General features: G+C 44.8%; 1 protein-coding gene across 3 annotated transcripts; it reads right to left on the bottom strand.

The window, feature by feature from the left end:
- Window positions 1-19,163: 19,163 nt before the first annotated feature.
- Window positions 19,164-194,086, bottom strand: RUNX1 (RUNX family transcription factor 1). Of its 3 annotated transcripts, XM_082304092.1 has the most exons (8): window positions 193,990-194,086; window positions 193,688-193,801; window positions 95,738-95,991; window positions 90,332-90,488; window positions 72,965-73,069; window positions 54,893-55,084; window positions 27,925-28,086; window positions 19,164-24,352 (listed from the first exon to the last, which is right to left on the bottom strand). In XM_082304092.1, the coding sequence occupies exons 2-8, from the start codon at window positions 193,740-193,742 to the stop codon at window positions 23,859-23,861; spliced, it is 1,419 nt and encodes a 472-aa protein (XP_082160218.1). In that variant the 5' UTR covers window positions 193,743-193,801; window positions 193,990-194,086; the 3' UTR covers window positions 19,164-23,858. The 3 variants fall into 3 exon arrangements, with proteins under 3 accessions (XP_082160218.1, XP_082160220.1, XP_082160219.1); XM_082304094.1 differs by lacking the exon at window positions 54,893-55,084; XM_082304093.1 differs by lacking the exons at window positions 193,688-193,801; window positions 193,990-194,086 and adding an exon at window positions 112,874-112,908.
- Window positions 194,087-259,195: the final 65,109 nt, after the last annotated feature.

Genomic DNA, 259,195 nt, shown 5'->3' with positions numbered 1-259,195 from the left:
GTGTGCAGAAAGAGGCACCAAGATGTAACAAGCTCCAAAATATTACTCTGACCACTTTAACTCATACAATTGTTTTTTGCTTCCTTCTTGGCTTTTTAAATCTTCCAGTACATCAAACGTGTGTTATACAATGTTGAAGTGCTGTTGAAGTGCAGTACATCTACCACTATCAATCTTCTCAGCTGCAAAAATCATGAATTAGACCTTGGGAAGAATGAACTGACTTAAAAAGTGTGACAGACTGAAGAGGTAAGTGTTCCCTCTTCTGTTTTGCCTGCTTTTGTGTACTAGCAGAAGGCTAATACTAATTACAAATCACAAAAAAGAAAAAAGTGACTTGGGATTCTTACTCCCACTCAGAGCTATGAACTGCTAGTTAGGTACTACATTACTGATTTATATACCTACCATGAATATATATCCAAAGCACAGGAACTAGAAGGGACAAGAAGAAAAGAGAGAAGTAGAAAAGAAGAAGATGAAAGAACAAAAAATTTAAGAAGAGGTAAATTGAGACAAAGGAAGGGAGATGTTCTTTCTGAGTAATAGGTAGTGTTTGTACTGCATGTACCTGGTATAAACAATGTTCTATATACACACACACAGAGCGCCTTTAAGGTTTTGTGCTCCTTCGCTCAGTCAGAATACAAACTTCATCTATCCATCTGTGTCTCTGAAGAATATGCCTATAAGTCTTCAGGAACAATACTTTACTTTGTAAGAAATTACATGACCAAAACAGGAGTGAGAAAAGTTGTAAATGGAACACCCTTCTTCTCCCCTGAATTTAAGAACTTGCCATTAATGCCATTAAATTATATTATGAAATCTAATGGGGGATCAGTCAAAATCATTCATCTGGATTAAAAACAACATCTCATTTGTAAAGCTGACATTTTAAAAGGTTTGAAAGCCAGTTAAAAATGAGATGTCTTTTAAAAAATAACCCCAAAAGATTTCATGCCAAAAAAATGTTGAAACAATTCCTAGCCAGCTTCCTATCTCACGCCTATTGCTGTAGCATTTGAATGCCTCAGAGGGGTACCCACACCCACAACACCCTTGTCACAAAAGGAAAGCTGTTATTCTCATTTCATACCCACAGAACTGAAGAAGGCACAAAGAAAATGTTTCTTGTCCAGAGACATGAGGTGAACTCTGGTGAAGTGAGGTCTTTCACACTCCAACTCCAACCACCTGAGAGTTTTCCTGAGAGCAAATATGTTTGAGATTTCAAATTTCAAAGGCACTGAGAGAGAAGAATATTCAGCCTCAGTGCCACACAGCACCTGCGGAGCTACTTTCGCGCAATGTTTTCAGGCGGTGCTCCCTGTTTCGGCATGCTCCAGGCTTTACAGAAACAGCACAATTTCAAACAAGATACTTGGTTTCTGCCCCGAAGTTAGTTTAATGAGAACATTTTAGCCAAATCCTCAAGGAATCCTTGAGGAGATGAAAATTCCAGTTCAGAAAACAGTTACAACTTTCCCTTTCCCTGAGGATAACTCAAAGGGGACCAAAGCTGGGAAGAGGAAGCAAATAATACAATAGTTTATAACCAACTTTTCAAATTCACTAGACAGTGGAGTGTATTCACTATTTACTTACCAGGACATCACGTGGGTGTAAACAGTCTGTGCAGTGAGCACATGATGGTCCGATTCCACAAACCATATTGCTTAAAATGCAGCTTTTGAAACAACGTAGATGCACCTGACAGAAAACTGCCCACAGTATACTCCAAAGCAAATACTAAATGAGAGGGCAATTAACTGAAAGTAGAGTTGGGGGGCACGGGGGCAACTGTATTCTTCTGCGCTGCATCAGTTGTTTTGCTACCATAAAACCTCCCCCATTTTTTCCACTCATGCAAAAGCTGCCTTTCAAGATACACATGGTAGTCTTGAGTCTCCAGGAAAGCAGTTCTGTGCTCTGATGGGATCTTTGAAATTGTCCTGGTACAGAAATACCTAGGTCAGATGATGTGGGTCACACAAGCATAAACCCAGATCGATCCAGACTGAACTGCCCACGCATGATAAATACCTCTGAAAACCCTGCTGGGCACTGTGGCAGCTCTGGCAGTGACAAGGATCACCACAGTCTAATTCAGCTGACGGCAGAGCGGACAGGCTTTTTAGATGCCTACAGACAAGGCATAAAATTCAGACAAAATTCTCTTGTGCTGAGACATCTACCAAATTTGACCTGAGAAAGCTGCAAATCTCTCTCTTTTTGGTTTGGGTCTAGCTGGGTGGTTTTGTTGTGCAGAATTTGTATTGTTTATGGACTACTAAAACTTAATGCTGGTTCTCATAGCAGGATGTTCATGCCATGACTTGGAGCAGCGTTCAGTGCTCACAGGCTTATGTTCTTCATTTAAACATGTCCAGTTAATAACAAGTTTAACATCAACTGTGCATATAAATCCTGTTCTTTGTTTCCATTTGCACACTTTCAGCTCTCATTAAGTTAAAATGGACTCCCTGTTACTTTGTGGAAAAGTTTTATGAGAAGACTATGGACAAATATTGAACCTACACTAAATTTATGACTGAAGTGAGATCCTTGTTAACCAGGCAGATGGTAGATCTGACACACTAGAATATAGTGAAGAAACTCTCGTTTATAGCATGATACTATGGTGTACGTGCATCAGGTTATATAGCATTCACTTTCTGAAGCTGGAATGTGACCTACAAATGTTAGTAAAAGAAATTATTTAGCCTCTTCTAAGATTTAAAAGCAAGAGATCACTGGTCCAAATATAAGTCAATGGAAATTCTGTGGCTTGTGTGTTTGTTTCTTTTTTAAATCCCTCCACCTGCCTGGGTGTGTTTTTGCTTCCAGTTATACTGAAACATGACCTCTGCCCTGAAGATAGGATCATTATCTCTTCAATATTTGACTCATGCTGTGTCACTAGTGCTGAATGACATGGCAAGTTGTACTACTAGTAAAACATACAGAACCAACATTAATAAATGAGCTGCCCTTAAAATACTCAAAAAACATCTGCAATGACATATTGCTTGCAGTAAGGTTTTTCACAGCTTGCTCTCCTCTCCATTTTTGGATTTCGTCATAGAGAAGTATCTCCAACACTCTGAAAACTTGCATGCCTTTAAGACCTTTCAATGGAGACAAATTTCTTGTTTCACCTCTCCTTCCCAAAAAATCTTCTCATAACACACAGACAAACATACGGGTATGTCTTCCTTAGAAAAACACATTTAAAACCAACAGTCAAGGAATAAGGAAGAACCTTACCCCATTCAAAAAGGTACCTGGCACTTTTTGTTACCCAACAACTCTTACATTACAGAAAAAGGCATACACAGAATCAGCTATATACAGCACCTTGTCTCTGCAAAACCAGTAGCGGATTTGCAAATTTCCAGACCAATTACTTTTTGGCAGTTACCTTTGATTCCACTGATTTTAGGGTCTGCCGTGGGAATGGCACATTTTTGTGCTTCATCAAACAAAGACAAAAATTTCAGGATCCTTTCTTGTTGATCTGCTGCAGAGATCTCCAATGACATCTGCCTCTGACCTTGGTCCGGGAAATAAAAAAAGAAGTGTTACTATCTTCTTTAATGTCATGTGTAAAACTGTATCTACAGTTTGGCTGGATTCATACCTAATTTTTCTTCTTAGATATGTTTACCTCAAAAAGGTAGCCCTGCACTTACTAAAAATGCAGATCTCTAGTAGAGTTCAGCTCAGTGACAGAGTTTACTGTGAAGTACACAGCTTTAATTCACAAAATAATAATGAATTATTAAATAATAATTAAAAATAAATATAAGTATATAATTATATTATAAAAGTATAATAAATAATTACATCATTTAAAAGAAAAATATTAAATAATAAAAAGGATTTATTAAAAGGAACGCAACATCTTCAGCAAGCCAGTTTCCTCGGTGGGGCTATGAGAGTTACTCCACCTGAGAATATCTTGCTTTGTATCTTAGTAATCCCTACTATAATACAAAAATCTCTTCATTCTTTTTACTTATATCTGTCAACTCGTGTTCCAGTCAGCCCACTTAACAATTACACCCACGACAGGAGACTGGTATCCTACTGAGACGTACCACAGGACAGCACGGTGATCCTGCATTGGATGCTGTGGTTTTGCAGGTGCAACTGGAGAAGCAGCTGCTAGAAAACCATTAGAAATAACTGCAGTGATAAGAATATTGGCCAACACGTTGGTTGCCATTGTGGTCAAAAAGGATCTTCTGGGTGCCGAAGCCTCTATCTACGAAGCTTGTCAAAACTCCTTCGCGCGCAGTTCCTCTCTGGTTGAACGAACCATCCCATCTCCTGCCTTATAAATCCTTGGCCTTTCTTCATTACCCGCAGAACAAATTCCACATCCAATTTCACTTTAGCGATCTGCATTTTGACATTTGGCGATGCGTCTTTTTCTGTTTTCTGTGGTTTGCTTTCTGCCACTCCAGTAATAGGGTCACCAACGTCAGAAGCCTTTTCTCTGCCCGAGCAAACACATTAACTGAGCGTTATCACTGCTTGAACAGAAGAATCTCAAATGTGTATGCAAACTTTGGGATTGAGCGCAGTCACTGCTAACAGCAGCACAGAGGCGATCTCCTGGATTCACATCGTCAAGGCGCAGAGAAGAAACGGGGCTACTACTTCAGGAGCCAAGATTTCAAACACGGCAGTGACGCCAGCTGTCAGCACAGCAAACAGTGAGGAGCTGAATAAATAGCAAAGCCTCCAAACTCCGTCATGTGCTCCTGGAGACTAAATAAAAATGTGAGATAGGGGTGAAACCAGCCTGGATGAATCTGTCAGATGCAGGGCTAAATCACTCAACTGCTGGCAGGCAAAGGTGGAGTGGGAGTGATATACCACTGGTTCAAGAGATTGCCTCAGCGTGCAGGGAGTGATAGCCAAGAGCTTTCCTCCTGTGTGTCAGAGGCATTCGGCTCCGCAGGAAAGGCTGCAAGGGGCATTCTCAGCAGCAGAATGGTAGCTGAACTTCACCGTACACCCTGGGCTGTACTTCCCCCACATCCAGGCAGTGTAACATGGGGGAAAAGAGTCCCGGAACCGCACCGGGGAGACAAAAGCAGCTTGGAGTGAGCACTGCCATTTGACTGAGCAAAAGGCTGCCCTTCGGTCCTGGCACCGGGCTGCACTGCCCACCACAATGCGGTATGTAGCTGACTCCACGTGCACATTTACTGGGTTCCCCCACTGACTAATGGGGCCTCTCTGCTTCACAAACAGCAGCTTTCCTGCAGGGAAAGCATTGCTGAGGCTCAGGAAAAGAAGCCTGGAACCCAAACAAGGTTCCTCAAGCACAGTGAGAGGGCTGAGCAGTGCTGGGAACAAAGAGCAGCTCTCTCCTCCTGTACCTCCACCACAAAATTGTTTTTTTTTTGTTTTCCAGCACGTGTAAAATGTGTTGCAAGTGCACTGCTGGGGGAGATGATTGGTCTTTTTACTGAAAGAGAAAATATTAAGCCATCCTGAAAGGATGCGCTTGACCTAATGCTCCCTGAGGAGGACACCTGGTAGCTTCATTCCGAAGAATTCCCCCAGCCCAACACCTCCTCACCCAAAATTCAGTCATACTGAGTAAACAGTACCCTCTCTGGCCCCGTGTTTCTCCAAATGGTTTCTATGGCTATTTTGTCAGCCTTTTGTTGGTCACTCGTGGCTGGTCTCAGGTGAGCCGATGTTTCAGCGTGACACTGCCTCCAGTTTGTTGGCAATTTCTTGAAACCAAAGCTTGGGCGAGTGGTCAGAGCTGAGTATGGACAGATTTTTGCTGTGCTTTTGGCTAAGGAAACCACAAGAAAGAGACTAGTGAATCGTTTTGACAGGATCTCACATAGCCTGGATGTAAAAAAGAAGCTGAAGCTGCTGTTTGAGGCCGTGGGCAGGGAAGGGCCGGATAAACTTCCTTTACTTGCATAACCCTTCTTTCGGGACTTGACTGGCAACAAGGGCTGAGTTCAAATCCTAGGGGTCACTTCTAAACCCAGATGCCCATCCAGAAACTTGAGAAAATTAAAACTAAACTTTCTGGTTCTCAGCAAGCTAATTTTCTTCATTTGCAAGCATGACTCAGTTGACTTAATAAACAATGTTTTATTAATGGAAGAAAAAGAAAGGTAGATAAACAGCATAGCAGACAATATTTAACTCCTGGTATGTTACTATTTGACAGTTGTCTCTTTTGGGGAAGCTGGTTAGCTCAGCTCTCAGTTGCTTCCCTGCCTCCTGCAGCAACATCCCACTTCCAGCTTGGGTTGGTCAAATCTTGCTGAGCAGCAAGGTCTGACTCAGGCTGCGGGCTCCCTTACCATTCCCTCTTGCCAGTCCTCGCTCCCCGAGCTAGCTTTGGAGACAATTTCTGTTCTTCCAGCTCTTCAGCAACATGCAACATCTCAGATTACCCCCATCCCTGTGCATTCAGGAAACCCTTCACCCCATTCTTGTCTCTCGCTCTGGAGAAGAATTCTAAACAGATTCTGCCCCATTTTACCCTTTAAAGAAAACTTTTAATCAAAGCCTGTTTCTTTTGCTTCTCTGCCATTTTGGTTTTGGTTTGTTGTTTTATTTTTTTGAGGCTATAACTTTTGCATTCCAGTTCTGGATGCTATTGCCCTGGTGAGGGTGACCAACTCACCCCAGGGACACTGAAGTGTAGCTCCTTGGCCCCGACTTCTATCCCTGGTTACAATTACAAACATTCCTCTGCTTAATTATGCTCCTCTTTTTACCAGAAATGCCTCCCAAACATAATAAAGTAATATGTGCAAAGTAAACATGTCTCAGGCCTGCCCATTGGTTCTTTTCATTTATCTCCCTTCTTCTCTACAAAAAGTCAATGGAGTACTCTTTATTTTTTTGCATTTCCTTGGGGTGGTGAAACGACTGCTCTCTCTTTTAGGCCGCTTGTTAAAGCAAGGCTGACAATTGTCAAAGGAAAAAAAAAAAAAAAATCTCCTGAAAACACATTTGCAAACAGGACTGCGCTGCCAGGGGCCATTTTCATGGCTGGGCGGATAGCTCAGGTCAGCAGCATTTCCGTGTAAAAACCTCAGCACTTTTGGAACCTCCTGAAGAAGCAGCTGCCCAGGCCTGCATCTCATATGGCTCTGGACAGTAGTAAGAGGTGCTCCTAGTTATTACGCGGCTGTCTGAACTCACAGCGCTTAGAATGATGGTTCATGCATATCTTACTCCCAGGACAGCAATGAAAAGAAATGTTTAGTTTACTATATGTTGAAGACAGGCATATCTAAGTGAAAGAGAGAAGGAATTTCAGTATGCAGTAGTTATGCAAATCTTTGCCTGTTAACTCTGTTGCCTACTATAAAAGAACATATTCTCCTGTGAAAACATGTGGAAATGAGAAAATGCGCTTGTTTTATACTTTACTGTGCAGCTTCTTTTTCAAGGCCTGGACCAAGCCAAAGAACACACACCTACATTCATGCACCCACAATTAGTCAGACTACATCTACGTTTGGAACTGGTTAGTGTTAAAAGTTAAGCATAGCAATGAAACAGAGCATCCCAGCTCAATGCTACCAAAAGAAATGCAGTCTACCTTACGGTACTGGCTGGCAGGGTACCGGCACGCTGCTTTGGAGGATCAGGTCTGTACCAGGGTTTCAGGCAAGGGGCATAAGGGGTTCAGTAAGAAACCCCACAGGTTTTTTAAATTTCTTCTGTAGATACTGTGCCAGGTCATCCAGGAAAGAGAAGTAGTAGATCCTGCCTTTCCTTAGTGCAATGTTTATCAGAAACACCACCTACGGCTAGCTCTGGGCATATGCCTTCAAACCAAAGGGCAAAGGCAAGGCTCTTAGGAAACTGGGTGGGAAGATCTCAGAGGGCTTGTTTTACCTAGGTTCCTCTGCATACTACAGGTTAACCTCATGGGTCCTTCCACCGTGCTCCATAAATATTAACACACAGAATCATAGAATCATTAATGTTGGAAAAGACCCTCAAGATCATTGAGTCCAACTGTTAACCTATCACTGCCAAGTCCACCACTAAACATATAATTCAGGATACTTGAGTATACCTACATTTCCTACTCTAACCTGCCAAAACCATGTTGTATTAAGATCACAACTTTCTTTCATTACAATGTTATGATTCTCACCATGTAGCTCTATTAACTTTTTCAGGATTTCAAAACTCTTATTTTAAATTGAATTTTAACCCTTGGGAGAGGAAATGCTTGATGGCTCCGGAGACAAGTAAGAACCTGAGAAGAACCTGATCAACAACAGTAGCAACTTCCCTCACTCAGTACTGTTACTCTGCCTCAGAAGGGCTGGCCCAAGTTACGAACAGTTTAACTGCCAGATCTGGTGAGCCCCTAACCTCTCTGTAGAAGCTATCAACAGCAGAGCTCATTAGTGTGAATTGTGGTGCATTTTCAATGAAAAAACACATATCCCTATGAGGAAAGATAACTGGTCTTGGATGCAAATGCCTCTTGTTGACGTAAGATGTTGTTTGCTGCACTTTTTTTTAAAATTACTAGCTGTGATTTTTGTTATTCAGGGTACCTGTCAGGGAGCAGCAAGGGCCAGATGAATCAGAATTTCTGATTTTGATCAGCAAAATAATCTGCTCTTCTTTTGGGAACACTTATCAGAAATAAACATTGTCACCGAGTCCCTCCCTTTCATTAGCCTCTTTCTTAAAGATACAATCCAGCCTCTGTGTCTGAACTTACAGAATGGGATCTGGGATATGTTCAGATCTAGGTCAAAGTTTTATCAAAAAGACTGCTTGCCAGATTGTTTGTAAAAACCACCTGACATTTACAGGTCCTGGTTTTGCCAAGAGGAATACTCCAGCGAACCCCTTTGATGCCTGCTATAGTCACAGTGAAGTGGTAACTCCTTTACTCTTGAAGTGAAACCAAACATGTAGATGATACAATATCAATAAAGCAGAGAAACACGTCTGAACAATCTGGTTTGTTATCTGGTACAAATCTCCTGATAAAAATCTTCTCATGATTTTTGGATCAGTTTGGATTCTACTGAAAAAAGCCATAAATCTCAGGGACAGCTCATCAGATGTGACTGGAAACAAGCCGTCTCGCAGATCCAGGATGACAAAGTATTTGGCACTCCAAAAGTTTGGATGTGAAAGAATGGAAGGCAAGCAATGAGTACTAATATTCTGAATATTGTTGAAGGCGTAGGAATCGGCCTGCCTTGGGAGTCGAAGTCTTCCTATCAGCCAGCCAGGGCGCCTGATGCATTGCTGAGATTACAGCCATAACATAATACTGCAGACAACCCAGCCTATTAGCTTTGAACCTCGTATTACAGTCAACTTTCAACATTTTCCAAGCTTCCAGGTCTCTGATGTGGCAATGGGAAGTTCTTCTGAGCTATTTCCCATCTGGATGCATTTATGGCTCCTGACAGTTTTGATCAAGATTTCTTGAAATTTATTCTCCATAAGCATTTATGGATCTGTCTGGCTGTCTGATCGGCGCATTCGCAGCTAGCCCATCCGTCTGGAAAGGTCATGATTTCTCTCTGAATGGGCCATAATTACAAGGCTCAAGCCTAGAGCTACAATACTGTTTACCTTCCTGCCAGGTTTGGATTCAATTAATTAGAAAAGCCTCTTAGAGGAAAACTAAGTTAAGAAACTTTTTTTCCTTCGGATTTAGAGATCTGCAATTGTCAGAAGCTTTAAAATAATCCATCTCATCTCAGCTGTATGCCTGAGCCTTTTCTTCCTCAGATTTCACTTCCCCTACTCCTTGCAATGCCGCGTTTTGGGCTGCTCCAGGCCATCCTTCCCTTGAGTCGTACTGCTCAAGTCCCCCACGTGGTGGCAGAGTGGGCGACAAAACTTCTTCCCTGACGAAGAAGTGAAGAAAGGATCGGTGGCTGAAACTTGGAAAGAAACGCCGGATGGATGTATTCCATTCATTTTCACAGGAGATATATAGCGACATACACCCTTGGCATGGCTTTGAAAATCTCATCCAGCAGCAATGAACACAGTAGGCGAAAATGTCTTGCAGACGAGGTCAATGGCTTTTTAAAACTTCCCTCCTGTCAGGAGGAAGAGCTGCTTGTTATCCTTCCTACAGCTACCGCTAACGTATATCCATTCCTCCTGCTAGCGCCTGGTTGCAGCCTTGTTGAGCTGAAGGGCGGCGCTCTCCTGTGAGACCCCGTGAGCGGCTGAGGCCTCTTGCCTCCCTGCCTACGGCGTTCCCCTCAAGCCCGGCACCTAGTTACTACTTCATACAATGACCTTTCCAATTTAAACCCAGCAAGCCAGCACCATGTGAACCGAGAAACTATCTGCTAAGCTCACAGACACCAAACAAATTTTGCCAACACTCCCTTCTCCCTTTATTGATTTAACAGCATATCAAACAGATCCCTGGCAAATAGCAGAGCCCTGTTGGGGGGGGGGGGCTCAGCCTTCAGGTACTGTTAGTTTTAATGCCTGCCAATTACTTATATTCAATTCCAGTTTCTTGTTGCTCTGAGGGGCCGTCACGCTGCAGCTCCCTGTGGAGGGTGATAACCCTTTGAAAGGGCAGCCTAAGAATAAATCGCACACCCCGATACCCGGTGCCTCCCACCCCGCTGATCACACAGCGCTTCCCGGCTGTGCGGGGGGGAGCGAAACGCCGGGGAGGTTAGCGGCTACCAGGTTTGGGGAAAATCTCACCAATGGATGCGGGGCCCTGCTAACACCCAGGCCAGACAAGGCCCCGGTTTATATACAGCTCGGTTTCCCCACGCAGCTCATTACAAGGCACGCAAACCGCCGGGCTCAGTGAGGAAGGGCTGAGGCAGCAGCGCCTGGAGCCGAGCCCCGTCTGCCGGGTACCTTGCCCGGCCACAGCAGACACGCTGCCCCGAGGCGCTCCTTATCTACCACCCCTCCTTATCTCGCCCTCCGCCTCAGGGCACCGCGGCACTTGTTCCTCCGCGGAGCGCTCCCCGCTCCTGCCAGGCCGAGAGGCGCTGCTGTCAGCCGCCTGCGCCCCGCCGCTCGGTGCCTCCCTGGGCCTGCCCTCCGCTCGCCCAGCCGCAGCGCTGGCCCGCCCCGGCGAGCCCGCCGCGCACCGGGGCTCCCCCGGCCCCTCAGCAGCGCTGTGGGACCCGCCCGCTCCCCGGGGCGGCCCGTCGCCAGCAGCTCCAGCGGCGCCGCCGCGGCCTCGGCTGCCAGCGCCGTGGCCCTCTAGCGGCCTCCGCCCCGGCCGTGAGGGGAGCGCGCCCTCAGCCCCGGGCCGCGGCCGGGCGGGGACCGTGGGGACGGCGGCAGGGCCCCCTCGGCGCCGGGCCCGGCCTTGCAGCGCCTGCCGGGCGGCCAGCCCACAGGGGTGCGCGGCGGAGCGAAGCCTCCCCCTTGCAGCAAGGGCTCTGCCTGGCCTGAAACCCCGCGGTCCCAGCTCGGGCCTGCGTCCTGGATGAGCCTCTCGGGGGCAGAGGCCTTGCTCTGTCAGGACAACCCGGCCCGGGCCCTGACCGACCCCTTCGCTTGTCAGAGCCTCTCAAAACCAAACCCAACAAGGGGCAGCTCTGCCGTTCCTGGTGGGGGCCGAGTTCTGGGGGCCGCACCACGATAAACGCGTGCGTGTAGCTAACAGGAGGCAGTAACAGCCACGAGTAACCTGCTGCTTTCAAAGCAGCTTCTCTTCCCCTCCCTGCCCCGAAAGGCAGGCATCGCAGCCTCGTAGCTTGTAAAGCTTAGAAGGACCCATCACAATTCTCTGGCCTGAAAATTTTTAGCGCAGACCATCTGTACAGTTTGTGTTTAACATTTCATCAAGAGGCCAAATGGGTGTGGTAACAGCCTAGATTTTTGTGTTCCCAGGGCCCGTGTCCATGACAGTCATGGCCTCCGCCTCCTTCCCCCGTTAAGTCCCTCTGCTCACCAACAGGGAAAAATAATTTCTTCTTCCATCCACCCCAGCTCAGCCATTCTCCAGGAAGACCTGAGTCAGATGTTTGGTACCTAAACCAAATACCTGAGGAAGGTGGGGAAGAAGGAGACAATTGCTGGAGGGAGACACACAGTTACTAAACCAGCCTAATGTAAACAAGATCTAAAGCAAGAGTTCAAAGTTATTAAAACTAGGGGAAAATGCCAAAGAAGGAAATTCTTCTCTGTTCAGTCACCTAGCTCCAGAGCCAATGAAACCTGCTTCACCATCCCTGAAAGATGATTTATGAGCATGTTTTTAAACTGCAGACAACAATAACAACAACCTCCTCTCCATGGACCTTTTCATCAATGGAGCTCAAAGTGCTTCTCAAAGAAGGTCAGTGTCGCTACCCATTTGCAGATGAGGAAACCGAGGCACAGGAAGAAGGGGATTTTGCTACAGCCATCAGCAAGTGAAGAAGCCAGGGGCAGATCCTTAGTCGAGTACATTCTGTGCTAAGATATGTCACTCAGCAAACATAAGTCTAAATTTACAAACGGCACCTGAGACAGGGCACATCTTAATGCAGCAGCAGGGGCTTACCCCCTCATCATGCTCTCAGGTATCTGTACGGCCCATGGACTCATCTGAAAGGGAGATGACACCTGATGAGACCGCACTGGGGTGGATGCGAGCCAGAGGTGATGGAAGATCACAGTTGAGCTGCACAAGTGGAGAGAGAGCCGTTCCGAGAGACAGGAAAGAGGGGAAAGTACAGGAATAGCTGCATTTAATCTAGCATCGTAACAACTGGCAAGGAAATAAGCAACTTGTGGGAGCTGTGTTAGTTTCTAACGGTGGGTTATTACTGAGAGCTTTGGATCATAAAGCTCCACAGTGTGTGTGAGCAGTGGTAGAAACGAGAAAAGCAACACCTAAGGAATTTAATTCTGAGAGGTGCTCAGCAGTCACTGTGAGAAGATGAAATTATTCTCCTCCTTGCAGCATCCATCTCCATTAGCATCACAGAGGAGAACCTAATTCTTGCGATGGTTTAACTCTAACATATGTTTGTTTTAATCAAGAATAGGAAAAAAAAATCTTCAGAAGTTTTCCTTTTTTTCAGCTATTTACAGCTTCCTGCACTGGAAGGAGAAACCACTCTTTGGGGACTGTTCTTGCACCTCTTTGACGATGAAAAACCTTATTCTCTTTAACAGAACTTGTTTTTTCTGCTAGAACTTTTTTCTCTTTCCTAGTTACAAAATCCAGGTGGGAGGAATAACAGACAGGAAACATAATTTTGCTTATTTAAAGATTTGGAATAAATTTGACCTCCCACTCGCCCCTCTTCTCCCCTGCAAGACAGACCAAACACAACTCACTCTTCCCTGATGTGTAGCTGTGTTACTGAAACCACGAAGCTTCTTATGGGAGGCAAACCTCAGTATGCCTGTAGATGTTGTTGCAAACAGGGCACAGAAATATCCCTCGCAGAAGTGACTGAAGGGCTGTCTCTCTTCCACCCACTCTTGTCTCAGTACACTGTTGTATCAAAAGCCTTGAGAAGTGGCAAAATTCACCACCCCCAAGGAGGGGACTCAGCAATGAGTGACTCCTTTTTCATCTTTCACCACGCTGGCTGGATGGACACTTGGAAACTTCTTGACCATACCACGTAATTGTATACACCTACGGCAAGGTGTGGATGAATGATGCATCTTAAGACTGTAAAACCTGATAAGCAGACATCAGAGAGTCAAAGGATAGTCACCTCCTGTGAGACAGGCAGGAATGGAGACATGGCAACAAAGATTGCCCCAAAGACCATTGCTTGAGGCATATATGGAGAACAAACACACTTTGCAAAGTGACTACATACTTGTAGCTTTATCTTGCAAATCATGCTTCATGATTTTCATAATTTTTCTTCCTTTCATTCCTTCCGCATCTCCTGTCCTCTCTGGTTGCTGGCTGTGGACTGAAATAACCTTATCTGAGGAAAGAGTGCAAGCAAACATAAGTGAGAAGAAGCTACCTCTTTAAGGGTGAGGAAGAACACCGGCAGGTATTCGTTCTGGAGACAGCAGCTGAAGCCAAATACCAATTCAGCTATAGGCTACTCATTGAAACAGAGTAGCCTGCTAGCCTTTAAAGTCTCTTACATTCTGTTTGTGGGTAAAAGGCACCTCTGCTTTGCTGGATTCATTCCTCGTTTATTAACTTTACCCTTGGGAGAACGAAGAGAAGTGCAACCCAAAAAATTTTGTGTGTTAAGGAGAATTAAGATGCATGTAAGACTTTAGAAAGCAGAAAATGTCAAGCTTGGCTACAGGACATGGAGAAAGGACACAAATATTTTCCAGCAAGTGATATGCTTAAAGGCCCAGAAAGGTTAGGAGGTACACAGGGCATTACAAAGTGATCTGACTAACCAAGTCATACTAAAGGGATCATGTTTGGAAAGGCAGAACTACAAGGCAAAATATCTGCCCCTTTAACACCTTAGGTCTGCAAGGTCACCCAAGTGAGCCCATGGGACCACAGCCACAGGCCTGACAGCACTGAGAAGTAGCCAAAATGCCTGCGTAGGAAGAGCTTGCTTTTGGCCACTCATACCTGGGCCTGGTTGGAAATAAATTTTTCTGATAAACTGTGGTGCAGCATGCTGACTCACCCCAACCATGTCACTGTTGCTGCTGATCGGCAGCGTTGCCTGCTTCCCACAGAGTGAGGAGCCTGGAAGGCCCAGGATTTCCAGCTAAGCTGGCAGGCTCCAGCCTTTGGCAACCAAGATCATTTTGGTTTCAGCGTTTTCAAAAGGATACTACTGAACATTATTTCAGGACCACATGGACAGATGTTTGCTGTGTGCAGAAAGTTTTGGAAACGTGAGTTTCTTTTCCAAAATAGAACAACTGTTCTTCCTCTCATCCATCCCCAGAATCATAATGCCCATGGGATGGACATGCTGGCATTTGACTGGCTGTGATCATACATCCTCCTAAGTTGCATGTGTTGGTCTGACATCACTGGGCTCCCGGTTCTGCAAGGAGACTGGAGAAATATCAGAGACACATATGTTAGAGGAGGGAGCAGAAGAGAAAAAGAAAGGAAGGAGGACAGTTGCTTTCCCCCTCCGCAAATTTAGCTACTGTTTTACATGGCAAAAGTGAAACATTCCCTGTGTAAAGTAACCCATATTGCCTTATTTCAGAGCAACTCTTTTTCACAGACATTTAAGAGAGGAAGGGTGACGTTTGCCATGGGGGCTTCACACAGGTATTTTACTATTTCAGTGAAAATTAGTTGATTTTCAACCAATTTCAAAGGACTTCCATGCCTGTGATGCTCACCCAATGCATAGACATAGTGCAGTTTGACCACTGGGCTCCTTTGAAGAAGACCATATAAAAAAGTTGAGTGGTTGTTGATATTAGAGGACACTGGAATACCTGGGCTGAGCTTTGTGGTGTGCGGTTCAGTGCCCCTCAGGCACACACCTGCTGAGCTACTAGGGCCGGGAAACCTGCACCCTTGTACCTGTGGTATCCCTGCAGATGGCAATAGAGCTGCTTTCTGAACTGGGAGGTCTTGGTCCTGAGGGATTCTGGTGCGAGAAAACAGGAGAAATGGGACTAAGCAGCCAGCAGGCATAAACCTGGTGGCCACATGAAGCACACCCAGATGTCAGAGACCTCCTGAGGAACTGTAACTGCAGGCTGCCCTGAATACAGGCTCTCTTCTCTGCTTACAGGACGTGTCAAGTGCAGCAGCAGATAATAGGAAGACCGCCATCTAAGCTTCCCCAGAAAAGCTACAGATGTTCCTGTGTTTGGGGCATTTGAAAGTAAAACAGCCAGAGGCACTTTTTACATGCTACAGGAAACAATTCTGCATCAGCAGGGAACAGGTTCTCTCTCTTTTGACAGCCTTCCTACCCTTAGGAACCAGCATTTTATAAAGCCCACAGATCAGACCTAACCCCCTCCCTGCTCTGAAAGCAGGCTATGTTTTAAATCTGTGTATTAGATTTTCTTTCTAAATTGTTTTATCCTCCTCTCGCAAACCCAAACAATTCCCAGACAGTGACTCGTGCTGACTAATCCAGTCTGGGAGACTTCTAGGTGTCCCTGTAACTTAAAACCAGAAAACAAGCTTCCTAATTCAGTAGCTAGACATTCCAATGAAGACCTGTAGCTTCTGAGCTTTTATTTTCCTTCTCCTCAGGGTTAAACATGCTTTTATCTACAATGTGCCTCCCTCCCCCAGCAGGCAAGGGTTGAGATGAGCTGTAATTCGGACATTCCTTCCCTGAGATCCTGCCTACATTAGAAGTTCTGCTCCACAGGGCATCCCAGTGGCAAAGTTAATGTGAGCCCTCAACGTAGTTAAACAGTGAAAAAAAGATGCTGTCTTTCAGGGAGAAGAAGGAGGTGCCTAAAGTAATGTTGAGATATGTTCCCAAATCATGTTACAGAACTGTAAAAAGCCCAGAGCTGTAAAAAGATATGGGGCCACGGATAAATTGTATTTTTGGCCCATTTACAGTGCTGGACTGAGTCATATTTTAGTCATGTCTGAAAACCACAGTGCCATTACAAGGTCTTCCAGTATCGTAGCAGTTGCAGTGGTGATAGGCTTCTAAGCTATGAATGCTGTGAACAGGGTCTGTCTCAGAGCAGCTAATACAGAGTTTATTGTCTGTTCCGTGACCATACGCTGCACCAGTCACCAGCATTTCCATGCCTGCTCAGAAAAAGGAATATCACTTCTGGGCACAGTACACTGCACCACTAATCCAAGCCTGTTGTTTTGTGAGACAAGCCACTGAAAAGAGGGAAAATGCCATGTACACCGAAGGTAACACACCTGCGTTGTCTTTCCAGGACATCTGTGTTGAGCTGTACGGTGCCTTGCAGGCTCAGAGTATTTAATAAGCTGCTTTTGCTCTGGAGCCTGGCTTACGGCTGTTTCCTCATTGCGCAAGTCAAACGAAATAGTGTGGGAGAACACCCATGACAATGGCCTTTATAATTAAAGGTCATTAAAAACTGTCAGTCAGGGTGTGAGGTGCAACAAGAAGTCAACAACCTTTTGCGTTCACCCTTGCCAGCCCCTCCTCTCACAAACGGCAGCCTCCAGCCTTAGTCTTCATCGCCTTCTTTGCCCTTTCCTCTTCCCCTCCCTCAAGCAGCCAGAGCAGGCGATTGAGCTGGCCTTTCTCAGCTGCCAAAACAGGCATGGCAGGGCCACCTCGAGCGCCCAGGGATCCCAGAGGGCTGCCCTGACTGCATGCTGCCTGCTCCTGAGCTCTGGGCTCCCCCCTTTGCCAGCTTCCCTGGGCAGGGAGGAAGGCAGAGGGGCAGGAGAGGGCAGCTGCCCGTGCTTCCTCCCTTCACCCTGCAGAGAGCGGGTGCTGCCAATCTGGAATGGCACAACCGCTGTGAAAACTGGCAGGCTTGGGGCTAGGAAGGACTCGCCTCAGTCCAGCTGGCCTGCCTAAATGCCTGAGCTGCTGCTGCTGTTAAGTAAGAAAGACACAGCCTTTCTCAAAAGGACAGGCAATCTCAGCAGCAGCGGGACATGTGCATCCAGTTAAAATGGCCATGGCAGTCTGATGCCGTACCCTCCTATACCAAACGAGAACTCTGCTGGTATGTCCTCTACGTAGTCTTCAAAATCTAGCTACAAATATTTCTGCTGAGATGCCCTTGGGTGTAATATTTTTGTTTTCGTTCTGACTGTCGCTATTTGGGGCTTCTTTTCCTGTTGTGTTAAAGTAAGAAACAAAATAAATATGTGCTCTACTTCATCATCCACCTCTAAAGAAGTGCTCTTGGGTTTCATAGGGTAAGGAGAAGAATCTGTAGGGTAGACCCTTGCAAAAATATAAGTGCAATATTGTTAGGATAACATGGGATTGTGCCAGAAAGAAATGTCAGATGGTCATACTGAGCAGGGTAACCACAATAGAGGTATGTGTTAGCATTTCTAACTCCTAGAGAGGTTAGAAATTTAAGTACCTGGAATTCAGTAACTGTTTTCCTTAGTGTCTTGGCCCTAATTTTTAAAATATAATATGAATTATCATTTGAGAGATGACATGCTACCTGACAAGTTGTCAGAAAAAAATACACCTTTAATAGCTTGCTTTGTAGCTTGTTTTTCACTTCACTGAGAGGAGTAGATTAAAGTTAATCTTTGTATATACACATTATTGTGTAGAAAGATACTACTGAAAGCTTCTTTAATATAATGCAATGTATTTTGCAGAGCCAATATTAGAAGATTTTGTGTATATCTATATATGCATAGATACAAAGGTTTTCAGATTGAACTTTCAATATTGACTCTGGTTTTTTTCCTCTTTTTGAAAGCTTGTTTCCCCCATATTAATGTTTCATTAACACTGCTGTTTCATTATTTATTTAAAGAAAAAAACAACCAATGATGTATCTCATAAGTAGTGTGACCTCAAACTATCTGTTTTGGTGCTCCTGAAGTAAGGTTCAACTCATCAATATCAAAAAAGATCCAACCCAAGAGGCAAAAGATTAAGGGAGAAAAATAAGAGCTGTAGACGACCTTGAAATATCGAAATTTAATCAAGAAGCCAGAGACATAATGCAATTACTAGGCTTCTGTATCTGCAAAGTCTCCTTTCAGTCCTATTCTGATAGTCCTGTTGGATAGCAGGCCTTCTGCCAGGCCACTCCATAGCAGGGAAATGCCATTTGATGTTAAAAAAGAAAGAAATCAGTAAAAGAAAAAGGTATGGAAACATATTTTTGATGATGTGAGTGATACACGCTCAATATCCTTTTTCAGATGGTTACTTTTTCTCTGAGAGAGTTGTTTTCTCCCTGATGCAAGAACCCACCAGACCAATGTGCATACTTGTCAAACATTTTATTTGTCATTCACACTAGTTATGATATTGACTTTACAGAGGAAACTGTGGTACAAAGAAAGAAAGAAAGAAAGAAAGAAAGTCTTCATTAGAACTAACGCAGCAGTCCAGCTGCTCTGCGTGCTAGTTGTAATGAATTCGCCCGTGGCGCTGGACACAGCCATCCCTATGTACAGCAAAAGTCTACTCTGACGTGGTATCTAGAGACTTCCTGTAGTGGGGGAAAAATCTACTCTATTCTCTTTTCCTATCTGGTTCCAAAAAACAGCAGCCCTCCCCTCCCCTTCCTCCCCCCCCTCAAAGAAAAATCCCCTGCAATCAAAAACAAAAAAGCAAACTTCCAGAACCTGGTAGTTTCCCCTTCTGGAAATGTTCAGCATGACGGTGGCGAGGGAAAATGTGACTGTTGCAGGATGCTACAGCATCTGTTTTGTAAACGTGGCCAGTAAATGCTGAACGAATACACTTTGATGCCATTCTGATAGGAGCGCGTCTCCCGCTGTGTCCTCCCCTCAGACTTACCATACGGCCACCTCAGACTGAAAGTTTAGTTTTTGTTTTCAAGAAAGATGTAACTGTCAAACCCAGAATACCACAAATAACCCACAGATTTTTGCACATTCATTTCTCCCCTACCACAAAAAAGTGAAGAGTGTTGAATAGAGACCATGCTATAACTGTTTACAAAAGTGAATAAAATGTAGTTAATCTTGAAGCCTAAAATAACTAATTTGGAAAGAAATAAGTCTCACTACAGTATTTAAGCAAACACAAAGGTAAGTTCATTAAAAACAGAAAAATGAAAAAAATGCGGAGTAATTACAAGCACTAAATATTTTGCTATGAAGCTTTTGGAAGCTATTTACATACATAAATACAAGTAACTCTGTTGATGCAACCCTTTTAAGACAAGGAGAAAAATGCCAAGTGATCGGTACTGACCAAGCAAGGTTAACAAAAATAAAATACGAAAATGTTACGATGCAGGAAAACAAGCAAGTCTTTTGCTCAAACAGAAAAATGATCCACTTCTCCTGAATCTTCAAATACACCAATGGAAAAGGTCACCCAGAAAGCAGTAATGAATGTTTCAAGAGTGCAGGCAATTCGGAACACTCTGACAAAGACTGTGGGCCATTTGGAGGAAAGGGTTTTTCTCCTTTCCAGCAGATAATTTGGCATAATTCTACAAATCGAATCCTTCGCAGCAGGGATGCACTCTGCATCCGCCTCCCCCTTGCACTAAAGCTCCTGTACATCGCCCTGGAAGTGTAGCAGGAGCTCTTGAAGTGAGCATCAGCGTTGTTTGAGGCCTTAGAGCAAATGAGAACCGGGCCCTATATTTACTTCCAAATTGTTTGATATGGCTGCCTCTGGACAACGAGTTGTGTCTTGTGAAAGGAACACACAAGCTGATAGTAAGGGCTGCCATTAACCGTATTTCGGCAGGGAAAGGTATCTAAGGCACTCTGCTGACTTGTGAAGAGAAGCACAGTAGTTCTTTTTTGATTCCGTTCAGCTACCGGGATGATAAAACTATATAAATATATATATTATATATATAAAAAAATATATACTTATATACTATAATTTGGAGATGTGTGAATGGGGGAAATGTTTTATCCAAATGTCCTCTTTCTGCCTGCTAAGTGCTCTTAAGATATGACGTGAGAGCATTTTTACAGCCTTGAAAATCTTTGCTGTCCTTAGTGGGGCAGGGGATGGCTACAAAAATATAGATTTGAGTAAACTGTGGTTTCTCATAAGCACTTGTGTGAATACACTGAAACCCACAGTGATTAAACAGACTAATTGCAAAGGATAATGAGTTTAGCTTTTCCTCTGTAAAGAGGGTGCTGCTTTGTGCTGTGCTTGACATACACAGAGAGGTTAGACTCAAAAGTTTAGTTGCTGGCAATTATCACATGTAAGATGCGGGGAAATCCCAGGGTTTTGTTACGCGTCAGTAAAGACGCAGGTAAGTGTGGTGACCAGTTCTGCAGTTTCTTATCCTGTTCACACCAGGGAGTGTAAAATTAAACTTCACCCTTAGGACAAGTGTAAAGAAAGTAGATTTGTAGACATAAGAAGTGTTCAATGTTAGGTCTAATCCAGGCTGAGAGATGCCAACTCCCCGTTCTTGTAAATCCCTGATTTTGTAGTTTCAAAAGTGCGTAGTACAAACTACGGGCTAAAAGGGGGAAAGGGCTTTAGCAGAAAGCAGTCTGGGGCGACAGACAGGCCTGGGACTGTACTAGCCATATCGACCTCACTTCTGCCGCTGGGCTGAAGTCACCCGGCCACGGCAGCCCTGCCCTCCGCGGTGAGGCACCTGGCTCCTCTGAGGTCCTCTCCTCTCCCTCACTTCTGGCTGCACGCTCACAGCACTATGCACTTGGGTGGTCCAGTCACAAGGCAGATGTGAGAGCTGCAGTAAATGATGATTTTAATTGCACAGCGACAGAGAATGTGTAAGGTGGATTCTGCAACAGAGCTACTGTTTAGTGACGAAGGACTTTTTTTAGGCTACTGAAGAGGTGAGATTCTGACTGTGTAAATGTCAGAACAGGTAGGGTCTCTGTATTTCTGTATTCAGCAAGGTCTCCATACTTCCAAAATATATTTTTAACTGTTCCGATATAATTTTGATGTTTTCTACCTTTTTTGTTCAGAGCAAACTCTAGAAAATGATAAAGAATATTATGCTAAAGGAAAAGCACAAGGCCGTGCATGTGTTTTAACAGAACCATTTTGCACTTTTGCTGAGATCTCTTGAAACACTCCCTATTTTCTGCACAAAAATGACCTTATTGACAATGTAAATTCTTCAATTTGTAACTTTTCAATACCAAAGTGCTACTGCATCTGACTTAAACAAAGAAGCAAAATCATATTAAAAAAAAAAAAGAAAACTTGAAAAACAAATGGTTTTAAATAAGTCCAGCTGTTTTGCTGCCTGCAGCCAAGGATCTTTTTAATTTGAATCCTTTTAATTTTTTTTAAACATCAAACACTGATCTGAAGTCCTGCTTTCAAATACTCTCTGAGTTGACCTGCAATTGTTTCACTCATTTAAGAGGTACATTAAATAATAATCAGCTAATTTGGAACGCACACGTGTCAACATCAGCAGTTTGTAATTAATGAGTAGTACAACAACTGCATTCAGACCAAACCCTCAAATAAAATAGTGCCATAAACTTTACAGTGACATCTGATATGTTTGTGCTGTAACGATGGGCAACAATGACGACTCTGTATTAACATGCTCTTAGTATAAGCCTTGCATATTTGCTGCGGGACAGAATATTGTGTGCACCAGTTTTAAATACCCTTCCTCTTCCCTTAGAAGATGGTGACGGAGGAACCGTTAAGGCCCCTTCTTTGCTAGCCTGCTTTCCAGATGAGCTTCACAACCCTGTTCAGTTCAAGTTATTTTGTGATGCATGAACTGATCTATTTTCCAGCGCACTGGAACGTGGCTTTTGTACGGCGCAGAAATCTTGGCTCCACTGAGCCGGGAGCAAATCTCACACCAGTTCCATCGGAGCCAGGACTTCACCGTTGCCATGCTAGCTGCCTGCTGGCTTTCACTTTTGAAAGACTAGGAGGCCTCCACCGGTGCTGTTAGGAAGCCCAGGCAAGCTCAGGAGCAGAATGGGGCCATACGGGGATGTATTTAGTTAGGGAATATTGAGTCTGCCTTATGAAACATGTACATCCTGATTACTGATCCTGAGGGTCATCACTGGTGACGAAGGAAAAGCGAGGAAGGGTAGGGAGATATGACTCCACTGGGTGGGAAGGCACAGAAATTCACAGGGATTTTGGTGCCTAAGTCATTTCAGTGGGAGCTGGGCACCTAAATGCCTTTGAGGATCTGAGCCCAGTTAGCTGAGTAAAAGGCGAGCGAGATAATTGTAAACAATATTTCTAGGTAATTAGGAGGTCACTTTACCCATCGTTATTCCAGCCTTTTTCAATGGGATAAATTTGACTTTGGCTGCTACCAAAAAAGGCAATTGTTGATCTTTTCTAATATAGGCATATTTAAATAATAATAGTATCAACAAATAAGAAAAGTCTAAATATCAAGCATAAATATAAATGAACTCATCAAAGTAGTACAGTAGTTGAAAATGACCCAAGGCTGTAGCCGTTGTATTAAAAAAAAAAAGTCCAAGAGAAAAAAGTTAAATTAACTAATTGAAAAAGGGGCTGATTCTTTCAGTTGACAAAGCAAGAAAGAAGCAAGCATGATTAAAACAAAAAAAAGAGTAAAATCTTTTTTTTTGCCATTTATAAGGTGCCAAGAGAAATAAAACAAATTAGATGCAAAGCAGGATGAGCTGCATCCTAAAAAAAAAAAAAAATCCCAAAAACAACAAACCCAAAACAAAACAAAACAAACCCCAGCAATAAAAAATTTCAATATTCTTTGGAACATACAACATGGTTAAAAAAAAAAAAAAAAAAGAAAGACTGAAGTTCAACATATAAAACCTCTCATTCACAGCATTGCTAAAACAGAAGCGTTCACAGTTTCCCTCTGGGAATCTTCCTATACTTCTTTACAGTTAATATGTCCATAAGATGCAGTAAACTCACTAAGATTTTTTTAGGTTTTAAGTCTTAAAAATAGAAGTGAACCGAAACTCTCTTTAGGAGTGTGGAGACCTTCAAGCCCAGGCACGTTAGAAAGCCACAGGCCTGGAAACAGACTGGGTACTTTTCTACCCACCCTCGCTACCTCCGGACCACCAACTCAGGCGTCCTCCTTTCCAGAAGCTCAGCCCCCCGCGAGGGATGCTTTGCTGGAGCGACGACGCTTCACCAGGGGCTGGCTAATACACGCCACCGCTCCTGGGAGCGCTGGCTTCTGGAGGGTTTCCTTCTCAAAGTGATGTATGAACATGGCAGGGCCCATAAGCAAGACAGGTGTTTATGGGATACCTACGGGCACCGGGAAACGGAAAGCACGTTAGTCCTGGCCCATAACTACTTAAAATTTCTTCAGTATGGTCGCCACACCGCTTCCTCTAGCCTCGCTGTGGTCGCCATGTTAGTGGGGGAGTTGCTGTGGCTCCCTTCTGCCTCGACCACATCGCTTTGGTTGGGGAGGTTGGGGTTCAGGAGTGTCGATCCCGTGGAGGCATTGGTGCAGGGAGGGTGGATGCGTGGGGGAGACCGGTCCCCCCCTGAGATCATGGAGAACTGATAGGAGCCGGCGGAGGTTCCGTAGTAGAGATGGTAGGAGGGCGAGCTGGTCTGGAACGGGCTGCCTTGGGCCTGCGACGAGCCGGGGTAGGGAGGCGGGAGGTAAGTGTGGTATCTCGTGGCCGTGGACATGGCAGACATACCGATTCCTATCCCTGAACTGACGGGCGTCGGCGTGTAGGTGAATGCTCCCGGGTAGTGCATCCGAGGGTCGGAGATGGAGGGGAGCGCGGAGAAGGAGCGGTCGATTCCCACCCGGGGGTCACTGAACGCAGTCAAGTCCGAGGCACCTGGGTGGTGGGGAAGGGAGACAGAGAACTGTTGAGTTGGCAGAACGGAGGTTCACCTTTTCTAGGTGATAACCAACATCCAAACTCTGGTCTATGGTTAACCGAAGCGGTGCTGATACTGCCAGAACAGAACTATCCCTCACCTGATCTCCAATGCAGTCATTGTAGTGCTCACAGATATGGATGTTTTGGATTAATTTCAGTAAAGCGGCAATTAAAGAGGAGTGCCAAGCTCTTGCCCTGTTTTGTATGTGTATGTGTTTGCTCTTGGACACCTTACAGCACATGCAATTATTTACACTTCCAGAGTGCCCTTGTCCTCAGCGGGTGGGTGGGTGGGTGGGGAACAGGGACACAGATCTGAAGCTCCTTGCCCAGCATCACTTGACTCACCAGGGGCACTGATGGGGCCTAAATATAAATTGTCCAGCTTCTACATAGTCTCTCCTTGCACCCAGTTTTATTTGCTGACTCAGATGAGAAGCTCCATGGTGCAGAGATTGTCCTTCGGGTACACGAACCTGCACAGGTGGGGTTTACACACCCAAGCTCAGCCCAGCTGTCAGCAGTTAGGAGCACAGTTCCCCATTGACTCTCAACACTACCAAAGTCAATATAAATCAGGTTTACTTAAGGTCTTCGTATCTGAGTCCTCATATAATATCCACATAAGTGTTACTAACTTCTGAAAATCTTGGCTCTAATGAGTATGTAAAAAAGAACAACAACAGTACTGCCTTTTTGAAGCAGAATAATATATTTGGGGTTGGCCTTTTTTCTTCCCTTCATGTGTGCTAGAAGCCTTTCTCATCCTGCTAAGTGAAATGTTTTATAGGACAGACAAATTCTGCTCTGCTTTGTCTGATATCAGTGGAAGTATGCCCGGTCCCATCGTCTCCTTCCCTGGTGTGCAAGGATTAAACAAGCGGAGCAGATAATGGCCTCTTTAGGAAGGATCTTCATCATGACTCAGATTAATGGAAGGTGTCAGTCCCTAGAGTTGGCAGCTATGCATGATTAAAATAACAATAATAATAATTAAGAAAAAATCTTTCCAGAAGACAACTTCTTCTGTCAGACAAGACATGGAGTCTGCAGAAGAGGAGCCATGCGCTGAAGGAAATACTCATGAGAAGCAGCAGAGAGAAAACAAAGCTCTTGGCTCTGACTGGATTTAAAGCTAGAGCAGACACACTCCAGTGCCAAGTTCTGAAAGCTCGTCAACGACACAGCCAGCACACTTTGATGAATTTCTATAAATTTCTTAGAAAAGCTCTGACGCATGCTGTATGCTTCCTCTTTTTGAGTTTGCCTTCCTTTTTTTTCTGGAAGATTAATGGGACCCCTGAACACATTTCCTTCCCCTAGACCCCAGCACCTTTAGATTTAACGTTGCAAGATACACTATGGTGTGGAATGGCAAAAGCTTCAGAGTAGCTAAGGTTGAAGGTGGCATCTGACAACCCGCCAGATTTTAAATGGTACTTCCACACCTCATTCCTGAGAAAGAAATCAAACTTCTTGAAACTGCCTGGACACATCACTTATCAGATGAGGGTTTCTTCTGCCCAGTTTGGCAAAAAGCAGAATAACGAGACTTAATGTCAAGGTATTTCAAGTATGCCCTATACCTTTGCTTTTTCTTTTGAGGCACCATGTCTTTAGATGGTAGGGCGTAAAAAAAAACCTCAAATTTGCTCTTTGTTCTGACAAGGAGAAATTTCTTGGATAGACAGCAAGTGTGTGTGACAGTAATGGGATTGGGGAGAAAATATTGTGAAAGATTTTTCTGGGAATACTGAATGACATTTAATATAGAAGTAACATTTCGGAAAGATTATAAAAACCACTTAAGATGTGTAGAGATGAGCCCCCATGTACAGAATTAAGATAGGAAAGAAAGAATGCTGACATGTGCACGAAGCTCTTCTAGGTTCCTTCACAAGTCATGGAGAAACTATGCCTGCCCCAAGGTAAATCACTTTGACCATGGGCACAAAAAGCACCAACAAGCCCTAGCACTGGTGCTCTACCTCCATGCTCGCCATGTGCCACAAAAGAAACACAGTGTGCAGTTACTCCACGGATACGTGGCTGTCTTCTGTTAGACTGTGCACTCCTGGGGGCAGCCACCATGAAAGCCTTTGGTGCTCATACCATGCACAGCACAGTAAGGGCCCTGGTACACAGTGACGACATTTGGGCACTACAGCAATGCAAAAAATATCACATTTCAATACTGAGTGCATTCACTCATTTGAGTGCAACCTTAGTCACCACACTGGTAAAGGTAAAATATGATTAACATCCCCATTCAGTCTGATTCATGTATCCACACCTGCAAGTACCCATGCATCAGGTGACCCTGTATAGGGTTTGAAAATCAAAATAGCTGGTAAACATTGATTTCAAACAATTCTGTCAAGAAAAATTGCTTTTCTAAGTTAAAAACTTGATGAAATAATTTGTTTTACTTGTGGTTGCTATGAAGAAGACCTTTTTTCATCATTCTCCGTTTTCTTTGTTTCCGCATTTTGCCAGTGGAAAGGAGTGTAAAGGGAAGGCAACAGGAGAATGAGAAAAGGAGTCTTTTCATTTTAAAAGAAGAGTGTGTCAATGAAGAATAAGAATTTTTATAGACCTTTTTTAAAACAAGAAATTTCCTTTTTTTCTTCTGAAAGGTTTCCTGTATTTTCAACTATTGCTAAGATGTAATTAGCACCCAGACCTAACAGATAATTTACTTTTGGTGGGCATCATCCCTGTGACTCTTTCAAAGCAGGCTCTATATGACAACAATAGGACACGCTGGAGCATGTTCAAGTGATTCTCTCTGATCTTAGAAGAAGCCCTGAGTATTCAAATGAGAGCAATATGTGCGACCAAAGAAGATATATTTGAAAAAGCCATGTGCAAATTTGAATTATATGGCTCTCATTCATTTTAAGAAAATTCCTGCTATTGAACACACACATATTGGTTCAATATGTGTGGGTCAGAGTCAGCAGATGGTCAGTTGAGTATGGTGGAAACCAGGGGGGTAGCTTTCACTTCCATGCTATATTTTTATGTTGGCTTGTAAAACTCTGCAGTACAATTTGATGAAGATGTAACAAGACAATCCAGTGCAACACTTAAAATGTCAAACCCCACCATCCTGCAGTCAGTGTGTCCACCCATAACCTGCTGTGCTCTGGTCTGAATTTAGAGTGAGGGAAGGAAACAGAACTGAACTATCTGTGGCATTCGTTTCTTGGCAGATACGATAGCTCGTCAGCGCTCCAAAGTATTTTTATAGTTCCATACATCTTCAAAGTGCTGCTTTCTCCTCTTTTTTTTTTTTTTCTTTTTTGACAATGATATGTTGGGCCCCAAACCATAGTTCTTTACTCTTTGCACTAATCCCAGCAAAGCATTGGAGAAGGCCTGCTGCAGAGGGCCTACAATAGCCTGCACTGCAACTGGAGAAAAGCTGCGGCAGCACCCTAGGCCATTGCAACTGGTTTGCATTGGAGTCAGCCTCGAGGCTTTGGCGAGGCCCGGTGTGGGGGGACTAACTTTTAGGTACTTACTTGACAGCCTGCTTGAAAGCTCTGCGGTGAGGGATGTCATGCCGCTAGCCCTGCCGGGTGATATTGGCGTGGCGGGGTGCACGGAGGGGGTGGCAATGGAGCCCAGGTACTGGTAGGACTGGTCGTAGGACCATGGTGGAGATGGCTGTACTTGCCTTGTGTCTGCAATGAAAAAGAGACCTATAGGCTGTTTTGAATGATAAAACTTTGCAATCAAATATGTGAACCAAACCACATGGTGGAAATAGAAACTTAAATGCCAAGATAATTACATTTCAGTTCCATAATCCCCTTTGTCAAGAGACCTTCAGATGAATTGCTTTCTAAAATATTATTTGCGCATCTGTGAGTTTTGATCGGTTGATTTTTTTCTTGTGAAGCTTTTTGATATTTCACATTGATGGTGGGCAGGGAAAAGCGGTCAGGGAAAAGCAGATTAAGCTTTCCAAGGTGAAAGACTATTCGTTGCTGAGATGCATTAGTATTTCAGGCTGTGCGTTTGCAGCCCTTTTAGCCAAAAAGGCATGTCTTGCATGGCACCAAGGAGACAAAAATACTGAACTATGAGTGTTTCTGTGCAAACATGTACGTAGAGAGAGAAAAACAAGATGAAAATGTGTGTGTGTGTGTGTGTGAGAGACAGGGATGGAGAGTGAAACTAGTGTCCTCCAGAAGGCAGACTCCTAAGTGGATGAATAGGACTGGGGCATTTGACTTCCTCAACCTTTTGAAAATCCCAGGTTTAATGAAATGAACAGGTATTTTGTACATCTCATTTGTATATGCTAAAATACAGAAATACGATTCAGAGTGATGGGTACATCTACTAGCAGCAGCTGAACTTCAGAAATAGAAAGCCTTACACAAACTCTATGGCACTGCTAAGCTGAAAATGCAGACACCCTACGAGTACAGTAGAAACTGCTGCTTCTTGGAAGCAAAATCTCAAAATGCACAGATGTGTAAAACATTTATGGAAAAACACTAACCTATTATTTTCTAGCCACACGACTAGTTTGGCTGACGTTTGAAATCAGAGATGCACAGCAGGGAGTTTGTCCAAACCAGTTGCATCAATGCAGAAACAACTCTTTTCTGCTTATTTCATCTTTGCATAGGAAGCTGGCATTTTTCAGTGTCTAGAAATGTCTAAGTTTTGTAGAAATCAAAGTGAGAAAGATTCCTCCCCCCATTACCTACCCAGAAATTTTCTTACTATTTTTAGTAAAATCATTTCTATTTTCTTCAGCTCTAAGAGCATTCTCCTTCAGCTTCATCTAGCTAACTGTTTTTTTGAAAAAAGCAAATGTTGGATGAACTGCATTCAGATAAAACTGATATCAGAATGGAAGGGAAATTTCCCAAGTCTGAGATGAAGGACTTTGATCTTCCATCAGAAAGCCCATCTGGAAATTGTTATTTTGTTGTGCTTTATGGAGATGAGTTTTACATTTTGTTTGTTTCATCTGTTTAGAAGGGAAGATTTATACAAAACTCCAAGCTTTTGAAAAATAACTAGTGAAGTCACTTGCAGAATAAACTGAAGTTTTGTAAAGATTTTTCTGCCGAGTAACATATTCAAATTCAGATATTATCAATATTTAATTTTTTTTCAGGCAGACTTCCTTAAAAATAAATTCAGTTGACTCATGCTGTTTTAAAAACAACATCCAATTGGATTAAATGGACTTCAGTAGAAACAAACAAAAAGACATGGGCACAAAGCCTGTCTTATTCTGAATTACAACATCATCTCATTGTTAATGTATGGTCAGTGTTTATTAAAGACGACAGGGAGACAGATGAGGGAATGCAGTCTCCAGGGGTAGCATTAGGATAAATACCACAAAGCATCGGCAGAGCAAGCGTTGTAATGGTACGACACTGTGTGTTTCAGTTCTACAATGGCGTTAATTAAATCATTACTCCCTTATTTCAGCACGCAGTCCCATTGATTTCAGTCCAGCAATGCGGCCGAGTACTAGAATCGTGATACATGCGCTGGAGGGATCCCAGCCCAGGGATGGAAACTCCCTCGGCTAGTCCTCCTGCCTGGGGAGCCCTGGATGTGCTCTGCCAAGGCTGAGGCCACAGGGGACAGAGCCTCCCCTCTGTCACCTCTCTCTCAAGGGCTCTGTTCGACACCGTCACCGCGGAAGCCACTGAACCCCTCTGGCGGGAAATGTTTTGTCACCTGCTTTCAGGTGCTCTGTCCTTAGGTCGTAGCACTGCAGAGAACAGGGGAAAGGTCTGCCTTCAGAGCCATCTGGATACGTGTGAAGGGGGTGCTGCAACCCATCCTGGTTTTTCAGGCTGAAAGGAGAGAACGTACTCTCTGTCTTCTCCTGTTACAAACTGTCCTTATGTGGTGGGGCAGCTCGCTCTGCCACTTTTCTCCTGTTTCTTATGCTGCTGGCTCTTCAGGACAAGAGACATGGTTTTGTCCTGTACCTTGCCCATCACACATGGGATCCTGGTCCATAGAACAGCCCCAAGTGCAATAAACACATGAACAACAGTAAGAAGATGCAGAAGAAGCCGCAGCAGCCGCCGCAGCGGCAGAAGAGGAGGCAGGACCTTGTCACAGATTTACTGAACACTGACAAGACTAAATTGAAATGCAGCTTCTTTCTTTTAGTGCTACTAGAATTAGCTTTGTGCTGTGTCCCGACTAGATAGCGGATAATGGACCGAGTATGTGTCTAGTAGCATCCAGAAAGAGACTACCAAGGTATCTGACCTGCCTCATCCATTTGCTGCTATTACAGACCTCTGGGGTACTTGAAACAGTGACAGGCAGCCCGGGAGACCCCCGTTATTAATCTCCTCTTCCCATTAAGCCTTTCTTAAGTGAAAGTTCAAACTACCAATCAATTTTCTGTCTTGGTACCTGTATTCCCAGTCCCTGTATTTGCTCTTAAAGACTGGCTTTTTGACATCAGACTGGTTAACAAGTTGCAATCTATTCAAGTGATGTTAATATAGCGCATTATATTATATACACATATTAAAGCAGGTTGTGCTGACTAACCCCAGGCATCACCTTCACAGTTTTTTTAATAACAAGTGGAGAAAAGTAGCACTGTAATAGCATTTTTATGGCACCATTTCAGTATCAAGAGGCAGACTCAGCTCCCAGTAAAGGCAAGGTTTGCATTTCCAGCAGCTTCAGTAGGATCTGGATCAGGGCCCTCAAGTAGCATTTTATTTTTGTGATATCTGCTTTTCTTCAGCTTTTGGGTTACCCGAAATTAAACTGGAATGGGTTCAAATTTGCCACAGGATTAGGCTACAGAAAAAGGTAACAAACTCTTTCTGAATCCATCTCTTTTCCGCTTTCCAAATAAAGAGGTGCACACCTCAGAAGTTAGTAGCTTGGCGTGGGGAACTGAACGTGTGGCTTTGTGTGGCTGAAGTCAACGTGGTGAAAATACGCTGCAAATAAATGGGAGTTGCTTCCCAACTCAGAATATCTGTGAAGAGATTTGCAGGGAGAGCTACTTCAGCAAAGGGAAATAACAGGGCTTTGGGCCCACACAGTTTTAAAGCCAAACAGGATTCCAAAATCATTTAAAAGCAGATCAAAATAGCACAAAACCCAAGGAAGTTGCTCCAGTTGGTGATATGTGCTCAATCCTCCCGGTATTTCTCCCATTAGCAAGTACTTTCCATTTCTGCTTTTTATGGTGTGAGAAAATGTATTTAAAACACGAAAACAGTTATTAATTGCAATAAAACACTCCAGGGCGAGAATTATGGTGCAATAATTCACACCTTGCTGTGCAGTCACGAGCTCTCGGCCTCTAGCCTCATGCCTAACAAGCTATTAAGCAGAAAGTATTGAACCGTCTTTCATGCCTCGTCATGTTTTATTGCCACGAAAAGGGTTGCGTTCGGCGTGTTTTAAAAAGTTGTAATTAAGCTGTACAAATGTTGCATAATGTTTAATAGTTTAATGAAACAAGCTTTGGTTAGAGACTCGGCGGAAAAAAAAAAAAATAAAAAAGAAAAAAAAAAAGCAGCCGGCCTCCCCCTTTGATGATGGTCCCTCTGCTCCTAGCATTTAGCATTTTTCCAGCCGCTCTCGCCCGGGGAAAATCAGGCAGCAGGCGGTGGGGTCGCTGCGGGAGGGCGGCGGGCAGCGCTGTGTCGGTAGGTGGCGGTGGAGCCCTTGCGGCGGCGGCCCCGCGGCGCCCGGGTTGCGGCGGGCGGCGGCGGGGCTGCGGAGCGGGGCTGCGGAGCGGGGCTGCGGAGCGGGGCGGCCGGCCGGCCTGCCTTCCGGAGCCGCCGTCAAATAAGCAGCTTGAGCATGGATTTCTCCCGCAGCCGCCACAGCCCTTCGTACGACCTTTGCTACACCTATTAGTCATCCCCACCCCGGGACGCCGCCAGTGCTGCCTGGCTGCAGCCCTGCTCCCCGCGGTCTCTCCGAGCATCTCTCCGGGCCCAGTGGGTGTCCAAGAGCACGGGTGCACGGGAGAGGTGTATACGACCTGACCCAAAGGTATCCTTGCTCAGCAACACCGTCATGGCTAAGGAGGGCAAACAAACGCCTGCCAGGCAATGGAGTTGTCCTAGTGTGACACAGGGTGTATTTTGGCTTCCGAAGTTGTTATTGGCAGTCAAGTACAAAAAAGAAGAACTCCCTTCGTGCTCAGAGCACAGGACGAACGGGTCAAGACCTCAGTCAAAACCACAGTGTATCACCTCCTGAGCTCGCACAGAACATCCTTTTGTCTGTAAAACTGATCCTGAGCATCCAGGACACAGAAATCACTGGGACATAATAAACGTGAAGTCCTGGGATGCTATTTCTACATGATTCTTTTTCAGAGGGGGCACACGCTTTAAAATGTAAAACACCACCCCTCTCTCCCTCCAAAAGAAAACACTGTCATGCTGTCAGGCACTCAAAAGGTATAAATCAGCAAGTTTCAGTAGGGCTGCGGTGATTCGTAGTACCAGCTCAGGATGTTGCTCAAGACGATAGCAAAAATGTCTATCACCTCATCATTTCTATACAACAAATATAACAATCCATACGAGGCTGCCTAAATGAAAGCCACCACAAGATTTTATATTCTGATCAGAAAATAATTCTTTTTAGCCATATTAAAAGCTTTAAGCTTCGAATTCACATCAGATAGCAGGTCCCACTGTACCTATGAGCCAGACGGAAAAACGCTTACGTGGATGCGCGTGGCTTGCGCTGGGCTGGATCCCGCGCACCTCTGAGTCTGCTTTATGCCCTTGGAGCAGAGCGAGAGAGACGGTTCTCCGTGTGTCATTGCAGGTCAGACATCGCTGCCTGCTCCTAGCCAAGAGGCGCTGCGCCGCCAAATCTCGCTATGATACAGCACGTTCCTGGAAGCTTCAGAAAGGAGCAGCAGGATGTGAGTCAGTAGGCCGCGGCGCGAGGCGGGATGGCGCTGGAGCCGGCCGCGGCCCGGGAGGGAGCAGGTATGCCTTTGACTCAGCCCAGCTGCCCGCCTTTCCACCTTCCCCTTCCTGCCAGGCTGCACTTGCACAGGGACTGCCTGCATGTCCTCTCTCCTCACTTGCCCCTCTGCCTCAGAAATGACACCTGCCTGCTTGGAAATATAATTACCTGGACAAACGAGTGATTTTGCCAAGCCAGGGTCAGGCGAGATACAAGAGTCAGCCCCAAGTACCGAGCAGCTAATTAGCCACTACCTATGTCGGTGAAAATCCCCCCATCCTCGGCATAGTGAGATGAGGATGAATTGCGAAATAGCCCCTGCTTGTTGCCAGACTTTTTTTCTCAAGTTGCAAAAATTTCTGTCGGCCACACGCAACAAACCCTGAAAGTCACATAGCATCAAGCTTTGCAATTCCTCCACCATCCTGGCAAGCACTTTAAAGGCAGCAACTGGCAGAAGACGTGGGGTGAATGAAAGCTGGGATTAGTTTACTGGTGTCAAACTCTGAGGCAGACAAGGAGAGAGTCAGATCCTTAACTACTTTGAAAGGTTTTTCTGAGTCTGGGATTTGTCCACCCCTCCACCCCCCACCCCACCCTCCGTCTGATTTGCTAATCTTTCCAAAGGGAAACAGTTTTTATAGTGTGACTTTCCCTTCCTTTGAGTGTAAGGCAGGAATGGTCTTGATGAGACTTGTTCATTCAGAGAGGTGTCTTGCTTAATAGAGGAAACGGACTATGAGCGCAGAAGTACTCCCCGTAGTTTTGTGCTCAGGAGAAAGATGCCGCCTGCCTAAAAACTTCAATTCAGTCTTTTCTCCTTCCCCCCTTTGCCAACATCTCTTACATGCCTGCCTCTGCCTCTTCTCCCCGCTTGCTTTCTGTCATTCCCCCCTAGCTCCAGAAGCTTCAGTCGAAGGTGTGAGAAGCACAAGGGACGGTGGTACGGTCCTGTGTGAGTCTGACCTAGTCTCTCTGAAGCAAGGCATCCGAAATGACTCAATCTCCCTCCCTCACTCGGGACCCAGCAAATCCTCAGCCTAATGCAGCACCGTGAAAAGGTGTGTCATCTCCCGGCAGCTGAAAGAATTAGTCAGTAGCTTAAATAAGGGGGACTTTCCAAAGGACAAGTTCATCACTGGCAGCGGCAGCAGCAGTGGCAGCAGCCGCACAAGGCTGGTATTCTCATACCTCTCGGCACTGGAACATGAGGAGCTGGAAAATTACAGAGCAAACTGTAAAATTCCACCAGCAGCTACTTCACCCTGCAGGGTGGTTTCCCTGCGTGTGCCAGGCTGTGAAAACCACTGTCACACCACAGGGCCACCTCCCAGCGCAACAGCTGGGAGACCTGCAGGTTTCACAGAGGTGGGTGCGAGCTCTGATTTGCCCCCAGGGCAAGTTTTTCAAAGCCTTCTGATTTCCACTGGAAATTTATAGGAGATGAGCATTCACTCCTCTCTGTGGCCTTGAAAAGCCCCTTTTAGATTGCTAACAGGTGACAGGACTTATTCTGGTTGAGAACGACAGTGACAGATATGTCGCCTGTCTGGAAATTTTTAAGTTGGGGGGGTGGGGTGGAAGAGCCACCCAAATCCCCAGCTATTCTCTGGAAGAGAGATCTTTGGCAGCAACCTCCTGCCTCAATGTTTGCTTTCATTTTATTTCAATATTACTGTGGTTTTGTGGAGTATTGCAAAGGCTAGAGAAGTTCTAGAGGCATTTGAGCCTCTAAAAACCCTCCTGTGGGATAGGAGAATGAGGGAGTTTCTCCACACTGAGGCATCACACCTTGGAGAATAAAGAAGAGAAATATCAGCCTCTAGCAGAAACCTTTCAAACAACAGTTGCTGAGGCTGCTTGTTCTAGCTGTGGTGCCTGGCGTTGATGCAGAATTTCCCAAAGCATGCTAGGTGCTGCATGGACATACAGGAGGGTACCAGCCACTGAGAAGGATCGAGTGTATAGTAAAGACGACCATGGAAAACCACAGACAAAGAGTGGTGGGATTAGGTGCTGGGGTGCAGAGCACCACTTCTGTTTGTTCAGTACTTTGCATTCTGTTTCTGTGCATCATCTACTCCCAACTCATCCTCTGTGTTAGCTCATTTCTTTTCAATGCTGCAGTAGAAAGGGTCTTGAGGAAAAAAATGATGCAAATCTGTCAGCGCCTTTGAGGATATCGGTCCTCCAGTGCTGAATGTAGTGAGAGACTGGAAGTCTTATATGAAGATTATTTGCTAGCTTTTCTTTAGAAATAGATAGCAGGGAAGGGAGAAAAACAAACGAGTGCATCCTAATGGTTTGTTTGAATCTCCTTTACTCTCTTCATGTCCATGTCAAGAAAGTCAGCGCTTCAATAATAGTAAGATACCTGGAGATGATACCAAAGGCAGCAGGCGAAAGCACCTGTTCTAGCCATGTGTATTCTGGGGGTAGAAGGGGGAGAAGTGTGTATTCCTTCCTTCAAGTTTAAAGCTGCCTGAATGAGCTGCCTAGACTAGCAGAACCGTATATGCACAATGCGCCTAAAGAAAAAAGTAGCATTTTAGTAATGGCAGCTGGCTGTGGGGTGGGGGTCGCCTCAAAAACCTCTCGGGTCTCATTGCTAACTTGGTGCCAGAATCAGGAAGTGCAGACAACTCCAAATAGCAAACTGTGAAAACTCTGATTTCACAATCACCGTATGTGCTGCCCTAGCAGGTTAGTACATAAGCTGCTCAAACGAAATATAAACCATCTCTCCTCCTGAGTAAGCATACTCCTTCTGGGCTGGCGTCACTGCTGCTTTGAAGAACATGATGGCATTATGGGCAAACTGCAAAGTCTCTGGGTGCCAGTGACATACAGAAGTTGGAAAGCTGAGTTTTGCAAATTAAGGATGTATTGTTCTTTGTCTTCGAAGGTATGAGTCACCCTGGAGAGCTGCAGTTATTTGTTCAAGAGGGAGACTCCATTCCCTGACCCGTCCTCCTCTTCCCTCCCTCCCCGCATCAACAAGGAATGAAGTAAAAGAATTCAACCTTGACCTTCCACTCTTTTGGCTCCCCTGGAGGAGACATGCCGCCAGACTCGATGCCGCTGCAGTGTTCTCCCCTATCTCTAAGTGTACTGCTAAAGCACAAACTGAAACAGTGGGGAAGTCGGGGACAGATACCGCGCGGACGTCGGCGGTGAGCAGACTTCACCCTTCGTCCCGTTGTGCCCAGCCTGGGAGGTGGCACGATGCAGAGAGCCGCATGGCACAGGCGGAAGGACGCCACTACAGGCATGTACACGTGTGTACATTCACATGCATACATATACATGCATATACGCTTGTCTACGTGCTGCGTGGCACTGTGGTTTCTTCTAGCTCCAGAGGCGCTAGGGAGAGAGCAGGTTGTGCTGCTGCTGCTGCTGGGAGGGTGTATGATCTGTGGTGACCTGCACAGGGACTAGGGGGTGGGACCTATTGAGGGAGTTACTGCTCCCTTATCCAGCTCAGTGAATCCACACCTAGAAATCACATCTCTCTGAGTCTGGAGGGGAATCGCATGGGGATTACGGCAGCAGGTCAGAGACAAACCCTGCCGGACAACAGAGCAGTTCCTGTCCCACCTGTCCCCCCTCCAGCTTCTCCCCTCAGCTGCTTTAGGTCTCAACTACTGCTCTCCTCTTCGCCTTTCCCTGAACCACACTAGTACGTGATCACCGCCCAGCTAATTAATTCCTTGATCCTCACACTGCCCCCTCAGGAAGGGCATTATCGCAATCCTCGTTTTAGCAGATGGAGAACTGATGCACGCAGAAAGCAAGGCTCCAGTTCAGCAGAGCACTCACGGCACAGAGCTCAATGCTTGGCTGAGTCAGAGCACATGCGAATTACCTGATGTCACCCCGGCAGGGAAAGTTCACCTGTAAAAACAGCTTGGGAGAGATGTATCCACTTTGTCCTAGTTAGCTCACATCTTGAAAGCAGTCTACCTGAACTGTAGGGCTGAGGTGGGGTGCAATGCTCACTGAGGAGCAGGTCAAATAGCCCATCTCACTACTTTGCTGCTGGTGAGAGCAGCTGCTTTCAGCCTGCCTTGAGCAGGTATATCATGCCCTGGAAAAGCAGATGCAGAACTAGGGTGCTAATTGTGTACAAAGTGTAATTCTGTCTCCTGGTGTCCTGGGATTCATCCCACCTGAGAGATCTACAATGTAGGTCTCTACCTCTGAGCTACTTGTCTAGACTCTAGACTTTATTGCCAACAGGGTAAAGCACACACTTGTGGGGTGCAAGTAATTTCATCCTAAGGGCGACATCTAAGCCAAGCCAGGCGGGTGAATCACACCCAACGAACAGCTGTTTCTCTCCCCGATCGCAAAGATACCAGATGACTGTGTCAGATGGAGACACACAAAACACGGATGTCTAAAGTTAGGTGAAATGAATCCCAGCCTGGTTACACCTCCACAGTTTCTCTTTCATGGGGTGGAGCAAGACCAAAGGAAGTGGAGAGATATCTTCTGGGCCAGGACCTGGAAGTCACATTGAGTCACTATTTGCAGACATAGGATTACCTGCACCTTCCTCTCTAGGGCAATACCCTCCATGCCTGTGGGCTGGACCTGACCCTGCTGGTCCTGGGAGGGGGTTGCTGATACCCTGGTGCCCAGCCCCAGAGCTGTTGCCTGAGTGGGACTCCGCTTTCGAGTGTTCAAAAAGGCAGTCATGAGCTCATGTCACGGTTAAACATTTCCTAGCTTTGCGTCTACATTTCAAGACAATTAAATATGAGGCTGAAAGTTCCTTGGATGGATTATTCCCACTGGAAAACCAATGCCATGAAAAAAAGGAGCAGAGTTGAATGAGGAAGTCTCTGCAGTCTACTGGGAGGCTCGCTGATAAAGGAATGACTACCGCATGGCCTCAGGTATCTTACAGGTTGCTCCTGATGATGTGAACTAATTACTCCATATTAAAGTTCTCTAGCCTACACATAAACAAAAAGTCCTCATCAATGTCTTCTTTTACACTTTCAGTGCTCCCTCTTCTTTTTTAACATGAAAGTAGTGGAAGAAAAAAACTTACTCTCTGGAGCTTACAGTCATTTTATCCACCACAAAACACTGACCTTGATGTGGACTAATTAGGATTGCAATAGATTATTAATAAAAGTCGGTAAGGTGGAGTTTTGTCAGTATAAAAGAGGCCTTTGAAGATAACAGCCATTTACACTTTCATGATCTCATCCCAAGTGCTCAGAAGAAAGCCTATAAACTAATAAAGTAGAATTCATCCAGGGGCACTCTGCACACACAGTGGAGTATCACCCTCCAAACTCTTATTCAGGATGGCAAATGAAATCTGCTTGGATTCTTTTAAATTCCAACACAAATCAGGATTAAAACAACTTTTGGTAATAAGCAGATCTCTGATGATCTAAAGACACACTGGTTCATTTTATTGACTTAGAGAAAGTAAGTGACATATCAAATGCAGCCTTCATACTTTTACAACTGAGGTCACCTTGAGAAAAATGATACTGAGCCCAGTGGTATGAAACCTCTCTCCAGAGTGCAGCTTTGATTTACAAGGTGAAGTAAGGTCTTCTTCATGTGAACGTATATTTGTAAAGTCAGTTTGACTTAGAACGATGCATGGATTTTTTTAAAAAGGAGGTAACTAAGAAGCTGTTGCTCATTATAGTACTAAACCAAAACGGACTTGTTGAAAACTCTATTAAATGATCTGCTCCTCTAAACTGTCAAGCTGGTTTTGAGGAGATCTGCAAAGCCAAAATGGAAAATGAGTCAAGCCCAGAAGTATGTGCTGAAAGCCCCAACTCACTGGGTTGTCAGGGGCATTCAGTCCAGAAATACATTTAAAATACCGTTTAAGAAATGCTTTGCTTCCTTTACAAAATCCCTTGGCACTTGCTGTGTAGCTGAGGAATGCAGCATCCTGCCGTGCTGCGGCCATCACTGATTCCGCCCAACCTATGGCACGGACGGGTGGCAGCAGGACATCTCCCCTGCCTCCACCCTGAATCAGAGAGGCCGGAGGAGTACAGCCAGAGAAAGAAGGATTAAAAGGAAGGTAAAGACTCATCTTGCTCAAGCCTTCTCCACAGTTGTGGGAGCAGGAGCGCTCAAGACATGCACTACGTCCAGCTCAGCTTGTGTGTTCGCTCTGCGGGCCATATTTAAGTGTTACACTGATTGATTTCAGAGCAGGCTAGATCTAAATCTGAAGGGCAAAAGATACAGGCAGCACAAGCTTTGAAGTTAAAAGTGCATCTCTCTTTAGTGCTACTGAAGATACCAAGCAGAAGCTCAGCAAATCAACACACACAGAAGCTGCTGCAGGGCTGAAGCCCCTCGGTAGTTCTTCCACAGCAAGGTGCCAAAAATCAGACCCCTGAATAAGTAGGCGTGGGCCTTTGAACACGCAGGGCTCAGCCAGCACCGCCCTGGACACACACTCTCCATCAGGGTGGTCAGGGAGGGGTCTGCCCTGAATGGGGAGGATACGCCTGTGCCACCCATCAGGGCGGCGATGCCTGGAAGAGACCTGGGGGGAGCCTGCCGATGCCCCGAATCCCATACACCTCCCTGCCCCTTCTCCTGGAGCTCTTCCTGCAGAGGACCTGGGACAACCAGGCTGCTCGGAAACATGCAGATTTTGTGTACCTACGGCCCAACCATAATTTCTGGTTTGTGTGCAGGTGGGTGCTACCAGAATGGGTGGAGTAAGGAATAACAGCGTTGAAGGAAAATTGTAATCCAGTATAGAAAAGAAGTGTCAACACATGTCCAATGTTGCAAAATGTCCCAGTGTGGAAGAAATAAAGTCATTCCCAGTATTAACCAACAAACAGCTGTTGTGTTGCCAGGCTGAGGAAGATTTCTTTTTGGAATAGGAAATGTGTGATGTTTTATACAAATAACAGTTTTGTTTCACTTTCTGTATTAAACATCTTAAAAATTAACCTTTAATATACTAAACACTTCTGAACAGCTTGAAAAGTCTAGCTTGCTATAACCTCTTTTCAAATTACGCCCTGTAACTAGCCTGTCTGCTCGGAAGGATCGTGTAAAATTATTGTTTTCTCTTAGCAGTTATGAACCAATGAAACACTGACACATGAAAAACTTTTTAGAAAGTTAGCTAAACACAGCTAAACTCTTGCTGAATGTGCTGAACTGAGCAGTTTTAGACAACTGTGGCATGGAGGGTAAGATCACAAGTCATCATCATAAGCCAAAAGAACTTTTTCCCATTTAAGAAATGATCTCAAAGCTAAACATAATTGTGATATGTAAGCAAATATTAAATAATTATTTAAGTAAGAGTAAGACCAAAGGCATTTACATTTAATGTAAAAATCCAGTGCAATGGCAAGAAACAAGGTTATTGTAGGTTATAGACTGTTGGCATGATCAGGGACAAAAAACTACAGAAATTGCCCTAATTGAAATATTTTTTATGTCTACATTTTCACTGTTTTAAAAATTGGCAACATTTTGAAACAATTCATTTAAATTCAACCAGAAATTATATATTTGCTGTTGTTGTTTTGCAGTTGTTGATATTTTGGGACTGCCAGAGAAACAAAACAAAAAAACCCCTTCATTTATTTGTGCAGCTCTTTAATCTGTTTAAATTAATATGCTGTATTACTCATTTTTTCCCCAACGTGATCCTAAAATGATCGCTCAGCTGCACTCGCATTAGTCTCTCCTGCCAGTGAATTAAATATGAAATGGTTTATTCCCTTGTCCTCCAGCAGCTCTTCCCCCATCCTCACATGCTCATTTAGCCAGTCTGAACTTACAGATAAGCTGATGATGAGACACTAGAAGGCAAAACCAGACAATTACCTACGCAAATGTTTGAAGGATTTGGGCCCTGCGGCAAAAATGCTGTTTACCGAAGACTGAAAGCACCATTTCTACTTAGTACAAGCCAGTGTGTCTGAACTCAGCAGTTCTGGATAGTGGCCACCAGTGGACTCAGAGCAAGGTTTATAGGTGCAAGATAACATCATGCTCCCGTCTGCATTTCATCACCGCAGGGCCTTTTTCTGTATTCTTAAACAAAGGCATGCAAGTACCAACAGAAGTATACTTTACCATCTGTCTTTATATTCACTCATTACATAGTTAATCATTTATTTTTATGCTGAAGACCACCCTGGCAAGGCGCAAGGGCAGATCCTCAGCTGGCCCAGTTAGTAGAGCAAGGCCAACTTACATTGGCTGAAGAGCTGTATTTTGGTCTAATTCTGCGCCTTTCAAAACTCACTGGGTACAAGCGGGATTTACAGTGCCTCACGCTCTCCTGTCTTCCTTCCTACTTTCCTCCTTGAAAGATGTTTTGGGGCAAAGAACAGAGACTGCAGTAAGAGTCAAGATGAGGAGGAACGAGAACACAAGGCTGTGTTGCATTTCATGCTGCTCCTCCCACCCAGGCCTCCATCTACCCACTCCCATCTGCACAGTCCCGGTAATGCAACCAGTGATGGTGTTGGCAAAAATGGAGGAGATCAGGCTAGAAAGCTTAGAAAAAGGACGTGGGAAAGCCGCTGAACTGCACAACCAGTCATTCAGCTGGACGGATGGACCCAGTCACTGACAGCACCTCAGCAGTTCTGCTGACTTGGGAGGCTCCGTTAACCTTTGCTGATACATGGCAAACAGGTACGTGGGGAGAGTCTGGAAGGCCACTCTGCATTTTCAGGCTGTTTCAGCAGTAGGGAGTGAACTCCCACTCCAAGGAAATGCTCAGCCAAATGCCTCCTGTCTGAGTTGGTGAAAAATTGCCATTAACATAGTAAATGGAAAAAGACCGGCATGGGTCAGGTCTGCAGCCCCTGCCTCCCTCTGCTGTCCACTCTCAGCGGGAAGAAGGGTGCAGCAGAAAGGGCAGGAAAAGGCTCTAATTTAGGACCAGAAGTACCATGTGACCAGAACGGAGCTAGAAAAAAAATCTGACTTCATTTTGACACAACACTGAAAGAAATAGCCAACATTACAGTTTCCAGAGGATGCACATCTAAGACATCTGTGCAACAGAACTGGAGGAGGAAGAGTGGATGAAGGGAGACCACAAGGGCAATGATGGATGTCCAAGACAAAGATCGGACTCCTGCCTTCAACTCAGGAGTGAATGGTGTCCGGCGCCAGGCTGCTCCTCCATCCAGGCTGAGCTGCTTCAGTGCCAGGGAGCAGAGGATCTCAGCCACGCTGGCATCCAAGCCCAGCACCTTTCACAACCTCTGAAATCTCAAGAAATGGCCCCAAAATGCTAGGTAAATGGCACAGGTGCTAGGCACACTGATAAGAAGCTATTAATAGTGCTAACCCAGCTGGAGGTAAACTTTCCAGTAAGGGTACGACAAACTAGGTGCCTATCTCCCATGCTTAATGCACCAGGCATGGTCCTACAAAATAAGTCCCTGGAGACTAAGCCTTAGTCACATTTAACTGCCAGGATTAAGCTATACTTTCCATAAGCACTCCACTGTCTTTGTTTTGTAAATATATTTTCCCATAAAGAAAAGAGGGGCATGCTGCATCAAGGCATGGGGAACGTGTCTTGTGAGGAGACAGCATTTCCTCAGTCCTCCCTTTATTTTTTTTTCCTTCTTCTTCAAATGTGAAAAATAAGTTGTATGACAGCCTTTGGTGGAGATGTGTGCAACAAGGCCTTCATTGTCTCAGACAGGTGTGAGATTGGAATTGATTCAGCGCCAACAACCCCAGTATCAGAGCCAGCTCTGTGAGCTGAAAACATACACCAACCATCCAGTAATACCACTGCAGCCAGCCAGAGACTCAACAATTTAAGGCTTAACACACACAACATAAATCAGATGAGGATGTACCAGCCAACCGTCAGCTTCTTGGGCAGATGCCTGCAGACCGTCTGTGCAGATCAGACCTTGCCTGTTTCAGTTATTGGAAACATTTTTTTTTTCATATAAAGATGAGAGGCTGGGTGGAGCAGCCAGCTCAGACACATTTACATTTGCCCTATCTTGCCCCAACAGCCCTCCTTTTCTTGCTGTTTGGAGGCAGTCCTTCTCGTAAAGTCATTTTATTCCAAGTGCAGGAGGGACGGAATTACATCTTGGGGAAATGTTTAATGTACAAATACAAAAATCACATGGACACACACTCAGTATGCACCACCCTCATGAAACAAAACCGTTCCCTTCCATGGGAGTTTAGGAGGCTCTGAACATGACCAAACAAGCACAAGAATTAGCACAGCTGTTTTTCTTTCTTTCTTTCTTTTTTTTTTTTTTTTTTTTTTCCCATGGATATATTTTCTTCACTTTTCCAGGAAAACCTGTTTTCACACTCTCTCCTTTGCCTTTATTTCTCTCACCGGCTTCATCCTAGTCCCTGCTCTACATCTGGCCATGTTAGTCACCCTGGTGAGGGCAAGAACGGGCAGTGCCGGTGGCCTCCCGCTCTTCCCCCAGGCTCCAGCACAAGCAGGGAGAGATCCTGCATGGCACCCCGCCACCCCAGGCTTGGTCACCCGTGGGTGACCCACAGACGCACTGGTGGCAACTGGCCCTCCGCTGTGCCCGAGGCATCTGGCAAGCCCTGCTCTGCCTGGTTTCTCCCTATGCCCCAGAAGGTCAGTTTTAGCTGCCCTTGATCCCAGCTGCAAGCCCATCTCCCTTCTCCAGCTCCTCTGTCCTCTAGGAGTGCACGGGGCTCTTGCATTTCATAACACAGATGGGCAGCGCTTGCAGTCCCTTGCCGAGCAAAAGGGGGACCGACAGGAGGCTTCCCTGGGCCAGGGCTGGCTCCTGCATGTCCCAGGCTGGTCCCCTGCCACATCTGCTGGCTGGGCAATGGGAGAGGGCTTGCAAGGGTGGAGGCTGGGGAGCGCCATCAGCACAAGAGCCTGGCACAAACACCAGGTATGTGCTTAAAAGCTGAAGGAAGCTGAAAGAGACCTTTCAAAAAAGTATTTGCAGTGGAAGGGTAAAAATGACAATACACTAGCGAGCTGTTTGTATCTGGGTGAGCACCAGTTGGCAAATCTTGGTTTACACTCACTTGAAATGTCTCCCTCCCTTTTGTGTGGTTCCTTTTCAAGTTAACACAAGTGTTCACTTTTATAACATACGGCAGAGCAGAACTGTTTTCTGGTGGATATTTTCCCCCATGAACTAATTAATACTGAATTTGAATTTGCAAATGGTTTTGCATGTAAAATTGCTCATGTATATATAGGTCTCAAGGATATCAAAGAGACTATTCTTTTGAGCAGTTATTCACGTGCTTTACTGCAGAATGAGGATCATCATTTGGACTTGGGATTTTTAAAATTAAATATACTTCAGTAACCTTATGCAATGAGAACTGAAATCATCATAAACACTACACTTGCTCAGCTAGCTGTAGATCATCATTAGATTAATAAAACAAAGCATCGCTTCTGACAAAATGTTATCTTTCCTACAGTCCAAAGGACGTAGCAGGTTACAGCAGCTTCTCTGAATACTGGAAAATTATTGATGAATAAAGCGGTGATATATAAATTGTTGCTATGCAAAGGATTTTTGGTTTCCTTAGTTTTTGCTGGCAATGACCCCCTGAATTTCATCTGCAAGAAGCTAAGGGAACCTAAACTGGCCAAGTCATATCCAAAAGCTCTGATAATTGCAATTATTTAAAATGCAGAGGATGCAAACTACAATGGGTTATATTCTAAAGCGTGCCCAGTGATCCAGTTCCATTTTTGGGTACCTAATCACAGACATTCAAAGCATGTCTTTTGCAGAAATCCAGGCTCCTTGAAAGTGCCTGGAGTTGAGCACCAAAACCTGGAAGCTCTCAGAACCGCCAATGTTGAACTGAGTATCTTGCCCAACACAGATAAACCAAGTAAACCTCTGAAACAGACCTAGGCATTTACTGTCAGAAATCAAGCTGACCCTGACAGCAAACGCACAATTTTTTAATGGATCTATTTCCTATGCTTTTGTTTTTCAATGCTTTTAAGAGACAGTTGTATAAATAGAATGAAAATGGTCAGACAGAGACTATTGTCTATTTGACTATATAATGTGCACTTCCCCCCATAATTGATTATTTTACTGAGCGCATCCAAGCCCATTGTTCTTTGCATGTGAACAATCTTCATTTATAGGGGTCATAATATACTGAATACACAGGGAAAACTTATTTATAAGTTTGCTAAGGGTGTACTGTGTACTCAGTCATGTAAAAAGAACCCTGTGAACCCTCTAACCACGTGAGTTCATTAGGGAAGATCTGCTTGATGCAACATCTTGTTAAAGGCATGGCAGCGGAAGAGGCGAGGGCATGTCTGCACTTGATGCTTCAAAAGGAGCCCCCTGCCCCATGGATAAATCCCACTGGTGATGAAAGCGGAGACCGTGCCAGCCCTCCTGAATGCAAAGCCCCTTGGCTGCTATGAGCACCGGTAGCCGCTGCAGCCTCCCGCGGAGCTAGAGGGGTTGATTTCACTCCATCCAGATCTAGCCATCTGCAGCAACCCAGCCCACGCGGGCTCTGTATACTGAGGTGGGGTTTTCACCTCAGAAACAAACATTTGAACACTACCTTGTGTGCTAGTCTCCTTGTTACCTCCTTCTTTGTTTTCTAGATGGCAAACAGTAAGGGTATCTATGGTCACTCTGCTCTAACCCCTCAGCATTTCAAGTTTGGAGAGGCTCAATTCAGTACTTGAGAGAAAAGAATATATTCAGTTACAAAATCAAAGTGGTATCTTCTGGCACATGGGCAGCATCAGCTTAATAATAAGCTGGTTTCAGTGGGTGTTTGTTTTTAGTGTAAGGAGCTCTTATTTATTTTTTGTTTGTTTTATTTACCGTGGAAGGTAATTTGAGCTCTGGTATCAAAACATGTCATGTTCTGCCAAGAGGGGATTAAAGAGGAGAATGCTATGGAAAGAAACTGGGTTTGTCAGTAAAGAACTGAGAGATTTTATTTACCAGAGTTTTGCAATCAGCACTTTTAATCTTCCTCACAATTGGGCCATTCAAAGGCCAAGAATATGCTTCAAGGGCCAGTGAGGAATAACCCAAAAACCAAGGAGCAGCTGCCTCGAAAGCTGAAATGCTGTCAAACACATGGCCAGATGTTGCCATCCAAAGTTCAGGACGGTGGAAGCACCTGCCTCTGGGGCAGGCAGAGATATTTGCTTTAGACATCTCCAGCATGCCAATGCCATAGGTGAGATTTAGCGCTGGGCAAGAGAAGAGGTGAGCCAGACTAAGGTGTTTCCATGGAAAAGTAAGAGAGCCCAGTGACCCAGCTAATCTCAACAGCAGATAGAAATGTCCCCCTTTTAAGCTGCCTTCCTGAAAGACGCTGAGCCTTCTCAGTTGCCCCAGAAATGAGGAGGAGAGAAGAGCAGGCAGAGGCTCCACCTCAGAGAGGTGACTCCAGCACTGCTGTACCAGGAGAGAGCTAAAGGAGCAAGAAGGGAGCCTGAGTAATTCACTCTTTTCTCTGGCAATCACAGTGACCACCGAGAGCACTAACACGGGGACGGTAACATCAGTGCAGGCACAAGATTCCTGCATTGGGTCAGAGAGCAGCTCCACTTTTGCAATGACATAACGGAGAAGGGACTTTGGCATACAGAGTCGAAGATGACAAAATAAAACAAACCAGAGCAGATCGCTGTGCAAGTTAAAAACTGAACCAGGGATACCTGTCCCTACCTGCAAGCTCTGCTTCTCTTAGCAGTATCCATCAGCTCGATGTTGTTCTCATGTGGTAAAAGACATGGACTGATTAATGAAAAATAAAACTGTGTCTGGGCACAAGCTGCCAAATTTTATAGGTGCCTAAAGATTCAGCTAGACAGCTAGAGAGATTTCCAAAGGCATCTCCGTAGCTGTCCCTGATTTCTCTGGGGCTTATATGCTGGGCACTATCAAAAATCTTGCTAAGGCACCTTTCTGGTGTGCTTAGTTTTCCTAAATACTCTGTATAAAATCAAGCTCTAGATAGCTTGCCAAAAGATATGCAAAATGACTTTGACAAGCCTTAGAAGAAAATACAGATCTCTAAACACCTTGATTTCTGCTTTAAAACCAAGATTTCCTTTTCTTTAATTAAAGTCATCCTTTAGGATGCTCCCTGCTGAGGACAAAAGGGAAAACAAAAAACACAGAAGGAAAATTTGTGTAAGTGGAGATGTTGCTCAGGGACTGAGAACATATTTGTTGCCTTATCTACTGCTTTTTTAATCCCAGGAAGTGCCAGGCAATTGGAATATGAAGATTGGTATCTTTTAAATATATCGACACTTGGAAATCTTCTGGATTAAACACCATTACATAACTCTTTCCATTAGTGCCTTAAGTTGATGAAAAATCTAAACAATTTCAAGCCTTTTTTTTTTCTAGAGCTGCATGTGAGGAGGCAGGGGAGGCTCTTGAGCAAGGCTTATGCCCCGGAGCTGGGCGTGCTGCCTGCAATGCGGGCAGGTGTTGAGGAACTGGCTTCCTCACCTCACTCTGCCCCGAGTGGGAACAGTCGGCAGAGGCACAAATCTGTGGCTGAAGGGGATGAACCCTCAAGGTGCACGGAAGGGGTGGCAGGAGGGATTCCTGCCACCCTCAAATGGGAAAAGCCTTCCTAAAGCGGGCAAAGCATGAGGTCTCCAGTGCCGGTGCTGGAGAGCTGGCTGAGCCTGCATCCCAGATGGGACTTGTTCAGAGAACTGCTAAAGACCTGGTGGTCCAAGTGGGAGTAAGGAGTGCACTGGGAGTTTGCAGGCAAAGGTTTTATCTTGTCACTGAGATCTGACAGAGCAAAGAGTTGAGAAGATCCCTGATCCTCCTCCGGCCTGTCCCGGAGAATGAAATGTCCCTTGTTTTGCCTCGGTGAAGCAACAGGTGTGGAGAATTGATTGAATGGAAGAAAATATGGGCCCGGAGAGCATCCCCTGGGCCCTGCAGCCCAGCCACATCTTGTGTTCTGCACTTACATAACAGAGCAAGATCTGTCTTAAGTTACATCTTTCTGTCTCTAATAGCCCCTGGAAGGCTGCCAGGGCTGCTCTGATACCTAGGAACCATCTTCTAATTTCCAGTCTAAATTCATTGACGGTCAGTTTACAGAATAACCACTTGTTCTCGAGCCAACGCTCTCCTTTGGCGCAAATGGTTCTTCTCCCTCCCTGACGTTGAACCTCTCCGCTGTGTTTATTGACTGTAATTATCTTCCTTCTCAGCCTCTGTTTCGGCATGCTGAATAAACCGGGCTATGCTAATCTCTTCTTTAAAGTAAGGTCTTTATTCCTCTTGTCATACTAACAGCCCCCCTTTGCACCCGCTGCCACTTAAGTTAATTTTTCTTGAACGCTGGATAATCATTACTTCATCTGGATCTCAGAGGAGATTTTTCTAAAACTTTCTATACTGCTGTTAATACAGTATCCCACCTATGGTATCTCAAAATGGCAAAACTGGTGGCCCACTCCTGGCAGGAAAGGAGGGAATAGAGGAGATTTCTAATGCCAGACAGAGGGAATTCCTCGGGATCGCTCTCATTCCTGGGCTACTGCTGGGTATCACCACCCCTCTCGCGTGTCACAGCACAACTAGCCCTGCAGATAAGCAAAGTCTTGGCAGAGATAATGTGTCACAGTAACAAAATTTTATCCTTGTCAAACTTAGTGTTTGGAGAGGACCCAAATGGTGTTACAAACTTTACAAATCAAATGGAAGACATGCCTCTTGCTGTAAGGACCCTATTTGCACATGGGATGAAATGACTGAGTAAAAAACCATGTTGAGAGCTGGAGCCGAGAAAAAATGGACACTCTGAAGCTGCGGGTTATTTAGTTATATTATGTACATCTTGTGTATATCTTTACCAGACTGATATTTTCTGGTCTATACAATATATTCTGCATATACTATAACCTCACAAACATTCTCCAAGATACAAATATGGAGGGTGTTAATTTCACAGCAAAGTGAGAAGTCTCACTTGGCCAGAAATGCTACACAACTTACTTCTGGGCTTCTGCAGGTGGCAAGAGTCACATTTCTGCTGCTCCCTTTTAGTTTATGCTGTAGAGCAAACTTCCTAAGACATGCTGCAGTTTGGTCAACGCAAGTTACTCTGGGCAAAAATGGGAGCACCTGTGCCTGCAGAGCTACAGAATGGATTCAGACACCCTTAAACAGGAGGTTTATATCTGTTAGTAGGAGGCATGAAGAAGGAGGGATTTTTCCTGAGAGTGGACTTCTATTAGACTGAATGAAAGAAGAATTGTTTTGCGTATGCTAATGCAGTTCACATGCTCATGTGCTCATCTCTTCAGAGGCAAGCTGGTTTATGACACGATAAATAGCAGCGTGAGTCTGCTGCTAATGACGCTGTACCCCATAAAAAGAAAAACTGCTGAGGTTACTCATGGCATTATATAAAAGTATTATGTGCTGAGCAATAACTGTGAATCAAAGAAACATATTGTACTTTCAGTAAAAAGATATTTTCTCTCTATAAAATTTCCTTTTTGATAGAGCCAGTTGGAAATCTTCCAGCTAAACAGATTTGGTTTGCAAAATATTTTGGGAAAACATCACTATTTCAACAAGCTTCCTGTGACCTCCCAGTGACTGTGGCACTCAGGCTCTGGGCCCACACCACTGGGGAGGCTTCACCTCCTGCCTTTTCCCCACGTGGGAGCTATTTGGTGGCTACTGGCATTGAAAGGAGGGGAAAGGAGAAAGAGCATCTCTCCCCCTCACTCGAAGTGGGCTCCCAGTACGCATTCAACACCTTGGCCACCTGCCTCAGGAGCCAGGCGATGGAGGGGAGCTCCATCAAAGGGGATCTCCCCTGACCGCTAGCAAAACGTATGCAATCTGGCTTGTGGTGGGGAAACTTTACTTTGGGGCTGGGGTGGAGGCCTCCTGCACATTCAGGAGAAGCACTGGAGCCGGGGAGCTTGGCGGCCCTGGCCGTGCTGATTGGAGATGACGTCCCTGCTGCCAGCTCCCGTGCTGCCCGTGCTGCCCGCGCTGCCCACACTGCCCACGCTGCCCACCGGTGCGCTCGTGCAACTCACCCCCCGCTACTCCGCCAGCCGGGGGGAGGCAGGAGCGGTGCCGATAGGAAGGGTGCCAAGCTCAGGCAGCACTCGCTTGACATGCCAGGGAGTGTATTTTGGGATGGAGAGGTCAGGTGGTTAATCAAGTGGAAACGAGATGATACGCTGTTAAAGCGCCATGTACTTGCTCTGCAAACGCGCTGGGTTAACGAAAGACGGGGAGACGTAGACGTGTCCAAAGAGAACATAAAAATATCAGCATTTAGTGTATTGCGCAACAGAAAGAGTTGGCAAGCCCCTAATCTTGAGAGCCTGTTTATCTGTTTTGGCAGGTTGCTACGAGCACATCAATCTGAATTCTCAAAAGTGCCTGAAAACTGCATTTTGCAGCAGCAAAACATAGACGCAGAATGACAGCCCTGTTGGAGCCCGCTCGGCAACGCTGCCCTATGAACGCTTCTAACTCTATTAACCTATGGCCTATTAAGCTGATTTAAAAGTGGAAATATTAAAAATCGGGGCAGGATACAGCCGTAGTAGGAACAAAGCCATTTTAAATCCCCAGGCTTAAACGCCGCCCTTGACTCCACTCCTATGTTTCACCGGTTCATGGGAACCCTGATAAACTTGGGCTGTTTTTGGTGGAACAAGATTACGATAGCAAGGACCTTGAAATGTCTCTTAAACAAAGCGTATTGCACCTGGAGGAAGACAAAAGGCTGGCTTGTAACAAAATAATCTTAGTCGTTATGTTTCATACCAATTCAAAGAGCTGATCTTTAAATGATCTCTCTTGCTTTGCTATCGGTGCTAATTCTGCTGCTTCACTTAAAGATCTGTCAGCAATTTTATTACAGCCTCTTGTTTCCAGGGATTTTTGACTTGGTCATAAAAGCGTGGTCCCAGCTGAAACTTAACGTATAAGGTTACAAAATTAAAAAAAAGGAAAGAAAAAAAGCAAGAGAGCAAACTCAGATATTTTTAAGGCTACAAAAGCATAAAAAGAACCAGAAGCAAGTAACTTAAAATGATTACAGTGATTATTTATTTTCCCTAGACAGAAGAAATAGCTTTATTTTATTTATTTAACCTATGGGTAATTAATAAATCACCAGTTGGAAACATTGTTTGGGCTAATTTGGAAAAAAATAAATTGAAGTTATTTAATTGCACGTGTTTTTGGATGATATTCCTAACCCCACTAGTTACAAATTTATTTATGCAATTTATTAACTCAACATCAGTGCCTCCAAAACAATACCTTCTTGGCCTGATGACTTACACATTTAAAATGCTTCTGTTGGACCTGTAAAAAATGGTACTGTAAAGGAACCATATAAATTTGTATTTATGTAAAACTCTTGAATTACAGATCTACCTACTCTGGTTAGCATTAACCACTGTAAAATCAGTAATTATGTATTTAGTATCTGGTTCAGGCTGTTTGTTAGAAGAAACCCAACCATAATATATAGATAGATCTATTTATAGTTATTATATATATAAATTTAAATGCTCGTCAAAGGTCTTTCTTACTTAAATTTTTTAAACAACACCCCAGCATAGTCATATGGCTCTGTCGATTTTCTTTTCCCCTTTGTACAAAGAAAGAGGTGAGTTAAGGTTGAAGTGTTGGCCGGGTTCGGAGCTTTAACTGAATTTCCTTACTCTGTGCGTGTAGGTCAAATCCCTTGACATTATACGCTCGGTACTGGCACAAAGTAATCTTTCAACTTAAACCATGTGTGATGTGGTGGAAGCTTTTTCTCCCCTTCTGTTCCCCTTTGGTCTGTGAATTGGCTATGGTTAGATCTTTTAAATGAACAGGTGTACTTTCTGCCTCCTTGTGATATGAAAGAAGCATAAAACTCGATTATAGCATTTATGGTCTCTTAACTTGCTTGGACTTGTATCCATGACACAAGCAGCTTTACACTCAAATTCAAGACTTAGTAAAATAGGATGTTAAAATTAACCTCAATCCTTTTATAGATGAAAACCTCAACAAATAAACAGTGGTTTAGTGGCATGGCAACCTGCCCCTTTAAATCCAAGAACTAGTCTGAGATGTCTATTTTGAGTTAGTTTTGTTTTTTTAAAAAAGATAATTGGACTTGGATGAATAGAAGAGTAGCCTGTGATTCATACTGGTGTGAGTTAAAGCAAAGTTTAATGCTACTACTTGGAAGTTAGCAATGTATGGGATTTTTATGCCTTATTTTATGCCTATATAAAAAGCACTCTGTGCTCTCTTCAGTAAGAGAGTTTCAATAGAAGTGTTTCAGGATAAAAAGATGTGCAGATAGGTATAGCAATGCTATGGAGGAGGTCAGAAGTGTTTCGTTTTTCAGGGCCTGTGTTCTGAAATGTAGTGCTGTTTATTAAAAAAAAAAAAAGAAGAAAATATCCCGACTCCCTAGAGGTCACACAGAAGATCAGCCTTAAAACCACTCATCCTTTGAACACAGGTAAAAATGATGGTGCTGGAGGTCCTTCTCACCCTAGCCCTTTTCCCCTGCTGTCATAACGTGACCCTGAAAAGACCAGCCCTAGAAATTAAAAGGCATCTGCAGCAGAGACAGTCCCAAATGAGGGAGGGTTCAATTTGGGGCTTATTTTACTGATAGCGACTGCAAGCCTCAACAAGTTGCTCAATGGATAACGCACACATTTTGGAGGCAGAGGAAAAGGGGAACTGGGAGAAAGCAGCCCAGGCGGTGAAGAGGAGGGTATCGATGAGGAAACATTAGCAGTTCGATTACTACCATTTTCTGAGCTACATCCACAGGTGAAACACATTAAAATCTTGTTTGCAAAGAGCAGAGCAGAGCAACGTACTAAAACTATTTCTGGAGAGAGTAGCTGAATCCCCGGCCGAGCGTGAAAAGCCTATCGCTCTGAAGTCGTACAAGCGAGGGACTTTCACAGGGAACCAGGGAAGAGGGATACTTGATGTTAAACCCGATACCCTGCTAAGCATATAGTGTTCCCAAGAAGCTGAAGAATGCAAGTCTGCAACCGATACCTCCACCCACGTAGCTGCTGGCTGCTGAGTAGCCATAATAATATGTGCGTTTTCTTTTATAGGAACGGAGCTGTGTGCAGGAGAAACCCAACGTGGTTTGCTCTGCCAATCAGAAAACTACTTGAGGGGACTGCCAGGGGCTGGGAGAGGTGCAGGACTGGATCCTTTGCCTGAGCTGACCTGGTGTGGCTCCAGGGAGGGAAGGAGCTGTGCGGTCCTTCCAGCTGTCTTTTTGCCTGCCTCTTTCTACAGTACGGCCCATGGCAATGTGTTATTTCCCGTGCTTTTCAAAAATGCCTGCTTCTGCTCACAGTGAAGTCAACGGCAGATTTGCAGTAGATTTCACTAAGTCAAAGACCTTCCTAGCCCTGGGAATAAAAGGGTGTAACAAACGTTTGCCTTAGGTAACCGATAACCTTTTCTGCATGCAACAAAGAGTCCCCTGGTTTTAAAAACAAATGCCAAAAAAAGAACTTATTCCAATTTGTGGTAACTATTTCTCTGCAAAACCCCAGCAGAGAACCTCGACTAAGGCCATTTCGTTCTGGCTGGAAGAACAGAGGAAAACTCCATTAGGAAGAGCGCTCGCTAAAACTAATACTGTCCCGCACCCTCCCTTTAGGTGCATCTCACTATGAATCTGCATTTTGCTATGCGTTTTGCAGAACACCTATCAGCTGATGGTTTAATGACCTGATTCACTGCTCACCGAGTTCCAGCCAATCCCAGGAATAGAGTTGGTTTTAGCAGGGACAGACTCAGCTCTAGCAGTGGCAGATAAGATGTCAAGCTAGATGACTTGGTTTCATTGGCATCATCCAAGCCTGAGCCTCAGAGGAAATCAGACTCCTGAGTCACCATTTTGCAGCTTCTCGTTCAAATAAAACCCACTGGATAACCACCAGCCACAGAAATATGCTCAAACCAGCCTGCCCATATTAATGTCTTAGCACTAAGACGTCGTCTTCAGGGGACAAAGCACTTTGCAAAGCGTTCTTTGCTGTTGCCTTCCTGGGAAATGTCAAAGCAAGGCATTGACGATATTTCTCTCACATTCAAGCACACATTGTAATCGATAAATATCCACTGGGAAATACACCTACACATAGAAAAAGGCCTGGCATAATGCGTCTTTGCAAGAAAACAACAACGTTCAAGACGTTACGGTCTAGCATAGGTGAGGTTAACAAGCACTGTGAGCTGTACTGACACCAGGAAGACGAGACAGTACAGGCGCCTTAAAATCTGTCAGGTCTTTAGAAATACAGACATATGTTAGGAAGCCCCTTCTTTCACTCATTAAAGGCTCTTGCTCATTAAAGGCAGCCAAGGAGAGTCCAGAAGAGATGGAGGGATGAGGGGGCAGCGCCTGCGAGCCCCCGCGCTCCACAGGCTGGTGGGGTGGAGGTGGGCGAGCGGGGGGAGGATTTCAGGTACTTACCCTGAATCTGACTCTGAGGCTGAGGGTTAAAAGCAGTGGTGTGGTTCAAGGAGGCTCGTGGGTTGGGTGTGGGGGCTGGGTGGTGTGGGCTGACCCTCATGGCCGTACGACGCAACTGCTCCAGTTCACTCAGGCGCTCTGAAAAGGACAAGCTCCCGGGCTTTGTCTGCTCATCTATTTTCTGACGATGTCCTATTGTGGGAGGGGGGGGAAAAAGATCAGAAAATCTCACTGATACATGAGGTCTGTTGATTTATTTTCTTTTTAATTTTTTTTTTCTTTCTTTTTTTAACCCCTCATCCACTGGCAAAGTACCTAACCACCTAGTGGCCATCTGAAATTAAACTGAAACCACCTCTCTGCAAGAACAGGAAACACAAGTAAGTCATGCATTGTAACCGTATCGCGGGGCAGCCCAAGACATGGCCTAGTCTGAAGAACCAGATCCACTGAAAATTGCAGTGCCTTCTTACACCTCGCACTGGGAGAGGAGGCATTTTTAAAAGGAGGATGGTCTGGAAGGGTGAATAAAAGGAGGAACTTCTAGTGGCTCTTGTGCTAAATCTGCGCTGGAGTAACTCATGAAAAATTCAATCCCAGATTGTCATAAGGTACCATAGCTAGACAAGTACTATGGAGCTATAAAATAACAAACCCAAACAAATCACATTTTTGGATCCTTTAGCAATGGATTTACCGACAGAGATAGGAAAGAAACACCAGAAGCTGGCAGGATGGCAACTGGAGTAATAAAGTCTCTCTTAGTGGCACCAGGAGCTTCAAAAACATGAGGTCCCACCAGACATCCAACTATAAGAGTAGATGCTGACATTACAGCTTTGGCCAGCATGCAGTGGACTTGGCCAGCAGTCCCCAGGGCAGCCCTTGGAGCACGGTCCCCATGAAGCTCTGGTGCTGCAGCCCCACGGGGCTGGGAGGGGACAGGGAAAGCGCTGGAGAGGCCCAGCTCCAGTGCAGCATGAAGGCACATCCAGATTCAGCTGGAAGGGCAGAGACATATCTCATCATGGGCAGGACTGGTTTCAAGATAAGCCTTAGCTAGCAGCAACGAGCGGTATGCAAGGACTAAGGTAATGCATTTCTAACTGTTGCCTGTGGCTGCTGTCTGCTCTGGGATCCTTTGTGTGTCAACCTGTAACCACAAAGACTGCACACAGAGCATACAAGAGGGACATCTCATCTGCTGGAGCACTTGCCCCTTTGGTGGGAAGGACAAAACCACAAATTTTAAATCCTCTTTCCACCCTCTTAAGAGTTAACCTATTGCCACAACTTTGCACACTACTTTTGTGTCCATTGGTTTCCAGCCCTATGAGATATCCTTCAAAAGTGGGGTATCTTATCCTGGAAGGCTGCTGACACTATGCTTTGGGGCTGAAGTGGAAACCTCCCTGGCAGACTTGTGTTCGGTGAAATGTCTGAAATGGGATGGTTTAGCAACGTTCCCAACCAGCTGGAACTAAAACTTTTCTTTGCAATTTTCCCCCATACCCCAGTAGGGCTTTTTCTTCTGAAAGATAACAGAAAACAGCCCTTCAGCAGAAAGCCCAAAAGCAGACTGTCTGGCACACAAGGTGTCCTTTCAAAGATGCTCTCTCCAAATAGAGGGCAAGATACTGACTGCAATGATTCCATGAGGAAATATCCTCAACACATCTGTATTTAGTCAATGGAGTAGGATCCCCAGCTTCAAAAATACAATTTTCATACCTTCTCGTGTAGGAGTGAATGTCATCATCCCTCCTTTTTCCCCAAACCCAATCCCATTTTTGCACTTTGCATTTGTCTCAAGAAAGCAGCTGCCTCGTGAATCTTTGCGGCTTATCCCTTCCCCTTTCTTCCTATAGGGCACTGTTACCCTGACAGGAATGCATGTCAAATCTCTAGCCCAGAGGTCAAACATCTTTTTTTCTACTTGTTCTCCTGAAGAAGGTGGCATTATCTTTGGTTTCTGCTGAACACCATAGTTTGCTGTCTATCTGCTCCCTATTTTCATTTTCTGGTTGTGAAGAATTGCCTTCTTTGCATCTCCATCCTCCCCGCAAGGAGGTGGCCAGTGCTGTTCCTATGGTGAGTCCTCTCTCAACTCACGGCTACAGCAGTGAAACAGATTGGCACAAAACTCCTGAAAGTAATCCACTGTGCCCTATTCCACACATCCCCGTAGTATTTCATATATAAACATTCATAAACATCCAGCTTCCAATTTTGAGTATCAGTGAATAAGCAGCAAAAGATCTCTGAAGAGCTCTGTATGCCCCTTACTCTACAGAGCACTCTTTCAAGCCACCCTAACAGCTCAATCAAGACACAGGACCGTTTTATGCACTAAAAGGAAAATGTGCATTTAAAAGCAGTTCCCAGTAGCTGCCTTTCTAAAATTAAATTTTATAACTTGTATTATGGTTCCAAATCGCAGTGGCTCGGCTTTTCTTCCTGTTGCCAGGCCCTTTGGCACAGCTTGAACTGTCTCAGATTCCACACTGTGCTGTAAATTATCCCAAGAGGGGGGAGAAAAAAATTAAAATATAAAAAGACATATTATATAGTAGCGGTTTCATCATTAAAGAATCCCATTAAGACTTCCAAAAAAAAAAAAAGGAGGGGAGAAGAGAAGATGAAAAAGACTTTTATCTGACATTCTGGTTGGTCCAGAGCAAATGCTTCATTTGTCAGCAGTGCAAAGCTGGACGCTGCCTCGAGCCTTAGGCTTCTGACACTGGACTTGAACGCAAACACACGGAGTCATACAAGATGTGTAAAATACCTCATACATTTGGATTATTTTAAGCTTCAGCAGGCTGAACCCAGGGCTTGTGGAGCCAAGAGCCAGGTCCTTCCAAATCCACCTCCCCGATGTAATTTATTCCTAATTTCAAATTCCGCTCAGACACCTTCTGCTTTTAAGTGAGTGTACCAATGCCAAGTTTGACCTCCTGCTACCCTACTTTCTCCTCCTACCTCCCCGGTGCTGCCCTCCCGGCATCCGGAGTTTTGCCTGCCTGGCATGAAACCAAGCGGCCCGGCAGCCGGTGTGCTAGCAGCCTCTCACGGAGGTGAGCAGTTCCTCTGAAGCCAACAGGACAAGGGCTGCATTAAGGCTGGTGAGGCAAGAATTAGCTTTCCCCTTTGAATCTAGCTCAGGCACTAAATTTGTGTCGAGCTGGCACAACGCCGAGCAGGGCAGACAAACCCGAGCTTGCTCTGAACAGCCCAGCTCGCAGGCAGCAAACAGGGCAAATTAATCTAGGCACAGCATCCTCCCGAGGTCACCGCGGGGCACCCCGTTCCCAGGCCAGCTCCTTCTGAGCTGATGGGAGTATCTCTGCACGTCTCCACCGCGCATCCACCGAGCAAAACTCCTGGACCCCACCACCCAGCCCTGTGCTGCCCCAGATCACCCTGCTGAACCCAAGATCTGCCTCATCGCTTGGGCTTGTGGAAATCCCACTCGTGTCAATGCATTTGGAGAGGAAAGACCAGCACCAGCAGGTTCCTTCTGAGGGTAACTCTGCTGTTGTTTTTGTCCATATGTGGTAATTTTTAGTGGGAACTACCGAGAAACAACATCAGGCAATTGTCACCTCAAGATGTAGCTCCAAAAGTGGCTCTTCCCCCACCAAGCAGAAGAACTATTTCACCTTTTCTCCCTTGCTGACTGCTGCAGGTAGCAGCACTGAACCTGTTTTGCATGAAGGTCTGCAGCAGGAATGTAAAGAACGGTGTCAGAAAAATGTAACAAATATAAATGGTTTTCCCAAGCCACTATAAATGCACAGGCAGAGCTTTGCTAGGGTGACTTGTATTTTTGTGTTTATTAGCTTTACTTTGAAGTTACCCTCTAAACACCTTGCTTAAAGAGCCAGCAAGTTATCCTCGGTTCACCCCTGTAGATTCCAGGACTATTATTATCCCCCTTTTATAGGTGGAAAACTGAATGACAGAGAAATGAGGTGACTTGCCCGTGGTCAGGCAGTGACCCTGCGGCAGATGCTTGCCTCCCAGCTCAGCGCGGTGACCACAAGCCCAGGCTTCCCCTTCTCAGGAGAGCAGCGTGGTGCAGGATGAAAAAGAGCAGTAGGAAGGCGCTTGGGAACTGGTGCGGCTCTGCTGAGCCAGCAGTTTGGCCACGAGGATCTGCCACGAAACTTTTGTAAGTCAGATGGGACTTCATAGAAGTCAGTCAAACATCCAGCTGTTGAATGAAGAAGACCTTGGCCCAGAGCTCCCAGAGAGAGATGGATTGCCATGAAACGGCACTGCTGTCCTCTTTCCCTCCCCACGTCCTCATACTTTTTGTCAAGCATCAATTTGCAGGTACTAGCAGAGGAAAGAAAAGGGCAGCATCTTTTTCCCTCGGATTGCAGGGCCAGTGTTTGAGACACTGGAATATCCAGCCTGCTTGGCTAAACCACAGGGTTTGGGGGCTTTTGGACATTTTTTTAACTTATGCCTTTCAAATACTGTCTCAGTGAGGCCAGGTGGATTTTTCTTACGCAGAATATTAAGCAAAGAGGGCAGAGAAAACATTAGCTTTTCCGATACTTTTACAGCAATGCAACATGAAAGTGCTTTCCCTCTTAATGGGAGGGAAATGCAGTTTTATAGACTTTAAGAGACCGTGGAGCACTCAGCTTGGCCCGCAGCCATCTGGTTGGGGCTCTGGATGTGGAAACAACAAGAAGAAGGTGCCTTGGCAGCCCCCATTTTTGTGCACATCGGGCACTCGTTGGGAATGGTTGCTCGGTCCGGGTTTCACACCGCAGCTGGCCCCACGGAGATGACAGCAGTGCTCCAGGCCGCCTTGACGTGCCAGGTGTCCCATTACTTTCCTTTTAACCTAGTTTTTAAAAGTGTCACTAGATGCCTTTCAGGTTCAGAGGGGGAGAGGCAGGTAAAACAGAGGCTGAGGAAATGCATGAGGCCAATGGTACTCTCATTCTGCCAGCTGAAGCTACCAAAATTCCTGTGGGTACCCAGGACCATTTTACAAGTAAACATTGCTGGAATGGATAAATGGGTATTTTTTTTTTTCTCTTTTAATCAAGCTACAGGATGAGTACACTCTTCTGTTTCTTGCTCTCATTCACTCACAAATCTGACTATTTGGAGCTGGTGCATCGGGAGGTACGAACACCCGCAAAAGATTTGGGCTTGGGGGGTCAGGTGTCTGACAGAGGCTCGCTGGCTCACGGGTGCTGAGCATCCCAGCCAGAGGCAGACCTGAGCAGAAATGCCACAGGTTTTTGTGTGCATTTTCCACAAGTTTTCTGCCCAAAATCAGCAGGTTGTACTTGCGTGGAAATAGTATAAGGGGAGTTTAATTAAGCAGAGCCCTTTCTCCCTGATGGGAGAAGAATATCTCCCCCTCTCTCCTCTGTTCCCTCTTTTCCCAGGTGGAAATGGAAACTTTTCACACCCAAAAAGTGGATCATGTACAGGAAAATACAGAATCTGGCCAGACTTCGACAAAGTAGGGAGTGACTGATGAGACCTGACACTTTGGTTTAACGAAAGCTGGCTGCTTTGGAGCCACGTTGGACCTTGATTCAAGCATCTCCTCTTTTCAGGGCTGTTTGTGTTCAGGGCTTTGGTTTGGCTCCAGCTCTAGTGGGGTAGAAAATAAGCCATGTTTCATTGTGTCCGGTTAATAAAGTGGTAGACATTGTTTTGCGCCATGGAGCTAAAATAAATACAATTATTTTGTACATAGTGAAGGATGAGAAGAAAATATACTCTTTCACATTATTCTAGGAAGTGAGCACACTATCTTTAGTGCAAAACATTATGTATTCTTGTAAACAAAACTGAATTAAAGTATAGTACTTCTATATGACTACCAAGCTGGGAAGTGCAAATGCTTGAAAATCAGCTGTTCTGCTCACAAAAAAGCATTTTTTAGCTAACAATAGAAATAGTGCCTTGAGTGCATAAACCAGTGATATGTTTCTATGTGCCAGATATCCCAGATATAAAATACTTTGCACACTCTTTTCCCCTGATTTCCTATCCGATCCTTCAGAGATGTACGCACATGCTTAGCATAAGACACTAACCATTGGTACACAGCAGCCCACAGGGCTCTAGGAAATCACTCTTGAAAAGAAAACCAGTCCGTAGAGTGGCTTCCTCTCTAGCCTCCATCACTAGGAAAAGACTTATACCGCACTAAGCATTAGAAGAATCAGTACAGAACAGCATCAGAGCTCATCAACCTCTTGTACAGTGTTAAAAATACAATGTAAAAAGTTCCTAAGAAAGGAATTAGACACACTGTAGGATATTTTCGCTTTCCTCAGTTAAAAATATTATTGCTGTGGTGAGGAAAATAATGGTGATGGTAGTCAGAGCTTCGAGTAGACTCATCAGCAATTATATTTTTTTGCTGTTTTTCTTAAACACTGTACAACGCAAACCTTCTTTCCAGGCAGAAGGAACATCATGGTAGACAGGATATTATGCTAAAAGTTTTTGTGCTGTGTCTGTAATTACCAGCAGAATCAGTGTTGGTCATCAGACCCGACCTGACCGTAGGCACGAGGTGCTGGGAAACGTGTGAATGAGGCTGGATATTGTGCGACTCAGTGACCAGGCTGACATCCAGCTGCCCTTCAGAAGCAGAATGCTGAGCAACACTGAGCACGGACAGACTGACACCGGGAAGCCCTTCCAGATGCGCTTCTCCTATCAGCTCCCTGGCAAACCTCACCCTTTCTGTGTCTCTATGGAAAAATCTGCTTGTTACTCTGAGTAACTGCAGACATACGAGACATTTCAGGTGCAATCCTTTGCTAAGCATTAAATTTTTCCACCAGGTGATCCAGTCTGGCTGTGTGTTGAACAAGTGACCAGTGATACCAACAAGGTGAACAAAGATTTACACAGCAGGTTCCCTGTTCTCTGCTACCTCCCCGCTTTGCCTGGGGGAAACCCCAGGTAGCTTCTTGCACCTCTGTTGGGGGCTTAGTTGCCCTACTGTAATGACATGCACCCTGAGCAGCTGGTGCATTTTTTTCCTATGTGTTTTAAACAGTAGTTAAACAATATTTGGGCAATATTTTTTTTCTTACCTCTTCTTTTTTAAATCAGTGATTTAAAAAAAAAAAAAACAAACACACAAACAGACACTATAGGTAGAACAAAATTTGTGATGAGAGGGAGTCCTGCCCTGGAACAAACAAGAGCAGGCGGCAGAGTGCAGATCAAGCCCCTCTTGCATGGTCTATACTAGAAAACAAACTTTGGTTTCCTGTTTTCCAGGTGACTGTCCTAATTGCAGGCTGAGAGCCCTTTTCGTCACTGATTCACTATCCAGCTGTATCAGGAGATCTCCAGTGGGGAATGTCCCCAGGAAAAGGGACAAGCATAGGCTGCCAGTCTCCCTCACTCCAGCCAGCATGCTGACTGCAAGACCACAGGCTCATCCAGGCTGGGTCCCTCCAGCTCTCTCCCTGCTTTCTGATGAACATATGAAAAGCCTCATGCCTACCCTGAGGTACCAAAGCTAGAAAAAGCAATCTTGACAATTTTTGCAAGGCAAGAAATATGCTTCCTCTCCCCCCAGCTCTGCTGGTGAGGCCTGTGGTGTACTAACAAATAGCAACGCACAAACGTATTTCCACTTAAAACACAATTATATTGCTTGGCATGGATCCACCAAAACTTCTGATGAATCTGACATATACACGTCTTCTACTTCTGTCATGGAAGTGCAATTATTCTGTGGGTTCACCCCAGGAATTAGGTCATCGCAGCGAAGTAAAAGTAAGGGAACTGAGCGTTAGGAGTTTGGAAGGAAGAAGCTGTTCATGGAAGTTAAATTAGTCTGCAAAATTATACCCTTTGCTTTCTTTTCCCTTTCCCCCATGTCAATCTATATACTTTAAAAATCCCGACTCCTTGACAAAGTTTGAATGACTCCCAACTTAAGCATCGCATTGCCAAAAAGCCTCTTTTGTTTCTTTATAGTTTGCATCTTCCCACACGTACAAACCGCCATAAGAATACCCTCCAGCCATGGGCTGAAACATCATAGTTGAAGATATGTATGAGAGAGTAGGTGCAGAATGAGGCACAACCAGCCAACCAACAGCTCACGAAGCAACCAAGAAAAATACAGGCACAAAAAGACACCTCTGTCCAAAGAAAAGCTGCAGAAACACAAGGCTGAGGCAGCAAGGACTGAGCCACCATTTGAGCAGCCCTTGGGAGAATGTTGTCTGTCTGCTGCATACGAGGGACCAGGCTCCCAATTCAGACACCTTAATCAAATGTGTAAGCTTAGGTGGCATGCATCTGGACCCCCTCCCTCAGCCTGAGTGGGAAAAGCAAGGGATGATAGCATTTGCCACCTTTACAGTGCCTCCGAGAGGACAAAGGAATGGGAAAGTGGGTTGCAGAAACATCATGGTATTGGAGGTCAGAGAAATAGCTTAGACAGAAACCCATTTCATCAGCCCACCAAAATATCTCTAGACAGTGAAAGGTCTTCATCATTCAGCCTCAGAGTTGAACAAGGGACCTGCAACTTAAAGGTCAAGTCCTATGGCTCACTGTTTATGTAAACCAGGGGAATGTGGCAACACAGAAGTAAATTTACCCCCCATTCATACTGACCATTTAGACTCTGGCAACTTGTAAAAAACTTTGCTCCTGTCCAAAAAAAAGTATCTATCTAGCCAGCCACGTGCTTCCCTTGAAGTAAAGACCTTTGCTTTTACCAAGTCCGCTGACTGGTGCTTCTGCACAATAGTTGAAAATACCTGTTTTTCCAAAGAAATGAGTTTGGATATTTTGATCTGTAGGTTACTAAGCAGTCCCTCTTCTGTACTAATGCTCCATTGTGCCTACACAGGACTGCAGTTCACTGAAAGCTCATAAATTTCATGTGGTTCTGCCTAGTCTTTATTTTAGGTTCTTGAACCATTTTTTGCCTTCCTCATTTTCTTTGCAGCTGCAGAGAGATATAGTAAGCTACTGTATAGCATTTTGAAAGCAGGGCCTCTGAGAAGTTTCCAAACTGCATACAAGCAGGTTATTCTTTGGCTTGTTTTCTTTGGCTTGGTGTTAGCAGTACAGAATGAGTCAAACAGTATTAACTTTCAAGAGGGAAGTGGTGTGGTCAACCAAAACTGTTTGCGGCTAGATTGCGAAGATAGGTAGAGCAGGTAATGAAGAACAGCCCATAATGCAGGGTGTAGGTAGGAGAGGCAGACAGACTCAGACAAACAGAATTCTTAATAATTAAATCAACACTGTCGCCTGAATTTTTCTGCAGCTTTATGTGCTAAGGTTATGACACAGCCTGGCTTTTCTGGACTGGTCAGCCTTGAGAAGATGGCCTGATGCATGTCGTGCTTAATGGACTCAAACTACAACACTCTGCAAGGGAAGAATAAAGGTTGGGTGCTACGAAGAAAAAAAAAGAAATATATCAACTTTTCATTTGTGGCTGGCATTCATTCTTTCTTGTGTCTCCTCCCTTTTTTACAGGCTGTTCCTTATCTGTTCCATGATTAAAGAAGGCAGGGAAGTTGTTTCCATCCTTCCCTCTCTTTAGGATGTGTTTCAGGTATTAACAAGCACATTGTGCTCTCATATCACAGACAACTCTTTCTCTTACAATTCAGAAGAAGCATCGAGATGGCCTCTCCCAAGCATTGCTCTCCCTCATGCTTTGCGTAGACCCATGAAGCACTGATGTAGGAGCAGCACTGACACAGGAACAGTCTGACCAAGATTTATCATTAACACTAATAGAAAATGCATTTACTCATTACAATTCCCAATTGCAGCGGACAAGCAAAGAGCAAGGGCACAAATGGAGATGCAGAGCAGAAGTCCTTTCTACATTCTTCACAATGGCTGACAGAGGATGACGCAAAAGCCTGCAGTGTTTTCATATGGGCCTGCAAGGAGGAAACTGCTGCACCTTCTGATAATCCAGGGCTGGCGAAGCTGGGAGGGACTGCAGCTCAGATGGATTTTCACCCCTTCCAGTTATATTCCACAAAGAAAATAGGGCTGTTCACTGAAAGTGCCGCACAGCTTCATCCAGCCTTTCTCTTAGACGTGTGTTGTTTTGGTAAACCCATAAGTAAGGCAATTCCTAAAAAACAGAGGCTTCAGAAAAGGTCCTGCACTGCCAAAAGCTCGTTTGGTGAACGGGAGTGTCTGACCACTCCAGACAGGGTGAAAGTTTCCCTCCCCCTTCTGCCAGCTCCCTTAGGAGCCTGAGGAAGAGAAGGCCCCCTGTCTCCCACCTCCTGTGGAGAGCAGGATGAAGGAAGCAGGTGGTAGAGGTTGTGTGCAATCGGGTCCTGCTGCCCTCCAGCCCATCCCTGCGGGAAACTTTCTCGTCTGCCAGCAGTGCGGTAGGTATTTGGTGGTGAACAAATACCTACAGCAGGATTGCTGACCGATGCTCCAACAGCCCAGCTTTGCTAGCTAACCTCCTTCTAGGAAGGGTAGGGGCTATATGGCACCCTTAAAACCACAGTAAGCAGGTGCAACGTGGGGTTTGAGCTACAAGTCCGTCCATCCCCATCTCATGGAAAGCCCCAGCAGCTGCTACAAACCTTTCATTCACTCATGTTTAATGACTGCCATTCAAAAGTCCATCCTTGCTGAAGAAACATGATGGATGAAGGACCAGACTCAGAAATCTTTGATTCAGAGCACCACCAGCTAACTTCACTGGAAAAAGATTTGGCACGTCAGTGAACTAGGGTCTTCAGTGGGGACTGCTGTATAGTCCTATCCCCTACGGCCAACCTACCTGCCAGGGTGCTGCATATTAATGCTTTTCTTTACATACACACACACAAAATACAAGTGGCATCTATGCAGTCTTTTTTCATATTTCTATGGAAAATGCTCCCCCCCCCCAAAAAGACTTGTTCACCGATCTTAACAGCTACAAATCCTTTGTAGGTAAATGCAGTTGACGTGAGAAAGTCAGACCTACTGACTGCTTAGGAAGAATTTTCAGAAGTAATATACATTCACCTAATTCTGCTTTTGTCACTGTTACAGATTACTTGCCCACTGATTTCAGCAGAGCTAGACTGAGGCTGTATAGCCCTTGAAAATCCCATGATGCAAATATAGGTAAACACTTAAAAATATTCACCACAGTCTTTGTAGCCATTCAACCACTAGGTGATATAATAAAGTGCAAAAAAACAAAAGGCTGACAAAGATGAAAAAAGTGAAAGAAATGAAAAATAACTACCTACCTGTTCTCAAATTAAAATCACACTAATTCAAGGGCAGGGGAAAGAGTTGAAATAGGAGTTGAAAAAGGAGCTGAAATAATTTCTGTAGGACTGGGCCATTCCTAGCCCGCACCACAGCAACTCTGGTTTCCTGTTTACCTGCTTTATGTGAGGAAGGAGCTTGTCTTGTCAACACTTCTGTGTATCTTTAAACAAACAGCTGAATAACTAGGCAAGCAAATATATATGAGCTGCCGCATTCCCAGAAAAGCAATCTTGACACAAGATTTTGTATTGCACATATTTGGCAATTTTATTGAACTAAGATGATGAATTCCCTGCCTCACATCACCCAACATCAACCTAACTAACTGCCCACACACCTACCTAACCGCCTCAGCAGTGGGACTGATAAATGCCAGGAAAAATAAGCCTTCTTTATAAATAAAATAAACCTCCTTTTCCAGATGGAAAAGAAACATCTGCACCATGACACCTCAAGGATGCTGGTATTAAAAACCTATTGAGGTCCTACCTATTGAGTAGGACAAAAAGGATCCCCCCTATCACTGTTACACCAGGGAGTGCCAAGCATTCATATAAATTTCCTAATGCTTTGTACATCTGATGGAGAACAACCAGCACTGTTTTTAGGAGCTGCGGGTAGCCGCTAGCCAGTTAAAGTCCATATGAGGCAGGCCTTGCCTGCACCTTGCCTGTACTGAGGGATCTTTGCACTGAGGTAGTTACAGCAGCTACTGGTCTTTGCTTTTACCGGTCTTTTCAGCTTGCGGGCAGCATGCCTGCTGGTATGTCCGTATGATTTCCAGTCTGAAACCCACTGCTTGAGAGCATGGTCTCTCCATCTTCACTCATGTATATAGGTTTTGCTTCAGGTTCCTGCTTCCAGTGAACCTCCCCGCCCTGGGGTGGCCAGGTGAGGGGACTCTGAGACCTCAGACAACAGGCTGGTGCTGTGCCAGCCCCGCCAGCCGCTGCGAGGGGGCCAACCCCAGCACGGAGCTGCCCCTGCCCCAAGGGGGCTGCTCCACCATCCCCTTGCAGAGGAGAAAGGTCTTGCCGAGCGGCTGGGATGAGGGACACAGAGATGTCTTTCTGGAACACGGGAGACCCGAGAGCTGCAGAGGTGCCCATGGATGCTCTGCAGGGCTGACTGCATCCAGACACACGACCTGTGGTCCTTTTCTGCAGCCAAACTTTTAACATCCAGTGTCAGGTGGTACTGTGCTATGTGATGCTCCTGTGCTATACGGTGCTAAGCCAGAAGCCCCAGTGCTATATCATTGGAGTAATTCAGAGTGGTTGTGTGAAAGTGCGTGCATAATGGAAAGAGGCTGATTTCCCCCTCACTCTTCACTTTTCTTCAGAAAACACAAGTCACAAAGCGACAAACTGCTCTCTGCTCTTTCGCTCTTTGTGTACTTTCATTATGAAAAATGGGCTGGTGGCACGCACAGCTTTCACAGCGGGGGGAGTCGTGCCCAACCGCAGGATGTACGTTTTAGGCTGTTGCCTTGTTGCTCTGGGGGACCGCGGAGCTGGCCTGGCTGCCGGGGCGGCTGCTAGGACTGTCCTGCCTGTTCAGAAACAGCTCCTTCGGTCTGCAAGCATGCCCTTGTAATAATATACTGCTTTGTTTTATTTAAATGGATTCAGTTGCTCTTTGTCCGTCCTTCGATGAGACACACACACAAACACAGAAAGGCAACCAACAGTGATCCCCTACCTAACCATTTAGAGACAGCAACACATCAAGTCACATTGTGTGAATTTGAGCTAGCGATGTTTTGTAACTTCCCCCAGCCACCACACGCTTGCATATAACCATTGCACAAGCCAACTACAAATGTCCCCAGAGTGCACCCATCATTTAAGCACTAGTCCGCCCACATCAGTGTCACCCAGACAATAGGACGTGGGGACACAAACATACAGGCACAGACCCAGCAGTGTACAACCGTCGGCTTTTCTTGCAGCCCATCCCTTTCTTTTGTCTGTACACGGTCTATTTAGATTGGAAGCTCTCAGGGCCAAGTCCCTTAGCCAAGATTTTTTAAAAAGCGATTAGCAAAGCTGGGTGGGTGATGTGCTTTGGAGCACGCAGCTAGCGCTAGCAAAGGAAGAAAGAGTCCCCGTTTCATTTCTGTTATACAGACAATCAACATGTAAACACCGCCTTTTCCTCTACCCATTTTCTGCTAAGTAATTTTCAGGCACTGTAAGTTGCCAGGTGAATGGAAGTATCTGAAAAGCCATCACTGTAATTTATATGGTGGGCTTATTCCAATGACACGATGATTCATTTTTTCATGGTTTCTAAGCTGTTCGTTGGTACATGTTAGTCTCAGTTTCCCACAGATGGAGGCACTTGCAGCAGAAAGCAAGCAAGAAATGAAGACATTTAGTATTATTACAGCTCACTGAGATGAAAAGGTTTTTTGGAGAACAATTCAGCTTTTCCTTGCATGAAAAGCTGAAGGTGGAAGTGATGTGAAACCCTCAGAGGAATCATCCCTCCCCAGCCTGACACGTTCAGAGTCTTCCTCACTTCTGCCAGGGGACGGGGGATGCCAGCCCCTGTGGGCTCTGCCGACTCTCCTCCCAGAAGCCGCTCTGGGAGTCTAAGGTCTGTGGGCAAAGGTTGGATGGAGCAGGGGAAAGGATAAGCAGATCAGGTGCACTTAACACCACCAGCCCTTTGGGATTCCCTAAAAAAGACCTCAGGCTGGGCAAGGGGGTGTTTGAAGATCTCCTTCAGAATAGATACAGACCATGGGCTTTCCTTGAACCTTACAAATGAGACGGGATCACTTCAGATCAGGGTCTGAGAGTGCCCTTAACTGCGGTTGATCAAAGAGGTACCCCCCGCCACAGCTGGCTTTGCCAGGAGGCAAAAGGAAATTTCTGTCCCTAAAAAGGCACTTCTTGGGCCAGCAGCTTTTTAAGCTCCTTCTCAAATCCTGCTCAGCAATATTATTCTCTCTCTCTCCGCTCCTTAACATCCTGCTCTTTGATACAAGGGTGCCAAAAAAGTATTTGGGAAAACCACATATCCAATATGGGATAATCACATTTAATGCCCAGCTTAACCTTGGATGTCTCAGGCCCACTGGGGCTAAACCCACGTAGCCTTTTCCTTTTGCGCCATTTTCAGGCACCTAGTCCATTAGTGAATTTTTCAGAGCTATGTAGGTTAAAACAATTCAATGAGAAAAACAGAAAGAAGCAGTCAAAAGAAGAAAAACCTAATTTTTCAGCAGACATACACAGTAGGTCAAATGGCCTAAGGGAAATATTTAATTTAAGAGTCATACTATTTCTACCAAGTTTCCTAACCAAAAGTATTTTCATCAGGAGCACTACTCTTGATCTGGTTACTGCTAATGATTTTCCCCATGGACTTAGCTCATAAAAACATAAATTGCTTTATGAATCATAGAATCATAGAAGTTGGAGAAGAAAATGATGGGTTAGGTCATCTTGCCCTTCTCCCTGACAGTGCAGTATTATTTCTTTTTATAAAAAATTTTGAAAATAAGCATTTATTTAAAGCTGGAGATGCAAATGCTAAGTTCAAAAGAGATTTTAAAAATACATAATGAAAGCAGTGGAGGAAGAGCCAGATTCTTAAGTACCTTGGCTCTCTACACAAACCATGACAATGTGATGAGAAGCATCGTCTGGATAGGCACTGCCAGAAATTCAACAACAAAAAAAGGACAACGGTGTAAGTCCTGCACACGAGTAATTATCATAGTTGTAAATGCAAATCTGGTAGTTACATAGGCAAATATGCTGCTAAGCAAAGACCTGGCTATCACGATAACCGTGACCAAATGTACAATGTGACGTGCAAGAACCCAAAATCTGCAGGCCTTTGTGCAGAGAGTGAAGGTGCGCACATGTGATAATACACACCATGTTATTGTCACCTATCGTGACATCACCACACATCCCAGTGAGCCAAAAAGTCCGTGCTTTGCATATGCGCTTTTGGAGCCTTTGGTTTGAGTATTTTTCTGTTTTCCAAAAGCGGCTTCAAATCCTGCTTTGTATTAGTTTTGGAAGGTTTTTCCCCAAGCATGTCTAGTTGAAGAGGCTGTCCTTTTGCATTAAAAACACCCACTTTGAGAACCCATCTAATTCTGGCTCAGAAACTGCTCTTGATCCGATATTCTCTGAAGACAAAAGAAAATGTTTCTGTTATTTCTTAAGTTAATCAATCTTAAAGGTTTTTTAAAAAAGGTATTTCTATGTCCCGTAAAGTTCACTAAAAATCGTCCTGGTGTGAAGGTCAGATTTTTGTCTCGGATGGCCTCTGTCCTCAGAAACGGCCCCTTACCTTCCAGCATTTTTCACAGAGAATGCAGGCAGTCACTAGAATTCAGACTGTCTGAGAACCGTTATAAATATAAAGTAAATGAATCAAAAACTGTTGCTGGAGTTGGTTTTGGACTTCAGAATGTTTTTTCTAGATATCTGTAAGACAGTAGCATCTAATTTTGTTCCCATTACTGTCTTCCATGGATTTCTTTTGAATTGAGATGTCTTAGAAAATACATTTCAGTATTTCTGTAATTCCTTTAGCTCAAGCGAGTGAGTGAGTCATGGATCTGTAAGCATGAATGTTCCCAAATATCGGTTACTGAAACTAGAAACACTCTAATCTAGCAGTATTTATTTTGATTCTAGTCTCAATACAAGAAGGCCTATATAATTTTAAATCCCTTCAGTACACAGCATGCATGTTTTCATAGGTCTAACCACAAATCTGGTATGTGAGTTTGCACAGGTAAGAGGCCAGCAATCTATTTTTGTACAGGCTACACATGTAACTGATCTAATTGAACCAATGCAAAATAGGATACACCCACTGAGTGAGAGTATAGAAAAATAAATGTATAGCCCAAACCCACCAGAACTGTCTCAGAATGGAGAATGCACTGGGTACCGCTTCTTTTCTCCTTCACAGCCCATGGTGTATCTCTTCAGGCCAATCCGTATCTCAGTCAAACGTATAAAGAGGAGAGGAGATACGGGACTGATCGCAACAGCCGCTGCGATTCAGAAACCCTTGGTGAGAAGTCAAACCGAAGGACTTTGCAGCCCACTTACAAATGAAAGGAGCATAATCCCTTCTGTGCTGCGTCACGAGTGACTTAGTGATAAAAGGAGCTGTGCATTCCTACTGAGGGGGGAGTCTGACCTCTTCTCCTGACACGCATAAAGCCTCCTCCACTATGCAGCTGATTTGCCTACGACAAAGTGAAATTATTTACAAGGAAGCTTTTACATACATTTGAGTTGGGAAGATACATATGTTGCTTCAGTATGTATTATATCTTTACTTCCTTTTTAAAATGTAGAATCTTATTAAATATTAACTATTATACCAACTGAAGAATTGATTTAAAACAGTAGGTATGCCTGCAGGATGATTTTGTTTCTTACCGTTCTAGCAGACTCATATTCAAAAAACGAAAGCTTATTTGTTGTCTGCAAACCAGGAACATGCCCAGGTAATTGCATATGCAAATCTGGAACTTGCATATACAAATATCTTTTTTATGTGCACAGCTGCCTGGTTCACTGGGGATATTTTTCAGGGACAATTCAACCACAATTTAAAAAAAAAAAAAATTACAAACTAAATAAGAAGCCTTACCCCAACAACAGCATTTGTTTTAAAGTCTGGCCTCAAATCAAAAAAATATAGGTCAGATTTTTCCACTAAATGCATGCAGCATCATGATGCAACTCAGACAAACGGAAGTTCAAGAAGAAAATGCACAGGCAAGACATGAGTTTTCTAAGCTATTTTAGTTGAAGTTTCAAACCTTTCTTTTCTTCCCACCCCCCTCAGTTAAGCAATCCTAAGCCGCGAGTCTCATTCTCTAGTGGGTATTTGAATCCTGCTGCTCTCTTCTCCCAGGACGATTCCACTTAAGCAACAGCCAGAACTTCTGCCAAGCGTGCGGGAAGAGTACAAGAAACTAACCACAAACCTCAATTTACATCAAGGCATTTCGATAAAAATATGAAAATGCCCCATTTGGGCTAGTGACTGAGGTTAACGATTGCCTCTGGTAACAGGCAGAACATGTGCTGCAGAAGCATCTATACCTGCAGATCTGCTCCACCCTCCACTTCACCCTGCAGACAAAACAGCCTGCCCTTGCCACCCGAACAAAACAACTGCCTGTGTGAAAGGTGCGGGTATTCCCCTGGAGATATCAAACCATTCATCTCCTCCTTGTACTTAATTCTTAAAAAAGAAAAGGAAAAAAAAAAGGAGGAAAGATTGGCTGTCTGAAAATGGGTGCTCCTAAGCTATATGACAGCCTGAGGTACAGTGAACTCCACAAGACAACAACCAGGTGTCCTCTCTCAGGCATTTATTTATTTTTGCAGGGTGACTGAGCTTGAAAAGTTAGATCAATGACATATTGGTTTCCAATGCTTTAAAATCCTCTTAACATCTGAAAGGCAAGACTAGCAAGAAATGATGCATAAGGTATACGCTGCCCACCTTTTACCAGCATCCCTTCTGTCAGCTTTTGGGTATGATCCAAGTCATCCCTGGGTAGATCCTTTAGTAATGCAATGCAAGTCATATTCTAGATCAACTGGACACCCATGAAAAATAAGGCTTTGGGAAGGCATAATTAAAACCATTCGTAGGACAGCCTGGGCTTAAAACATATCCACTGCTCCACATGCATTGGATATTGCTTTGTTTCATGAGGCTGGTGGTGAACCCCTATACTAAACCATCAGCTTGGCCTTCTGCAAATGCTGTTGTTAGCTCACTTACTTCTGGGTTCGCGAGGTCCGTCCACTGTTATCTTGATGGCTCTATGGTATGTGGCTACTTGTGGCGGATTTGTGAAGACCGTGATAGTCAGTGTGAAGCTTTTCCCTGCAACAGGAAAAAAATGTTACTGAGCATATGTGTTGAGAAAGGGTGTACTCCTCATTTCAGATAGCACTTGAACACACCAAATGGCACTAAAACACTTTAGCTGTCCGTATCTGAAGATCGATATGTGGCCAGAGAGCAGGGTGTATAACCCCACAACTGCCTGGTGCTGGATGCGTTCCCTCTGTGGCAACTGCTCAAAGCTTTTGGAAAAAAAAATTAATTTATATTTAAATGATCTACACTGTGTTTGTAAGAAAAGGAGGTTACCCCTAACAGTTAGAGTTTATCTGATCTACATGACTGCTGGTACGTTATCTGTACTTTCTAAAGGGTGTTAGTTCAGAGAGGCTTAGAAATTGTGGCTGACTCTTCCAAAACTGCCATGGGAATCTGATCAACAGTGCTTGTTAAAATTAAAGAGAACTGGGTGCTCAGATCCCTTAGGCAGATCGTAAAATCCCACGCTTTGTGGTTGAAGCTAGCATTAGATCAATTCCATATTGCGAACCAGAACCCTTTAAAAATAATCTGCTACTGCAATGCCAAGAAACAAGGGAATGGAAAAAATAAAAAAATCCCTACAGCTTGTCCACAGAGAATTAAAACATTTTATGAAGACACAGCAGACCATTATCCTTAGTTTCTGTATTATTCAATAAGAAAACTGTGAAGGCCTTTTCAAAATCGTTATGTGCATGCCACCGCTCTAAGTTGGGAAAAGTACTCGTTTCGATGGCTGTTGGGGAGGGTTTCGTATGCCCTTGTAACTGCAATGCCTTCAGATCGTGCTGCCCCTGGATTTGCTTTTGGCCAATACCAACATTTACTTCAGGCATTTTTTAAATGACAAAAGTAACATTCTGCATCTTTGATAAGACCTCATATATGCATTCATTATGGCTTTGGCCTGGACAACAATAAAAACATTGCCTGTCAGCAGGTTTAGCATAGTTATCTCAGCATCACAGAGGACTCAGATACTGACAGGAATCTTTGTTATCAGTAAGAGACATCAAGGGACATCACCCCAAGTTAGATAACCAGGAACTGTTGTAAGAAAATTGAGGTTTGCGTTCTTTGGGCACATGCTGTGCGAGCTTTCCCATACAGATCTGCCTGTTTCATTTTACCACTTGGCTCCAGCCCTCCCAAGTGCTGAGTTTCTTCCCTTCTAAGACTTCCCATTTTTCTTATTTGCTTCATCTGTCTATATAAGTAAATATAAATTTAAATATAAATGTAAATATAAATGCCTGCCTATGCCTGCCTCTAGCAGCAATATTCCCCCCTCCCTATGCACATTCGCTTGCAATTCAATACTTCTCTTAATGCAGTTCCTACTTTGGTGCTAATGGTCTGCATCAACATCACAGCGAGCACACACACATAGCTGTTACTGGAAACTGTCCTCATCACATCCCTGTGAATTAGGGAGGTATTCTCCCCACTCTACGGATGAGGAACTGTGGGGAGATAAAGTGTCTTGGCCACGATCTCACAGGAAGCCTGTGGCCAGCGATGCTAACCACTTTGGCTGCTGCAACTAAATCCGACTATAATCCTGAATCACAGCCCTGACAAAACAGAAGCTGAAACACAAGCCTTACAAATCCCAGGCCAGCATCTTCCCACCTCCACAACCTTGCTAGAAAGCAGTCCCTGAGATCGAAAGAATGGCAACAGAAGTAAAAGTCATTTCAGATCCCTGTCTCGGGGCCTTTGGCCCTCAACTCTTGGGTCCTGCATCTACCCAGGCCAAGGATGGCTGTGTTCTTGACATTCTTTAAATACCAAATTACATGATAAAGCTTTACAGCTTTGTTACTCTTTCTCCACCAGCGCAACAAATCTTTCTATGAGGCATCAGTAATAAAGTTCAATAAACTTCCTTCCAAAAAACTTTATCACCCGTAGCATTAGACTTAACAAATATCAGAGAGGCACCTGTAGATATTCCTTCCTTCCAAAAATCGTTTCCCTGTATCATTATATGCAACACCTAGATCACTAAGACTGAAAGAGACTTTGAAAATATACTTTATTCTCTTTACTAATCTGTAGTATTTCCATCTTGATTCCTGCATTTTTTTTTTCCTGCTGCTGATGCATTAGATAAGGTGCTCCTGCTGTTCTGCTAGAATACGTAGTCAATTTATTTCTTTAGAAGGCTCTTGTGGATTTTCCGGATAGAAAAGAAATGCAGAAAAAAAATTATAACAATAGTAAAATGTAGTAAGATGTGGCCACATTAGCAGTCTACAAGACCAGAACAAAGAAGAAGAGGGAGGTGAAGTTACTTTCAAGATTTCCTACAGAACAGACTAGACCTCAGAGCCTGTATAAGGTTGTGACACAAGTTGTCAAAAGCAGGAAGATACTTAGCTTACTTCTTGTTGACAGAAGACTATTCATTAACCACATACTGGTTAACCACAGGACTATATAACCATAAGCCTATGTGTCACTCATTGCTGCTTACCAATAATTCTGGCTGTGTTTTTTCTCTGGCTATTCTGTTTCATTTACATTTAGATTTATTAAGTGGTTTTATCACTTTTATTCATAGCTTCTACATTATTCATCATTTATGTGTCTGGTTGACAAAGGCAGATTTAGATTAAAGGTATTGTTAGTGAAATCTGCGTTTTATGGATATATATGCTTTGGGATGACAGCAGGAGTATAAACGTCTCCTCCTTGCTTTTATGTATTATGATACAGCCATGATAGAGATTTTTATTTTCAACATACACTTGCATAATACACTTACACAATACACTTACACACAAGCGTGTGCACATACACACACACATACATATGCGACATGCAGCAGACTGGTGAAAATAATACCAAATTAGTCAGTGGAGGCTGTATTCAGACTCCTTAGCACTGGAGCCTATATTAGATGCCATAATTTCTGATGCCTAAGTAATAGGCATAGCTGGACCTCCTAACTATTGGTAGAAGACCTACACTGAGCACTTAGTGTCTCTGCTCAACTCAGAAAGGGGTGGGTGCCACCCAGACTGAGTCAGACAGCCTAAGTGATGGACTGACTTCTCTAGTGACTGTAAAGAGGGACCAAACACCTGAAGAAGGCATTCTGAAACACTGACCTGGTTTGGATGCCTCCAATAGTCATGATGACAATTTGATGACGTCCTAGCAATGACAGCAAGCCAGCACATAGCCCTCCATTAGCTAACATCAAAATCTGAAACCCTCTGGATTAAGTAGTTCCATAAATCTACAGAAAACCATACACAAATTAGCTCGGGTCTATGGTGCATGCCTCAGTATACTGAAGCCAATTGCTATTGCATCATCATGGGAGTCTTTGCCGATGGTGGAACGGCTGATGGGTGTTGTCAATGTCAAGCTGTGCCTCGCTGGGGTGCAAGAGTCACTTCAGAGACTGTTGCTCTCTCTGTAACTATCCCTGACAGTTCCGAATATTAGGCACATAGCACCTCATGAGCACAAGGATTAAATTCTCCAGATGTGGGACAGGGTTCTGCCTTTGGAAACCCTTCCCACAGACGTCAAGCATACCCTCATATGCATAAGGGCAGAGCACAAGACTCACTGCTTCCATCAAGTCTTCCCTCACAACTAGGGTAGGAAAAATTCCTAGGTAATGTTTATTTTTGCAAGAGGATTAAGGTAAGAACCCTTCTAGAAAAAATAATGGAAACGGTAGCATTTCCAGCCAAAATACAATACTGACTTTTGAAATGATACCTATAGACTCTGTTGATGGATTTGCTAGAGACCATACTGTCAAAAGTGCCCTCAAGAGTCACTGCTGATTTGACAGCCGAAGTCAGATGGATTAAACCAGTTGTCCCCAGCTCATGACTTTACAGGATTGCCCATGAGACCCCCTGATGTTGTGCAAAGCTGCAAGAACTTAAGAGGAAGCACAAAGCATAATATTGCCCGCCGGTGCCTGCTCAGCAATACTGCTCCTGGACCAGCAAAAGGTGAAGATCAGCCTCCAAGACCCAAACATCTGAAGGCGTTGTGCCCGTGCTCTACACTGCAATACAGGAACTTGAAGTCTGCATTCATTCTGCCTCCCATCTGACAGAGGTTGGAAGCAAAACGAGCAGTGAACTCACAACTAGCATGATGAGACATTGAGTGGTCCCCCAGAACAGCTCTAGAGGGAGCAATAGGCTTGTAAGCTATGGCCCCTGGGAATGTTTGAGAGGAACCAAGGGGGAAAAAAAGAATCCCAAGTGACAACATGGTCACATGAAACTCCTGCGTGCTGCTTTAGTCATCCCCGAGCAGTGTCATGACCAGATGGGTTTGGGGGTGGGAAGGCATATATAAGTGGCTGCATGGCCAGGTGCAAAGGGGAATGAGAACAGACACGCTTTTGGGAAGAGTGGCCACATCTTGAACCTATCAATTCATATTAATCCACCTCTTCCTCAGGCAAAAAGAGCCGTTGATTCAATTGATGAAGGTTCATCCAAATGAGGACAGAAAAAAAATGGAGTTAAAGCTTCAGAAGTTGGCCCGTGGAGGGGTGGGGAGGAAAGGGAGGCCAACAGATGATGTGGTTACAATTACTATCTTTTGCTTTTGGGATTTATTCTGACAATCACAGATGTGTCATTAGAGTTGTGTGTTTTTTTTTTTTTTAATTGTTACAGTAAATTATTAGATAAAAAGAAGAAGAAAACAGGGAAAGGAGCCAAGAACGCTTGTGCTGACAAGGACAAGAGGTATAGATGGAAAAATATGAAATGTAATACACAAATGCAATACAAATTATATTACAGACATTTCTATTATATTAGTGAGAGACTTCCAGGTTCTAGTAAGAAAGATTATGATAGGTTGTTTCTGTTTTGTTTTGTTTTGTTTTTTATCCAGCTTCTGCTTTTTAGTGTTTATGTACTTACTTTTATTAAACCATGCTAAATGATCAATTTTATACATCTTTACAATTTCTCACAACATCTTCCTTGGTATCTGCCAAAGTGAAGATGTCTACTGCATTTTAATAACATATCTGACTGTATCTCTGGGCAGGATGTAATACACACATGCTCACATATTCATTCTCAAATGTTGACTGTTATACACTGGGGCCAAATTTTCCCATTCTTATCACTTAAGCCGCTGAATACTCCAAATGTAATCAATAGGACGAGAAGGGCCAACACAATTTGACCATTCATTAGTTAACTGCTGCTCATCATACGAGCGAAATATTTTTGTAGGTGTTCAAGTTGCATGTCCAATTGCAAAAAACCTGCCCAAGTCCAAATTCTGTGCTCAGATGGTGACTCTTTTCTCCTGCCCCCAGTGACAGTTTCACACAGTCAGAATATAACTTTGCCTGTTATGTTTGGTCCAGTGGCTATTTCATCAGAAAAAGCTGCAGCTGAAGTAAGCGGCATCAAAAAAATAACATAATTTGTTTACCATCAGCACCACAGATACCACTGAATTTAAATATGAGAAAAAACTGTTATTTGCCTCATCCGCTACCATGCTGTAAATGGTTTACAAATTCTGACTGCCACAGACCAACGGTCCAAACAGATAAATACGAACACGAGGAGATGTCAGCAAATTAGGGTGATTGCCCAAAGAAATGCAAGAACTGCCCATGCAAATAGTTGCACGGGCAACGGATCAGTTTGTGTATTTATGTGGATGTTTTGCAGGTGTAAGCGTGTGTCAAGTTGGAGACTTGGGAAATACACCCACTTGCCTCCTGCCAAACCAGCCTGGGTCAGCATAAAGGTATACTTTTGAACATTTCTGTCGAGTGTCTCACTCCAGGAAGTTCTTATATCTGTGTTTACATAGCATCTACTTACCCAGAATGAAATCTCCATCGCATTAGATCAATAGGTGTTTTGTTCTGGATTTATATGGGGCCAAGTTGCCATGCAAATGGCCGAAAGTGGCCGGGCTGCAAACTTGGACCTAGCTATGAACTTGAATTTGCTTTGTAGTAAGTTGTGGAAAAGCAACTCGCTGCTGCGGGAGCATGGCTGGTTCTGGCTTCTTCCCTTCCCTTTCCTTCCCAGCTCCCTGCAGCACTACTGAGTGCTTAACCAAGACGTGCACTTCGCTCTCTTTTCCTCCCTGCCCATTCTCCAAGCTTTTTTCCAGCTAACAAGTCAAATGCTGTGGTGGAGAGCAGCAGAGCTGCCTGCATTCCCTGCCGCGGCTCTGGGGATTCCCAGAGCTGAAGGCTAGAAGAAGGTTGTGGCTGGGGTGGAATCGTTTCAAGGCGTTATTTTGGTGAAGCATATGTACATTTAACCTAAGGCAACACAGGAACTATATTAAGCAACCGAAATTACATAACTGAAATCAAGTAACATTAATAGAGATGCTGTCAACCTAAGCAAGCACTAAATTCAATTGAATTTTACCTTAAGCCCATTATCTGGGTGATAAGGATAGTCCCTGACACTCTTCTGGAAATTGTCTCTGACAATCTTCTTATTTCATAAGTCAAAAACATAACCCTAAGTCTGCAAGCTGTGGACATGAAATATTTAAGCAAACAGATGCAGAAGCTGCTTCTGTACTCGGTATAACTTACAGCTGTTAAAATAAAGCTGACTCAGGCCCTCAGTAGCTATTCCAGCAGACACATATTGGTGATGCATAGCAATGTTTTGTCATCAGGTGTACCAGGCATGCTACAAGACCTGTCCCCTATACTACACGTTTCCCTTTGCAGTGGAGAATGCCCACACAGGTAGCAGGTCCTAAAGCCACTTTTCCCTCCCTTTGATGTGCTACAGTGGTACCAACATCCAAATCCCTTTCCTCAGAAATAAAGGAGAACATCTTCCTGTTGGAATAAACAAAAAATGCCAGCACCCAGCATCCCACAAACCTGTCACTGTCAATTCAAAAATCACATATTTCCTTGAATGCTGCTTTTTATCCATTACTGTAGCAACTAACACCTTCAGTATTTGATCTGAAGCTCTCAGAAGAGTGATTCTCCCTTGCACAAACAGGGATCGCTCACATTTTCAAGTGTTGCAAGGGTGGGACTCAGCTCACTAAAACAACCACAGTTTTTCTCTCTTTTTTTGGCCAGATGTTTACATTTTAATTTGACAAGAGTTTGCGTGCAGCCAGTTTCACTTCTGCGCTGATGAGTGGTTTCACTTCCCAGTCCCCTGTGCTGTCATGATGATACCATCCACCGCCTCCTCCAGCCTTGCAGGGGCCTCTGTGCTAATCCCTTCCCTGACAGCCTGACAATGTGTGTAAAAGTGCAGCCGCCGCTGCCGCTCCACTGTTTGCCTGCGAGGCACCTGATGGCCCTTCTCTGCTTAAGAAACTTGGATTTGAAATGCATTCATTAGAAATGTTCATGTCTAAAATGTTAGACGCAAGGCAGCAGTCTCAATTGGATTCCTTTGGGTTCCTTCCCTCAGGTTACCACTTCTGCTACCTTCAAGTTATTTTTCCTGTGAATCTGCTTCAGCAGAGATGCCACAAAAGCACAATTTATTCTGTTTAGAGCCAAAAAACCTGTGGCAGTTGAGTAGCAGGAGATACCAGGTGTGGGTACTAAATGGTCATGGCCATCTATCAGGAAGGGAGCTGCAGCAGAAGACAGATAGGAGAATAACTCTGAGCTTATGGGAAAGGACATAAATGAACTAACTGAGGAGAAGAGGCATAGGGTCAAGAGATTTGGGACCGAGGTGGCAAGAAGGAGGTCTCTGAAGAAAGGATGTCCTACAATAGTCAACTTAGGGTGACACCCAGTAGTTTACATAGACGTTAGTCACTTTTGTATGCCAACATCAACAATCCACAAACACACAAAACCACCAGGAATCCCCCTATATTGTGATGCTGTCCAATTTCAGAAGAGAGACTATTTCGAGGTAGGAATTTGGCTGGCAAGAACATTATTTGTACTTTAGCATCCTTAGGTCTAAGTCCTATGTAAATACCAGCTTTTAGGCTTTGTGATGGAGGTGGTATGTGTGTGTGAGTGTGTGCACCAGAGTTACAACAATGTTTGACAATATAAGAAAACCCTTGATTTTCCATTCTGTTCTGAAAGACAACCCAAGTGACCTGTTTTAACTGAATTTTTGGGGTGGGATGCCTTCTTAGACTGAAAGCCTGCAGATCAAGCTTGCAAAATGGTTTAAAGCATTAAAAGACTGGGATGGGGGGGGAAGACCTTTTAATGGAAAAGCCAAGCAGCCTCTAACTATAAGTGGAGTTGCTGCAGTAACCACTATAAAATTCTTATGAACTTGGGTGGAGACAATAATTACAGCACAGGAAGAATGAGATGCTGTGGGGTGCCCAGCCTCTGCAGCAGAGTGGCAGCACAAGGAGATTACAGTTCGAGTCTTAAAATGCAATGCTTATTGTTAAAATATTTTTAAGACTCGAAATGTGTATATGCAATTTATATAAACATACATGTCGCTAATGTTTGAATACAGATTTTGAGAGGGTGGAATTATTATTTCCCCAAAGATGACTCTAATGGAAATCTCTGATGCTCCTATGAGTGGGCTACCCCAAAACCTGAACCTCTGCTTTCAAGCTGTGACCTACTACGTATCAGGGAATTCTGTTTTCTTTTTTCCTCAGTGCAATATCATTTTAGTTTTAAATGAAGTGCTTCTTTATACCAGAGCTTGGGCTGTTTGTGAATAAGTGTTCAGAAATGACTTAGCCTCCACGAAGTACATCCAGCTCTAGGGTGGAACGAAGAAACGATCATTCAGCAGACTGCTGTGTCACTGCTGAATGGTTCAGAGAAAGGGAAAAACAGCAACAGGAACACCAGATGGAAAGGACAGTTCAAAATGAAATTACTTAAATGCAAAGCTACCACCTTCTCACAGAAAATGCCTTGGGATCTTTAAGCCTAATAATAGTCCTTAACCCAGCTATAATTTCAAACCATTAATAAGCTTTTTGAGGTAGAAATTATCACCCACACTTTATAGGCGATGAGAGACACATGAAAAGGTTAAGGCCCAGATTCACAAGAGGATTTAGCTGCCTGAAGTGGGATTCAGGTTTGATTTAAATGCTTAAGTCCAAAATTACACCCCTCATCCCTCCCATCCTCGCCGCTCCAGGTGATGCCTAGCAGCAGATGCAGTGGATATCTGAGGGGGCTTCCCCTGCTGAACAGCCCTGTGTCCTCGAGGCTGCAAGCTCAGCCTCTGGGAAGGAGCAGCTTGTCGTGGTCAGTCCAGCCCTGACCCGCAGCCTGAGCCCTCCTCTGCTCCTCTCCTGGGGCGGTTTGGTCCAGGAGCTGCTTCTTGGGGCTCACCTGCTGACTCAGCTTCTCATGGTGGCCCCTTCTCCTGCTTTAAGCATTAGGGCATTTCCCCAGGGAGGCTCCCTGCTCTGTAGGACGTGCCTCAGACGTACACTTCACACTTCCCCGAAGTGCACCCTGGCCAGACGGCTGCAATGGGGTGACAGATTCCTCAACCCTGGTGGTTCCCTGGCTGGAGGTCCTTTGGGCAGAGAGGTCCTTCGGGCAGAGGGGCAGCACACACCTGGCTCGCGGGGCTGGTAGCTGCAAGCGTTTGGGGTGAGGGGAGTGCCTCATTCCAGTCTCGTCTCCAAGGACTGCTTTTGTGTTTGAACCCATGATTTCTTCACCCCTTGAAGCCCTGTTCACATCCTTTGCCTAATCATGAGACCAGGGAAAACCTCAGTGTAATGGGTGTTGTGGGTTTTGGCAGATCCTATTCTGAGGCATCTTCATTTCATAGTGCGTTGTCCTGTGAACCTAGACAAAGCCCTGTGAGCCCTGGATTTTGTCTCAGTCCCTCTCCCTTTTTCCAGAACTGGCTTTCATTTGGGACCAGCCCCAGCCTGGCTACCTGTCCAGACAGATGTTGGCATACCTTCGTGCTCTATCACAGAGCTGGAGCTGGGAACAAATATGCTCCTTGCCCTATGGAGCGATGAAGAGGATGACCTCTCAGCATGGCTGCAGGAAGAGGCACCAGGTACAGGGAACAAAGAAGGTGTGGGTTCACTGGAAGAGCAATGCACTGCTCTGAATATGCAAGGCAAGGAGCGGGTTTATGATGATCAGGGCCATTTTAGCAAGCGAGGGACTTCCGCCTGCAGTGGCGTGAAGCAGGTGAATGCCAGAAGACAACCTGACAAGTCACTTCTTCAGTAGCTAGCTGAGCATGGGAGTGTGCACGGGGACTGTTTACTCTGAGTTTATTTCCTTAGAGGAAGGACTCCTCCATGCCGTCATTACACTAATGCAATGCGCATTGATTTCAGAGCTCAGAAGAGGTCTGGGGTCACTCGATGAATATCCATGCAGTCAGTGATGGGGGAGATAACACTGCCATTACGAACTTGGAACCTGCCAAGTTCCACCAGAGACAACCTTCAAACACAGAGCAACCTCTGTGGCCTCAGATATGGACACGGCTTTGTTAGAGTTGTGGTGCATAAAGTCTAGCCTGTGGAAACTTTGTGGCCTTGCCAAAGCGTTTCCTTCAGTTCCTCCCTAAACTTCAGGGAACTGATGTGCATACACGCTGCTCCAAGCACCGCCCCGCTGAAGAGCTCTTTTGGCATCAAGCCTTCAAAGCAGCTGCTTCCCTCCTCCTCGCCTCTCGCCTTGGCCTCCAGAACCTCCTCCCTCTCCCCCACGCACCTCCCCACACCACACAGCAGGTAGCTCATCCTCAGAGGGAACGGTAGGAAAGGGCAGAAGGAATTAAGGATAGTTCCTAGCAGCACACCTTGAGGCCAAAACCCGCTCCTGTGATAAAGGCTCGTGCAGGAATCCTGATCCGTGCTGAGAGGCAGCAGCTCTCAAATGGGATGGGCAGGAAGAGCATCAATAGAGGAAGGAGAACAAGAGACAGAGATTGATGCAGGACAGAGATGAAGGGAATAAGGTCGATTTGGAGAGGATGAGAAAACTGCGTTGAAATAATATGATGGAAAAAACAGGAGAGGAGTAGGATGGGAGCAAAACAGGTGTAGACTCACAGCATTAAGGTAATAGAAAAAAATGGTTTTTTTTTTTACTGTTGTGAAAGAGTTTTTAGAAGGGAACAGAGACTGATTCAGACTGATGAGGGTTTATGCACATGACTCTGCTGGAAAAGACTCTCCTGACAGCAATTGTAAGCCACTGATTTGCAGCATCCTCACTTCTGCTAATCCCGAGTGAGCTGACAAGAACTGCATGCCATAGGCTAGTCATCTGAAGTTCACTAGCCAGGGTCCTAATTCATCTCTCAGAATGATTTTATTTCGATGACAAAAGAGCAGCTGTTATTTGGGTTGTAATACAGGTACATACATCTATAGGTACATAGGTACACATAAAAATGAATATTTTTTTTTACCAGAACTCAAGCAGCCTCTGAAGGAGGCAAAACAAAATAAAAACAAAGGAAAAAAAAAAAAGCTGAAGGGCAAACAGATCACTTGAAACTATGTAACCTCTTCATCTAGAAAGGTACTTTGTTTTCCCTAGGCAGTATCCTGGTAAGCCCAACTCCTTTTATCAGGGCAAAAAAATAAGAAAATGCTCAGAGGATAGCATCTGCCTCATCCTCATCGTTAGCCTGAGTTTCAAAAATGTACAAGCAGAGCTCTGCAGAACCAAAAAATAGATTTATTGTTATTGGACTGAGGGCAGTGGTTCAGCACTTGGCATGGCCACTGTTTACAGCAGTAATGCTCCCGGAGACAGGAAGTTCTCCAAATCACTCTGCCATTATTTTTCTCCTGTTGACGCTTTCTGATCGAGAGTTTCTTCGCCCAGACGAAATTTTAAGTAACCCAGCAGAGAGTGTTTGGGAGCTGGCAAAGCCAGCCGCAGTCATGCTCAGCCTCACGGACCACATGATGTTTTTCAAGTCAAACCCCCGCGCAGAGCTGCATCATACGTATGCTGTCTTACACAACCAGCGATTCATGCGAACCCGGCTGCACGTAGCGAGTGTGTGCAGAAGACGACTCGGGCGGCACTGGCGTAATGAGAAAGTCTTCTCCCCTCCCCTCCTCCTGCCCCTACGTCCCTGCCAAAGGCCAGCACCGAGGCAGCTGTTGTCTTTAAAGGGCTGGGTTTGCTCATCAATCTAACGCAGACACGGGCTTTTCAGCTTGAAATACGCATCAGCTCCACCGTACCAGTGTGGGAAGTCTGCATGCTGAGTTCTTCCACAGCTACTCAGTTTACACAGAAATCTCAATAAAATTAATGACACAACTAAGGAACCCTAAGTCACTTAAAAATAAAATTATAGCTTCTGGCCTCTGTCTTTTAGAGAAAAATTCACCATTCAGACCAGACTGGACAGAGAAGAGTCCTGTAATAAACATCAACCCTCGAACACACACCCTGGGGCGAGGACCAGCAGCACAGCCCCTTCCTTTGGCCGCTGCCCGCAGGCGGCAGGACCGGCAGTGGCAGCCTTGCAGATGCCCAGCTTTCCCACCCCAAGGTCCATGCCAGCCTTGCCCGCGCCCGGCATGATGGCAGGGCTGCAGCATGGCTCAAAGGAGCTGCCCGTTTCTTTACGGCCAAACCGCCCTCCCGCTGGCCGTAGCATCCTGCTAGCACCTCATACTTTTCAATCCAAAGTATAAATAAGCCATTGTTTTTAAACTCTATCAATTTACTCTTTTCCCAGTTTTGATTGCAGTTGGCTTTCTTCTATTTTCATCCCATCTGGCAAGTGTGGTTCATTGTTACTCCAGTATCTGATACCGCATCCCCTGAAGCATTCCAATGGCTTGGACCGGGACCTGGACGGCTGCTTAATACTTATTTTACGATCCTGTTGAATAGCATCCTCCTCTGTTTTGCACATACTTTTATAATTTTGAATGCATTTAAGTGAAAAATAAAACAAATTTTAACAAAGTGCTTAAATGGTGCAACCACAAGCTGAAGTTTCACAGAAGGAGCTAAATTCTAACTTCAGAAGACCAATAAAAATAATTGGACTCAGAATCCAGAGCAGTAATTTTTGGATTTTAAGTATTTCTGAGATTCCAGCTGAAACTGATTTTTCTTCCCCAAAATTATATCCAGAAGGAAGAGTCCTGATGGAAGAAACTTCTGATTATGCTTGGTAATATCTCTCTCTCGTGTTCCCCTACCAGCTACTCCCATGACAAAAGAGTACTTCTTTGGCTCTGTGGAGATTGAAAACTATCACAAAAATTATTCATGACTCTAATACCAATAGCTGGTAGGAAATATATACGTAGGCTTAATTTTCAGTCCTTTCCAAGACACAGTTTTTAAAAAGGCCTTGCTGGAAAGATATCACGAAGCTCCAGCTCCAGATCGCAGCTTTAGATTGAGATCTTCTGTAGCAAGCCAAGACACTTCCCCATTAGCTACTATTATGATAACCTATTAATAATTATTTTCATCTGGAAAACGTGTTTATTTGTTGGGGTTTTTTTAATGTTACATTCTACAAAGAAGATAGTTACTGGGATTGATGATTCCATGAGGAAAATATGTAATGCTTACCGAGCCACGAAGCTTTCCCTCTCCAAAATAACTATTTATTTTTAATTTTATCCAATGAACTTCTATGGTGTCAGGCTTTTTGCATCAGATTTATTTCATCATAAACCAGTTCATTATACGTTAAGAAAACAGGGTACTTTGCAGTAGTAGCATTTTGAAGTTTGAAGTGTTAATGAACAGAGGGAAAAAAATAAAGATTAATTTTTTTTTAACCAGGTAATCAGGCAAGGGGGGCTGAGATTGGCTGAAGTTATAAACGACATTTTTCTTTCAGAAATTACTTACTCGGGCTTACAAGCCAGACGGGCAGGTTTTCCCAGTAGCATTCTCAAACTAGGGTGAGGAATAGTAACTCTGGAGCCCAGCCAATTCCAATGTAAATCTGTTTTGTTCAGGAAAGCAAGCCAAATTGCTTTTATACAACATCTCGATGTTTCGGGCAACCTGCGATATTCTCAGCTCCCATTCCGGGTGTCAAGAAAATCAAGTGGGTGTTTTTTTTGAATTCTGAACGACAGGCAGAGGCAGAGCAACAGGGGCAACAGCTTGCTATTAGATACGAAGCGACCGCAGAAATGCAGTTCGGTTCTTTAAGCTTTGGCCAATATTTGGCTGGTGCGTCTGCTCTGATAGGCAGGATCAGACCCCCGCATGGGTGGGGGGGGGTCACTGTAGCTCTCTCACCGTCAGCTCAGAGCCGCTGATTCACTGAGGTGAAAACGTGGACAATAGCCTTACGTTTGAAACAGCCGTCAGGCTGTCTTCCTAGATTTCATTTAAAGCCCACGGAAGAAAATGTAAACTATTTATTAAGAATGGCAAGAATGACGATTTCCTACTCTCTTAGAAGGGAGAAAGCGGTGGCTTGCCATCGGTTCGGCAAGGCTTTTAACGGGGATGGTTACACCTGGGCGACGACCGATGCACAGGGAACTGTCACCAGTCGAAGCTGTTCCTTATTCTCCAGCAGTGATTTTAAATCACCCAAGGTACACAAAAAGCGTCCACTCTGACCATAACCGACGTGAACTTTCAGTCACTGTTCACATAATACTCCTGGCATCGCATTATCACTGGTGGCAACTGAACTTATTCGAACTCAAATATTACACAGCAAACAAAGTTTTGGTTAATTTTCCTCCAGCAAAGTATCAAAGGAAGCAATGCCCTTTGAAGCAGCTTTAAGCTTTATACAAATTCAACAGAACAGCACCTCAGAAATCCTGTACCAAATGCAAACAATCCCCACCTTTGGAAAACAATCCCCTGTTCGAGAAGTAAACAAAAGCATACATTAGTCACTTGCTCCAAAGATGGGCAGCCAAGGGAGGCGATGAGATTTAACCTCGAAGACTGACTAAGAGCATGCTGCGTTCCCGAATCGCACCATCACTTAAAGGATCCCGAGCGCCTGAATATCATACGACATATAAGGTTTATGTCTGTGCACGAGTGACCGGCTACTAGCAACCGGTTATGGTAAGGGGCTCAGCGGCACTCCCCGCCAAGCTTTTCTGCATGAATAGGGACTGTTCTCTTTTAGCCGCTGGATTTTGACCTTGAAACTCACACAGTTCACTGTTATGATTTCTAGCTTCACTGCCATGGCCAGGAACTGAACTACAGGTTTGTTTTTATTAGCTTCTCCGCCACTTTGCCAGCTATTCATTTGAATCTTCTAAACAGTCATCTCTGAATCATAATGCAAATTCCATTTACTGAAAAGGTGGAACCTTTAATATAACAAATGAACATGTTTAATGACTGATACTTTTAGACATTACAGCATCTCTCATGTTTTCAGTAAATGGATATAATTTTCTCTGCATTACCCTATTATTATTCTTTGCTAGCATTACGAAGCTACATTCTCAGCTGCGGGTGTTTTCCACCAAGTGCATTTTGAAGACAGCCCAAACAACACGATTTAAAAGACATTTCCCTCTGTATCCTGAGCTAAAAATGCTGCAGGATACAGAGGGATCGGGTTGGTATTTTATTCTTCAAATGTATTTACTGCTTGCATCTATGTTTCAACAGGGCCATGTTCTTCCACGATTGCTGACTGTATTTATATTGGAAGAATATCTACAGATGCATTTCACTTCAAAGGCAAATACGGGCTGTTGTGTATAATCGGGATAACTTCCTCGGTCTGAAGCCTGACCCATCTCCCATTTGGAATAAAACATTTTGAGAGTGAGCGAGCAGAAGTGGGTCACCTTTGTAACTCTCCTGAAGCGTGCTTATAACTCCGTTGGTGTTCGTAAGAGCCACAGATGCAACCACGCATCAGGAGGTGGCTCGGGTGCTCACAGGGGGAGAGAGGGAGGGGAAAATGGTGAGGAGGGGTCAGCAAGCCCCGAGTATTTAATCTGGTTCAGAGAGACACCGGCGCACAAATTGCTCAAAAAGGCAGTATACAGAAACCTACTTAAATGCAGTAGACACTATAATTTTGATTTGTGAGTGTTACAGCACTGAATTGTCCCTAAATAACACTGCTGTGCTTGGAACACCATAATGTTACATTCTGATTTTACTTAAAAGTACGAATGAAACAGAAGAAAAATACATAAGTAAATATCATACGAAGTCACATGGAAGAAGCGACAGTTTTTCATTCTTGACCTTAAAAGAGAGAGGCTGATCTTTTCTCCGCACTTTTTCTGAGCAACAGCTCACCAGCTTCTTTTCTGTGGCTTTGCCTGACCCCCCCCAGCTCATGCAAAGGGACTCCACTCACAGCAACAAGGGCAGTAATGCAAGAGGAGCGCTTAAAATAATCTCGTAACAGAAAAGTAAACACGATTGCTTGGAATTTATGAGGTTTAAGATTATGGACCGGAGCCAAAGAGTGAAATCGCGAAGGGTCCTTCTGTTGATTTTACAGGCTTTTGGATCAAGCTTTGTACACCTGCCCACTCACATGCGACGTGAGCCGCACGTGTCAGATACCATTTGCAGCTTCCCAACAACATTTTTATATAGTTCTAGTCTAAGTCAGCTTCGACTCTAATTTGTTACCTACGCTCATAAGGCCTTTTTATTTACTATGTTCTAGTAATTACTGGTTATCACAGAGATACAGCAAGTCAGATATTAAGCTCATCTGTTCTGTTCTATCCTGCGCACCTTGCAGGAGCGCATTAAATAACAGGACTACTGCATATTGTTCTATATCTATTTCAGAGAAAGAAAGGTCGGAAAAAGTGCCCTGTGCCTTTCTCAGGTCGTGATGAAGCCAAAAAATGTTTAGATCTATGCGGGAATTGCTTGTAATTTCAGGTTGACTCGCTCTGTTACAGAGACCAGCTTTTCCAGAGAGTGCCTCAGAGCCCCGAGATGGTCATGAGTATTTACACAAGCTGAAAATTCTCATTTTAAATTGAAAATACATTCTTTAACCTTAAACATGGGTAATATTGTGCTATTCTAAATTTGGCGGGATGGCTTCTGGAGTCAAAATGTGACTTGCTGTCTATGTGATTTTTTTTTTTTTCCCAAATGAGATGTCGCTGTTTAAAAATTGAAGTGACACTGAGGATGGGCTAGGATAAAGCAAGAAAACCGTATAGCTAATTCTGTGCCTTTGGAATCGGCCTACAGCAGATCTTGCAGCATTCCCTGCCACAGAAATCTCGATAGACGCTGCCTTCAAATTCCCTTCATGTAAACAGAACTTGACATAACTGGTGAACATGACCGAAGCGTAGTTGAGAACAAACACATACCTCTTCCACTTCTACCCACGAATCGGAGGTCGTTGAACCTTGCTACTTGGTTTTTCATGGCGGCTGTGGCGTTTCTGAGTTCTGCAGAGTAGTTTTCATCGTTTCCAGCCATCACCGTTACCAGCGTCCCATCGGGCACGTCTCCCAAGGCCACCACCTACAAAATCAAGGAGCAGAAGCCTCAGCTTCCTTACGCGACATTTAATTTGGGGCGCAGAAGATCAACAAGTAACATGATAAAATAGGAAAAAGCAGTAACGGCAAAAATCTATGTAGACTAAGAAGCTGTTTGGGGAAAACAGGAATCGATTCCATGCCTAGTTTGAAGAGCTATAAAAAAGTTTTTACATTGATGCACCTCTGAAATACACAGCAGAATGTGTACTCTGACACGAAAAATGCATGAAATAAGCTTTCCAAAATATACTTCTGTAATTGTCAATAAACAAATTCAAGTAACAGGAACTGATTCTGGTCTGATTTACATCAGTGGCATTGCTTTTAAGCTACAGCAAAGTCAGCACAAGGATGGAAATGTAAAATTCAAGAGAAAACAAAACCAAGCCAATCGTCTCGCGTCTGTGCAGATGCAGAGGGTCAGAGCTGCACCAGTTCCCTGTCTTTTCCTCCCACCACTCTGAACAGAGCTGCCCCAGTATAAATTCAGAATAAGCCCATGGAAAAACAGGCCTCAATCAAATGTTTAATCACAACTTACTGAACAATTTCTTTTTTTTCTTTAGAAGCATGAAAGCAAATCATTGACTTAAGACCTCACCCGCAACCTGATGGATGGAAATTGTGATCTGAACTAATGAAAACTGCAATCGCTCAGACAAAGGCTTTCACCTTGTCCGAAATGTTTGCGCTGTAGCTCCTTGGTGCCAGCATCTATCAAACAAATATTTAGGAACACAAGATTTGCTGCATTTCTGATGCGATGCACTGAGAGATCTATAGATTTCTAACCTGAAATTTTCTGGCTTGTATCTACAACATTCACGCTGGTTAAACTATGAAAAATTTAATTTTATCTTATCTTCTTGAGCAGGACTGAATTCTCAAAACAATTTTACCCTGCTATAATCGAATGGATGTCTGGTGTGTCTCTAGATTTATTCTCACAAAAGTAAGAGCTTGAATTAGATCCTCTGTCATACTTTTTTTAGATCCCGCTGCTGTTCCCCCAATGAAGTCTGCAGTAGCAACCTCAGGGCTACTACCAAAAAAAAAAGAAAAAAGAGAGAAAAAAAAATCTAGCTAGTTTTTATTTCCTCTTTTGCACGTTCTATGAGGAAGTAGTCCTGCATCATGTCCTCTGAGTTGCAGCTCGATATTTTTCCTTCCTCTTAGCATTTTCTAGCTTATGTCCATGCAGTTATAATTGGCTCAAACTTGTCACGGCCCGGTCTTATTTCTGTTAGTTTCTAATCACACTGTTCTTTCCAACCAGGATCAGCGGCTCCTTTACTTGATCAGTCTCTGATGCCTATTCCCCAGCCATAGCTACCTCCCATAATATGAGAGAAGTCTCCAGTTTCAGGTATGTCACAGCCTTTCCTTCTACAGGAGGCTGCGTTTCTCACTTCAGTGCTCTCCCATTCGTCGCCGATAACCCTTATTTTCACTTCCACATGCAATGTTAAAATCACTGTGTCAAAATTCCCTCTTTACGTATCTATTTCAACTTCCTCTTTCCCACTCCTGTGCGGCCCAGGCTTTTGGTTTTTTGTTCTCCTCTGTGTGCCGTAATGCGTTTCTGTGGCCTGTGCTACGCTCAGCGTTGCGCTTTTCACGTTTCCCTGATCTTGGCATAAAATAGACCTGCTCGAAACATTGAAGCTAGTGAGTTTTCTCCTTGCACAGCATTGTGTCATGAGGCATGCTGGCTCACAAGATCAGCAGCTGCAGAGCCAACGTGCTCACTCAGTTCTTAAAAAGTTACCGTAAAACCTTAATGCATGCACATATATTAAAGACACAAGAAAGGGAAAGGGGAAAATTGGGGCATTACCCTCACCTGCCTGTGATGCAAATGTTTGCATGCTTGTTTAAGGAAATATAGGCTAGCATTTTGAGGGATGAAAAACCTTCATGAATCCAGGGTCAGTCGTCTCTTACAGAACAAATATGTTAAATCGTCGTTTTCAAATTACACTGATGGCAACCTCAGCGATAAGAGACGTCAAGAAAATATTAGAAACCAGCATAAAAATTACACAGCACAGAAAAGAAACTAGAGTTAAAAGTCACAGGCAACAGAAACAGAAATACAAACATTTACATTAGAAAAAAGACTAAACAGATAAGTTGGGACTTACTGACTGGAGTTATCTAGTACTTTGTTGTACTCTTTAGCTCTTAAAAATATGGATTTCTAGAGAAAGGGGAAGAGTATCACAGTTGCAGTGCTGCCGGGTGTCTAAATTACCTACTTCAATCAAAACTGGCCTTTTAGATTAAGATTTAAATTCTTTCCTAACACCGTTTGGTCAACGAATCTACATGGCACCTTATTAGAGTTGTTATGTATTTTTCTCTAAGTTTCTCAGAATCATTCTTTATTTTAGAATAAAAGAATGCATGGAAATGATCGTTTTGGTTTGAAATAACATCCTGATCCTAAAGATCAAACATCACTAGTGAGTTTTTCTAAGGAAATGTGAAAACTCTCTCTCTCTCTCTCTCTTTTTATTGACGCAATGGTTGTTAGCAAATACTTGATAAAACTCAGCGCTTTTTTGTCAGATGCAAATAAGATACTGGCAGCATAGGAACGATCTGAACTGAATTTTCTAGTTCCTGTTCCAAATGATCTTAAAATTTACGACTTTTAAAAATGCCTTTGCGAATATTCAGTATTTAGTGTAAAACCAACGGGGTGGTTTGATACGTGGCGAACGATTTCGGGGCTCCTTTCTCAGCGGTCCACGGCGGGAGCGTTTGCGGGGGGGACGAGGAGCAGCGAGCGCTCGGGCAAGCAGGTGCCTCCCAGCACCGCATTTCAGGAGCTTATTCATAAGGAAACCCTCTCCCCGTTGGTTTTTGGTTTGGTTTGGTTTTTTTGGGTTTTTTTGGTTTTTTTTTTTTTTTTTTTGCTTGCGTATTTCTAGGTTAAACGGCCTCAGTGTTACAAACGCTTGCTTTCGTCTGTTTGGAGAACCTGACCCTTTACTCTGTTTGCAGAAGTCGGGAGCGGGCTTGCTAGTTTAAAACGGAGGGTTGCACTAACTGGAGGGGGGAAAGGAGAAATGAGAGCGGCGTTGGTTATCTCTCGAAACCAGCCCCTTGGGGTTGATTTCCGCGGGCGATTTTCACTCAACAGGCGGGCAGCCGCCAGCAGCCCCCCTGCCCGGGGAGGCGAGGGGGAGCGGGGCCCCGGTCGCTGCCGGAGCCCGCGGCTGCCGGCGCCTCGGCAGCGGGGCGAGCCGGGGCCGGGCGGCGGCACCGCTTTCCGCCGGCGGCCCGGGCGGCCGGGCAGGAGCGGGAAGAGCCGCCTCTTGCCGTTCCCCCGCTTCCCCCCGCCGGGGGATGAGCGGGGCTGGGAGCGCGCCCCGGGCGCCGCCACGCGTGGCGCGGCGGGGAGCCGCAGCGGTGGTCCCTGGCCGCAGGGGATCCCCGGGAGAAACACCGGCCGCGTCCGCGGACTCGGTGTATCTCCCTTCTCGGCGGGGCGGAGCGGGTTTTCACGCCTGTTCCACACGGGAACTCTGCCTCCCAGCTCCCTGCCTTCGGGAGCTTTCCGAGCGATTAGCGGCAGTTGCCTAGTGCGTGGGTGACAGTACAATAATTAATCTAAATGTGTGAATTTAGGAACGGACCCTGCCGATTAGTTCCTCCCTTTTCTCAGACTCATATATGCGTAAAACAAGACGACTCTCCAGACATCATAATACTTCTCCCTAAAGCCGCCTCCTTAGCAGGGTTTCCCAAAGCTCTGGGAGCAGGACTGATTCCCTTCTCCGTCTTTTCTCCTCCCCCCAAAAAGTCCTCGGGAAGACTCGGCTCTGGTCACCTTCAGAAAAGCTGTACTGAGGCGGTCGGACTCCAGCAGTGACCGCAAAAGACTGCACGAACTTTACAAATCCCGATCCTAACTCTAATCCCGGGGCTCCTAGGGAGCTATATGTCTCTGCGGCTCCCGCCTCGGAGAAGAGGATAACGAGAATAATTACCTTTTCCTTTCCCTGCTCGGAAGCGTACCTACATCAGTAGCAAGAGAACCAGAGCATTCAAGAAGTTAGCGATAGCCCCAAGTCAAAAAAAGAGCGTGACCAAGGAGGGGAGGGGAATGAATTTTGCTTGAACCCCGGTAACGGGAAAGGAGGCCGGGTAAAGGAGGGAAGCGCAGCAACTGTCCCTGCCGGCCGGGGGGCACCGCTCGGCAGGGCCCCGGCCCCGGCCCCGGCCCCGCACCGCCCCGCAGCACCGCCGGCGGCGGCCGGCGGCAGGGGGGAAGCCGGGGTATGCTCGCCCCCTCCGTCTTTTGCCGCGGTTTTACTCGGGCTACCGAGTACAGATTTAGCAAGAGGCTCTGGAAACAGGGGAAGTCCAAGCGGCCGCAGGGTCTGCCCAGGGTAGGCCCCGACATTTACTATTATAAAAAAGAGCCAAAAAAAAGAAAGATGTGTTTTTCCCTCAGAGCCCCTGGCAGCCTGGCGGGGGGAAGCCCGGCAGCTCCGGAGCGGGGCCGGCCGGTGCTGCGGGCGAGCCCGGTGTCCCCCGCCGGTGGCAGCCCCTCTGCGGGCTGCCTGCAGAGGGACCCGCCGCCTCCGTGGGCGGCTTTTGGGGAGCCCGGGGCTCCCCCGGTTCCGGGACGCCTGCATCCGCCTGCAACGGGCTGCGCGGCATCTGGTCCCCAGGACAGCCGAACTCCTCGGGCCGGGCCTTTTGGGCTTTTTTCTGTTTCTTTTTCTTTCTTTCTTTCTTTTTTTTTTCTTCCCCTTGAGCAGAGCCGCCTCTCGCTACCAGAGTTATGAATGGGCCGAGGGGGGAGGCAGCGGCTGGAGGGAGCCTGCCCAGCCCACCGCATGCCCCGGCGGCCGCCGCTGGCTCCTGCCCGGAGCCCGGCCGAGAGCCGCGCCGCGCCCGCTCGCCCCGCGCCTTCCCACGCTGTCGCGAGTGGCAGCGACCGCGGAAGGAAGGATGGAAGGAAGGATGGTAGGAAGGATGGTAGGAAGGATGGTAGGAAGGATGGAAGGAGGCGCAGGGCCGGCGGCGCCCCACCGCCGGCCCCGACGTGGCCTCCCCGCCGGGGCGAGCCCTCCCTCCCGCCCGCCCGGCTGGGTCCTGGTCCGGGCGCGGGTCCGAGCCCGGGGGTAGTCGCCCCGTGCCCCCCCGCCTGCCCTCGCTCCCCTGCCCTCCCCCGCCCCCAGCAGCGCGATTTTCGGGAGGCGGCAGACGTACCTTGAAGGCGATGGGCAGCGTCTTGTTGCAGCGCCAGTGGGTGGGCAGCACGGAGCAGAGGAAGTTGGGGCTGTCGGTGCGCACCAGCTCCCCGGGGTGATCCGCCAGGACCTCCACCATGCTGCGGTCGGCGCTGCGCAGCTTCCCCGGCAAGGCGACGCTGTGCTCGGCGCCGGGCAGCGGCAGCGGCTCGGTCATCTTCCCGGGGCTCAGCGTGGTGGAGGGCGGCGTGAAGCGGCGGCTGGTGCTGGTATCTACGGGGATACGCATCACAACAAGCCTTTTGAGTGAAAGACCTCCACAGGGTTTTTACAAAACACCGAAACGAGAGTAACTCTTCAGCGATCTGCTCTCTGGGGACCAACATAAACGGATACAGGCTGAGGACCCGGGGGAAACTTGTTTCTACGCCAGTCCCCAAAGTTAATTTTTTGCTGAAGGCGGCTGAGATAGCGAGCACGCCGAGACTTAACTCTTGGCGTCCTGGCGCTGCGGAACAGGTCACGTTAATCCGATAAGCCAAAGGGTCGTCCGTGCGGGGCTCTACCGCGACGCCTGTGCATCTAGTCTGCGGCCGTGACGCCAAAAGTTACCGGGGGGAAAGCTCCTTCCAAACTCCCAAGCACCGTGGAAAAAAAAAAAATGAGGCAAGTCAAACACAAGACGCGGTCAGAAACGCATGCAAAGCCTGGGCTTCCCAGAGTCAGTTGCCTATCAGTTTCTTCCAGGTGATTTCTCTACAGTCCCAAGAGAAAACAAAGTACATCAGCGTCTTCCGTAGGCAAAAATCGCTCTTTAAGAGGGGGAAATTCGGGGTCAGTCTTCGGAGAAGGCAGTAGGCGAGCTAGTCTGTCTGATCAAAGGTCAGCTGGCTACAACTGTATATATATATTCACGTACACACACGCACGCACACACACATATACTGTACTTCATAAAATATTTACAATATAATCTGCAGAGAATTTAAACACAACAGGAATCCATTAACGTTCTCGGCAAGATTTTTTTTTTTTTAAGCAGCCTTGAAAATCAGCTTCAGTAGTTTGGTTCGCGTTGCTCTAAGAGTACTCGTGTCATGACCTTTCAATCATTCTTGCGCAAAAATAAAAAAGAAAAGAAAAGCAGCTCAGTGCATGGCATTCAAGCTTTAAATCTCTATCTTTGTACTTGTCTTTGGTATAACTTCTTTCACCAGTTTAAAGAAAGGTCGCAGCCGATCGCAAGCTCTGAGGCTAAAAGGTCCACAGCTGAAAACTTGGGTTTGGGGATGTTGGTTAAATTGTGGGTTCTCTCTGTGGTTTTGTGTGTGCAACAGCGCTCTCTCTCTCTCACTCACGTCCTCCTCAGCAGTCAAACCAAACAGTCTGCAACAACTTCGGCAGTCATTGCCAATTCTTTTTTTTTTTTTTTTTCGGTATCTGAGGCAGTCTTCCTCTAATTCGGCCACAGGAACCGGCTGCTTAACAATATTTTAACCGCAGCAGGTGGAAGCCTGCTTTCGGAAACATGGCTTTTCTCTCGGCCGCCTCCAGCCAGCGGGATGGATACTGCCAGCCTGCGCGGAGAGCCCCCACGCACACGCACACACTGAAAACCAAAAGCAACCAACCAACAATAATAATAAAAAGATTAAAAAAAAATAATAATAAGCCACTACTTTTGAACGAGTGAAAGCTTTCCTTCCGCAAAAGAGGAGGTGGCGGCGGGCGGGGGTGGAGGAGCCGCTGACCCCCGCGGAGCGCGACGGGAAGAAGCGGGGAGGACCAAACCCCCAAAGCTGCCAGCCAGGGTTAGAAGTTACAGCCTCCAGCCCAGACGACCGCTGCGAGAAAGCGCATTTCCACGGCGGAGAGCTCTCGGGTCTTCACGTGAGCCGCGGGGAACGCAGCCTTCCTGCCTGCCGGAGGGACGGACGGACGGACGGCCGCCCACGGCGCCGGGGCTCCGCCGGGCCGGGTCCTGCCGCTCGGCTCGGCTCGGCCGCGCTGGGCTGGGGTCGGGTCGGGTCGGGTCCGCCGCCGCCCCGCCGCCGCCGCCGCCGCCGCCGCCGCCGCGGGTATGAATGGAGGTGGCCGGGCGCGAGCTGGCGGCGGCGGGCGGTGCGGAGGAATGTCATTCCCCCGGCTGCTTTGCATACGGGGAGGGCGCCGGCCAATCACGGCCCTTTCCGGGAGCAGCCAGGGCGCGGCCGCGGGCCAGGGGCTCCTGGAATTGGCGCGCCCGCCGCCGCCGCCGCTACCGTGGGGCGCGGGGGGTGAGCGCCGGGTCGGCGGGACGCCGCCGACACCGCAACCGCGCACCCACGCACCCGCGGGAGGACCGCGGGCTGGCGCTGGCCGCGGCCCACCGCAAAGGCGCGGGCGGCCGGGCCCGCCGCAGCCACGGGCAGGGTGCTGCGCGCCTGCGGTTTCCCGCGGGGGCGTTAGGGCAGCCGGAGCGGCCGCGATCCCCGGCTCTGCCCGGCCCCGCTGCGGGTCCCGCTTGCCCTTCGCTTACGGACCACCCGCCCCCGAGGAGCGGCTGGTAGCCGCAAGGTGCCCGCAGCACCGCGGACGCCGCCCCGGCACACGCCCGCTGCCGGCCGCGCAGCCCCGCGCTCCCGGGCCAGCTCCCGGCCGCGTTTGCTCCGGGGCGTTTCCTCCCCGCGGGAGGGGTCGCAGCCGCACGGAGGAGGGACACCTGGACCGGCAGCCGCCGCCGGGCTGCTGTCCCCCGTCCGCCCCGCTGCTTCCCGCCCCCGCCGACAAGGACGCGGCCCCGAGGGGCGCCTGTCGCCGCTCGACATATCGCGGCGGCCGCCGGGCCCCAAGCCGGGGGACATTCCCCCCGGCCCCGGCACAGCCCAGCCACCGGCCGGGGCTGCCGGCAGGACCGCCGGGGGCGAGGCCGGGCCGGGCCGGCAGGCGGGCAGCGCCGCACGGGCAGCAGCGGGCGGCCGGCGCCCGCCCCGCCAGCCGGCCCGGGCCCGCGGAGCCGGTAACGAGGATGCCGGGTGGAGGCGCGGCTGTCCTCTCGGGCTGGGCTGGGGTTTGGGGTTTTTTTCTTTGGTGGTTTTCTTTCTTTTTACTTTTATTTTTTGGTGCTGGTCGCGGATGCCGTGGGCCCGTCGTTGGCGTTCCCCGGGCTGGGAACGGGGCGATCCCGACCCGCTGCCGCCGTCGCGGCGGAGCCCCCGCCCGTCCCCGCCGCGCTCTCGGCACAGGCTTGGGGTTACCTCCGTGAAATTTCACACCCCTCGTTCGCCCGTGGCTCCCCTCCCCTCCCCTCCCCGCCGCGTCCCCGCCGGCGCGGCCGTCCCTCCCCACGGCCACCCCCGGGACGCCTCCGCCGCCGCCCCCGCCAGCTCAGCAGCCGCGGCGGCGGCCGGCCGCGCTCCCGTGGGGCCGGGCGGGCTTTGAAGGGGAGCGACGGCAGCTGCGGCGGGGTGGGTGGGAGTGCGTGGGGTGGGCGCGGCCGCGGAGGGGCCACCACGGGAGCCGCGTCCCGCCGCGGGGAGCCGGGCTCGGAAAGGGCCGCGGGGAGCGGGCCGGGGCTGCTCCCCGCCGCCGGGCCTTGCGCAAGGCGGCGGCGGCGGCCGGCCGGTGGGCGGCCCTCGGTGCAGCTCCGCGGCGGGGCCGGCAGAGGGGGCCCGCCGCCCGCCGTCGGCCCGGCGGAGGGGAGCCGGGGGAGGAGGGGGGGCCGCGGGGCGACCCCCGGGCAGGGCGGCCGCGGCTTGCTCGGCCCGCTGGGGCCAGCACCGCCCGTCCTCCTCCAGAGCCCACGGGGGACTGCGGTCCCGCGGGGGACGCGACCCGCCGCATCCCCTGGGACGCGGCTCGGCGGGGAGAGCCGCATTGCGCGGGGGCCGGCCGGGACCCCCGGCACCCACCCCCCGCCGCCGCCGGCGCTCCCCCACCCCGGGGCGCGCAGAGCGGGGCGAGGATAAGGCAGAGGGGATCCTCAGTTTTGCCGGCACCGGCTTTGGAAACGCTCCGGAGTTGGGAAAATAACTGTCAGTACGCGTTTTGGCACACCGCGACCTGCGGGGACGGGAGCAGAGAGCGAGCTCCCGCCATTCACGGTACCTGGTTTACAGGCAATTAAACTGACAGCAGGCTGAGTGCCCTGGGTGAGACACATCGGCTTTTGCCTCCCCGGAGCCCGCTGCCGGGGAGCGCGGTGCGCCGGGTGCCCGCGGGGCAGGGGCAGGGGCAGGGGCAGGGCTCCCTGCGCCGAGACCCGCGCAGCGCAACCGAGTTCGGGAAGCGGCGCAGCCGCCTGCCGCCAAATTCACGGTACAAGGGCCAGGTGGGGGTTCCCTCGCACCCCTCCAGTGCGGGCCAGGGGCGCCTTCCCCTCTGCCAGGGGGTGCCAGGCTCCGGCTGCCCCCCTCTGCCCCGCCGTCCCTTTGCGGGGGGACCGGTGAGGCGGCGCCGAGCCGGGGGCTGCCGCATCCCGGGGCCGCCCCATCCGCGCCCGGGGCTGCTCCGCCCCGCCTGCCCTCCGCGCCCGAAGGTTACAGCTTCATCTTCGCATGACCTGCCCCTCGCCTCCGTCCCCCCCTTCCCCGCTGCCGCAGGACGTGGGGCCGCTTTTCTGCGTGCCGTCGTCCCCTCCCGGTGGGAGCGCAGACCGGGCGGGGGCCACCCGCCCTCCCGCCGCCCTTGCAACGGGTCCCCGTTTGAAGCAGGCGAGTTTGGTGCAGAAAGCTCTCTAGCCCACACCAAGAGTCAGTGGTTTGTGTGTGGTTTTCTTTTTTTTTTTTAAGTCCGTCTCCTACACGGTTACTTCTTTCTTGTATGAAATTATCCCGAATTTAAATTATTAGGGAGAGGTTTCCTTCTGCTTTAAGGAAAAAAAAATTACACAGGCGAATGGCTGTTATAAACTACAGCTTAAAAGCCATCTGGGGTATATTAGTGGCTGATAACTTTTTACGGGCATTGTAGAGATAAGAAGGGTTATTTTACTGATGTACATACAACTACACACATAGCCTAAAATGTTAAAATACACATGCAGTGTTTAGGGTTTTTTTTTTTTTTCCCCTCTCCCCTCCCCTCTGTTTTAGCCAAGAGGTAGGGATTATTTTGTATTTCAATTAATGAATACGTTGAGCTGAATTTCTCTCGCTGCTTTGCATCCCGTCCTAATCTGAACTCCTTAATATAAATACAAAATAAACCCGATCTATTACACACGTGCATAGTTAGAAAAATACAAAACGCCACAACTTAACAGAAGACACAGAAAATACTACAATCTTACAGTTTTCTACAACTTACCAGCATAATCAATGCTGAGATGAAGGACCTTAACGTAGCCTAAAGGTGACAGTTTTGTTTTTTAACTGCGCAGAAGCCAAGCTTTTGCAAGGCAAGCTGCAAAAGGAGGTAAGTGAGAGAGGGCAGAGAGGGAAAATACCGCAGTGAGGGTATTTTAATGCAGATCGAGCCATGTATTTTACATGGCCATTAACACTAACTACACGTGGGTTGTTCTTTTTTTTTTTTTCTTTAGTTTGTTTAGCTAATTCAGTTTATTGGCTTCCTCATAATTTTATTTTTGCATGACAAAGAGAGGAACTCTCATAGGATTTTACTGTCCCCTTACTATATCTTGTGCAGGCACTCTGGAAAAATAGGAATTAATGAGTTAAGCAGCTTGCGGGAACATCAGAGATAAGGCAAAGCAAGGAAACGATGCAGGGTATTTAAAGCTGCTGTTTCTTCTCACATGGTAAAACTTCTTAGCGTTCCCTAATTCTAAGACTTGCTCTCGGACAGTCAGTCTCATGTGCAGGAATCCCTTTGACGCAGGAATCACAACTGGTGTTATAACTTTACCAATTCACATTCAGCAGAGCTTACATTTGTATTTTGACATCAATTTATTACAGCCGTAAAAAAACCACAAGTGAATCTCTATCTGCCATGCCTTGCCTCTGTCGTACAGGATTACTCGACCACAAAGCAGCGAGCTTTTTACATAATATAGTTAAGCAAAAGCTTCGGAAATACAAGAGAAGGAGCAACAATTTAGGGATGAATTTTAAACAGCCTAAATTGCAAAGGGCGAATTAGAGCTTGAACGCAATGCAAGTTCCCTCTGCGCAGGTAAATGTTGCCTGGCCAAGCAGGCAGCAATGGCCACTTGTTTGCAATGGGCTGAATTTGTGTGGGACAGGAGAAAACTTGCACAAGGCAGGCAAGAAAACATCTTGGTAAAGGAGAAAAAAAATGCAGACCTTAACAGAGCTGGCATACCTAGCATACGAGCACAAACTGAGAGAACTCGCTACAGACCCTGATCTTGCCAACACTTAGAAACATGCCTAACCTCATTCTTAGCGGCGTTTCTGCTGAATGTGGTAGAAATCTCTTTGGGGAAGGCAATTACATGTGTACTTAATTGTTTGGAGCATCTGGGCTTAACGTGGTGTTATCCAGTGGGTCAGCTGCTACCTCTCGCACCTGAATTCATTTAATATATGTATTAAGGCCCTCTTAAAGATGTTTATAGTGGTGTAAGTGCTCCTTACTTCTACTAGTGATGAATCAGTGGGTTAATGCCTATGAATGAAATTTGTAGGATCAGGCTTCTGAATCGCCCCTGCAACTATTTATGGCATAGCTGTTACCTTCACAGGTAATTCCACTGACTGACGTGAAAAAAATTGCTATAGTGATATATTAAATTATTCTGGGGCTACTAGAATAATGAAACATTGCACAGATAAAAGCAGCAGCTGGTAAATAAAAAGACAAGATTCTCCTTATTTCCTGCGGTGATCTCTCACACACTATGAAATATGCATATTTCATCCCAGCATGTAAAGTGCAGGTACGATGCCACCAAGAATGAGATGTGAGATGGCTAGCATGAGAGAGGGGAAATGTGGCCAGGACTACACAGGTGTACGGTGTCTAACTTCCCTCCATTTCAGGGAGGGGGAACTGCCTAAAACCCTCCAGGGATCTCGTCTTTGATCTCTGTTAACTGATACAAGGTTATTCACTCTGGAAGCGGGGAAACTGGCTGCAGCTCAGTTTATGCAAAGCAGAGGGGTTGTGAGGAAAGATGAAATAACACATATTCATTCAATGTCTTTAGCTTGGGCATCTTATTACTTGTGACCTAAGTTTACCACTGAAAAAGTCCCCAAGGACTCTCCACCCTCTTTAGGACCTCCAGGTGATAACAGTGATCAAAAGCCTGTGTCCTTCTTCCTGGGCAGAAGCTGTGAGCCTTTTTCTTTTCAAATAGGGCAGACCAATCCATGCTTTTGTCACTCAAAATATTTTAGAAGGTAGACATGACTCCTGTTTTGAAGGTGTGGGGCACAATTTTCCTGGATAGTCGGCATGTTATCAGAGGCATGGGTGGCAAGGGCACAGACCTACATAAGAAGGGAGCTACCTTTTACCGTTTCACCTCCCTCACCATTCAGAAACTGCAAGCCAGAGAGCTGTGTCTCTCTTGACTCAAACTATCAACTGGTGGCAGCCATGAGCAGGGAGAGTGGGGGACACACCTGGGGAAGGACAATTTTCAGGAGAGGCTAAACTGTGAATTTGCATCCAGCATTAACCCCAGCTTTGCAGGCCTATGGCTGCATCTCCTCCTAGGGTTTTGCTGGGTGAAGGAATGAGTCAAACTAACAGCCGAAAGAGGAGCTCAGATGGGGCAGAGCCCCAAAAGGATGAGTGGTGAAATGCGATTCCCCTGACTCTTCCTACCACCATGGATGCGACCTCAATGCCCAGCAATGCAGTGTGCCCAGCTGCGTGACCGATGCAGCACCTCACCGGTGCCACCACCTCTGGAGACATTTCTCCATGGCACTCTTCCTCCCCATTTCCTCAAGGGGGAGATTTAATAATCATGAAGTTAATGCAGCAGTAACCTGGGCTGATGCCCCCCTTCCCTGATATCCTACTTAGTCAGGCTGGCTCAGCTTTGCTGGGAGGTTTGTTAAGGGCCAAAGCCAAGGCTGGGCTCATTTCTTGTGCGTGCCTGCTGCGGGTGTGCGTCAGTGTGCAGGTGTGTGGCGTGTGCTTGCTGCTCGCGCCCAGAACCAGGGGTGGCAGAGCCAGGCACAGGGCAGGGGGTGCCTCTCTCCTCCTCTGCTTCACAAGAAGCGTCCCAATCTGGCTTTAAAAGTGCTTATTAGAATATCGCCAAAGAGACAGTTTTCTCCTTGGTCTTACACAGCTGTTGATAACCTTGTGGGTAGGAGTGGAGACTGGGTTAAAGTTTTCAGTGCAAAAATACCTTTTGGTGATTTGTCTTGTGTATGCTCCCGATACCTGTGGACCAGACGTGTAAAATGCACCGCTGTGCAATTAGGATGCAATGCATTTTGCCTTCCTCAAAGTGGAGTTTGGGCACATAGTGCATGATAAGCAGGGCTAGGCTATCTGGAGGTGCAGAAGCAGAGGGGTCACGCCTAGAGCCAAGGAAGCATCCAGTCTTATTTTCCCAGTGCTCAAATCCCAGGGAGAGCAACGGGTTTAGTCCTGGCCACTGTGTTATTGGCTATATATCAGTGAATGAGAGAGATTACAGAGAAGGGCAACTACAGTGATTAAAGGTCTGGAAGGAAATACCTATAAGGAAAGATTAAAGGAATTAAATACATGCATATAATTTGGGGCAAAAGGGAAGCCAAGGGGACAGCGTGACTGCGGTTTACAAGTACATGAAAGACAACTCTGAAGAGGAAGGGGAGGGACTGTTTTCATTAGTTAAAAATGATAAGACAAGAAATAACAGATGCCAACTGAAGTAAAACGAGTTCAGTTTTAAGAGCAGGGGCAACGTTGATCTTAAGATCAAATAGGCAGGAGAATACGCTCCCAGGGAAGCTGCAGATTCAACATCGCTTGAACTTTTCAAGTCAGAGCTTGACAAGCACCTTGGAGGGGAAAGTTTAAGAAATAGCAGAAGCGAAGCCAAAAAGCACTGGGTTGTACCGCATGATCTAGAAGCCCAGATGATTTTGAGGCCATTCTAGAGGGCTGTGGAAAACAAACACATGCAGACACTCAGAGCTTTTGGATGATTTCTTTCTCCACACAGTTCAAAATTAAAAGGAGGGAGCTGGGGGGAAAGGGTAAGTGAGGAAAATTAGTAATTTAATATGATTCTACTGTGGCTAATCCCTACAGGAGAAGCCAATTACTTGAAATACTTGGGAGTATGGGGTGGAGAAGAGAATGGAAATTGTTGAAAAGCTGCCATTTCATATTTCTATATTTCATATTTCACTTGCTGGTTTGGAGACTTAAAAAATACGCATTGTGTGCCATTATAGTGTGCCATTATACTATGCTCATTACATGCCTAGATTAATGCAGATAACATCACCCACACCTAGTATTTTCTGTGGCATTTTGTGTACTCAGGTTCACATCATAACAACCTCCAGCACTAATTCTAACATTTGGGCTTTTGATCTTCTGCTTTGGTAGGAACATTACAGATGCCTTGTACCAGCAAATGGGGAAAAAAATAGAAAAAAAAAAAGGAAAAAGTCCGGCTCCTTTATTTCCAGGACATTTAAAAGGAGCAGTAGATCTGACCCACCTGGACAGCAGGGAACAACTCTGGCATAAGGAGGATTCTGCAGACGGCACAGAATTAATATAACTACTTTATTCCTCCCTCCAGCCCCTCTGATGGCGAGGGCATGCCGGCGGAGCAGGAACTGCAGCTCAGCTGTCAGCTGGCCCTGAGTGCTCCAGACAGCTCAATTCATATTGGAGAAGCCCTAATGACATTTTGATTTACGCTAGGAGCTGTGCAGGTAGATTTCCCTCCTGTGCCCCAGACTTTGCTCCTGCAGTTAGCGGTGACTGACTAGATAGAGATTCAGGTCACTGAATGTACTCAGTCTAGGAAAAATAATTCACTGTAGCCATGGTGCTAATAGGCAAAATGTAATGGTAGCATTCACACTGCATCTGATCCAAATTACTTGGTATAGGTTTGCCTTTCTCAGGGTCAGTTTGCTTGGTTTTCAGTCAAAATTAAGTATGAATTATAAATGATTGCTAAAGTTCCTATAGGGTGATAAGCAGGAGATTGAAAGCCTCAGTGTATTCTTGGGACAAAGCTCCTTCCCTAGGCATCCCCACTGCACTTTACTGCTGACCTGGGAAGTTCTGGGACATCATCCGTGGCCTCTTGACTGGGAGGCTCTCACTCTGCCGATAAAAAAACCTAAATTACAGGGGAGTTTTAGGACATAAACATTGTTTTTCAGCAAATAAATAAGAGATATCAAAACTTCGTACAGAGGCCTAAATCACTACTAACTTTGGCTCAAATTTGAGACAGTGAAATTAAGACAGAAAGATTTTTAAATCCCCAAATGTCCTTCCATTATCCCTCTACATAAGAGATTCATTGTTCAAGTCAACAAGATGCAGAGATGCTTCGATCCTAAGGAAAAGGAGCTCCTGACACCATAACAGAAGGGAGGAAAGGCAGTTTCCAGAGGAAGCTCCTTCCCTCCCAGGCTTGCCAGAAAGAAAGTTGTGGTCTTGCAATATTTTGGACTGGAGTTAACAGCTAGGAGAAATAAGGATGCTAACTGCATCCTTTTTCTTCTTCCTACGCGATTTTCACCCTTTAGAAACTGTGACAGACTAGAGTGATCAAACAGGAAGCGTTCAGAAGAAAATGATGATGTTATTCCCAGCGTGACATTGTGGTGCTCCTATCAGCAGGTGATATTATTAGGAAAGGCACTCAGTGAAGGGATGGCTTCTCTGCTCCTCCTGTCCCTTCCTGCCCTTTATCTCCTGTTTTTAAGGGTCAGGATGAGTTTTGTTTCTCTCTCTCCATTTCCCCTTGTTCATCACCCATTCAAGGGTGATGGAGTAAATGCTGGTAGCTCGTTCATTGCCCACATGGGAGTGCTCAATGCAGTGAGTTTGCAGAGCATTTCCAGTAGCTGCCTAACAAACTGGCAGCAAAGGAACAACTGGGGTCCCTTTCCCAGGGAGGCTGCAGAGGGGATGCAGCGAGAGGCTATTGCAGCTCGAGCTTCAGGCTTAATTCGACTGGATGAGACAGAAACTGCCTTTCAGTCTCGAATCCAGTTTGCTACTTCAAATACAGCACATGGTGTGAAATAGAACTAGTTTACTTTGATATTTTTGCAGCCCTCCAGGAAAGGCAGGGGGTACCCTTGCCGTGTGAGGCTCAGCAGGAGCTGCCATGGTTAGAGGGGGATTCTCTGGGGGACAGAAGCTGCCGTCCTGACCCAGAGAGCCCCCTTACCCACCGCTAACATGAAACCTCTCCCGGTGTGAATCTCAGTGCGTTTAGGAGTAGTAAATCCCAGATACCTCATTTCTGCAGGAGGCACAGACAGAGATTTGGCTAGCAGCTGTTCCTCGCCCTGAACTAGGATTCTCCTGGTGTCTGTCTCAGACAGTAGGGCTGGTCTCAGCTGCACGAGGCCCTGTGAGTGCCTTCAGCCAGCAGCTGAGCCTGTTCCTTATCTGCCTGCTCTCCACTGGCCAGCACGCTTTATATTTAACACTCCTCAGAACAGCAATGACTTCATGCACACAGCAATGACTTCATACAGAAAAGGGTTTTGCTTCCAAGCTGTTAGGGCGGATCATGCTTGGGACTTTCACCGCAACATCCCTTGATTGAACCGGGGATGGGGGAAGAAAAGCCCGACTGAGATGTGAAGGCACTATTAACCACGCTCTGCACCACTAATGCATTCTCACAGCCACAGACGAAGCCACAAGTTAATCTCCTAAATTGTTTCTTCTCCACTTAACATGCCACCTGCGCCTGACTCTGCCTGTGCTTAGCAAGTCTGAGCCCGGCTATGCTGGTGTCAGCCCCATGCCAGCCGTCCAGTACGCAATGGGGAGCAGTCTCTCTACAGGCCAGTTCATCAGCAGTGGGATGCGTGGGCTAGCAATTAGGAAAGTTTCAGGAAGACATGTTGTCAAACTCTCTAGATATAGACCTTAATCACAGTAACATGAAGAATATGGATAAGTTTGGTCCTGATAATAATAAAAACTCCAGCTAAAAAGTCACTTACTTCTACAGTAGCACCAGCATTTGCCACATAGACACATATAATCTTCTGCTGAACTTCACCCAGTAAGACACATTTGCAGTTTTAGGCTGAGCATGTGTTTACGGGACAAGACCTAGGAAAGAGCAGGATGTACTAGGACTAGTCCTATCTCTGTGTAAGGTTATAATTCTTCTTTTGGTTTGATAATAAGAATTTACTAGAAAAATCTAGTACAAGTGTGTGTGTGTGACATGCTTTACTTAGGATGCACACATCCAGTGCTATAAGACCTCTCCGTGTTAATGATGCTTCAGTATCAGCTGCTCAGGACTGTATGTAGATGCTGAATGTTACTTGCTTTTAGTGATTCTGTAGTGAAAGGACCTGATGCTCAGAGGGTCTCATTGGCAAAGCAATGCCTGTGCCAACCAACTGATGGTGATGCCTGTGTATAACAGATGAAACTCCGTCTTGGGATCTTTCTATATATGTCTTCCCTGGGTTGCCCTGGGGTTTGTAAATGACAGGCACAACTAGATATATTGCCCTTCACTAAAATCTTACATGATTAATCCCACCGTGGCACAAGCAGGTGAAGCGGGAGGGCTGCAGGCCGGATTCTGCACTCCTTTCCAAACGTGCCCTCCCCAGAACCAAAAGGCACCCAGATTACTCAGAAGGTTTATTCTTTGTGATATTCTCCATGGTGTGTTGCTTTCCTCTGGATTTTATTTTTGTTAGTCTAAGGACAAGTATATTTCCCAAATTGTTTCATTCCTTTTTATGTCTTTTTTTTTCAGTGTTGCTTTCTTTTGGTACCACAATTACAGTTTACCTCATGAAACTGTTTTACAATTTGATTATTTTAGGGGACTTCCACAATTTGATTATTTTAGGGGACTCCTAAGCTGATGCAAATGTTTGCAGGAACTGTCTGTATCAGTTAGTTAAACGAGGACTTTCCAAGGCATTCATGTCCATGACAGGCTATTCTGAGCTCTTAAATTTTGCCCTTTCACAGGCCAGTTTGAGGATCTTCTGGTGGCACCGGACCTATCCTCAAAGCCCCAAGGATAACTCAAAACAGGTCTGGATACCCTAGCACAGCAGTACTAGAGATGGGCTCATTTTTAATTGTTAGGAAAAACAGCTCATTCTTTAGTCTCAGCTTCGCTCTCTGACTCAGTGTCACTCTCATTGAGACTGAAGAACTATCTGCTTTTTCAGCATTGTCTCTGTTTAAGCTGCAGCAGTTCCTTCAGATCTCTGTAGCCTAAATCCTCATTTAACTCTAGTGGAAATTTCTGCTTTAAAAAGTAGCCTCCAGGCAAGGTATGACAGTAGGCCTCTGCTCAAACTGGTGGGCCCACACCAGTTCACACTGGGCAAACCCCAGTCCATGTCCAGTGTTGATCAATACTACGCCAAGATGTCACTCTGCGTGGGCACCTTTTGGGGGCTGCAGGTGGTTCACAGCATTTGGGAGGACATGGCAAAATGACTGCTTAACTTGTAGGGGAAAAAAAGATCACCTCTCCACCGGTGGAGGGCAGGGCAGGTGGGGAGAGGCTTCCCGGAGAAGCCATGGGGCTCCCTCCCTGCAAGTCATAGGATGTGGCTGGACTGATGTCTTGCATGGCTGGTGTAGGGCACCTGGGCTCCGCTGGGCACAGAGGATTGGCCCCTGTTCATTAATCATCGAGATCTTCCCTAAAACAGAGCCCCTAAAACAGAGGGGATGCCAGAGGTCTTCCCTGAACCATGCGACCTGCAAGCACTGCAGGTGTGATGGGGGTGTGACAGGGCGCGAACAACCTCCTTCCCCATGCTTTGCCTTCCCTTGGAAGAAAACCGGCATGCGAGTGCATGGTGGGAGGTCTGCGGGGCGCTTCGACAGCCCCAGCCGCCTGTGCGACCCAGGAGGCAGGTCTGCCACCAGCATCAGGGCGGGCAAAGCTGGACCTCCTGGGGCTGCCCTGCTGCAGGACTTGTGGGCAGTCCTGCAGTGGGCTGCTGCTCCCACGGAGGCACAGAGGCAGAAGGTAGCATTTCCAGGGCTGTCAGTCTGGCATCCCTCACCACCAGTAACTGGACTTAAAACACGTGTAAATAATTGCTACAAAAGTGGTACTTTGTTTTAATGGAAATCATCACTACTCCTCTTGGGTGGTTTTTTTGCTTAAGTGTTTTTAATTTACCAGGTATGTCATCTACTGCCTTTGATCTCAACCACAGATCTCCCCCAGGCCATAATGAGGTGCAACTTTGTATCAAAGCCTCCTCTCCCATTTGTCCAAGATGAGATGTGTGTGCCAGCAAGGGAACAGAGTGTGGTCCAGGGAGAGGGTCCCCCCGCGCGTCCCAAGTGGGGATGCTGAGGCAGCCTGCCATCTTTTGCCTCTTCCTCTCTGATGCCTCCTTGTCCCCAGACAGCGATGCCGGGCTTGAACCACCTTAGGGCTGTCCTCCCATGGCCTGGAAGTGCCTTGCAGTAGGATGATGCCTACTGGACAAAACCCAATGCCTCCCATCTGCCCTGAGCTACAAAGCCCTCCATGAGCCTCGTTCTCTGCTTACTCAATTCTAGCTGCAAGGCCCTGACTTGTGTCAGGGTAGGTGAGAAGAAAAGCTGTCATTCCAGAACTTAACTTCATTCTTGCTACAAATCTGCCCTGAAATATACCCTAACCTCAAAGAATATTCAAGATCGTGAAATATTCTTGGCAGCAAGTCATAATAAATGGCTCTCTGAATATCAAGCACAATACACAACTCTTTTAAAAGGAAATTTGCTGTAGAGTGAACAAAGCTTAGCAAGATTAGCTCAAGATCATATTCGTCTACTGCTTTCCAGTTACAGATGTTGCACATGATAAACAGTGGCACAATGTGCCGTCTATAAATTGGCAAGTTCATTTTAAAAGACAACAGAATATTTTAATCTGTTTTTCCTCTAGGTCATTTGCACAGTTATGAAATTAGGGGCTGTAAATGCCTTAGTTTTAGCTTTGTTAGGCAACAGACATATGTAGCAATATGTTTTAGCCTTTCTTAGCTAAAACAAAGCGTTCTTGCATGATTTTTATGTGTGAATTATCACCACTAAATCAAACCTACACAGGACAATATTAAACAAAGGTAGTTGCTCATTTCATTTATGCATTATACAAACCATCTCTCATGACAGCCACTTAAAATTCTATTTATCTACAGTATCTTTGGTGTCTTGCGGAGCAAGAATTACATGTATCTGTTAAAAACAAAATCTAAAATACAACAAATATTTCTAACTTGACACTCACATTTGCCCTGGGCAGCCAGCTCTAGGTGGCTCTTCCTGAGCAGAGGGGCTGGACCAGATGCCCTCCAGAGGTCCCTTCCAACCTCAACCCTTCTGGGATGCTGTGACCCTTCTGTAAATTGCTTCTTATTCCATGGTCTTAAGCAAGCATGAAATTAAGAGGCTAATTTCTCAGATGCTATAAAGAAGATAACCACCAAGAATCCCCGTACCTTACAAAGCAGAAAGCATCCCACAAACACCAAGATTTATCCTAGGCATGGGTCATAATACCCTGGACAGGTCAGAAAAATAACGTCTCACTGTTTTGCCTACTTTTGAAAAGCCTAATAAATCACCCAGCTGCGTGGCAGGATTTTTCAGCGCTTGCACTGTGTGTGAAGCTCTGCGGAAGCAAACCAGCGAAAGGCCAGACTTGTCCCAGGGGTATGGCACACGGCTGCTCCTCTGGCAGTCGCAGCCTGCGCATCACCTCTTAGCGCTGGGATGGGAAGTCCTCAGTGTCAGGCTTTATCTAGCACTTAGGTATATTGCAAAATGATTCAATGCCATCTTCCCAAGTGCTCTGCAACAGAAACAAATGGTGATCCTCTCAATTCGGCACTGATTTAGGATGAGTGGGATTCAGAGTTCAAGGGGTTCATGGACTACAAATCAGAAGAAAATTTGTCCCCTCATCTAGCTGCAAGTGGAAACTTTGCTGCAGTTGATGTTAACAGCAGCCCCCTGAGGAAGGTGCCATGCAGCCTTGTTAAAAGAAGGGGTGGGAGAGGAAAAGTGAAGGAATCTTGGAGCAGGAATGAAAAAGAATAGATCTTCCTTTCTTCATTCCCAACATTCATTCTTTCATCTTCATTGGATCTTTTAAAATCAAAACCATAAAAATATTTAAAACCTTTCTATAAAACCCTTTTGCATACAGATATCAATTTGTTTAGTTCAGTAAATACTTAGCAGAAAAAGAGTCACTAAAAACAAAGCTAGTCCCAGGATTATAGAAAAGAAACAAACTTCACAGCATGCCAAATATTAAAAAAAATTATGATGTCTTTCTCTCTGGCACACTGTTTGTGCAAGAGGTACCAGTGATGCTGGAAAAGGCAGTCTTATTTTCTACAGATACACGGCAAAATGGACCATGGCAGGGTCTGTACAATTTGTCAATGTTTTGTTAAAGTTCCTATTATTTTATCTAAAATATCCTTGTGATAAAATGTTATCTTTGGCACTCTGATGGGAAAATTTTTACTCCATTGTCATTTTTGAGGGGTTAAAAACTCATCAAGCATATAGGCTGAGCCTTTAGTTTATATAAGAGAGCATCACTAGTGATCATAACCCTGGGACTCATCAATTGACAACGACCATTTGCACTACCCAGTCCTCCCTGATCACTTTGCTATTGCAAAGTTGCAAACCATCGAACATTAAGTGCCATCGGACGGACATCACCTTCCACCGTCACAATTCCTTCCGGCTTCGGTGGCAGCCCCATCCCAAGCATTTGAAATAAAAACTATTTTGAAGTATTTCCTCTGAAGAAACTGGTTCAGTTAAAAAGGCTTGCAACACGCTTAACAGACTAGCGAAAGCCCCCATATGTATTTAACTGTCTCGTGGAAGTTAATGCACACACATGCACACAGTGAGAAATTTCCTTATTTTGCTCCAACAGAAATTATATTACTTTAAAGAGTTTTTTCACCCAACACTTTCTATTACCTTACAATCAAGATTTCTATTTCATGACAATGCAAAGAAAAACTTTTAAAAAGTAAGATAAAGAAGTCTTTACCAAAAAAGCCAGTGGCTGCTCTGTTTTTCCTCATCAGGTACATGGTCCAGGATAGAGGAGAAGACATACCAAACTGCCCGTGGTTCATGTTTAAGTTTATATGACAGCCAGGCAGTGGCCAGACACTGCAAAAGACCAGCAGAAACTAAACAAGATGAGGGTAGAGCTCTTCCTTTTCACTCCACTCTTTCTCTGCCCTAGAGATCATTATTTAACATGAGCAAATTGAAAAATGACATGCAGCCATACTTAGTATGTGTTTTTTTTTCTTCCACTAACCAAACTCACATGAGACTTCCCATCTTTCTCTCTCTCCTCTCCCTCCCGCGCTCTTTTTTTTTTTTTTTTTTTTTTTTTTGCCTCAGGCATTTATAGGCTAGTAATTTTCATTTAGCTTCTCAGATGATTTTTCTCTGCTCAATTAGAGTGGAAGTGGATGAAGATTTAAGTTCAGAGTTTTGCTGTTAGAAACCAGATTGGAATTGTTGCTGTTGTTTCGGCTGATGCTCTGTTTCAAAGGTGCAAGGGTCTACTACCAGTAAATACAGTAATGATACAAATAACGATTCTTTCTGCAGACTTCCCCTGCTCAGAGTATTTTATAGTCACTAACACCAGACAGTGGTATCATGAGAATGCCTCTGACTATGAAGAGGAGATTTTTTTTTCCAGTAGATACACAGGACAGTTTAAGCCCAACGTCTTTTTCTCTGTACGTGGGAATAATTCCAGTGACATCCCTGGGATGGGAATTTTGTATGAGAAACGGTAACAGAAGTCAGCCACTGTGTTCTGATAAATCAGTAAATATGAGTCAGTACCTGCCAAACTCAAAATTTCTTCTTTAGGTGAAGTGGTATATACGTCTCAGTTCTCTGGTGTTTAAGAGGAAATACTCCTTCCGAGAAGTGTTCAAGTGTACAAGTGATATATATATATATATGTAACAACCTGTCACATTTGTCAGCAAATGTGAAATTCAGCAATTTCATAGATATTCATAGATGAATAGGTATATATATGGATGAATGAAGAAAAGGATGGATAGACAGATAGAGAGATTTTCAAAAGCGTTAAACCAGACTCCGAAGTTTAGTCCAGCTGTTTTGCAAAGCATGCCAAGATGCTGCAGTCACTGAAAGAGTGCAAACGGCAGTTGGAGAACAACCAGAACCTACTTTGCAATGGAGATTTGCAGAGCATCATCTCTTGTACCCTACACACTCAGTGGCCCACATGATGATCCCCTCCCTCTCTTTTTTTTTTTTTTAATTTAAGGAGAGGAGTGTTGGCTAGGATACCAAATGTATTCCCTGTACTTTTTCACCTCATCTTTTGTAATCCATTTCTCCTCCTAGAAAATAGAGAGACGGTCATAGACAGTGATAAGAAGAAACAAAATCAAATAAGAGCAGTTGTATCTGGGTAGACAAAAAGAAATGTTGCCAAATGCATAGCTGATATGTTTTTTTTTTTTTTGTTTGGCTCTTTGGTTTGCGTTTTCCACATTCCAGGATGGGATGTTTCTAATGACATCAGGGAATGCATGTGGAAACAAAAGGCTCTGAGATTTACTAGGGTTTTGCTGCTTGCCAAATTTCATATTTCAAGTAGATACCACTGTTAGCATTTTAAATATTATATTCTATAAAAATGCTAAAATCTCTTTTGTCAGCGTATGGCCACAAACCTGTGGGCCCTACAAAGGCTTCAACACGTGCAACATTGCCTATAAGGAAAATTGAACGTGGGCTTAAGCTATTCCAGGAATGACCGAAGCTTTCGGTCTGCGAGAGCAGGTTCCAATTCCCATGGAATCACAGGAACTCTTGCACCACAGCTGGTATAAAAGGGGCAATGAAATAAAATGTACTTCTGGGAAAGGTTAATCCAGAAACTGTTTGGCTGTTGTTCTTGTACTAAACAGGAAACCAAGAAGTGGTACGTTGTTTTCTTTTCTTTTGAACATTGTCTTAACACTGCCTGCGTAAAGGAGAGACCTGCACAAGAAACATACTCCTGTTCCCAAGGAAAAGAATGCAAAGAGGAAAAAAAAATGAAAACCCAACAGAAAGTCCAGTGACATGAAATGAAACACCACAATCTCTACTGCTCTGGCAACTCTTACACAATCCTGGATTATGACATTATTCAACTGCCACAGGAGGACTGCGAGAGACCTCAGGCAAATGTTTCATCAACTGCACAGCAAGATGTTTCCTGGGCTTTGCCGACAGTGGTTCAGCGGAGATGCAATAGCCCCTCTGTTCCAGGGCAGATAAAGCACCCCCTGCTAGCTGCTATCTTCAGATGCTAACTCTACAGAAAAAGTTCCTTCTTTCCATCCCTCCATATAGTGTTAGGTTTGAGCTTTTGAAATGTACAGACCTTTAGTCCTCAGCTCTCTCATGTTTTTTTTTATTATCAGTTTTCATGTTCTTTTTCCTATTGCTTGTCGCCCATCTATCAGAGTGTGAGCACCTTGTGGACATTTGCATAAAGATAAGGAATGATGGGGCTGTGCAAGATACATGTATGTTGACATCAGAGAGGATCGATCTCCAGGGAAAACTAAACTACAGACCTGGGATGGATCTGGGTTTCATACTTTTCTTCCCTAATATGATACCTTAATTGGCAGAGAATCGAAGAGATTGTAAAAGACTTTCTTTACCATTTATTTTAGTTTGGTTATTTTGGGATTCTAGGAAAAAGATATCAGTCTTTTCAGATGAATGCTTTTTACTCACAGTGTGTGTGTTCAACAGTGCAAAGAAGGTCAAATGAACACGCAAGTGAAACCCTGGCTAAATTTTTATTGCATCAACTGCACTCACTGTACCGCTGGCCACTTTTCAGCCATATCCTACAGTGTTAGCCTGGAGGTGGTAGGGGGCAGAGAGGAGGTTATGAGCGCCAAGAAAAGAGACATTCTTAATTTGTACGTATATACTGCAAGCATTGCTCCAGCAGTAAGTTCTGGCCCAAAACTTATTTAAGGAAGACATAGATTTTGGCAAGGTATTAGCTTAAAAAATGGAAATCTGTTTTTCTGGAGGTGCTAAACACCTGCAATTCTCATGGACTTTCAGTGAAGCTATCAGTGTTCAGATCATCTGGAAGTCAGGTCTGCGATAACTTTTTAATCTCAGTAATCTGGAGCATTGCACAAATTTTAAGATTAGTCTTTGGGGAGCTCTATAATCTGTTTTGTAAAGCAAAAGTAAATATCAGTCTGAAGTAAAATGGAAGTAGCTGGGAACACTGTGCCATTTGATGGTGTCCCATTAGCAGGTAATATGAAAACTGAAAGTGGATTAACGGCTTCTGTTTTCAGACTGAAGGGATGTTAGCCATACAGCTTTCCAAAACTGTAAAAATAGCCTTGTTAAGAAAATCAGGTTTCCCAAAGTTATGCAGCATTTTGTGTTCTTATATTTTGCTCTTAACATCCCCACACATACTGCAGGACACCTGTCCAAACCAGTTTCATGTTAACCATAAAATCTTTACTTCACTGAATATGCAAGACAGGAACACTGTGAAATGACTGGGTTCCCACACGCGTCCCTTTATGTGCCTTGCAATGCTTTGATAAACTTACATTTCTCAAACACAAGGGTCTGGGCTCCCTATAGAAATGACGGGCTTCTGTGGCCTGTGCTATACGAAAAACCACACAAGGAAAGGAACGTAATCTGATGCTCCTTTCTTGTCTTAACATCCAGCCTCTGTCGATCTTTTTTTTAAGACTGTGCAGAGAGATTACCCAATAAAGCACAGAGAGTTTCACTTTATGAACAGAAGTATTTTTAGGGTTCTCTGAACTGAGCTAAATGACTGACATATTTTTAAAAAGCATAACGCAGACCAAAAAAAACCAAAGAGGCAAGTAAGAATGAAACAGGATGGAGCACACGTCCTGTTTTCGACATGCAACACCATCTTTAACTAGCTTTGAAGCACTACATCCTCTTTGCAGAGCATTTAGTAACCCCCTTCTGAAGCAGGTTGCTTTTCTGGAAGTGGGATGTCGTGGGCATTTGCCCATGTCTCTGAGGGGATTGCCAAACCTGTGGACAAGGGTGGATTTCACTGAAAAATACACATGGCTACTGGGAAAATTCAAATGCCAGGGCTTTTTTGGATAGGGATAATATTTATGTGCACTTTCACCATGCTGAAGCTGGATGCGTTCTCCAGTGAAACTAAACTCTCTGAGACATTTGGAACAACAGCTAAAATTTCATTTGTTTTGGAGCTGCCTACTAGACATTTGAAAGTGATCAAAAGCATGTTTATCCTTTTTTTTTTTTTTTGACACGAGCTGTCCTTCCATCACTGTCTCCTTTAAATAAATTAAAAGAGTTATGAAATGGTTTTTAGAAAAAGACGGAACCTTGCAACCTGGGAATACATTTGTTGACTTGCTGCTCTGGGGGCACAGCCATCGGGCAGCTGCCTCTCCCTGTCAGCATCGACTGCTGCATCACTCGGTGGCAGTCTCGGAGCGCACATTCTACACAGCACTTGGGGATTTTCTGCGTTGCGTGGCCATCCCTGTGCCTAGCTCTGCTGCAGGTTTGCAGGCTCGGGGAAGCACAAGGTCTCAGGTCGGTGCTGGCCAGGAGAGGGAGCTTCGCAATGACTTGGCCAAGCAACGATGCCAACCCAGCTAGCCAGTGCCATAGCCAAATGTCAACTCTCCACTCACCCCGAGTGCCAGGGTCTCTGCCCTGCTACATCTGCAGCAGCTGTATCTGCACAGATGAGCAGTTTTCATCTCTCTCTCTGCTGAGAGCTACCCCAGGCTGTAATTACATGGCCACAGGGAAGAGGCGAGAGTACCCGTTACCTCCCCCACCTCGAGCCACCCACCCATGCACTTTAGACAAAACTTAAGTTCATTACGTGAGACTTTCTCAGCCAGACTCAGCCAGAATCACTGCAGAACCGACACATTTTCTGTCAGCTCAGCTTGCCTTCTTTCCCTGGTCTTGTACCAGCACAGAAGCTAGCCCATGGACTCAGACTGATGTAGACTAACCTGGTTTGAAATACAGGACTAGAAACGACATCGGGCACATGTGCCACAGTACAGCAAAAATGCTAAAATGCCAAATGAAACCACACCTAGAAGCCTGGCATGTGCAGATTTCAACAAGCCAGCAACATCTCTATCACCATCTTGAAGACCTTGCACCTCTTGGTTGCTTGAAGTTTGCCAAGAGACCTGCTGCAGGGCTAGCTGGGAGCTCATGTCCTGTCTGAGTGTGATACTTCAGAAAGTTTTCCTCCTGTGTGGGGCTTCAAACCTTCAAACCTTCCCAGCAGGTAGGGGGCTTGCCCTGGTGGCCAGGATGAGCCATACCTAGGACGTGAAGGTTGCACAGCGCTAGCCACTGAGCAGCTGGTTCTCCCAGCTTCTCCTGTTGGAGTGGGTCCCGTCTGCAGGGATAGCTGAGTACAACTGGAGCAGGGACAGGACTGGGGCCTCCCACATCCAGGCAGGGCTGCAGAGGCAGTCTCTAGTTTGACCTGATGTCCCACCCCAGAAGCTGAAGGATGTTTTCTGGTCAAAACCAGTACATATGTTTTTGTGAAAAGCTTTAATTTTGATGAACTGACATTTTCTAACAACAAAAAAAAAATGTGTGTGTGTAAAATTACCTACTATTTCTCATCTTAGCCAGAAGGACAGATGTGATCTGGGGAGCCAAAGAAGCACCATCAGAGAGGGCCCTGACAAGTATGGGTCATGAATTTGAGTCATTTATTAGACTTCTCCAGTGCCAGGCAGCTGCCTGGAAAGCACCAAACCTGCAACCTCTGTATCTGAACCCTGCAAAGCCAGAATTCCTACAGGCCATGCAGACAAGGACAAACAGACACCACAGACACACCATGACTCATTAGCTTTTGGAGCAAAATCTTTCCCAGATCCCCATTTAGCAATCTGTTGCTCAAGTGCTTTTGGAGATTTGGTGACTAGTTTAAAGGTAGGACTGGAACCCCCAGGAAGCAAACCACAGTGTCTGGGTAGCCTCTGCTGCAATGACATGGAGCCTGAACCCACTGTGTGCTGAAGTATTTGGGTAGTGGTAACACCCCAGCGCTACAGACACATTGCTGTATCCTCCCCACTAGCATGCTACTCAACGGGAGATCCATGGCTATGGGGATGGAGAGGACAAAGCCCAGAAAACCCAGGCTGAGAATGGGTTTGCTCTTTGCCCCCACACCAATCTTTCCCACAGCTCCTGGCAGAAGGAAGAGGGACAAGAGAAGGGTGGGAGGGAGAGAGCAAGGGCCATCTTTCACGTTTGCTTGTGGCCAAGCTGAACCAGGACCATCATGCTTTTTCCAGATGTGAAAGGAATGCCACAACAAATACTGTCAGCTTTCCATTACTGCCAGGCACGCTCCCACCCTGCACAGCAGGGACCATAACACAGCCTCACTGGTGGTGGCACCAATGGGATAACTCTTCAGATGTGCTCACTCTAACAAGACCTACTCAAGCCCTGCAGACCCTACTCTGTGAAGCTTTCCCACCACAAGAAGAGAGAAAATTAGAAGCCAAAGCCAAATCCCACCTCACAGTCACCTCTCCACCTTCACTGATTTATTCACCCATGCAGCACCTCCAACAGACCAAGGCATGAAGAAAGCAGAAAGCTTCATGGTGATGATGACGTCCCACTAAGGCTGTGTTTCCCTTCAGCATGCCAGGGGAGAGTCCTAGGTGAAAATCTATAACAGACAGTGACAGGGGGTGTACAAAGTCTGAGCAGGTCCCTTAGTGAAGCTATAGAAGGATATAGAAGATCCTTTCTGCCCTTCTCATTCTGCTCTGCTCGCTAGTCTCTGAGAGACATGTCTGCCATTATTCTCATTTGGAGGTTGTTGTACCTCTGAAGAAGGGAAGGTTTATTGTTCAGGCTTCTTAACAGCTGTAGCCATTACAGATTGCTGGTGCCTTTGCTTTGGGAGGAAGCATCCTTCCCATTTTGTACCCTCCACCACTCTTCTGGTTCCTGTTGCCTGCCCAATAATGTTGATTAGGCTTCAGGGCAGAAGCAGCATTTTGCACTTTCTTCTAAGACAGGGTTTCAATTGCGGAGAAAACTCAACCTTGCTTTCTTTAATAATTCACATGGCAGTATTGTGTGGATACTCTTAACTGCTACTTAAAAGTAATTAATTGATTTTCTGACATATCAGTTAACAATGTATTGCACTGACATGAAGTTGTGATTCTGCTGTTGATCAGACTGGATGACTAGATGCATCATACTCAGTTCAGGAGCTGAGCTTAAAAGACTCTAAATATATTCTGCTATAAAAGGAAAGGCATTTTACATGTAGTGTTGTCTAAAACTTGTGTCCATATGCTGCCTCCAATGCTGTCAGAGTAAAGTATTTCATTGTTATTTACAGTAGACCAATAGTATTTAAATTTAGAACATCCGGTAGGTATGAAAACACAATTTCTGTCAGCTGGAGACAATAGCACATGTTGAACTGCAGAAAGAAGGGAGTCTGCAGAAGGGCTTTATATGCGTATATATAGCCAGACTGGGAGAGGTGGCTGGAGCATCTCCTTTCTCCATACTAAGTTGCCTACCCTGTTTGAAACCCAGGAGCACTACAGATGTATATATGGATGAATCTGAAGCAGGAAGACAAAAAGACAGAACCCATTTCTGGAGATTAACAGTGGTTTATACAGCTTTTTATCTTTACAGTAAGTCACCAGTTCTAATAAACTCCAGGGCTGGGTGGCAACAGCAGGTTAAATAAATTACTGTGGTCAAAATGTTCAAACCAGCCATATTCTTTTAGATAACTAAATAAAAGAAGACCAGCTTTTTCTGGCTTTAATGAAATTATCTAAGGAACTTATGACCACTTATTATGCTCCACAATCACAAATTCAGAAATCTACTGTTTAATTACTTAGGCTTGAAAACTCTGACCTGGATAGATAGTGCATGGGGAACACTACTGGAAATATTTTCATTCATTATAGAGGATATGAGCTTACTTGCTTGTGATCTCTGCTTTGATATAGGTAATCCCATCATGGATAACTTAGAAGGTCAAATCCCTAACTTTTATGTGTTCCAGAATACTTCACATGTTGAACACTGTTTTGCTTCTGTTCTCAAGAGTCTTTTTTATCCTTCTTTCCCTTGCTACAAAATCCTACAGAAACATAAGTTGAGGAATAGACCAATTCTCTTCTAAAAATGTTCTTTTAATAGATATTTTATGGATATTTTATGTTAAAGTGTTTGTGGGGAGAAGTAAGTACTTTCATTGTATCAGCTGTAAAAACGGGGAAAAACCGAGAAGCTTTCTGGCGCGCAAACCCTTCTTCAGTTATTTATATCCATATTTATCTCAAGAAAGCTTGCCATTTTTATCTTTCGTGTGTCAAGAATATGAGAACATTTCTTATACACACTCAGCCTTGTCACAAAATCTAGAAGCCACTACAGGAAATTAACTTCACCAAGACCATCCTGTTTATGCAATTACAGTATTAGCTGACTTGAATCTGCGTACACAGCACGGAACAGAGTCCCACACTGCGAAACAATCTCCACCCTCAGAATTATTTATCACCAATCCTCTCCTGAGATTTGACCATTAAAAATACCTGCAACCCTGTTACGACTTATTTTAACTTCAGAAGAAGAGCGAGAGAAGAATGGCGGCAGCTTCAGCAATGAGCATTTTGTGGGGTGTTTAGCTTCAGAATAAATGAGTTTTGAAAAAGAAGAGAGGTCATGAATTATTAACCGTCCCCTCTGTAGATGGGAGAAAGTGTTAAGATTTTGCTGAAGTCATGGATTGATTTTCTGACACAACAATTGAAAAGACGTGAAAGCAGCCACTTGGACGTTAGTCTCAGATATATGATCCATCGGTAAATGGGATTCCTCCTCTCACTTACCAGCACTGCTCATGCGCCATTGATTATGCTGTATTATATAGCCCACAGTAATACTTATTACTGTGGAACTTATTACTGTGGAGTAATACTTATTACTGGGAAGAAAGAGTGGGAAAAGTAGGCAAGAAATTGTAGGGTGGACGGATGAGTGAAAGAAAACAGACTAAAGAAATCCTGCTTTATAGAGCTGGACAAAATGTTATGGCCAAATTTTTTTTTGCCCACTGAAGTAACAGAGATATAGACTAAAATGACATTTCATGAATTTATGCCAATTTTTTAACTTATTTTTCTCAAGGAGGAGTGAAAAATATGAAAATTAAATACTTTACAACTGTTTTCAGAATGAAATTTTTAATCAAATATTTTTACTGGAAATAATACTTTGCATTTAACTTTATTTTGAAATTGTTCTAAAAGCCTTGGCAGCTGAAACCATAACTCTTAGGGTTTTTTTCTTAGTTCTAGATTAATTTTTTAAAGTAATTTGCCAAAATTCTTAACGATTTGCTTTGAGTCAACTCAAAATAGAGTATTTTGTGAGGTTTTCTACAATTGCCATTTTTTTTTTTTTTTTTTTACACCGACAGAACAGCTACAGCCACTCTATCTAGAAACAATTCACCTTTCTGAAATACCTGACTTCTTTGTACGTCTCTCTGACTGTTCCTGTCAGCCAGAACAGGGATGCTGGACACCACTGGTCTCATCCTTTCCAAGTGCCGCTTTCTTCTCTCCTCTTAATTATAAATGTAGATGTGGAAGGAACAGCATAACCTGAAGGGCTTCCTCACCAGCCTGACCAAAAGTCAGAATGAAAATGGAGCATCTTTCAAGCCTTTACCTCAGTTTAGTATTTCAAACCCCAAACTCACAGAAGGACACACCAAAATGTTATTACTCCAGACCAGCATAAGCAGCAAAGGCCTAGGTGCTTTCCTATTATTTCACTTTTTATAGGAGAAAAAAAGGCACATGCCTTTCTAGAAATGATTGTAGGCTCATGAAAAGAGCAAGCCACCTTTAGCCTTTCTGTGACCAGCCTTTGGAGCCTGGAGCAGCAAGAAGGAAAAGTAGAAGTCTATCCTTCATAGATTTTTGAACATATGCGGCAAAGCAGAAGGTGAAGAGATTATGGAAACTTTGGAAATTTGCTGAATGATGTCAGATTTAAGGTAACAGACAGCATTCTGGAGTCGACATATTGGTATTTGAACGACTCCGGTTTCATATGTGGCTTCTTTTAAAAAAACTTATTATTTGTCATCTTCTTGGTGATCTTCCATTTTATGATTCACTAACAGTCTGGAGTTACTAACTTTTGGTGGATACAGTGGGAATGATGATCTGTACTGGAGTCAGATGTCAATTTTTCAATGCAATATTTTTTTCACATGCTGATTTATCAAGTTCGATCTTTTAATGACAAAAAGGACCTGCTTCAGACAATTTTCCTTGAAAATATTTTGAAAATAGTCTGAATTTTTTTTTAATAGTTGACATTGTGTTTCCTTATTTTTTAAGGGAAAAGAACACTTTCTGGTTTGAAATATTTTGAAATTAAGTTTGTGATGGTATTTTCTGTGGTTTAAGATTAAACACAGTACATAAGTATGAGTGACATTTTATATTTATTTTTGTTTTATGAAATATTACTGGGAATTTTGTTTCAGGGGAAACTGTCTGCGTATGCATGTGGGTGGGGAGGAAGATCTTTTCACCCAGCTGTGCCCTGAACATCTTGACTGCCTTCAGAATCGTGTTAAAATGGTTCCTGGCATTAGGTGGTGCAAACCACTGTCATAATTTGCCCTGAATTAGATTAGGTGAGAGCAGCAAGGAATAACATCCCTTTATTTATGCTGCCATTTCCCTTGAGGGCTGATTGCTGCTTTCCTTCCATCCAAAGAGTGTGAAGCAGAAAATTATACAAGGACATATATATGCTATACTAGCAGCATTTCAGCACTGCAGGCTTGGTGAAGAAGGAATCACAAATTCGGTGAGTTTGTTCGCCAGCAACGGTGAGAAGAAAACTGGGATGCGAGGTGGCAGCACGCTACAGCTGGCGATGCGAAGGTGAGGCACCGACTCCTGCAGCCAAGACCCCTGCCCGTGCCGGGGAGACCCCCCTGGGAAGCCGTCTCTCAGCCCAGTCACACACCGGGGCTCCCCTCTGCAAAGCCTCAAGCGGGGACAGTGCTGACCTCTTTGTGTAAAAAGGGATTTGCAGAGCCAGGCACTGGGACAAGGGTTTAAAACAATGGCGAGCTTATCTGCAACGCAGAAAGCCAATGACTTTAGCACGGTTCTGATGGCAGATAAAAGCAAGGCAGAGCCTGGTAATAAAAGATGACGTGAAGATATGGTCAGGAAAAGTTTAGAGCACATTGGAAGGATCGATTAATACCAATTTTACAAGGAAATCTGCTGTATAAGAACAAGGCAATGATAGGTACCTCAGCGCTGAGTGAAAGATGAGGAACCCAGTGCAGAATTGTTCAAATTGTGTTTCCGAATTCCAGCAACAGTTTCACATTGCAGGAAAGGCAGCCTGCTTTGTGTGTTTGTGTGTTGCTGATGAGTTGCCTGTAGAAGAGTGTATTTGGTGGTCTTTGTTCAGTTCTTAGTGGTTTGTGTTCCACCACACATCTGGCTCCTTTCCAGTGGAGCATGAGTACTGAAAAAAAATCATTTAACTATTAGCATGGAGATAACAATATTTCCTTCTCCAATTGGGTGGTCTATTTTATAGCCAAACCAAAATTAGATCCAGGAAGTGACAGGTATTTCTGAGGCTAAAGCTTGATAGCACTGAACAGAAAATTCAGAAGGATGTGTCACACAATTCCCAGGAAGACGGAGGCTGGAAGTTTGCAAATGCATGCAAAGTAATGGAGGGAGAAGCACAGAGGAATATTGTAGCTCTGGAGAAAACACAGGGTGCTGATGTGTATTTCCACAGCATTTCTGCAAAGTGTAACCCGGACATAAATACGTAGTGCACACGTGCAGAAAGGATGCAGGGAAAACCTAATCCCTGGGTATGAACGATACGTATTTCAAATTGCATAGCTACCTCCATAACCATGAAACACACCATGATATCCACAGTCATCCAGAATTGCACTGATATCTCTTTTCAGGTAAGGGAACCAGGCGGTATAGAGGCTATACTGCTGCCTGACGTGAGGACAGTCGCACGCAAGCACACAGGAGGATGCGCTCTAGTGTCAGGTACGCCATGGACCTGAATTCTGCCTCCAGACGTTGTCACTGCTTGGTACCTGCTACGCAGGTATAACCGCTCAGAGCAACAAAGTGTTATAAAAGCTACTTATGGATCAGAAAAAAATATTTCCCTGCATCTAGCCCCTCTCCTTTCCCTGCTGCGCTAGATGCAGGCAGTGCAGCCCCTGTTCAGAAGCTGGTAGACATTTTGATGGTAATTCTTCATTAGGCAGCTGGCGCTCTGCAATACAGGTGATGCTCCATGCAGAACAACGATTAGTATTGCTAGATGTTTGAAGAGTGCCTGATAAGGGAGACCATAGATGACTCCCCTGCACTAAAAGCCCTTGCCCCTGAAACCTCGGAGGCTTCCAGCAAAGTCTAAGTAACGGCTGAAGGCCATAGAGCTGAAGGCAGATGGTTAAAGCTGCTGAATCCCTGAAGAATCAGGGAAATATAAAAGTAAAAAAAAAAAAGGTGTGCAGATTACAAGTGCACAGAGCACATTATCCTTTCTTGTCAAAAAAGTAATAAATAACAGTATTAAAAAAAATGATCACCAGGAGAGTGAACCAGTGGCAGCACTGATCTTTACAGAGTCTCACAGGCCCCAGAAATGCACCTGCTGGGCTGTAGCCTCCCAGAACTCCCCTGAATGACTGAGGGGCCCCGTGCTTGGGCATGGCTCCCCCATCTGCACGGGCTGCCTGCTGGGGGCTGTGTGCATGGGCATCACTGGGAGTCCTGTGCCTGAGTCCGGGTCACCTCTGAGCCACCGGTCAGGGAGGCCTCCAGTGTGTCTAGATCCCACCATGAGTCACGGGAGGGAGACAAAGCATTAGCTGCCATTTTGATGAGCTTTCCCCTGACTCCTTTGCTCCAAGCAAATTTAGCCCTCTGTTTTTTTTTTTTTTTTTTTTTCCTTCTTCCTACCTCTGCTCACGAGGTTGCTGGGAACATTTGTGGAAAATCCAGCATGGGTGGGAAAACACCGTGCCGAGATCCAGCACAATCCTGCCTGCTTTTTGCGTGCTACATTTTGCTGTTGCTGTGACCACCGTAAGGATTTTGCTTTCTCCAGCAAACAAGGGCAGGCCGGGCTCGGCGGGCTCAGTGCCTGAGAGGTGTGCCTTTCTCTGCTAGTCCATGCAAATGCCACACAAATTTTCTGAGCTCCTTCCTTGCTAGGGGGTGGTGGGGTGTCCTGCGGAGCAGCAGCAGCAGGTAATGGCTGCTGCACTGCCATGCAAATCTAGCAGGGGGGCTTGTTTGGTTTCCTTTAGGGGGAAGCACCCCGTGCTTGGTGCAAGGCAGAGCAGTCTAGAAATCTATGTCTACCAAACTGGATAGCCAGATACAACCACCCTGCCGTTACGTGCGGGACAGCAGCAGAAGGATGCACGCTGGCTGACCACAGCTCCTCCTCCACACAGGGTTTTCAAGTTACACATAGCCGTGAGCTTCCCACAGTTTTCCATATGATTATTCCCTGCTTATGTTTTGCTGGAGGTCAGCATGAAAAGTACTTGAAGATTCATAATGAGAGCACTTGAGTTTCTGCTTATTGAACCTAGCGCTGTATGGTCTGACCAACAAGGCAGCAGTTCAATCAAAGGGAGCGTACGGAGGAAGAACTGGTACCTTGCTGGAGCTGAAGCATGGGGACCCACATTTCATTTACCAAAAGTGGTTGCTCTCCATTTCATCATCCTAGAAATGACGGGGGCATTAAATTGTATCCATACATAGAGGGAAAAATGAAAACATATAAAACATGTAGGAGTCAGCTTAAGATACAGATGCTGAATGTTTGGAAAAGCTGGTGACCTGTTTTAAGCACATTCACTATAGACTGATTTCTCAGCAGTTTCTTGTAAACAAAGTTTATCTTTTGGTTTGATAAAAGTTGAGGGGCAGATAAGTAAGACTGCCAGTGTTCTTGGCAATATTTTATAAGTTGGTCCCTGCATTTCATGTCCCTGTGGCAAATGGATATATTTTGGCTGAAATCCTGACACCACTCAAATGAATGGCAAAACTCCTCCCTTCCTTAGGTGATCCTCTGGCATCAGAGATGTGCCGTATGTGTTCAGGATTACTCTGCCCGCTCAGATTAGTGGATCCCATCCTGCTAGCACCGCTCTGTGCCCAGCACCTACTGGGATGCACCCCAGGGTGCACAGAAAGCATGCGAGTGGCTTCAAGGCAGCAGCAAACCCTCGCTACGGCAGAGATCAGCTGTGCAATCTCCTGTATGGGATGTCTCCATGGGCTAGTTATAAAAACACTCCTCAGCAATAATATAGATGAAGCTGATCTTTCTAGGGACAGGGAACGGATGGAGTGACCCTTGAGGTCCCTTCCAGCCCTGCTCTTCTAAGATATTACAAAATTTTCTTATAAATCCCATCAGCTGGGTTGTGATCCCCCTCTCTGAGCTCAGTGAATCAGGGACCGGTTGCTGACAGCAGCATATAAACCACTGTGTGTATGCATGTGTGTATGCATGTGTGTGTCCGTTCGTGTGTATGTGAGTGTACCAGTACATGTGTATGTGTAGTAGGCTACTTGATCTCCATTTACAACAGCCTTTGCCTGTCCTCATCAAAGATGGAGTGGTGAACAGAGATACAATGTAAAGGACACTGTGCTCACTTATTTTATACATTTGTAATCTCTACCCAGAATGCTTTTTTTAACAACACTCTCATTTCCATAAAATGTTTCAGATTAGAGAAGATCTTGGCTAAATTTAGCTTTTATGGAAGAAAGAATAAAACATAATTAACTGTTTAAAGAACAAAACACAAACCACATGAAGCAATGAAACTTGTTGGCGAGAAATCTAACAGTAGTGCTTGGTAGCAAACCCATCTCCTGCGGAACAGATGTTTGGGATTTTACACAAAAATAGAAACTATACTAATGTCAAATGCTTTATTGACTGAAAAACTGACAAACACTGAGTGTTGCTTTTTGGGCAGCACAAATATCCAGGTGGTACAGAGAAGCCACAGAAAATGGAACAAAATTAAAGCAAAACAGCGGCAAAGAAATATTGACGGATTTTTTTTAAAGCAACTCCCTAAACTAGCAATGTCTCTCCGCCTTCAGGCAGCTTTTAGTGCAGTCTGAATGGTTAATTATTGCCAGCAGTGGTGGAAAAGCTGGTTTGCAGGCACTTGATTACCCTTGAAGTATTGGTCTCTGTTTTCAGCAGAGCTGTACACAACTTTCTATAAATTCTGCTTAAATAGGCTTGTTAGCCCCCCGCCCACTTATTTTATAAACAAATATTGGGACTGTTAATATGGAGAAAGTAGAAAAAACAACAACAACAACAAACCCCTTGGGTGGTTGTCTCACTTCTCATCAGGAGAAGAGAAAATCAGTGGCCTGATTTCCAGGGGTGACTCAAACAGGGAGCTGTAAGATGGCAGTGCCTCTGCCAGTCATGCATATCATGGCTTTCAGGGTAAGGAGCAGACTGGGATAGGAAGCTACATTAGTTGGAGCACCATCCTTTGATGCCTGTTGTAATATTCGTTCAGAGCCTGGATGAATGTGTTAGAATGGACTCATCATAAAGAAGCTTTAAAAAAAGTCCCAGTTTTGAACCATTAGTTCACAAGACATCACCGGTGTAGAGCTCTCCTAGACATTATATTGACTGTGGCAAAGACTTTTTGTGCCTGTGCCCCATGAGTTAAACCACTAGAATAAAGAAAGATGAAATACTCCAGCAGGCTCCGCATGAATTTTCTAAGTGGGTGTTCATGTTTTATATCACCGTATGATACTGTGCAGCTTCGTACAAAGAAAGACATCAGTCCCTGCCACACATACGTGCATGCACACACGGACATGTCCACGCTCCCCAAAGCTAAACAGATGTCACATCAAGCCCACATCTCACCAAAATTTTCCAATAGTCAAAATAGAAAACACCAGGCCAAACTTAGCCTCCTCTGATGCGTGCACACACACCACTTTCACTTTGATTCAGTCTTCTTGACATATGGTTTCCTCTCTCCTCCCGCCTCCCCTCCCCTTCATATTTCAAACTTGAGAAGATATAATAAATTGAATTTAAATATTACGTCTGCAGTAGACACCAAGGGAAAGCGGGAAACCCAAAAGCAGAGCTGAATTCTCAAAGGGCAGACCAAGAACCAGTTCCCACCACTGAGGTGAGCAGGAGTTTCCTGGGGACGTGAGCCAGCGTGGGAGCCACGGTGTACACCCAGCCCCGCGCTGCACCACGGTCTGATGCTGGACCTGGGCGAGGAGGACAAGGCTCAGATGTACACCTCTCTCCTGGGCGGCTCCTGCCCGCTCCTGCCTGCAGGGGCTGTCGCTTCGCTTCTCTTTGCCAGGCTTGCACAGCGTGCTGCTCTCGCAAAGTCTAAACTGAAGTGAGGTTTCCTCTCCTCCTTCCTATTCTTTTGTTTGGGATGATCTTTTAATGCTATTTGACTAAACGGTTGCAAAAAAACCCACCACCACCCCTACCCCGAATGTCAAAGACACTTTTCTTGAAGATAATTTAGGTGGAGGATTAATTTAAGGCATTGGTTTACTTATTCACATGACTAGGGTGCTTTCAAGGGCGTATCACACACTGGCATCTTTTTCTTTGCCTGGAACAGCAAAGAGAGCCACAGGCGTGGTGCCAGTTACCCCAGAAATCTCTGAGACCTCCGTGGAGGGCAAACGTCACGCGCTTTCCAGGATTTTATCCACGATTTTCAGCTTATTATCGTGCTTTATAGGGTTAGAGCACAGGAACTAAACAAGAAGCTGAGGCGCTTTTGAAAGTAAACACTTCTTGAGCGTATGAGGGGAAGGAGGATTTGTTCATATTGCAAAGCTGAAACTCTCTTAGTGCTGTTTCTGGGCTAGGAAATGTTTTTTTGAAAAGCTTATGTGTAGCACCATTCTCAGCTCTTTTTAAGCCTGGAGACGAACGAAGCAAAAATTGGGAATTTGCTTCTCACTAGCTTAGTGCAGCTTTTCAGATTCACTCAACACCAGCTTTTAATATGATGATGGGGGGAAAAAAAGTGCAGCCAAACCCAGCCCTTTCAGCAAGTAGGTAGAATTAATCAAGGCAAGTTTGTACATACCAAGGCTGAATTTGGTTCATGTTCTGTCTAATATCTAAGCAATTAAATTTTATTATTAAATTATTTAGGATTAAATTTCTGTTTGGAAAATTATTCTTATTTAGCTGTATGAGTGAAAAAAAGAAAAAAGCCAGGAGCCAATAATCTATTTTGCACTCATATTCCACTTTGGATCCAGCAGATCTTTGTTGAATGGTGAAAAAAAAAAAAAAGTGATTTGTTCATAGTCTGAACTCTCGTTTCCTCAGCCGGGAAAAGCTGTGCATGTCCGTCTTCTTTCCCAAATTAATGAATAAATTAAAAAAAGCTGACAGCAATGAACTGTACTTCTCTGGAACTGCATCTTATAATAATATTGGCTCCAAAACACTGCTGTAAATTCTTGCATATTTTGTTCAACTATTTTGTTCAACTTTGCTGCTTCCCATATGCAAATTTTATATTGGTATGCAAGTTTGTTATTGCTTTATGTCCTACAAACATGCAATCAAAATAAAAAACTTAGGCCAATATAAGTGGGATTTTCAATACCTCATTATTTGCCTTTACAAATGTAAAGATCCTTTGCCCCCCATTTTGGCAGTATACACAATACTAATTTTCCTTTACGTAGCTCTTTTCATCCCAAAGAATTTTGTTGAGCGTTTCTGATCACAGAGGATTTGGAAGCACTAAATAAGCGCAACCACATCTGAGGTGGAAGGCAGGAGCTTTTTAACCCGAAGAGGAATAAATTACCTGGCAGCATGCAAGGAGAATTCAGGGGCAGGGGCCCTACGAGCCCAGTGCGATGTCCCGTCACAAATTCATGGTTTCTTCAAGATCCGTGTTGAAACACTAGCAAAACCTTGCACCACACATCTAACCTGGAGGACTCTTCCATGAGTACAGCCTTTGCCTGGCCTATGCAAATGGATGAAATCTTGGCTGCAGGTAACAAACCCATCTATCTGCCATGGCGTGCATATGCTAAACCTTCTCAGTCACGTTGACATATGCCACTGTTTCTGTGGTGTTCCCCCCAGCTCGAGGCGATGGGCAGCAGAGCATTCCCGTCCAGGGAGTCCCCCCCAGCAGACTTCTCTTGGCTTTCACTGCCATCCCCCCAACACAAAACAGCTGGGTGTGCCCAGGGTAGCATGGGTGCCAGGCAAGGATGCCTGAGAAAGCCAATGAATCGGGAGTGCTGAATGGACTTCAGCGATCTGGGATATAATTAATAATAGCAGGATCCACTCTAGCTTAGGCTCCAAATCCTTCAGATGAAAGGAAAAAATAACATGTGGTCTGCCATGTGCTAAGTATTCACCTGTCCTTGAATGTCCTTGTTAAATGTGTTCTGAGTTAGAGATATCTAAACACCACAAGTAACTGTATTTTATTGTATATATCCATTAGTAACTAAAAACAATCAGAAGCACCAAATAATAAAGTTAGAAATAAAACCAAGGGCAGCCCAGTGGAAGTTGTTTGCACTAAGTTCAGAGGCACCGATGCACCCTGCCTGGGGCTTTTCAGGGAGACTGGGTCCAGCTGCCCCCCTACTCAGGGTCTGTGGGCTTTGCTCTCGCCCTTGGGCACAGGGGTGGCACGCCTGCCCCCTCCTTGGCATCCTCCCCGCCGCCCACTGGGGCCCCTTGGTCCTCCTGGGGGCCAAACCAAGGTGATTACAAGAGCAAAGAGCCACCACCACAGCAACTGTGTGGCTTTTTAAAACTTTCCATTTTCCTGGCAGCACAAGCTGCCGCCCAAGTTTGGCACCTGAACTCCTTTGGGGTTGCTGCTGGCTTCTCGGTGAGGGCAACAAGAGCTGACGCACGGGCTCGGTCTTACTGCCACGTGCTCCTTTGCCCCTTTGCTGTTGGATAAACGATTCCTCCTTCCCCACCCTGCAGCATCTCCAGCCAGATGTAGCGCCTTTTTGTATTTTATACATTTCATTTAGGAAAATCCTCAGAGCCTGTTTCTTGCAGGTGACTTGTAAAAGAATTATTTTTATTCCCAGAGCTGCCCCAAAGCTGACATGCCTCTACCTGTATGCTCTTCGCAAATAATTTTTGCCAATATGCTTTTATTCGGTGACTTCCCTGTCTTAAGATGATCCTATATGTTTTCCATTACGGTCTGCACATTTTCTTAAATGTTTTCAAGGTCTTTCCCCTGAGCAACAGGCCTTTTTATCTCCCAGACTTACTTTTAAAGTCATTGCTTCTGCATGTGTGATGTTATGTTGATTACAGTAAAACTGGAGAATTCTCTTAAATGTCAGGCTGTCTGCTCCTCTGCAAATGCCTCACTGCTTTATTCACCCCAATTCTTTTTGAAGGTCACTTTACTAAAACCAAATAACAGTAAGATTAATGTAGGGATTCTGATTTCGTAATGGTCTAGAAAGCTAATGATAATTTTATTGTTTGATGTTTTGTTATAGACAATGATTTTTGGTGTTTTTTTATGAAGATCAGGGATTGGATTTTTTAAATGAAAAACATATGCTGTAACTTAAGCTTAGTAAGCTAAGACTGTCTCTGTGTCCTACAAAACTATGCTAAATCCTTTGATTTATATTCAGTATTTTGAACCACGCAATACAATTATCTTATCCATTCTAGAGATACCAGAAAGAGAGAGAGAAAAGCTTTCGAGTTCATACATCAAATAGACTCAAATATTTTCCTTGCAAGTATGACCAAGCCTTCACTCTTTGCATTATTGTTAGGGAGATTTGCAAACTTTTCCTCTAAGGGTGACAAAAATGTGAACTAATTACCGCCATAACCACACTCCATTCACTTGTCCATAGTGCTTTTACCATAAATGAAGCAATCTCACCTTCACCACTTCATTCGCTTGCTTTCTGTTTTAGTGAAGAGAAACTCCTCGGCACTGAAGGCTTATGGTCTAAGCAGAGCAAGTAGAGACTGAAAGTAGGGGCTTAGGGCTATGTAGGGAGTGAAAGCTTAGTAACCAGGACTGTTATTACGCAGCAAATACAGTAGGATTAAATTACATGAGTTATATTTTCAAATGAGTTTATTAACCTGAAATAGATGAGGTGTATATGTATCGATGCAATTTCTTTCCGGCCCAATTTTAGCGTATTCGTTTTAAATGCTGTGCAGGTGGCATGTTTAGTGTATATACATTTTTCTGATAAAGCCTGGACTGTTTGGCTGGATGCCACAGTTCAGTTTAATCTGTAGGGTGGTATTATTCTGGCATCAAAAATCAACCAGATTTTTATTACACTACCTTTCTGAACGGAAATACTTCCTCTTTTTGTCACTATCAAAATATACGTCAATGTTAAGATTACTGATCTTTACAGAAAATTACAGATTGCAGAAAATTTGTGCAGAAGAAAAAAGAACAGAATAAATAACTGAAGTAAAAAATGTTTGAGGGAATAACAGTAAATACTACTCTGTAATTATTCAGTGCAAAAAAACCCTACCCAAGTCTTTAAAAATTGCAAATGCACCTATAATCAGAGCAGAATAAAAATGCTGACTGCAGCACAAAATGCACAAAACCACATTAACCAAACTACTGCAAGTTCAAACTTCAACTTCATTGGCAAAAGCCTCAGCCTCCAGTACCCTAGTTAGGAGAGTTCGCAGTTTGTCACTTGTGGTACATTCTTTCTTATTTTTAGGCTTGATCCAAAGCCCATTAACATCAATAAAAATTTTCCTGTTTACATCCATGGGTTTCTTTAGGCCATATTTAGCATACTGAAGCACGAGACCGTGTTTTAAGCTCTCGCTTACAGGAATGACACCAAAGGGGCAAAACATTAGCACTATATGCTCCCTATATTTCTGTATATTTTGTTAAACCTTAAGCAGTAAGGACTTTTGATTGCCTCTGTCTGCAAAGTTAACTTTCCTAACTATCCACACCCAGGAATAATAATAATAATAATAATAATAATAACAACAACAACAACAACAACAACAACAACAACAACAATATTCTAATAAATCCTCTCTTATGGAGAGTGGTTCATAAGGTCGTGGCTCACATCTCAAGACTTGCAGAGAAACTGGTGGGGGCTCTGGCTGAAACTTAGCAAAGCACTTAAATGTGAAAATTAATAATGTGCTAAGGTTTTGCAGAGGCGATATGGCTTAAAAACGTGCTTAAAATCAGGAAAGTTCTTAAGTGCTGTGCTGGAAGGTGCTGTCCTGGTGAAGGGAAGCCCAGGCAAGAATGTACATGTGTGATGCTACTCCCCGGGTTGCTCTGGTTTCTAGCAGCTCCTCCGTCATTTCAGGAGTGTGCACTGGTGAAAGCCTGGGAGCCCAGCACAGCGGGTTTGGGAAGAATAACTCACTGATGGTGACCTTTCCTTTCAGGACACATCACTGTGTGGGGACCTCGACAGTGGCATTTTTTCTGCCTGACACCGAAGCTATGTTTCCACTCCATCTCCAAAAGTGCCACACTGCTCCATCACTGGGAAGCCGCGGGAGTGCGACACATGAACCCGCGCCGTGCTCAGGCCCTGCCCAGAAGCCCTCCCTCTTTGATGTCTTTTTTTTCCTCCCTCTTCCCCCCCCCTTTTTTTCCCCCCTCTTTTTTTTTTCTCTCTCTTTTTTTTTTTTCCTTCTTTTTTTTAAGTTCTGGTTTAGAAGGTGGTAATTTTCTAATGTTTGAAAAGCAATTGTCACACCGACGCGCACGTGAGAGGAAACAGTGCAGACCACCCGAGTCCAATCCTTTATGTGGACATTTAATCTCCTCCGCCAACATCAAAGCCTTTGCTCTGACATCCAATTGCATTGCCTCATGTGAGCTTTCCAGTTTGTTTTCTCTCCCATCTCCCCCCCTACTCTTTCTCTCCTCACTTGCTCCACTTAATAATGCTACCCAAACGGATAGCTTTTTTTCTCCTTCCTTCTCCTAAAATGGCAATCCCCCTCCTATATGTATATATATATATAGTAGAGCAGCCTGAGCTGGGGTGAGCACCCAGCCTCCCCTACCCCGGTGGCCGTGGCGGGGTGAGGAGGTGCAGGGGGGCTAAAGGGGATGTGGGGGGACAGGGCGGCCAAGGATGGGGCAGGGGGATGCCAACACTTGAGGCCAGCTGTGTGCTGGCCTCCCTTGCCAGGGTTTCTTGGGGGCATCAAGGCAGGCAGTGTGGGCAGCCGGAGGAGGCGTGTGCCCCGTGGTCCTTGTTTGGAGATACCACCATGCACCCACGGGTTGAAAGGCAGAGATTAAAGCTGCCTAAATTGGATTGGGCTGGGCTTGACAGGGGTGAGCGGGCGGGCGCACCAGGCGCAGCACTTCAAAACCATCGCACTGCGGGATGCGTGGGGAGGAGAGAGGTCTCCCCACACAGCCACTGCTCCGGGCAGGGGACCAGGCAGACGTAATGGAGCCCAACAGCACTGCCCAAAAGACGTCCAGCTTCAGAAACTGAGGGGCTATTCCTTCAGAAAAATACTGTTTAAAAAAAATCAAAATGTATTTTTTTGTTCACAAAATGAATAGTTTCCCAACTTACAAGCAACTTTATATTCCAGTGCTTCTAATGCACCGTCACGGTGCTGTTGCAATACCTAGGTATGGGATTTGGAAAGTAAGCATCTCTCCTCACCTTCGCTAGCATGACACATTTCATATTTGCAGTTGAAATGGCTGAGAAAGTATGTAAGATACAGAAATGTGGAATTCAGGCTCCTAGGGTATAGTTTCCTCTTACAAGTTATGAGACTCTTTGTGGCAGTTGTGTCTTATCATTTCTGATGAAAAATGGATTGCATTGTGCACAGTTGGTTTTGTGTACACAAACGTGCAAAGCACACATTACATAAATATATATTTATACACACACATACACACACGCATATATATGGATATGCACACACCCAGAAAGACAGAAAGAGAGACACTGAAGCCTGTGATAACACTGTAGAACTTCTGAAAAGATTAAGAGGAAAAAATATTGCACAAGCCTAAACTCCCCACTGGTTTCATATGAAGTGTGGCACTCAGTGATGAACGCAAGATAGGAGTTTGATATCATAAAAACCTATGTATGAGAGCAAACTCAGAGAAATTACTCATGCAGGTAAATTACTTGCAGGTCTGGGAACTGGACGGATAAAAAAACAGACACTTTGCTAACAAAGCAATATCTGACTCTGGAGTATCAAATGTGAAGACTACTATCCAGTCTCAGCAGGCCACTCAGCTCAGAACACCAGCATTTTGTAGCCAGAACTGCAATTACAACATCATTTTTCTACAGAAATGAGTGCTGTGTTAATTTATTTGCAAACTACTACAAACACACAGAAGTTTTCTCAGCTATAGGTTGCAAGCGTTACTGTTGTATACATGTGTGTAAAGGCTGGATCCCAAAAATGCAAACAGCAAATACAGGATCTTTTTTTTCCTTTTGATCTATGCTCAGGATCAGAAAGGAGGGAGAATTTTGCCCTCGATACACCAAGTAGGAGAATGAATAACACATCAAGGAAAGCACTTCTGGATTCTTTTTTTCCCCCAACTATGGTAATACATATGCTCAAACTCCTTTTGAAGTAAAATTAGAAAGCAACTCCCGTGTGTGGTACGGCAAAGGGTGCGTGCGCTGGGCCACACCAGAGGCTGACTGGGGGCTGAGCATTTGCAACAGTGGGGACTTTCCTTCTGTTCCAGCAAAGGGGATTTTGCCTTTCCTTGTCTAATGGTCGCACCCCCCCCCCCCCCCCCCCCGCTCATTAGCACCCATTCTGTCAGCATGGTGAAGGCAACAGAGCTGCTTTTGATTTCCTTGTGTCACGCTGGATCTGAACCCAATTTGTAATACTTCAGTCACTGATAAGAGAGAGGCAGGAGAATGAAAATCACAGGCAGAGAAGGCAGCTGTCGTACCACTAACTCTCTGCTGGCTTCCTGCAATTCTAACAATCTTACAAACTATGTTAGAAAGTATATTACTAATAAGCTGTGAAGAGACACCTTGATTTCACATCTCTCTGAAACACATGAAGTAGTCCTGACATTGAAAACCTCCCAATTCCTAGGAAAAGCTAAACTGTATTGTGTACACTGGCTTGGCCAAGAAAAGCTCTACTTGAAAAGTATCTAAAGGGGAGTTGACTCAAAACCTTAATACCTGAGAGAGACAGCAAGGGGAAAAAAAATTGGTCTTTTCAGTGTCGATGTGAAGCAGAATGCAGAAATGCAGGGAATACCCCCAATTCTGAAATCATCATGGAAAACTTCTGAGCAGAGCTGAAGACATTTTTTCCCAGTGAAAGTTGTTATTTCAGGGGGATGAACTACAGTTCATGAATTTGAATAAAATTTTCATACTGAGTCAGTCTAGAAAAGTGGGGAAATTGTTTTGAAGCAGTTAATTTCATTTTGACATTTTCTAAATGATTTTTTTTTTAAACTATACTAAGGTATTTTTTAAATTAATATTTTGACTCTTCATTTTGGTAATTTTTGTTTCCTTGTTTATTTGAAGACTGGTATATATTAAAAAAATAGAAATAAAAAATTATAAAACAATGCTAAACCAAACCCAAAGTGAAACATTTACATTCAGGTTGAACAAAAATATTTTGCACCAGCTTAAATTCATATTTCTTAGGTTTTTAATTTTTCTACAATATTTTTTCTCTTTTCTTTTTTTTGGTTTGTTTTTTTCTTTTGGTGGGGGTTTGGGGTATTTGGGTTTTCTTTTACATATGGAAATTAACCCCAAAATTCATAAATCATCCAGCTGCTTTGGATGAATGACTTCAGTAGTGATAGAGTTCAGTAAGGTGGAGAGTTTACAGCAGATCTGGCTATTTCCTCCTGCATCGTGTGACCTGGAGCTTGAGAGGGGATGAGGAAGAACCTGTCTTTAATTCTGTCCCATCCTCTCAATAAATCCATGCATAGTGCATCACTCAACTCAGAAACTAGCTCCCTAAAAGGAAGCATTATTATTTATACCATAAATGAGTTTAAAGGCGTCAATATAAAGCTGAGGAATGACAGCGTGGCAGACAATATTTATGTACAACAGAACACCATGAGTTCACACTTATAATTTTGAACACATGGTCAAGACGTCTCCTTTAGTAACACAGACAGGATGTATTTATAAATATGACTCAAGTAAGACTGATGAATAAGGGTAACTATTCCATCTTTTATGGAAACAAAAATGCTCTTGCCTTTCAGGCCACAGGGAGCACAGAAATGTGAAGAGCCCCTGCTGGCTACGGCCTACTCAGACCTACCACCCCATAGTTGCCTATGAAGCCTAGTTTTAAGCAAAGGGATGTCACTGTTTTCATCTGTGCATGGTTTTGTAGGCATATGGACTTTGGCTCTTCATGGCAGAGATGACTCTCACCGTGGGGCTACCAGCACCTAGGGCTTTTGGTGGACTGGGCTGCACATGCTGTGACCAAAAGAAAAAAGAGGAACGTTTTTGCTGTGGTCCACCACCATACACTGCTCCAGCAGCTCTTTAACTTGGGAGGCATACACTCTGGCTGTGTTTGCAGTAGAAGTAGTGCTGAGCAACAAGGGTAGGTCTGCAGAGAGAAACCGTTGGTGCTGTAGACCTGACAGCCACCCTATTTGTGTTTGAGAGATGTTTGCTTGAGGCTAGTCTGGGCCCTTCAGTGGCCAGGGCATGTATCTGAACCCCCTGGACCTTGCCTTTCAGTTTTATTTCAGCAGAAAGGGAGCCAGCTCATGCTGGCTGAGACCCCTCCATGATGCGCACCACGGCGTGGTGGGGGATGGCTGGGAAGTGCCTTTCAGGTGCAATCCCGATCACATTAAAATGCAAAGGCCCACCCTTGCCCACTAGTAGACATTATGGGGGATGAAAAGCTGTCTTTTTGGGATTGAGTCAGTTTTGCCATCAGAACCTGTATAAGTGAGTCGGAAATGGATCGACATTGCCCCAGGAGCTGAGCACAATGCTGTCTGTTTGACCGCCACCTCTCCCTTAGTCACTTGCTGCAACACTAGTCACAGAAAAGACAAATCCCTCTTTCTCCTGATAGAATATATATTTTGTACAAGCACTACCACCTACAAGGTCTTGCAGCCCATTGATGGTCCTTTCTGAGAGGGAACCATTCCATTTACACATCAACTGTTTAATGCAAAAGGCAGCCAAGATCATAAGCTGTCTCAAAATAACATGATATGACTTAAATGGAGGATTGATGTAAAACATTATGATGTGCTGCATATTCAGTAATGAAAAACATCCTGGAAACTGATGAAGGAAAAGGTCATTCGCATACTGCTGAAATCCCTGAAGAATCTTAAGGCTTTGCTGGGTGCATTGATGGATATGTGCTAATGACCATGCAAAGATGTGGTCTAAGGCTGACCACCAGCCCTCAGCCCTCACTGCAAAATTATTGACAGCTATATTGCTTATTCTTGTAGTGGTTAGGAAATGAAATTACTTTCTCTAATCAAGTAATTGCATTAAGCAACTGCTGGGAACATTTTGCTGCTCTTGTTTAATAGCCTAGAAGTCAAGTGTATTTCATATTTGTTAACTGTCAGGAGTAGTTTTGTTCACATTTATTTTTGAACTAAACCAACACTGTTACTGCTTCTGCCCTTTCAAGTAAAACTTTTTTTTTAAAAGTCAACTGGTAAACACACGTAAGTTAAAAGTTCGGGCAATCTTCAGCCAGTATGCAAGGAGGAACCAAGCAAAAGAAGTTCTGGGTAGAATTAAATACTGAACCAGTGAATCTGGAATAATAATAAAAAAAAAAGACAGGAAAACAAACCCAAGAACACAAACCAGTTATAATTGAAGCCATGCAATTCCTGGCAGACTTTGTACAGCTAAGACTTTTTATTGTCTCTCTTGATTTCTCTCCCTGTGGCTTCTGGTGCAGTGGTTGCAGCCCAGCTGGTGGCTGCTGGGTGGAAGGAGCCACAGTGGCTTTGCCCTTCTGGCTCGCTGTCCAGGGACTTTTCTTTTCAGCAAATGTCAGGAGATACTGTGGGCTCGGACAATCGATGTCTGTGTGACAGAGGCAGAAACCACTGTCCTGCTCCAGCCCATGGTGTCCTCAATGTCTCCCTTGAGCCACAAAGCCCATGCTGTGGCTGCAGAGAAAAAAAGCAAGCAGCTGATGCTCAGGCCCAGGTGGCTCTGGGCATCCCACACAACTCCTGGGGAGCTGTGCTGCAAAGAGAGCAGGGCATGTCCTCGGAAAAGCAGCCCCCCAAAGGGTTGTTCTGGTCTACAGCATTGGCCTTGGCACTTGAGGATCACCAGGGTCGCCTGATGGGTCTGGCCCAAGCTCACCAGTGATGTTCCTTGCCTGTAAGTGCACACTGCTGTTAGTACAGAGCTGTTTGCTTGGGCAATATGCTGCTCTTCTTGCCAATAATGCTACAGCTATTTTAACCTGAAGCAGTTCTCTCCAAACTGAGGAGAGGTTAATGACAGCGCAATAACCCCGAATGACAAAAGACAAGATAATTGTCAAAGATAAGGACGCCGGAGTTTGCAAAGCAGCAGCAGCATCTTTTGCTACCCTCATGAATCCATTCATTTTTCATAGAGGCCTATTCAGAAACGTTCAGCTTGTAAAATGACTAGAAAGGCACACTGCAAGGTAGCCACTTGTTATCAGTACACACACAGCTCATCACCTGGATTATACATTACCTTAAATGGGATGTGAAGTAATTAATGATGATAAAAGTAGGAATGAAAACAACTTAAGGTGCAAAATGGGGGCCAGTAAAGACACAATGTACATGACACCCGACCACCCCATCCATGTTCAGTAGTGTGCAAGGCTAAGGTTTGACAGCAGATCAACACAGCTGCCTGTCATGCAGATATATGAGGAAAATTGACACTGTAAGCTGGCCCCCAGCTCAAATATTCAAACCTGCAAAAGGTCTAAGTCATCACATGAAACGGACTAGGAGCCGAGCCCTCTTGATGTCTGCCAAAAGCAAAAATAACCCAGAAGCCCTGCTGGCAGTCCTTGCTTGTGTTCTTATTGCCTCGCCGTATGAGTTTGTTTAATCTTCTCCAAACGAGAAATGCAGGAAAAAAATGTTTTGGGAAGAAGTAAAAATTACTTGGAGCCCCTTGTATTATTATTCTGCCATCTTATTTAACAATTGCAAAACCTAATATTCTTCCTTAGTTCCATTTTCAGCACATATCTTGAGGGTGCCTTACAGCTTTTTAATTTTGTTTTTCTGCTCACGTATTCTGTACTTGCTGGCTCTGATGTTTTCTTCTATGAAATTGCCCAGCTGCTTGAGTGTTCCTGCTACAGACCAAGATGCAGTATTTAAGGCTGAACTTGGAATGCACAGTGAAAATGTAGTGCTGCTGATCTTTGCTAAAAATATCCTCTTCCAATACACATTATTTAGTAGGTGTTTTCTAAAGGGTTTTGCTTTGGTTTTTTTATCAGCTACATTTCTGTCCTGAGCAAGGAGTTATTTACGAATTCTTAACCAGCAAGCCAATTTGGTTTGTAAGGACTCCAGGTGGGCAATTGCTCTCATAAATACACCAGCAAAGATGCAGTTTTGAGAGCAGGCACAGCTATACCCACAAAACCTCTCCTGCTCTGTACCTAACTGGCTAGAGAAAAACAGCTTTCGGAGTATTTTTCCTGATCATAGCTGGGGAGCTTCTGTGTTTGTCGTCAATACTTGAGGAGAAAAATACCTATTCTTGTCCTTCACCAAACGTCAAATCTGTTTTCTGCCTTGAGAACTCCCAAGCCTCCCAGAGGGGAGATGTGGAGGAAAGTCAAGGGTCCAAGACCGTATTAAGTTGAATGAGAGTTTGTATTGTAGTAAAACTGATCATTTTCATAGGTCTGGAAGCCCTGCTGGGCATCCTGTGTGCTAAGCATGCTACAGCTGGGGCTTAGCGATCAATTAAAATGCTCTTATTCAGTCACTCCTGGCCAACAACCACCCGCTCCTGCAACCCTCTCCCGTGTGATCTAAAAGCCCTTCTGCAGCGGCCGTGCCAGGCTGGTGGATCTGCAGCAGCAGCCACCCAGCAGATGAAGCTGCAGTCAGAGCCCTCACGTGCTGGACGCCTGCTTGCTGCAGAGGCAAGGGGTGCAGGTGTTCAGTTGCTTTAGAAGCTCAAGAGCTTATTTAAAGTGTGTAGGCTGATTTTTCAAAATTCAGATTTCATAGTTTTTGATGAAATTTAGGCACAATCATGGAGGGAAAGTACAGCCAATCTAATTACATGGGCAACCATCAAGTATCTAATTCCATTCATTAAACTGACCATGAAATGTTCCTGCTGTGCTGTTCCCAGCAGAGAACAAAAGTGCTCTATTGCTGCTTAAAAAATCACTCAGCTGAGTGAGTGCTCGGGTCTTAGCTTCTTATATTATGGAGAAGTTTGGCTTGCAAAGAAAGTTCAGTGTCCATTTAGCCTGTGTATCCTAGGGAGTACAAACCTCTGCCTTTGTTAAAAATAGCATGAAAGAGATTCTTAGGTGAAAAAGAGATTCCTAGACAATTTTTGCTTTTAAAGAGGCAATGATTTTGGAGAATGTTTACCACGCATTCAACAATTCAGGTTTTGTAAAGTGTGAGACATTTCTGAGAAAACATTCATAGCGAGTCCAGGAGAGCAAGCAAATCCACTGGCAGGGCGGCTGAGAGAACAGCGTACGCTGAAGGATGACAGACAGAAGGGGATTTTGGGGAGAAGATTAAATTCCATACGCTGAGCTCCACTGCTAACCCTTTTGCTAACAGCTGATTCCAGCTCCTCGGACCAACCAAGAAAGGGAGAAAGAAAAGATGAAAAGAGGAAATATAGGAAAAGGAAATGAAAAGAGCTTTATTAGTAAAGTTCTTCTCCTGCCTGACCCAATTATCAGATTTTGCATTTAAGTTTAAGACAGTAGATCAAACAACAAGAGCCACTTTGTACTTTTGCCAGGAGACCATATGATATCTCTCAGTGACTCTCCTGCATGCCAGGAATAAGAAACTGTGCCTCTAAGTTAGTTTGTCTTACATATGGTGCAATGTGCAAAAAATAGCAAAATTCATAAATGACTGCACTCATGGATGATGTCCAGGATTTATGGCACTTTATCAGCTGGGGTGGGGGGAGAAGGAGGAAAAGGAAAATCTAATTATAAGTTTCCACAAATAAGCTAAAAAGGAATGAGAACTGAAAGAAAGTCCAAAGGTTGGTGTCATGCTAAGTTAGCAAAAGCAATTCATTAGAGTTATTTTGAATGAGCAGCTTACAATGTTCAGATCCAAATCTGCTCCAAAGTTTTGGATATTTTTGCAGGGATGAACAATCTGTTATAGAAATTAATCTGAAAACACCCAAGATGAACTATAGCAGCTACAGCACTGCGATACCTTATAAACGCTGAGGCCTGCATCCTCACCTCCTTGAGACCCTTTCTCTAGGTTGCAGCATTTCAGGTTCTGGGTATTTGAAGGTTGGGGTGGGATTTGTGCACTGAATGAGGTAGGAGATGCCTTGAAAGGTGGTTGCCTGCCCCTTCTTTTTTCAGCAGTACTTTTGGTAACACCGGTAAGCACTGGAACCCCTTCCACTCTGTACCGTGGGGGCAGAGATCGTTTCTCTGCCATGCTGCCTGGCAGTTCATAAAATAACATATGTTGCTTTCACTTGTGCAAACAAAAGCAAAGAACTGTAAGTTAACTGTGCTTAAGCATATCCCTTTAACCAAAACCAGAGGCAAATGTTTCAGAGAGATTTTATATTAGGCTCTCCTGAAGATGAGGTTTAACTCACTTACCGCCTGCAAGAAATGCACTTGATTTTAATACCTGTACTCATTTTTCACCAGCTGATTCTGACACTTTGGCACATTTGTTTCTAAGATATTTTTAGATTTGATGCATTTCATTAACACCTGTGTTTCTGAGCGCAGTACCAGCTTTGTTTTCAGGAGACAACTGTAGTCTTGCATTTATTATCCCCTTTGGGCTGGAAGCCACTTCTAATGGACTTTATTATTATCCACCACATTCCTCAGTAGGAAACATCTAGTCCGAACTTGGCCGTCTTGGTCCTAAACTTGTTCCACAGCTAGCCTTTTTGGAAACAGAGGCTAGGATTTTTGTCCTCCTGTTTTGCCTACCTAGTCTCACTGGAGTTTAAATATATTGTTTCTTTGCTCTGTCTTCATTAACCAACAAAGATAACAGAGCCTTCTGATTTTTATAATTTCCCTTTACACAGATGTGTACACAAATAGTTATGGACAACCATCTTGCTTTAACTAGATGGCATGTAGCCACTCGTATTCCAGATGTTTTTGCATTCCATTTTCTCCTCCTCTTGGTGACCAGAAAAGATTCAGCATGTGTTTGTGTTGGTAGAAAAAGTATGAAAGAGATCTGTAAAATCATAAATAGAGTGAAGAAGGTGAAGGCAACAGTTGTTCACTATTTCTCGCTGCACAAGAACAAAAAATTATCAGGTAGCATTTTTGTAATGAGTTAAGGAAAGACTTTTTCACACTGCTTTTAATTAAATCGTGGAACTTATGCCACAGGATGTTGTAGAGGCCAAATTAGAAATTAATTCAAAGGGGTTTAAACATGTTCACAAAGAACAAGTTTGATGAACCCATGGAAGTAAAGGTCTGTTACTGTCTACTAAGCACAATAGTCTATATGCAATTTCCAGCCCAAGAAATCCCTACGCTTCTGACTGCTAGAAGCTGTGAAGGGCCATGAGTGCCAAGTCCTACTTACCTTCCTTGACTATATGCTACTGACCATTGCTGGAGACAAGATGACCCTTTGGTGTCATCCCCACATGCCTATTTTTACAACTTTGGGCAGTGAAGAAGGGACAAGACAGACATGATGTACAGAACAAGACAACCTCTCATGCACCAATGCAGCTATAAAGAGCAATCTCGCTCTTTAGCTTAGAGTCTGAGTTTGCCCAAGGAGGTCAAACCTTTCTCTTCCTTTTCAGTAATGAAAAAGTCTGCCTCTGCACATTGGGATTTGCATGAACTCGTTCAGTTTCACCCTTGCTGAAACAAAGACATTTTATCACAGCAGGGAAACCTTCACATTAGCTCACAGCAGCTAAACTAATGGGAAGAAGTTTTGTCTCCCAATGACTGATCCTGAAGAAGTCTTCTGGAAGGGTCTTCACAACTCTTGGCAGATGGGCTGGCATCAGCCTTGAAGGGAAATGGCACGTGGACTCTGGTGGCTGGGATAGCCCCTGCAGGCAGAGGTGATGTTCACAGCCATAGCTCCCCTTCCCACCACGGCTTTCCTGAGCTGGATGCAGATGTCTGGGGGAAGGTGTGTGCATGCATAGGTGAGAGTACTGCAAATCACTGCCCCGAAACCAAGCACAGCTCTACAGCTGAGATCTGTGAGCTGCTGTTTAAGGATGAAGGCTCCCTGGAACAACCTGGAAAGCTGTTCCTCTCCATTCCCCCTGTGTGTACCGTCATGCGGGGCTGTTACTTTGCTGTCAGGATGACTGACTGATACCTAACAATGTTTGATTCTTTGCAAGTCAATATGTAGCTTTTGCTCTTAATCCAGCCCCAACCTGCTCTGTTTTCTTTCCACCTCATCCATAGTGGCATTAACACTGATGAGGGTCTGGGAAGGAAATAATTTTTCTTGGAAAGATTTTGGCTAGTCCATGACAGCTTCTTGTGTTGCAGAGTTTTGGATTTCTTGGTTAAAAGCATGCTCATCATTTGCTTTTTTTTTTTTTCCTTCTTTTTTTTTTTTTTCATAAGCCACGTTTGAATAAGGAAACACAAATATATAAAAAACAGCTGTTGAAATGTAATTAAAGAACAGACGGGGCCTTCTGCCAGGTCTTCTGAGAGAAATGAGAGCTTGCTCATTACTTGAACCCTCCTCTGTACCACACCCAAGTGCTAGGATGCCTCGCTACTGAAAGCAATCTCTGCTTGCCTAGTGGGAATAGACAAAAGCAGATAGACAGCGTGCATTAGCGGCGCTCCTGTCATGTGACTGGCTTCAGTTTGATCAAAGGAGAAGTAAATTACATTTTCATTTATACTAAACAACAAGGCTGTTTTCTTCCAAAGCAAATATTTAGGCATCAGTTGCATAAAGGAAGCCATACGGTGCCCTCTCGATGTTGTTTGATATTTCACAGTGACTTCAGAGCTGCAGAGAGCAAAGCTGTTCTGAAACAGTGTGAAATGTACCATGATATCTGGAGAAGTAAGGATGGCTTGCATTTTCCTATGCCACAAATCCCGTTCTTGGGTGATTTACCATAGAAATTACATATCTCTAGGAAGTCTTTGGCTGAGAGCAGAAAATTGCATTGGACTACTAGGAGTGGATTCAGATACCTCCACTAGGTATCTAGTGCCCTCTGAGATGCCTTAAGGAGTCCAGGTTGTCCACCTGGTGACAGAAGACATCCTAGGTGAGTCATGGAGGACCCATGCCACAGGGGAGCCGTGCCAAGCAGCAACTGGAGGCCATCTGGAAAACGCCAGGGGCTCTCAAATGGTGCCAGATGCCTATGCACGGGTAACATAATCAAGACCCTGGTGTCATTAGGAAATACTTGTTTAGGGACACCTATCCCCAAGAGTAATTTGTAACTCTGTCAGTCCTTGTAAGAAGAATGCGGGCTTCAGCATTTATTCAGTTAGACAGCATGTAGTCACTGATAGCTACACATCACTGCCTGTTTATCAGAACAGAAACTTTTGCCTGCAGTTCAGGGATCAAGGGAATTAAGGTTAGTCTTAAGAAAGATCAGAATGTAATTTGAAGAGTCATTGAAAAGAAATCTGAATGAATATGCCTGAACTACATATTATGGATGTAGGAGCAGAGTTTGGAAACCGTAGGGAGAAGCTAGGTTCATCCAAACCATGAAAGTGGCAGAGAACTTACATGAAACTTTTCTAAATATGTCTCACAAGTTATCTGCAAAACAACTTTCTGCAAGAATCCCCAATCCTGTCTTGGTCAAAGCAAAACAACGGAGAGGGAAAACCAGTGTTGTAACATTTCGAGATTGCTTTGCGTTTATAGCAGCACAACACAAAGTTTTATGTCCTGTATAACATACAGATGTATATTTATCTATTGACAGATGCTGTACATTTCTCTCATCTGCTGCACATCCAAAAGTCTTGGCTACTACAGTCAATGCACTAAACTTGAAAAGGCCAAGAAAATTTAAAAAAACAAGGTGTTTTCTGGAAACAATAACCCCTCCAAAGAAACAGGGCTGAAATTCAAAATGAAGCAATCTGGAATCTTATTTCTGTTTAATGTTGTCTTCCAGGCTTACCTCTAATATTCCAGAGGGAACAGTTTTTCTCATGACTGATGGAAACTTAAGTCTCCTCATAGGAAGGGTTTCCCTTCCAGGAACTTAAAACTCAAAAAAAAAAAAAGTATCAGACAACACAACACTGTGCCAAAGAACAGAATTTTCCAAAGATTTAGATGGAATAATCACTTTGTTTTACATGGCAGACAAAATCTCCACTGAAAAGAAAACACAAAGATGTGGAAAATGCAGAAACTGGACTTAGAGGTTTAAGAGTCAACCAATGTTATATCTGCAGGGTTGGAAACCCAGAATTACCCATATGCTCATAACTGAAGACTCAAAACCAGAGGGCAATATGTGAATACGTCAGAAGCTTTTGGATTAAACATAGCCTAACAGTTAAACAATACGATGTGGGTGTCTTTAGAAAGATGCGAAGGTGAATTTTGCTGAGAAATGTCAACGGCCTACTCATGAGACCACACAGAGGCAATGTCATCCTTCCAACTATTTTCAAAATATACTTTATAGGTAGCTTTTTCTTTTACTTAAAACCTTTACAATTAAATATGAAGAGTTAAATCCTTAGCTAGGATAAGTATTTCTACCCTAGCAGCTGACACCTGGCACAATGTCACCCTGCCTCATTCAGGTGAAGGAGGAAATACCTTCAACCGCCTCCGAGTCACCAGGAAATCCAGATTTTATGTGCAGAGATCTGCCTCAAGGAGTGGCAGGAATGCTATCCCTTACAGATTTTATTCTCCTACAAAAAGCTGTATCACAAGCATAAAAGTTTCTCTTTTACACCAAGACTAAATTTTGCTGCTTAGGCACCTTGTAATAGCCTTAACATGTATGCACATAGGGAGAATGAGAAGCCGTTTTCCTAAGGCTGTGACTTTTGTGCTACAAGATACGCTGCAAAACTTCAGTCTGTGTCTCTCCAGTCTTCTCATGAAAAGATTGCCTATAGCTGAGAGCCGGCAACTGCATAAAACCAAAAAACACCTTCCCAGCCCGAATTCTGCATTCACCGGTGTGAGAATGTGTTAAAATTGATTCATTCAGAGCCACATACAGAACCTTTCTCTTATGGATTGAATTCTCAGTAAATCTTTTAAGTGTTCTGCAAACAAGGCAAGTATCATTATCTCTACTTTACCCATGGGAAACTGAGTTATAGGAAGGGGGATCTTATTTGTTCAAAGTCATCCACCAATTGATTAAAACCAGACTATCTGTGAATATGTGCTATTCAACAGTAGCAGAACTTGATCTTTTGGAGTGTGTTTTCAGGAACATGGCAGGCAAGAAAAGAAAATCATTATGGGCTCGCTCCTGTGAGGTGTTGAGCTTTCTGACTCCAGACCTCAACAGTGCTTAAGAACAAGCCTGACTAAGAAAGTGAGTCATCCCATTGACTTCTGTGTGATATAATAATGTGCTGAAAGTTAAACATGTGCTTAAGCATGTGCTTTTGCAGGACTGAGCCCTTTATGAGTCACCAATGCACTGCTACACGTTCTGCAGATTGAGATAAACCCACTACAAACCACGGCAAGCTCACTGATGGATGCCTGGGCTGGAGGGATTCTTGCAACTGCTGAATGAACAAACAAAACCAAAATGGCAGAGCTTTAAGCTGCACACAGCAGAGTTCAACTCAGAGACTACTCCAGCATACCAAATAAAAATAATTTCATAGCACAATTGCTGCCTGCCTTGTCAAATGCAGTGAGACCCAAAAACACAAGGAAGAGCAAGAATTAAGAAGGTATTAAAAAAGCAAGAATAGTCCACTCTTTCTGAGGGCTTGGAGCTCCCATTTGTTTGTGCCAGAGACACAGGGCTTAAATTAGGTTCCTTCCGGCACAGATGTGCTAGGAGAGGGAGAAGGAGGCAGGAAACTCAGCCTCTCCAGCTTATTTATTTAGACCAGACATCATCTACCCTCTGGACATGATTTGGAGAGCTAGGTGAGGACAAAGAGCAATGCTGGCGGGATTAATGCCCACAGATGGGTGGCTGCACAGCCCAGAGCCTCCAGGACCCTGGCCCTTACGAGCAGCCCCGCTGCTCAGCTGCAGCAGGGAGGACCCTGCCGGTGACCACCGGCTTGCACCAGCCTCCGGAGGGGATGTCTTCGGAGGAGCTGAGGTCCCCTCCGTCACTGTGACCACATGCTCTGCAAAGCCCCGGCCAGCTCGACACAATCCCCTCCCGAGCACGGCACAAGCCACAGAGGATACCAAACTGGAATTGTATAGGATCTGCTAACCATTGACACCGACACCCAAAATAAAATGTCCCCCTCCCTCTGCTTGCTGTCCCTCCTTCCCCCAGCATGGAGGAGGGCTGCGGGAGGGAGCGGGTCCTGCGGTGCAGCCCCAGGCCGGCACATCTGGGCCCCGGAAAACACACTGCCAATGGCACCAGCCGGGACCCCTGGCTGGGACAGGATTACACTCTAATCGAGCACAGACAACACTTTTGCACATTAATAGCGCTCCAGCAGTAAGTGCTGACACCATTATTAGCATGCATAATTCTCCCCAGTGTGGTTATTGCCATTCATTTAGTTTTATTTTCTCTCGTGACTGACTGACTGACTGCTTAAATGCTCTTAACGAGGCTCACATGTGATGCAGCTCGGGTGGGGAGGATTCAGGATTCAGTTTGGTTACTCATCCTGATGTTGTGGAGTGGCATGACTTTTAAACAGGGGGTAGCTAACGTCTTAAATTTCATATATTCCATAGCACGAGGCTAAGATACACGCACAGAATAAAACTACTCTGATTAGCAGGGAAGGAAACACGTACTTCTACGCCACTGATTAGTCTTTTCTACCGAGAGCATGTGTGTCAAAACGATGTCGGCTACCAGCTGGCAGCAAGCGCTGGGCCTCAGATTTCGGGTAGAAAAGGCCTGGCTGCGGAGGACCCTTTTGGCCAGCTTGCTGCAAAGCAGCCACAATGCATTCATAGAAAAGAGGAGGAAAAAATGCAGGAAGAGAAGAAAAAGCCTAAAGAGAGGAAAAATTTACAGGCGTAGCTTTGTACCAACAGAGTTTATTTGCTCTGCTACCTTGTAAGTACAAGCAAGCTCTGTGCAGAAGTCTGCTCCGGCCCATGGAAAGACTCTTTCAGGGCACCACATCCAGAGGGAGAGGTTGGAAAGCCAGCGCAGGCTTATCACAGCCCGCACCAGGAAGACGGGAAAACCAGGACTGGCCCGAATACCTCGGTGGCCACATCACGGGCACATGGACTATTTTCTTCTCCTGCCCCCAGCACCGTCCCTGGTACGCAGAGAAGGACCTTCCAACTGGTAGCAAATGATGTGTGTGAAGTCCCCAAACTGGTTGCCTTGCACCCTGTTGCCTTTTGCTCTGTTTGTGCCCAGGGGCACAGGAAATGGGATCAGCACTCTTGGGTGGGAAAAATGCCATTCTCCTGGCGGGAGAAGTGAGAGAAATGTAGACATGTCCTCCGGATGCAGCCAGTGCTGCTCTGTCCCCTGTCAGGGACAGCGCTGGGAGACACACCAGGCATGTGGAGATATACTGCAACCAGTCACCCCACGAGAAGGGGCTGCAGCTGCTCAGCCAACCCCACAAGCTGTCAGAAATCACAGGTGTTTCAAAAAATAAAATAAAAACATATCTGAAACCATGTAAAACCCTGGATTACTTTTAGGATAGTCACAGGTAAGGCAGGCTGAAGGCAGTGAAAACAAGTGGGCTGAGGCGATGACAGATGATGGGTGATTTCTTTGTGCTGGGAATAACCTGCAGTAAGCTGCAAGCTACTTGCCACATTTTTGGCTGGTCAAGTGTGTTTAGGAGGGATGCAATTATTCCTACAGAATTAATATTTTCTGATGTGCAGCGCCTAGAGCAGGTAAACCAGTCTCAATGGCAGAGGTCCCACAACATTTGCCCTCCCGTCCCACTACAGCAAAGCGCCCCTGCCCGCTGCTTCTGGCCTCCATGGGGCTTTGAACTTCAATCAGTGCCAGACTGGCAAATTTTGTTTAGTCCGGGCTGACTGTCCCACAGGCTTCCCACTGAGGGAGGGCCAGGCCAGGCACAGTCAGGTCTTTGTTCAGTGAGCCGCCACCTAAAGATTGAATTAAATCCCGTTTAGTCTGCTCTGCGGCTGCAGCCCATGTCCCTACTGTTTCAGACGGCAGCCTTCGCGCGGGGCAGGGAGGGCTGGCGTGCCGGATGGCAGCCCCTGTGACCTGCTGGCTGGCTTAGCTGCTCCTGAGGTTGTCTTGCTGTGGGCTCCCAAAAGAAAGAACAAAGGACAGTAAAAAAACCCACCCCAAAACAGTGACACTGAAACCAACCCTCATTTAAAACTTCTCTTAAACCTCGGGAATATGGGAGCTGCAGAGAGAGAGGACGGGGGAAAAAGCTGGAGGTTGAGGTTGTTGTGATTTAGTTGATGGGTTTTGAGGTTATCTTCCCGGAAAATGAGCGTTAGCAGCCGACACTGAGCACCTCTGCTCTCACCAGTCCCACCACCACCCGGCTGGGCTGCACAACATGATGCTGTTCAGATGACACCCCCCGTGCTGCAATCCCTCTCCACGTTTCACTGCGGAGTTGTAAATGCCGCACTTTGTCAGGCCAACGAGCTGGAAGGCGCTGATTTGATGTCGTAGGAATGTGCTTTGGATACAGATCAATACAAACGTTTATTTCTGGATTTGGGAGCTCAGGTTAGGAGCTGATTCCTTCCAAAAAAATACCAAGTTCTGACTTCCAGCCTGGCGGGCGTGTTGCCAGCTGATGACCAAGGGGTGGGGGATTGCCTTTGGAAACTCCCACACCGGAGGAGGGAATCCCCACTCCCTTTCTTCGAAAGAGGTGAATCTAAAAAAGATTTGGGGACCCAGTTTGGTTCAGAATGTGTTGCTTTAACAGCAAGCCAAAAATTTCTGCTGAACCCTCCCCTCGAAACAAATCAAAACCAAACCAAAGCAAGGGGTGCTTGCACTCTAACACATGCTGCATCCACTGCGCCTGTTTGCTTATAAAACTATGACTTTTTGCTAGAATTTTGCTCTTGATTTAATCTTCTTACCACGCTTTGGATTTTTGCTTTCCAGCTTGTTAGGCTCTTGCTGGTGTCAAATCTCTATCAGAGCCCATGGAACAGTCTCTTGCATGAGTCCTAGTTGAAGACATTCTTTCTGGGTCATTTCTTGCTACCTTTGAAAATGGCATTGGCTGCCACCAGTAAATGCTACCTGACATAGATAACGCTGCATTTTCCGTGCTAGCTAAGAGAAAAAAAAAACATAACTGCAGTCTTTAGGAGACTTTTCTACTCTGGATTTCCTAGAGAATGAGTAGGTAGCACTCTAGTTAGGCATTTCATTTCAGAAACCAGTATTTTTTATGGAGTTTCAGTGAGATCCATGCCCAGTAACCACTCAAACCATGAGCTCAGTGTCAGGCTTATAAAAGACCACTTATTAAAGACAGTGTCAGGGAATAACTGAAATGTGAATTATGTCTGATTCCTGAACAGACTCCATGAACTGCAGCTCAGCGGCTCCTGAGAGCAGCACAGCAAGATGCTGGGCAGGAGATCCACCTTCAGACATGTGAGGGGGGGAATATCCTTCAGGGACCACTGAGGCAGCTTTCTGGTGCTGAACTAGACCAGATTTCAGTCTGGCTGGCATGCAATCGTATGGGAAAGCAACAGAGAAGAGGGAAGAAACAACCATTTTACCAAAGGATTAGGGATGGTTTGCGTAACAATTTAATAATAATAAAGTGCAGCTCTACATCAGCATGGCCATTCAGTTTTTGTTCGCCAAACCTAGGTCAGTCTGTGAGGTTCCTGCTATAGTGCTTGGATGTGGAAAGCAAAGCTTTTTGGACAATAAATGATTGCCTCACAAGGAACACAGTGTGCAGTACATGTGCAGGCACTTGAACAAAAATGCAAATACAACTCTACAGTCTCCAGCTATTCCGGTCTGAAATAATTGCCAGCAAATAACTCCATTTAGTGAAAACAAAAAAGACCTACTGCTCAAGAAATTCTCTTCACAAGTTGTTTGCAAAATCACTTGCTTTTTGGCATAACTAAGGAGAACATCTACACGACCCACATGCAGACAGACCCTGTTCCTTTGCCCCTGCTTGGGGCAGCCCTGACATGAACCTGCTCCGGCCTGGATGAATTTGAGAGGCATCCTCAGCCCCTTGGTGGGACATACAGCCCCAGGCCAGTTAATGTGGGTAAAAAGCCACTGGGAGAAGCCAACGTGGGATTGTGCAGCGGCAGGTCTGAGCAGGGCACAGCAACCCAACAGTCAAGAGCTTTGTTCACCAAAGAGCTTGGGAGTAACCTTTCGTTCAGGACAAACGTGAAGACGGCACTCAATTCCTTTAGGGCTGAAATAAGAGGAGCCCAAAGCCAACAAAGGAGGGACTATGGGAGACAGAGTGATAGCATGGTGCTGCAAAGAGAAAAACCATGAGAGCTCTAAACACCGGTTGGGCTGAGAGAGGCTTGGAGCCACCATCAAAGAAACCATCGTCTGTTTGATTCTTGCTGCATTCAGGGAAACAAGGCTTTGCTCAGTGTTTGTAAACAAACAGGATTACAGCAAACAAATATCTGGCTCCAACACCAGCATCTACTCCTAGCAGAAACCCCCTCAAGGCCCCCAACTGCTGTCCTTCCCACTCGGTTCAGAAAGAAGGAAAGCTGTCGCATCTTTGCACCACCAATGTCAGCTCAGTCATGCTCAGCAAGAGCGATCCTCAGCAAGTGAAGCACCATGAGGATCAAGGCCCTTCTCAAAAGAGAAGCCAGAGAGCTGCCTTCGCATCACCCCACTTACCGAACATCAAAACCTCCTGCAGAGTCTTCTTTCAATCTGTAAAGCTGCATTAAAATGTTGAGCAGAGATGTCCAGAAGGGAGCCTGTTTCCCGACCAAGAAACCCAATATCTCCATCCCACACATGCCACTGTCCCTACACACTTCTCTGCTCACGGCAAGACTGGCCAAGCAGGCAGGCTCGCTTATAAATCAGGACACCCAGCAGCTGTCAGAGACAGGAATCCTTCACTGAAAGCCTTCTCCTGCCAGCGCTTAATTCAGGAAGCAGCCAGTCTGAGCGTTTCACCTCTCTCTAGCTGCTAGGATAACATGCAAGGACAGAGGTAGCAGTTAAGGGAGACAGATTTAGCTTGTAAAGGCACAGCAAAACCCTTCATCTTGACCTGGAAAGCAAGTGGAACTTCAGCCAAAAGCTTGTTCTGATGTATCTGGGTAAAAGCTGAGTGAATTCCACTAATTTCCTATAACAAAGGAGGGTGCATCCAAAAGCCTTTTAATCGTTTTCAAAAGTGTTAAGAAAGCTTTATCTACTCTAATTAAGCATTAAAGGATTTTTTTATTTTTATAAATACAAAGAAAATTCAAAACATCTGGAGTCTAAAATAATTATTTAACACAAGACTGTTTTGGGTATGAAATCCGTAAGCTTTACAAATTTCTCCCTGTACTACTCACTGAGATGGACTGATCAAGGAAATCCAGGTGACTCAGACTTCTTCCTTTCCTTCAAAAGAAATGGCTGGCCACAAAAAATCTTCTGTTTTCTATGGACAGGCACAATTGGTTGGTCAGTCTCCCTGGTAGCCACTAGGTTATTAATATATACACAGTAGTCACACTACTAATGAGCTTGCACTACTGGAAATGCATTTTGGGTCTGGTTTATGAGATCATATCGCAAAGTGCAAGGGTAAACTGGAAAGCACCAAAAAATTGTAGATAACTACGCAATTATCTTTATAAACCTCTGCCATTGGCTTGCTCTAAATATGTCTCACACTTTGTATAAGAACTTCAATGTAATCAAGAATGTGTACTTACAGTGCACAAGTTATTTCAGACTAATTACTTGTGGATACTCCAGTGGACATCAGGGCAAGGTAGTCTGCTTCACTTTGAAAATTTGGTGTTCCTTAGTTACACCTCTGATATTTCCTCTGCAAACAGGATTTGACATGGGGGGAGAGGGGCTAAAGCTATTACAGGATAAGTGAATGAATAAAACAACTAGGCAGTTTCCACGTCAGCACTGCTATCTCATACCTATGTTACTGGAGAAAATGCGGTAATTTCAGACTGTACTTTGTAGCAAATGGCTGACTCCTCGAATAGCTACTGCAATCATCTCCACATGCACATAAAAATAAATTTGAGTTTACGGTATATCTCTTCCTGTTAAAATGTCAAAGCTAAAATAACAGCCACCAGTCAACTATGGAAATAATTTTGAAAAATCTAGGGTGAAAATACATAGTTTCCAGAGTGGTGTGGTTAATTGATGGTAAATCTATTCCTTTTTCCTAGGGTTTTCTAAAACTAGCATCTTAAAAATGAGAATGCCTGTTTATGAGAATTCAGATAATACTGCCTTTGGATTGGTTGTACATAGATTTCATCGCGAGAAATGCTGACATAAATAGTTCTGAACTTCCTTTGATCTAAAAAATCCTGCAATTCCCACCATGCAATGAAAGTTTTGTTTTGTTCTGTAACATTTAAAAAATAGCAAGTGCAGAGAAATGGTTTTCGAACTGTGTGAATGAGCCTATCGCACTAAGCTGATTTACAAGTTGATCATACTGTTTGCACAATTCCGGATGGGGAGCTCTGGCCAGGGTTTAAGATGAAAGTGCCAAATCCTTCGACACAGACTGTTCTCATGGCAGGTCCAGCCCTCCCAATGCGGAAAGTGCTGGGGAGCTCACGGGCAATCCCAGTCTCGTGACAACTCCAGCCCAGTTCTGGAGGCCCAAGAATTGTGTTCATTTCCGATAAGCATTTTGGCAGACATGGATGACAACATGCTGACAGCTCACTCTTCATCTACCAGTGATGCTCCTGTTGATGGCAGCTGCTCTATGAAAGCAGGGGAAAAAAGTATCCAAACAAGATGCTCTCTAGGACTGTTGGCACTGAACAGGACAGATTTCCAATGTCATTTTTTTGTTTGTAAAACAAACTGTCCAAAGTTGCGTGCTGACAGCAGTTCTGCAATTCAGAAGGGCACCAATCCAAAAGATAGTAGCCAGTAATGAGGGGACAAAAGTCAGAAAGCCAAGCAGTGGATAGAGATAGGTTTCCTGGAAGCACACTTAGAGAAACTGGCAAGTTTTTGCTGCCCAGCCATACTCCTCGGGGTTTAGCACTCCAACGCTATCTCCTTGGAGTAGTGGAAGTGAGACAATTATGAAGTGATTGAGATAATTAAGTACTTTCCTAGAACTAAGGAGGAACTGTCAGCCTGTGGAATCCCATGCATTTCACCTGCAGGGCAGAAGAGGTAGATAAGATTAGAGAGAAAGAAGGTGGACCGATCTTCAAGGGTTTTGTGTCCTTGCCAAAGATTCCTTTTTTTAAAAGCCAGGGGAAAGCACTGGTAAAAATCCTTATGATCATCCTATTCAAATCCTGTTTTCCCACATTTCATAGTTTTCCCAGTTGAAAGAACAATTACACATGTAACTTATCAAGGAGCACCATAGGCTCGATTCAAATTTAGTAGAGACTCCCATGACCCCTGTGGGGCAGGGATCTCTCACCGAGAGAGCAAGATGGTAGCCCAGGGGCAACAGAACATGGAAACTAAACGGTCAGCAAGCCTAATCTATTGGTCTCAGATTCCCCTGTTGTAGAGCAATCTGTCTGGGTGCAAAGCTTAGGGTGGGATACGTCTCACCTAATTTTAGCTTTGTCTTGTCTAAGCCAGTCTAAACTATGCTCCCTTTATAGTCACTGGAGGTTAGAAAGGCACTGCCAGAGGGTGATTCAACCTACTTATCTTAGAGACTTATCTTGTGATGGGAACAAACCCTATATGGAGGTGCCTCTCTCCCTCTCCCCCCGCCCCCCCCGTTAACTAGAGAAGAGAGAACAGACTGACTTGAGCTAGATAGTTAGGTGAGATGAGCCTCAGCCCATACCTCTTGTTACTTTACAAGTCTCCCAGAGCAGCAGTCACCTTTTCCTGTGCATTTTTCGGAACCTGTGGCCTTCTGGCATGCAGATCCAGAGTGCAACTTCCAGACATGCAGGACTGACATAAATCTGAAATGGTTATTATCCTATCATACATGCAAATTGTTTTTCAACAGCTGTACAAACTGATCTAGCAGCATTAGTGTAATGACTAGAAGACATTTGTTTTCTGACCTTCTCTTTCTAAGGCTTAACTTCATTATGGTGATTATGGCTACCAGTAAAACAATAACATAACCTCTCAACCAGTAGACATTGTAATAAATTCCCCTAAAACTTCCAAAGCAGTTGCACAAGGCTTTAGATATGAGCCCTCCACTAGAGTCGAAAGGAACTGCATGGCTAATGCTCCACACACTTCTTTGGAAATGTATGTCCTAATTATTTTTCCAGTCTGCAAAAGCAGTTACTGCACCCAAGTTTAATATTAAAAAGAGTGAAATGTCAATGGGCTGAGGTGTATCCTAGGTTATGCATACAATGCCAAAATGGCAGTGAGATAGATATCTAATTCAGGGAATATATACATATATCCCATTTTAGACCTTTTGGAGCAGTGAGACAGCTGGTAGTGAAATCACTGGTACACATGCAAGTGAGTCAGAGAGGAGAAAGGGTAATGGGAGACTCCCACAAGTGGGAAACTCAGTGGATCTAGACATAACTATGCCAAACCAATTTACAATTGCACATAGTTAAGCCATGATTTGCACTTTGATGATGAGTGAACAAGAAGGGAAAGAGTTGCCTGTAAGACATGACTCATCCATTTCTTTTTCTTGGAAAAAAAAAAAAAAGAAAAGAAAAGAAAAAAAAAAAAACACCCTTGTGAAAGAGTGCTGCTGCATGACATCACTGATGGTAGAAATATACATGAAAATGTTCCTTGTAAGATCCAGGGCCACAGCTCTGCCGTTAGCTGCACCCAAAGCAGCATGGCCAGCTCAGGAGGGCAAGTGGCAGATGGTGAACTCCAGGCACATCCTATTTATGGGACATAGATGGACATGGAAATAACAGAGGGCCTAATTTGGTATGTTAACATACCTGAGAAGAAATCAAACCTTTTTTTTTTTTGACATGAATGGAAACAATGTCCTAAAGTGTTCAGGAAATCCTCCCCAGCTTTGCTTTGGACAATGTTTCTGTCCTAAGTAATCCAAGAGCCTTGGAAAAGTGATTGCAAAGGGAAAAGCACATCCTCCTCCTGAAAGCACAAGCAGTGTTTCAGAGAGTAACTGCAAAGCCAGAAGAGATGTCCTGCACTGAAACTGAGGAACTGCCAAGTTCTTCTTGAAATACCCTAAGTGGCTGCACTTACTTAAACAAGCATTTAGGGACAGACTCGTAAATACAGCCAAAATTCCAAAAAAATCTTTGGGACAGTTTCCTAAACGGCTTTGCAAACTCAGGCTTTAGGTGTCAGCAAGTTCAGCTGGGCCACTGCACACTGCTGCCGCTCCTTGTTTTGGGGCTTTCTGAACTGGGGGTTTCTGCCAGGTCCTATCGCCGGAGGCAGGCATGCGTGCTATGGCCAGTTACATACCAGTCAGCCACTATGGCCACCTGAGGAAATGCCCGCTTTTCAGCAGAAGCAGATGGCCCGCTACTGAGATGGGGCATCCCGTGGGGCATCCCATCCCTTGGATGGTGGCAGGCTCTCCCCCAGCCCCGGGGCTGTCCGTGCCCTTTTTGGTGCTGCACACCAGAGGGCAGGAGGTGACCATGCACAGCCCCAGGGCTGGGGATGCTGCCCGCCTGGCCCTGTCCTGTTTTAGCATGGATTTGAAAGGGAGGCGGGCTGCACCTCCCTGCTCCTTTACCTCCTGCACCCTTGATCCAGCTCGTAAAAAACAGACTCATAGCTGATTAAGACTGCAGGGGCGACCCAGGTCACGGGCTCTGTCCTCCTCTACAGCAGCAACCATAGGCCCACTTGGGAACTAATTCCTTTCCTGGCTTTTTTCCCAAAACCTTCTCATCTTGAGTGAAAGCTGCAAGAAAGCCACTCCTATGCCCCTGGGTTGAACTGGGTACACCACACCGGGCAAGGCCAGGCATACGCTTACACGGGGTGCCCCAAGCCCATACAAACAATGCCAGCAGTGTGACCTCGTGATCGCTCTCCATACCCTAGGCCATATGGTAGACGGGATTTTCAGCATCAGTTGAGAGGAGTTTGGTGAAAACAGAGTAAACATGGATTCTAGTTTATCTACAGTTATTTTTCCATCCCCCAGCCTCACGGTGGTGGCCTTTTTCTTCTACAGGGATTTTATGCTCTCAGACCGCATGGTAATGAGATCTTTTTAGCAGGGGTAATTTCAACTGGAAACTAAAATTAATTTTATGACAGGTCCACATCCGTGTGTATAGTCTATTCTTCTCTAAATGTGTTCTCCCTTGCCAAAGAGTGGTGTACTGTATTCAAGAAAGTAAAATGAAACCCCTTACAGTATGGTTGGGATTTCTATTTCCAGGCACAAAACCAAGGCAAGCGACGCTTGACACTTGATACTCTGACACTGTAGGTACTCTGAGAGATGTGTGTATAATCAGACCAGACCTGCTGGATAATCACTGTGGACTGAAAGGGACAACGGTATGGGGTGGTGGTGAAAGGGTAAGAGGGAGGTCAGATGGGACCATGGACCGGACACCCAGCAAGGTACACTGTGGTGTAACAAGCAGCACGTGGCTGGGGAGGTCTAGAGCCATCCTTGCTTGGGAAATAGCTGCAAGACTTAAAGATCCCCTTGTGCCGTGGGACACACATCAGAGCATGAGGCAGCACAAAGGACAATATTTCAGGTGCTGCTTTGGAGCATCCTCCATAGACTAAATTCTTACCATAATCTCAAGGCGAATGCATGGGACATACCTGAAATCAGAATGAGGTGGTGGGTTACTTCTCTATCATAGAGACACTCTCTCCCCCACACCTCCTTGGAGTTTAATTATGATGACCAGCAAAGAATTACAGCCAAGGCCAAAGACCAAATTGTCTTCAGAAAATACAGATAAGTCAGAGGTGCAAGATAGTTGCTCTAGGGTTGGGGTTTTTGGGTTTGTTTGGGTTTTTTTATAATTAAAGATGGAGCCTCTGGGTTCACTCTGGCAATTTTTTTCTTCCTCTTATCTTAAATATTTTCCATCAGCTGGCTTGGAAGCTCCCATGTTAGTATGAATGTTTGCGGTGTTGGCACAGGTTGCAGTAAGAAATCATCAACAATGGCACCAAAGCATTAATATAAAGCAGCATTTTTGTGGCTGTGTGAATTTATTGCTTGTGAAGGGTGACTCACCGATAGCTGTGGAGACTAAGATCCTCAGTTAATCCATAAAAGAGAGAAAGCAAACAATTCTCCCACTCGCTATTCCCCACAATGTGTCTGCTTTCCCAAGGACCAGCTTCACAGATAAGAGGAGACACCGCAGAACACGCAGGCAGCCCAGTCCCCAGTCTCTGCTGGGACTGCCAGCAAACAAATTCACAATTAGGATATGAAGCAGCCCACTCATCCCACAAAGGAGCTCCCTGATCTAGCAGACAGTTTGTGGCACTCGATCATTCCTAAAACATTTGCTGGATTAGGCTCGGCTGCCTTATGCCGTTCACACCGGAGCTGCGACGGCTTCTCCTTGTCCAGTGTGGGCTCTCTGTTTATTTGGGAATGGCTGCTGGACAGCCAGGTAGCAATCACCTTCTGTCTGTTGTTGAAAAGCCTCCGGGAGAGTGAGCCAGATTAACGCACGGGGATGTTTTGCTTGGTTATATTACTATGTGCACAAGCAAATGTGTGAGGGCTTGCATGTTCACAGAGGCAGCTAATTCCATCAGTTTCTCAGGGAATAACATCTTTATTTTTAAGCGCGCTGCAGGCTTACAGTAAAGTACTCTGCTGTTGGGCTTCCCTGCATGCAAACCCACTATTATGATCATGTACGTCCCATTTCTGCACATCACCAGACCTTTCCCTTTGCCTGCTTCATGTAAAGATGCAGGCTCGCAAGGGCAGGAGCTATACCTTTGAAGTGACTCTCACAGGACATTACAAATCTCCCTGGAAATCTGCCACAAACTCTAGTTTATTTTTAAAGGTTTTACTTTTTGTCTTAAAAGCAACAGCTTGTCTGCAGTCCTGGAAACACCATTAGGGGTCTGTGTGACTCAATTTATGACTCAGGAAACTGCTTATTCTGTCTTTCAAAGCACCACATTTTTAGTTCCAGACTTCAGTCAAATTGAAGTCAGATCAAACTGATTTTTTTTCCCCCTCTCTGAGTAATTTAACTAGTCTACACATCTGAAAAAAGAAAAAAAAAAAAAAAAGAAAAGAAAATAAATCCTCACATTTTACAATAAATACCCACTGGGTTACTTACTGGACAGTGAGATAACATGGTTATTTATCTCATGTCTCACTTCTAAAAGGCAGTCCCTCTTCACACTGCTTGTCTGGTACCTGTGGGCGTTTTAGGGCTGCATGTGTCCACAAATATGTTGTGCAGCTGTGTCCTGACATCATGCTCAGAAGTCCTGCCTTGACACTGGCAACACCTCCTGGAATGAAGCTACTGCACAACCTCAGCACTTCTAGCTGTGTAAATCCTTCCCTAGACCAGACTAGACAACACGGCGAACTCGCTTTGGTACAAGAAACATGTCATTGCACAGCCTCCAGTTCATAAAGCAGCTCAAAAAGCATGGTTTTGTTTTAGCAGGTTACCCTCCCTCCCTTCGACCGACATTCTCCCTTCAACACAGCTGAACTAGCTGAACTAGTTGAACACAACTTTGTAGCTTTCATCTTTCTGTTTCTACCTAAGACAATTTCCACAACATTAAGCTCTTGAAACAGAATACTTCTCTCAAGCTGAAGATGTCCAAAGTTAAAATCCTGATTTTACTGCCTGTTCCAGCTTGGACTTTGCGCTGAGACTCTCACCGGCTACCAGGATGGCCTCGTTTCTCTTGTGGGCACAAGGGCAGAACGGTTTCTTATGCTCTGTGCCCTCCTCGGTCCACTTCCATGCTCTTACAAAAAAAAAAAAAAAGGCAGAAAAACAAAAGCCCATTTGTTCACCTAGTGATTTAAGAGGATTCCAGAAAACCCCTATCAGTTCTAGGATTTAAAGTCCTCAGCTCTCCTCCACATCCCTCTGCAAGGGACTGCTGCCTCCGTGCCAGGGCTGGAGAGACGTGCAGGCACCAGGAGCCGCAGCCGGCCAATTTCTACGACAGTCAGCGCTGGCACGAGGTGGGGCAGGCAGCCGGGGGCGGTTACGCCGTAGCACGAAGCCATAGACAGCCAGCAGTGCGTTTACCCAAACCACAGGCACGTGAGCATGCACTCTGTGAAAGGTGGACCTCAGCAAAGAGCTGGTGATGAGAAGCTCGCTCTTCTCTTCTGCACGTTCCCCTGCATGGCGATTTGCAAAGACTTATGTGAAATCTTTACATAGGTCCCTCGAGTCTCTTTACTTCAGTCCCTTGGAAGGGACTCAGAGAGCTGTAGCTCCCCTGGCAGCGCCCACCTCTCAGAGATGTGCAAGCTCAGGGCTGTATGATCTGGCTGCAGCCGTATCTTTATGCAGGCCTCTCCTTTCCCACCCCATGGCCATTGGGCTTTGTCTGTCACCAGCACTGGAAAATCAGACCTGAGAGTCAAATTTAAGACGAGGGTGGGGATGTAGCTGCTTTCCTTGCTATGTAATAGCAATATGTAAATATAATTTGCACACAAATTCTAATGTATTACATATGAAATTAAATTAACTACTGATTGTTGATAAGTTTGCAGTACTCATGAGTGGCAAAGCCATTGATTGAGGTCATCTCCCTCCAATACCAATACGACCTTTATACCACACTGACATGCTTTCTGCACATAACACACAATTTGCAGGAAACCTACTTTAAAACTACTGTTTTTAGAACCACCTCTAAGCAAGATTTCCCCCTCCCCCTTTCAGTTCAGACAGCTTCTCTCTCTCTTTTTTTTAAAAACCAGAAATCTGCCAAGTACAGAAATGAAGGAAGAGAAACCCTTTCCTTTCCCCTCCCCCAGGCTAAAATATTTTAGAAACCTGTACAAGTGACCTGGAGTAACTTTTTTATGTTACTAAAGCAGAGCATGCAGTTTAGGGAAAGGATTAGGTGATGTGCTTGGGAGGACAGAGAACAGGGTGATGCTGTGATTGAAATGGTGAGGAATGAGAAACTTGTTCATGGTAGGAAAGCAATTAAAACCAGGAGGTCAATGCACACCACAGGTCTGAAGTTGCTTCCCTTTGCCTGACTAAAGGAAAAGAAACTGTTGTAAGGAGAGGAAATAAGACTGTGGTAGGGAAAGCCCTGGCTTTGCTCCATATTACTTTCTTAAGATGATGCTGGAGAGGGTAACAGAGGGGTTTGGCTTTTCCTGGCTCTCCAACACTCGGTCACAGCCCTCAGTAACTGGGAGCAGCCCAGGACCTATCATCGCACCCAAGTAATGCACCTGTGTTACGAAAAGCAGTCACACTTTCCATCACCAAGGGGTGCCGACACAAGTCCTGCCAGCTCTTCTGGCTGCTTCCCCCTGCTCCAACAACATTGCCTCTGTCTGGAATAGGCATTACAGGATGAAACCAAGGGGAAAGAAATTAAGCTGAATAAGAGGAAAATTTGCTACCATATAGCCTATTTAGACTGCAAACTTGTCTCCCAAGGGAAGTGGTAGGAAGCACCATAGCTTGAGTCATTTAAAACTACACAGGACAAAACGATCAAGAAGGCAGAGTAGGAAACTATCCCACACTGGCAGCAGGGGAGCTTGGATCACTGCAGATGATGCTAGTGCTGAGTTTCCAAGCGGCTATGAAAACATGACGAGGCCAAGAGGAAAACATCCACTCTGGGCTTTTAAAAACAGAGAAACTGAAGCCTCTTGATAATTCCCAATGATTAATTTTTTTTCTGGCTAACCTTGCATATACAGACTGCTGCCTACACCTCAGCTGCTCATTGGAAAACCAAACAAAAACACAAGTGTGAAATACTGAGCTGTACACTTAATTCCTGACAGGGCAGGAGTCATCCAGCCATTGAGTCAGGGTTTGCAAAAAGTATTTTCCAGGTCTTGTGCATGAGTCTGCAGCCTTGGCGTCCAGAGGAGACTCTCTGCTGCTCTTGTCAACAGCACCTGAGTCCTGGTACTGCTTTGTGTCACTGAAAATATGAGGAAAGGTTTGGGATCCAGTTAAAAGTTTCATTCAAGGCTAAGCATTTTTTTTTTTTTTTTCTACTTTGGTGGAAAGAAATAAATATGATATTAAACTGTATATAAAATACATGGATTTTTGTTACAGTTTGGGTTAACCTGAAATGGAATTAAAGAGAAAAGTTGGACTTGACCACTTGTGCTGTTTTGCAGAGAGACCTCCTCATGCAGCTTGGCTTTAACTCTCTGCTTCGCACGAACTTCCCCTATGACTTTGCACAAGACGGTTATTCCCTCTGTCTCACTTCCCCTTCAGCGAAATAAGAGGTGGCAGGTCCCCACTTGCCGCTCTTTGTCTGTCCATCTTGCTTGGGGTTACCAGCACTGTGAGATAAGGCCTGCCTTATAGCCCTTTTAAACACTTTCAAGTTGCATAGGGGACAGTCTCTTAAGCTTTTTGGTCCCCATCTCCAAAGCAGCTGGGGGAAAAGGAGTGAATCCCCTTGCACAGAAATAAGCAGATCACTGGCTGTTTCTCACCCTGCTCTAGCATCCACCTCCACCATGTCTCTGCTAGAGCTCCTTGCCCGCAGACCCAGCTGCCACAAGACAGCGGTGCCTTGCCGCAGCCTTTGCAATCCCTACTCCTCCTGGACTCCACCTTTTCCCGAACATCCCCTTGGAGACGCAGCACAGATTCACTCCATCTATCCCAGTACCTGTTCTTGACAAAGTAATAACATAATTAATGTATATTCTAAATAGCAAGTGAGCACATGCTATTAAACCAAATGAACAGGCTCTAGTGATTATGGCATGATAATTAATGGTTTTGAACAGGACAGGCTTAGAGGGCAAGATGAAATTTCACTGTCGTAGGACATCAAACAGACACGTACATAAAAAGAGCCACTGATCCAAAAAAATATAAATCTCATAATGGTAATGGAGAGGCAGATGCATGGCACTTGGAAGGAAAGTTGGTCGTGTGTGCATTGAATAACAGGCAATTATTGGCGGTTTTACAGTTTGCCCTAAAGAATGTAGAAAAGCATCAAATGGAAACTTGATCTACAGGAGGGAAAACAGTACAGCATCTTTAACCCTATGCCAGTTTGGCTGGGCCAGGGTCCAATTTGTTTCCACAGTTAAGTTTGTTATGAAAAGCCAAAGAAAGTTTTGCTAATCTACCTCTGTGCTTGTGCAGTTACCTAGCGCAGACCCATTTTGACCCGTCAGAAACTCAAGGGAGAAACACCAGGGCTGAAGTACCAGTGAGGAAGCACCTGCACATCCCCGGTCACAAAACTGCTGTCCCTGGCAGGACTTGTCCCCAGTGCTAGGGGGCAACACCCCTCGGCCTGGCCAGGAGAAAGCACTGGAACGTTTTCCAGACAGATTTTTCCACCTCTTCTGGTGTGTCCCACGCTGACACGGCTTTGTTACCTGACAACCTGTGCAAAAAACCCATCCTTTGGCCTCAAGTCGTGAGATGTGAAATTATTTGCCATATCTGGCAGCTGTGCTCTCTACCCTAGAGGAAGACCAAGGTATGAAAGCCACGATTATTCATGTTTAAGCATTAGCCTGTGAAATAAATGTAAAGCATGTTTACCAAGAAGTGTTACAACAAATAAAATATGTAAAGAAACGTATTTCTCAGCCAAGTACTATACTAACTTTTGAAGTTCAGATTAATATTTATATTCAAGCTATGAGCACAAATAGAAATCAATCCATCTTTTTCTACGTTTTCTACACAATATGGTACCATTGCACTGACCCTATCTCTGGCCAGAGTTATCACTCCTTTTAAAGTTACCAGGTGCTCAGCAATGGGAATTACAGACTGAAATCGTGCCTCTACTAAAAACTCCAAGGAGAATGTGTACTGGGATTCATTTGCTTCTAACCTCAGGCAAAGCATTTTCATTGGGATGTTTTAATAATCTTTCCTCGAATCTTTTCCCCCTTCTTTTTAGTGCAATCGGTAGATTAGATTTTTTTAACATACTTCAAGTGGTTTAAATTGGGTGTATCCTTTCACTGAAGAACATACTGATTTTCAGGGGAATATAAGTGGTCAAAAATAGAGAAAAGTTTCACAAAACATCTGAAATATGTTGAAACAGAACATCTGGGCACTCTTGACACTAGCTTAAAAAAAAACTATTTCTATCTTAAAGTTTTACTTTCCTCTTCCAGTTTTTTCCCCTTCTCTATTGAGTGCAATATATTGAATGAGTTCTTAATTCTTTTCTCCCATTTGCCTTTTTTTTTTTTTTTTGATTATTCTGCCAGTTTGCTAAACGTCCTTGATTTTGATGAGTTACAGATTGATTAAAGCAAAGATGTATCTTTGTCTCTGGGACTATAGCTTTCTAAACTTCTTCAGTGTAAAGTCTGAAGCGAAAAGGAGAAAAAGAAAAGCTGGCAACCTCCAATCATTGAATTCGGTGTGTGTGTGAGGAAGGAATTAAGTGGAAGAAAAATAGTTATTCAGATTTCCACAAAAAATTAAAAGAACACCCTCCCAAGCCTATGACTTGTCATTTCTCTTTTAAAAAGAACACTTCATTAAAGACATATCATGAACAAATTGAATAGATATATTCAGTATATCTTTTAGCATTATATTTTCACAGAAGACAATCACTTGCATGTTTATTTGTAGGTAGAGAGTCTTTAGGATCCTTAAAACCTCAATTTCTTATGCAGCTACCATTTCTAAGCAGCCAGTCTCCAAAAAGGAGGCTTTTCTACTAAACAAACGGATTACTTTTTTTCATTGCCCTACATAAAAATCCATTACACAGTCATGAGGGAGCTGGGGTTGTTTAGTTTGGAGAAGAGGAGACTGAGGGGAGACCTTATTGCTCTCTACGACTGCCTGAAAGGAGGTTGTAGCGAGGTGGGGGTCGGTCTCTTCTCCCAAGTAACAAGCGATAGGGCGAGAGGAAACGGCCTCAAGCTGCGCCAGGGGAAGTTTAGGTTGGATATTAGGAAAAACTTCTTCACCGAGAGGGTGGTCAGGCATTGGCACAGGCTAAGCCCCATTAAAAGTGAGTGGAAGACGGACTCCTAACTCCCTTGGGAACCTCTAGAAATGTGAAGTTGTGCCCCGAAGTAGACCACAGTCAGCTGTAGCCTGTTTCCTATGGAAGGAAGAATTGTACACAGTGAATAATACTACCTAACATTTAAAAGCTCATGCTAACACCAATGATCAAGATGCATAAAATCCAAGTCTAGACATTCTTCTCAGCTTGGTTATAAACTAGCTCTTCTTCTTCAGAACTTGCACATACAGCTTCCACCCCCCACCCCAGCTTTTAAATAAACTCTGTTCAAAGCCACAAAAACGATCTGGACCCTTTTTCCTCCAGAAGCCTAACGATCCTAGCGAGCAGCTGGCCTGTAACACGAGTCCTGCACCCCACGCTCTCTTTTGTGTGTGCCCTCCCAGCTAAAGAGTGGGTTATTGGATGTCCTTTGGCAGGTGTTACCGGATTAAGGGGGCCATGCACAAATTCTGAATTGGGGCTTTTTTGCACTACTTAAGTAAACATCATCGACTGTGTAACCCTCCTTATCTCCTACCAGGGATTTGGGATTTTGTAGCAAAAAGGGATTTTTTTGTGTACATATATCACTAAAAATTATATAACAGTTTTGTTTTCTTGAATGCAATTGAGAAATAACATACTCTTATTCTGAATACCTTCCATGACACTATACTGTCAGTTCATCCCTGAAGACTGAGCAAAAACATCCCCAAACTAGCACAACAGTTGGTTTTGACAGGAGTCATCCCAACCTGTGCTCAAAGGGCAAGGGTACTCAGCTTTATTTCTGCTGCCCTGTGTCTTGGGAAATGGACTCAGAGCTGCAGCTAATCTCTTTGTCAAATATAGAATGCCAGTTTTTTGTACTGACTAGGAAGCCGTGGCATCAGAGCGGTAGAATAATAGAAACTAGTCTCCTGACAGTATAAACATGCAAACCCCATAGCTGGGGTCTTTGGTTTTAAAGCTCACCGAGTCATGTATTCACAGAAAACTTCCCGTGCAGCAGCAGAGCTGCAGTAGGAGGAAACTTGTGGGACACCCTTTGCCTTGCTGTCAAGGAGCACAGGAATCTGCTTCTTACTTCAAAGAAGCAAAAGCTCAGAGGGGGATTTTTGTGTTGGAGATACCGAGGGGAAAGGTGAATCCCAACGCCTTGCCTGTCCCAAGGGGCCCTTCTTCAGTGGCTTCTCTCCTCCTTTCCTCAACACGTTTTCCATTTCTATTTCCCCTCTTCTGCTGGTATCCCCTTTCCCCTAAACCCGGGCTCCTTTTTCCTCCTATCTCTTGTGGTTCCTCCTCGGCCCTACAAAACCCTCTCTGATTCTCTTTGCACTTTTCCTTCCCCATGGTCGTCTCTGCCGCATCTGCCCCGGGCAGGAACTCATCCAGAGGAGCAGCTTTGCCCAAGCCCCATTGTCCAGACAGTACCACTTGCTTTTTTATAGCTCTGGTTTCATAGCTTGCTTTTTTTCTGCTCTAAATGCAGAATCTGAAGAACTGAATTCGAAGACTTGACCTGAAGAGGCAGGGACAAATTCATAAGGAGAGGAGTCATGTCAGTATTGCTGATCCTCCAGAAATTTCTACAGTGTGAGCTTCACAGCTATTTGTTGTTCTTATGGCAAGCATATTGTTTGCATTAGGGAAGGAATTATTTCATACTGATAAGAAAAGATAGTTAATTCAGCAGAGTAGGAAAACTGTTTCACAGAGGTCAGAGATATTTTTTGTTTGTTTGTTTGTTTTAAACCAGGAATAATAGCATTTAGTTTTACAGCTATCTGTCTTCACATCTTTTATGCCTTTTTTCCATCTATAAACATTTGACTCTCCTCTGTATCAGCTGCACCGTTTCGCTTTGGGGTGAAGGCACATGAAAAGGAGAGCTCACAACAGCATCTCCCGCACAAAGCGAGTGCACCTGTCCTCAAGGCAAATGAGGCTGCTCCCTGGCAGCTTCCTTTTATACAAGAGGAGAAACTTTCACCTACTCGAGTGGTGCCATCATATCAACATATCAATGCCTCCCCGCCCCCTGCTCCTAACCCTCCGCAAGAGGTATCGGGACAGCAGCAGGGATTGCTCCAAAATCCCCTTGGCAGAGCTGCCCTCGGTGCCCACGTTAGTTGCTTGCAGCCTGCCACAAAGCCCAAAGTGTGCAACCAGGCTCCACAACACCACGCGTTTCCTGATTTACTTGGTAGCAAGCTTGCAGGAGGCTGATTCACAGTAATTCATAGAATTCAAGCACTTGCGTTTCAGGGACTTTTAAAAATATATGCTTTAGCGCTGCATAAAAAGCTCCTGAATACGCAGAAGTGTTCACCAAGCACACAATAAGCAGCCTTTGCCCTGCAGTTTCTAGGAGGCCATGCATCCAGGCCACCAGCACCAACCACATAAGACATCTAGAGTAAGCAACCTGGCTTTGCAAACCAGATAAGGGCAGTGTGAGCAGCACTCTCTGTACCCAACTGTCGCACTGAGAGCTGGTGAGGATGTGGGTCAGGCTTGATCCCTTAGTCAATGCCTTAGTCTACCATGGGTTTGCTGTGCCTACTGGGCAGCTCAGCTCAAGGCTTATCCAGCAACTGCCTCCCCTCAGGCAAGATCCTTCCTGGCTCCTCTCTCACCCACAGCCTGCTCCTAAAATGACAAGGAATGGGTAGGTGAACTGCCCTCTCTCCTTTAAAGACATGTCAGCTATTAGCCGGGCTCTCTGGGGAGTGATATAATGCTTGCTGCTTCTGCTTCATCTGATCAGTGCACAGAGGGTTTGGGCTTCCAGGTTTGCCAACACTGGTACAGCCTTCATGGCTTCCCAAGCCATGCAATGAATTTCAATAATCCTAAGAAAAGAGGGGGGCACATCCATTTGAGCCCTGGCCTTTACCAAAAGAGCTGATTTAGAAGAGCTGACTGTAGCAGCTACCAAATATCCACCATCGTAAAGCACTGCCTTTTAGGGGTGGCTTTGCATCTAGAAAACCAGGGATACCCACAAATAGCCTAGGAGGGATTTATCTTCATTTAAAGGGGTGGCCTGAAACTGCTGCAAAGGCTTTGGACAAATTCTCCAGAAGAAGTGATACCTCTCAGGTTTTAATGAAATCACTGTGGAATGGGTCTACCAGGCCGGTCATTAATACAAGCCGTCTTCTGTATGGCTTGCTGTTAAGAAAACAAAATATTCTGAGACAACAACACATTACAGAGGTGTTTAATAGTGACAGTTATCCTTTAGCTAGTCCCAGTAAGGGAAATGGACCGATTTTTGACAGTAGCTCAAGTTAACAAATAATAGCTTTTGTGGCCATTTGAGTGGAAAACCCTTATCAGGAGAAAGCCATTTGTATTGCAAATTAGATGGTAGGGAATAGACAATGAACTAACACACAGTCTGTTTTAAAACCTCCTGATAGAAGTTCATGGTTCATGCCTAAGCAACTCTTCTATTGAGGGTCAGAAATGTAAAACACAAGCTTTAAGTTTTTCCCTACAGTTTAAACTGCAAGCTCTGATCCAAGCTTGCCAACTTGAAATCCTGAAGCTGAACCTACCCCTTGGAGTATCAGAGTTTGTGCTGAATCAGGAGCAGCAGTGCTTTGCAGAGACCTCTGAGTGAGGAGGCTGGAGGCAAACCCCCATCAGGAGACTGCAGAGATGTGGTTAAATCTGGTAATCCTTTTAGGATGATATTTTTATATGAAATAAAACCACAGTCTGAACTGCACACCTCGGCCGAAACAAAGGACAGCCATCTCATGCCTACAGCAGGCTTTGGTTGAACTTCAACATTTTAAGATTCGTCATACTTCTTTCCAACCCTAGGTCTGTGACTGCATTTTAGTAAAGAAATACTTTCTAGGAAGAAGACTAAAAAAATTAAATAAAAAACCCAAAAGTGCTCCATCCAGGGAAAGCTCATCCACAAGTGCAGATTCAAGCTTTTTCCCATGCACCGTCAGCTCTCTAGTCCAGCTTCCTGCACCATGCTTCTCTCCCCCAGCACAGCTGCTAATTTTGGGAGGTGAGGGGTGGTACCACTGCACTTCTCTGTTGTTCTGTCAAATGCAAAAAGGACGTGTTGGGAATAAGGCAAAATAAATGTGAAATGCTGTTGGAAAAAATTAGGTCAGCTAGCCCTGTCTGTGGCCCAGCAGAGTACCCCATTTACCTCCAGCCTGCCTATCGTCAGCAACCAAGGAATGGTTGTGGTGGAATTAGTGGTGTACGTGGCTTTCGCCTTCCCACAAGAGAAAACCTAATACTTTTTGCAGCTTCACTTTCTATGAAACTCATCAGGGCAAACGGCATCGCATTCACACTTCTGGTAACTACAAGATGAAATCAAAGCTAATCACGGCACCATAAAGTCAAAGCCGCTGACTACAGTTGTCTTTTAAGGAGCAGCTTCTTCCATTGATAGAAGAGAAAGGGTAAATAAAAGCAAAGTGAACTGATGTTGGCAACAGATAAAGATAGAAGTGGGCTCCTTCAGAGACCTGTGCAGAGAGGCACCAAGTGCCAACTTGCAGCACCCAGGAAGGACCGCTCTGCACTGCATCCTCTGGGGAAAAGCCGGTGACTATTCACACTGCTTGGGAGGACTGTGATTCACACACACACCTGGCAGGTTCGTCACCAAAGGCATGGCCTGGGATTACCCCGGTGCTAGCGGGGAAATGGGGAGAGAAACACTCACACCACCTGTTAGCTCTGCAGCGCCTGGCGTGCCGCGTGCACCCTCTGATCCCCACGCAGGCAGGGCAGCAAGCAGCGCAGCCGCTTACCTCTGCTGCTCCCTTGACAGAATAAAGACAGGCTCGCAGCCTGCCCTGCACTGCTTATCACCTGCCTTTTTTAGGATCAAAGGGCCAAATGGACCACTCTTCAGCCTGTGGTGCACCGTGCTGTTACCCAGCCACTTAGGAGATTTTTTCAAACAAATGCCTCTGCCCTTCCCCTGTGCTGCCCTCACTTTGTTGCACACCTGCGATGCTGTCCCACTCTCCCCCGCCAAGTCCTCCTTTGCTATGGTACCTACAAAAACTTGGTGCGAGCTGCTGCCGTGTCAGAGCATCGGCTAACCTGCCAGCCTGTCTCAGCTGCCTGCACATCCATTTGCTGTCTCTGGCTTTTTTTTTTTTTTTTTTTAAGCTGAGAATGCTTTCTTTCATCTGCTCTTACGCAGCACCTAGCTCAATGAGGAGAACTAGTCTCAGGTCAGAATAAAGTGATTATTACCTACGCTGATTTTGGGAGGGTGGCTGCAAATTGAAAGGAGGGGGTGAAGGGAAGAGGAATGTAAAACAGAGTATTTTGGGCTTTATTTGAGCTGGACCATGATGGTCCTTCCCAGAGGGCAGCCCCCTGTGAGTGCTCTGTGCCCTGTCTCAGACCTTTCCTCCTCATCTCCCACTCCTGCCTTCTCCTCACCCTCACACACGCCCCCTCCCAGTGCTGGAGCAGGCACTCTGGACATCTTGCTCCATCCCTTTCCACCTAACAGATCCACACACAGGAGTAAGTGCCCGAAACAGAGGGGTGACAGTACCTCAGAGGATGCCCTGAGCCAGCCCTGGGGAGAAGAGCATCTTCCCCAGAGCAGATCCCTTTTGGGACTTTAAACAGAGGACCGCTGGCCAGCTTTGTTACAGGCTGACTTGGGCTAGTCTTCAAGGTCCCAGCGGTGATGTAAAATATCAGCATCGAGGCTGACACAAGGCTCCTGGCTCATGTAGCCATCATCGCGAGGCTACAGAAGGAGCCACTTTCTCCCCCCAGCTCCCCCACTCAGCCATGTGCTGCAAAACCACGGCCCTCCCGCACCTCTGCACGCTCCCCCCACACGTGGCACGGTGCAGCACTGTCGCACGCGTCGGCGTGAGTTAGCGAGAGAGATGTGAGCGGGGCCTCGGCTGCAGCTGCCTTCCTGGCGAGCCCAGGGGATGGGCTGCGGGGCTGCTGCCCTCACCACTGTCCCTCAGTGCAGAGCGAGCAGGTGATTTGAGGAGTGAGTAGCTAGCAGGCTGGAGGAACAGGTTTATGAGGACAACTTGGAGAGCTTGTCCTTGGACGAGTAATGAGTACATGGCATGGTCAGCTCATCCTGCAAACACTTAGAGGGTGTAAAACACAGAAGAGGTATTATTTAGGGTGTAAAGTAAATAAAATACAATGTGCATACGCATTGTGTATGGACATATCCATACATACACACAAGCGTATATATACCTCTATATTGTACACTGCAAACACACATTCATAAACTATAATAGTCTACAGTAACTAGGCAACTTAGATGAAAAGAAGAGAAACTTGCTGAATGCTAAGGAAAAATCCCTAACCATAAATTTTCTCAGTGAATGACCTAAGGGAAGGGATGGAAAGAATCCTTATTACTACAGCATTCAAAACCCATCAGAGCAAGTATCCTGCAACCCTTAAACTCTGCCTTGTAAAAGCTTTGTCTGGATAACATGGAAGTTTCTCCACTTATTATCTTTGAGGGGGCACAAAAGGCTTCAGCAAAAGCAAGCCATGCACCAAAGGGCTATCTTTTCATGCCAGCAAAATAAGGAGCTACCACAACTTATAGAGCAACAGCGTCTCTACTAAGCGAGGGCAGCAATGCCGTAGCCCTGCTTGCTGGCTGGCCGGCGTGCCTGGGACGGGGGCCCGGTGTGCTCACAGCAGCTGGGCACAGGTCCCTGTGGGACCTTGATCTTTGGGGGATCCTCTGTCACCTCGGGATGCATGGAGTGGGAAGGGGGATGAGACTGCTGAGCTGCCAGCTTATTTTTCACGCCCTGACTCCACATTCAAAGACAAGGAATACAAGCCCTGGAAAACTGCCATGCTGGCTAGAACAGCTGTTTGTAGCAACTTTTGCTAATTGGCTCCAACAGCTAAAGAGGCAGCTTGTTATTTGCCCTGTTCTCCAGGTATGCTCTGTGGCAAGGAAAGGAAAGTCTGAAAAAGGAAAGATTTTCTACCTTGAAACAATCTTTTTAAAAGAGAAACCAATGCAGATGGGTTACTAAATACAGGTCATGTATGTTTCCCTTACTTACCAATAAATGACACAGGAAAGTGCACTTTCTTCATTTTGTGTCACTTAAAAAAATAGCCTGAAGCACTAAAAAAATAAGCTGAAGTCAGTAAGTTTGATCCAGTAGCAGTCTCTTGTGAATCCCAGTTCCACTTTCTCATCACAACTTGCTACGCTGATAGACACCGCAGCAAGCCCCGAGACTTAGAGTGACTGAGGGAGTGGGATGTGCAAGTCACTCTGAAGCCTATCGGCGGTGGCTTGCCTAGGTTCCTTTGAAGATCCCAGACTAAATGCTTGCTAGCACATGAATGTCAATGCCCTTCTAATGCCTGAGCTCTGCAGAAAGTTTTCTTGGGGGTTTCCCACTTACAAGGCAAAGAAAAATTGCAAGCATTCCATGGTCGGGGCAGGGAGGAAGATAGGGGGTACACAGTCCCAGAAAACCTGTTACCAGATGGGAGGGAGAGGGGGAAACAACCAAAGAGCAGCGCTGGCCCTGGCACCTCTACGGCGGGACAACAGAGCAGGTGATGGGGCAGGAGGCAGACGTGGAAGGGGACATGTTGTGATGCTCCTACTGAGAGTGGGGGTCTTGCAAGGAGCTGGGGCCAGGAAAGGTCTTTCACTGGGAAGGAGCAGAGGAAAGAGGAGCGTGCACATGCCTGGGGAGGGAGCCCACACAACACAGAGCCCCGGGAGGGCCTGAGAGATGCCAGTATTTGGGCTGAAACAAGACAGGCTGCAACAGGGACAGAAACAACAACAACAACAAAAAAAACCCAAAACATTTGGGCACTTTTGTTGCAGCTAGGAGAGAAGTAAAAGCATGGGTGGAGAGTAATTTGTGGAGAGCGAGGTGACTTCAGACAGCCTTGCCTTACAGAGGGTTCTCTAACTTCCTCCACACACTTGTGCGCCTGACATTAGCTCTTGCTGAAACCATTTTTATCTTTTTGTTTCATTTCATGCTTCTCACAAACCAAGTTGCAACAGTACTGGTCCAGTAAGGCCATGCTCTTTGCCTATCTTCGATTTGGTTTCTTGGTTCTAATTTCTTCAGGGTGCTTTCCCGTACATTTGAACAGCTCCTAGCACAGCACCGGAGCATGTTAGTAAAAAGAAAGAGGGCAAAGTCACAGCGAAAACCAGGAAACTCAAAAGCTAGTGGCTTTGGCAGCATTTGAAATTAAAATGCTGTTCACATTTTTATTCTTCTTCTTCTTTTATAAGAACAAAGTGAATCAACACTTTATTGAAGCAGTTTTCCAATGTATTTTTTCCTGAAAATTGAACTCCTTACTAGAAGCCCATCTTTCAGCAAATGAGAAAAAATTATCAGGATTATGTAACTGATGCCGATAAGAATGCTGGTCAAGCTGTTTTAAACAAGCATGTCCTGAGATATTTTTCCGGAGAAAGTGTGCTCTGATGATATTGACAAATTTTCAAGCAAAGCTCAAGAAAAAAACCATTCCTAGTTGAAGAAAGAAAATCCCTCTTCTGCTAGCCCCAGCATTCTGATCAGAGAGAAAGAATGGAAAGCCATTTATGTTAACACATGGCTGAACCTTAAGGAGAGACATTCAAAACCAGTAAACCTAAGTCGTGGGAAGCCCAGTGAACGTCCTGGCTTCCTGCAGAGGGAGATACACGTGTCCAACACTTCTGTAGCCCATGCATCTGTGAGCTTGAGCTTTCTAAGCCTCACACGTGTGCTTAGCTTTGAAGAGGTGAGTCGCATCATTTACATAGTTGTACACAAAGTCAAGACTCCTCATGCTGCAAACAGAAACCACACACGCACACAGGCACACACTTCAGCACCACAAAAGGGTTCCCATCAGACCCAAGGGAGCCAGCGATGGTCACGGCAATAAAGTCACGCACAGTTGCAGAACCACGGTCTAAGTCTGCATTGCACTGAGATTTAAATACAGATCTACTTGCCTAACTGAGCCCGAAAATGCTTTTCCTTTGTGTTACCAGTTCTGGTCTCCTCCAGAAGTGCTCTGAATGTGGGGTTAAACAAAGCCTTATAAAGTGGTCTGAGATCTCAGGCTGAGGAGCGCTGGCAGGGAGGCAAGTGTGGGTGCAAACTTATGAAACCCCAAGCCGCAACAGGTACACACTTTTAAGAGCACTTATTTGCAGCCTCCTTCTTGAACGCCCGGCCCTATCCCCCTGCCCAGCTCCGCGGACGCCTGCGGTCCCCCCTCGGAGGGAGCAGGCACCCGGCTGCCCCAGCATGCCGTTTATAGCAGGGGAGGGCCCTTTTGAGAAACCAGCGAGTAACTGAAAAAATGCGGCAGAACTCAACAGCAAGAAACGGCGGCGGGAAAAAGCGCGAAACAGGAAAGCGCCGGCGAGGCTCGCACCGTCCCCCCCGCCAGTGCTCAGCGGGGACGGAACTGCTGCAAAAGCGGCGCAGGGCTGTTATCAGCCCCGCGCAGGGCCTGCGGTTTGCTCGCTCTTGCAACCCTTCTTCAACTGTCACTTGTTTTTCAACAAACAGGATGCCTCCACTTAGGCTGACAGCTTCCCTGTAACTTCGGGGCGAGGGGCGGCGTGGGTCCTTCTCACCGCCCCGGGGCCACTCAGCTCTCTCCCCCGGGGAGGGCGGCTTCAGGTGCACCCCAGGCAGGGTGCCACAGAGGGGATAGACCTATCTCCTTCCTGCAGCCCTCCGCTGATGAGCAAAACAAGAAGCGTGTGGTACAGGCTTGGCCACGTCAGAGAGGAAAGTCTGAGCTTCCATCTTGCTCACTTTTTATTATTCCACCCAAAAGCAGTTATTAAGGAAGTGCTTGTGCTACGTTTAGGCACCAAGGGAACATCCAAGCTGCTCACCTCCTCTCCAGTCTGTGCAGCAGCCACTGACGTCCCATGGCACGATGGCCACAGGGATGTGGATAGGATGATTTCTTTGCTATGCAGTCCCCCTGCGCAGGCTGGAGCGAAGGCGCAAGGCAGGACTGGTTGAATGGAGGTGCTGCCAGAGGAGGCAAAGGAGTGACTGCCCTCACAGCCAGCAGCACCAGAGCCTGTGGCAGAGCCAGGGCTCCTGACACTATTGCTGGGCAGCTCCTACTGCCCATTTTCGACCCAGTGTTAGCAAAAACCCTGCACCAAGCTTTGCTGCTCAGGCTCCTCAAGAAGCACATTCTGTTTTTCGAGGTTGCTTGGGCTATCCTATGGAGAAGCCTGCTGTCTCTGCAAACAAGTGAGGTACCAGCCTGGGTCTATACTCGGAAGTTAGATATGGGAAAAGCAAAACACGCTCTGCCCCTGGTCTGATAATTGCCTGGCCAAAGGTTAGCCTCTGTCAGCACAGGTGGAGCCTGTGCCAACAGCAGCACAGGCTTTGCATCAGAGCTGCAGCAGGGCTCTCTAACCTGCAAGCTTTTCTGGCACTGCCCAGTGCTGTGGCAGATCAACACTGGAGAAAGCAGAGAAAAAGAGAGCTCTAGAATGAAATTTTCAGAAAAACGAAGCTTTTCTTTTGAAATATTTTCTGCAAAAAAAAGAAGAAACACTTCTAAACAGATGCATAGTTTCTTCTCACATCTCTCTGTCCCACAACACCAACCTCCAGCTTTGTTGGACCCTGGGAGGTTTTTAGGGAGTCTCGAAGCAGTGATGTTTCCATCCGGGTTGTTAGGACTGAACCATACCCTACTCCTGCTCTCCCTGCCCATGGCCGTCCCCCCTGCTCTGCTGGCACAGAGAGGTGTAAAGCATCACCTACTTCCAAGATAGTGCTAAGCCAGGCTGGAGAAAACCCTAGCGCACCGCTCCTCCTGGATCTGAAATTCTAACGAACTGAACAAGTCTTATATCACAAATTGTTTGTCAGCTAGTCCGATTTCTTTTCCTGTTCCCATATTGTCCTCAACCAGCTCATAATATTTGCAAGTTCACCTGCTGCTCAAAAGTAATTGGAAAACATTTTTTCCTGGATTGTCTTTATGATTTGCTATATGAACTGGATTGCCCAGTTGCTGCTGGAGATGTACAATATCTGGGCCCTGAAATAATGAATGTAATGCTAAGGTAACTTTCTGATGAAAACATCTACTTGATCAGATTTGAAATTCAAAGTAAGCAAGAGATCATTTTGTAGATAGTCAGGCTTAGAACTGTAAGTTAAAAAAATTGAAGTTCTGTTTCCACTTCTCTCTCCCCTGGACTTCTGATACAACCACTCTTTCCTTGTTCTTCATCCATGAAGATGAGGAACATGCTATTCCCGGAGTAGCTTAAGCAGCTTCTGAATGTATTTGACTATCTTTGTGTATCACTTTGGCCCAGTGCACGCCAAACTGGACTGCAAACCTCCTTTATCAGCATGCTTTTCTGTGGAGGCAGTGCTTATGTGATCGCTCCCATTCTCTCTGTACTTCCCCTAGCTTTTGTGGTTTGTGGGCCAACTTTAACTAAATTTGATAGAATAGAAGTGGTCTTAAGTTCCTACGGCTTTCACAAAACATAGCAGTAGCAGAGAGGCTCTGTCAGTGCTCCTAGCTGAAGGGCGCCCAAGAGAGATTTTAGAGATTCCTCAGGAAGAGAAAAACCTTCGATCAGATTAAAGCCTTATCGGATGTTAGAGAATGCAGCCGCAAGACCCATGTCTGTAGGAAATCAGCCTTCACTACTTCTGCTTAAGACAGCACGTATTGGTTTTTTAAATGCATCAAACTAGACTTGCCTTGAACGCAGGATGCTTCCGTCTGAAATTTTACCATAAGCCCAACATTTCCATGGACAAGGTTTTTAGTGGTTTTGCATGCTTTCAATCAAACAACTCAAATTAGCCGTTTGAAATTTCCCAGTGAAGCAAGGCTTACCCAGAAAAGAACACAACAAATTCTCATGAGGAGCTTCCTGCAGCACCCGTAGCATGAGAGCTTTTACCACATTACACTGGTTGTGGGGAAGGCCCACATTAACAACATGATGAGGACATTTGGATTTAATAGAGTTAATACACACAGCATAATTACCCATAGTGTTTGAGGCAGATCTCAATCCATCCCTATCCTAAAGTGCTTCCCCAACAATTCCTTAACAACACGACAAGAACTTTTATGATGTCACTGATCACATCATTAACATCCGCTGTGGCTCAAGACATGTCTTGGCATGCTCCAGTTCCAACTATCTCCCAAATAACAACACTAAAAAAGTCTTGTGTTAGCATCCTAAACTTGCATAGGGCTCAGGCACATTAACACAGAGGTCCAACGCTGTCTCACAAAGAAAGTAACTACTAGTGCTGCAAAGGGTTTCTGGTTTGGTGGAGGACATACCCCATACCGTGCTGATATCCCCTGCAGAACGCAAGCCAGCATGATCAATATTATTTATTTATTGTAAAGCCCAATGAAAGGTAATGCTACAGTAGGATTAAAAAAGAAAAAAAAAATCCTGCAGGTATAACCTTTAGTACTTGAACCAACCCTTTAGCTTAATATCTGCATCACTTTTTATCTACCACATCATAACTTGCATCAGAACTCTGACACAAGCTGCCTACCAAGTTTCACGTCTATTACTGTATGCTAAACATGAAAACGTAAGAGGCTAAGAAACTAGTCTAGAAATACTTCTCTTTTTTCCTACCTCAGTTCTCCCTCCCACACCCAGCACACACCACCTTTGAGCTTTGCATTGATTTCATTGCATTACCAAAATTAACCTAACAGGCTAAGTCTTGTGCAGAAGCCTTCTAGGAGAAGCTGGAAAAAAGAAAGCAAGAACCCACAGAAACACACACCTGTTGATCCCACGGTACCTTACACACAGTGTAATAAACTTGAGATTTTGGAAAAAAAAAAAATCAGAAACCCTGTAGGCGTATTCACCACTTACATAGAAAAGACCAAGTACACAACATGTTGTCTCAGGACTATCTGCAAGCTTAGAAAATAAAGAGTAGGATTGCATACCAGCACCACAAGAAGCCAGTCCTTCCATCCCTTTCTGACTTTCTGTATCAACTAGAAGGCGATGAGGCTGCAGACATCATGATCAAAGCGGGCCGGTACCAGGTGCTAGGCACAGAAGCATGGTTTCTTTTGGCCACCTGTATCCATTTAGTTCTAACCAAAGTGGGAAGATACCAGTGAAGAAAAGGTTGATAATTTAATAAGCTGGTAGGATGACGTTATGAACAACGGGGGACTTAGTTCAAACACCAAGCTTCTAAAAAAACCAGAACAAATGCCAGTGGATTATTCTTGGAGCACAACCTGTGGGAGTTGCCTATATTGCATTACTCTGGCTCTGGCTGGCTGGCTGGCTGGCAAAGGCAGCTCCAAGCACCTGTGTCTCAAATGTCAGCAGCTGGGGCTGATGTCTCCATCACCCACCAATCCCCCAAAAATTGTGTCAGCTACAATTGGTTGGGAGTGTGCCGTATTCAAGCTGGAAAATGCAGTACCCAGTGGAAATAGTACTATGATGTCCCAGGGGTTTGCTGAGGAAAAGTATCTTTGCTAATACAAGGGCTCAATCAGGCATGCTGCTTCTGCCACACAATAAAATACTTCTTCCCCTTCTTGCTCTCCTCCTGACTTTCTCACCCTCCTTTGCACTAGGTGCTGAAAAGAAATGCTTGGTATGGATTTTTTTCATGCACATTCCTTAGCAGTCAAATATATGATCCCCATTTTTTTTTCCCTTCACTATGTGATAACTGAAGGCATTTTCATCTCCAGACGCAGAAATGAAAACTAGCAGCAAAATTAGCAATGTAAGTCATACACTAGAAATGTTTGGGTTAATTTGTTCATGGCAAATGTTGCAAACAGCAGCATTTTATAAAAACCTCAATGACAAGGTAGATGATTGTTTTCTCACCAAGGAAACATAAGTGAGGGAGACTTTGCTACTGCTAATTATCTCCTAAAATAGGACAGCTAATGTTTTTATATAGGTTATTTTTCTAATTCTGATTCCAATCTCTCTTTGAACTGCAGTTTCAAATAAGGGATGCCTTAATGTTGCTTGTATTTCCTGCAGAAAAAAAAATTTCCAACAAGACCTTGCAAGAAAAGGGTCTGAGATGTTAACAAGTGAGGGACTTCAGACAGAAAGGAATTTGGGGAACAGTGAAAAGATTTTCCTTGAAAACAAGTCGGAATCTGACAACAAATTTCTGTTAAATCATGTTTTGGATTTTTTTTTTACCAAGACAGCTGTGTGAACAAGTTGTATTAGCCTGGGCCTTCGGAGGAGGCTACGGTTTTAGGAAGAAATGCTCAATTACTGGCTTAAGTCATGTACATGGGAGAAAACCTACTGAGCTGGCACCTTGTGTTGCCTTGGTTAGCTGTGCGTGCTGCTCGGTCGGCAGCTGCGCAACTCATGCAGGGAAGCCCCTCCTGTGGGGACTGAGGGGTATACCAGGATTTGTTCATGAACAAGCTGGAGACTGAGCAGTATTCGCTGAAGAAATTAGCAAAGAATAAATAAGATCATGTCTGACAGGGAGAGAATTCATAAGCTGAAGATGAAAATTGTGTTGAAAAACTGTTTATCAAGAAAGACCCTTCTTCCTCTCTCTACTTACTTTAGCTGGCCCAGGGTTGTGGAGCCAAACCCTGCTGCTTCTGTGAAGGAGCTCCTATTTACTGGTAAGTACTGTGGAGCAAAACGTGAGATTTTGCTCTTACTTCTGAACAGAGTGTAGGACGGGTGGAAATGCCCGATGGGGAAGCCGTCTCCCGGCCGTACAGCAGGACGCCCAGACCCCGGGCAGAGAGCAGGGACAGCCCTGGCTCCCCCATGCCCTTTGCAGGACTCCATGAGAGCAGCAGGCAGACCACGGGCGCTCTCTTTGTCCAGCCACTGCTCTGAGCTTGTACGACACCATCTAATCCCCTCAGACACAGTGGGGGTCTGTTGTATTTCCTAATCCCTCTGGCTAGAGTGGGCTTTTCTAAAGGCTGAAAGGGGAGATGAGACAGCCTGAAAAACCTCCAACCACTTCTGTTTAAATAGCACTTTTGATCTCCAACTGGTGCGGTTTAGTCAAAGCAGCAACACACCAAAACCTGGAGGACGCAGGCCTACGGAGCTGCTTTGCGCCTGTCTCCAGGCGGGCCGGGGATGTGCCCGAAGCATGGAGCTGTTAGAGGGAGGGAAGGAGCAGGAGGGGGCTGCCCTTATGAGCCTGTAAAAGGGAGCCGGTCCGTCAGCAGGTGACTGAAAATGCAATCTCTGACTTGCACAGTGCCATTTTTTATTCAGCAGCTCTTGCGAGCAGGGTAAAAAGGGCAGAAAGCACCGGGATGCCACTCCAAAGAAAAGGCAGGTTGTGGCACGGAAGGGGAGCCAGCCTCACCCCTCCATATTTCACATGTGCGAGGGTGTAAGGAAAGCTGTGCGAACAGGAACCACTGACCTGTTCCATCAGCAATATGACTTCAGGTTGTTAACACCTTTATCTGGAGGAGAACAGCCATCACAGGTCTTGTCCAATGCCCAAGGATATCAGCCAGGTCTTCCACTGTTTTCGTTGGCTCTGGGACCAGGTGCCATGTATGCAAAATACTGGGCTGCTTTAATTGCCCCAGTAAAATGTGAACCTAAATCATCTTTCTTCGTATAGACATCTGTCTAATGACATAACTTCACTCCACAGGGGAGCTGTAAATCCCTTTTCATGTTGGTACATGTCTAGTTACAGCAGAGCACTCTCTGAAATGGGAATGGACTTATACAGGTATAAAAGTGTTCATACTGGTAAAGATTATTCCTACATAGTAAAGGAAAGAAGCTGTTGGGCCTAATGTACCTTTTCTGCTGCACAGCGTAAAATAGGTGCACCTAAAAACATCATTATAACATAATATTACTCCTGAAAAGTAGTACTCAAAATTGTTTGGACTGCGTATGAAACTACAAAAAACCCGACTATTTGCATTGCAATCCCTATTAGGAGAGAAAAAAAAAACAAAACCAAAACACAACAATAAAAGTTCTGATTATTACACTAAAATTTAAGTGGTTCACCACTTTTGAACTCAAGAAGTTTGTCCTATTGCTTTTTCTTTTTACCTAGGCAAGCCATTCACATTCTTTAACTTCCACAGTAGCCCAACATACTGTACTTGAAACACCCCGCTTCATTTAGAAAAGCAAATAATTTTCTCCAGTGCAGCGAGGTACAGCCAGAATAAGCTCCTGTTCATATATGAGACCTGAATCTTGGTTTCAATATGCAAGTTATTTTATGCTTAGTCTAAAAAATGTGTGGGTGTTTAGCACCGTATGTTATCACTTCTTACAGGCTTGGTGCAGAAGCTAAAGAGAGAATCAGTGCAGAGAGTAAGGTGTCTTTTTTCCTTTCAGAGGTGGCCATCTCTCCAGGCTGTGTTAGTGGAGGTCCTTAGAAAGCACGTGGGGGGCAAACCACATGGCAGCTCTGTGCGCTGTCCTTTCTCTAGCAAGAGGGTGACCTACCTTACGAGTTGCCAGGCTCACCCCGTTTCCCTAGCTGGAGTCACGAGCAGAACGCTTTCCGCACGCTATCTGTCCCCAAGCTTGGGTTCAGATGAAATGGTGGCAACAAAACAGGAATCAGGCTAATGTAGAAGCGAGCTCAGCGATCTGGCAGATGTAGGTCTGCTTAGGACCCCGCACGAAGTAACCTCCGCAGCTCCCTGACCCAGAGTCCACAGAGATGCAATGGACAAAGTGGTACTGAATTTCTTTGCAAAGCATTTGGACAATGTATATAGGATCAATTAAATCACTCTATATTGCAGTAGCTGATTTGCTGACCCCTGTGCAAATGGGGTTAATGAGGTCTTAACTTGAGTGTATCTTCCAGCTATGAATCCTCTTACACCCTGCCTATGCAAAACCCAAAGCTCATTTACATATAGGTCCTGAAAAACAGAAGCATTTTACAGAAGTCTGATATTATCTAGTAACTGTATTGTAAAATAAATTGCACTTCCTATGTACTGGGCGTAGCATGTAGTCTCATATCAGTATCTTGCTCAGGATGATGTGCAACATGGACAGATGGTCAGCAGCCACGGCAGCCTTGTTGTGTGGAGACTGACCACACAGGTGAGGCCTCCTCCTCATTGCCTCTTACTCGGAAAACACTTTCAGGGTTGCTTACCAAAGCTGTGGTTGCACTTACGGAATTCCTGTCCCTATAAGACCAGGAGATGGTACATGCTAAACAGTGCTTCTTTCAGAGTGTCTCCTCAGTGCTCAGTGAGGAAATACACCTCACCTGTCTACTGGGTGAGGTGTACACCCTTGATGCACAAGCTAAGTACAAACCAACAGCTACCGACCAGAGGAAAAATCCCAGCCACCTCAAAGCTCCCTCTACAACTGTGCATAATATGCCATAAATAATTGTTCCACACCAATATTTCCTAAGTAAAAGAGACAAAAACTTTCATTCTCAAGCCATAGTTCTGCTACTTGGAGTCACATGAATTACGCTTGCACCTTAATGCTACATTTCTTTCAGACTCCATGTCAACACTGGCATTCAGAGTTCACCTCCAGTCTTATTCACAACCTCATGTTTTTCTCACAGGTTTCTTTGTTCGTAAAAGACAGACCCAGCTCCACTGCAGTTGATGGCCATTTTGTCCCTGTCTAGGTGGAGCCAGGATATTCTCCTAAGAATTGGCTCTGGGGCGTGCTTTCTGCTCCTCGTCATGTCTACAGAGAAAAGGGGAAGCGTGTCCGCAGGCATGTGGGAGTAAAGCAGTGCTAGCTTAAATCTACCCAGCCTGTATAATAACAGTAGTGAAAACCCAGAGGTATGTCTCCCACCCCCGCTCACCACCATGGTGTGTATTGACGTCTTCCAGGGGCTGGCTGGCGGTGACTTACACCCAGGCAATTGCATCTGTCTGTGTTATCCTTGCTAGACAGATGAAAGCCTTCGTTTTGCTGTGCCAGCTTGCCTTCCACTACCCTTTGATACTGCAGTAAGTGTAGAGACCAGGGCACTTATAGGCAAGGAGGCTGGTCTGCCCACTGCAGAGGCCGTGACACCCCACTCTCAGCCCCCGCTCAGCACGCTCGCAGTGCTTGCCTTCGCCAAAGCAGGCAATTGCAAGGCGCTTTAACAATGCTGATGGAGCTCAGCATCCTTCAGTGCTTGTTCAAGGCTTCTGTAAATGCCCTGATACTTCCGCGGTACGCGTCTGGCTGCCACGGCGCAGGTGCATGCCATAAAACCGGCTAGAAAATGAACTTATGAGAGATGCAGGCAGTGCCGGGACTGAGAAGGTGCAAGACATTTATCACAAAGGAAACAGATGCTCAGCCCCACGCTGTGCCGCTTCGCCCCAAACACGCAAGGTATTTTGCAAACGGTCATCTTTCTCTTTTATAGATCACAAAAAGGTACCTGAAGGGCTGGGTCAATGCCTTCTGAGGTTGCTGATTTGATGAGGATTGCAGGGCTTGCCCTAAGTACAGCCGAGTGAAATGTTTATAGCAAATCACATAGAACTTCACAGGTTTCAAATTTCTTCACACTGCATTCACAAAAAGATTTGTAAGAGAGGCAAGCCTTTCAACTTACAGTCAAAACCCTAACTAAGGGCAGCTTCTGAGCACATCTCAAAATCACAGCTTCAGTGTGAAATGAGACAACAGAAAACACTGCAAGACAAAATACTCAGAAGGCAAAAGAAAAAGCCCCAAGGCCCTAACTTGGACTGCTTTTGGGTTCACTGGAATCAGAAACTCAAACCAAAAAGCACAGGCTGAAAAAAAAACCCAGATAGGTCAAAGCCAGAGAAAATGTTCTCACAGATCTTCATGAAGTGAAACTACCCAATTTCTCAGAGTTTCACTTGCAAGCAGAAGTGGTGAGCCCTGCGGACAGTATTAAGGATGAATTGGAAACTCTACCAGGTAGCAGCTACCATCACACTCTACTTCCCTGCTTTCACAGTCAGTTCTTCTATGTCTTTTTTTTTTTTTTTTCCCGTTTCAATTGTCTGAATACATCTTTATAGAGAATTTGATGTTTTGGACTAAAATGTATCTTGGTTGTAAGCCCAGGCCTTACTTTGCTGGGACCTCAGTGGAAGAAAAGGCATTTCTTTTGAAAATCGATTACATTGGGAATCTGTATATATAATTTCTAGTCTCCTTTCCGCTGGCAGCAAGCATGACATGTCTTGCTTTCAGTATCACTGTGGATATGCTGATGCATGCATGGACTTCACCAATATGCTGTAGAGCTCTGTAGGTGCTGTACTGCCCCAAGCACCACCACTGTCGTCACCCCATACAGTTTGTTAATACACTTCAGAGAGGAGATATCCCTACTACTCATCTACTATTTGGGAAGCTGACTCAAGTCTATACAAATATTATCCATTCTCTTAAGATGACAGAAAAGGTAATGAGGTAGTGTAATGTTTTCATGTCCTTCTCTCAGACCAGTGATTCATAGCCAGTGGTCTGTCTCTCTCCGTGGCCAGTACCAGATGTCATGGAGGAAGCCACAACTCATTTTGCAGATGACAGACCTGCTTATATGCAAAGCTTTCTTTCCAAGCTTTAACAGAGATCGGTTTGTGCTCTGAAATATGGCAGTGAGAGATGAAGGGAGAATTTAACCCTTCCAAAGCTTCTTTTTTCTTTACCTGGCTGGTACATAATAAGAAATTGTTATGTATATACAGACCCAGCTGTTTTAAGGATCCTGCTAAACTCTTGGTTTCAATGGTATTTTATGGCAATGAGTTCTAGGCTGTAATCACCCACTGTTTAAAAAAATTTCCACTACACTTTGCCCTATTGACTAAGCACAGAGAAAGGAATAGGAGTGAGTGGGTGAGTTACTGTCAGAGTTGTTTTAGGAAAAAAACAAACAAACAGAAAACACAAGTAAATAAATAAAAATTGAAAAAAATCTGAGCAAACACATCCTTGCACACTGCAATCTGCAGGAACACAGAAAATCCGTCAGGCTCATGCCCCTGCAGTGAAGGGGTTGCGTGGCCTGTCCTGAGCTCCCGCACTGGAATGCCTCGTCTCTGTGCGCAGCCTGATGCTCATGGCGGCCACCCCACCCAAACCGCTGCACACCCCAATTTAAACTCACACCCTGCATCCAGGAGGCCTGCGCTGGCACAGGGAAGATAGAGGTGCCAGTCAGGATTTGGATTCAAAGAGCGGGTGGTCCCTATCCAGTCAGCCTCAATCCATCCTCTTACCCAGAGCCAGAGCTACTTCTTCCTTTCCCTCCTGCCGGCGCTGCTGGACCCGTACTGCTGCCCTCACCCAGCAGCCCATCAGGCACCCACGCGTTTCGGCACGAGCAGCCCAAGCCTCTGACGGAGGTCATTATAGCTGCGTGGTGCAGCCCTCCTCCTCCACCGAGCTACCAGGGCCAGCCAGGTACTCTGTGGCGGCCTCCTGTATGCAAATCCTTGCCCCACGCGTGCAGGAGGAAGACAGGTTTCCCTGTCTTGTCACAGGGTTGAGCAACTTCAAATTATCACTTACCGAGGCACCGCAGACGTCAGTTTCTGCAGAGCACCAGCCCACCCTAACTTTTCCCTGCAGGTGGCATTCCCCCTTAGCTCCTGAGCCCACTCTGCATTTCACCCTTGCTTGGCACAGCAGTCCAAGAGGACCTTAGGCTAACACCCCTGCCCGGCCCTCCGGGCACCGCTTCAGAGGTGCCGCAGAGACTGCTGGGACCCAGCGCGTCCCCTCTGCATGTGACAGGGTGTCAAAGGCGGATGAGCTTCGCTTGTTGGTGGACCAACCTCATAGTTTTACAGAGAAATCCCTTCACCGTTTCTTTAGGATTGCTCCTGCTTAGCTTTTAAAAGCAAGTATGTCTATTTCTAAATCCAAGAACAGTAATTTCTTTGCTACTCTTGATTTAGGTATAGACTCTCCCTTCTCAAATAACAGGATGATGCAGATAGATAGATACTCATTCTGTGTTCTGAAGTAAAATTCTGCAGGAGTTCATAAATTACTTTCATAAACTTGCCAATATCACTGGCCTTCATATGCATTTAAAGATAAGCAGACTGTTCTTTTGGGGTGATGCCTTAGCAGTCGAAATAAACCATGATTATCATGAAAAAAAATGCAGTTTATTCTCTATTCATATTGCATACACCGGCACTGTGGGGAAGATAGATACTTTTATTTCCCACCAGAAAGCTACCTCAGAGCTGGAGTTTGTCTCTTGTGGTAAAACACAGTCCAAGGCAGAGCTGCCATCCAATAATCTCTTATTAATAGCCACATGATAAAGGGCAAGCCAATCTGTGGGATCTGCAAGCCAGTCATAACCCTAAGTCCTTGCAAGGACTGTCATCACAACACATCACTACGCTGAGTGTGACTGGTTAAACACTCAGTCTAATATTTTGGCCTAGGATAAAATCTCTTGATCTTACCAAAGCAGTGTATTCATCTCTGTCAGATACTTTACCCCTTGCTTCACAGGAACTCCTGTGTTCAGGTCTCGCAATGTTTCTCAAGGCTTTTAAATGAAAAAAAGCTCAAACAGAGAGAAGGCTGTGTAAATCAGACATTGTGCAAGTTTTTTCTTCTAGTAAGCCAAGGTTTTTATGAGCTTTAGTTCAATTTCCTATTCACAAGATGTAGTTAGTATTTTATAATGCTGACACAAATTAACTCTTTGTTACAGTTCAGGCAGTCTGAAAAAGTGCTAGAAAACTTTCACCCTTACACAGTGACAATGTAGTTTATGCTATTGTGAAGAGAGATGTTTCTTCTACTGGGCGAGTGAATGAAAATACACAGCAGTGTTCTCCCAGAGAAATGTGTCTTTGGCAGAGTTACTTCTAGTATATGACCACTTCTCCTAATGTCACTAATTCTAGATGGCTGAAATCATTATCAACTTGCTACCCTGCTCCTCATGCAGCATCCTCTGCAGACAAACATTTACTCCTAGGAAGGTCTCATATGCCGAGAGTGTGAGACCGCAGATGTAGACTTGGATAACAGGGGGCCTCCAATCACCTCACCCCTCCGCTCACATACAGTGTCAAGGACTTCAGGCACCTACCAATGCAAATCCCATCACAAGGCAAGTCAGAGCCACTAACTTTCAATGAGAAGCAGTATGCTTAGGTACAGGTGTCCACGGGTCCCAGCAGGGAAGCCCTTCAGAGCAGGAAGGGCTTCTTGCTACAGTTTTGTTTAGCATTTGCAAAGGATGAAACCCACAATGGCTGGGCACTACTTGGCATATTAGAACTAAGAAGAAAGTATGCACAGTATATTTTTCCATGTCGTAGAAGTGCTCTGCTAGAGTTCATTTCCATTTGATAAGAAACCAACAAAATGTTGCACCACAAGTCTTCATTGCCTCGATTAATTAATAAAAAATACAACAAAGGCAAAACTAGGAGTAATCTTCTTTGCATATTGAAATAATTAGACCTTGCAGCAAAAGGAAAAATGAGGAAAAAGGGCCCTCCTGGAAAATATTATGCCTAATGCTATTTGGAGCCCCATAAAAACCCTGCAAAAAGACCAGTTATTCTGTCTTCCTTTGCAGGCAAAATTATTGGGAAACCTTACAGTACAGTTTAACAACACCCTTAAGAAGTTAAAAGAAGTTACGGGGTGGGACGATATCATGTAATTATCTAGGTACTCTTTAAAAAACTATATGTGCACTGTTTAATACAAGACTCTCCAACAGGTCTCGTTTTGGTCCCACTGCCCAAAAGATATCACTGTGTTGACCCAGCCAACACACAACAACAACAACCCTCAACAAAACCAGCAAATCTGTCCTTGTACTATGAATCTTGCTAGAATAAAAGTTTAAACTACGGCCTTGCTGATGCAGTCCTAGGTTTGAGAAAGAGATGGAGTGATGTTCTTCTGTGGGTTGCATTGCAGCAAGACACTTAGAAATGCTCCTACCCTGTACTCCTGACACCAAGCCCAGACTGTAAACTGAGAGAGGCCATTAGGAAAATGAGGCCGTCATTAAAAGCAGAGCCGGCAAGCATTTGAATGTGTTCAGCATGCAGAGCACGCCACTGGAGGTTTCAGTGTAATCCTAATTTCTTTACCTAGTGGCAGAAGCGAGGACCTGGTGTGGTGTGATAGAAAAAGGGCCATATCCTTTGTGGTGTACCACATTCAATTAATATGTCAGGCTTTCTATGTCTGTCACTGCTTGCAGGGGCTGGAACAATGGTTCTGCTTCCCCACTCCCCTCTTTTTTTCCCAATTTTCACATAGTATCAGGCTAAAAAAGAGTTATGGATTTCCTTCTCAGAGAACTGCATGGACTGATAAAGTGAAATCCATGGCAGAAAACAACTTGTTATTTTTCCCTTTACCTCACGATTTCAGTTAAGAGAGAAAGTGCAATAAATTTTGGCGGGAAAAAAAGAAGAGAGACGGTTTTGGACATTTCGAATGACCAGTCTATGTAAACACTATTGAGAAATACGGGTGAGAACAACCGACCCTAGGGATGATTATTTTTCTTGCTCTGAGGCCCAACCATTACTTTTGCTGCACCCAGGATTTTGAAATTGTGTGAAGTTCATTTGAGTAAAGAAAGGAGCAAAAAGGGAACTGCTGGAAAACCGTCACAGCCTTCCATGTTCAAACACAATATTCTTTCGCAATGATGAAACATTTACTTTATAACTCAACCGAAGCGCTGTTGCCCAAGCTTTTCTAGCACTGTACAGCAGGAGGTTGATCTTGTTTGTGCTGGGTACGTACCAGGATCTGTACCTGGATTGATAAAACTGGATGAATATCTTAAGGTATCATCTAGCGCAAGACTTCTAGCCTAGTCCACGAAGAAACATAAAATACTGGTACTAAGTAACATTAACGACAATAACGAGAACAGTAACAAGGAGGATAATAAAATCCATTCTGGAGTATTGAGCTAAATCACTTGCTGGATTAACTAGCTTTAATTAAACTCCTCCTTTTCTGGACAAATCAGTCCTTGGCCTCCAACCAGCTGCTCACAGGCTCTCTGGGCTCCTGCCCGCAATATGGCCTCTGCTGTCCCCAGCCCGTCCCGTGGGCTGGCTGTGATCTGGCACTCGCTGCAAGCACTGCCCCATGAGGTTCACTCTGTTTGTTACTTTATCAGAAGCACAAAATTTCCTCAATAAGTCTTCCTGTTCTACAGATTAAACAGTAAACAGTTGAGTGAGCTAAAAAAAAAAAAAGAAAGGCTGACGAAATGCAGGAAGATCCTTCTTGTTATTCTAGCGGTATTGCTTCCTTTGCTTGGTAGGGGTGCTGAGGAAATGTCAGCACTGCGAGTGCCGCAGAGCAGCTAGCCACTTCTTGCTCACCCTTCAGCATCTCCCCTGCCCAGGCTGAAAGGTGCTGCGACCCCGAGTGACTCATGCAGCTCGCTGTGATTCAGCTCTCCTCCGGTGCCAGGAAAGACAGATGTAGAAAAACTTTTGACATGGTGGGGAAAAAAAACAACTGAAGCAAGGCAGGAGAGCGGGCTAGCGTTTCGGCAGGCTGCCCTCCGCCCGCATCCCACTCGAGGGAGCACTGATCCGCAGGAGCGGCAGGGTGCCGGCAGAGCCGCTGCTTGTTGTGACACAGCAGCTGGGACAAGCCTTCCGCATTCCCCAGCCCGCTTATTAATACGAATAACTCATGACTCACACCGACACCGCCAGCGAGGCCGGGAAACTGTAGTTTGTAACTATAAAGAGTTATGAAGTGCTGCTCTCTGGCAGCACCCCGGCCAAGTTCGACAAGCGGTCCGCGACGGGATTTGTGTACCTTGTCATCTGAACGGGCGCAGCCCTGCTGCAAAAAGGGCTTGAGCAGTCAGAGGGTTTGCATGGAAAGGGGAAAAGTTCAGCTGTAGCATAAGCTATTTAGGAAGGTCGTTACGAGGAAGCGGACAAGTTTCTCGTGCCAGTCCCTGGCTTACCCGTATGAATAACCCATGACTAAACCATTAGCTCCACAGGGGGTTGTGAGAATGTTAGAAGGAGCCTCTGAGCGCACTTGGTCACTAGTGAAAAAAGACAGATTGCTGGCTGAAGCCCTTCAATTCCCCTGCCTCAGCCTTTACAGGACTGCTTCATTTCTCTAAGGGTGGCTGCAGCCGATAATTTGCAGTCATCCGAGACCTGTGTGGCATCAACAAAAACTCTGAGTTTATCCACACCGCTTCTTTTCCTGAGCCACCTGAGTTGCACCTAACTTTAAGCAGGTTTCTAAGCTTTTCTGACCTCTCCCTGGTGAACATGCCTTTACGCAGGCTGATGGTCTAGCATAAGTGAGACAGCATCACGCTCTGCTGGCTGTACACACCAGCTTGCTGCTCACTCCCCGTGTTTCAGCCCGTAATACGTGTCGTATGCTGTTGGCTGTCATTTTTCATGGCAGTGGCTCAAAAAGTCATAATTCTGCCAAAAAGAATCTAAAGGGGCTTGTGCTACTGCTATTGTATCTGCAGTAATTCATGTGAGTTATTCTAGTACACTTTGATTTATGAAGAGAAAATTCACAAGCATGCACTGGCTGTTTGAACAGCTTAAATGAGTCCTTGTTATAGTCTCTTTAAGGGACTGATAAGTAATGAGATGGTATTCCTGCAAGCTCAGATATTAGCTTCGATGAGAACACCTCAAAGAAAACTGAAGTGGGAAAAAGCATGTACTACAAGAATGTCCCCAGATACTCTCCAAACATGCATTTTGTTAAGTATGGGAAAGTAAAAGTATATTTAGAAAGTCTGAATGGCACTTACCTCTCAAGAAGTGCTGGTAAGAAGGAAGTGACTCAAATATGCTGTTTGAAGCCATTGTTTCCTCTTTAAAACTCACTCTCTCTTTACAGTGAAGGAATATATGATTTCTTCTACCTTGGGGAGTGAAAAATGAAGAATGGTCATTGCTACCACCCTCCTCCCATCCATCACGCTCTGTTTTATCCTGGTGCCTCAGGAGCAGCACAAAGCGGATTATAAGGTTCTTTTGCTAAAAGAACTCCGAAATTGTTTCTTAAAAAGAAAAAAAAAATAGCGGATCGGTTGTGGTTGATGATGCTTACCACTCTACGAAACTCTGTGGTTTGCAGTCAAAACGATTTGCCCTGCCTGCTGACCAATATCCCGGACCCGCTCTTGTGTGACTGCCTCTGTACCCAACTTGTGGTTCTGTGGTTGTTTATGAGGCCCAAAGAAGTGTTTCACACAACCAAAATTACAAATTTAACTGTTCCCCTTTCCAGAACCTGCCTCCATTGGTCCCTTTGCATCACGTGACCTGAGTGATGTCGACTTACTTACTTTTTTTTTTTTTTAACTTTCTGAAGTCATGCCCTACCCACTCCACCTGCCCTCCCCGGGGCTGCGCGAGGCAGCGATGGAGTCTGCTGAGGGAGGGAAAAGAAAAATGACTCACCGTCCCTGATGCTACGAATGGTCTTGCTGAGTTAGTTCAACTCTGCTTGTTTTGTTGTTTGTGGTTTTTGGAACTACTGATTATTTTGATAGAGGTTTCATTGCTGCTTATTCAATAGTAATTCAAACCCGGGTATTAGTCTGCTGCTAAGGCAGGATGTGGAAGTCATCCTGTAAAACTTTAGGAATCAGCTGTAGGAAAGACCACTGGCTGGGGAAAGGACTCTGTAAAGAGGTTATTTTAAAAAAAGTAAAAAAAAGAAAAAAGGAAAAAGAAACTGTCAGGGGAGACAAAAAAAGCCCCAACATTATTTTGAACCTGTATGATGGCACCCTCTAAAGCATGCTTGAAGGTCACTACTCTCTGAGCCCACAGGAAAGCTTTGTAAGTTAATTCCATAGGACTGAATCCGGTAGTCCTTGTTTAGCACAATTTCTGTTCCCTTCAGAAGGATCCCTACCCAAGAGAAAACCTGAGTAAAATCCTCAGGATTTAGCTCAGCATCTCCTGAGGTGATAACAGGTCTGTCCTCTCCGATATTCTTCTCTTTCTTTCTCCCTCCCCAAAAGAAGAAAAAAAAAATTTTTTTTAAAAAAAGGTCCTAAACCTAATAATCAATTGGCAGTTCTGGCTCTGGCTGTGACAATGCAAAAAGAGGGGAGAAAAGTCACTTACTACAGCACAGAGAAGTGGCTGCTGTGCCACCTTTTGTCTCCTTTTCCTCTCTTCTGAACAGTGGGCAGCAGCCCTTTCCCACCTCGCTGCAAACCAGAGGACGCCTCACACCTGTACAGCCTGGGGTTCAGCACGCTGAAACCCATGAAACCTTTGCCAAGAAACCCGTGGCAATAAAAGGAGTGCACCGACAGCAGGGCTGAAGCAGAACAAGACTTTCCCCGCACCCTCTGAGTGACTACCACAGTGAAAGAGCTCCCTTGGAAGAAAAGCAAGAAGCCTTTGCAATATTATCAAAAATACTGGTAGGTGGAGCACAAATACGTAACAACACACAGTTCCTCCCGCATGGAGCTCGCAGTCAAACCCCCTGGCACACAGACACCGCTTGCACAGACTGATGCCAGACTTCTGTGGGGCTCTGCAGAAGCACCTCCTGCACTGAGGAGCAGGGATCCCCAGGCAAAATTAGGTGCTTAAGGCGTTTGGATTTTTTCTGCTTCTTGCAACAATGGAAGTGGGATGCCTTTTCCTGACACCGCCTGCATTTCTAGCGCAAATGCAATCTGCCCGGGCATCCTGGATTCTTTTTAGGGTTCACAGAGAGCTGCATGTGCACGTGCAGTAGGTTTTCCTCAGAAAAATTCAATCATCTGCTGAAATAGAAGCTTCTCGTGATACAAAAGGATGTGGCAGCTCTAGCAACACATATTACCTAGGAAATTGGAAATTTTTCCCAAATGAATTTCCAGGAAAAAAATAGAGTAATTCTGATCAGCAAGAACAGGAAGGTTAGGACACTGTACTACCGTGTGCTGAGCCTGGCTGAAACCCCTGCTGCGCTTGAATCAGGCCAATAACACAAAGCTTGGCTTTTTTGCTTACCGGCTCTTCCAGAGCCTACCGCAACTACACCAACTTTTTGGCTGGTTCAGGATAAACCTCTCCCCGCTCCCAGCGCTGGACTCCTTCCACTCCCATGTAAATAATTCAACAAGCACCCGCCAAAGACAAAACCTGACAGCAACGCCAACTCCCTTAGGGCGCTTGCCTGGGAGGAGGGATGTTCCCGGGGGGAGCACACCCTGCCCAGCCCTGCCCTGGGCGGGATGCGTGCTCGCGGGCGGGATGCATGCCCACGGGCGGGATGCGTGCCCCCCGGTGGGATGCGTGCCCCCCGGTGGGATGCGTGCCCCCCGGGTGGGATGCGTGCCCCCGGGCGGGCGCTGCGGGGCCGGAGCCGGCAGAGGGAGCTCGGGCCGACGGGACGAGCCCACAGCCCGGGGAGCGATGCTCCCTCGGGAGGGGAGAAAGCCTGAATCCAGGCCAAGTTTGGAGTCTAAGTGACCCGGCAACCGTACCGGCGGGTGGCCGAGCTGGGAATGGATGTTGGCTTCATTTTTCCCTCGGCTGTCTATGCAGTTGGGTTGTGCCATATGGTACGGTGTGGCTGGTAGTCAAGCAACCAGCCGTACGTTCGGCCAGCACATAAGCTAATTACAGCTTCAGTTTCTCAGGGTAACTGCCCCAGAAACCTAATTATACAAGTTTAACTCAGCTGGTCAGAGAACAGAACCAGAACCTTACAGCACATTCACCTGAGTGAATTCACCTGAATGCCAAGCCCCCAAATTTCAAAAACAGATCTGTCACCATGTAAAAAGGAGATTTTTTAATCAGCGACACAGAAGAGATATACAATGTGATGAGTTACCTGTGACTATATATCTGCTCTGTCCCAAAAGGCAGGATGTATTATGAAGATTTTAAATGACATCAGAGGTTTGAGATGAGGCTGACAGGAATGTATTTCAGCGAGCCTGAGTTACCAGGCTGCTGCAGGGGTGTGTTTGGGCAAGCTCACTGCTGTGGCAGGGGAAAATTGGACCCCCTTATTTCTGATCCTTTGTCTTGGCATCTGGGAAAGAGACCCGTCCTGCAGGAGCTCTAGACCCTGGCTGCTTCAGAAGGCAGCAGCGATCACAGCCTTAAATCACTATTTGTGCTGCATTTTATTTCTCTTTTTCTAGTACTCAATGGGCTGGGGCAGAAGAGCTGCCAGGGCTGGGATGGACACCCAGACAGCTAGAGCATGTGCCGTGAGCATCCGCAGCGCTCTGGGCAGCGCCCGGCAGCACAGCATGCCAGCTCACAGCGAATGTCAGCTATGTTAATACCTTCACCTCAGTCATCTGCCATGAAGGCCGTGGCATAGCTATGCTATGCGACAAGCAACAGTTGGGCTGGTTTTGTCATCTCATAGCTAAGGCAGATGATGCAAGGGAAAAGCCTGTGTGTTTCAACATGTAGCCTGCCACTCCGGTCTCTGCCCTGCCAACGGTCAGCTGCAAATAGTACACGGGAATATGCTTTATTAAGGTCTACCCACCTTGAATTTTCAAGGAAAGGACTGTGCTATGTGGGTCTGTGCTACACTCAAGCAGGAAGATAGACAACTCTTCTCTCAGGCCACTGCTTCACCCAGAGAAGTTGTGAATCCTAAAAAAGTGGGCAAGGGTTGCTGGCAATGCTCAATGCACCACGGTACCATTTTACACTGGGTGCACATCAGCTGTTCCTACAGCCTTACAGTAAATCTATGTCAAAATGTACTGTTAGCGTAGCTGGCATTGCTCAGAGGAGAGGAATAAACTGGATCATTTCACAATTCAAGCCCCAAGGAGGCCATCTGAATGTTGCTATGTGAGCTGCGCCACCATTAATGCCAGTGTCAATTTTTTTTTTAAAGCTGTCCTGTAGTTACTGTAAACAGAGGCCCTTAGAAAACTCATGTCGCTGGTACTTAGACATCCTTTGCTTTCTAATGAATAAGATGTAAGATAATGGTTAACCTTCAGGGAGTAATATCACGCTTAGATCTAGAAGCTGACACATCATGAAACAAATTAACAAGCGACCACATGACAATGGAAAGATCAAATTATCGTGCCAGTAGTCATTTGTTTAATTTGGTGTATGGGGTAGGACTCAAAGATTTAGGTGTACTGATGAATGTATTTCCTGCATTAGTACTGCAGAGCATGGCCCTGTTGGCTGGAGTTGTTGGCTGGAACATGACCTCTAGTAAATAAGCCCTGACACCAGGGGTACCCTATAGTCTTGGTCAACAGATCCCATTTGGAATCTCATAAGATTGCCAAAATTTGGAAAAAAAGCACCACCACTCCCTCCCTCAAACCTTCAACAGAAGTCAATTTTTTTAAGAGCAAATACTTAAGGTATCACCAGTAGGAATGATAAATTAACACAAGGAAAGCTCTGAGTGCTGAGATTTATCAGTCTCTACATCTAAACTGACTTTTTCCCCTTGCAGAGCACAGTAATCACCCGACCCCACCAAGGTATGCCCCAGAGTCCAGCCACCTTGCAGGCTGCAAAATCCCACAAACTACGGAGAGGCCCAAAACAGAATGATTTAGGGATCATTTGGGCCACTCTCAGGAGGTGTTGGGAGGTCAGGTTTACAGTTTGAGGTTTGACACAACAATGTAGGGAGGCGTGTAGTCTCTCCATCTGCCCTACAAGTGACCGGCTATACATAAACAATGGCTTCCTTCCCTCCACTGATAGCAGCCTCTCAGTTTTCATCCTCCTTTCAATTTAGACTGGCTATAATCCCTTGAGATCTTCCAGACAGACACCGTACGTCTCAATGCAGCAGGATGTATTCGACCCTGGGGCATAATCTGCATGTTAGACACACTCCGCTGCTTTGCTGCATCACAAGCAAAGCCTGGACTTCACAGAGTGAAATGCGTGGTGTGCCTGGCCAGCCTCAGACAAAGCTGGTTGAGTTCAAACATGAGCAGGGATGGACAAGTGCTAAATGGACCGAGGTGAGCCGGAGCAGGAGAATACCAGGTAAATGCCATTCCTTTACGTCCACTTGTCCCATCTATGGGACAGAGCAAGATTAAAGCAAAACAAATGCTCACAGTGAGAGGACCAAAAATCTCCTTGAGGTTAGTGGGCAAGGGCAAATTCCAAATCTTGCACATTCGGTTTGGGTAAAGGCCCTAGTCAGCCAAGGCACACCATGCTGCTCTTCACAGCACCCTCTCACCTACCCCCAACGTACCCAAAAGAAACATGACCCAGGTTCTCCCTGTCACAACTTTGTGTGCTAAGGCTTTTGGCACTGATCTTGCAGGGAGGAAACTGAGAGGAGGTTAGAAGCTGCCTGTGTATTTTGCTCAGTATGTAATTTATATTTTCCCTCCACACTCTCCCTTGCTTCCTACTTTTCTGGAAGCCAAAGTGAAGGCTTCAGACTTCTAACACCTGCATGAGTCTCCCTCTATCCAGCAGTGTCGGAAAGAGACCTCAAGTTTTCAGCCTTTCTAAAAAAAAAACCTGCCAGATGCCAACCTAAACCCTCACCGTGTGACAAAGGTGAATGCTATTGAATGGCAGCAGTAGAAACCTTGATTCTGAACGACTTATTGAGTTAGTGCTGAGATGCTGCGAATGTCATGGGCCAGGCAGTCCTGCAAAATCACCATGGAATAGCAGAGCATGAGTTACAGAACAGCAAACTGGTATTGTAGTAGGCTGGAGCTGCTGGCACTCGTTTGCCATCAGCAGGGAGCTCTGGCTCTGATGGCCTCTCATAACATTGTGAATGAGGTGTAAGAGTTATGAAAATAATAATTAAAACAAATGCAGAGGAGAAAATTCACCAAAAGATGCCATTTCAGAGGAACTGAATCTGCCTGTGAATTGAGGCTGTCAGTCAACACAGAAGAGGAGAGCATGGAAACATTTTAAAACAACACCCGAACGTTTCACTCTGACAGTTTCAAAATAAAATGCTTTATGTTTTCATTTCAAAATTGACCCAGATTAAATAACTAAGCTAAAAAAAGGACTGACCTAAATGAACTGTTTCCTTCTAGTCTTCCTGTTTTGCAGCCATACCAAAAATGCTACATCAGTGCTGCTGCAGAGTGCTCTGGTACAGAAACCTGACCAGGATCACTCCACCACTTTTGGTCCTTTTTCTCTCTGGATACAAGAGCTGTTTTATTTATTTCCAATAACTTATTTTCAGTAATAGAGTTTGGAGGATTTTTCATCAGCCTTTTGCTGGTGGATTGAAATGAGTCAAATGCTTGTGGTCAGTGGGGGAAAAGGCAGAAAAGTGGGAAAAAAAAGGAATAACAAGAAACTCATGGGGAAGGAGGGGAAAAGGAAAGGTCTCAAAAATCCAGATAAGCAGCTAAAGATGCTTGCACATAGTAGCTCACATAAAACTTCTGAGAATTTTTAATTTTCTGGCAAATATTGCAAAGGTTGCAGGCCAGCCCCAATTCAGATCTGTCCTGCACATCCCTAAACTCTCTGTGAAAATTAGTGAGTGCCAGGGATGTGCTACTCCCCGGGGACGGACATAGCTGTGTCTGATTAGAGATGATGCATACTGGTAAAAACAAGCAACTCCCAACCCTATTGACCTTTTTTCTCACCTACTGGGGAGCAAATTTCAGCCAGAGTCCCAGCCCACCCTTTACACTGACAAGTGCCACCATTTTACACTGTCTCAATATCTGCACCAGCAACACCCCATTTGGATGAAAATAAAATAGAGAAACATTTCATGGCAGCTAAATAATATCCTGACACTAACTGGTGGCAAGAATTGTAATGAGCTATTGTTCCACTGTTTACTTTTTAGGATGTACTTGGTGATATTTTTCAATGCAACTCATCGTTTTCCTATAAATGTACAAAATGAGAATCTACTTAATAAGGAGCAGCTACTTTAGAAAGAGAAGTAATCCAGGTAATTTAGTGATAAAACTTCAAATTACTTATCTGCTACTTCTCTCTGGGCTTAGAGTATAGTGCTTGACATCTGTATTTCACGGGGGATTCTAGCAAAACTACCTTATTCTGTCTAATTGCTCAGAAAAGTCTTTAATATTTATGACAGGGCTCTCTCACTGTAAGAATACCAGCATGTTGTGAGTAATGGGTACATTAAATCTGAAGTTGGTAACAGTTCTCAGGGAGGGCTGCTGTTTTTATAGCTATGCCAACCTCTTCCCAGTATGGTGCCATGACATGAGCTGGCTCTGGGTGAACTAGCTGGTGGCCTGGGAGTTGCACCTCGTTACTGCCCTCTGCCAAAATAGTCTGTGACTGCCTCTTGTGACTGCCTCTGCACCGAGCTCTGGTCTGATCCAGTATGAAAGGTGGATGGATGCCTGCCCAGTGCAGCCCCTGTAAACAGCAAACAGATTCCCAGGGAAGATTTTCCAAATGCTGTACAAAGGATTCAGGTACCCAGCTGCTAAAGGAACCCAGCTGAAAAATGCCCACCAAATTTCTTTGTATGTGTTTAATAAAAGTCACTCCTAACAAGCTTTAACTGTTCCCCCTCCCCCATCTGATCATGAGTAGTATGCTAATTTTGCGTAGTGGTGACTGGATCTCGGAGTCCCGGGATCTGGGAGGACCTTTTGGGTGTAAGAGGCAGCACAGAAGAAAGACAGCTGTGATGTAAAAGGGTGAACAAGAGATTGAGGAGCATCCATTTGCAATACCAATTTTACAACATGAGAGAAGTCAAGAGGAGAAGGAAAGAGAGAGAGAGGGAGAAGCTAGAAGAAAATGGAAAGTCAGAGATAAATTCAAAGAGGAAAGAATCTGGTCAGGGAAATGGACAAGTCTTGCAGGAATTGCAATGAGGGCAGGTGGACTCTGTTAGAGAAAATAGAGCCAGACATTCATGAAAAAGGGATGTAGCATCATATAAATGAACCTTTACCACTAAATAAAGCAGAGAAGTTCTGTTGTTCATCCAGCCTTAAATGAAAGAGAGTGGAAGTGACAATTTGCCTTGAACCAGTGCAAAAAAGTTATTGTCATAGACTTTTTGAAGGAAAGGTTTAATGCTATGACTGCATCCTGAGAAACAGTTTAACAAAAGAAAGAGTGGGCAAATGGGTAGTTTACCTGATTTTTCCATGCTGGATTTACTTGCCTTTTCTTCCATATGCACTCCTCATGGCACTGTCTGGGTTTTTTCCCCCTTTCCTCAACATGAAATGCTTGGATGTCTTAATTGCTGGCTTGGAGATGTGCTCAGTTGAAGTCGAGGGCAGCTGCAAGTTGGGCACATCCTGCAAAACAATGCTCAGGTTTCTCTTGTTGTCAGCCACAGCACGTCTCCACCATTACACCTGCTACAAACAATCTGGTGGGCCCTGTCAGGGCAATAGCTGGCTGTTTTTCATCCCAAACTTATACCTTCTTTTGATTACAATAAAATTTGTTGTGGCTATGAGAGTACCTGTATCTTATGACCTTCGCCTACAGGCCAGCAAACAGCCTGGCCCCTACACATGTATGGCTGTTCAGTGACAGGCATGACTGGGTCTGATCCAGCCTCCACTGAAAGTGACTGAAGGCTTTCCTAAACAGACAGTGGTTGCTGCATTGGTCACATTTTTGTGATGAGAAAGATCTCTTGAGCAGGCAAAGAATGCATTTGTTTTCCCAGAGACTACAGTCTTCCCGCCCACAAAGCATCCACACCTTTACTCATAAAACAGATAAAAGAACTGAAAGCAAGATGGGGTGTAGTCAGGTTGCTCTATAAAGAAGAGCTTCAGTCTTGCTTTTTGTGTAGATCATCCTATATTGGGCCACTATTTCACCCAATATCAGTATATCTGATAATGCAGATGTGCTGGTGGTGCCATAATCAACATACTATTTCTCTTAGACTTTAAAAAAAATGTTTTAAGCGTATGCATATTTGTCAGTGGGATGGGGTACCCTGTAGAAAGTTAATGAAAGCTAACTGTAATGTGACTTTCATTTAAGGTTTGTTCCTAAAGGAAAGACGTGCCGGTGAATCACAGGATGGAAACGTGAGCTGATGAGAGGTCCAGTCATTAGCAGCAAAGCACTGTTCACATCATTTAATAAACTTGTCATGCGTTGGCCAGCCTACAAAGCTGCAATGACAGCTGTACAAGGTTCCCTGTAGCCTCAAGGTAGTGCATAGCAATGAACAGGCAGACACCAGAATGGGAGGGAAACTTGCAAATGAAAAGTCTTCATTCTGTTTTTACAAGCACTGAATCATGCTAAACCCTCTCTGTTAAATTTTACTCTTTGTTCAGTAGCTAAATACAGGAAAATGCCATCGTTTTCAGTACAATTGCATTGTTATAAGCTTCAAGTTACCAAGAACAGAATTTCACCTTTATATCTGCAACTTTTTATGCAGTAGTCCTAGAAATTATGAGGAAAACCTTCCCTGAAATACCATACCAGGGCTCTCTTACCCCAGTCTGCAAGCATATACTTAAAAAGATCATACCACAACACAGAAAGCAACAATATGCAGAACTGCTTTTTGTGTTGACAGAGGTTTAATGCTGTGAACTTAGTACACCTGTAGAAAAAATGAGCAGCTCTTTTTTGGCTTGGGAGGGAAGGTGATCTTATTGAAATAATCCCTCAGTTAGAAAATCTCCTGTAGACTTGATGGTGAAAATTGTTGGTAGCAGCTAATGATTTTCCATACTCCCACCATGAGCCTGTGGAAAGATTTGGCAATAGGAAGCCTAGTCCTTTATGAAAAATACGTCCCCTTAGTTTGGTTCATAGAAGCTATCAGAAGACGGAGGCACTCGGCACCATTAGCTGCTTCTGAAACTCTTGGTCATAGTGTATACTCACCTATCAATTTTTTTTTTAAGTCCCTGTTCCCAAAGTTTCAATGCTAAATAGCATTGAAATATAGGTCATGGCAACAGTGTATGCTTTCCCAATAACTACTGCAGATATTTCTCTTTAATAAGTAGTTCCTCCTGGTTTAGATTCAGTGAACATTCAAGGCGGTCAGGGAAAGTTAGCGCAGGTTTCCATTTTGCTGGAGTGATTATGATGTCTCCCAGCCTGCCAGGACTTAACTGAAAAAAGTGATGTGGAACAAAGACCTGGAATGAAAGGTGGGATCCCCAGGGAAGAAAGCTTTCCAAATCCTACTGTAATCAGTAGCTTCACCAGAGGAAACTTTAGGATACCCTGGAGCTCTGTTTCTCTTTGCTCCACATTACTTACCATCAACAGTAGAGTGATCTTGCTCTTTCCAGGAGCAATCCCTTGAAACAAGCTGGCATCATCATCTTTCTGAGCCAATTTGCCAGTGGATCAATGATAAAATACTGTCAATTCATATCATGTGAGTTTCTTGCCCCGCAGTGTAACTGAACAGCCCTTAGCCAGAGGTGCCGGGGGGATCTGAGAAACTGCAGTGAATGGGGCAGGGATATCTTTCCCAGACCGAATCTCTGAATGTTACTTGCTGCCTGTTCATCTCTGAAAACACACAACAGAACAGTGTTCAAAGGTGCTTCTTCCCTGTCAAAGTCTCATGCCAAGTCCCCTCAAGGGAAAGCATTTGGGGAATCCTTGGATCTCCTCTGATTCACCAGCACGGCACATCAAGCTTCAGAACAGACCACACAGATGGATAAAATGCCAGCAGAAGGAAACCCATGAAAGGAGACTGCTTACTGAGATATCGACAGAAATCACCGTTTCAGACATCTGAAGGCCTGCTCTAATGCCTACTGAACTCAGTGGAAAGAATGTCACTGGAAGGGAGCCCCTGGTTTTTGAACTGTAGTCTTAAAATAAGCACATTTTGTTTAGGTTTATTTATTTTGTCTTTGAGAGCTGGCAATGGCTTATTTGCTTAAAACTAGCTGTGTAGGGTTTGTGAGATTGTACGCAGCTTCAGGCATGCTGGGGCTGCAACTTAATCGCCTCACAGAGCTGTCCTGCTAGAAGAGTATGTTACATGTCCTTTAATTTGCTCTGTCCCTTTAAAAAACAGAACTGTCTCCTTATCTGTACATTTATCTGACTTTAAGTTCTTATGACTGTGAACACTGTTAAGAACAAAAAAAGTGTCCACATGCACATTCAAGGGAAGGGAGCCTTTGTGCCTTACAGTGAATCCTAGGACTTCCACTGAAAGTGGTTGCAGCTTATTTCGATTCCTTTAAAATCTGAAGAGCGGCTGTCACCTGGTTTGGTTTAATTTCTTCCTCTGTGGAGTCTGAGAAGGGGTAACGTGCCAGCTAATCTGGGGCACATCAGCTCTTACGTCCTATTTCCTCCTGTGCCCCTTTAGGGCACTTAATGAAAAACCACTGAGAAGTTATGTCTGAATAACCTCTCTCTCACTGGGGGTACTAGAAATCTTCCATTTACCCAGGCAGGCCAAGGAGAGGGCAGTCTCTGGATCTGGCAGGCTTGGTAGTATTGTAGCTAAGCTTCCCGTCTGAGCTCTCTGAAAGCCCTTCCCTGTACTCATCACACAGCTTTGCCTACAGAGCCCATTCTAACTGGCTTACCCCTGGTGCAGGGGTTGGCTTTTACTATCTGATACGCTCCGCCAAAGTTACATAGTTATACAGTTACAAATTTATGGAAGCCTTATATATATATGTTCTTGTCTAGCAAGTAAATAATTCGCTCTGCAAACCCATCACTGTTCAGGAGTCTGATAACAGAAGCTGCTCTGGAGGTGGTGCCCGCTCCCAATGGGGGCTGTCTCATGTTCCCAACCACTTTCAAGCTCCTGGAACGGTTTAGGAGCCCCAGATGCATATGAAGGTATGACTTTATGAGATGGAGACTACTTATATTCAACCCAAAAAACACGCTGCTTTTAGGAGGAGAGCATGACAGAGTGGTTAGTGTTGCCTTCTTATCTGCATGTGATAAGAGTGCAGAAAAAAGTGTCAAGACATGTAGAAATGTACACTCATGCACCTGCAAGAAGTGACAGGAGGGGGACAACAGAGACACAGGGATCAAGGAACGCACCTCAGAGCCAGGCTAGGTAAGATAAGTGGCAGTGATGCATTTCTGTAACTAACTGTTTGTTCCTAGGAACTGTATTGCCAGCCTCTGGGGTTTATGCACTCTACAACTGTTCAGCAAGTTTTTGCTACTGATCTGAACAGTTTACCATTTAAACGGTATATAAGACACTACTGATCCTCCCTTCAGGCTTGGACGATGACACAGAAAGTGGCAGTAATTTGCTGAGGAAGTCTGCAAGAGGGCAGAGAACTCATCATCAAAGCCACTAAACTCTACTCTAGCTGCTCTGAGAATACACCAGCCTTCTAGAGCTTGACTCTTCATGGCTAAATGGGCCAAATACATGCCAGCTCTTTTCCTTTAAGTTCACTTTCTCTACCTGCTCTTAATAAATGTCTGAATTTGTTTTCTTTTCTATTTAGAGCTTTTGAGACTTTTATGATTTTAAGCTAAAGGTCACTTCAATTCTGCCTTCTTCCGAAAGGTGGTACAGGATGAGCTGATGCACATCCTTGAAGATCAGATGTGAAGTACAATGAAAATCCTGCCTCGGTTCCCAGGCAGCCAGCAGAGTGAAGAACGACTACAGCAGAAGCAGAAGTTCCCCCCAAATGCAAATTGATCTGTGGCACTACAAAGTAGGAGGCAATTACTGTAAAAGACTGGAATTGTGTCAGTTAATTTGCTTTTGTTTGCTTGTACAAAGTAGGTTGTTTCTTTATTCCCTTTTATTCCCTTTCAAGCCAGAGAACAAATTTGCTGTGAGGTTGAACATATGAGCCTTTGAAAAAAGCCCTTGTACCTAACGAAACATGACTGTACCTTATACATGCATGCAAAATAGAAGATATTCTATTACTTTAGCTTCATTTTTCTTTTGTTCAGACATTTCTGTGGCATTCAGTGGAAAGACAGCTGTTGTATGGGAGGCACAGTAAATGCTAATTAAATAAAATATTAAACCAATCTGTATCAAAGCTGAATAGAAGTGATCAACAACAGATTTCCTTCTGTATTATTTAGGAAATTCATGCAAATATCATTTGACAATAATGCGTAATGCATGTAGTTTATGTGGTATTGAACTATTATGCCATGGCCAATGACATAATATCATAAGAAAAACCTCAAATAGCATTTCCAGAGGGTAACAGTTAGCCAGTTATGTCTTGATATCAGAGCCTGGACAGCAGCCCTGAAATTGTCTAAGTTGAGGAATATGTGAGAAAACCCACTTTGTTCAGTATCATAAATAAAAGCCAATATTCATTGATATATTTTTAATAAGTTATGGTCTGCTTTAAGTTACCTGCTTAGGTCAGGTTCATTAAAAGCCTGCCTACTTCGGCACTGTTTAACATTAGTCACCAGCTGAGAATGACTTTCCTGGGAACGGAGGTGTGGTTTTAGCAAGTATGCGCTCACTTCTGCGTCAGTGCAGGAAAAATATTTTTGTCCTTTCTGAACCCTTTCAGCAACATGTGCAAATGATGACTCTTTCAGATACATTCAGATTCCCTGTATTTAATGATGGAAAGAGGGAAGAAGGGATTTTTCGTAGGGTTAAACTGTACCTTAATCACAGCCAGATGCCTGGCTGCAAAGGGTGTTTCAGAGGAGCAGTATCCCAGGAGTGTTTTCATGGTTGCAGGGAGACTGTGTGCACGTGTGTGTCGAACAACCAGTAGTTTAACACTCACCCTCTAAGGAAAGAGTCAGTCACTGGGGAGAGAAACCTGATAACAGATCCCAAGGAAACCACAGTGAGTATTACATCTTTCATGTAAGTCTTTATGGAAATGGTCAGCTACAAGGAGCTGGCTTACACAGTCCTGTTGTTGACAGGGAGGCAAGCGTTCAAGCTCGTATAGAAAAGAAATGCAAAAAGTAATAGTGCCAGGGAACGGCTGTTGCTGAGGACCTGACCTCTACATCATACGTATTTCAGGGAGGTTTACCTCAAATTAGTGCTTGTCTGGCCCAGAGTGCACCTTGCATTTTAGTTTCATCTGAAAGTCACTCTGTTCACGTGTCCTGTGAGTGCTCCACGGTGTGAGCCAAAGCTCCGCTGAGGGCATGGGTAGGAGGTTTGCTTCAAACGCACACTCCTGATTCACACTGAAGTACCAGTGGGGATGTGCCCTTGGGTGTTTCGACATCAGGGACACTGGATGGAATCTTCTGGTTCCCAGAAGACTGGAAAAGAGGGAAGCCAACTCCAGGATATCTCTGATGCTTTCCTCATCCACCTGCCTATGAGCAGCTAGAAGGTAAGACGGCATGGAGGAGCAGCTAACAAGGACAAAGAAAACAAGCATCAGGTGTGATCCCCCTGTATTAACTCCTTCAGAAAGGAAAGATACAGCACTCTTACTGATGCTACTGAAACAGTGGAAACCACAAACAGAAGACAAGTCTAAAATCCTAAAAGATCTTTATCCAGTGAGCCACAGTGTGAATAAAAAGGGTGAAATTCAGTCAGTGCAAGTTCAAAGTCTTATATTCAGTAATAATCATATACACAAATACTGGCTGGAGAAACACTGGCTTGGCAGAAGTTCTGCAGAGGAAGATATGGGGCCTGTAGTCCACATGGTGAAAACATGTTATGTGGCTACAGAAGAAGCAAGCGATGACTGTCAAGGGCAAGTCACACAACATCATAGTCTTTCTGTTCGAGTCGGTACTGACAAAACGCCAGTGGAAGCGCTGTGCCCTCCACAGTTCACCATAGTTCAAGAACGTGGGCAAACTAGAGAGAGACTGATGGAGAAGGCCTTGAAAAATGTGGTTTGCAGGACAGATTCAGCTGAGGTTGCTTCCCATTCTCTCAAAGGAGAGCTGATGCTTCAAACCTGTCACAGGCTGACAAGTAGGAAGGGAGTAAGCTGTGCTCCATATTCACTGTAGGTAGACAGGAGTGATGGTCTTCAACTGCAGATAGGCAGATTTAGGCTAAACATGAGGGAAAACTTTCTACAGTTTAGGATAAACAAGCACTAGAATAAACTGCCTAGGGAAGCTGCAAACTCACCATCACTGGAAGTTTTGAAGAGCAGGAATGCTTGAAATACTGGTCCTGCCCATTGATACATCTGGTCCTGCTTATATTTTCGGGATGGAAGTGATGACCTCCTAGGTCTCTTCCAACTCTCTAGCTCTATCTTTCTACCAGGAGACACAATCTAGCCAGCGCTTCCCTCCACACAGCCAGTCTGTGTTGTTGGCCAACTTGCACCCAGGGCTTCAAGAAAAAAAGGTCATTCTCCACTTTGGAAGGCAGGACACTTCTCTACAGCCCATGTCAGACTGCAGTTCTTACTGTGGTGTTGATACCACATCTGAAATCTTTAGATATCACAAGACAGCTGCAAAAAGGCACAGGACAGGCTTCAAAGCATGCCTGGAGAGAAAGCCATCCTCCATCATGATGCAAGAAAAACAAATTATTGACCATTCTTTAAAAAATAATAATCTTCCCTTCGTCATAATGTGGTGCTTCCAGTGGAACATGAAACACTTTTACAAGAGGGTCACAAAACCTGAAATGCTGTGTCAGCTACATAGCATTGAAAAAAAAAAAGAAGAAATAAAAATATGAATTACAAGCTGCCTGTGCCTTAGAAGGAGAAACTCACTGTGTGCAGAGTAGTGACTGAGACCGCATCTCTCAGCTATTGCAGGATATTCCTGCCAAGGTGTAGCAACTTAGAAGAAGCCTTTGCTAATCTAATCTGTGTCTTTCCCCGCCCACCACAGTCTTGCAAGTGCACACTGTGTGGTATAATTTAATTGCTCCTGCAGCAGCATCCACCTGCACAAGCACCTGACATGATACCTTGCCACAATATTTTAGCCATTTAATTTGTCCACTTTATCCATTTAATTTTTATTCATCTCCAGTCAATGCTCACAAGACCTTCAAAGGGAAAAAAGCTTAATGTAAATGATTTCTACAAACTGCAGCTCAGGTAATAGTTTGGAAAAGGCCAACAGTATGCCTGTGTTCATGGGTCCAAGGTAGATGCAAACAGTAACCTATCAGCAGATCTGACATGTAAAGAATAAGGGTCAACAGAGTTTAATGGATAAATCCTAGCGGTAATTTTTCATGACATTTTTGCACGTTTATTTTCTTCTTACAGAAGAGAATCTGGCCTTTTTAAAGGTTGCATTTAGGGCATGGCATTCTTGTATTGAGTTGTATTTAGCCTGACGTGACAAGCAGTGCACTCCTCAAAACAGAGGCAAGACAAACACTCCCTGTAGTAAAAAATAAATGAACATGTAAGGAAAGTCCATTGCCAAATAGTCAGAAAAACTTCCTGATGAGCATCTGCACACAGAGTTTGTGCGACAAGCTGGATGCTCCCGGGAGATGAGAGCAGCACACAGGCTGTCGTACTGCTGCTAGCAATGACTGCTCTTCCCTTCCACCTGGCAATGCCGAAGTCCCCTGACCCAGTGAGAGCCGAGTCAGGTTCTTTCCAGGCAGCAGTTGCAGCAGACTGTGCCTGCAATTTATTTTCCTCCTTCTCCGCTCCCCACCTTCCCTTTGCTCCCTCCCAGGTGCTGTGTTACTGCTGCGGTCCATGGGCACAGGCTGCGCTCCTGCCGCCTGACACCTCGTATCACTTACCTCTCCCTGGGCACTAACCTTCGTAACCTGGTGGGAGGGAAAGGGCAGGGCTATGCATCCCTCCGTGGCACCGCCAGCTCCGCAGTTGTGCCAGAGACTGTGTCGGGATGTAAGCAGCAACCAGCTTTTCTGACATGACACGCAGCTACACTGGCTACAGCCGCACGAGGCTGGGAAGGGTAGAGCTATCCCTTTTTTCATTAAGCGTATTTATAAACATACAGTACACAAGCATTTTTCCTTTCTTCACAGTGACAGATGATTATATGTCTATGAAATGTTTTCATTTATTTGGTGCCAGGGTAATCAAAATCAGTTGAAACTATGGCAATGAAAGGAAGGAAAACAAGTAGGCATGGGATTGACTGTGCCTCTTACTCCCTGGGCCGTCCAAGGGTAGTAGCTGGCAAAAGTGCACCCCTTGCAGATGAACATCTTATTCAGCTGGTAATTGTTCCCAGTCGTGCTCATGGCCTCTGTCCATTAAGGATGTAGCCCTGCATAACTTTAAAAGTAATTGACTCCGCTCTGGAAACGCTGTGGGAGCGTCTGAGCCAGCATGTGCGTGACTACGCTTAGGCAGAAAAGAACTGGTCCCAGAAAACCTTTGTGAATGAAATTTTCATGCTTTCATGTCTGCCCCAGTGCAGATTCCGGGTCAGTCCTTCTGAGCTCAAACATCCGGTTTAAACGGGTGTTTTCCACTACATAGATACAAAAATATTTCCATTATAAGCCTGTAATGGCTCTGCATAGGCAAGCAAGGGGGATGAGGTGGGACAAGGGAGTTTAGGAGACTGTGTCAAAGACACCAATGTAAAAAGAAAAAAAAACCCTCAGAAACCAAAAAAACCCCCAAGTTTCTCTGCTCGTCAGATAAAAAAACCCCAACATTGTATGTTCGTCTTCTCAAAGCCAGATGGCAAAGATTTCAGTGACTATGTTTCTGTTTGCATTTCTCCCCTCCTCCTTCCCCACATTTTCACAGTCAGCAAGGGCTGGAGCTGGCTGCATGTCTGCAGATGGCTGCAGAGGTGGCCCATCCTGCTCCTTCCACAGGAGCTTCCCAGGGCATTCCCCACTTCCTCCAGAAAAAGAGGCTGTCCAAGTACTCCACCTCTGACATTATGCAGGATCTGGTCACTGGCCACATTTGCAAATAACATGCCTGCAAACCACAGGCTTGATTTAATGCTGAAAGGGCTCTGTCTGATTTGGCTAGTGTCTGGGGAGTGCGTGAAGCTGCATAGAGCAAACAGCAGGGCATGGCAGCTGGTTGCAATGTGATGGGTACCGCTTGCCTTTTCTCCCATCAGAGACCGAGCAGTTTATCACCTCTAAAGCATGCCTGGTCTTCAGTGGTCAAAAGTGAAAGCTGAACAGCAGCTTCACATACATCATGATTACTTGAACCACATGTGATCAGCACAGAAGAGCTGGAAACTCATCGTTCTCCTACATCAGAAAGAAAACAAAACAAAACCAGCAATTCAACCACTGAGGTCAAAAAAGTTTGAGGAAAATACCTATTACCTCGCTCCCAGTCAGTTTTTTTTTACTAGGCCTTGCGGAGCAGCTTGAAAATAACTCCAGCTTCCCCCCCTCCCCCCCCCCAACAGAGTCATCCTCTGCGTCTTCTCATTAAAATTACATATATATATATAAAAATACATACATATATATATATATAAATCAAGCCCCCAAACCTCCTGAACTGGCTCTTGTGTACTGTGCTCACACCTCACTCTGCATTAGTAGACGTCATTGAGCATTTCCATATTTTTTTATTAATGGAACAAAATCACATCCCTGAAAAACAGCAAGAGCTCAGTATTCATGGCCGTCACTGCCAGTGCAAAGGAAATGATCCTTCTGGACAGACTGGCTGCCCTGAGGCCATTCCCTGGATGAGACTGGCTGCCTTCACAGTGGGCAGGTCTCGGAGCTCATCCCCCGGGCAGCAAGGTGGACCCACTGCAGGAAGGTGGCTCAGCAAGCTGGCTAGGGACCAGGCTCCTCCTAGGGTGGATGTGTGAGTTGGAAGCCAGCAGGCTGTGGATTCTGCTGTATGTGAGCATGCCTGCTCACAAGACACTCCAGAAAAATCATGCTTTTAAAAGGCGGAGAGGGGAAAGGAGGGGAAAAACAGCTTTTGAGAACAGTTGTCTTCTCACTTCAGGAGAATTCAGTAAACAATCTTAATTTCTGCGTAAAACTTGCTTCCCCAGAACATGTCATGTCATCTCATTGTGGCTACTGCACTGTTTAAGGCCGATTATGTGGATGCTGCTGCTGCTCAGGGAAACTTGTTAAAACAGCTGGCAAACATCCTGCTGTTTTACTGGCCAGTCTAAGAGATGGCTAAATAATATGGGATAATTTATATGGAGGGACTTTTTCAGCACCTGACATTATTGGCTAGTAGCACGGATGACCATTTGCAGAGAATTGACTATACTTCCTCTTCAAGGATATATTAGACGGCATATGCACTCCAGAGGCTCCAGCCCAAGATGTTTTGCCTTTTGATAGACTGTCTCTTGGCAGACAAGCAGGAGCACTGACTTCTGGGGACTCCAACTGCTGTCCTCACAGCTTTCAAAAACTATTCAGGGTGACAAAGCTGTAGGACACACAAACAGCATCCTTATTGACTCCACTTGTGACTGTCTTGTCAGCCTGCAAGGTTGAGCTATTTGCAGATGTCAAAAGAAAATGAATGTTACCCATCTGGTAATCTACAAGTAAATTATTTGTCTATCCATCTATCTGTATAACAGTAACTGGTTAACTTAAAGTGCCCAAGATCTAAAAGAAGTTTCAGTTTGTCTATTGTACACCCAAATATAGTGGCTGCCTGGTTAGACAGGTTTTAAAATATGAATGAGTCTTTGTGTGTGTGTGTATGTGAGAGACGGAGAGAAAGTAAGAGTTGGAAACCAGGCAGGCTCCTAAATCTGTCAAAATACAGTATGATCATGTCAACACATTTAACAGACCACTTGACAGTGGACTGCCAAGTTCATTCATATGTTTACAGACATACATTCAACTTATTTACATTCCTCTAAATCCCTTCTCTGACTAAATATAGATGGAATAAAATAGACCACAACAGTAAAAATTAAGACACAGGAAAGAGGACTCCTCTGGAGGCTCTGGTATTCAAAACAGCAAGATTTCAGTCTTCACCAGTACATGCTAAAGCACAGAAACATCTGTTTCATTCTCCTCATGTTGGAGCTGGAGCAATTGCTTTGACGATGTCCCCAGCACGGCTAAGGGCAGAGCCTGGCTCTCCCAACACCTGCACCAAAACCTTCTCCGCTCCCCCCAAAATTGCCCAGGTTTGCTCGTCTGCTGGGAGTTTGAGACCTACCAAGGTAAGTGGCATTTATTCCTAGGTGCTCAGGGAAGAGGAAGCTGAAAAAAACTTACGTGACTTTACCGCAGAGTTCAAAAAGGCTCAAGGACTAGACTGCAGGCAGAAAATACGCCGCAAACGCTGCATGTGACTTGCTTTGAATATCACTAAAAGCTTGCACTCTCTGATTCTGCTTTTTGATCTGCTCTGCATTTCCTTACATGGCCCGTGAACAGGCCAGCTCTCCACCAGCTGCCATCCCCTGCAGCTCTCACCAAACTTTGGGGTAGACCCAAAAGGATGCCTGTGCACAAGACAACGGTTAAAATTTGGGTGTTTGTGTCTCATCTGCATTTTTTACCAGACAGACAGAAAACAGCACTAGCTGTGCTGACTTGCAAGTCTTTTAACTGCTCTGCCTTGGTTCCTCCACAACTTAGATAAGGGCAGCAAAATGCTCCTGCCTTGCACGGGAAATACATTCATATTCACCTGGAAAGTGGTACAGGTGTCAAGTATTACCTGTCAAGTAATTAATTTTAAATGTTATACATGTAATGTCTACATCAGAGGAAAACACTGTGGAGGCAGAGCTAACTGCAAAGAGTTATCACAGCTCTATTGGCAGTATAACAAATTATTTCAGCTATGGAGCTGCGTGGGTATGTTTCTTCTGTGGTGCATTAGAGATCTGTAAAGTCAGGTTAAAAGCACACAGATTATCCTTGATAGTTTAAGTATTTAATTAAAACCTGCATTTATAAGCATCTAATTAAAACGGCACCTTCAATATATTCCATCAGTATTACGGACATGCATTACTTCTCCAAAACCAGCCCATCTCTTCCTTACCCTACCTCTTGTGCAGGGATACGTAGATATCTGTCAGAGACCGAAGAACATCTACCGTTGGAAGACCTGGAACATTTTAACATTTACAGATAATTCTGCGTGTATCAGAAGACAAATGGCTCCCAGCCTGCTGGTCTGCATATATGTCTGAGGGAATGCAAATATGGTCAGCTTAACTTTCATGAGTAGTGGGATAAGGACGAAATCTGAGTCAGAACTTTTAATCTGCCTTGTCTTGTGGACCTACTCAGATACATAATGTTATTTGGACATGACTGCTGTGACTAAACTTTCTTATGGTGGCTCTTAGGAAGAGAGTATTACAGAGCGAGCATCTCCTGCAGCGGTGCCTGCTCTCTGCACACAGAAAGCGTGGTATCCAAAAGTGGCCACAGGCAGCACACAACAATCCTAACACCTCATGGTTGCACGTGATTTTGAATGTTTTACAAAATGATTAAGTAAGACTCTCTGCACCTTTGTGAGATATGTAAAAGTGATCTCACCTGGAGAAAAAGAAGTGATTAGCTAAAGGCCAGAGGGAGGCTTGCGTTTGAACTCTTTAAGCAATTACTGGAATTAAGGCGGCCTCCTAAGTGCCAAAATTGTCTTTTAGATGCCTGGAGCTCCTGGGAAACCATGTACTTCTCTCATAGTGAAACTTTACGAAAGCTGTCGCCAGTGGGGAGTAGTCATTGCTGAAATGGTGTTAAAGACAATTATTTTGAACAGGTCTTGTTTTGCTTTTATTCTAAGGCAGCCGTCATGTTATGTTTAAACTGCAGGCAGGAAGTACTACTGCTGTAAACCACTCCTGTTTCCCTGCAATTATAAGCTGCAAAGATTCTCTCCTTACACTTCTGTAACCCAGAAAAGTCCAAGCTGAATCACCGGTGCAGCCTTATGAATTTATTTTGCAGAGCTGTTGGCATTTCAACATCAGAGTAGAGGAGAAACTACTGACAAGTGTGTCCTTTCATGACTGACGTTACACAGGCATACCTGGTTGGTTATTTTTTCATACTGACAAAGCAGTGGAAAGCCAACAGGTTTTAATCTTTCAGGACAGAATCGGTTAAAAAGAGCACATTATCTGACTACAGCACATGGCTTTCTGTCGTGGTTTAACCCCAGCCAGCAACTAAGCACCACACAGCCACTCGCTCACTCCCCCCACCCCAGTGGGACGGGGGAGAGAATTGGAAGGGTGAAAGTCAGAAAACTCGTGGGTTCAGATAAGAACAGTTTAATAATTGAAGTAAAATGAAAGAGAATAGTAGTAATAGTAATAATAATTATAAAAATATAATAATATAATAATAATATACAAAGCAAGTGATACACTATACAATTGGCTCACCACCCGCCAATCAATGCCCAGCACATCCCTGAGCAGTGATCGCTGCCCCCCAGCCAACTCTCCCCAGCTTATATACTGAGCATGACGCCATACGGTATGGAATAGCCCTTTGTCCATTCTGGGTCAGCTGTCCTGGCTGTGCCCCTTCCAGCTTCTTGTGCTCCGGGCTGAGCATGGGAAGCTGAAAAGTCCTTGACTAGTGTAAGCACTACTTAGCAACAACTAAAACATCAGCGTGTTATCAACATTATTCTCATACTAAATCCAAAACACTGCACTATACCAGCTACTAGGAAGAAAAATCAAAGCTATCCCAGCTGAAACCAGGACACTTTCCCACTTGGTTAATAATCTCCCCCCATCCATCCTGAGCTACCTTAGTCTCTCTTGGTGGTGGAGGCCAGGGCCACCACTTCACAGCTGTCACCTGTGAAGCCTCCTCATTGCTAACAAGAGGTGTGCACCAAGTCCACCACCTAAAGCAAGTGCTTGGTTGTTGTAGCCCTGGGGCTGGTTTGTTTTTAAATGACTGTGACTTTAGTTACTGCTCGCTAGACTTTTCCATAGATAGGCTCAGTCATCCATACGAGGATAGGCTAAGAGAGCTGGGTTTGTTCAGCCTTGAGAAAAGGAGACTTAGAGGTGATCTCATCACCACGTACCAGTACTTAAAGGGGAGCTACAAAGAAGATAGAGACTCCCTTTTTACAAGGAGTCACATGGGGAGGACAAGGGGTAACTGGTACAAGTTCCTCCCAGGGAGATTCCGACTGGGCATGAGAGGTAAATTTTTCACAATGAGAACAGTCAATCATTGGAATAATCTCCCCAGGGAAGTGGTTGACTCCGCTACGCTGAACACGTTTAAGACTCAGCTGGACATGGTGCTGGGGCATCTCGGCTAGATTGTGCTAGAAAGGTTGGACCAGATGATCCTTGAGGTCCCTTCCAACCTGGTATTCTACGATTCTATGATTCTATGATTCCACTACTCTCAGCCCATGTCTTTCCCTTTGAGCCTCTGACTGGGCTTGAAAATCTGAGCAGTGCCAAATGCCCCATGTTTCTCCCGAGAACTTGCAGGGCTTGAAAAATTAAAATACTTCTGCTGAGTTTTATAAAAGAGGAAGGTGTTTAAGGGGGGAGGGAAGGGGCTGAGTTAAGAAAATCCCCTCACAGATCCCTTGGAGCTGCCATACATTTTAGGGACTGAGGTGTCCTCAGGTGGAGGATACACCCACACTCCTGTAAACAGCACCTCTCCACCTAACCCAGAGTTTGGAGCTGGTGCTTGTTACTCCCTTACAACAGAGCTACTGCTGAGGGTAGGTGCAGATTCAGACCTTCAGCCTTGGTCTGAAGAAATTTCTTGTTTGACCCCAGCAAGGCAAAGTCTTTCCATTAAGCCTGGCTGTGTGCCTCCTTTCTCTTATTGACCTGAAAATAAGAAGTTATTCCATAACTATTTATTATGGTTTTGCATTCTGCGAGGCCTCTTGCTGAATGCATCTTTCCTCCAGCTGTCATGTCCGGTTTCCCATCATTTCTCCAGTACAGCTCCCAGATCTTCCCCAGCTCTCCATCTTCCTCTCCTCCTCCATCACCAGCTTTTCTCTCTCTGTCCCCTAAGCATCCTTGCTTTCACACCACTTCATCTCCTGTCTCCAGACCGAATGCCCTCAGCTCCCTCCCAGGTGCCATACTCCTTCTCCTGTATCCCCTGCCGGGGACTGCACAGGGGACAGCCGGTGGCTGTGGCTGCACCAGAGCCCGTGGTGCTTGGGCTACCCATGTAGGCACACTGCCTGGCCAACCTCTGTCTCCTGGGACAGATAAGGCTGAGCTCTACCTACCTTTCCTGGTAACCTCTGGTGCTTCTACTTGCCATCAAAATTTTGGTTGGAAATGGTTACCTCTCCAAAAGCTATTACAGGGGAAGAATAAGAGATCAAGTGGCTGGACGGGTATTGTTTCCTTGGAAAGCAACCTAGAAATGCAGAGTGTTCATCTTGGTTGCCTGTTTATTTTCTTTTTCACTGTAGTATTGATAACACACAACACTCTTTGACAAAGTAGAAAAACATGTTTTTCTGCTTTGCAGCGAAAAATGGCCCAGTCACGAAGAGTGAAATTCATTCAATTAAATGTGGGCGTGCTGTGTCATTTGTGGTGCTCTAACACACCTGCCTGGCTTCCAGCCGCTTCTCCACAGAAACCTCCAAGGGTTCTGCAGTATCAATGACAGCAGGATCAAGCCCTGAGGCTGAATGTGCCCTCTGGTCCCAGGTGATGGGAACAGAGCAGGACACCCCCTAGCCAGTCTCCAGAACTGCAGTTCCCCTTCTCCCAGGCTGGGAGATTTCTTCTGGCTGTGTAAAAGTCAAAACCACTAGCATTTAGTTACCATCTCTACTGTTTATTTGGTGTTATATTTTTGCATTCAGTATCATCTTCTGGTAAAATAATCTTCATGTTCTTTGCTTTTTTGACCTTGTTTGCATTTCTTCTTTCACCCTGTTCTCTGCCTTTTAGGTTCCTTTCCCTATGTGGTGTCCTCAAAATATATCCATTTGAGTAAGCACTGCAGAGAGATTACAGGATGGGCAACTTTTTACTTTCTTGAGGCTTTGGTTCATATTATCCACGAACTTCAGACAACCTCATTATACTGTATTTGGCCTTTGGAAGATCTGTTCTGCAACCAGAAAACTATTTACATAAAAATGAAGGTTATCTTACACAAAGCACAACTATATCACTTATATACCAAAACACACCACATGTGCTAGATGGGCCAGAAACCACGTATCTGAAATCTCTGCAGTAGAGGAGTATTCCCGTCTGTGTGCCTGCTCCAGGGGTGAACTCTTTCTTCTGGAATTTGCTTCCTCCAAGAGTTCGCCAGAGCTAGCCTTCGGGAGTCTGGAGGGCACCCTGGTGAGGAGGCTTGCTTTGGCAAGCCCCTGGGCTCTGCTTAGCACATTGTTACAGGGAGACATATGAAATCAAGAAAAGAAAGGCGGTTGTCGGGCCAAAGTGGAAGTGGCTGGGTGTTATTCACTTGAATTGCCAGAATATATTTTTAAACATGGAGAAGTGCCCAGAAACGGTCTGTTCTGTGCAACATAAAGGTCCTACCATGAATATATATGTGTATGTATAAATATACATTCATATATGTATATCCTCTCCTGCTCCCTGCCCACCTCCTCCAAAAATGACTAAGAGTGCATGAGAAGGAGAAAACTTTTTCATCTTGTGACAGTTGATCCACGTTAATTGATACAAATCTCTAAGATCAGATCTTTCATACAGAGAAGTGTGCTCTGTCCTCTGAGTCACCTCTTGGTTCTCAGCACCAGCTTTGCACCTTGTGGCCTGATGTTCTCTCTCTTCAAATATCTGTATTTTCCAATCTGTACCCTTCATCACTTCCATGCCCTCTGAGTTCCTGGAAGTCTGTTTCCTCTGTCTGGAAAATCTTTCTGGCTATTGCCTGTGCCATATCCTTCATTTTGCATTGCTAGGATCCTACTTATGGTTAGCCGTACTTCACAGGGTCCTATTTCTCCAAATTCTGTCTTTATTGTTGGCATCACTACTTTATCTTTAGGCTGAGGGGAGCATATTCAACATGAATTCAGTCAAAAGAACTGGGGCAAGTTATAGTATCAATTAATACGTGTCCTCTCTGTTTCCAGGTTCATTTTCAGGATGCATGTCTCCGTTCTTTGCCTCCAGCGTTTCTTCTATATCTTGTTTGCTTGTACAACAGCAGGAGCCAGCATCCTCAGGAGCAATGTGGGGCCCAGTGTCTACAGGAAGAGAAACAAAGCCGAACCTGTACTGTCGCTGCATGAGACAGAAAGAAGGAAGCACTTACCCCCATTTTACGGAAGGAATGGAGGCAAAAAGAGAGGAAATGACTTTTCCAAGGCCGAATGGGAAGCAGCCTGACAGGACTTTTTACAAGCTAGCAGTGAAGCAGACTGCTGCCCATCTTCCTTGGCTTCCTGTTTCTACCTAAAGCTTTGACAGACTCCCTGGGTTACCGCGCCATGACTCGACTCCATCCAACCCCCATGTGTGGACTGAAAAGCTTCCCATCAGATGTGTTCTTCTTATCTTAGCTGTCTTTTGTTGTTGCTGCTGCTGCTGTACTTTGTGTATGAATAGGGTTTGTGCAGCCTGTTTCTTTCTGTGTCCCTGCTGAATGAGTTAAGATGCAAACACAAATACAATAAAGGTCAGAATTTCACAACCAAACTCCACCAAAGAAGAAAGTATTGTTAGAAAGCAGGATGTTTATGCACATATTTGCATGGTCATGATGCAAATGAGCTTGAGCATTTTGCTTAAGGAAATTACAAATTTCTAGTATGGATTAAAAGCAACACAGGAGTCAGGGAGAAAAAAAGAAAGAATAATGGATAAATAAAATTCTTTTTAACTAGCTGCAGTCTCACATGTACCCAGGGAGCCACCTTGGCAAAAATGCTGTGAACATTTGCAGGCCAAACCCATTCTGACGGGAGAGGTAAAGCTCCCCTGAATCACTTCTGGGAAGGTAAAGGGCCACCCTGGCTCACATCTGAGCAACATCTTGGGCAGAGCGAAGATTCTGCTCAGCCTGAGCTACAGCGACAATAATCTGTTTTTAATCTGCTCTCCATCCCACTAATTGAATGTACGGGAATCTATTACAGCTCCCCAGAGGAGGGCCTGCGAGGACCTCTGCCTCCTCCTCCTGCTGCCCCCTCCTCTCTCGTGGAAACATCCAGCTCCAGCTCAAAACTTTCAGGCGAGACCTCTGTCTACAATAGGTCAAATCTCAACCCTCCTCCCACCCCCAGCTTGATTCAGGACTTAACATGATTCCCTGGATCTGTTTCTAAAATGGGGACTTCATGCCTCAGAGAAGCTTGGGAGGCTCTAGGGTGGTCTGATGGTAGCAGCAAAATAAAATAGCTGTTTACAGCAACATGTGGGGAATACATTCGACCTCTGGAGTATCGTGCCTTATTCCTCAGCTCACCAGAGACATACAGGCTGGATGCTGTGCACCTGAGAGCGGAGGTGCTTCAGCAGCTGCCCTTCGAGGTGACTCAGTCTGGAAAGTATCCAGACCTTCTCCATCAAACACACCGCAGTCATGAGGCAAATTCTCAAGAGAAACAGGAGGGAAAGAAATGGGAAGCAGCTGTATGAGAAGGACTTTAAACTGTGAGGATGAGACAGGGAATGAAAGGGAAGACCAAAATCTTTGTGGCTTCCGCTTCCATAGGGTTTGTAGTTTAGACAAATTTTCTTTTCCTACACCTCCAGAGTCATTCAACACAACAGGTCTGACTTTTCATTTGGCAATTTTCTCACACCAAATCTTACAAACCTCCGTGGTTGGGGGAAACAGATGGGAGAATTCCCCGTACTGGCTTCCATTCCTCTTCTTCAGCTGGACTTAGCTGGTGCTGATGCTAAGATGTCATGGGCACCTCTGACCAAGGAGCCCCCCAGGAACCAGCACAGAGAGCACTGGGACATGACAAAGGGGTGCCACTCTGGGTGGGACCCAAGAAGGAAGAGGATCAAAAAATCCTGCAAATGGTTTTTGGTGTTTGGCTAAGCAATATGGGTGGCAATGTGAGAGGTATCCTCTGCTCAGGACATTCATATCTGGCTGAGGCAGTGGGTGATGAATTCTTGTGGTCTTGACATGTCCAGTCACCAGCAGGACTTTGGGCCTATACCACCATAAAACCTACCACAGCTGGATGAACGAAGTCTTTATTTCTCCATTTGCCTTTGCATGTCCTGGCTGCTCCTATGGTGTCTTCCTCCTAATCCCCCCTAATTTCTTTCAATCTGACCACAGTCCATAGAGTTTCCTCCTCTTCCTTGCCTGGCAGGTGAGGGACATCTCCATTTCATTTCCTTCCTCCAGCATGCTCCTACCTCCAGAACTAACCCCTAAGCACCAGGGAGATAACTGAGGGTGCAGCTACATGGTCTTTTGAAAGAAAAGGAAGGTATGCCTTGTCTGCATGTTGTACCAGATGGATGCCAGGTAGACCTATTAGGGTGGCAGTGAGCCCAACTGAATATATCCTGCCTCTGAGCCCAGTTTATTAGCTTGAGCACAGCGCTACACTAATCATGGCCAGGTGGTTTCTGGTGCACAGTTGGCTTGTGCATACCCAGCTCAGATCATGGGCAAAACAAATTATGTCTGTCTGCAAAAGAGATAACCCAAGAAGAGAGGAAAAATACATTAAAAGCTCTGCCATGACTGTATCAAAGACTCCATCTGTCTTCATTGCATATCTTACTCCTTTGCTGGATGTTCAGATTATACTACTGAGGTATTATTTAGATGGACAGCTTGCTGGAGCGTGGGCTATATCTCCCACTTCTAGGTGATGTTGAATACATCCATACATCTCTCCACATAACAAATGGGGATAACTGGAGGCTGGAGACTGGCAGACTGATTGCGTGTTGGGTTGGTGTTTAGATGTGACTTTCACCCAGAGAGGGCCAGGACAAGGAATTCAACCCTTCCTGCACCTCCACCAAAGGTGTTACAAGAGACACATGGTATGTCCATGCCTCTGCAGCTGCCCCACTTGCTTAGCAGCTACATTGGGCCCTTAATGCACCTCTTATGTGCTGCTCCCCTTCCCCCCTCTCAGACTTGAAGAAAAAAAAGATAAAATCCCTTATTTTCACCATAAAGCATGGAGGATGGAGGAAGCTGCCTGACTGGGTAGATTTTTGAAAAGTGGGAAACTTGGATGCAAGATCTCCCAGGCATAGCACAGATGAAAAGATACAGGAGGCAGGATGTACCTGTACCTTTGCCAGGCTCAACTTTTCATCAGGGAATTTAAAAATCCACATGCACAAAACAAGGAGTAACAGACTCTGCTGAGCGTCAGAAGGCTCCCTTGCAGGCTGGGATCATTCTGGAGAGTGATCAGCTCAAAGCTGGTGACGATTTTCTCCTTCCATGTGCCTCAGAAAAACTGGTAACCTGCCAGTTGGAAAAATAAAGGGAAGATTTTCAAACTGAGGTCATTCCCTCAAGTGGTTGTCAAGGCATGCTGCAGCGGGTGCGCTGCCTTTACATAAGGTATATCCCAGAGAGTCTGTTTCCCAGAAAGTGAGGTGCTAATTAAAAATAGATTCAGGAAGGCTAAGCCTCTACCCGCTCCCAGCAGCAGCTTTTACATCTCAAGAGAACTGCAGTTGTTCAGCAAAATCCCGAAGGCATCAGTTTTTGCCTTAACCTTGAACCTCCTCATGTACCTGCCTCATGAACTACTCTTACGAAACTCAGTGCTAGGCTCATTGTTGTCCTCTGGCAGGTTCCCCAAGTCCTCGAGGAGGCTCTGCACTGCGGAGTGAAGCTCACTTGCTGGAAAGAGGTCTCTGTCACTGCTGCCCACATCAGGAACATGTGTGACCTCCAGCATACGCGGGGTCCTTGCTGCCCCTCCACGTGTTTGCCATTGCCCCGTGACATCCCCACCAACGCAACTGCCCCACCTGAAAAATCACTGACAGTTTTCTCTGCTGTTCACTTTCACCTGCCAGATCATCATTCTTAGTGAACGCAATGAATTACTGTAAATAAAAAACAGATGCAATTTTATTTAGAATGACTTCTGATGAAAGAGGATCATGGCTAATAAATTGCAGATTGCTGAATGCCAGTGTTGACTGGTATGCTTTACTAAATAAAAGACACAGTTTAACACTTCAAAAAAAGATCTGTGTTATTGTGAAATGCTGTAATAAAGCGTGACCCATTTTTTACTCCATTATTTATTTTGTTACCATGGACGTCTTTAACTTCCCCTGAGGACAGCACCCTAATTGTTTAAAGTGGGCATTTTTTTTTCAGGCATATGAAAAGGTTTTGCACAGAATGCATTAAAACAGAAAGCACAGCTGTAAAGAGGAGTCTCTGTCTTAACCTTTTCAACTGCTGGATCTGTGTGTTTGTGTTTTATAGGCAAGCCTAATATCTGGGTTGTCCATCAAACTGTAAGCTTAATTCTGATCGAAGATTTATTTTTGCACACCAAGGACAGGCTGTGGGCTGCTGCCCTCCTTCAGCAGACCTTCTCCAAAACCTCAGTGTTTTCTTAGGCTAATGTTTGTGACTTGGATCCTCTGATAAAATACCAGAAATATGGCAATCTCTTATATCTGTTTTGTACAGAGAGAGTAAAAACAATCTACTCCAGCACTCAACACAAGTAGTCAATGCACTAGTGGTAGTAGTAACTGTCTAAATAGGCAGCTTTTCTTTGGAGAGTGTTTGTGTTTTTCACTCATTTTAAGGGTCTTGTGTTTGTTTTGAAGACTGGAAATTACCTGGAATTCTAAAATTTCAACATTTTGAAGAAGACATTTTTCCAAAATTTAAAAAAAATGTCTCTTTCTGAGCTACTATAAATCTGTTCCTGCCCTAGACATGCCTTCTGCATCTGGTATGCTCAACCCTTACATATTTGTCACAAGGCTCTCTCCTTGGGGAAAAAAAAAAACAACCAGAGTAAATATTCTGGACAGAACTGATATTCTCTTACCATTCTGTGTGACTCCCCATATGGGTGGTACTCCAGAATAAACATCCCCTTATTCCAGAATAGTATTTCCATTTTATGAGTACAAGTATTATTAAGAAGTAAAATGATTTTTTGTTCCAGAATAGAGTCCACAAAGGAAGCTACCCTGGCATAGCTGCTAGGGCAAAATTTCCCATGCAAGCTAGCCCCAAAGAGTGAATTTACACCAGCTGTTAACATATAAATATTAAAGACCTATTCTTCTGCCGTTTCAGCTGTAAAGAATCAAGGTTGGGGTGTATATAAACACCCTATTGATATTCTCTTTTTCTTGGACTCTGGACACATATTACCACTTATGCATTTTGTGCCTCTCATACAAACTATGACTTTTTGAAAGTACATAGCAACTGCTACCACAAGCGCAGCTTCTCATGTGAAATAAACCAGTGGACTTTCACTGCTTCTGTTAGGAAACTGGCAATACCTGCTGAAAGTCATGTGTTGTTCACAATATCTTAGTGAAGGGTACTCCCAGAAACCCTGCGGCCACCTCTAGCTTCTTAGTAATTCGATTTTGACTCCCTTCCACCCACCAGAGCCTTACAGGTTTTGTGCCACACATTGACGTGTTTTTCAGTGCTGTAAATCAATAGAATTGCCCTGTTTACCCTCCCTGGTGGTGGAGAGAACAAGGCAGTACTAAAAGGTCTGGAAATGCAGAAGGGCAGCAGGATTCACAGCGCTGAGTGACTTCAGTCACCCCCCAGGTACCTGGTCTACTCCTCAGCACTGCCAGAGCCCTCCTCACCAAACCTGGTCCGCGTTCAACTATAGTACATGGAAACATTTAGAGGGGTCTCTGCCCTTCCTTTAGCATCCACCATATCTCCTGGTAAAAATACTTCTGAGCCAGAGAAGTCCCAAACAAGAGGTGTCTATCCCAAGCCAGTGCTTGCAAAAGTCACACAGCAATTTTATAGAACAGTTTTCTGAAACTCCAGTTATTCTGAGACATGACAGTGTGAGAACGGCCTGGTGAAGGTTCCTCCCTCACTCCCACAAATCCCAATTTTAGGAACATTTTAGAACTTAAAAGTAATTGTCAGCCTACTGTAGCATTCCTTCCTCTACAGACAATTGTGATGAGGTTGTCCAAGCTTTCCACATCTGCTGCATGGCTCCTGTAATTCAGGTTTTCCTTAGAGGAAGCTGTCATCACACTCTGATAACTACAAGTAAATCCCCAGTTTGCACTGACTTCAAGAGTGGGCCAGGAGTGTTCAGTGCTTTTGACAACCTTGTTCTTGTAAAACGTACAGATGAATATGGACTTCCACGAACAGAATACACCATGTCTCTTGTGAGCAATATAATACATAATTTCCTTACTGCTGGAAATAAATAGTTTCATACTGTCATTCACTGTAAGGATATCATCAGTTGCAAACCTCAGCTGTGAAGGAAAACCACCTTAGGAAAAGCAAACAGGTGATTTTTAGCTTTAGACTGAATCTGTGGAAACTATTGAAAGCATGCATCTGTAATGCATTTCTTTTCTCCAAATCTGCCTGACAAGGAATTCCAAATTTAGCTCTCTGCAGTTTATTGGAGGGAAGGAATAGAGGTGTACTTGACTGCAAGTAAAATACTGTGTAGCATCAAGCTGCTTACTCAATTGCTGCGTCTAAGTATTACAAGATGCATATGAGTGTAAGGCAGAGCAATCCCTGCAGAGCAGCCTGCTCTGAGAGCTCCCTCAGAGGTTTTTATGATGTTACTTCTGCAGTGATGCTCATGGGCAGCTGCCTGCGTTTGGAGGGATTTCTCTTTTACGTGCACTTTGCTAACTCCATCTACAATGCAGCTTGAAATGTCTCACACCCTTGATCTTTGCACACTCAGGATTGTGATTTTTCAATTCTCCCTCCACATTCATTAGACAGTGCTTAACCTCCGCAATGAGGAAGCTGGGGCAGAGAGTAATTAACTGAGTGTCTCAGGGGCTGCAGTGGGTCTGGGTTCCTAGCACTCGATCAGAGGTGAACTGAGTGTAGAGCAGCTAGGAAGTTCTTAAAATTTTTCTACCATCCTCCCCAGTTACATGACTGAATCTGCTAATGAACTATCCCATTAAAGCAGAGAGGTAATCCACTCTTGCGTGGGGCTGTCTGCCAAAGAGTTCAAGTTGTTAGAAAAAATGAAGTGGTGCTGCACTCCGTGCTATTAACGTGCCAAAACAACAACAACAACAAAAATCTTTTCTCATGGTCCAGAATATTAAACAGACACAAATAACTTTCATTAAAAAGCCACATTTTCTGTACAGAGTTTTCCCTGGAGAGAGCAACATTTCTTTTCATAAGTAGGATGAATTTTGCACTTCATTAAATGCCTTGATCTTTTCATCACATTAGCCTTTAATGCGACAACATAATCTTTAGTTTGTCTGGATTAACGATTAAAACAAATGTGTGTGCTTGTGTGCACCTGTGCGTGTCTGCAGGCACGTACAAAATCCGTCGCTAGTCTTTAAAAATCGAAAGGCAATGAAACCACCCAATGTTCTTACCAAACGTATTGGTTTAAAATAGATATGTATGCGCTTTTTTAGATGCAGTGTTAAAAGCTAACTTTTAAAGGCCTCTAGCTCTCCCCTGTGATGATCTCCATGTGGAAGGGTGGTTATCTGGCTAGGTGCTCCAGTTGCCTTCCTCCCTTTAATATCCAACTGCTTCACAAGCGCAGTCGGTGGGCTCACGTTAAGGTCTGAACGCTGTTGCTGGCCTCGTACAAGCCCGCAACGAGACCATTACGGCTCTGTTAGCTGATGCTGGCGACTGATGGGCGAGAGGGAAGGCTGAGCCCAAGACGCCTGCTGGGGCTGCCGTCCTCAGCTTTCCCTTGCTCCTGCTGCACGGATGCTGGGGAGGCTCAGGAGCCGGCTCCCGCTATCAGGAAAGGCAAATTTGGGGAGGATTTGTCGGAACCCACCTCGCTGCGAATTGTGGCATTTCTGGTGCTGATTGACTGGGAGCACAGCTGTCCCTGCGGCGAGGCAGGAGGTACAGTTGTGTGTGGCAGCCATGCGCCGGGGATAAAAGGGTGCCAAAAAAAGAAGGCAGGAGTTGTGGGGAACAAATATATGACTCCAGAGGTGTCTTTTTGGCTAAAGATGGAACAAATAATTTCTCCTTTCTGTGGCAATATACTGAATGGGAAGAGACTCAATTTTATGCCAAGAAAATATGCTGGAGAGATTTTGGTGTGAACAAGTAAAACTATGTATTTTGGATAATGAACTCTTTCACTTGACCCAGAAACAGAAAACTCTTTTGTAGTTAAAGCCCTTTAAAAAACTTATTTTTGTGGGTTTTTTTAGCTCTAATGGAAGGAAGTGATAATGAGGTAATCTCCAAGAGAATGCATCAAAGTTATGCAACCTTTAAATACCTCTTTGATACAAGCAATGTGGCAAAACTGACATAAACACTCCAGAAGATTTTATTATTTTAAAATATTCATTTTTTCAATAAAAAAGTTTCAGATTAATTTTTTGACTCATTTATACTGTAGATATACTTGGAAGCTATATTGCTCTAGTTTCTGTGTTCAGACCCACGCACAAAAATGTTAAATGCCTGTCCAGGCTAAAATCTGACAAAAGTTGCTGCTTCTTTTTTTTTTTTTTTTTTTTCCTTGTGTTTTCAAAACAAAGCTCTGGATGACATATGGAACTGAATACCCATCTGCTTCAGAGACAACATCAAACTATCAAAGCCAAAACTTAATGCAGAAACTGCTGTCTTGTCTTACAAACATGGGAATACCAAATTTCAGAAACTCACAGAACAGATCTGACACTAACATATGCCCCAAACAGTCCTTGCAATGTGTTTTCAATCTGGATATTGCAGTGAAATAAAGATACAGTAAAAGCTGAAGAGTCCCAATGCTGGAACCACTTAGGGCACAACAGTCTCAGAATTCATGCAGAGAAGGTTTAATTTCACCCAACTTCAGCCGTATAAAGCAAGACTTGTAGCCCCAGCTAATTACTTCAGCTCCCTGGACAGTGAAGGGAGGGAAGCACCTACCTCTGGAGGGAGGCTGCAGAAGAGCTGCCAAAGCTGGGAGGGATAACCACAGGCCTCCCTGTTAGAGGGCCAAATTAAGCAAGAGGAGCCTTATCACAGCTACTACAGCGGGATGAAGAGAAGCTCCTGCATGATTAAGTGTTCAGCTGGGTACCAGCATCGGGCTGGCTCTAGCAGACAACATACAATTCCCTGGGACTCGAAAATGCACTTAAGAAGTGCCAAGTAGCTCATCCTTGAGCCTCACGCTGTTGTGGCAAACTTGCTCCACCATGCAAGCTCACTGCTTTAAATCTCATTCAAACCTCTGTAGGGTCTGTAGGCTGTGTACACCAGCGTGTAACCACAACCAAGCCTGCCTCTCTGAGAGATAGAGCTATTTCCACTGACTTAAAGGAACACAGGCAGGTAAACAGAATCAAACGGATGCCTTGAAAAATGGCATAACTGTGGGTGGAAATCTCTATTCCCGAAATCTTTTGGTTCCCCATTTCCTAGCTTTGCCAGCTACTTGCAGCAAAGAGCATAGCCACAGCAATGTTTTTTAAGGTAGTGAAAATAGAAACCAAACAAACAAGTTAATTTTCAATAAGACGTAAAAGACCACTGAATTCCTGACGCACACAGGCTTCCAAGCAGTAGTCTTTTTCCTGAAAACATGTCACGTGAAATATTCTTGGAAAGCATTGCATGGATGGGTATTTTACAATTTGTGATTGGGGAGTTTAGAAAGAGCATTTGAAAATTTCCTGTTGTATTGTAGCATGCACAAATAAATCAGAAAAGAGATTTCCACAGAGCTGCGTTATTATACCTTTGTGACTTAAAACACATTGCCCAGCTGAAGGAAGCTGAACCACAGAATATGAGTATTTGAAAACATACCACTCTTTCCAAAGGGAAAGACCTCTATTTTTTTCACCCACATAACATAGGGCAGAAAGGGTTCCACAGTACGGATCAGCACTAGGCTTCCTACATTTTTAGTTTAAATAAATTATTCTGTGGTCCTGATCTGTCACAGAAACTTTACAGTAGAAGGGAGCAATTCTTCATAATACTTTAATACTAGCAAAAGCTCCTACGACAGGTGCAACAGTTTTTGTGGTATACCTCAGCCTGCACAGCATCCTGGTATAAAAATGCATATGAGAGATCACACCTCTACACTGTGTTGCTCTACTGGCAGACATTTATGGTACACACCCTGGCCCAAGATTATAACACAAAATCAGGGAATCTGGGAAGGAGGGTACTGGGTCTTAGCATCGTTAGCTAACTGTATAGAGCCTGATATTGCCGGGTATTTAAACCCCCACTTGAAGCATGAAAAGAGCTGCCCCAGTGGTTTGATGTCCTCTGTTGAATGAGAGTTATTTTGGAGCATTTCTCACCATCTAAACCCAGATCTTTAGATTTTGAGTTAGCTCATTGAGTTAAACTGGCTTCAGATCAGACCTTACAACATCCCCCCGTGCTAGCAAAGCCAGCACATATTTTACCAGCAGTATTAGGCACTCAGTGAGTGCATTAGACAACTAGACTAATTTATAATACTTCAGGATGTGTGTTTGTACAGGTATGTCTGCTGGCAACCACTGTGAGTCATCTAGACAGACCTAGTTTACAGCATGCAAACTCATGATGCGATCTGAGCTCTCTGAATGAAAACTCCCCTTTCAGAACATGTGACTGTTTTCTCCTCTTCTTCAACAGAAATTAAAAGCACTGTTGGTGCAGGGGTTTATGCACCAAATAAATGGGAGGTAATAAAATGAATGCTGTTGAGAAAGCAGCAGGAGGGATGGTGACAGGAAGGAGAGCTGCCAGTAGAGCAAACAAACTAAATTAATGTCACTGCCAGTCAGAGGCTGGAGTTGACTGTGCCCCCTTGGCCCCTTCGGCGGGGGACTTCTGGGGTGACAGCAGACCTTGCAGTCAGGTGAAAAAATGGAAAAGCCCTGAATGAAACAACAACCCCCACCATGCAGGGATGCCTGGGAGAAGTAGTGAAATAAATAAATGCGTAGTGTTGCTGTGTTCACCTCCATCCTCTGCCTTTGCTCCCCCCAAGCCTCCTGCTTGCCCTTTCTCCCTTCCAGAGAGTATCGTGAACCAGCCTAAGAGGACATGTCTGAGTGAGGTCCTTTAAGCTGCCAGATAAGCCACCAAATGCTGCATGTTATAGACGTAGAGGTGAGCAGGGAGAGTTCAGGGCTACGAGTCACTGCGCAAAACCATTCTTGTCACTGCATGGTGAACTGCCTAAAATCACCCACTGCACGGCATTCACAGCAAAACCAGAGCAGGAGGCGGGTGTTAAAGACATATTCTCATCTAAAACTGGCTGCTTCTCCTGTGCCCTCATGGCTGTAATTTTTAACAGTATCTGAAATAAAAGCATCTATTTTAATAATAATGAGTACCTTGAAACTAATCCTCACATAGAACTGCAGTGTGTGACATGGCTGATAAACAAGCACCAAGCTTTTTCCAGTTTGGCAGGATTTTTCCCCCACAGTTGTGACTTTTTTACCTCCGAAAAGTGACTGATACAAAAACAAATATTGGCATTAGGAATAATTTCTGGCAGTATTCACAAGACTTTCATCTAAGAGTGATTATTTGGTAAGAATTTCAATGTTTTTAATTTATTCAAGCAAACAGTTTCAGCCCAGTGAGATGGTTGGAATATCCTCTAAAATACATGGGTGTTTTTTTTAATAGCAGGCTAGAAGCAGCATGACACATCGAGAACAGCTTTTCCCTCACCTGCTATTTCTTGTCACACTCCTCTGATTTCTCCTTCAGGTGCTCTGGCAAGTAGGAGGAGCAAACCCCAGCACAACAGCCCCTTGCTTTATTTTGCTTTTTACCAACTCCTCATCCATCGTGTGCATTTAGGGCACAGGCTGGGGTCATAATTTCCTTCACCTTGTCTTCTTCAATTTCTTGACTTCGAGTTTATCTTAAACCCTTTTGTTTGGGCTCATAATTCGGCAGTGAGTCAGTAACCCACAAGTACCACGAGTGGAGCCAGCCGTGATCTGCAGGCTTCGCTGACCACCTGCTCCAAGCTGTTTCCTGTGTGGGCGGCCAAGTTCAGAGACATTTAAAATATGAGTTACGGTAAATTTTGTTTAACCTTGCGTACACTTTGCAGGCACTCGGGGTGGTTAAAACTGGATGATACTAAACTTGATTTCTCAGCCCCACTTGGCTTTGCTGTAAAGCCAGCTAAACTTTGCTGACTTTAGGAAAGAAGGGCAAGAATCTGGCCCTAACTATTTAGTTCAGCCACATTTCATCATCGCTCATTGCACATGCCATTACTTGCTCTCTCAAACTGCTGCTCCCATCCTCCTGTGGTTGCCCACAGCCGGGCTATTGGCTTTCCCTCCCCCCTCGTGACCAAGTGATGCTTCTTTGGCCGTTGCCCGTCTGCCCTGGGAAAAGTTGGGATGCTTTTGTTCTTCCTTCAAGATTTTCCACAGTGACTGTAAGTTAACACCCCTCGGAGCTTCAGTGCTCTGGTCAAAAAAAAAAAGGGATTAAACCAGCCATCGAAACCCAGCTAAGAAAACTGAATTTTGAAATGGGGGAAGAGGGGCAGACATGATATCTTCAGCCAGAAATGCTGCCCAGGCTTTAATGTACCGTGCATGTGGATCCAGGCTGGAGTGCTTGTAAGCACATCTCTTCCCCTTCCATCTCAAGCCTTTCTCCTCCCAGCCTGACTCATCGTACAGTTGTACTTTGGGGTTTCTTGATGTGACTCCCTCATTGTGCCAGGTTTTCCCACCAGCCAGCACCCCCCTTGCTGTGTCGCTCTGCTCCCCTGCTCTGGGTCTCATGCCACATCCACCATGCCGCTCTGCTTTTCCCTCTGAGACATTTTCTGCTGCAAACCCTGGTTTGGACAGTTTTGGCTCCTGTTTTTTCCAAACACCTTCCCATTTCAGGGCACGGTGTGCCCCCTCATCCTGCCAGCAGCTGTGCTGCTGCGGGCTGTCTGTCCAGGCTTTTGGGGGGCAAGTTGGGCAAAACCTGAGCCTGGCGTGTGCCTGGTGTGGCTCCCCATCTTGCTCACTGTGCTTTAGGAGCAGGACTGAGCCCAGCAAGGTGATGTTTCAAAAGCATGTTTGGTTTAAAACAAAATTTTCTGCTCAGTTTTTCTTCTTTTTCAAGGAAAATACTTGTGCTAGCTTTGAAAGTCCTGATTTGTAAGTGGTATGATCATGACTTCTTAATTGCTATTTATCTTTCATTTGGTTATATCTAATAGCACTGGAACCAGTTTCTCGGTCGCATGTATCTTTGGGAGAAAAAGGTAATATCCCGTATTTATCTCCAAAGTCAAGAATAGACTATGAAATACTTTTGCAGTTGATTATTTTGATGCATCTTCTCCATTTCCCTCAGCAAAAGGGAGCTCCAGTTTCCTCATACACTGAATTTTGTCCTTCTGCTAAGGAATCTCTGATATTTTGTTTGAAAAACTCCTAGCCTTGATCTTTACTCCGTCCATCACCAAGCACACAGTTTGTGAGCAATTTTTGCTCATGAGTGCCATAAATTGCTTTCAATTCTTCTACACCTTCATTCCATGATGCCTCTTTTCATAGAATCATAGACCCATTTAGGTTGGAAAAGACCTTTAAGATCATCAAGGCCAACTGTTAACCTAGCACTGCCAAGTCCACCACTAAACCTTGTCCCTAAGCACTATATCTACCGATCTTTTAAATACTCCAGGGATGGGGACTCAATCACTTCCCTGGGCAGCCTGTTCCAATGATTGACAAACCTTTTGGTGAAGAAGTTTTTCCTAATATCCAGTCTAAACCTCCTTTGGCACAACTTGAGGCCATTTCCTCTCATCCTATCCCTTGTTACTTGGAAGAAGAGACCGACACCCACCTTGCCTCACTTTTGAGTAGGTTGAGAATTTTTTGAATGTGCAGTTTTGACATAACTATTAGTGATTTTCTGTAGAGGAAAAAACTGCCACCTGCAATTTAAAATGTGTTATTCTTTTCCCCCTTGCTGGATACAGAGGTAACAAAGATTCTAAAATCTGAAATACGGTGACTTTTAAAATACAGATTTTAAACATTCGCATGAAAGAGAAATATGTGAAAAATATTTCAAAAATATTAACACAATTATACCTTTTTTTCAACATGATCTAATGAGTTTGAGAATTCTAGAGTGATTTTTTTTTTCCCTGTGCACACATTTTCAAAGCAGGAGAAAATGGTGTGCTGTGGATAATTTGCTTTGCTCACAGGCAAAGAGCCAAAGGAGGTTTACCGATGGGATGGCATCAATTGCTTTTAGTTATTTGCTTTTCTTCCACTGTTCTCAAATGGTCATTGGTGAGGTTTCTTTTAAATTCTGGCTTTGAAAGTAGTATACTTCTTTGCATTTGATGTTAGGCAATAGAAGGGATTAATTCGAATACTATGAATGCATTACTACCAGCCCGCTTCTTACGACATTTACAAGCATCGTGATGGTGAACACTGTTGAATCCTAAGACATAGGAACTCATTCATACTTTACAGAAGGAAATTAAGCTGAAGCTAAGAATGGAAGATGAATTTCAACATTGTAAAGTGATGTCACCATGGGAAAAAAAAAATCTTAACTTTAAATATGCAACGCTGAGCTCTGAGTCACCTGTGAGCATCCAGGAATGGAGTCCTGGGGCAAGAGTGGTACGGAAATATCAGCCCTGTGCCCAGGGGAAGGAAGAACCAAACCACTGTGACTACTACCCAGTATAAAACCCTGGTGTGTTCTTGTCTTGAATACTGTGTGCAGTCCAGCTACCCCTCTCAAAAAAGGCCATACCGGGACACGAAAGGACGCACAGGAGGGTAGCAAGGACCATCAAGTATGTGCAAACAGCTTCCATGCCAAGAATGAGCAGTTAGTTTAGGACCCTTTAGTGTAGCAGAGACCAATGATGCTGAGCATGACAGAGCACACAGATGGGGATTAGTTTACAATACAGGAGCTAGGAGCCACCAGGCAGGTTTGACAGGAGGTGAGTAAAGGCAGAAGGTGGTGTGTCCTTACGCAACGCTGAGGAACACCCTGCTGCAGGCCTTGGTGGGAACGGAGAGAAGAGTTTATGTGGAGAAACTCACAGAAGCATGAGTGAACTTAGCATGTCTACTGCAAGCAGAAGCACCGACTCTAGCTGACCATCTGTGGGGACTAATTGACTAGAAGAAGTCTGGGATGACTATTTGTAGCACTTAGATGTTTCTTCCCTGCAATTTAATCTGCAAAAATGGGACCCCGATCCAAAAATGACTGATCTGTACAGATGAGTCAGAGCAAACTCTGTTGCACAATGTGGAAACTGTAAACCTAGTAAGGGAGGTTTTCTCAGTCTGAGAAAGTATGTGATAAACTTGAGACTGAAAATAAAGACATTTATTTTGTTCTTCTAGGGAGGAGTCTAGCCAGCATTTTTCTTAGATCCAGTTAAGCACTTTCCCTCATTCCTATTTTGTGATTTACGGCTACTTCATTTGTTGGTTAAATTAAGAAAAATGAGCATGCTGAAGTGTGGAGATGACAAATGGGTCATGTAGTCAAACAGCAGTGGCACTGCAAATCCTCAGCTTGATGCTTGGAGAATGACGGAGAAAGCAATCCAGGCAGAAACAGGCAGACCAGATGCTGTGAGTTATTGCAAAGTCAGGATTTAACTCTAATCTTTGCATTTCAGCTCTTCCCTTATCATAAAGCTGAGTGGAATAAAACTAGGGTGAGAAAAGTTATGGGAATGTGGGCCTGGGACTAAAGCTCAAGTTTTGATTCTATTTCCTACTCTATAACTGTTATATATTTATTATTATAACCTACCCACTAGTGTTTTTGCTTAATTTGGTGTAGAATTATAATTCCACATTTTTCTCACATGTATTTCAACTAATGTAAGTCTAGTTTATACTAGTGAAGTTAATAAAGGACAGGAAAATTTGGCTCCTAATTCTATTTTTAGAGTAAAATGGAAAATATATTGATAACGTGTCTAACTGTACAAGGCAAAAAAGCCACCAACTTTTTCCTATATGTACTTTGCGAATGCTTATTTTGGTCTAGTCAGGACAGATTTGAGGTCCTGCATCGCACCAGTAACTCAAATCCAGAGCATCTCAAGGTGCTGGGCAGAAGTCTTCACTGCCTTTCAATGGGAGCAGCTGAAGATCCCAAGAAATACATGGTGTAAACTTCAACCGATTCATAACAGAAGTTTAGCTGTGATTAGCATCTACCGATTTATTTTAATTTCCCTCTGTTGAGGACCTGGCCTTTCAGAATTCGTGTATGCTGGGTGTTGGAAAATCACCACATCAGGCCAGCTGCAGGGGCAGCATAACTCCACTGAAAATGCTGAGCCACACCAGTGGGATGGTGCAACCTGGAGAGCCAGAGTCCACTGTTATCCTGGTTATCTGCGCTCCCGGCAAGGGGAGGGAAGCACAAAGGGACTGAGGGAAAGCAAATCAGCTTGCTTTTTTTTTTTTTTTTTCCAAAGGAACTTGTGCATCATAAAGAAAATCATTGCTGCTGTAGAAGAGATTTTCAAAGACATACAGACATGTACAAACACACAGAGCTTCCCTTGGACAGGCTGATCTCCAAGTGAGCAGAATTTATCAAGTTGGAGTGGGAGAAACAGCAAAACAACACAAGATACATAAGGGACTTTGATGAGTAACTGGTAAGTGAATGGAAGGCACTCCAGACACCCACCTGGCAATGTAGTCACTAATGTGACAGGTTGCTACCAAACATGAAGACAAGCTTTTCTCAAGGGCACTGGGTATAGCAAATTAATACCATCAAGAGGTTATTTTCTTGGAACCTAAGTTAAGTTTTCCTGTAAAATTACATTCAAGAGCTGCAAAAATGCTGTAAAGCGTAAAACTGGGTCAAAGCCCCCTGAGATCCTGCTCGTGTATACACAAAGCTGCTTGGAAGGAGAGGAGCGGGGTGCAGCTGGTAGGTGCAGCTCTGTGCCCACAGGACAACATACGAGCAAGGATGAATTGCTGCTGAACAGGAGCACAGGTGGGATTTTGTTTGCCAAGCAGGGCTGATTCACCAGAAATCTCTTGCATCAGGGATAAAGGTCTGCAAAGAAGGTGAGGGAGAAAGTCTCCCCATAGCCCTGTCCCTGTGGTTAGGACACTTGTTTGGATAGGATAGAGCTTCCTTAGGGACATGGTTTAGTGGTGGACTTGGCAGTGCTAGGCTAAGAGTGGGCCTTGATGATCTTAAACGTCTTTTCCAACCTACACAATTCTATGATTCTATGATTCTGTGATTCTTTCATGTCCTTCCTGGTGGCTCACTGTGCCTTTGCAGTGGTCCAAGAATGTGCACACAGCCAGGAACTGTGGTTCAGCTGCCACCTGTGCTGCAGCAAGCTGACTGCTAGCCACCAAGAGGACACATGTGAAGCTCCCAAGGCACTGCTAAGGCACCGTCCATGGTGGAAGTGTCCTGCTTTCCAGAGGGGCCAAGGCTAAGTCTCTTCTCACAAAAGCTACTCAGGGCATGTGGCAGTAAGCAGACACAGGCTAAAATACCTTAGCAAAGAAGACGCTGCTGGCTTCTCACGTCCGCTGTAGCAGGGCTGACTGTCAGCCTGGGAGCATGAACTGCACCACAGTGAGGACTTCAGAGAGCAGGGGCATGGACAAAGTTCAGGCCAAATGTATTCCAAGGCTGGCACCTGCCCCTTGAGCAGGTAGGTTTTGGTGGGTACTGGCTATGGGCTTGGGCAATGCTTTGGTGCTGGGTTGGAGGGTGCATTAATGTTGGGCATGCATTTCCGCCCCTGGGATAGGAAACACTAGGGCCGTGTCAGCTTTCCACAAGCTTTCTTTCACCCGCACTATTTCACAAACATTTTCCTCTCTCTTTAAGCACTGAGAATAAAGGGAGAAAAAAAAAAGTATGCTGATACAGTCTACATGAGTCACGCTGATCTCCAAAGAGTTGGATGAGGCAAGCACCCCAGGAGAGGGGGTGGGATTTTAAAAAAGGTCCTGCTTTGTGTTTTACCATGATGAGGCATTTTTAGCACATAAAAAGGCCACCCTGGGAAAAAAAAATCAAACCCCATTGCTGAACTGCAGTAAAAATGAGCTTGCATTCCTGTTACGGATAATGCAGTCCCAGGACACTGCCTGCTGACAAATCTATTTGACTCCTTACTTCAGGAAGAGCCAAAAAAAGATAATTTCTCACCTATAATGCAGCAGTGCCACCCACTCTGGAGGGGAGTAGTTTCTGTGATGTAATCCCCCAATCATCTTTAAAAATTACTGTCATTCTAACTGACGACTTGCTGAAATGCTGTACACACATCAGGGCAGCCACACGTAGTTTTCCTCATTTACTGTACAAGTCAGGACTGTGCTACCTGCAGCTGGTGTGTGCTGCTGCCCAGGGTAACAGGAGATGCTCAGATGGAGCAGGGAGAGCAGTCAAATAGATGAGGGTGGGATTTTTGAGAGCAATCTGTGTTGGGCTGTCTCTCATGCCTTTGAACTCAGGGGAAGGCCTTGATGGGAGGGGAGAAGTAGGCAAACACTCAGGACTTTGGAAAATCTGACCCTAAAAAGGCAGATAAAGGCTATGAGTCGCTAAGGGTATTAGTGCAAGATTTACTGATGTTGAACGCTAGTTCAAAAATGTACCCACAGGAATCCTTCAAGGCCAAGGGCTTAGAGCTGACTATCATGTAGGTTTGGGTTTTCTTGCAGTAGAATGACATTTTGAATAGTTAAAAACAGGTATTTGCACTGTTGAACAGATTATATATAGAAATATACTTACCTATATGAATAGATAAACATACACACATATGGCAGCTGACAGGGGCACTGAAAGTAGACAGGTAATCATTTGGAAATAACTCATATCACAAAATCTCCCTCTGCAATTACATCCCATTTCACACCGGCCTTAGCGTTGGTGTCTCTTTGAAGTGCCCCTGTGGTTGCAGTTCATCTGCTGCACACCTTTTTATTTGAACTGCACAAACAGTTTTAAAAAAATCCTACCCCTTACTCTTCTAATGGAAAATGTGGGGTTTGATTGCCTGTCTATTTTCAGAGAATGTGCCTGTGTTCCTCAGACTCTCATTTATTTTCATCAGGTTATACGCACATTTTCACTTTTTCATGAAGTAGGGCTTTGGTTTGCTGATAGATGAGGCTGTGGAATTACTTCATGATAAATCCCACAGTTGTGAATTACTTGAGTTCTCTATGTATAAAAAGTACTTAAACACATGCTCTTACTTGCTCTGCCAAATAAAAATGAGTCAAAAACACAGGCTTGGACAGTCAGAAACTTTGCAAACTTGACCTGAATTCAGTGATTAATTTTAGGTGAGGTAAAAAACAGCAAGAGAGACATTTCCAGAGCATCAAAATGCATTGTTTCAGCACTTCTGAAGTGAAACTCCTAAGTTTTCATCTTGATTACTTGTTCATTTAAAAAGATCTTTTTGTTGTTGTTTTAAGTGTTTGGTTTTCCTTTGTTTCTTACTACAAAGTGCAAGCAACCTGAAACAAAACATCCCCTCCACCCCAAACATTTAGTTTTCGCTCCAGAGAATCTTTTGAGAGAGATCCAAAATAAAACACACTGCTCTTTGATTTGCCAAGAATCGAGACATTCCCACTGTGGGACAACTTATTTTCTTAAATCCTTGTTGTTCCCCCTTTTCAGTTTAGTCACTAAACAGAAAACTCCATTACCCAGACAGCACTACATTTCATACCCAGGCAGGTGTGAATTGCTGCACAAGTGGAGAATTAGGTTGCTTGTGGGAGCTGTACCCTCTGGTACTGAACTTCAAATGAACAGGTTTTAGGGTAATATATAACACAATAAAAGTATTAAAATAAACATATCTGCCATGGGGTTTGGTCTTCTTCCAAGAACGGGAGTATGACTTGTTCTATAGAGCTTATGTTTTTCCTCCTTTTCATTCAGGTTTGGACATGAAGTTGCATACTCTTTTTTTTTTTGCTTTTGCTTTTGCTTTTTTTTTTTTCCTAGTAATAATTGGACCACACAGTCTCCTGTCAACAGAGCACTTACTGTCACCCTTCAACATGTTGGACCCTTTGTGTACAGTTCACACATTAAGGCACTTTGTAAAATTGATGTCCAATAAGAAACAAGTACATACACTTAATAAATTGAGATTCCCAGCAGTAGCTTTCCCTTACAAGAAAAAAAAAAAAAAAAATCTCTGTAGGATTAGATCACGCTCTGACACTAGCTCCTTCAAACAGGGCAAGGAAAATCTATGAATTACCCATTTGCTGTCTTCTGTTCTGTGACTTACAGACATCTGTGGCTTAAAAACACACATGTGTACCTGTATATATATCTGTACTTACAAGAACACTCCCCATGCATAATAAAAGGACCAAAGGTTGAACACCAATAAATGAAAAATTATTTCAAATAGAGCACTGCCTTGGTACTGTACATTTTTGGCCTGCCACACCTATCTATTTAACATAGCACATAACTGGAGAAACTACTGAGCTCAATGGTTTACTTCCAGCCTTGCTAAATAATGATGCAATTTTGTGTCTGCCCTCATTCTTTTACAAGGTTCAGACTATGACTGACGAGCAGCCAGTTACCCTGGAAAACCTCACCGACAAACAAACACTCGCAGCCTTGAAAGACCAAGAGGCTGAAGAGAGGCTCTGCAGTCGGGCTGACTTCTGGATACAAGTGGGTGGTATAAACATAAAAGGGATGGCATTAGATTAGAGCTCTTACTTTGATCTCCATACAATAACAATAAAATAGTCATAAAGGACTTTCACTCGGTGGATCTCAAAGCACTAGACAAAACGTTAATAAGCCTCACAACTCCCCTGTGAGGCAGATATTATCGCCTTCGTTTTACCAAACAATAAACCGAGCCCAAAGGTCTGAGATGGTTTGCCCAAGGCGTGCAGGCAGCACAGCTCTGGCGCGCGACCTGGCTCCCCCGGCTGCAATGGGCTCCGGGACGTCCATCCTCGTCCCTCCCGATGGGGACATGCTAGACACACAAGGAGCAGGCACCATGGTCACAGCTTTCTGGTGTCCCCCTGTTTTACTATTGTGCCTGGCAGCCCCATCCTCACTCGCTCAGCGACAGCCCGATTTCACCACTTTGCACCCATTTGCTCTGCTTCAGGTGAGGGCAGCAATGTTTCTCGCTTCTGTTTGTTAGCATTTGGAGCATTTGAGTCTCCCTTGGCCTTTATTTTGTTTAATTTTCTCCTCTCTTTCACATGAATGCCCTCATGGTGTTCTTGGCAGGTCTCTGAGATGCCCAGGTCAGAGCTTGTAGATCTGATGCCTGCACAGTGTTGGAGCTGGTACTTTACCAAAACAGAGAGGAAAGCGCTCCAACGGGAGGGCTGAGGATGCCGCCCTCGGCCCCTCAGGCTGCCTACCCCAACCAGCCACCCCTGCTTCTCACCAGGGTGCTTGGGAGAAGCGTTGCCTTTCCACACGCGCCCTGAGGAACCCCTCACCACTGCAGTTACGGCCACTGCCAGCCCCAGGCCGTGAGTCAGAGCGAAGAATATGTTGTAATTTGTTGTCCTGGATAGCATCCATCTGGTGTGAGATGTGGATCTGACCAGGCAGATTAGGACTCGTCTCACCCTCCTCTTGCTGCGTTCTCACTTGCCGTTGCCCATGGATGTTGGGCTCCCTGTCCCCTTTCAAGCCTCTAGAAAATCGGCTCCCATCCTAAAAGTCTGGTTGCCTGCTGCAGAATTACCATAAAGCTCCTTTTTCCCAGACATGTCCGCTTTTTCTTCCCTCCAGGCTTGATCCAGGTGGAGTTTGAGCTGCAGCTCCTGTCTGGATTTTGGAAATCGCTGCCAGGAGCCCAGGCGGCTCCACAGGCAAGCGAGGAGGCAGGTTTGGCCAGCTGAGGCAGCCCCGGGGCAGCCAGCAGCCCATGGTCCGTGGAACGGGGCAGAACCTTGCACACACCAGGGGTCCCAAGGGTCTACGGTGGGACCTTGGGATGGGGAAAGGGGCCAAAAGGAGAAAAGCCCTCCAGTGGAAGGGGCTGTGGGCTGAGGGCCAAGAGTGAGCATTACATCAAGGGGCAGGAGCATGAATTAGTGCCTGCACTTGCCTCCGTTAGCACAGAGAGAATGGGATTGATTATATTAATATTAATCATCTGCTGCATTTGAGGCCAGATGGGAGACAGGGGAGACTTCAGGGATGGAGAAAGTTTGGAGGCAGGGAGGTGGGTTCCTGTACAGACAGTGGGGATGGGGAGCTGGGGGAAGAGGGTTTGGGAGCAGGGAGACAGGGACAGGGGCTGGAGCCATGGGGCAGGAGTTTGGGGTGGGGTAGAGGTGCTGGTGGGAAGGGAGGCTGGGGCAGCTCTGAAGCAGGGAAGCTGCATAAGGCTGGACACTCTGCCAGGACAGGGCAGGGGCTTCCCATGTGCAAGACTGGAGATAAGGGAGATGGATGTGGAAGGATGCTTGGGAAGCCTCAGGCAGGCACAGGGCCAGAGGAGCTTTGGGTCGAAAGGGCTGGGGGGATAAATGCCCAGGGCAGGCGGGAGCTGCCAGTCTTTAGGGCAGCCGGGCTGGGGCTGGAGTCCCTGTTTTGATGCTTGGGCTACCCATCCTATTCCCATCCCCTCCTCTCCCACTTCGCTGGAAATGTGGCAGTCCTACCTTGCCATGGGAGCACTTTGCAATACTGTCACGACTGTAATTAAATAATAATATTAGAGGCAGCCACCAGCAAAGGTGGCTGGACTTTCTGCCTTAAGAAATAACTATTTGAAGGGTGTAGCAAATTTTCCGTTGTACACTATTACAGTAAGACCTTTTTATCCCAGGGAATCACCTCACAGAACCCACGTGACCCGCCATCCTGCAGTCCGGTTTATCTGCCACCCATATGCTCCAGCACAGATCTCATTCTCCTGAAGCATCCACCGACAGTAGTGTTTACCTCCTTTGTGCTCACCATCCCAACAAAACATGTTCAGACATAAAGTCAGGATTGTCTTTTCGTGTTGTGATTTCTAGTAGAGCTAGGTAGAATTTTTTTTTCTATCCCATGGGAAATTTTCAAGATTTTGAATATTTTACTATCTTGAATCAGTAAAAAAACCAAGCATTGATGCCAGGACAAATAGTTAAAAGATCAAGTATTTTTTTGAAATTAAAAAAAAAAAAAAAAAAAAAAGAAAACAAACCAAAACAGGTTTCATTTAATGACTTTCAAACATTTTTTCATTTTTATTTCAGCTTTTTAAACATTGCTTATTTGTATTACAAAAATAAAAGTGCTTTTAAAGAGAACCTCCCCCCCCAAATATTCCTTTGAAAGTACAAAGGGAGACGTTTAGACAACTCCTATTTTTTTCAGTAGCTTTTTCAAGGAGAGAAATTAGTCAAAGGCAAGTCTTTCTTGAGAAGTTTTTATTCAGCAGCTCTGACAAAATACTTTTTTGTTGAAACATTCCCAATGGGAGGCCCTGCCCGTGAGCAGCAAAGGGAACTCCATGTACAGCAGTGATCAACCCACTGCAGTTAAACACGGCACATGCATCCAACTCTTGCCTCTTCTGTGACCTCCAAAAAGCCTGAACAAGGGCTGCATCAGCTATGGAGGGCTTTTTGTGCACTTTGTTTAGAGGTGTGAGGCTTGATGAGCAAACACAGGGTTTTTTTGTTGTAATGTTGTACTTAGTTTGACAGATCACCCTGCTTTATTTGACGGAGGGCTTCAAGCTACTTTGGTGTTGCCTGAAAGCTTGAGGAGCTTGAAGAGTGAGTGGTCAAACTGGTCAAGCTCTTCAGGCTTCTGATCAGCATGACTGAGATTTAATATAGAAATATGACATATTTTGCTCTTCAAATGAAATTCAAGACGAAAGAGGTATTCTGAATGAGCAGGCAAGGATTTTATTGACTCTATACCCTCCCATACGTTTAAATACCAAAGTTGGGGCTGCAGTTTCTGTTAGTCTGGACTTAGGTCCATCTTTATGGTTAATAAACATGATAATCCATCAGATTTGAACGGTTTAAATTCATTAAAATCCCAAGCTAGCAGGCATGCAAGGAAACACACAGATGACTTGCTCACTATCTGGCAGAGATCTCATAAAATGCCTTTGAAAGCATCAAAGTTAAGGTAAAACATGAACAATGCTGTGACACGTACCTTTCTAGCCTCTCACATATGCGAATCCCCTCCTTCTTATATACTGCCCCTGCATGCATGCACGTACGCGCGCACACACGCATGCGCCATTTTTATAAAACCTGATATTCAAATGTAGGAACATTTCTTTTGGTTAATGCAGGTAGTGCATTTTACTGCATTTGGTATCTTTTTTCCACTCGACTGTGTCCCTCCACCCCCCAAAAAAGAAACGAACACATCCTCAAAAGACTCCTGGTTTCCTGTCAGTAACCAGTATCTTCTTGACAGATTACCCTAGGGAAAAAGAAAAAAACCCCAAACCTGACTCTCTCACAGAGTTCATGTTGCCCTCATTTACCTTTTGCATAACAAAAGCTCAGACTATAATTCTGAATAGATGTTTTGTGTAGTTGAACCAGGTGTCTTGCTTGGAAAGACAGTACATTAAAAGTCAGCAAAATGCCAATTTGCTTTGTTTCAAAACATTTTGTTTCAATTGTTGCCAAGGCCTGGGGCTAAACACTACATTCTGTTTTAAGTGTCTCCGTTCTTCAGTCAGCGAGTTTTTAAGGTTTTTCTTGTTATTTATCAGAATACTCTAATGATAGTCTCACCTAATCCTATTGCTCTGGAAGAGATTTTATAAAGTAAAACCATAGCTGCATACAATCATGACTATGATAAATTGATGCCCACAAATAAGGTAATTTCTGTCCATTTAGTGAGCCTGGTGAAAGGAAAGATCAGAAATAAATGTCTATATTAGAAGAATTTTGACTCTTCTTTCATCATGTCTATGGATTTCATAAACCTGCAACGGCAGCGTGCAAGCTGTGCACTGTATTCTTGGTTGCTGATTTATTTAATCAGAGTTTAAACAAGTATCCCGTGATTTTATCGTTTGTGCTGTACAGGTTTGTAAATCACTGGTTTAGCTCTGCCACAAGTCCATGCCTGCTCGGCTAAACACACCAAAGTTCTTCGGCAGGGGGGGCTTAAGCACATGCTTAAGTGCTTTGTCGAGCTGGGGCTACAGTGAGAGCATTTCAAAGTCCCCGCACCTGGAAGCATTTTTGCAGATGCCTAATTTTATGCACTTGAGTAGTCCCAGGGAATTTAATGGGCCTTCTTATACGTGTGAAGTCACTTGCGTACAAGTGTCTGGATGACGAGGGCCTAGCGCTAAGCTGCTCTGTCTTGAAGTGTAGTAGGACATCTCCAAGGAAAAGCTTTTTCTCCTTAAGCCTTGCCTAAGAACTAAAGGATAGTCAATAGTGGGTCAGAACAGAGGTCCTTTTAGCTCACTATCTTGCTTTTAGCAATGGTAAGTAGTGGACACCTAGGGAAAATGAGCAAGAAACATTATGGGCATGCAAGAATATGTCTTCTTGTATCTCCTCCCTCCTCCGCAGCGCTGGCCATCAGTGCTTTAGGGAGGTCCTGAGGTGGAGGTTGTATTTGCTCTGTTGTGTTTCATAGTCCCTAATGGCCCTTTTTTCCATTTAGACTTTGGCTTCTGCAATATCTGATGGCAGAAACTTCCACCACTTAAAAAAAATGTGGGAAAACTGTGTGGAAAAAGTCCTCCTTCTTCTGGCATATCCCATACCTCTGCCTGACTGTCTTGGAGGCTGCCCTCCAGTTCTCATGTGATGGCAAGTGCCTCCTCCAGTCTCTTTTCCTGCTGTAACTGTAACTGTACACCCCATTTTGATTATACCTTTCATACTGCCAGCTCCCCAAATTATAGTTTATTTAGTCTCTTTACGGATGCTCTTCCATAGCATGCTTCATGCACCCTTCCTGCGCTCGTACTTTGACATACCTCTGAGATGGGGCCAAGAGGATCATTCAAGTTTAAATGTGTCCTAATAACATTTTCTATTTTATTCCCATCTACTGTCCTAACAGCGGTATTTTTCATTCCATTGCTGCTGAGCACTGAGTTGACATTCAGAGAACTGCCCACAATGACTCAGTTTGGTGTATCTTAACATTTCTGACATGAGGAAAACTGTGTGAATGCTATTGGCCTCAGTCTGACAGAAACGAGAGGCTCTTTGAACTGCAGCTGAGTCATCTGTGTCCTGCGACTAGTTTAAATATCATGATTAGGGTGCCACTTTTATCACTGAAGTTGTGACAAAACTTGTGACTAGTGATGAATGAATAACTGAAAAAAAAATTCACAGATTTTCTTCTAAATTCAACAGCTAATTTCAGTTTGACTGAGTTTCTTGCCTTTTTTTTCCTCTCTTTTTTTGGTAACACTTTGAAATTTCAGTTAATGCATTCAGCTGCAGAACTGATCTTTTCAGCTGTGCCGTGGTCAGTTAGTTATCCATGTCATGTGGCATTATTTCTGTTTCCTGGCTGGATTAACTCTGTAACAAATCAAAACAGCAAGTATTGCAGTCAGAGAGATTCAAGCTATTCCTGTGGTTGTGTGAGTAGTTCAAGTAATATCCCAGACATGATGCTGTGCACCGTGGCTTGTATGTTCCTCTGTGACTCCTTATTTTGAATGACCATCAGTGTTGGTTGTTGAGAAATCTGAATATGTTTTTGAAAAGTGAATAGGCACTTTGCTGAAAATAATCTGGTCTCACCCTAAAGCAATGCAAGCCAGTGAGAAGGGTCGCCTGGATTTCTTCTAGGACTGAACTAGGCTGTCAGTGAGCAAAGCAGTGATGTGAAATTAAAAGAAGAAATAACAGAGTCAAAGGCACTCACTCACTTTTACCTAGAGCTGACCCTAGAGCTCAAGAGCTCAGACCGACCCAAAGGCAGACGAGTTAAATGAAATAACACCCACCAGCTTCAGCAGGATTGGGGTTAATCAGTCACCTCTGGATGGTGACTGATGTTTTGGAGGAGGCCACAGGTGAGAGCTGGGAGGATGTCACAGCTGCTCTGTGAGCCCCATAGCCTTTCTCACCCAAGGTCTTCCCTACCATTACAGTGACTAATGCAACCCTTCAGCCCAGAGCCAGAGTTTTACTGCCACTCCAATTTGCTCCAAAGAACCATTCAATTTAAATATACAGTGCAATTACAGCATATTAAATATTGATTGTTTAAGAAGCACTTGGTAAAGGGTATTAAACAAAGTACACACCTCCATCTAACCGCCTTTATGAATACGAGAATTCAATATACTGTTGTACATTTATTACCACATTAAATATGACATACACATGGCACGCTGCATACCCTTCATGTAAAAGCATATGCTAATACTTTCTCTGACAACAACTGCCTAAATGATACACGTCGTAGCTTGTTCAATTAAACACTAGATAACTGTAAAAGCTCCTTAACCTACAACCCTCTAATACTTCCTGGTGGACTAGAAGAACCATTTAATAATGCTAACTTCACAGCAGAATCGTGCGGGCTGAAATCCAGACAGGGTCAATTCCCAATCCCAGTACAGTGTTTTACACTTCAGAACACTGAGAGAAAGCAAGATATAAGACCCAAATTTTAAGGCTAGACTGGATGTACCAGATTGGAAAACATTTTGTCTTGGCGAGGGCAGGGGGTACGCAGAGTTCAACAGCCCCCACAGGAGTGAAGGAGCGACTGTCCCAACCCCAAATGCTCTGCAATTTACTTGAATTATTAGGATCCTTCCACAGAAGACCAGAGAATTAGGTTCATGTTCCTACTCCAGGTCACAAAGAGGTTCGATTTGAACCTGAGTGGATACTAGTATGGAAGAGCAACCTTGCCATTTTCTCCGTGTTTATCTTTCTGAGAAAGGACTGATCCAGTTTTCAGCTGGATCTTTGGCCTAACCTCAGGTCCTGAGGGGAAGGAAGCATGGCCATAGCTGTGGCCGGCACCACAGCATTTCCTGTAGGCCATCTTAGGTGGTCCATGCTCACCAGGTCTGGTCTCCGAGGGTCCTGTCTTAGGGACATAGCTCTTGGCATGCACCAGGCAGCCCATTGCAGTGCCACATCCCTCCCCTGGATTCAGCCCCACATCCTCAGTCTGGCCATATTGTATGTACCTTCAGTGGAGACTGATTTTTTGGTGCAGCTGGCATTTGACATGACTTTCAGACTCCAGTTTTAAATCTTTCCATTGCTACTACAGCAGCACAACATGAATTCTGGTCATACATCCTCCATTATCCACAGCTACCTTTTGCGCGCTTTTCTCTTAAACTTGCTGAATCTGTTCTTCCCCACTGAAAAGACAAATTTCAGATAACTAAGAAAATAATTTGTTATCATAATATTGCCATGAGCCTTACAACACCATGGCGTTTCTGAGGGCTAGGCTCATCCCATGTGTATCTATCTGCTTTCGTTTCACTAGTGTTGCAGTAGGCAACACCTCTGACCCATTCTGTTTACTGCAAGAAGGAACAACAATTTTCATGGATTTTGCTCGGGTTCTGAGTAAGAAGCCCAATGATGTTGACTGTATTTAGAAATGTAATTGAAGTCATAGAAACCCAGAACAGGAAAAATGCATCAAGTAAAAATAACTGCTTACAAGAGGAGGGAACATACTGAACAAATTGCATGGAAATAGTAAATTGGGCAGAAATTCCACTGGAAACAGGACAAAGCTCTTTATGAATAGGACTCTCTAGCTTCTAACCAAATTCTTTCCAACAAACCCAGGCTCTCAAAAGTATAGCAACCTAACTAACTCTGGCTATTTTTCTTTAGCTTATTCTGTCATTTAGAGAACACAAATGACTGCTGTTTACTTGTGACTGCTAGGATAGGTTTGTTAATTTTCAGCGCCTATGAATTTTTTATCATATCTGTAGTAATGACGTTTGAGTCTCACAGAAACTTAACAGGCTTTCACAGTAGCCACATCATTCAAACTAGAAACAGTAAAAATGAAAATCTTTATTAACAATTCAAATATTTTTTTTTTGGCAAAGAAAAGCAAAACATTTTAGGCTGGATATGCTGGTGCAATGTTCCACAGGGAGCTGAAGTACAGGTACCTCAGTTTCCAGACACCCTTGCCAGACCACATCTCCCAGCTCACACCATTAAAGGGGAGAAGGTGAGGGGGCAGGGTGTACGGTGGGAATTTCCCCGTAATGCGTCATGGTTCATGTAGCCTACTCAAGAAACTCTCATGTACACTAAGAAGTAAGACATAGGGCAACCAAACCAGAATGACTGTGAAGCAGATTTTTTCTGGCTAAAAAGTTCTTTTTGTTGATTTTTTTTTGCAGCATTATCTATTTCTTTAGTTTTAACTTCATATGTTTTCCCCATTGTTGAAAACCAAAATGTGCCACCAGGACTAAGAACTGAGAAAATACTCTAAATGTCTTACCTGGAGTAGCCACAGGAGTGGCAATACAAGTTTCCACATGTTACCCTCACTTTCTCTGTTTCTAGAAGTCCTTAATCAGCTTACGAAGTACTTTTTCTAAAGGTTATGATTTTCTAAATTACAGTTGTAGAGCCTACAAGATATTAAAAAAAACCTCAGTACAAAGTGTTCCTGCATGTTTTATTTGTTGACATCTTCCCCAAAGAAACAGTGGGCGTCTTTTTTCTTTTTATTTCCTTTCAACACTGATAGTTTGTCTATTAAAATCAGACTGGCAATTACAACTCATTTCACACACGCTCCAAAAAAGCTGTCAGATGATCGCTGTCGATCGTAGTTGGATTTCAAGTAGTATACTACTGTTTGACGCAGTAACTCCGTGTGTTCTAATTAAACTCCAGAACCATTCAGTCTTTCTCTGTCGCTTATAGTTTTAGCTGAACTGGGAACTTGCCTACTGCAAAACCAGCTGGAGAAGTTCTTCCTTTTTCATTTGGTGCGAGGCTGAGAGGGACTCCGAAAATCTTGTAAATCTCAGAGGTCCAGGGGATGGACAGCACTCACTTCTGTACACTTCTGGGGAACTCCTGCTCGCTCTTGAAGCCCCAGGGCAGACGTGCACGGCAGAGCAAACACGAGCGGGGATGCTTGCCCCCAGGCAGGCGCTGGGGCAGGAGCGTCCCTGGGACAAGACCGTGGGTTGGCATGGATCGGGGGTATAGGGACCAACGACAAACAAGGGAGTTAACCTAATTGGAGCACTAATGATGGGCCCACAAGGCCCACCTCGGCACCCAGGGGCCATGCGCCACAGATTTAGGGACAGCTCGGAGGGAAGAGCCTCCTCCTCGCATCTGTTTCCACACAGCGATCCCATGGCAATAAAAGCGAAGCTCCTGCAAAAGCTGTGTTCATCTTGCTGAAACAGGCTGCAGTGCCTGAGAAAGCTGGGGGAAGCCTCCACCAGGCATCAGTAGGAGCTTTCAATTAAGATGGCAATAGTTCTCAGTTTTATATTCCTAATTAATGTAATGTTTCTGAACAGTGTCAGGCAGACATCAAAGCTCTGGCCTTACCGTGACAGCAGACACCGCAAAGGGAAATTGTTTCCATTGCCATTAGCCATGGCCATCTAGCCTTCTCAGGATGGCTTGTTAAATATAGAGCTTCAAATATGAACCTGAGCCAATGCAAACAGAACATGAAATGCTGATTGCCTTTGGGAATTTCCCTGATCTTTCATTTCTTTAGACAAACAAAAAGGAAGAGATTTTCTGGGGTTTTCACTTTGTGGGACTTCTCTTTTTTTAAGCCTGTGTTAAAATCTGATCTTACTCTTTGCAACTTATCATCCCATGATTTTCACAAAGATGACCTAGCAACAATAGGAAGAGAAAAACCAATCAACTAACGTCACTGGGAGCCACCTCTCAAAAATTTTCCACTCTGTGTTAGGATCATCCCAGAGCTCCTTGCATATCCACAAAAGACATTGTGTAGATACAGACTTTTGCCCGTTGCTTATTCATGTGCAGTAACACAAGGTGTATTTTTGCTTAAACTGTGCTGAAGTTGGTATAGTTACAGAACATGATAACTGCTGCATTCTACTTTAACAGAATAAGCAGCAGAGATGAAAAAAATAATTAAGGAATTTGATGAATCATGAAACTAACTCATTCTTTTACTTGATTTTCCCCTGATACAGGCATTGTTTTGCCTCAACCAGTTTGAGTTGGAATAGATTCTTAAAAAAATAAGTGAAAAGGAGCTTTGAATGTAGCATAATACCTCTGCAGATTTTTAAGAGTAAATCTCATGTAGAGGGTCTTACTGATTTCAAAGGGAAACATCCCTCCCTGTTTCTCAGAAAGACTGAGATCCTCTTTATGTTAAAGAATAAAATTAAGGTAGAAAACTTGTCCATTTTGGAGGTCTCCCACACACCAAGCTCCATAATCATACTCACAGAGTGGTACATCATGATACGTTATTCATCAAATACATTTGTTCAGATGATGTCATATATGTGTCCCTAAAGGGCCACATTATTTACTAAAGGATTTTTATTTTCTGTTGGGAGGATGCATGAGGATGTAGAGAACTTTTACTGGGCTTCTGAGCCTTGTAAAAAAGTACAGCTTTTTTCAGACAATCCTTCTGATCCATCTGGGGGGTCTCTGTCGATGTTACTTGGAAGAAATATTGGCTTGCTTACCAAACCTGATACAAGCATTATGCAATAAACACAATATAATACACGCATATTATATATAACTATAATAATTAATATATAAAATACATACATGCGTGCACTGCAGAGTTATGTTTCATAAATTAATATACATATTACACTAACCCCACACAGAATATCAAGAAAATCTGTTTCTGCTGCATACAAAACAGACATCCGAATGTGTGAAGCAAATAGGAAACATGTTTCCCAGTAAATTTAGAGGCCATATTTCATTAAGATCTCCATATGTCTTCTTAATTCATCTCATGTTTCTATGATCGTTTGCATTTCTTCTTTTTTGTCCTGGAACTGGTACAAGTTAGGCTGTTTGTAGAGTCAGAGTCAAGACTGATCCGCTGTCTCTCCACATATCCTTAATAAGATTTTCAAGTTTTTTTGCTTCTCAACTATTGGTTTGTGATTATTATCCTCTTTTCAAGAGAAAGACATGCTGAAAAGGAAAATGAAATATGAAAGCGTTTTAACCCCTGTGCAGAGAGATTCATGCACTATACCTAGCATTAATTGACAGTACTTAAGTAAGAGACCCATGGGAAAAAAAAAACAAACAAAACCCGCTCTAGCCTAACTGTTGAAAGGCCCAGATCAGGAGGCATACAGCCTTTTGGTAAGTACACAGCTGTAGTACATGTCCTACATAGTAAAAGTACCTATATCTTGGCCTTCAGCTAATGTCTAGAAAACATGTTACCTTTGGTTGCAAGGTAAGTTTGTAGCCCAGTGCTCTAAGAAAACAAGAACAATTCTCTATGCTTTAGGTCACAGGTTTTTAGTTAAAATTCAGTATTTAAAAAAAACCTAAATGACATCAACTATCCTGTAAGAGACATTTTGCCTTCCAGGCAATTTAGGGTCTAAGAATATTTCTTTATTATTTCAGATGAAAAAGCTTTCTCTGACTAGCAAATCAAGAGAAGTTTCAGAAGTCTTATGCAGGGTAAGCCTTTCTGCAGTTTTCACTCATTGGCATTGGTATGGAGCTATTGGTGGTCACAAATTAACTGAGTTTTTCTTGTTGCTTCTGCCTCTTCGTTATGAGCAAATATGGAAATAACCGATACTGCATTTGCTAATGACGTCTACTCTTTTCTGTGGTCATTAGCACACGGGATGAAGTCTACCAAGAATTCTTTTTATGTGGGAAGCTATAAACTGCTCTCCAAGGAAAAAGCACCCTTTCTTTCTTGGTAGAGGGTAGCAGCAAAGAAAATGTCTGGTGCCCAGAAGAAGCGGACTTTCAACGACAGCAATAGTGAGCAGGCTAAAGAAGTACTTACCATCTATTTATCTTGCAAATTCAGGAGTGCCTTCTTACAAGATGCCCACACTGTTTTCATTGCAGTAGAGATTCATGCAATGTTTTTTTCATCCCCTCCCTCTTACAATCCTTTCACTATGTACCATAAATAACTTCATTATTATTGCCATTATTGCTATTCTTCACAGCAAAGAGAAATAGGATGAGCTGGCAAGTAAACCCAAACATCTATTATAGTGTTCTGCCTTGTGGAGACTTTATTTTTCCACCCTTGAGTCAAAGTGCACATTGCTGATCAGGCCTGATCCATTTCAGACTGTGACAGTGTGTTTTCTTCTCCTAGATACCCTTCAAAATGGCTGCAATGTGTATGCAGTCCATGCCCTTGCTGTTTTGGAAATACAACCATCTCACTGTCTGAAAACAAACTGGACGAAGCTTTCCCAAAATACAACACAACATGCTAAACTGCTGCTTGGTACTTTCAGAGCAGCAGTTCTGTGCCACAGCACTAGGAAGGGGGGTAACTCTTAAGGGTATTTCTTCAGTGTCAGGTCCTTACCTACAGTGTATTTACTGGTGAATATCACTTTTTGAAGCCTTAGAGTCAGAAGAGATCCATACCAGTAGCGACAGCAAAACACAAAAAGTGGGGCAATTCAGAGATGCTACTGTAAAACAAACAAATAAAAAAAACCCAAACAAGTAATGTGTGCATCACATCTCCTTTCCTCAGTTCCTTTGTATTGTCTCTGGCTGAGGCCCACCCAGAAGAGCCTAAGTATTGGTTAATGTCTCATTTCTGAAAATAGGATATATTACAAGTAGGTTTCCCTCCTGCAAGACCTGGTGCTAGCACAAGGCACATAACAAAGAAAGCTCACTTGACTGAGGTGATCAACTTGAAATCTGCTTCTAAGACAGTGATTTAAATAAGAACACGAAATGACGTGATGGGGTTCTGTTCCTGAAGTAAGACTTGCCATGCAGAAAGTGGGAAGGTGCAAGTCTAACCTATTGCTGTTGCAGTTTTAAGATTACAATCTTGTGGTCTCCTTGGGATGTCATAATATGCTTTGAACTTTGAGTGAAGCTATTTCCATATTCATTTGCTTACTTCCACAAGGACAGACACCAATAAGACAATACACTACAAATCATCTTGTTTTAAGTTACTGAAGTGGGGGACGGAAAGGGGGGAGAAGAAAGAGGAGGGGGAATGGAGAGAATAGTTGGTCTGTTCTTAATTAAAACCAGCCGATGACATACAATGATTTGTCTGAAGCACTTCTGAGCTGTACCCATTTCTGTTTACACTTGACAGCTGTACATTCTTTCCTGCCTGTATTGTTTGAACTATGGCCAATGGTACAATCATTAAATCTTTGATAGTGTTTTTAAATACAAAATTGACCTTTTTCTTTGAGACAAAAAGAGAGGTAGGGAAGGAATAGCTATGTTACATTAGAGAGCTTTGGATATACTAGGTTGTACACCCTGTATTGCAAAACAATGCCTCTGGTCATTTTTGGGCTGGCTATTAAGAGGTTTTTTTCATGTTCCTCACATCTGCTTACAAAAAGAAATCATCATCCTGTGACTCCTTCCTCCCAGAAGACGCCTGTTTTGGGTAGAGAATAAACCAGAGCATCCATGATTACTGAGTGTAATTCTGCATTGTGAGTGGGATGCAGAGGGTCTCACTGGACTATGACAGGTTTTTGCTATGAGCAGAAAGATTCAGGAAAAAAAAATCATAGATTAAGAAAACCAGAAAAGTTAAATATGAGATATTTGAAACCAGCTCTCAGTCTGTCATGAACAGACAAGCTGGAAAGTAAGTTTTTGTCAAAGCCAAACGTTTCCTAGACACTCCCTAGGTTCTCTCTCTGAATCCAGTCTGCAGCCTCCAAAATCAATGGCTCATTACAAATGGAAATGCTTACCTAAAAAGGAAAGAGAAAGAACATTAGCATATGCCTTATCCCTTAAGTTTGAACTAAACCACAGAACTGATTTGATCCAGATATCACCAGCTGTCCCCTGAACTTGCCTGAAGCATGTTTTGTTGCCAGCTTTGGCAGAGGCAGGCGGTCAGACGATGCCGCATTACCAACCAGGGCTGTGCTGCTCCTTGTTGAGCTGAGACGCCAGAGATGCATTTTGTTTTATAGACTGGAGCTTAGTCTAAAATCACATAGAGAGTAAACAGGAAGGATATATTTAGCTTCTGCAGCTTAGTAGGAGTGGGAAATCATTACTTTAAAGTCCTGCAGTCATCTTTAAGACTTACACAGCCCTCATGATTACCCCAGAGCTCCCTAGAGCTGTATGGGTTGGAGGGAATGTCTAAGTACCTAGTACTCCGCTACTTGTCCTACCTTATGGGGAGATTGCCTTGGGTTACCAGGTTTGGTTTATTTTTTAATTTAAATGTGTGATGAAAAAGAAACTAAATTTTCAGATTTCATTAGCTGGGTTATGGCAGCACTTAACTGGCCTTAACTGAGGTGAAAGACCAGAACAACGGGAGATATAGTCCCTGCTTTGAATATCTGTGTGCCTTCCTCCTCTACCCTTTAACGTCCAGGCTTTCTGAAAACAGAGACTGCCAAAGATATGTAAAAATACATTGCACAGCACTGAATGCATTCAAGCAATGTCACAGCAATGCTGGGAAGGCACCGACTCAGATCATAACAGAGTCCCTGCCCCACGGACCTTCATGTGAGATTTTCAAAACTGCCCAGCATTAGCCTAATTGAAGTAGACTGGAGTTTTTCCCTAATTTCCTTTCAGTATTAGACCAAGGCCAAAATGCCCAAAAACTTCACTCACACTCTAAACTATTAGCTTTTTCAATTATTCAGGCAACTTGAAATCTTGGTGAGGACAAATTGGATTTCAACTGCTGGTATCCTGCCCTAGCATTAAAAGTAAAAGTTTGCCAATTTCAATGGATCTTCTTTTTCCTCTCATTTTCCTCAGAGCCTCAAAAAGCTCCAGGGAAGATTCCTTTTCTGAGAAGTCACAGGCATGAGACAGACCAACTGACAGAAGAAATGTTCCAAAAAGACACAAAAGCAATGGCTATGTCAGGCACAGCTGAGAACCAGCAGTCAGCATTTCTCAAGCTGTTTGGAGGTGTTAAATCCAAGTTGTGGGATGCTGGTGTGCCACCCATTGCTGGTCCACACAAGGAACCTGACCTCCTCCTGATGAGCCTCAGGTACATTTCTTCACCTTCACTTCTGCCAGGGGTATGACATGCCTACAAGCAGGAAAGGAGAAACCTTCAGTGTGTACCTATGAGCCCCCAGTCTTCCCTGACACTTAGATGCCTCCTGTATGTCTGACCCTGGGCAGTTCCTGGGAAGACTCACACTCACTTCCACGCAGCAGATTCAGCCTCATGTTCCTAGGTCTCTGAAGGATACTTCTGGGGAAAACTAGAGATGAAACATCTGGCAGGCTCCACATTTGCTGTAATAGTGATTATTTACATGCTGCGCTAGGACTGGGATGTTTTCAAAGCTGGATGGATCATGGTGCCACCATGTATTTCTGTATTATCCCTGCCAGAGTCATACTGATTCATCTGTAAACTGTCTTCCACCCAAGAGATATGGATCTATTTCTTTCTTCTTTTCCTCATTCTTCTAGCACTTCTAACCTTGCTGTTTTGGGATCACCACCTTCCACTTGACCAAATTGTCCCCAAACACCACCTACCTGAGAGGTGATCTCTGCTTGAAATTTAAGGCAAATTCCATACACACATTAATGAGTCAGTTCTGTAGAAAGCTTTCTCATTGCCCCATCTCAACAACTGTCTTTCCATGCCACTGCCTGCTTATTTTTGGTCTTTGCCTGCTGTGTTGCTATGCAATGTAGATGCATTACAGTCTGACTCAGGAGCCACATTCTTATGGCCCTTTCCTGGGGCTCTGAGAGGAGAGAGAGGAGCTTTTGCTGCAAAGAGTCTAGCCTTGTGCTTTGAAACACTTTATTTTCTTGCAGGGACCTGCTTAACTGTGTTCATTACAAGTCCCAAGCGCGGTTATCCTCTAACTACATGGTGATCATCCTTGACTGGTACAGGAATTTCGGGGACTGTCACCACAGGGTCATGTGAATACAAATAAATCAGTATTATTGAGAAGGATAAAGGGGGAAAAAACAGCCTTTGAGAGGACTAGACTCTGTAAGTGTGCCTGCTGGCAGCAGCAATATCTGACTTTCTGGTTTCTCAGCCATTTACCACATCCCTTCAAGTTTGGCTTCAGTTTCACCAATTGATTCTCCCTCTCTTCCTCAGGAGGAATACAAGGATATTTTAGAACTGAATCACAAGAGAGCTGTTCTGTTTGGTTTCATTGGTGAGGATACTTCAGTTACCTGCACACATGTAATACCCACTGATTTGGGTCATCATCTGTCTGTGCCACCTTACTGAGAGCTGAAGCAGTTCAGGTCCTTCCTAGATTAACTCTGAATTAGGACTGGTAGAACCAGGCAATGTCATGAGACACAAAACCAAGGTCAACAAACAACCCACTTCCACACTGCCAGCAGGCAGCATGTGCCACCCCAGCTGGGATCCTCAGCCATGTAAGGGAGTGTGGATTTATACCACAGTTATGCCCTGAGCAGGTGGACCTGATGAGCAGCGAGATGAGTCAATCCAGGGGGGGCTCAAGGGGGTTCCCTCCATAGCACTGAATCACCAATCACCAATTCTGTAAATTAATTTCCACAGCAAACATTTGGGAACAAACAGTTAAAGCAGCAAAGGCAGGATTTGGGTCCAGTAGTAATCTCTCGGGGCACTGCTGAGTCACACTCCGGACTTGGAGGGAAAAAACGGACATCACAGCTGGATGCATCCAGCTAGGAAAGAAATCAAAGACATGATCAGTTCCCAGCTCATGATATTTATTTGTGGTTCATTATTGTATTTATATTCTTCCCTGCGAAGAGCATACAACAATCAGCAAGGCTGGCCTTTTGGGGAAGTACTTATCGGCGCCTCTAATGGAACACAAATGTACAGGGCCCTCATTAGCAGGCAGGGAAACGAGGCCCAGTGAGAAGCCCTCATGGAAGGTGAGCTGCATGGCTAATACAGCATTGCTTCCCCAGGCAGTTGTACTGTCATGGCAGCAGAATCTGAACTCCTATTTCTGCTCAGGCCAAGAAAAGGATGCTTTTATATAGATATACATATATTTATATCACAAATGCATGTCTTAAAATAACTCAGCTGTGTCAGTTTCCTGTAGTTTATGAGTAAGGAGAGTGAAGACAAGGAGAGAAACATGTGAAAGAAGAGATAATGATATACGGTGTCCCCCACCAGGGAAGACGCAGCCTAGGCGAGGAGCACAGCAGGGGTACTCATGCCGGCCAACTTCAGGCGTCTCACTTACACACCTCTGATTTGCAGAGATCACTCAGGATGGGTTTCAAATCCATCGTGTGTGCAGGGCTTGCAGGGAATGGGTTTAGTAAAGAGGCAGCTATCAGCATACAGAGGTGTTGCTGGGGCCTGGGGCTAGCATCATTAGTTGACCATGTGTCTACACAGTAAATGCAGGCTTCACCAACATATGGATCCCGGGGATCAAAGACTGGATGGGCAAACCCAGGCTAAACAGGTTAACCGAGGAGATTTACCCTTTTTTTCCTATAGCCTGACAATACTCGTAAAGACCGCCACATCAATAAACTCACATTAGGCTGCACTGAATTACACAATTCAAAACAGAGATGTGTCTTTTGTGTTTAACTATTATTAAATCAGCTCCCTCGACTTCTTTAGGGCTATGCCAGTCTACACCAGCCGAGGATGTGGTGCTAGCTCTCTAGGAAGCTGCTCACTTCTAAGTGCAAACACATTGCGTGCTAAGAGTTCACAAGCTGAGGCAAAAACTCACCCGGGATTCCTATGATCTCCTGCTGCTGTTCAGCCTGAAGAACTAAGGTATTAAACATGTAATATGAAGAAATAAAAACATGCATATTTTTAGCTGAGCTAGATTTCCATGTCCGCTGCTTTTAGGAGTATTATATCAACACCTGTTAGTTTTGCTCTAGTCATCATTTCCATCAGAAACTTATTGTTTCAGGGGTTTTATAACTCGTAAAACTTTTATAAGTCAGACAAAATGTGCTTTAGGAAAAAGCTGATCTTTCAGGTCTCAGTGCTGGAATGTATTTTTGTATGCAACAAATGTAAAAGAGAATAATGGCTGTAATGGCTTTTATTATATTTAGAGGGAGGAAGAACTGCAAATATAATCAGAAATCAAATCATTTAACCATTAATT

This window comes from Platalea leucorodia (genome assembly GCF_965183815.1).
Source record: "Platalea leucorodia genome assembly, chromosome: 2".
Lineage (NCBI taxonomy): Eukaryota > Metazoa > Chordata > Aves > Pelecaniformes > Threskiornithidae > Platalea > Platalea leucorodia.
Note: the sequence above shows the minus strand (reverse complement) of the source record. Positions and strands in the feature narration are given on the sequence as shown.

Bases quoted from the DNA above. Each gene is read 5' to 3' on its own strand.
- RUNX1 (XM_082304092.1), bottom strand. From the start codon at position 193,742: ATGGCTTCAAACAGCATATTTGAGTCACTTCCTTCTTACCAGCACTTC. The intron at 95,992-193,687 runs GTAAGTGCCATT...GTATCCCCGTAG, and splicing joins TTACCAGCACTTCTTGAGAG to ATACCAGCACCAGCCGCCGC. The intron at 73,070-90,331 runs GTATGTGTTTGT...TTCCTGTTGCAG, and splicing joins CGTGGGTAGAAGTGGAAGAG to GGAAAAGCTTCACACTGACT.